The 288,358-nt window shown below is 44.0% G+C and overlaps 4 protein-coding genes and 1 non-coding gene across 9 annotated transcripts; 2 read left to right on the top strand and 3 right to left on the bottom strand.

Annotated features, from left to right (window-relative positions):
• Positions 1 to 27,555: 27,555 nt before the first annotated feature.
• Positions 27,556 to 81,775, bottom strand: tmx3b (thioredoxin related transmembrane protein 3b). Its single transcript, XM_014180931.3, has 16 exons — positions 81,681 to 81,775; positions 81,335 to 81,386; positions 76,050 to 76,089; positions 73,066 to 73,189; positions 70,730 to 70,775; positions 66,353 to 66,433; positions 65,598 to 65,697; positions 64,887 to 64,964; positions 64,377 to 64,443; positions 43,716 to 43,814; positions 42,952 to 43,009; positions 42,659 to 42,712; positions 40,142 to 40,198; positions 34,776 to 34,905; positions 33,543 to 33,611; positions 27,556 to 28,112 (listed from the first exon to the last, which is right to left on the bottom strand). The coding sequence occupies exons 1-16, from the start codon at positions 81,712 to 81,714 to the stop codon at positions 27,840 to 27,842; spliced, it is 1,362 nt and encodes a 453-aa protein (XP_014036406.2). The 5' UTR covers positions 81,715 to 81,775; the 3' UTR covers positions 27,556 to 27,839.
• A 15,153-nt stretch (positions 81,776 to 96,928) lies between these two features.
• pxdc1b (PX domain containing 1b) lies at positions 96,929 to 111,650 on the bottom strand. 2 transcript variants are annotated; one of them, XM_014180930.3, is made up of 6 exons: positions 111,459 to 111,650; positions 110,710 to 110,988; positions 105,046 to 105,137; positions 104,751 to 104,868; positions 104,143 to 104,266; positions 96,929 to 97,605 (listed from the first exon to the last, which is right to left on the bottom strand). In XM_014180930.3, exons 2-6 carry the CDS (start codon positions 110,963 to 110,965, stop codon positions 97,482 to 97,484), a joined length of 714 nt encoding a protein of 237 aa, XP_014036405.1. In that variant the 5' UTR covers positions 110,966 to 110,988; positions 111,459 to 111,650; the 3' UTR covers positions 96,929 to 97,481. The 2 variants fall into 2 exon arrangements, with proteins under 2 accessions (XP_014036405.1, XP_082826829.1); XM_082970703.1 differs by lacking the exon at positions 111,459 to 111,650 and having other exon boundaries at positions 110,710 to 111,242.
• A 21,069-nt stretch (positions 111,651 to 132,719) lies between these two features.
• LOC106590191 (uncharacterized) lies at positions 132,720 to 154,356 on the top strand. Its single transcript, XM_014180929.3, has 15 exons — positions 132,720 to 132,874; positions 133,430 to 134,656; positions 134,835 to 134,993; positions 141,137 to 141,298; positions 141,407 to 141,488; positions 145,675 to 145,882; positions 149,386 to 149,453; positions 149,629 to 149,722; positions 149,999 to 150,146; positions 150,535 to 150,672; positions 150,877 to 151,030; positions 151,287 to 151,401; positions 151,506 to 151,657; positions 151,838 to 151,924; positions 152,258 to 154,356. Exons 1-15 carry the CDS (start codon positions 132,816 to 132,818, stop codon positions 152,459 to 152,461), a joined length of 3,057 nt encoding a protein of 1,018 aa, XP_014036404.1. The 5' UTR covers positions 132,720 to 132,815; the 3' UTR covers positions 152,462 to 154,356.
• On the top strand, positions 149,096 to 149,184 carry LOC123731568 (small nucleolar RNA SNORA49). The gene has a single exon (XR_014383107.1). It is a non-coding gene; the product is annotated as a small nucleolar RNA SNORA49 (small nucleolar RNA).
• Positions 154,357 to 156,023: 1,667 nt separating the features above from the next.
• Positions 156,024 to 286,319, bottom strand: LOC106590190 (transcriptional activator GLI3). 4 transcript variants are annotated; one of them, XM_014180925.3, is made up of 15 exons: positions 285,922 to 286,318; positions 260,028 to 260,201; positions 238,024 to 238,284; positions 215,773 to 215,878; positions 191,879 to 192,093; positions 187,108 to 187,263; positions 183,665 to 183,866; positions 181,740 to 181,959; positions 180,478 to 180,591; positions 173,968 to 174,108; positions 164,360 to 164,509; positions 163,918 to 164,082; positions 163,273 to 163,557; positions 160,853 to 161,249; positions 156,024 to 160,271 (listed from the first exon to the last, which is right to left on the bottom strand). In XM_014180925.3, exons 2-15 carry the CDS (start codon positions 260,158 to 260,160, stop codon positions 157,816 to 157,818), a joined length of 5,001 nt encoding a protein of 1,666 aa, XP_014036400.1. In that variant the 5' UTR covers positions 260,161 to 260,201; positions 285,922 to 286,318; the 3' UTR covers positions 156,024 to 157,815. The 4 variants fall into 4 exon arrangements, with proteins under 4 accessions (XP_014036400.1, XP_014036402.1, XP_014036401.1 ...); XM_014180927.3 differs by having other exon boundaries at positions 187,108 to 187,251; XM_014180926.3 differs by having other exon boundaries at positions 191,879 to 192,084.
• Positions 286,320 to 288,358: the final 2,039 nt, after the last annotated feature.

The following is a 288,358-nucleotide window of genomic DNA, read 5'->3' as shown; positions in this document are numbered from 1 at the left end:
CATCTTAGATAAGCATGCCCTGTTCAAAAAATGCAGAACTAAGAACAGATATAGCCCTTGGTTCACTCCAGACCTGACTGCCCTTGACCAGCACACAAACATCCTGTGGCGGACTGCAATAGCATCGAAAAGTCCCTGCGATATGCAACTGTTCAGGGAAGTCAGGAACCAATACACGCAGTCAGTCAGGAAAGCAAAGGCTAGCTTTTTCAAGCAGAAATTTGCATCCTGTAGCTCTAACTCCAAAAAGTTTTGGGACATTGTAAAGTCCATGGAGAACAAGAGCACCTCCGCCCAGCTGCCCACTGCACTGAGGCTAGGTAACACGGTCACCACCGATAAATCCATGATAATCGAAGATTTCAATAAGCATTTCTCAACGGCTGGCCATGCCTTCCTCCTGCTTACTCCAACCCCGGCCAACAGCTCCGCCCCCCCCTCCCCGCAGCTACTCCCCCAAGCCTCCCCAGCTTCTCCTTCACCCAAATCCAGATAGCAGATGTTCTGAAAGAGCTGCAAAACCTGGACCCGTACAAATCAGCTGGGCTAGACAATCTGGACCCTCTCTTTCTAAAACTATCCGCCGCCATTGTTGAAACCCCTATTACCAGCCTGTTCAACCTCTCTTTCGTATCGTCCGAGATCCCTAAAGATTGGAAAGCTGCCGCGGTCATCCCCCTCTTCAAAGGGGGTGACACCCTAGACCCAAACTGTTACAGACCTATTTCCATCCTGCCCTGCCTATCTAAAGTCTTCGAAAGCCAAGTTAATAAACAGATCACTGATCAATTCGAATCCCACCGTACCTTCTACGCTGTGAAATCCGGTTTCCGAGCCGGTCACGGGTGCACCTCAGCCACGCTCAAGGTACTAAACGATGTCATAACCGCCAACGATAAAAGACAGTACTTCATCGACCTGGCCAAGGCTTTCGACTCTGTCAATCACCGTATTCTTATCGGCAGACTCAATAGCCTTGGTTTTTCTAATGACTGCCTCGCCTGGTTCACCAACTACTTTACAGACAGAGTTCAATGTGTCAAATCGGAGGGCATGTTGTTCGGACCTCTGGCAGTCTCTATGGGGGTACCACAGGGTTCAATTCTCGGGCCGACTCTTTTCTCTGTATATATCAATGATGTCGCTCTTGCTGCGGGCGATTCCCTGATCCACCTCTACGCAGACCACACCATTCTCTATACTTCTGGCCCTTCCTTGGACACTGTGCTAACAAACCTCCAAACGAGCTTCAATGCCATACAACACTCCTTCTGTGGCCTCCAACTGCTCTTAAATGCTAGTATGACCAAATGCATGCTTTTCAACCGTTCGCTGCCCGCACCTGCCCGCCCGGCTAGCATCACCACCCTGGACGCTTCTGACCTAGAATATGTGGACAACTATAAATACCTAGGTGTCTGGTTAGACTGTAAACTCTCCTTCCAGACTCATATTAAACATCTCCAATCCAAAATCAAATCTAGAATCTGATTTCTATTTCGCAACAAAGCCTCCTTCACTCACGCCACCAGACTATCCTACCGATCCTCGACTTCGGCGATGTCATCTACAAAATAGCTTCCATTACTCTACTCAGCAAACTGGATGCGGTCTATCACAGTGCCAACCGTTTTGTTACAAAATCACCTTATACCACCCACCACTGCGACCTGTATGCTCTAGTTGCCTGGCCCTCGCTACATATTTGTCGCCAGACCCACTGGCTCTAGGTCATCTAGACCTATCTGCTGCCTTTGATACTGTGAACCATCAGATCCTCCTCTCCACCCTCTCCGAGTTGGGCATCTCCGGCGCGGCTCACTCTTGGATTGCGTCCTTCCTGACAGGTCACTCCTACCAGGTGGCGTGGCGAGAATCCGTCTCCGCACCACGTGCTCTCACCACTGGTGTCCCCCCAGGGCTCAGTTCTAGGCCCTCTCCTATTCTCGCTATACACCAAGTCACTTGGCTCTGTCATATCCTCACATGGTCTATCCTATCATTGCTACACAGACGACACACAATTAATCTTCTCCTTTCCCCCTTCTGATAACCAGGTGGCGAATCGCATCTCTGCATGTCTGGCAGACATATCAGTGTGGATGACGGATCATCACCTCAAGCTGAACCTCGGCAAGACGGAGCTGCTCTTCCTCCCGGGGAAGGACTGCCCGTTCCATGATCTCGCCATCACGGTTGACAACTCCATTGTGTCCTCCTCCCAGAGTGCTAAGAGCCTTGGCGTGACCCTGGACAACACCCTGTCGTTCTCCGCTAACATCAAGGCGGTGACCCGATCCTGTAGGTTCATGCTCCACAACATTCGCAGAGTACGACCCTGCCTCACACAGGAAGCGGCGCAGGTCCTAATCCAGGCACTTGTCATCTCCCGTCTGGATTACTGCAACTTGCTGTTGGCGGGGCTCCCTGCCTGTGCCATTAAACCACTACAACTCATCCAGAACGCCGCAGCCCGTCTGGTGTTCAACGTTCCCAAGTTCTCTCACGTCACCCCGCTCCTCCGCACACTCCACTGGCTTCCAGTTGAAGCTCGCATCTGCTACAAGACCATGGTGCTTGCCTACGGAGCTGTGAGGGGAACGGCACCTCCGTACCTTCAGGCTCTGATCAGTCCCTACACCCAAAGAAGGGCACTGCGTTCATCCACCTCTGGCCTGCTCGCCTCCCTACCTCTGCGGAAGCACAGTTCCCACTCAGCCCAGTCAAAACTGTTCGCTGCTCTGGCACCCCAATGGTGGAACAAGCTCCCTCACGACACCAGGACAGCGGAATGAATCACCACCTTCCGGAGACACCTGAAACCCCACCTCTTTAAGGAATACCTGGGATAGGATTAAGTAATCCTTCTAACCCTCCCCCCCCACCCTCCCCCCCAAAAAAAGATATAGATGTACTATTGTAAAGTGGTTGTTCCACTGGATATCATAAGGTGAATGCACCAATTTGTAAGTCACTCTGGATAAGAGCGTCTGCTAAATGACGTAAATGTAAAATGTATATGTATAAGTCTATGCTAGGTAAAGCTCCGCCTTATCTCAGTTCACTGGTCATGATAACAACACCCACCCGTAGCACACGTTCCAGCAGGTATATCTCACTGATCATCCCCAAAGCCAACACCTCATTTGGCCGCCTTTCCTTCCAGTTCTCTGCTGCCAGTGACTGGAACGAATTGCAAAAATCGCTGAAGTTGGAGACTTTTATTTCCCTCACCAACTTTAAATATCAGCTACCTGAGCTGCTAACCAATTGCTGCAGCTGTACGTAGTCCATCTGTAAATTGCCCACCCACCCAATCTACCTACCTCATTTTTATTTTATTTACTTTTCTGCTCTGCTCTTTTGCACACCAGTATTTCTACTTGCAAATCATCATATGCTCATTTATCCCTCCAGTGTTAATCTGCTAAATTGCAATTATTCGCTCCTATGACCTATTTATTGCCTGCCTCCTCATGCCTTTTGCACACACTGTATATAGACTTTCTTTTTTTCTACTGTGTCATTGACTTGTTTATTGTGTTATTGGCTTGTTTATTGTTTACTCCATGTGTAACTCTGTGTTGTTGTCTGTGTCACACTGCTTTGCTTTATCTTGGCCAGGTCGCAATTGTAACCAGCCTACCTGGTTAAATAAAGGTGAAATAAAACTTTTGACCAGTTGCAACACTCACTGTCCTCGGTTGCAACACTCACTACCGAGTTCCAAACGGTCTATGGAAGTAACGTCAGCACAAGAATTGTTCGTCGGGAGATTCATGATAGGATTTCCATGGCCAAGCTGCCACATACGCCTTAAATCACCTTACGCAATGCCAAGCATCGGCTGGAGTGGTGTAAACCTCACCGCCATTGGACACTGGAGAAGTGGAAACGCGTTCTCTGGAGTGATGAATCACACTTCACCTTCTGGCAGTCCAACGAACAAATCTGGGTTTGGCGGATGCCAGGAGAACGCTACTTGCTCCAATGCATAGTGCCAACTGTAAAGTTTGGTGTAGGAGGAATAATGGTCTGGTGATGTTTTTCATGGTTCGGGCTAGGCCCCTTAGTTCCAGTGAAAGGAAATCTTAACAATTTTGGAATTAGATGTTCAACCATGTACTTTTGGTCATATCTGTACGGTCCCTCAGTCGAACAGTGAATTTCAAGCACAGATTCAACCACAAAGACCAGGGAGGTTTTCCAATGCCTTGCACCTATTGGTAGATGGATAAAAAATAAAAAAGCAAACACTGAATATCCCTTTGCGCATGGTGAAGTTATCAATTACACTTTGGATGGTGTATCAATACACCCAGTGACTACAAAGTGTCCTTCCTAACTCAGTTGACGCAGAGGAAGGAAACCGCTCAGGGATTTCTCCAATGGTGACTTTAAAACAATTACAGAGTTTAGTGGCTGTAATAGGATAAAAGTGAGGATGGATCAACAACATTGTAGTTACTCCATAATACTAACCTAATTGACAGAGTGAAAAGAAGGAAGCCTGTAGAATATACAAATATTCAAAAACATGCATCCTGTTTGCAACAGGTACTAAAGTAATACCCCCAAAAATGTGGCAAAGCAATTAACTTCATGTCGTGAATACAAAGTGTTATGTTTGGGGAAAATCCAATACAACACATTACTGTTTACCACTCTACATTGTTTCTAGCATAGTGGTGGCTGCATCATGTTATTGGTATGCTTGTAATTGGTAAGGACTATGGAGTTTTTCAGGATAAAAAAAATAAACAGAATGGAGATAAGCACAGGCAAAATCCTAGAGGAAAACCTGGTTCAGTCAATTTGCTTTTTGGTCTTAATTTAAGGTTAGGGTTAGGGATAAGGTGAGCAGTGTGGTTAAGGTTAGGGTTAAGGCTCAGGTTTAACATTTTGTATGACCTTGTCACTGTGCCTATCATGTAGAGCTGGCTCCAGTACTTGAGTCAACCCAATAAATGCCAACCTGCTACCATGACTTGCATTGGATTTGTGCCACAAATGCTAAAACGTTAGCATTTGGAAACAGTGCCAGGGAAATAAAACCAAAGCATGGATTGCTGCCAAAAGTTGTCCATTGACTCCTTGCAGGGTAAGGAAACTAATAAGTAATTTTGCAATTTGGGTGAACTAAGACTGTTTTCAGTGTTCAGGCTTATGGATTGATAGATTATGTGTCTGTGTGCTTGCGCACATTGTGTGTGTGTGTGTGTGTGTTTGTTTGTTTGTTTGTGTGTTTGTTTGTGTGTGTGTGTGTGTATGTCTGTGTGATGTGTAGGTAAAGACCTCCCATTCATGAGATAATACTGGGTTCATTGTGAAAGGCAGCTTAGTCATGGCTTGAGAGAACATTTACCCAAGAAATCAACAGCTCATTAACTTGGGGCTGGCTAGAAAATCTTGGCTCATGTGGCACTGGGGAAGAGGGCTCATTAGCACCGTGTTGCATTTACAGAGCTTTTACAGGTGAGAATTCTGATTAGAACTGAAATACCAGTTGATAAATCACCTCAATGTTTTTCTTTAATTTTCCATACAATTCATTCATCATAATTGTACATCAAATTATTTGTCAAGGTTTTACCCTTGAGTAGACAATACACCTCACTGTTTTTTTCCTTCTCCAGCATTCAATGTTTTCTGATGCATTGGAGAATTTCTCAATTGAGATGATTTTAACAGAAAATATGGTATACTCCGGTGTTTTTCATTTGAATGGGACGGTTTGTCATGGATTCCCCCGGTACTGCTGCTCATTCCGTGCACCAGCTCCAGAGGTCTACGTCACCGGCCTCTAGGCGTCACTGAACTGTTTCATTACACACACCTGGTTTCCCATTTCCCCTGATTGGTAATTCTATATATGTGCCCTCTGTTCACCATTGTCTTGTCGGTTATTGTTCCCATGTCCGTTGGTCTGTGAGTACCTGTGCTTTGTTATTTCGGCTTTCGTGCTGCATGTATTGTGCACTTGTTATTGCAGGTCTCGTCCCATGTTGTATTTTGCGTGTCTTGTCTCGTGTATTTATTAGAGGTTTAAACTCGATCTTTTGTTTGGGTTACGTCCCTGTGTTTTTGTATACGTGTTTGTTTTGGGCTTTGTCCCTGTGCCTTTTCATGGCATGTTGTATTTTTGGGTTGAGTATTAAAACCCCTATTATGTATTCCTGCACCTGTCTCCAATCATTTATACAACATGACACAGTTGTTGGTATGCGTTAGCTATTGCTAATAAAGCTTGAGTCCCATGGGATTCTCTATGTAATAAAAGTCAATGACTGTTTACTCGACTGCAGAGCTCAAACTATGATTTGCTACAGTATGTAATAGTTAGACAATAATGCTGGTGAGAAGTTATTACGCACATCTAATCGAACCCACCAGACAATATGTTAACGCAAGCAGTTTAATTTAAATACATTTTTTGCTAAGCAGTTTTTCAAGTTAAAGATGACTCATGGGAGATAAGGTTGTCTGGGCACATTGTGCTGCTGGCATTTGAAAACCTGTCAACTTTTGTGAGTTTGAGTGTATGTGGGGGGCATACCTTATTACGAAGCGTAGGCTTGTGAATCTTCAGGGGGCGAAATTAACAGAAAGACAAAAAGTTTACGGATTTCTCACACTGATGCTGAGTGGTTGTGTCATTCGGCATAAACCACATAGTCATTCCAGTTGCCTAGGATGGTGTGTCCCTTGGTAAAGGCCCAAAATGGGGCATAATACAATGTTTTCATACCTACAGAGACCATGAAATGGAATTTTTTGTTTGTGTCACATTCATTTTACCAAGTCATAAATCATATTTATTGGTGGAACGTTCACAAAAGATACCCTTCATACGCTGTGGACTCACAAAGGACAGTGTTGCTATCTTACTTCCCACACACCCTTTACCAGCTATATATGCACCACAAGCTGACTTGGACAAGACTCCTAAGTATACAGTAGAACTGAAGAATGTCAAAATAAATGCAAAACTTACCATAAGAGTAAAGAATGTGTTTGTGTTTTCAAGACTGGTTGAGATGATGATGAGTGTTCAGTGGGACTCTAAGGGAAAAGGCAGAGATGCAGATATGAGACTTTATATTGCTTTCAATAATGGGAATTGTACATAAGATGGTCCGTTGCATAGCACAGAACAGTTAGTGTATGGGTTGTTTGAACAGTATTGACAGCAGTTGACCAACCAGTAGCCTAATTTTTGAGTCTTTGTCTTTTTAATCAGGGTTGGGCTTAATTCTAATAGAACAAATGCAGTCAATTTGGGAAATATTGAATTTATTTTGGGCAACAGACATATACAACAAAATGCACTATGTGGACCCAGAGGATATCACTTGACAGTATTAATTAAAATGCATGTTTCCAAAGTGGTCCGATGGTAAAAACAATAACACATATAATATACTGAAATTCTAAATCAATAATTGAACAAATGTCATCTGTTTTCAATTACTTCTCAATTAACTGAAAAGCAGAAGCTTGTTTCAAAAGTTTTTACATTTTTGAATTTTAAATTCAATCACTTCCTGAATTGACTGCCTTCAATTCAAATTGACTCCAACCCTACTTTTAATGTTGGTGAATTAATTGGCTGTTGAATGCTATAATATTAGACCATTTTAAAATGGTCAAAAGAAACAGAAAATGCTTTTTAGTGAACAGCAATTTCTCAAGCAAAAATTTAGCTAGGAGTATCTGGGAGTGGTCTGAATGAGGGGACTAATTGGACAAGGCTAACGGGAAGGAGATTTAACCTGAACTAGCTGTTTTTGGCAAAGAGGTTTGAAACTGTCTTTGTTATTGGTCAGGCAGGCCAAATCTCCATCCCACTAAAACAGGCTGAAATTTCAGGCAGTCTTTTCAAACAGTTCTTACACTAAAAAGGCACTATCATCATTTTCTCAATTTCACACTATTATTCCAACCTCATAGTGTGGAAATACATTTCAGGGAAATCGAGATTTTGAATGCATTGGACCTTTCAAACCGTTTAAAACAGTGTACAGTAATTGTATTTGTTAAATTATTCTGATGTGATTATGAAAGTAGAGGGCTTTATGTTTCTAGAACCATATCGCAATTGAGAATCGATTCATGTTAAGATTGAGTATTTGGCTGTTTTGGCTGCAAGAGCCAGTTTACCTCTGAACATAGTATATAAGGTCCTTAGACATTAATGGAGTAGGCTCACCTACACTCCTTAACAGTGCATTCTTGGGCTATTGTGGCCTTAGCAGGCCAAAGCAGGCTAGCTTGTCACGGCTGTCTAGGACCAGTGGAGATGTGGAATCAGGAGCAGGAGACAGAGGGCCGGAGCAACAGTGTTTTAATAATAAATGCAAAACGCAATAGCCATAGGGCACAGGGCGCGTGACGAAGTCCGCCAGGGGAAAACACATTCCCAAAAATAAACACTCTGGAAAAAGCGCACGGGCGCAGCCCGGCAATACAATGGACAATAACCAGCTAAAAAAAACAGCTACACTCGCAACTGTCTAGAGTAGACAAACAATCCCGCACGAGAAACCCAACTGAAAATACACACCAAATAACCCCCCACTAATGACAGACACAAAACAGGTGCGGTATAGACAGACAAAACCAAAAGACACAGAAACAACGATCGGTGGCAGCAAATAGGCCGGTGACAACGACCGCCGAGCGCCGCCCGACCGAGGAGGGGCACCACCTTCGTTAGATACTGTGACATAGCTACTATTGGCTAGGCTAGGCCTAGTATTTTCTAAGTGGCAAGCAGCAAACAATGTAAGGCTCATAAGCTCATAGGCAAGCAAGCAGCATCAGCAATTAAAGATCATATCTTCATTTCTATAACTTAAATAAATGCACAATCCTTCAGGTGCAAATAATTATTGAGTGTCAGTTACGTTAGGTTGTTATCAATAACGTTATATCTCATTCCACTTCAAACATTCATTACCATGGGTGTATTCAATAGGAACCAAACGAGACGAAACAGGGAGGACCTACCTGAATTTGTCCAATGGAAACAAATTTTCATTGCAAAAACTTTTTCCATTTGGAGTTTACGGTTTCCATTGCAAAACATTTTGGACTAATGATTATACCCCAGCTGGGGGGCAAATGCCAGCTCCACTGCAATATAATGCAGAAACACAGCTGGATTAGCTAGCATTACACCCCTATGTCTCAATATTGGCCAACATTAATTGGATATTTGATTGATATACAATAAAGGCATTCTATACCTTACAAGTATGTGTGGTTTAAGTACATTTTCCATCCAATATGGGCTATGCAAGTAGCAGAAGTATGCATTTGCCCATGTAGCAATAATGTATCTACTGTACCTAGCTAGAAATAATGTTAAGCTAGCTAGCTAAAAACGTAGCTAAAGATTCCTAAACATTGCTGTGAGCTTACTTTTTTCTCCAAATAATGTCAATTATCAAATAATGTTCAACATAAATAAAGTAAATTAATCAAGTGATATAACAGTTGCTGTAGGCCTACTTGCAATTGGACGTTGAACTGATTAGCTAGCTAGCTAGCTAGCATCTTAGCAGGCAATTAGTGGTCGAAATGTTACAAAAATTATCTTCGTGCCTGGTGAGTAGGCTACACGTTGTTGTCGTTTTCAATTAAATTAGAATTCAATAAAATCACTGACCATAACAAAATGCCATGCGGCCGAATATTTGATTTTATTCATTTTGATTTATAACAGATATGAATTCAATTGGTCAACTGAGTCAGTTCTGTTGATTTACATTGTTCCCCTCTTACAGTGAGTAATTCAATTAACGAACCTGGATCAGTAAAGACAACGGTGGACAAATGACCTGATAGAGCTGTCATGTTTCCCAGTGATGGAGCGGTTACCAGAGAAAATAAGTCCAATTCCACAAAGAAAGACAAATGGCTGAAGCGGTGGTGCACGGCTGGAGAGATATATCAATAGCTAATTTAGTTGATTTTCTGTCTTAAAATGTGTTGAATTAAACATTATTTATTTATGACATACACAATATGTATTATTTATTAAATCACATGTAAAGCTCATGCAGTTTAACAACCTCCAACAAAGCACATTTGGTAGAAGAAACAAAACATCTGCAGGGAGTGTAGCTTGTACATGCTGAACAGAAGTACATTGAGTGGTGTCGGCTTAGGGTGTATGATGAATGTCTTAATGTAAATGCCACTAGAATCGATTGCCTACTGTCTTGTTTGTAGTGAACAGGTGTGCAGTTGTGCTGCATCCTTGTTGCAGCCAGAAAATGTAAATCTACCTTTATATTGTATCTCTGTGGTTACAGCACTCTCATTTCTTCTACTGTAATCCATTTTTGTTCAACTCACCATTATTCTATGGTGCAGTAGCCCACAGTATAATTGTGTATAATATGTGTTAGGGATATGGTTTGCAAAGCCTCTTAATGTAGCCCTAATTTGTTTGGGAGTTTATTTTCTGTTTCTACTATACAGTAGGAAGATACTGGTCATTTCATTTCCTGATGAAATATACCCCACACTTCCAATCTTGCACCATAGTGCAGTATGCCTGTTTCGCCTCTCTCTGGCCCATGTTGGCTGTCTGTTGTGTATGATTGATAGAGCGACTATCAATCAGGAAGGACTCTGGGAGACGGGCATGGCGCGGACTTTCCATTCTTAACCCGGTGACAAATGTAACCTCTAAGTGTCTGTGACAGGCCCTGATCCTATTGGACCCTTCGTGTTAGATATTGGAGCGAGATTTTTTTATTGACTCCAGGTGTACGGCCCGTCTCATCCTCTCTGCCGTCACAGGCCCGTCTGAGTCCCCCACCACCCCCACAGACACCCCCACACACACACGCACACACACACACACACACAAGCATGCGCACACAGCACCAGTTTTCCCTTTCCGCTCCGTCAAAACAGTGTCCACCCAGGGAGTCTCATGAGGCCCTCACACAACACCAAACCCACACATATAGCATACACAAAGGCCAAAGAAACAAAGGCCACAGAAACATCCCGCCCCAAGAGAAGACAGAGAGGAGGCCCACTTTTGAGTACCTTCTTGTGAATGTCCTTGGGGGAACTCAAGGCTACGTTCCCCTTGGGTGGTCACAAGGGAAAGAAGGGATGGGTTGGTGCCACTAGCGGTTCTGGGGGGGGGGGGGCAGTGCCCCTGTGACAACAATTTTGGACCCCCTTGTGGCCCCCCTAAATGTAGAGTATGAAATAATTTTTACATAACTAATTTTTTCTATCGTTCTTTTTTTACATCCGTTAGTAGACAGTGGCAACGATGATGATTATGAACATGGTCTTTTGCCTGCTAATGCCTGCAATGCAGTGAAGAAAACGATATGACAACAATAACGTCTAATGTAACTGGCCCCTCTAACAGTACAACTGGCCCCAGCTTGGCCCCCCCAGTTGAAATGGTCTAAAACCGCCACTGGTTGGTGCCCCACTTTATGAGATTCCAGAGTAGTCTACAACTGTACTCATGTCCCCCTAGCTGAGCCTATGTAACTGCTTTGAAATGCAGTGTTTATTTACACTGACTGAGGCATTGTACTGTTAGATTAGAGTTATTGGTGCAGCATACTGTAGCTCTTGAGAGACCATATGTTTCAGAGTGGCAGTTCTGTGAAGTATTGAGTGTGTGGTTGTAAATGTCTGACTGTCTGCCACAGTACAGATACAACCTGTCCCAAAGCCACTCAAAATGAATGGGCATCCAAGTATGTTAATTGGACATGGTGGCAGCACTACAACACCTAAAACTTTTATGTGGGAGAGACCAACTGAACGACTCCCAGGGAGGTTCCATTATAGCTGAGTTCATGGAGTCTGTCACTGTGAGATTTGGTTTGAGCCATTGTGGGTACAATTATCAAGCTATCATTATTTTTTAAATAGGCCTTGAGACACACTTTAGTTTGATTTTAAAAGCCTAAATATATTTATAATCATTCTCTGCTCAAGGACTCAGGGAACGAAACTAGAAATAACTTCATAAATAGCTCCCGGTCATTCTAAACAGGATAAATGTCTACAATTCTGATTATTTTATGATACCATTAGAGCTACCTCAACACGGTCTCTAGTCTATCTGGGGAGAAAGGTGACAGAGTCACAAAAGCAATTAAAATGAGTGTTGAAAAGAAAATATTTCCAATTAGATGGTGGAGTTTGTACCACAGGCTAGTGCAAGGAATGACTGTACGGGTGAGCTGTATGGTGCTTTTATTATTCTCTGCAGAGGGTTGTATTGTTATTCCTCACAGCAGCAGTCACTAGCAGGGGCAGAGGGAGGTCACGATGACGACTCCACAGCACCTGGTGCTTTACTATTGTACTTCCACAGGGCAACATATCATCAACAGTCACACAGGGTTAATTGAGACTCATTCACAGTGTTCAAAGCTCCGGAGCACCGGAAAGATATTTCAAAGCAGCTACTAAAGAGTAATTCTCTCCTTGCCTGTGGAAGATTAAAGAGGTGAAATACTCTTAGACATGTTCAGAAAGCCAGCTTTCCTCTCATGGTAGTCTCAGTTCTCAGAGCCCCAGACACCATTTATTCCCAGTTATCTCTCCCAGTTCCCCGGGATGGTGAGATACAGCGATTCAGAGACTACTCTCTAAAGCCCATGCTATTACACTCCAGTCTGATTCAACGTGTGTGTGCGTGCGTGTGTGTGTAGGTGCACCCACACCATCATTAAACCCCAGTTGGATGCTGCCCCTGGTGAGGGGGGTCTGGAATTAAGCTACCAACCCAGCAGGCGATTCAGTCCCTGAAAATCTGTGTGGCGTGAGAAGGGGGACTGGGGCTCAGATTAAACCCACACAGGCCATGCTGGCTGTAATACACTGTTGACGGGAAGGAAAAAACACACTCACCCACGTGTTGATGAATCAGCCATCCCTGCTGCTCCTGAGCTGTGAAAGCTGATTTTCGAGCTCTTTAAATAATCAGGTTGGGATCTGGGAATAGCCAACTGGGGCAGCTGTGCCAGTGTGCTGCGTGTGACTACCCCCCTCCCTCCCGGGCGGTGAGGCAGCAGGTAAGTCAACCTGACCACCCAAAGGGGACAGGTGCCCTCAGCGAATGATCACGAACAGGGACAAATCATTAGGGGACTGCTGGGTGGCTGCGTTAGCTGTAGTGCAGGTTATGAGCACAAACAGTCCACTGTTTACAGTGCGCCCGGGGTGACACAGATAAAATGAGCCATGCACTTATCTTCAGCAGAACTCTATATGAGACCTTCTGCTTATTCAAAATAGCTTTTAACAAGGTGATGCCGAAGTAATAAATACATAATCATAGTATATGTTTGAAATAGGGATAAGTCATACGACGCTATAATAATACCATTCTAAATTTGGCTTAACATCAGAAATAAGTGTAAATATGTTAATGACAAAAAGCTGATATGTTCAAGCAAAGTGTCATGTTCATAGGAGCATTTTAATGTATACTGAACAAAAATATAAAAGTATCATGTAAAGTGTTGATCCATGTTTCATGAGCTGAAATAAAAGATCCCAGAAATGTTCCATATGCACAAAAAGCTTATTTCTCTCAAATGTTGTTTACATCCCTGTTAGTGAGCATTTCTCCTTTGCCAAGATAATCCATCCACCTGACACGTGTGGCATATCAAGAAGCTGATTAAACAGCATGCTCATTACACAAGTGCACCTTGTGCTGGGGACAATAAAAGGCCATTCTAACACATGCAGTTTTGTCACACAACACAACACCAATGGGATCATCTGAGACCAGCCACCCGGACAGCTGAAACTGTGGGTTTGGACAACCGAAGTATTTCTGCCCAAACTGTCAGAAACCATCTCAGGGAAGTTCATCTAAATGCTCGTCGTCCTCACCAGGGTCTTGACCTGACTGCAGTTTGGCGTAGTAACCAATTTTAGGGGGCAAATACTCAGCTTTGATGGCCACTGGCACGGTGGAGAAGTGTGCTCTTAACGGATGAGTCTGGTTTTCACTGTACCGGGCAAATGGCAGACAGCGTGTATGGTGCCATGTGTTGCGAGCAGTTTGCTGATATCAACATTGTGAACAGAGTAACCCATGGTGGCGATGGAGTTATGGTATGGGAAGGCATAAGCTATGGACAACAAACACAATTGCATTTTATCAATGGCAATTTGAATGCACAGAGATACCGTGTCCGAAATCCTGAGGCCCATTGTCGTGCCATTCATCCATCGCCATAATCTCATGTTTCAGTTGGATAATACACAGCCCCATGTCGCAAGGATCTGTATACAATTCCTGGAAGCTAAAAATGTCCCAGTTCTTCCAAGGCTTGCATACTCACCAGACTAGTCACCCGCTGAGCATGTTTGGGATGCTCTGGATTGACGTTTTTGTTCAGTGTATAATCATAGGCTAACACTAATGGAAGGAGTTGACAGTACATCAGATGCATAACAATACCTCTAAAAACATTACTATTCGTTCAAATCCATTTCACAAAACCTGCCATGAGGGTTCAATGCATTATCTCAGTGAAAATGTCACTGCATTTAATAAATCAATTACAATGAATGTAAACAAACACTGATGATAGGCGTCATTCACATTTGGAGTGGATTCAGTCCCAGCCAAATGTGTACCCTAGTAGAGTGCTAAGTGATTTTTTTAAGTGATTTGATTTGATGATTTATGTTTGAGTGCTTTGAAAGAGGAGAGGTGAAACATTCATCTGCCTTAAAGTCTGTTTTCAAGTGTGTGATTATTGTTACTGCATGAGCATCTGCAACATCTTTGATAAGACAGCCAACCGCCCCATATTCTCACACATTCACTCTGCCCTAGGAAAGTTTCCCAAAATGTCATCTACAAACTGACAAGACAATATTAAACCTGTTTGAACTTTTGACAATTGGACTGAAAATAGCAGCCGGAAACCTACTCGAAAAGGGCTATGTGAAACTATCTTAGGGGGTGTTCATCTCTTTTGAATGAGTGATAGAGGACGCAACACAATAACAGAGACAGGCAGCCGTTTGTACTGTATTGAGGGACTAGTATTTGGAAAGGCTGAAGTTGTAAAGTGTTTGTGTAATGAGTGAATATAATAGGAAACAGATAGACAGTCTGTAGTGGTAGTAGTCATCCATCAACCATAATGGAGGGAAAAGAAGGAAGTACAGGTACGGGTAACTGCCAAATTAAAGGAAACACGAACGGCTTCAATGCACCTTGGCATAGATTCTACAAGAGTCTGGAACTCTGTTGGAGAGATGCGACACCATTCTTCCACAAGAAATTCCATCATTTGGTGTATTGTTGATGATGGTGAAAAACGTTGTCTCAGGCGCCGCTCCAGAAGCTCCCATAAGCGTTCAAGTTGGTTGAGATCTGGTGACTAAGACGTCCATGGCATGCGGTTTGCATCGTTTTCATGCCATATCAAACCATTCAGTGACCACTTGTGTCCTGTGGAATGGGACATTGTGATCTTATGGGGCCATAGCAATGTTTGCCAAAATAATGTCCTGTTCAGCATTTTTTTAAATGACCCTAAGCATGATGGGATATTAATTGCTTAATTAACTCAGGAACCACACCTGTGTGTAAGCACCTTTCAATATTCACTGAACAAAAATATAAAACGCAACATGCAACAATTTCTAAGATTTTACTGAGTTACAGTTCAGAAAATCATTCAATTGAAATACATTCATTAGGCCCGAATCTATGGATTTCACATGAATGGGAATACAGATATGCATCTGTTGGTCATAGATACCTTAAAAAAAAGATAGGGGCGTGAATCAGAAAATCAGTCAGTATCTGGTGTGACCACCATTTGCATCATGCAGCGCAACACATCTCCTTCACATAGAGTTGATCAGGCTATTGATTGTGGCCTGTAGAATGTTATCCTACTCCTCTTCAATGGCTGTGCATAGTTGTTGAATATTGGAGGGAACTGGATCACGCTGTCATACACATCGATCCAGAGCTTCCCAAACAGGCTCAATGGGTGACATGTCAGGTGAGTAGGCCTCTAAAATGATATTGGAGGTGGCTTATGGTAGAGAAATTAACATTAAATTCTCTAGCAACAGTTCTGGTGGACATTTCTGCAGTCAGCATGCCAATTTCACGCTCCCTCAAAACTTGAGACATCTGTAGCATTGTGTTGTGTGACAAAAATGCACGTTATAAAGTGGCCTTTTATTGTCCCCAGCACAAGGTGCACCTGTGTACTGATCATGCTGTTTAATTAGCTTATTGATATGCCACACCTGTCAGGTGGATGGATTATCTTGGCAAAGGAGAAATGCTCACCAACAGGGATGTAAACACATATGTACAAAACATTTGAGCGAAATAGGGTTTTTGTGTTTATGGAACATTTCTGGGATCTTTTATTTCAGCTCATGAAACATGGGACAGACACTTTACATGTTACGTTTATATTTTTGTTCAGTAGACGTATCCCTCATTTACTCAAGTGTTTCCATTATTTTGGCAGTTACTTGTACATGTAATGACATCTGTCAGTACTCAGTGTACAAGGGTGGGTTGGTTTCCATGGTGAACATTGATTAACCAACCCACCTTATCTCTTTCTTGTCCCTTTCTTTCTTTGAGTGATGAATGCTAAGCTTCAAGTGCCTTGAAAAATAAACCAGTATGTATATGTCTCTATATACTGAGTCTACCAGACTCAGAACAGCCTCAATTCATCAGGGCGTGGACTCTACAAGGTGTCGAAAGGGTTCCACAGGAATGCTGGCCCATGTTGACACCAACGCTTCGCACAGTTGCGTCAAGTTTGCTGGATGTCCTTTGGGTGATGGACCATTCTTGATACACACAGGAAACTGTTGAGCATAAACAAATTAAATCAAATTGTTATTTGTTACATGCGCCGAATACAACAGGTGTAGTAGACCTTACAGTGAAATGCTTACTTACAAGCCCTTAACCAACAATGCTGTTTAAAAAAAAATAGGTGTTAAGTAAAAAATCGATCAATAAAAAATAACAGCAACAAATAATTAAAGAGCAGAATTAAAATAACAATAGTGAGGCTATATACAGAGGGTACCGGTACAGAGTCAATGTGCGGGGGCACCGGTTAGTTGAGGTAATTGAGGTTATATGTACATGGAAGCAGAGTTAAAGTGACTATGCATAGATAATAAACAGTGAGTAGCAGCAGCGTAAAAGGGGGGTGGGAAATGCAAAGAGTCTGGGTAGCCATTTGATTAGCAGTTCAGGAGTCTTATGGTTTGGGGGTAGAAGCTGCTAAGAAGTCTTTTGGACCTAGACTTGGCGCTCCGGTACCGGTTTCCATGCGGTAGCGGAGAGAACACTCTATGACTAGGGTGGATGGAGTCTTTAACAATTTTTTGGGCCTTCCTCTGACACCACCTGGTATAGAGGTCCTGGATGGCAGGAAGCTTGGCCCCAGTGATGTACTGGGCTGTACGCACTACCCTCTGTAGTGCCTTGCGGTCTGAGGCCGAGCAGTTGCCATACCAGGCGGTGATGCAACCAGTCAGGATGCTCTCAATGGTGCAGCTGTATAACTTTCTGAGGATCTGAGGACCCATGCCAAATATTTTCAGTCTCCTGAGGGGGAATAGGCATTGTCGTGCCCTCTTCACAACTGTCTTGGTGTGTTTGGACCATGATAGTTTGTTGGTGATGTGGACACCAAGGAAGTTGAAGCTATCAATCTGCTCCACTACAGCCCCGTCGATGAGAATGGGGGCGTGCTCGGTCATCCTTTTCCTATAATACACAATCATCTCCTTTGTCTTGATCACGTTGAGGGAGAGGTTGTTGTCCTGACACCACACTGCCAGGTCTCTGACCTCCTCCCTATAGGCTGTCTCATCGTTGTCAGTGATCAGGATGCTGAGCTGTAGTCAATGAATAGCATTCTCACATAGGTGTTCCTTTTGTCCAGGTGGGAAAGGGCGGGGTGGAGTGCAATAGAGATTGCATCATCTGTGGATCTGTTGGGGCAGTATGCAAATTGGAGTGGGTCTTGTGTTTCTGGGATAATGGTGATGATGTGAGCCATGGCCAGACTTTTAAAGCACTTCATGGCTACAGATGTGAGTGCTACGGGTCGGTAATCATTTTAGCAGGTTACCTTAGTGTTCTTGGGCACAGGGACTATGGTGCTCTGCTTGAAACATGTTGGTATTACAGACTCAGTCAGGGACAGGTTGAAAATGTCAGTGAAGACACTTGCCAGTTGGTTAGCGCATGCATGGAGTACACGTCCTGGTAATCCGTCTGGCCCTGCGGTCTTGTGAATGTTGACCTGTTTAAAGGTCTTACTCACATCGGCTACTGAGAGCGTGATCACACAGTCGTAAGGAACAGTGGATGCACTCATGTATGTTTCAGTGTTACTTGTCTCGAAGCGAGCATAGAAGTAATTTAGTTAGTCTGGTAGGCTCGTGTCACCGGGCAGCTCGCGGCTGTGCTTACCTTTGTAGTCTGTAAAGGTTTGCGAGCCCTGCCACATCCGACGAGCGTCTGAGCCAGTGTCGTACGATTCAATCGTAGTCCTAAATTGACGCTTTGCCTGTTTGATGGTTCGTTGGACAGCATAGCCGGATTTCTTATAAGCCTCCAGGTTAGAGTCCCGCTCCTTGAAAGCAGCAGCTCTACCCTTTACCTCAGTGCGGATGTTGCCTGAAATCCATGGATTCTGGTTGGGGTATGTACGTACGTACAGTCACTGTGGGGACGATGTCATTGATGCACTTATTGATGAAACCAGTGAGTGATATGGTGTACTCCTCAATACCATCGGAAGAATCCCGGAACATATTCCAATTTGTGCTAGCAAAATAGTCCTGTAGCTTAGCAGCTGCTTCATCTGACCACGTTTTTATTGACAGAGTCACTGGTGCTTCCTGCTTTAGTTTTTGCTTGTAAGCAGGAATCAGGAGGAATTATGGTCAGATTTACCAAATGGAGGGTGAGGGAGAGCTTTGTATGTTTCTCTGTGTGTGGAGTAAAGGTGGTCTAGAGTTTTTTTCCCTCTGGTTGCACATTTAACATGCTGAAAGAAATTAGGTAAAATGGATTTAAGTTTTCCTGCATTAAAGTCCCCGGGTACTAGGAGCGCCGCCTCTGGATGAGCGTCTTCCTATTTGCTTATGGCGGTATACAGCTTATTGAGTGCGGTCTTCGTGCCAGCATTTGTTTGTGGTGGTAAATAGATAGCTACGAAGAATATAGATGAAAACTCTCTTGGTAAATAGTGTGGTCTACAGCTTATCATGAGATTCTCTAACTCAGGCGAGCAAAACCTTGAGACTTACTTAGATTTCATGCACCAGCTGTTGTTTACAATTACACATAGACCGCCACCCTTGTCTTACCAGAGGCTGCTGTTCTATCCGGCCGACAGTGTACAGTGGCAAGAAAAAGTATTTGAGCCCTTTGGAAATTCCTGGATTTCCTCATAAATTGGTCCTAAAATTTGATCTGTACTTCATCTAGGTCACAACAATTAACAAACACAGTTTGCTTAAACTAATAACACACAAACAAGTATATGTTTTCATGTCTTTATTGAACACACCGTGTAAACGTTCACAGTGCAGGGTGGGAAAAGTATGTGAACCCTTGGATTTAATAACTGTAAAACCCGCCAGTTGTATGTTATTCATGTCGTCGTTCAGCCACGACTTGGTGAAACATAAGATATTTGTTTTTTATGTCCCGTTAGTAAGTTATATGTGCTTGTAGTTCATCTATTTTATTATCCAGTGATTGTACGTGGCTAATAGGATCGATGGTAAAGGCAGATTACCCACTCGCCGTTGGATCCTTACAAGGCACCCAGACTTACCTCCCCGATATCTATGTCTCTTTCTCCTGCGAATGACGGGGATGAGGGCCTTGTCTGGAGTAAATCCGACTCGAACACAGAAAAAATGTTCTTCTTACAGTACGGGGTGAGTAATCGCTGTCCTGATATCTAGATGTTATTTTCGGTCATAACCGACGGTGGCAGAAACATTATGTACAAAATAAGTTACAAATAACGCGAAAAAACACACACAATAGCACAATTGGTCAGGGGACTGTAAAACAGCAGCCATCTCCTCCGGTGCCATTATGTTCACAGACCCAGCAAAGTTGCAGTTCTTGACACAAACCGGGGTGCCTGGAACCTAGTACCATACACCATTCAAAGGCACTTAACTCTTTTGTTTTGCCCATTTACCCTCTGAATGGCACACATACACAATCCATGTCTCAATTGTCTCAAGGCTTAAAAATCCTTCTTTAACCTGTCCCCTCCCCTTCATCTACACTGATTGAAGTGGATTTAATACTGATTGAAGTGGATTTTCTTAATATTTTGTATGCTCAGTATATATCAACCATCGTTATTAACTGGCAAATATTATGTCAATATATTTGTCACTTTAAACATCATGCTGACCACAAACTGTTAAATGGGTCTGTGAATGAGACTAAAAGTGTTTTTTTTTTTATTTCACCTTTATTTAACCAGGTAGGCTAGTTGAGAACAAGTTCTCATTTGCAACTGCGACCTGACCAAGATAAACGCAAAGCAATTCGACACATACAACAACACAGAGTTACACATGGAATAAACAAAACATACAGTCAATAATACAGTAGAACAAAAGAAAACAAAAAGTCTATATACAGTGAGTGCAAATGAGGTAAGTTAACGCAATAAATAGGCCATGGTGGCGAAGAAATTACAAAATAGCAATTAAACACTGGAATGGTAGATGTGCAGAAGATGAATGTGCAAGTAGAGATACTGGGTTGCAAAGGAGCAAGATGAATAAATAAATACAGTATGGGGATGAGGTAGGTAGATAGATGGGCTGTTTACAGATGGGCTATGTACAGGTGCAGTGATCTGTGAGCTGCTCTGACAGCTGGTGCTTAAAGCTAGTGAGGGAGATATGAGTCTCCAGCTTCAGAGATTTTTGCAGTTCGTTCCCGTCATTGGCAGCAGAGAACTGGAAGGAATGATTGCTACAGAATGTATTCTACTATTAGGCCAGACAAAATTGATTCACTGTTTAATGGATTTTCCCCCCAGAAAAGTGAGGTGAGTGAGCAAAAAAATACAAATAAAAATAATAAGGTGGATAAGGAATAACAACTTTACCACCTTGTTCTAGGCTATATGGACATGAACAATAGGCAAAATATTCAATTTCACACTGATTTTCAGATTATTATTATTAAAACACAAATTAACATTCATGAACATTATTCACACAGGATGTATAATAGAATACAATATTCTATCATCTAAAAAAAATGAAAAAAATTAATGTATACATTATCAGTTCATTAATCTACTAAATTGTATTGTCTAACAAATTCAAGAAGGATTAACAATAAATAATTGTAATCAAATTAAAATGATGCATAATGAGTTTATTACCTGAATGCATCTCTATAGACTAGGCATTAACAAAATATTCATACTAATACGATTAGGCCTCTCATAGACTAGTAGGCCTTGTAGAAAGAGGGTCAATCAAGTTAGGTCTGCCAAATTAATGTAGCAGTGGAAAAAAATACATAAATCCAGCCATAGACTATAACCTTTCATCACAAAAAAGAATGTTTATAACATGCACAATTAGAAGCATCAATCTATATGGAGCATGCTGACTCAATTCGAGCCCAGTGACTTTGCTCACCGCATCCTCGTTCGACTGTCTTGTCTGGCTGCCACGAAAACCCCCCACCTGCTGATCTGCACGAAGTGTGTGCGTGCCACTGGCGATGTACTTTGCTGGACAAGATAGCTGTTCGCGGCGGTGCATCATCACTTCAAACGCATTCCGTCATGGTGTTATCGGTTGGCCTATTACTACTGGTAGTACTTGTAAAATGTAAGTTATGAATCACAAATCTGACACACTTCGAGTTCATCAATCATTTTGACTTCAATTTGGTTGTCCAAAATACTATCAGTTTACACTGCGTCTTTGCTGATGAATGCCCTAATCTCTAGCCAGTCCAGATGTTTGTTTCGCTTGAAATATATCTGAAAATGATGCAATAACCATATATTTTACCGACTGTTGTTTATGAGGGACGTCCCACGTTCAACCTGGGCACGTAAAAAGTAGGAATTTGCGCCGGCTTCAGCCATGACTGCATGAGAGAATTGAAACATCTGTACGTCGCCTGCAGGTGCCAGCGTGTGTTTCACTGTCCAAACTGAGGCTGGAACATGATCTGAGCGCGTGATCTGAGACCGTTTGGTCTCTTGGGCGTCAACTTGGGAAAGCCTCAAGGGAGAGCAGACAGTGCATTATAAACAAAGAGCCGCATGTATTGGCCAAAAAATAACACATCTGATTATTCTTAATTTTTTTTCGGGGTGTGGAGAAAAGTGAGGTGGGGCATCCGTTAAACAGTAATTCAACTTTGTCCGGCCTTATTTGTTTGCTATTTAAACATGCAGCATAAATAAGAAACTGAAGCCGAAACGTAATCACCCTTGTCCAGTGATTTAGATTGTTGGTTTTGTGAAAGTCTTTGCAGGGGTAGTTAGAGACAGTGAGCTCGCCTCCTTCATTTAACACACAATGAAACTCGTTCTCGCTATAGGGCGAGGTAATTGAGCGATGAATTACTTTTTTCATGAGCAACACACAATGGCACTGATTCTGGTGTAGTTATCTCCCATTCTGGGATAATTCATCCCTCTAATGACAACCCAAAGGAAAATGTACAGTCTTCTCCTTTAGGGACGGCAGCGTAGCCTAGTGGTTAGAGCATTGAACTAGTAACCGAAAGGTTGCAAGATCAAATCCCCGAGCTGACAAGGTACAAATCTCTTGTTCTGCCCCTGAACAAGGCATTTAACCCACTGTCATTGAAAATAAGAATTTGTTCTTAACTGACTTGCCTAGTAAAATAAAGGTAAAATAAAAAATCAGACCTGGAAAAACAAACTGCCCTCATCTAAGGGGAAAATGCAATGTATTTGAGTTTCATATTTCCAACCCCTTTTGCATGGGGGCTTTACATGTTTTCCTGTTGAAAGTATGAGTTTGAAGGCCTATGGAGGTGCCTTTTCATTTTATGGAGTCAAGTCTTGGGAGTTTGACTTTCGTACATTGTTGTTCCCTCGGGAAAGGAAATAAATTAGTTTTACATTGAAAGTAATGCAATTAGCCTCTGCCAGACGTAGATCTCCCAAAGTTGATTATATCAGCAATAATTGAGTAGATGTCTCTACCCAGAATTACATTATAATAGCAAAGAGCAGGGAGCAGTGTGGAAGGAGGATATAAAAAATATATAGGGAGATTGAATAAGAGGGAGATAGAGGGAGAGTAGTACATGTGTAGGAGGGCGGGCTCATTGTAATAGCTGGAATAGAATAAATGGAAAGTTATCAAACCTGTTGAGGACAGACGTTCCGCGAGCGGAACGCCTCGCCAAATATCCAATGGTAGAGCGTGGCGCGAAATGCAAAAACCTTAAAAATGCTATAACTTCAATTTCTCAAACATATGACTATTTTACACCATTTTAAAGATAAGACTCTCGTTAATCCAACCACATTGTCCGATTTCAAAAAGGCTTTACAGCGAAAGCAAAACATTAGATTATGTCAGGAGAGTACCCAGCCAAAAATAACCACACAGCCATTTTCAAAGCAAGCATATATGTCACAAAAACCCAAAACACAGCTAAATGCAGCACTAACCTTTGATGATCTTCATCAGATGACACTCCTAGGACATTATGTTATACAATACATGTATGTTTTGTTCAATCAAGTTCATATTTATATAAAAAAAACAGCTTTTTACATTAGCATGTGATGTTCAGAACTAGCATACCCACCGAAAACTTCCGGTGAATTTACTAAATTACTCATCATAACCGTTGACAAAATACATAACAATTATTTTAAGAATTATAGATACAGAACTCCTTTATGCAATCGCTATGTCAGATTTTAAAATAGCTTTCCGGCGAAAGCACATTTTGCAATATTCTGAGTACATAGCTCAGCCATCACAGGCTAGCTATTCAGACACCTGCCAACTTTGGGGCTCACTAAACTCAGAATTACTATTACAAAAATTGGATTACCTTCGCTGTGGTCCTGTGTGGCTCAGTTGGTAGAGCATGGTGTTTGCAACGCCAGGGTTGAGGGTTCGATTCCCACGGGGGACCAGTACGGGGGAAAACATTTATGAAATGTATGCATTCACTACTGTAAGTCGCTCTGGATAAGAGCGTCTGCTAAATGACTAAAATGTAAATGTCTGTTCTTCGTCAGAATGCACTCCCAGGACTTCTACTTCAACAACACATGTTGTTTAGGTTCCAAGTGCGTTCAGGTCACTATCCAAAGTGTAACGCGCGAGCGCATTTCGTGACCAAAATATTCCATTACCGTACTTAGAAGCATGTCAAACGCTGTTTAAAATCAATTTATATGCTATTTTTCTCGTAAAATAGCGATGTAAAATGTCTCTCTTCGCCCCAACCGGACGTTGTATTCATTCAAAGAGGGAAAGAAAAAAATGGCGAGGTCTCGTGAACGCACATCTCCAGTCTCTCTGTCCCCAGGCAGACCACTGACAAACTGTGCTGCTGTTATCTGCCCAGAGACAGGAGACGCGTCAATCCACTTTCTGAAGGCTTTAGAGAGCCAATGGAAGCCTTAGAAAGTGTCACCTAACAGCTGATGTAACAGTGTAGGTTCTGTCCCTCTCTTCACCCCAACCTGGGCTCGAACCAGGGACCCTTGCACACATCAACAACTGACACCCACGAAGCATCGTTACCCATCGCGCCACAAAAGCCGCGGCCCTTGCGACGCAAGGGGAAACCCTACTTCAAGTCTCAGAGCGAGTGACGTCACTGATTAAAATGCTATTAGCACGCACCACCGCTAACTAACTAGCCATTTCACATCGGTTACACTCACCCCCCCTTTGACCTCCTCCTTTTTCCGCAGCAACCAATGATCCGGGTCAACAGCATCAATGTAAGAGTGTAGGTTCTGTCCCTCTCTTCGCCCCAACCTGGGCTCGAACCAGGGACCCTTGCACACATCAACAACTGACACCCCACGAAGCATCGTTACCCATCGCGCCACAAAAGCCGCAGCCCTTGCAACGCAAGGGGAAACCCTACTTCAAGTCTCAGAGCGAGTGACGTCACTGATTGAAATGCTATTAGCGCGCACCACCGCTAACTAACTAGCCATTTCACATCGGTTACACTCAGATGCTGTAATTTCGATAGAGATGCAACAGAAGGACTACAAATTGTCAGACAGGCCACTTCCTGCTTGGAATCTTCTCAGGTTTTTGCCTGCCATATGAGTTCTGTTATACTCACAGACACCATTCAAACCGTTTTAGAAAGTTTAGAGTGTTTTCTATCCAAATCTACTAATTATATGCATATTCTAGTTTCTGGGCAAGAGTAGTAACCAGATTAAATCGGGTACATTTTTTAATCCAGCTGTGAAAATACTGTCCCCTATCCACAACAGGATATTATCAAACATTTGGAAACCACGTTTCATTGTTCCATTTATTCTATTCCAGCCATTACAATGAGCCCGTCCTCCTATAGCTCCCCCACCAGCCTCCTCTGAAGTATACATAATAGTGTTTCAGTGAAGAACAAACAGGCGTCAAGTCAACAAGAAAAAGAGGACAATCTTTATTTCAAACCAGTAATAAAGTGTGACAATCTCAATTCAAACCCAATGAGCGGAGTTTGGCAGAGAATGGTAGGCAACTACAATGACCAGAATGCAAGGCAAGGGCATGTTGGTTTCCATAGTGCAGTTTCACAGTTGTCTTCTGAAAACCAAGATTAGTACTTGGGTTCGGGTGCCTAATTTTGTCAACTAAACGCTAGACACAAGCACAATAGACGGGCTAGCGGACGTCACGAAAACGATGCGCGTTCTTCAAGGGGTCAGAGGGCCGTGTGTTGTGATTCTGGATGGCCAGATAGCTAGCAACAATGACAAGGAGCTGCCATGTGAGGAATCGTAGCTAGCTAGTTTTATCTTGTTCTTGATACCAGGTCTTGTTTTTGAGGTGCTTTGACTGAAGTCATGTCTATGCTAATATGGCTCAAATTTGCTAGCCAACTAACAACTGTAACGGTCTATTTGAGATAAGTGCTCATTGTGCAAATGTATTGTTTTCGATAAACATTGGAGACTAAATATAGAACATTTTGTCATCTAACACAATCTGTTTTGCCCTATAGTTGCGCACGTGTCGGTTTTATTTCTAAACTATCAACACGTCTGTGAAATACGCTAAAGAAAAATGTAACAATTGTTAGGTAATATAGTTTTACTGGGTAACTTAACGAGAGGGCTGGAGATCACGTTTTTCGTAACACTTATATGACCTTGATCTAACATTTCATTAACATCAGTATGCCATGTATACATAAGACAAACCGTTGTAGTGGTTGATCTGGCATTGTTCATCAACCGTAGGTAATATCAAATACATGGTTTATGTCACGTCAATGCTTATGTAGGCCTAAGAATATAAACGCCACATGACCCTTTTATTGCAATGTACTGTCATTAAGTACTGTAAAAACTCCCAACAGGTTTTTGTCAGTGCATTGAGTAAACTCACACCGAATTGTATTGTAATCTCAGTGCATTTGGATGCAATCGGATACCATTTCCTTCCCAGAAACATAGCCTACCAGAACTAGTGATGGACAACAGGTGGTGAAGATCTTTCAGAGGAGAGCAAGAGCGGACCATTTTGGATCTGATCAGCCATTGTCTTCAAGTGTATTAGCATTCCATGTTTACATCCAAAATGGCACCCTATTCCCTATATAGTGCACTACCTTTGACCAGGCTGGTCAAAAGTAGTGCACTATATAGGGAATAGGGTGCCATTTCAGATCAACGAACCCATATTGATGTCATTAAGCATGTCTCCCATTACATTAACCATTGGCCATCTAAAATAGAGAAAAAACAACTTACTGTACAGTGTGACTATTTAAAAACTACAGCAGGGTAAATAAGCCAGACATCCCTTCAACCTTACATTATCCAGATTGTGGGCTATATTTATGTAATTGTTTGCATCATTTCCACTGTTTTACACTGTTCTATGAATAAGTGTCTGGAGTTACAAATGTGAGATTCCATTTGAAATGCATGAGAATTCATTTTATGGCAAATTTTCCTTCATGGGCACTTCCTCTGCAGTCGACTATGGGTAAATGGCAACATTCGGGGGGGGGGGGGGGGGGGGGTTTAATCAAAAGCTTTGATTTGGGAATTCTAAATTCCAACAGAACAAAGTGTATAAATCAATATCAAATATTTCAATGCCCTTGGACACGGGAAAAATGGGTCACCATTTTTTAACACAAATGCTACCTGATTCAAAGTATGGAATGACCCTGTGTAGTGGTTGTTTAAGAGACGATAATAATACATTTAGCTAAAATGTGGCTTATTTCCTTCCTTTCTTCTCTGCAACACTTATCAATGACTAATCTTTGTAATTCCATTTCAAAAAGGCTAATTTAATAAAGGACATGATTTTTTTTTAGTGCTTTGCCTAGCGGCTGACCTAACTGACTTATAAGATTCAATAGCAATAAAAAAACAGTCTGCGAAAAGAAAACAGTATGGCAGGGGGGAAAAAGGGATGATAAAGATGAAAAAAAATATATAAAACCACACATTGTTGATATGTGTCTGAGTTTCATGTTGCTGTATGTCAATAGGCCTGTTCCTCCGCCTCCACTACCCTTGGCATTAATCTGCTTTCTTGTCGTCCGGGTTCTTCTCCTCCTGCTCCTCCTCTTCCTCTCCGTCCTCCTCGGGGCCCTCCAGCTCTCCGGAGGCCTGCCGAGGCTCATCCTCCTCTTCGTCCTCCTCCTCCTCGTCGTCCTCCCTCTTCATGAGCTCCATGTCCTCCTGGCCATCGTCCGACTCGGCTGTGCAGATGCCATAGCACATCAGGCTGATCACGCCCAGCGGCAGACCAAACAGGAAACAGCCCAGCACTGGGGAGCTGCGAAACACAGACTGAGAGGAGGGAGGGGTGATCGGGGGAAAAGTTGAAGAGGAAGAGATGGAGAGATTGATAGAGAGAGAAAGAGAGAGGAGGTTTGGCAGTGGTGGACAGAAGGTAGGGTGGAACAGTGGAAAGAGTCAAATAGATTTATGCTGTTAGATTCTGGGTTAAACTTGGAACATTGCTATCCTAGAGACATGATACATCAGAAGTAAGACTATGGTATCTGAGGGGTGATAGACTGGTTTTTACATCAGAAGTTAATGGTTATCTGTAGGAGCCAGATGGCTTTGGAATGTGCTGGGTAGCCGGGAGGCAGTCACATGATTGCTATGGGTGGAGATCTTTGGGTTAGGCATCAAGGGGTTTGAGGTCAGGTCAGATCACCTTAAGGGAGAAGGAACGGTTTATTACCCCATCACTTCGTCTTCCTGTCGACCCATAAAAGATGTAAGGATTGGAGAGGAGGAGTGCCTAAATTGGAGTATATATACTTGTGGTGGAAACATGTTTTGTCTAATGCAGCTGTATTGATCCTCTGGGAAGAATTAAACTTGGTTAAGCTTTCATAGTGTTTTTTTTACTCTGATAATTAGATCCTAACAATGCCCTCTAAGCCCAAAACATAAACACATATTCAATGCCAAACATATCATTACCTAACATGCACGTTTTACTCTTGCCTTGCTCAGTTTTCCCTTCTAAAACAAGCTAAACGACCCTCACCTACAGACACACACGGTCACACACACAACCCCAGGAACCTCAAATATGACGCTATAATTTGCCCTCTTTGCTCAGCGTTCCCTTATAAACCAACCTAAATTAGCTTCACCTACGGGCACAGATGAGCTCAGGGCACTACTCCAGTGACGCACAATGTCTTCCTCTAAAATATAGATGAGTGGCAGTGAATCATTGGGCCTTAATAGAGCGGGTTGCAGGGGAGACAATGTGCCGAAAGGCAAGACATTTGGTCAAAGGCTGCTGTCATCCAGGAAGGAAAGGAAGAGAAATCCTGCCGACAACGCCAGGGGAAGAAGAGGGATGGTAATTGCCAGGCGTGTAATGTTAAAGATGGGTGTGCTATGCTAACTCATGCAGCATCATGAGTCATTGGGTCAAATGCAGACCGTCGCTTCCTTGCAGTGATGTGTGTTTGTGTGCACGCCGAGGGCAAGGTGATAGCTGCTTGCTCATCTCGTTCACTTTGAGTGACCAAGACTAGCATGGGCACTACTCAAAAGAAACTGAGTGCTTCACAATAAAAAATTATGACATTCAGACTCAACAAAAATAACGTCATCCTTCTTTCCTATTACAGATTTTAGTGAGGCATGCTTGAACTTCACACAAAGAAACTGTGAAACTTCAATACAACATTTCAAAAAGGTAATTTTAAACAAAAAAAAATAAACTGATTTCCCTTTTCCCCCCATCAGGTGACCATTTTTCCATCAATTTATTTTTCCTGCCAGATTACCATTTTTCTAAATATAATCTATCATTTTCTTTTCCATTTGAGGGTACCTTTAAGGTTTATTCTTGGTTTGGGTATAGTCTACTTTCTGTATAGCATTACGCTACTACATCCCATTTTCATTCATATCACACAGTCAGTCAAATAAACACTAGTCCTCCCTGTTACGAAACCAACTAGCTAGCCTACTGACTTCATACACTCGCTAAGTCTAGGGGTCCTAGGCCTAGCTATAACCTGATTTGATGTGTGCGGACCATGATGTATGCATCTGCCGAGGAGACAGCAACCTTACTTGGGTCCAGGGCTAGCTCAGTCTTGACTCCTTTGTCAGCCAGCTCAAACAAGTTATGGATGTTGAAAGTGGTGACAAAAATATATAAATACAAAAAAGAAAACTACACAAAGACATGCCCCAAAAAATAACGATTCAAACCAAAAGCCCAAATGGCCCTCAAACTGCAGCAGCCTCACGGCTATGCAAGCTGCCACACTGACTGATTACCCACACCTGTGCACAATCAACACTTAACAAAACTTCCTGGCAGAGCACAACACCTGACCCAGTTGGTGCTGTCACCTGGGGATGGAGTGTGAAAGTGGTAGTGTAGTGTCTAATTGTACTATAAGAACAGCTCAAAGAAAGATTTATTTTCTATCCTTACTCATTCCCTTCCCTCTCTTTCTGTCATCTTTTCTCTCTGTCACGGTTGCCACTTCCTTTTTCAATACACCACTCTTCTATTGATGAGTCATCTCCTTGTCATACTGGTAACTATCAGGGGAATAATAGTGGGCCTTATGACACATACTAGGGATGCACGATATATCGGTGAACATATCAGAATCGGCCAATATAAGCTAAAAATGCCAACATTGGTATCGGCCCAAGTCTAGTTTAACTGATGTCGTGCATACCTATATAACATAGGTTCATGACGTAATGACGCCATGTAAAATGTTGCGCTATACGTGCAACACAGCATTCCTAAACTAGCCCACAATGTATGATGTGTGGAGTAACAAAGAGTAACAAAATTTCAGCGAGACAAATCAAAAGCGAAATCCATTAAAGCCAAGATAATGGAATTCATTGCCCTTGACAATCAACCGTTCTCTGTCATGGGTGATGTTGGTTTTCGCCAACTGGTCAAGCCCCGATACACACTACCAAGTGCGCTATTCTTCAGATGTTGCCCTAACGGAGTTACACAGTAATAGCGTCACTGCTATTAACTTCACCACATACATACTATGGAACGTCGTTTGGGTCTTTGCGTGTCAAAAAAGATACAGTAGCACTGTCAAAGCTGTACAAAAAAAGCTAACCTCAGCCACGAACGATGTGTTTACAATACCGCGTTGGTAATAAAGCACAATTTGTTCGACCGCAACTTCTGGGGTAGCTAGCTTTAGCTTGGTACCTAGCTAGCACCAATACAACCAGCTTGAAAACAATGACCAGAAGAACCTGCAGTCATTTTCATTATTCTTAGCAATGATTTAGGAATCCTTGTGAGTAAGTATTAGCTAGGTTGCCACTTATTGTTCGCCTATTGAAATTGAACTTCAGTTCATGAAAATAACTAGCTGGTCAGCAACTTAACCCGTTATGGCTAGGGGGCAGTATTTTCACGGCCGATTAAAAAAACGTACCCGATTTAATCTGATTATTACTCCTGCCCAGAAACTAGAATATGCATATAATTATTACCTTTGGATAGAAAACACTCCAAAGTTTCTAAAACTGTTTGAATGGTGCCTGTGAGTATAACAGAACTCATTTGGCAGGCCAAAACCTGATTAGATTCTGTACAGGAAGTACCCTGTCTGACCATTTCTTGGCCTTGTTGATTATCTCTATCCAATACAGGGGATCTCTGATGTTACGTGACACTTCCTACGGCTCCCATGGGCTCTCAGAAGGCGGCAAAAAGCTGAATCGTGGCTTTGCAGGCTCTGGCTGAAAAACATTAGCGCGTTTGGATAGTGGCCAGTCACAGTACTATGAAACTCAGGCTCGTGCACGAGGGGATCCCATGCTTTTATTTTCTCTCTCTTTGTACGTATACACGCTTTCCCGGTCGGAATATTATCGCTTTTTTACGAGAAAAATGGCATAAAAATGTATTTTAAACAGCGGTTGACATGCTTCAAAGTACGGTAATGGAATATTTACAATTTTTTTGTCACGAAATGCGTCGTGCGCGTGACCCTTATTTACACTTCGGATAGTGTCTTGAACGCACGAACAAAACGCCGTTATTTGGATATAACTATGGATTATTTTGAACCAAACCAACATTTGTTATTGAAGTAGCAGTCCTGGGAGTGCATTCTGACGAAGAACACCAAAGGTAAATCAAACTTTTCTAATAGTAAATCGGAGTTTGGTCAGGGCTAAACGTGGTGGGTGTCAAAATAGCTAGCCGTGATGGCTGGGCTATCTACTCAGAATATTGCAAAATGTGCTTTCACCGAAAAGCTATTTTAAAATCGGACACCTCGATTGCACAAAGGAGTTCTGTATCTATAATTCTTAAAATAATTATGTTTTTTGTGAACGTTTATCGTGAGTAATTTAGTAAATTCACCGGAAGTGTTCGGTGGGAATGCTAGTTCTGAACGTCACATGCTAATGTAAAAAGCTGGTTTTTGATATAAATATGAACTTGATTGAACAAAACATGCATGTATTGTATAACATGTCGTCCTAGGCGTGTCATCTGATGAAGATCATCAAAGGTTAGTGCTGCATTTAGCTGTGGTTTTGTTTTTTGTGACATTATATGCTAGCTTGAAAAATGGGTGTCTGATTATTTCTGGCTGGGTACTCTGCTGACATAATCTAATGTTTTGCTTTCGCTGTAAAGCCTTTTTGAAATCGGACAGTGTGGTTAGATAAAGGAGAGTCTTGTCTTTAAAATGCTGTAAAATAGTCATATGTTTGAAAAATTGACGTTTTTGTATTTTTGAGGAATTTGTAATTCGCGCCACGCCTATCATTGGATATTGGAGCAGGTGTTCCGCTAGCGGAACGTCTAGATGTAAGAGGTTAAACCTGTTGCCCAAAGCTAACGTTATAATCTGGCTAGTGAGGCTCGACCACACTGGGTTATGTGTTGTGAAGCTAGCCACAATAAGGATTAGGCACAATAGTGGAATTTGCGGTTTGCCTTCAAAATAAAAACGTCATTGACAGTAATGCAAATGAATACAAATAGTAGAATTATGCCATACTTTTATTTTGAAGGCTAACCGCAAAGTCCACTAATGTGGCTAATCCTTATTGTGGCTAGCTTCACATAGATGGGTCCGCCCACCATTAATCAAATAAGAGACGTCTTAGGAATTAGGGTTATTTTAGATGATGACACCAAGTATATAGTTAGCTAACTATAGCTACTGAAACATATGTCGTGTTATTTGATGTGTATATCTTTTTCGACACGCAAAGACCCAAACGGCGTTCAATAGAAATCCTGGTTGAGAATGATACGACTGAACAAATGAACAACGAAACATCACAGCAAGTAAGTGAAAGAAATAGGTTTTGTGTCCATATGTGTGTAACTATTTAACTGTACTAGAATGCTTAAAAGGCTGCTAAAATTGTAAATATCGGTTATCGGCATCAGGTTTTTTGGCAAGGAAAATATTGGATATCGGTATCGGCCAAAAATCGGTGCATCACTAACATACTGTAGCTAGCTACACAGGATATTGTACAGAGGGCTGTTTCCCTCCATATTCTACTTGTTATTCAGAAAATATCATGAGAAATATTATTCAAATGAAAAACGGCAACCAAATGTTGTTTTTTCTTAAATGTTTTGGAGACATCACGACAGCATACATTAAACTTATGCTGCATACATGGCCAATTTATCCTCCCACAATCATCTTGTTTTCCCATTTCCCCCTGCAATTTGCCTAATGCTGATTGTGCCCAGCCACTCACCATAATGGTGGACTTGGCGTCGAAGGCCACTCGTTTGACCCTCTGGAACATGCCGTCTCCTCCCTGGGCCTGAGGGGAAACACACAGGCAGAGGATGTGGTGTTAGAGTGGAGCACTGGGGAGACTGGAATGTGAGTGAGAGAGAGAGAGAGAGAGAGAGAGAGAGAGAGAGAGAGAGAGAGAGAGAGAGAGAGAGAGAGAGAGAGACATCAGCCTGCCAGCGCTTCCTCATTAGAGTCTTTGACAGCATAGCAGCCATGAGGTGAGCTGGCACAAGCCTGGGGAACAGAACAGGGTTCTCACTCTCCACTGCTGTTTACTTGGTGGGGTTTTGGTTTGTTTTGCCAGGTGAAAAATAACCCTGCTGAACGCTCTGGGAAAGAGAAGGACTTCCGTTGTATTTGGATTACGGTTTTATTCATCTTTGACTTTATAATAAACAAGAGGGGGAAAGGATGTCACTTTTTCCAGCCGCCATGTAGTGGATTCAATGATGTATAGAAACCCCTGATGGCTGATGCTATGTATTGGCCATTGAGAGGCTTTAAAGCCACCGGTCGGTCATATTGGCCCTCCCTAGTAGGAGCAGTCCTCCATAGGAATTAATGGAATCCTACAGTATTTCAATTACATGTATTTAAGTATTTGGTTGTTGGAGTGGGGATAGTTACATAAGTCATCTCTAAATATTATACTTTAAGGAATTTAAAAAAATTAAGGAATTAAAATATATTTTTTATTTGTATGTTTAGCTCACATAATATCATTTAAAAGTATGCATTAAGGTGTCTCTAATAGAATGAATAGGGGGAAAAAATAATAAAGATGGAGGCATGGTGGCTTCAACACAGCACCCCCTATATGTCATCTAGTGTACATAAGTCATTTAGTGGAGTATATTATAATGTCAAATACTGATACTGGAATATATTATATGCCAAATACTGACACTGTAAATAAATATTTAGGAGCCAGAGTAATGGCAGAAAGGCTATGTAGAAGAAAAACGATTCAACATGACTGTCAATCTCAATAAAGGATATTGCCAAAGAGTCCATCCAGTCTCATTGGAATTCCTTGGATAAATAAAGACTAAACAAAACATGGACAGCTGCACAAACAATTTGAGCTTTCTGTTGCAGTTAGAATGGTCAAATAAATAGGGGAAGGGAAAAGAAAACCAGCTGGAGCCAAAATGGCGGAGGGGAGTCAGAGAAGAGTGGAGTTGTGGACCTGAGCGGAGCCGTCTAGAACACTGTTGATGAAGTGAACCAGCTGCTCCAGGGTCTCCACGGGCTCGCTGGGCAGGAAGTACTGCTCATTAGACGTGTTGAGGATGATGATGGACGGCACTGACACCTCGCTGTGGGGGAGAGAGAAAGAGGAAGAGGAGATTATCATTCTAAAAAAGGTCACAGAGATATGGCAGATAACCAATTCAGAAGATAAACTATGCAGCAAAATGTCAATCTCAATAAAGGATGATTGCAATCGTTCGACTGCAATCATTTTTGCAGCGGAAGGATTGAGGTACAGGCAGGTGAAAGAAATAGATTGGAGGGTTGGAGCAGGGATTGAACCCCAGTCTATGGTGAGGAGAGCAGTATATGTGTTTAAGCCAGGAGCATTAGCACTAGACCACGGACTCGGCCATGTACACTGCAATCTAAGCTCACATGTCCCAATTTGACCCCTAGGTCTTCAGATTTGACCTCCAGCACCTATTTCGAGACACTGGAATGTAAAAGTTTTCTATTTTTATATACTGCAGAATATCCCTCTACGCATATCATATAGGGCCAGGAGTTTTTCTGACCATGTGAGCTGACCAGAGAAAACTCAGGGCCCCACTTATCAAATCAAATTTTATTTGTCACATGCGCCCGAATACAACAGGTGACTGTGATTACAGGGCTACAGTAGGCAGGAGGCACTGGGCCAGTGGGAGGTCAGGGGTGAGGGCTCTCCATTTCAAGCGCACACACTACCTCTATCAAATCAAATCCCATTTTGTTTCTCACATGCGCCGAGTACAACCTTACCGTGAAATGCTTACTTACAACAATAACCAACAATGCAGTTAAGAAAATAGATTTAAGCAAATATTTACTAGAGTAAAACATTTAATACGAGAAGTAACACAAAATAACTATAATGCGACTATGTACAGGGGGTACCGGTACCAAGTCAATATGCGGGGGTACAGGTTATTGAAGGTAATTTGTACATGTAGGTATGGGTAAAGTGACTATGGATAGACAAACAGCGAGTAGCAACAGTGTAAAAATAAATTGTTCAGCTGTCTTATGGCTTGGTGGTAGAAGCTGTTAAGGAGCCTTTTGGCTCTCCGGTACCGCTTGCCGTGCACTAGCAGAGAGAACAGTATGACTTCAGTGACTGGAGTCTTTGACAATTTTTTGGGCCTTCCTCTGACACCGCCTAGTATATAGGTCCTGGATGGCAGGAAGCTTGGCCCCAGTGATCTATTGGGCTGTACGCACTACCCTCTGTAGCGCCGTACGGTCGGATGCCGAGGAGTTGCCATACGATGCGGTGATGCAACCAGTCAAGATTCTCTTGATGGTGCAGCTGTAGAACTTTTTGAGAATCTGGGGACCCATGCAAAATCTTTTCAGTCTCCTGAGGGGGAAAAAGGCGTTGTTGTGCCCTCTTCACAACTTTCTTGGTGTGTTTGGACCATGATAGTGTGTTGGTGATGTGGACACTAAGGAATTTGAAACTCTCGATCGGCTCCACTACAGCCCCGTCGATCTGAATGGGGGCGTGTTCGGCCCTCCTTTTCCTGTAGTCCACAATCATCTCCTTTGTCTTGCTCGTGTTGAGGGAGAGGTTGTTGTCCTGGCACCACACTGCCAGGTCTCTGACCTCCTCCCTATATGCTGTCTCATTGTTGTCGGTGGTCAGGCCTACCATCGTTATGTCGTCAACAAACTTAATGATGGTGTTGGAGTCGTGCTTGGCCACGCAGTAGTGGGCGAACAGGGAGTACAGGAGGGGACTGAGCACACATCCCTGATGGGCCCCCGTGTTGAGGATCAGTGCGGCAGATGTGTTGTTGCCTATCCTTACCACCTAGGGTCGGCCCGCCAGGAAGTGCAGGATCCAGTTGCAGAGGGAGGTGTTTAGTCCCACGGTCCTTAGCTTAGTGATGAGCTTTGTGGGCACGATGGTGTTGAACGCATATCATCCATGATGCCAATTAAATGGTAGATTATAGTGTAAGAAGCACAAGAAACAAAAATAACAAAGAAGCTTTATAGTCAAGATGGGATACACAGCTCTTTTCTTTTCGATGCGGCTCGACTTTTCTTGAGGGCATTGGTATTTGGTATGGATGAAAGGCAATGCGATGCAGAGTTTTTGGAGTGTCATCTTGATCTTTATGCAAACAGTGTGCGACTCTGGCGGCATCATGGGGCCACAGTTAAAGGAACCTTTACAAATTAGAGCTGACAACTGAATCAGAGGGAGTCCAGCACTGGGTGGCCACACAGCTGAGGTGACATATACAGTGTCACACAGACACACAGTGTAACCCAGAAGATCAGACACAACTGCACAGCTCAACTGAGAGAAGGCACACGTATAGATACAATGTACACGTGCGTGCGCACACACACACACACACACACACACACACACACACACACACACACACACACACAACTACACAGACCAGCTGAGATGAAGCATGTTGTGCATCACTGTGCACACCGCAGCTGAGCTTAGGCACACAAGCTGCGCACACACACTAGCTTTGTAGACAGCCCTCCACTACACCACCATTAGCCTGGAGTTGTGCATGCACACACACACGCCCCCCATCCACAAACCCTACGTGAGTACTCCATCTGACATTCAGCCGAGAACCAACAGATGGCAGACATTTTGAATCAACATGGATTAGCCCATTCACCTTTCAGAGAGCAGACTGCTGGGGCTTTTCAGCAGCACTTCCACTCTCACTCTGCCTGCTTTGCCCATGCATATTGCAGAATGGCTCTCAGTCATAGCAACGGCCATTACGGAGAGTGCGAGAGTCGCCACGGCTCTGGCTCCTCCAGTTTCCACCCAAACACAATGCAATGAATGCATACCAGATGCCCGGCTGTGATGTTGCAGCAGCATTGCTAAGGCGCTAATCCTATACTCAGACGGGCAGAAACACTAAAACCAGCCTCAGACGTTAAACTACATTGGACTAGGGAGTGTGCGTGCTTGCGCGTGTGTGTGTGTCTGCCAGATATGACTGGGCGCTTCTCGCTGCCAGAGAAGGAGCCCAGTAATCTGTGTGATGAAGGAGGGGAGGATAAAAAGCCATCAGATTTATTTCCCTGGCCTTCCTAAAGGAGCGGGATTAGTGGCCATTGACAGGCCGGGATTTTATTCCTCAAAGGAGGCCAATTAATCCTGGGCAAACTCGGTCCAGGGCCGTCCAAAAGAATCAGACACACACGCGCAAGCACATATATACACAAGCATCCAAACAACTGTGTAATCACTACCCACCCTATTCACATGTTAATATGTATGTCTATTATAATCCCCCATCACAGTATCAGCATTACACATAGATACACACACAGTGTACTTCGATCACAGACATATTCACAGTAACACATTTGCTGTCATCACAAACACACTCTGTAAGCCCCTGGTGTGATTAAAAGAGCATGATTACTGTAATCTCCCTCACATAAACAATAACATTCCGAGGTATTTAAACCCCCCCCCCCCCCTCCCCCCTCTCCACATACACTAGGGTTGTCATGATGCTAATATCGCAATTCATCCGAAATACCGTGTTAAGGAAACAAAAACATGAAGCAGACTTGTTTTTGGAGGAAAACAGTCAATGTTGAAAAAAGATATAGATTTTACAGAAAGTGATTTTTTTCAAGGACCATCTAAATCAGTCTGCTCTGTGTTTACTTTTTTGCCATGGAAAATCTGGTATCACGACAACCCTAACCACACACACACACGCTTTGGTCACGCTCATATTAAAAAAGACTAACCAGGTGAATCCAAAACGAAAGCTATGATCCCTTATTGATGTCACCACGTCAATCAGTGTAGATGAAGGGGAGGAGACAGGTTAAAGAAGGATTTTTAAGCCTTGAGACATGGATTGTGTATATGTGCCATTCAGAGGGTGAATGGCCAAGACAAAAATATGTAAGTGCCTTTGAACAGGGTATGGTAGTAGGTGCCAGGCACACTGTTTTGTGTCAAGAACTGCAACACTGCTGTGTTTTTGACATAGTTTTCTCTGTGTATCAAGAATGGTTCAGCACCCAAAGGACATCCAGCCAACTTGACCCAACTGTGGGAAACATTGGAGTCAACATGGGCCAGCATCCCTGTGGAAGGCTTTTAATACCTTGTATAGTCTATGCCCCAATGAATTGAGGCTGTTCTGAGGGCAAAGGGGGGTGCAACTCAATATTAGGAAGGTGTTCCTAATGTTTGGTATACTCCATGTATGTATGTATGTATGTATGTATGTATGTATGTATGTATGTATGTATGTATGTATGTATGTATGTATGTATGCATGCATGTATGTATGGTTGCATGCATACATACATACATTACACACACACACACCCCATGTCCTGTGCCCCCGCTGCGCTCCTGCTGGCCCTGCCAGGCTTGGCGGTCCGGGCTAATTAACAGTGTGGTGGTGTCAGAGCAGCGGCAGCACAGGCCTCTCAGAGCATGACACCACACCACGCAGCAGCGAGCCCTGTCACGCAGCTCCATACTGGGGCTTACTGCATCATTAGCACAGCTCTCCCTCTGACAGCCATTAAAGCACAGGCCCAATAAGACTCTAATCCACCAGTTTCATAGGTAAACCTGGCAGGGAGCTAGCATTAGTGATGGGGAAAAAAATAAAAAGATAGTTACATATCGGGATGTTATTTTTTACAATATATTGTATCGTTTTGACAATGTCGCAATATTTTTGCGCTAGTTGGCTGTACCTGCACCAAAAGCGGCAGTATTTGTCCTTCATAGCTTGTTCTCGATCTTCTTTTTAAATAGGGAGCCATTTTGTTTTTAGCACTTTTATTTCCCTGACTGATCAAAACTCATTCTCATGGCTCTCTCTTGTCCCTCTGCAGCAGACATATGGTAAGCAATATGTTTGGAACGTCGAATCGCACTAAAATCACAGTATCGAATCGCAATACATATAGAATCGTGAGAATCGCAATACATATCGTATCAGCACCTAAGTATCATGGTAATTCTGGCAATTCCCAGCCCACTAAAAGCAAATGACGGTCAGTCCCGGGTAATTGACGGATCCAACAGAGTGCATTTTAATAGCGGAGGCCGACTTTAAATTGCGGTTTTATGGAGTCTGACAGTGTGAGGTTACTGCGGTAGCCTAGGAAACCTGAGAAGGGAGTAGGGGGAAGAGAGGAGGCGGCAGTAGAAGGGAGGAGGAAGAGACAGGAAGGTGGTGGTAGAAGAAAGGGGTGGTAGAGGAGAGAAGGAGGAGAGGAAGTACAGAAGAGGAGGTAAAGAAGCAGGGAGATGGAGGAGAAAAAGGAGGAGACGCTCACCCCATAATGAGGCTGTTGATGTAGTCGTTTCCATCCATGTGGCCAAACTGGAAGTCTCTGGGGAGACAGAACAAGACAAGCAACAAAGTGAGACACAACATGCATACAAACGAGCTCATTTATGACAAACAACTCATCATAAGACCAACAAAATTAAAGGAGACCAACTCATATAAGCATTGCTATCCTAACAAGAGTCATAACACAAGACCTAGTTTCCTATGAAGACTGAACCAAGGACTCCCTTCTCTCTCCAACGGCACGTAATAGCGAAATAACACAAAATTCCCATCTTCTTTCCAAAAAAGTATCGGATGATTTACCTAAAAACGGTAAGGCAGAGGAAGGAAGAATTCCATTTGTATCTCATTGTGTTGTTCTGTGTTGGCGCCTGTGTGATGCATTGTGGGAAGAAAGCAGGAGATAGGGATGGAAGGGGACTAACCCAGTAATTTGCACTGAGAGACGGATTATGGCCGCCTCAACATATATATTACATTCATATTGAATCATGGTTCCATCTGGAACACCTGTCCCCTGGGTGCCAAACGATACAGCCGGTGACAATATCAATGACATGTTTATGAAGACACTCAACTATTATTAAACCCGATCTAATCTGGTTAGGCTGAAGCTCAGTCAGATAATATTGGGCTAAAGACTGAGTACTTGAAAGAAGTGAGGCTTGTTGAATTCTTATTCTAAGATACCAAGCAATTGTGAGATATTACTCTTACCCAAGAGGAAGCTAGTTTATGGACTTCAATGAATGAATTCAGTGTGCGTGTGCGTACATGTGAGAGACTTTTGGAAGAATATATTATACACATTTTATGTGGCGAGCGTGTCTATAAATGTCAGTTCATCATAGCAATCACCATAGCTCTCCCCGCTCAACCGCATAAATATTGCTGTCTCCCTCCCGTTCCCCCTGTCTTCACCTCCCTCTACCTCCCTCCCACTCTCTTTTCAACTCCCTGCTGTGCAACAGACCCACAACGCTAACTCACAATCACTCAAATACATATATCCCCAAACCATAGCACACAGACACACACACCTAGCCAGCACCCAAACACACACAGAGAGAATAACACACACCACACACACGTCTCCTTGGGTAGTCTCCTCTCAGAGATTGCATTTATCGCTCTGTCACACTGTTGCGGATGGAGGGCGAGCTGAATGCCACAGTATTCATTACCGCCCTCACACACCGCCTCACTCATCCAAATGACATCTATCTGCATCAGTCGCCTGCCCTCCGTGTCTGCCTCAGTCTCCGTGTCTGCCTCAGTCTCCGTGTCTGCCTCAGTCTCCGTGTCTGCCTCAGTCTCCGTGTCTGCCTCAGTCTCCGTGTCTGCCTCAGTCTCCGTGTCTGCCTCAGTCTCCGTGTCTGCCTCAGTCTCCGTGTCTGCCCAACAGAAGGGGCACTAACGAGGGAGGTGTGACGTAATTACAACGAGCCATCTAGCATTTAGGTTGTGTCAAAGCACTGGGCTATAATCTAACTGTAAATCAGGGGAGTGTGATGACTTCAAAAACAAGGCGCGATAGCGTGGCAGATAGTCTAACTGATGATAGGGATCTGTGAAATTCAATCAGCTCTAATGTGGCTGCCTGGAGAGGAGAAGAAACACTTTGATCATAGAGATTTTAGATAATACCTCTTCATTTAGCTAGAGGGCCAGCACCAGTGAATTAACTAGTAAAGAGAAAGAGCAATATGGAGTGTGTGCCAAATATGGTGAGATTCTGTACATTGACACTAATATGTATGACTATGTATGGGACGAGGGTCTATACTACAGCGAATGCATTTGATGTGCGTGTTCGTACGCATCAGCCTTATGAAACCCCATTTGGAGTTTGTTGCGAGGTAGATCACTTCTTAATTAAAGCTAAATGAATCCATTGTACGCACCATTCTGTAATGTAGCGTTCCATTCACACTGGTGATAGTTTAATAAGGTATTCTTACAGGAGAACAAAGTCTCGTGAGGTAATAAGTTCCTCCAACTGTGCAGCGACTGACAGCTCCAGAGGAGCGCCTATTTTTGGTAAGCCTGACATTTTGCATAATTACCTCCCCACTGATACTGAATGAAACCAGACATGTCCTCAAAGAAGTATAGCTGGTTAGGCTGTCTCCCCACAGCGATCCCTTGTAATGTGTGTGTGTGTGTATACACTTGTTCTTCTATCCTCGTGGGGACCTGAAATCTCCAAATGTTCCCACAAGGATAGTAAAACAAGGACCATAAAGACAAAGACTATTTTAAGCTTAGGGGTTAAGTTTATAGAGTTAAAATAAGGGGTAGAATTAGGGGGTAGATTTAGGATTAGAGTTAGGGGTTAAGGTTAGGGATTAGAGAAAATAGGATTTTGAATGGAAATACATTTTAGGTCAGCCACAAGGACAGAAAATGAACGTTTGTGTGTGTGTGTGTGTGTGTGTGTGTGTGTGTGTGTGGTTATGAATATATGAATGACTCATCTTCATCCAAACACTCTTACCTGTTAAAATGCTCCCTGTATTCCTTTGCCACTCTCTGAATCAGAGTCTTTAATCTAACAGACAAATCAACAACAAAAAAGAGAGAAAGGTACCACATTAGTTCACATCAGTCCACATCGTGACGCTCTTCCCACATGCATCAATTTGTGGGCAATCCAAACAATAAATGCAGCGCTTATCTTTAGTTGAAAAAGCTGGGCGTTTTTAAATGCCGCCGCAGCGGTTTCCATGGAAGCGTGCGATTGTAATTTGTCTAGCAGCACTAGGCTTTAATTTCAATGTTCTTTTGTACCTGCCGCTTTCCTCTGTCGGGTCTTTCTCGTCGATGACTGCAATCGCCACCAATTTGCCTGTAGAGGGAGAGAGGGATTACAAATCACACTCGCAAACAGACAGAAGAAGAGAAGGCGGGAGGACAATAGCCTGAAGATAAAAGGCTTTGGGGGAGATATCGCACATCACTACAGAAGCAGCTAAAACAAAAGAAAGCACCAACCAAGGTTTCAATTCATTTGTCATTCTGCATTTGGTGACTTCTTGGTGGTTCTAGAACCAGTGTGCGGAGGCTATTCAGGTGCAGTAGAAGGGGAAGAAGCCCATAAGAACAAGAGAAATGGACTCATAAAACAACTGCCATACAACTTAAGATGGGTGTACATGTATTGTTCAGTGTTCAGGCTTGTGGACTGATGCAGGAAGGAAGCACTTGGTTGGAAATGGTAAGAACTGCTCCGCCCTCTGCTGGCGTGTCATGTAGCATTACATGACAAAGCCTTGGTTGAGGTTATTATGTTGAATGTAATGATAGGATGCAATACGGGGGGGGTGGAACAATCCCAAATCGACCCCTTGACTCTGTGCACTTGTGGAGATCTGAGAGACTTTGATTGGTGTAAGCAATAGGGTAAAACGTCCACCTAGAGGGCAAGTTGGAGCTATTACCAAATTGCTTACACCTGTCAAATCCACCTAGATAGCCACAAGTGCACAGGATCATGGAAAAGGACTATACTGTGCTTGTCAGTATGTTGGTAGAGTACAGAATGTATACTGTACCGGTCTCTCCCAGTTCATACAGGGTGAAGCCATCGATCTGCAGGTAGCTCTGAAATCGCTCTTTGTTAACCCAGGAAGACAAGCCACCGTCCACGTACTCTGCAATTACAGAGAATAACAAGACAACAGAGAAATGTCAAGCATTGATGATCAATTGAGAAAACAACAGTTTACAGCGAATGGTTCAATTGAGTATTGACGCGTGGTTGGGAAGTAGAAGGTCAGACTAATTACTTACTTACTTACTACCTGTTGATATTCGCTATGTGAGGAAGACAAGCTCGCACGCACGCACAGTTTCCCACACATCCAGACACTACAAAGAGGGCCACATACAGTGCAGATGTGGCTGGACCATCGACGCCACCTTTACTCAAGCTAGTCCTATACTGAACTGCATCATCATCATCCACCCGCTGTGGAAGACCATTATCATTTTTTATTTTTAGATTTTGTATGAAAATCGCAATATAAAATAGATATATTATTATTATTATTATTATTATTATTAGGACGTGCTATTGGACCAGTGTTCTGACAGATATCTGTCTAAGGGTGAAGTGGTCTGGTAGGATACATTTCAGAACTGCTGCTTACTATAAACTTTAGTAGTATACTGCAGTATACTATACCGCATACTGTAATAACACTTGATTACGTAATGTTTACTTTGGTATTTTTAGATCGATTGGACTGCTAGATAACTTTTCTGCTAACTGCTAGCGTTGTCGATGCCGTTTTGATTTAAACGTGCTGTCCCTGGGCAGCTCATGCCGTGGATTTCCTCTGAGGTTCCCACTCGATCGTGTAGTGCTTACTATAGAACTTTGTAATATACTGTAGAATACTATACTCCACACTGTAGTCTCTTGATAGATTGATTTGACTATTTAAAAACACAAATACAAGCACAAAAGTGGATACAATGCATTAAAAATACAAAATAAGTTTAAAATGTAGGGATGCACGATATAAATCAGTAAGCATATCGGAATCGGACAATATTAGCTAAAAATGCCAACAATGGCATCGGCTCTTTGTATATATATATAAATAACGTCGATGTGCAAAACCGATGTCAAAGCTGACGTGCATACCTGTATAACGTAGGTAGATGACGTAATGATGCCACAAAAAAAATACAGCGCAACACAGCATTCCTAACCTAGCCCACAATGTCTGCTGTGTGGATCTATTTTGACGTTTCAAAGGAAGATAACAAAAAGGCCCGTATGAGGGTGACCGGTAGCGTAGTGGTTAGAGTGTTGGGCCAGTAACCAAAAGGTTGCTAGATAAAATCCCCGAGCTGATAACGTAAAAATCTGTTGTTCTGGCCCTGAACAAGGCAGTTAACCCACTGTTCCTAGGCCGTCATTGTAAATAAGAATGTCTTTACTGACTTGCCTAGTTAAATAAAAAGGTTAAAATAAAAACGTTTGTTCTGCTATTAGTGAAATATTTCAATACCACAAACCTAACTACTCATTTGAAAGTGCAACACCCCCAGACGTTCAGCGACTACTTAGAACAAAAGCAGAAAAAAACTAAGAGCACACTTCCAACAACTAAACAAGTTCAAGTCGAGCAGTCATTTGAAAGAGTAAGAACATTTCAGCTAGACAACTCAAAAGGTCGAAATCCATTAACGCCAAGATTATGGAATTCATTGCCCTTGACAATCAACCCTTCTCTGTCGTGGACGATGTTGGCTTTCGCCGACTGGTCGAGCACATTGAGCCCCAGTTCACACTACCACATTCTCAGATGTGCCCTACCGAAGTTAAACAGTATTGTTGAAACGCACATCCATGAGTTACTTGCTATGGGCGTCACTGCTATTAGCTTCACGACTGACATTTGGACCAGCGATGTCAGCCCCATGAGCATGCGGAGTCTGACAGCACAGTGGGTCGACGAGGATTTCGTAATGAGGAAAGCCGTATTGCAAACTCAATGTGCTGGTTCTCATATCGCTGCTGCCATTTCAATGGCATTTGAGAACATGTTTGAAACTTGGAAAATCCCCAAGAACAAAGTACACGCTGTGCTACGTGATAATGCACGTAACATGACAAAGGCTTTGGAAGAATGTGGAGTCGCCAGTTTGCCATGCATGGCACACACGCTGCAACTGGATGGGAACATGTTTTGGCCCAACGCAGCATATCTGACACAGTGGCAACAGGTAGGAAGATAGTGGGTCATGTTAAACAATCACAGCTAGCATACAGCCGCCTGCAAGCAATACAGGAGCAGCTTGGACTGAAAACAAAAAGGCTTAAGCAAGACGTTTCCACCAGATGGAACAGTACTTTTTACATGATGGAGAGCCGTTTCCCCATCCTAGCTAAAGCTGTGTGCAAGTATCTTGGTGCTCCCTGTACTAGTGTGGACAGCGAGTGCCTTTTCAGTGCGGCTTCACACATTGTAGACAAAAAAAAATAAACAGACTCTCGTGACAAAGCCGAGAAGGTCCTTTTTGTGAAGAAAAACCACCCCCAAATGTTAAAATTGGAAAAAGCCCAATGGCTTTTCTTTTGTTTATTCGTGGCTGGTATAGGTCAACATTTTCATTTAATTTAAAACAAACCATTTTTGTTATTTTGTTAATTTCCTAAATGAAAGATGAGATGTGTTGGAAATTTGCTCACATTTTACTAGTCAAGTCAGTTGATCACATTTGAAAAGTTTAAGTTGTGCCATTTATAGCAGTTTATGAAATAACCTAGAGAGAGTCATTTTTCAAGCAGTTAAAGCTAAAATGATTAACTGCATTTTAGTTTAAACCAATATTTATTTCAAAGCATTTTTTAGTTTCTCCATACGGTCAAGATTGGATAGTAAGAAGAGCCACCAACAACTTAACCATCTTTGTAATATTTGTGTCATGAATATCTGTTGTGTGATAAAATACATTCAAGGATTTGTCATTTACAAGTTATTAAACAATCTGTTACTAACTGAACTAATGAACATATGAAACTTTGTTACAACTATTTAACTGTACTGGAATGCTTAAAAGGCCGCTATCGGTATCGGCCAAAAATGTCATTGTCACGTGTGCTCCCTCTCCGGCCTCTAAGTCACCAGGCTGCTCATTATGGCGCACACCTGTCACCATCATTACGAACACACATCAGACTCACCTAGACTCCATCACTTCCCTGATATATATATATATATATATATATATCACTCCCTTTGGTTCCTTCCCCAGGCATTATTGTTTCTGTTTCATGTCTGTGCGTTGTTCGTGTTTCTTGTTTTGTATTATGTTGCGTTTATTTATTCAAAAACTCACTCCCTGAACTTGCTTCCTGACTCTCAGCACACATCGTTAGTCATATTGGTGCATCCCTATTAAAATGTATTTCCATTGTTTTCCTAGTTCACATTTCCACCTAACCCACATGAAAAAAATGCTAAAGCCAGTGCAATAATGTCCTTTTGTTTTCAGTGGGTTTGTTGGGAGAGGCTTTGCTGGTTTGAGGTCCAGGCAGTTTACTGGCAGCGCCCTCCAATCAGTTGACTGTCTAAATAAAGTAATATGTATTTATAAAATATCAATTGTTTATGTAAATGCAGTGGTTAACTGTTTATTTTCTACCATCAGAAGTACAGTACTGTTTGTCACCGTTTTTAGTCATCTGAATCTAAAAGCACTGTTGTCTCTCAGAAAGCCATCTAGTGGAAGTAACAGATCTAATAAGTCCCTTTGGTGTACTCTTAATGCATGTTGTGTCAAATAAGCAAACCTAATTCTCTAAGCTTTAAAGTACATTTTCTTGCAATTCTACATTTAGCCATGTCTAATGTGTATTCATATGATATTTGAGGGGGGCCACTGCGCTAAGCCAGCACTTCAACTTAAAATCAGCCCTGTAGTCTATAACCTGGTCAAGTTAATAAACTTTACTTGTTCTTTATATCTGACTCTGAAATGCTTACCTATAAATGGGCCTAGAACCTAAAGTTTAGATGTTACAATTGTAATACAAATGTTACATTTTTGCTGAAGTGTTGTCTGGTCTGTTACATTGCTCAGAACTGTTGAATCAACTCAATAGGTGGCCTGTCACGAACCAGTGTGTCTTATGTTCTGGTTGAGGTGTTCCCCTCAACAAACAGTAACTGGAGTAGTCTGGTAGTTGTGCCATTTTAGCTAAGGTGTTACTACAATATACTACGGTCATGTCCGCAAAAACACTAGAGTAAATACTAGTCACGTAGGCGAAAACACTACAGTAACTAAACAGTATACTACAGTCATGTCTGCAAAAGCAGTACAGTAAATACTATAGTTTATATAATACTACAGTATTTAGACTAGTATACTATATTATTTTTTCATGTGGGTGTGCGGTGTCAAAGCTGGCATGTTGTGGATCAGGGTGGCTAAAAACATCTGGCGGAAATGGTAACGCAAATAGTTTTCCAAACATGAAAACAGTTTTGTTGACGCACAATTCTATGAATGAACAACATCAGACCGAAGATGTAATTTAAGCATTTTAGAAGAGTCTGATTCACAAGATAACGAACACAGGTCTCAAATTCTACTGTGCAACTGTGTAGGCCTGGATTCTTTTCACACTGTGACATCTGGATGAATAATACCCTCCCTCTCCCCCGACCTTATTAGCCTAACAATTTTGTTTCTGTATACAACCACACTGGTGAATGACTCAGAGCAAAAAAATGCCATTCACACTCAGGAAGTAGCTAGTCTGAGCTCTTTTCAATTTTACAGTGCATGCATAACTCCCCCGCTTCATTAAAACCGCAATGACAGATTGTCATATTCAACACTACAATTTCCTGAGTGCAAACCAACCCCATGTTGTTTTTCTTTTTCTGTGACCCCTTTTCATTTTTCTTAATTGGGGGTTACAGGTACAATATACAAGGAAAAGAAACAAAAATAAGTGATCCTCCACCCCTAACCTCCCATCCCATTCACCCAACCCAGCCTCCCATGCGAGCACAGAAAACATTCCACATACCACCCCTTCCCCAGCAATGACAGTAAAATAAAACAAAAATGTAATGCATATATACAAACATATACAGTACCAGTCAAAAGTTTGGACACACCTACTCATAACAGGGTTTTTCCTCTTTCAATTAACAGGTGTGCCTTGTTATAAGTTTAATTTGTGGAATTTCTTTCCTGCTTGAGACAATCAGTTGTTGTGACAAGGTAGGGGTGGTATACAGAAGATAGCCCTATTTGGTAAAAGACCAAGTCCACATTATGGCAAGAACAGCTCAAATATGCAACGAAAAACGACAGTCCATCACTACTTTAAGTCAATGCGGAACATCCCAAGAACATTTTGAAAGTTTCTTGAAAGTTTCTTCAAGTGCAGTCACAAAAACCATCAAACGCTATGATGAAACTGGCTCTCATGAGGACCGCCACAGGAAAGGAAGACCCAGAGTTACCTCTGCTACAGAGGATAAGTTCATTGGAGTTCACTGCACCTCAGATTGCAGCCCAAATAAATGCTTCAGAGTTCAAGTAACAGACATCAACAACAACTGTTCAGAGGAGACAGTGTGAATCAGGCCTTCATGGTCGAATTGCTGCAAAGAAACCATTACTAAAGAACACCAATAAGAAGAAGGAAACTTGCTTGGGACGAGAAACATGAGTAATAGACATTAGACCGGTGGAAATCTGGGTCCAAATTTGAGATTTTTGGGGAGGGAATATATATTTAGACTATTGTATGTACACACATTGGTCCTACCATTGTTGCTTCTGTCTGTAAAAGTATGGGTTTATTCGTCTTCTTTTTTGTGAGACGCAGAGTAGGTGAACGGATAATATCCGCATGTGTGGTTCCCACCGTGAAACATGGAGGGGTGATGGTGTGGAGGTGCTTTGCTGGTGACACTGTCAGTGATTTATTTAGATTTCAAGGCGCACTTAACCAGCATGGCTACCACAGCATTCTGCAGCGATACACCATCCCATCTAGTTTGCGCTTAGTGGGACTATCATTTGTTTTTGAAGAGGACAATGACCCAACACACCTCCAGGCTGTGTAAGGGCTATTTGACCAAGAAGGAGAATGATGGAGTGCTGCGTCAGATGACCTGGCGTCCACAATCACCCAACCTCAACCCAAATGAGGACGAGTTGGACCGCAGAGTGAAGGAAAAGCAGCCAACAAGTGCTCAGCATATGTGGGAACTCCTTCAAGACTGTTGGAAAAGCATTCCAGGTGAAGCTGGTTAAGAGAATGCCAAGAGCGTGCAAAGCAGTCACCAAGGCAAAGGGTGGCTAATTTGAAGAAAGTTTAAATAAACTTGCACTTAGGTTGGGGTCATTAAAACTCATTTTTCAACCACTCCACAAATGTATTGTTAACAAACTATAGTTTTGGCAAGTTGGTTAGGACAACTACTTTGTGCATGACACAAGACATTTTTCCAACAATTGTTAACATAGATATTATTTCACTTATAATTAATTCACTGTATCACAATTCCAGTGTGTCAGAAGTTTACATACACTAAGTTGACTGTGCCTTTAAACAGCTTGGAAAATTCCTGAAAATTATGTCATGGCCTCAGAAGCTTCTGATAGGCACATTTTTTAAATTCATTTTACCTTTATTTAACTAGGCAAGTCAGTTAAGAACATATTCTTATTTTCATTGACGGCCTAGGAACAGTGGGTTAACTGCCTTGTTCAGGGACAGAACGACAGATTTGTACCTTGTCAACTCGGGGATTCGAACTTGCAACCTTTCGGTTACTAGTCCAACGCTCTAACCACTAGGCTACGCTGCCGCCCCGATGTGTGTTTTTGACATCATTTGAGTCAATTGGAGGTGTACCTGTGGATGTATTTCAATGCCTACCTTTAAACTCAGTGCCTCTTTGCTTGACATCATGGGAAAATAAAAATAAAAATCAGCCAAGACCTCAGATTTTTTGTTGTTGTTGTAGACCTCCACAAGTCTGCTCCCAAGGATGGACCAATCTCCAAACACCTGAAGGTACCACATTCATCTGTACAAACAATAGTACGCAAGTATAAACACCATGGGACCACGCAGCCGTCATTCCGCTCAGGAAGGAGACGCGTTCTGTCTCCTAGAGATGAACGTACTTTAGTGCGAAAAGTGCAAATCAATCCAGAACAACTGCAAAAGGACCTTGTGAAGATGCTGGGGGAACAGGTACAAAAGTATCTATATCCACAGTAAAACAAGTACTATATCGACATAACCTGAAAGGCCGCTCAGAAAGGAAGAAGCCACTGCTCCAAAACAGCCATAAAAAAGAGACTACGGTTTGCAACTGCACATGGGGACAAAGATCGTACTTATTGGGGAAATGTCCTCTGGTCTGATAAAACAAAAATAAAACTGTTTGGCCATAATGACCTTTTGTTATGTTTGGAGGAAAAACGGGGGAGGCTTGCAAGCCGAAAAACACAATCCCAACCGTGAAGCACGGGGCTGGCAGCACCATGTTGTGGGGTGCTTTGCTGCAGGAGGGACTGGTGCACTTCACAAAATAGATGGCATCATGAGGACGGAAAATTATGTGGATATATTGAAGCAACATCTCAAGACATCAGTCAGGAAGTTAAAGCTTGGTCGCAAATGGGTCTTCCAAATGGACAATGACTCCAAGCATACTTCCAAAATTGTGGCAAAATGGCTTAAGGACAAAAAAGTCAAGGTATTGGAGTGGCCATCACAAAGCCCTGACCTCAATCCCATAGAACATTTGTGGGCAGAACTGAAAAAGTGTGGTCAAGCAAGGAGGCCTACAAACCTGACTCAGTTACACCAGCTCTGTCAGGAAGAATGGGCCAAAATTCACCCAACGTTTTAGAACACCTCCATTTTTATAAAAGTTCACACAGTTTGTCTTCATGTACTCTGAAATTAAAGCATAGAACAAATAATCAACTGGAGACAGAAAATAAATCAGGGAATCTTTTTGTTTAACAAAATGTTATCGTCAAAGTAGCCACCTTTTGCAGACATAACAGCCGAACACACTCATGGCATTCTTTCTACAATGGAAATCAAATATCGTTCGGAAAGTTCTTCCCAACAGTGTTGCAGAAGTTCCCACAAATGTGTTGCACTTGTAGGTTGCTTTGCTTTCACCCTTCTGCCCAGTTCATCCCAAACCAGCTCGATGGGGTTTAAGTCTGGAGACTTTGCTGTCCATTTGATGTGCTGACCATTCCATGATTTGAAGCCTACAGTCTACTTCTTTTCTTATAAGGTACACTACAGTTCAAAAGTTTGGGGTCACTTAGAAATGCACTTTTTTTTTTTTTTTTAAAGCACCTTTTTTGTCCATTAAAATAACATCAAATTGATCAGAAATACAGTGTAGACATTGTTATTGTAAATTACTATTGTAGCTGGAAACGGCAGATTTTTTATGGAATATCTACATAGGCGTACAGAGGCCCATTATCAGCAACCATCACTCCTGTGTTCCAATGGCACGCTGTGTTAGCTAATCCAAGTTCAAAAGGCTAATTGATCTTTAGAAAACCCTTTTGAAATTATGTTGGCACAGCTGAAAACTGTTGTACTGATTAAAGAAGTAATAAATCTGGCCTTCTTTAGACTAGTTGAGTATCTGGAGCATCAGCATTTGTGGGTTTGATTATAGGCTCAAAATGGCCAGAAACAAAGAACTTTCTTCTGGAACTCATCAGTCTATTCTTGTTCTGAGAAATGAAGGCTATTCCATGCGAGAAATTGCCAAGAAATTGCCAAGAAACTGAAGATCTCGTACAATGCTGTGTACCACTCCCTTCACAGAACAGCACAAACTGGCTCTAACCAGAATAGAAAGAGTGGGAAGCCCTGGTGCACAACTGGGCAAGAGGACAAGTACATTAGAGTGTCTAGTTTGAGAAACAGACGCCTCACAATTCCTCAAATGGTAGCTTCATTAAATAGTACCTGCAAAACACCAGTCTCAATGTCAACTGTGAAGGGGCGACTCCGGGATCCTGGCCTTCTAGGCAAAGAAAAATCTATATCTCAGACTGGCCAATAAAAAGAAAAGATTAAGATGGGCAAAAGAACAGACACTGGACAGAGGAACTCCGCCTAGAAGGCCAACATCCCGGAGTTGCCTCTTCACTGTTGACGTTGAGACTGGTGTTTTGCGCTTACCTTTGTACCATTTCAGGTTATTCACTGGATTTAAACTGCTTAAATTTCAGTGAAAACTGGAAAAATGTGGGTGTTCTAAAACTTTTGACCGGTAGTACATTTGTGCAGGCTGCAATTGTTCCTTGACTAGCACCAATCATTCTCACTGTTGTTAATTCTAATGTTTTAACTTCTAATATTAACTGTTTCCACTGGCGAATTGGGAGAAAGGTGATTGCCATCTAAGAGCCAACATCTTTTTTTGTGGCAGTGCTGCCTGCTAGCAGTGCTACCTTCCAGCAGTAATCTTCTCTGATTGATTGAGAGATTCAAGGAGCCATCATCGTTGAGTAACACAGCAATATTTACATTCATGTACTTCGAAATGTATGTTGTAACTTTGTCCCAGAAGCATTTAATTGAAGGGCACTCCAACATCATATGAAGAAATGTGCCTAGCTGATTTGAAGGGACACAGTGAACAGTTAGAGCCAATTTCATCGTAAAATGTTTCCTTGATGTTAAATACAGTCTGTGAACAAAGGTTAAATGTTTGATGGTTCGGATTACGGGATGCCAAGGTCAAGTTTTTCCATATTCTGTTCCAGTTAAAGTGCTGTTCAGATTCACTTAGATCTGTGGATCATATTTTAATGGCTAGCTCAGAATATGAGCTTTCCAAAAGTAGATTATACATTATAGAGATCAGTCCTTTCGGGAACCCAGATAATTTATTTATAAATCCCATCGTTGGATGGTTCGGTAGTTGGGTTTCCCAAGAGTCCCTAGGCCAACATAGCTGACCTAAGTTGTAAATATAGAAAAAAAGGAGTTGCCTAGTAATGCGTCTTTCAAATCTTTACTGTCCATGATAATTGGTAAGGGTACAGATTACACATTTGGGAGGATGCAAAAGGCCGTCCTCCAGATCACAAGGCATTATTGTGAAATATGATATGTCTAACAACGTTGCAAATTTTTTTTTTTACCTTGACATGTGGAACAGGCATTTGAACGGAAAATACCTTATCTAGTTTCACCATCTGCCACTAGCAACAGTGAGCAGCGGGGAAGCAGAGCCAAGCTTGCCTACACTGTTCTCCCAGAGAAAGAAGCAGCACACGGGCACCGGATTAAATGATTGATGTCAAGTACAAGATTCCATTATGAAATGTTAAGTTAACAAGACCTCGTTGGGTAACACCAGCTGGCTAAAGAATAAAAATAATGCTGTAGGTGTGAACACATTTATAATAAGCTATTAGTAGGACTCCCTCCTACAGGAGATATGCGTTGACCACCCAACCATAATACCTGTAATAAACCTATGGACCATCATGGTCATACAATGCTAATACAAGTTCTCCTCATGTAGTCAAAAGCTAAGCTTTGGCTGCATACACTGTATGCAACGGTGAGTCATCTCTTTGCCGTTACATACTGTACAGTAGGTTATATGTAGTCTTAGCAAGACGTTCTTCATAGCACCGAGTCAGACGTGGGCAGACTGGCATTCCAGAAAGTTCTCTCCACAGCTGCTTGGCCTTTATAGACAGCAGGTGGGCAGGCGGCAGCTTGAAAGTTTATTCTCCCTCCCTACAGAAGCAGTGGGGGAGACAGAGAGGGAGAGAGGGTAGGCATCACGCTGAGTCCAGCAGCCTGACTGGGCCTCGTTCACCTTGAAACAAATTAGCTCGCGACTAGCGCTCGTCTCTGCCTGGGTCGAGCCCTGCAATCTCCACATACACCAACACGAGCCTGTCAGCCTGAGTTTCACAAATCAGGAGGGGTCGAGGGAGGGTGATAAGCCAGCGTATATAGTTTGAAAGTGAGATGCAGGTATGACATATGCCTGGTAAAGGAAGGTTAATGGTGGATTGTCCCTCTGAGACAAAGCAGACTGAAAAGGAGAGGAGGCTCGTGTTAAGGGCCTGACTACCAGGGCTATGTCACTAACACGGTAAAGGAGCACAACAAGCCAAAAGATGGGTTGGGATAGCTTGGCAACATCCATAGACCAGATTATAATGATATCTGGCATGAACATCAGCAAAGGAGAGAATGGTTACCGTGTGCTAGCAAATGATATGACAGGCAGGGCACACGACAGAAAATTGTGTGCAGTAGTGTTGTACGGTATACCAGTACCACGGTAATACCACGGTACCAAAACGTCATGATACTTATGATACCAACATTTCAGAATATAAGCATTTCGCTACACCTGCAATAAAATCTGCTAAATATGTGTATGTGACCAATAAAATTTGATTTTCATATGACACTACCAAGTTTTTCAGCCCTACCGATCTAAAGAACCGGTTGGCGCCCATTATAAAATGTTTATACAGTCAATTTTTTTAAATAAATTCAGTTGAATTTAAGCAAGTCACTAGTCTCTTGTATGCACAGATCCAATAATTAGAGGTCGACCGATCATGATTTTTCAACGCCGATACCGATTATTGGAGGCCCAAAAGAAGCCGATACCGATTAAAATCGGCAGATTTATTTATTTGTAATAATGACAATTACAACAATACTGAATGAACACTTATTTTAACTTAATATAATACATCAATAAAATCTATTTAATGAAACATGTTCAATTTGGTTTAAATAATGCAAAAACAAAGTGTTGGAGAAGAAAGTAAAAGTGCAATATGTGCCATGTAAAAAAGCTAACGTTTAAGTTCCTTGCTCAGAACATGAGAACATATGAAAGCTGGTGGTTCCTTTTAACATGAGTCTTCAATATTCCCATGTAAGAAGTTTTAGGTTGTAGGTATTATAGGAATTATAGGACTATTTCTCTCTATACGATTTGTATTTCATATACCTTTGACTATTGGATGTTCTTATAGGCACTTTAGTATTGCCAGTGTAACAGTATAGCTTCCGTCCCTCTCCTCGCTCCTACCTGGGCTCGATCCAGGAACACATCAACAACAGCCACCCTCGAAGCAGCGTTACCCATGTAGAGCAAGGGGAAAAACTCCTCCAAGTCTCAGAGCGAGTGACGTCTGAAACGCTATTAGCGCGCACCCAGCTAACCATTTCACATCGGTTACACCAGCCTAATCTTGGGAGTTGACAGGCTTGAAGTCATAAACAGCGCAATGCATTGCGAAGGGCTGCTGGCAAACGCACGAAAGTGCTGTTTGAATGAACGCGTACGAGCCTGCTGCTGCCTACCATCGCTCAGTCAGACTGCTCTATCAAATCATAGACTTAATTATAACATAATAACACACAGAAATATGAGCCTTAGGTCATTAATATGGTCAAATCCGGAAACTATCATCTCGAAAACAAAACGTTTTTCCTGTCAGTGAAATACGGAACCGTTCCGTATTTTATCTAACGGATGGCATCCAAGTCTAAATATTCCTGTTACATTGCACAACCTTCAATGTCATAATTACGTAAAATTCTGGCAAATTAGTTCGCAACGAGCCGGCCCAAACTGTTGCATATACCCTGACTCTGCGTGCAATGAACGCAAAATGACACAATTTCACCTGGTTAATATTGCCTGCTAACCTGGATTTCTTTTAGCTAAATATGCAGGTTTAAAAATATATACTTCTGTGTATTGATTTTAAGAAAGGCATTGATGTTTATGGTTAGGTACCCTCGTGCAACGATTGTGCTTTTTTTCGCAAATGCGCTTTTGTTAAGTCATCCCCCGTTTGGCAAAGTCGGCTGTCTTTGTTAGGAAGAAATAGTCTTCACAGTTCGCAACGAGCCAGGCGGCCCAAACTGCTGCATATACCCTAACTCTGTTTGCAAGAGAAGTGACACATTTTCCCTAGTTAAAAGAAATTCATGTTAGCAGGCAATATTAACTAAATATGCAGGTTTAAAAATATATACTTGTGTATTGATTTTAAGAAAGGCATTGACGTTTATGGTTGGAGCAACATGTACCTAAGCGATTATATGCAACGCAGGACAGGCTAGATAAACTAGTAATATCATCAACCATGTGTAGTTAACTAGTGATTATGATTGATTGATTGTTTTTTATAAAGATAAGTTTAATGCTAGCTAGCAACTTACCTTGGCTTCTTACTGCATTCGCGTAACAGGCAGGCTCCTCGTGGAGTGCAATGTAAAGCAGCTGGTTAGAGCTTTGGACTAGTTAACTGTAAGGTTGCAAGATTGAATCCCCGAGCTGACAAGGTAAAAATCTGTCGTTCTGCCCCTGAACAAGGCAGTTAACCCACCGTTCCTAGGCCGTCATTGGAAATAAGAATGTGTTCTTAACTGACTTGCCTAGTTAAAGGTTAAATTAAAAATGTATTTAAATATGCAGAGGCCATATCTCCGTAAATGCTGCACGGCCAATGCATGGAGCGCCTGATCTCACCTGCTTCTCTCCGTCCTCTTCACGCGGGTCTATTCCTCCGTCAGTTTTTTGGGGAAATAATTTAGCCGTGATGGCAAGCGGGGATGCAGACCCAGATCAGTCTTCTGTTGTTAGATTTGTACATTTGTTACATTGGAGCAGTGCGCAAAGCAAACAATGTTAATACATTGTAGAATTTAATCGCCTGTTATAACCAAGAGCACAGACCAGTCTGAGTAGACTTTGCAAGTTCACTGTCATGCAGCCTCAGAGTGTCAGTGGGAAAATGGAGCACCACTTGGCGACAGGCATACTTGCAGCTTCAGAGCAAAGAAAAAGTATGTCTCTAGCCTAAATTGTAAAAAACATAATAATACCCATATTACCCCAGATGTCTTTTTATATAATTTCACAAACCATAACGCGGGCCGTTTTAAAGTAATCCAGAGTCGCTAAATATTGGTGTGTTAACAATGTTGTTCAGTAATGTTAACTAGCTAGCTAACAACCTGGTAACTTGACAGTAAGTTTCGGCAAATTTGATTGGCACAGGAAGAAAGGAAAAAAGGGTCTGCTTCAAAAGGTAGGATTCATTTAGGGCTAATGTAAGCCTAAACTATCTAGAAAAATCTATTTCTTTCTGATGCTCCTTAAATTCAGTTTGGTGCCTAACGTTTCAAAAGTTGGAAGCAGTGTGTGTTTGTGGGAGAGAGAATGGTGTGTTTATGAGAGTGAGGGAGACAGAGAGAGGAAGAGTGTGTGTGTCTGTGTTAACTGAAGAGTAAAGAAGGTTTCATGCATTGTTTTCCCCTTACTGACACGCAGGTCCTTATGAATGTATATCACAAGAGGTTGGTTGAACCTTAATTGGGGAGGACGGGCTCGTGGTAATGGCTGGAGCGGAATCAGTGGAACGGTATCAAACACATGGTTTCTATGCCTTTGATGCCTTTCCGTTTGCGCCGTTCCAGTCATTACTATGAGCCATCCTCCCTTCACCAGCCTCACTAAATGAATATTCTGGGAAGACCTTTGCAAATATGAGCAAATCAGCCATTCTATGCAGTATTCCATTATACACTGAACAGTATGAAGTCAAATTCAATGTGTTTTAACGTGAACAAGCGTCCGGGGGGGGGGGGGCGACCAGGATGCTAGGCCACTGATTTCTTTCCCACCGTGGTATCACAATACTACTCGGTGTCGTGATACTTGGCCTGGTATCGTATCGTTTGTAAAATGTTGGTAGCAGTGTGCAGTGCATGCTTCCTTGCCATAGAGGGAAATAGGAATCATTACCGAAGTTCTGTCGTCCTTAAGAGCAGGTTATCTATCCAACACATTCATATAAACCCATTCATTCATCGCACCTCACTGACATACTCCCACTGAAACATTTGCAAACTAATCTTGCCTTGATGCAGGGCTTCCAGGCTGTAATACCATAAACCGCACCACATAACTGGCTATATAAGCATAAAACTGCTGAAATGTTCCATGTACAGCCAAGCGAGACATTGTTGATATGATCTCATTAACAGTATGCTATATATGAGCCCAGCTTTAACAAGGGGAAAGGAAAAAAAGATGTCAAAAGGCTAGAGACAGAGAGACAAAGAGAAGAACAAACTAGTAACCCTACTGTCTAGCGTCTATTTCGGTCTTCATTATAACCATGTTCAAGTCTAGCATGCAGCCCATTATCTTTCACTGAACACAGACTTTATGTAACTTTAAAAACTCCATATCTAGGAGTCAAAGCACTTCTCCTGTACAGTATATTCAGGCTGTAACATTATCAAAGTCGAGTAGGACTTTGTCAAACTTCCAAATCGGAGCACTTAGGATGTTAAAAATGGATGATTTTTTGTTTTATTTGTTCATATTATGTGCATTGTTTTTAATATATTTTTATTTTTTTTATAGCTAATCAAATATTGAACACATTTATTTTTACCAACAAGGTTAAGTTAGTTATTTTTATCAACTCCTTTAATCAACTAGCTAATGGTTCGGATTCGAAAACCAGCCCAAATCTTCAAATAGCCTCATCTCATTTTCTTTCAGCCTGGAACAAAGACTCAGAAACGGCAGCAACCCTCATTCACTACACAGAAGGGGTTAACCTGTTGAGGAAAGACCCCGTTCCGCCAGTGGAACCCCGTAGAAATGAAAAGGAACTCAGCTCACTCCCATGGCTGTGCGCGTGACTGAGAAGATGGCATTTTGCCAGACACCTGATACAATCAGCTCTCATTCTCACCCCATTCACAGTAGAAGCCTGAAACAACATTCTGAAGACTGTTGATATCTGGTGGAAGCCTTAGGAAGTGCAATATGACCCCACAGACACTGTATATTGGATAGGCAATCACTTGAAAAACTACAAACCTCAGATTTCCCACTTCCTGGATGGATTTTTTCTCAGGTTTCTGCCTGCCATATGAGTTCTGTGATACTCACAGACATCATTCAAACAGTTTTTGAAACTTCAGAGTGTTGTCTATCCAAATCTACTAATAATATGCATATATTTGCCTCTGGGCCTGAGTAGCAGGCAGTTTACTCTGGGCACGCTTTTCATCTGAACGTGAAAATACTGCCCCCTATCCCAATGAAGTTAACCAAGTCCAAGCACGTGTTTCCAGAACTGGAAAAACATCGACCCAGCCAGCTTGTCAGAGGACATCTTGAACCTGTCTCTTCCAGCTTTTTCATCAGTGAATGAAACTGTGGAGTTTTACAACCAATCCCTGAGCAGTGTGCTTGACGTCCATAAAAATATTGGACATCGCATCCGCTCGCTTAGCTCCCTGGTTTACTTCAGAACTGTGAAAAACGAAATCCACTGGTCGCATCATGGAACGGCATCTCAGAAACTCAGACTTCATCGTCCACAAATGGGCCTTTCAAGAGCACCACAGGGCCTTTTCCAAGGCCATGAAAGAGGCGCGGTCAACGTTCTACTCCAACCTCATCAATAACAATCCTGGAAACTCAAAGCACCGGTTGCCCACCATAAACCATCTTTTGAAAACCCAGTCCCAGATGGAGACAACAGAAGAGCAGTGTAACAGCTTCATTTACTTTAAAAACATTTTTTAAACAAAGGTTAGCAACATCAAATCTTTCATCTCCTGCTCTACTACTCCGTCTCCTCCCGCCCTCGACCCTCCACGAATGCCACCTCAACCCTTCTCCTGTTTCCTTGACCCAGGGAGGTATTAATGAAAACCTACTCCTGTACCTTGGATCCTATTCCAAAAGCCCCGCTCAAACCATGCATCCCTGCACTGATAACCCAGATTGTTAACCACTCCCTCCAATCTGGCAATGTCCCACCTGCATTTAAGACCACTGTCATCAGCGGTCTTCTGAAGAAGCCCACCCTAGACCCAGAAGTGCTAACCAATTACAGGCCAATACCCAACCTCCCCTTTCTCTCCAAGGTGTTGGAAAAAGTGGTGTCTGTACAGCTCCAGGAACAGCTCAACCAGAATAACCTGTTTGAGCAGTTCCAGTCAGGTTTCCAGCCAATACCACAGTACTGAAACAGCCCTACTCAGGGTCACCAACAACCTGCTGATGGCAGCTGATGCAGGCACTCTGCGTCTCCGGATCCTCCTGGACTTGAGCGCAGCGTTTGACGCTTTCGACCACCCCATCCTCCTGGAATGCCTCCGGGACACCATCGGAATATCTGGACCACCAGCTCTAAGTTAGTTCCACTCCTACCACTCAGACAGGATTGTCAAGATTCTTGTTTTTAGAATTTACGGATAGCCACGGTCACACTCAAGACATAATTTACAACAAAGAATGTGTTTAGTGAGTTCGCCAGATCAGAGGACGTAGGGATGAACTGGGATGTTCTCTTGATAAGTGCGTGAATGGGAACATTTTCTTATCCTGCTAAGCATTCAAAAGCATTGGGTGTCAGGGAAAATGTATGAAGTAAAAATTACATTCTTTTCTTTAGGAATGTTGTGGAGTAAAAGTAAAAGTTGTCAAAAAATAGTAAAGTACAGATAACAAAAAAGTTATACTTAAAGTTATTTACACCACTGCCCAGCTGTCAGTAAAAACTGCCCCAAGTCCCTATGATGCATGTGCCGCCTGAACACCTGCCTTGAGGAGATAAAGGCATGGATGAAGCAACTGAACAGCAGCAAAACCGAGGCCTTACTCGTTGGCAACCCCTACCAGGTAACTTGTCAATAACACACCTCCAATCTGGGTGTAAAGCTTGATTCCTCACTGACCTTTGACAACCACATCAAACAACTGTGTAAAGCATAATTCTATCACCTCAAGAACATTGCCAAACTCCATCCCACCAACACTCAGTCTGATGCAGAGAAGCTCAACCATGCCTTTATCTCCTCAAGGCTGGACTATTGCAACGCACTCATCGGGATCCCTGGCAGGAGTCTCCAGAAGCTCCAATACATCTAGAACAACACTGCCAGAATCCTGATGAGAGTGCGGAAACACCATCACATCACCTCCATAGTGGCATCTCTGCACTGGCTCCAAGTCTCATTTCAGATTGAAATCAAAACCCTCATGCTGACTGTCCAGTCTAATTATGGCAATGCCCCTCCTTATCTAAAAAAAACTGCTCTCCCCCCAATAACCCCACCCTCGGGTCAAGTGATAGCCTGCTCCTCCAAGCCCTCAGGACTAAGCTCCGCTCCTTTGGGGACCTTTCTATTATAGCTGTGCTTCTTGGTGTCCTTGTAGCGTCTGCTGTGTTCTTTGTGTCAGTTGCCATGTCTAGTGTCAATTATTACTTTTTTTGATCAGATTATTCTGTAAAATGAAAATAATTATTATTACTTGTATTCCGTGTGAGCGTTCATGCTCCAAAATGGACTGCTAGGTTGTTTGTTCTGTGCAGCAAGCCGATCAGAGCTTGATGGCATTATGTCAAATAGTGTTTACACAAAGTAGGACTGCTGTATTTGGACAACACTAAAACTGCGGAGTGGGAATACTGAAGGGGTGTTCTGTGTAGACCATTTCAAATTCTGGCAATGAGTGTACAAACAGGAATTAACACAAAACACTACACGTGTACAAATAGACACTGGAATTATCACAAAAGCAAGCCAATATACGTGTCCAAGCTAAACCCCACAGCTATTCATAACACAACTAGAAGCTACAGTAAATGGTGACGTACTAGTCTCATATTTGAATGAGCTGATTGCATGTAGTTGTAAATGTCACTATGTTCAATGCAAATTCTGACCGTCTGGCGATGATAGTAACTTGCATATGTGGTGGAGGGGAGATATCGCGTGTACGTCCCAAATGGTACCCTATTCCCTATATAGTGCACTAGTTCTGACCAGAGCCCTATGCACTACATAGATAATAGGGTGCCATTTGGGAAGTAGCCCAACACATGCCGTAAAAATGTGTCATAGAGCACCAGAGAGAATGTGAACATAATTTCAGTGGCTGCTATGCTACATTAGAGGAACTCGCCTGTTAGGCACAGAGCACAGCCCAGAGCAGAGCACTAATGGCAGGACTCCCAAACCAGGGACCATGCTGAGGAGGATTCAGGTAAAATATGCATCACACTGACTAAATACAAGGTATTATTGGAAAGGCTTTTAGGTCATTATACCGACTAGAGCATTTCTCTTAGAAGCACTATGAGATGTGTTAACCAATCAAAATTGGATTTTACCATTCCAATTTTACTTTTGGATTGTGTACTACTGTTGTTCTTGAAGTAACAGCCTTCAAAATCCTTTTCATTGTGCAGAGCCTGTGGTCTTGCAGTAACGCACGCTCTCAGTATCAGAGTAACGGTTCCCAACCGGAGACCGGGATACAATTCTACTGTTCTCCCACTTGCCTGTCTACCCCCTCTGTTTCCAAATGTCTAAAGATGAAGTGTAGATGAATGTAAAATATATATATTTTTTAACTTAAGTAATAAAAATATGTTATCTATCCCAGAACCACTTATGTTTTCCAGTAGAGTGAGATAACCAAGCTGCATGTTCAGAAAAAAGCCAATCATCTGTCATATCTTGTTGCTCCGGCTCTGATTTCCCTAGCTTATCTCTGGCAGTAACCATGGCGATGCAAGCCATACAGAACATCCTCGTTATCAGGGTCCTAGAGGACTCGCTGGAGTGTGGTATTTTCGTGGTGACCGTCCGCTGTGAAGACCGCCTCCTGCTGGACTTCTGGTGGCGGAAGCCCCCATTTTGGAACAGCCAGGTGGAACAGACAGACATCCAGTGCCAGGCTGGACCAGAGCCAAACCAGGGGATGGATTTTGTTCTGCGGGCCCTTCACAGAGCACCTAACCTCCCCAACATGCACTACTGGGGCCCCTTTGTTGTCGGCCTGTGCCTGGACGCGCTGCCCTTCCGTTTTCGCCTCCCTCCCGAAGCACTCAGCGGCGGAATACAGGAAGTGATGCAAGAATGTGGCGAGCTGGTGCTCATACGCTGAGGGGGCTCTGAACTGTATTGGTGGCTTTAGCATATCATTCTTTCCGACTGACTTTACTGGGCAGCTCTGAATCAGACATGGCCGAGTCAGACAGTCAGTCAGTTCCAGATGGAAGCCCAGCCCACCCTGGTTCCTCTGGACTGCACTGTGGTCTCCCACCACCCCACGCCCACTCAGTTATATCCACCATCCACCCATTCATCCCTCCCTCCTTCCCTGTTCCTTTGCCTGCTCTGTGTCTGCCCAGAGACAGCCACCACCACGACATCACTGGCCTGACCAGAGACGATAGTGGGAAGAGCCGAACCGCTTTATAACGAAGGAGTCACCACTTCAAAAGGCAGTGTGGTGAAGCCGGATGAAAGATGAAAGAACAGACACTCTGGTTTAAGACTGGGGAAACAAAGCCTGAGCAAACAAGGCTAGTAGAGGGAGAGGAGGAGAGGAGGAGGAGAGGGGGGAACAAAAGAGAAAATGGCACCCTTGCCTTGCCCAAATTAGACTGACCTCCTTTCTAGGGAAAAGCTGGTCCTCAAAGGCCGATATCACACATAGTTACTCCAAGAGAACATTTTATGACAAGCCATAGGCAGTTAAAACAGAAAATGATTTCTATTTGGAAAGCGCAAACAAAATATTTCACCCACCACCCCAGCCCTGTAGCCCCGACCAGATACTTACCATCATAGGTAAAGTAGGCCCCGTCCTTGAAGACTACAACCGATGGAAGCTCTGGCAAAGTCACCGACTGGATGGTGAAAACACATAAAATACATAATTCAAAGTGAATTCCATAAATCATCCCTTACTTTCTTAATTTATGGGCACCTGAACCATACGAGACAGCAGTCCTATTGGCGGCATGCCATCCTAGCAAACTGTGGACCTCATGCCAAATAAACCGGCAAAAGCAGCATGCTCACAGGCTTCACTGTCCCTATGGCATTTACCATATCATACTGCATGGAAAATGTCACTGTAGCACTGCTGGACTTTCACTTGTGAGTGCTGCCTTATAGCTAGCTATATGACTAAAACAATTATCAAAATCACAATAAGTCCCTAATTAGAAAAGTGATGAGAATGAAACTTTCAAATGCGCCGTTGATAAGTTCTCCTCGCTGAAATGTTATGTGGGAAAACAACCTAACTGAAGAGCCAGGGGACATGCCACATTCTCAAGGCCGTTACCTCTGGTAAGACGTCTTCAGACGCAGAGAAGAAGTATGTATACACAATCAGCTCCGCAGCCATGTCGATATACTTCTCCTGCAAACGAGAAATCAACACAAGTTACAAGCTTCTTCTTCTCTGAGAATTGCCCTCTGTGTTAACTTGGTATGGGACATTTATCAAGGTTGTCTAGCACGTTGTATAAATGGGCCTTTCCTCACTCAGAGCGCTTGGCAGCAGCAGTGTGAGCAGAAGCTTTATGATCCAATCAATAAATTCTAGCTAAATGCCGTGACAGCTTTCAGTGGCATTGATTGGATGATAAGATAACATTTCAGACCCAGAGAAGTGATAAACATATGGGGGGAATGCATATCGAATTACTCAGAAAGAACATAAGTTAAATCAGGATGGTAGCTAACAAATACGTCAATGAAGTATGGATCGTCTTACTATATAATGTGTACTTTGTGAGAGCTCCAACCAAGAATTCCTATTTCTTTTTACACCTCTGAAGGGCAAATAACCTACTTGAACTGACTGGAATAAATGTATCGTTAACAAATTCCCATGACCACACTGCGAGAATATGAATCCTACTATGATTTCATGCACTGAATTACTTAACATAAATGTTTGTTGATTTGTATATTTTTCACTCAAAATGTCTGAAGGTATTGGGTCAAAACAACTTCACACTTATTATATTGCTACTTCCAGAGCCCCTACCTTGAGTGGAGACTCCCCGCCGAAGTACACAAAGAGCACGTCATGTCTCTTCATCATATGGTCAAACATCTGTTTGCTTGGAAGTGCTCGGACTGCTGGCCTGAAGAGGACAGAAGACATGCACACAAACAGAAACACTATTGTTTTGGATTATAAGATAAATGTGTTTTCCATTAGTTAAATTGCCTGAAGTTGAGAAAACGTTTTCAAACAAAGTGAAACAGAGAGGAACTAACCTGAACATGTCACATTAGAACACCAATTTATTTATTGCTACGGACTGCCTACTGAACACGGCCATGTTTTTTTCTAGTTGAACTCTAGTTTAACGTGTATGGTTCTGGTGCCATCTAGTGAACATCGCAGAAGCATGCAGTCAGAGGTGAAAACCCAGCCAGGTCTTTGACCCACCATTCCGACTGATCAGTCATCACGGGTCTAGTTTGGATTTTCCCCTGAGAGGAATCTCCTCAGGCTAAACTATTAACTGGCATTTGAAGAGACTTTGAAGGGCTAGGGTGGAAATTCACTGAATTCTACGGGGGGAGATAAGACATTTGTTTGATAGAGTTCCATGTGTAGCCCATACAGCATAATGTCCTGTTTAGGTGACCACAGTATTCAGGGTATGTATAGCCATTTTTGTCCAATCATATTTATTCATATAGACTTACAAAAGTGATTATGTACTCATTTATATCACCCATAAGAGATGTTGAAGCAACAGCGCATATGGTAAGAGACCTATGACTTACCCTGCTACCCTGTTGGCGAATTCTACGATGTCATCCTTTGTCCTTGGCCCCTTGTAATTATAGGCAAGATCACCCTTTAGCCTGAGAAAGGAGAGTGAGTGTGGCGGGGAGAAAGCGATTGAATAACACCAAGAAAAAGACCATGAATTTCCTTCTTTATGCCAGTCCTTTTGTGAGGAGAAATGGACAGAATGGTACATTTGCATGAGAGAAAAACAAGATAAAAGCCTTTCATTTGGCCCTTTAATTGTTACGCTCGATATCTAGTGCTTGTATGTGTGCATTCTGACAACCCACTCTGGGGTTGCTCTTTGTAGTGCTGTGAAAAGGCACGATAACAATGCCAAAGCTAAAAGAGATTACACTTCTCCAGCTAGTGTGAGTCAAATCCAAAACTACTCAAACCAAAAGGCAGGTCCATGGGTCAAAGCGATCCCTTTACCCAGAGGTCAGGGCTGTATGTATCAAGCGTCTCAGAGTAGGAGTGCTGATTTCAGATCAGTTTTGCCTTTAGATCACAACTAATAACATTACATGGACAGGGGTAAACCTGATCCAAGATCAGCACTCCCACTCAGAGATACTTACACTTTCAGCCCCAGAATATCTCTATTTGATCAGCGTTTTGGATAAGCGTCATCCAATTTCCAATAGCAGTACAAGAGAAAACAAGGGCCCTCTTCTCTTTCATTATAGAGTTACATCAACCACAACACTCCTAGGATCAGACCCCAAAAGACCTGACAAATACATCCAGGAGTGTTTGCTAGGGATACGCCAGTACACAAGGCTATTTGGATCTATTCTAATGAACTCCGGGAGAGATGGCGTCTCAGGTCTGTCTCTATATTTCTCTCCGGGGGATACTACCTAGTGTAGTCCCCTGAGAATATTTCATCACTCGCTTGGTTTAATGTGATGATTGCCCCCACTGTGATCATCTAACAGAGTTATCATGTTTTCTCAAACAGAACCTGAGTGTCCTACAGAAGCCTCAAATAAATGAATAAAAGATTATACTGTGTTGTCTGAAGAGGCCACAGCTTCTACTTCCTCAGGGATTTACAGTGTCTTGCAAAAGTGTTCAGACCCCTTGGATGTCTTCACATTTTGTGTTAAAGTGGGATTAAAATGTATTTAATTGTCAACAATCTAACAAAAAAATACGCTGTGTGAATATGGTCGTTGCGCAAATATTCAGCTCCCTGAGTCAATGTTAGAAACACCTTTGGCATCGATTACAGCTGCTAGTCTTCTTGGGAAGGTCTATAAACTGTGCAATATTTGCCCTTCATTTTTTTCTTCAAGCTCTGGCAAGATGTTGGGGATCATGTCTAGACAGCAATTTTCAAGTCTTACCATATATTTTCAAGCAGGTTTAAGTCAAAACTGTAACTTGACCACTCAGGAAAATTCACAGTCTTCCTGGTAAGCAACTCCAGTGTAGATTTGCCTTTGCGATTTAGGTTTTTGTCCTGCTAAAAGGTAAATTCCTCTACCAGTCTGTGGTGTAAAGCAGACTGAAGCAGGTTTTCCTCTCGGATTTTGCCTGTGCTTAGCTCCATCCAGTTTCTTTTTATCCTAAAAAAACTCAATTTAGGTCATTGTGGAGTCACTACAATGTTATGGTAACACTTTAATTGACACCCAGCATCATAACACGGCAAGACATTTCATAACAGCTGACATAACTTGTCATCATACTGTCATGACACATATTTAGACCTGTTGTGACTTATATTGTGTTATTTTATTGCTGGTTTTGACACCTACATAAGTGTGTCAAACCCCACCCCACAAGGTAAAACATTCCAGATTACACCATAGCCTATGTGTCAACAGTATGTTTGTTACACAAAAGTGACCATATTTGAAATTGACCATATTAAATTGTAATTACACACACAATTGGCACACATGCACCTACTCCAATTCTCTGTTGCTGATGAATGAAGGAGCAGATTTCAGGAGCAGAAAAAAAAGACACCCTCTTTTTGACTGATATAAGGGCATGCACGTGATAATCATATAAACCAGATATAGGCCTATGATGGTCATAATGCTTCTTGACAGTGTCATAAAGTGTATTTTCTACAAGTTATTAAAAATATGATGAACAAAACCTGACTATAAATAATTCATTACAACAACAAAAAAACGTTAAGAAACAAACTTTCAAAATGAAAGGAAACTTCTTGGCAGGGAAAAAACTAATTTGAATAAATGTAGGTGTCATAACCAGCCATACAATAATACAATATGTCACAACCGGTGTAAATATATGGGTCATGACTGTTATAACATTATGATAATGATTATGACCGTGTTATGACACTGGGTGTGAAGTAAAGAGTTACCAATGTTATTGATCCATCCTCAGTTGTTTTCTCCAATCAATCACAGCCATTGAACACTGTAGCCATTTTAAAATCACCAATGGCCTCATGGTAACATCCCTGAGTAGCTTCATTCCTGTCCTGCAGCTCAGTTCAGTTCAGTAGGACAACTGTACCTTTCATGTCTCTTGGTGGTTCAATAATCCATAACCTAATTATTAATTTGACCATGCTTAAAAAAAAATTTAAAAAGACATTCAATGTCTGATTTGTTTTTGTTATCCATCTACCAATCACTGCCCTTCTTTATGAGGCTTTCAAAAAGCTCCCTGGTCTTTGTAGTTCTATCTGTGATTAAAATTCAAAACTTGACTGAGGGACAAAAGTTGTCTCAAACTGAGGGATTTCAGTTTGTGACAAAACAAGCAATTACAGCGTAGAGAACATTGTAATCTAAATCACTGTGAAATATCTTCACAATCAAAAATATTACAACTTTACCTGTTGTGTTTATATTTTTGTTCTATATACACAGTGCATTCGGAATGTATTCCCCTTCCCTTTTTCCACATTTTGTTACGTTAAAAGCCTTATTCTAAAATGTATTAAATATTTTCCTCATCAACCTAAACACAATACCCCATAATAACAAAGCGAAAACAGTTTTGCTCAATTATTACAAATAAAAAACAGAAGCACCTTATTTACATAAGTATTCATACCCTTTGCTATGAAACTCAAAATTAAGCTCAGGTGCATCCTGTTTCCATTGATCATCCTTGAGATGTTTCTACAACTTGGAGTCCAACTGTGATAAATTAAATTGATTGGACATGATTTGGAATTGCCCACCCCTGCTATAGAAGGGCCCACAGTTGACAGTGCATGACAGAGCAAAAACCAAGCCATGGAGGTCGAAAGGAATTATCAGTAGACAGGATTGTGTCAAGGCACAGATCTGGGGAAGGGTACCAAAAAATTTCTTCAGCATTGAAGGTCCCCAAGAACACAGTGAACTCCATAATTCTTAAATGGAAGATGTTTTTAACCACCAAGACTCTTCCTAGAGCTGGCCACCCGGCCAAACTGAGCAATCGGGGGACAAGGGTCTTGATCAGGGTGGAAATGGGAGAACCTCCCAGAAGGACAACCATCTCTCCATCAATCAGGCCTTTATGGTAAAGTTGCCAGGCGGAAGCCACTCCTCAGTAAAAAGGCACATGACAGCCCGCTTGGAGTTTGCAAAAAGGCACCTAAAGGACTCTGACCATCTGATGACCATCTGATGAAACCAAGATTGAGCAAAGTACAGAGAGATCCTTGAGTGGCCCAGCCAGAGCCCGGACTTGAACTCGATCGAACATCTCTGGAGAGTCCTGAAAATAGCTGTGCAGTGACGCTCCCCATCCAACCTGACAGAGCTTGAGAGGATCTGCAGGGAAGAATGGGAGAAACTCCCCAAATACAGGTGTGCCAAGCTTGTAGTGTCATACTCAAGAAGACTCGAGGCTGTAGTCACTGCAACAACAAAAAAATCTAAAAACCTATTTTTGCTGTCATTATGGGGTGTGTAGATTGATGAGAAAAAACAAACAATTGAATCCATTTTAGAATAAGGCTGTAACGTAACAAAATGTGGAAAAAGTCAAAGGTCTGAATACCTTCCAAATGCACTGTACACACACATTCTGCTCCACTGCACTCAGTATATTTGACTGGCACCTTGGATTACCTAAATAGATTATCAAATCATCATATCTTAATGATACAATACCTCATTAGGCCATGTACTGCCCTCAAGGTAGGCGGCAACAACACCTTAAATCCCCCATTGGCTAGCCCAGGGGCCTATGGGGAGCTTTATTCCATAGGTCTCATCATCAGGCCTAATGCTGACAAGTCAAGTCACAATGGACAACTCAGTTCAGTAAAGACATGATCATTGTGAAAGAAAATATTGGGTAAAGCATTGCTCGTTATGTAAAATTCTAACAAACGGCAATGGTCAGTGTATATCGTCTTTATATGTGCTCATACTTACAATTTGATTGTGGGGTATCCTCGTACTCCAAATTCTGAGGACATGCCTGAATGGAAAGTGACAATATTTAAACAAAACTGAAGCATGTGTCAATCCATTTCCTCAACTACTTCTTATAAAAATAAAAAAAATAATTAAACCCTAGCTGCATATCCCATATGGAACTACAGAATGGGACAATAAGGAATACAAATTCCATTAGAACTACAGTAACCATAATCCGCAGTTACTTGTCTTGGACTACATTTTAAAGACCATCTCTGTCCTCAGAATGCACTTTCCCTAATACCTGAAAGCTGTCGTCACCTGTCGATTAGATTTTAGTAGCCTCTTAGTTAGCCTAATCTTGGACGGCGAGTAAAGTCAGCGACAGACAGTCATGTAATCTGTCCGTGGAATTTTAATCTGGTTTATGAGTGATTAGCCAGAGTGAGAGGCTAGGGGTCAACAACATGAGAGAAAAAGATTAAGAGATCCTAAGTAATGAAGTCAGACTTAGGTCTTGGCAATAGGAATAGTGCATCTTTAACAGCCAGGTGAAACCGATAGCAGAATGGCAGTTTCAAGGAAGGCACAGTAAGACATAGGGGAAGCTGTTAACTTCTCTTGTGCATCCAAAATTGCACCCTATAGAGAGGACTACTTTTGACCAGAGCCCTAAAGGCCCTAGCAGTGCATTATACACGGAATAGGGTGCCATTTGGGACTCTGTATGCTCAATTAGATGGAAGATATTTACACTACAAGGCCAAAGGTATGTGGACAACTGCTCGTCGAACATCTCATTCCAAAATCATGGACATTAATATGGAGTTGGTCTGCCCTTTGCTGCTATAACAGTCTCTACTCTTCTGGGAAGACTTTCCACTAGATGTTGGAACATTGCTGCGGGAGGGAACTTTCTTCCATTCAGCCACAAGAGCATTATTGAGGTCGGGCACTGATGTTGGGCGATTAGGCCTGGCTCGCAGTCAGCGTTCCATCCCAAAGATCTTCAGTGGCGTTGAGGTCAGGGCTCTGTGCAAGCCAGTCAAGTTCTTCCAAACCAATCACGACAAACCATTCTATATGGACCTCGCTTTGTGCACAGGGGCATTGTCAGGCTGAAACAGGTAAGGGCCTTCCCCAAACTTTTGCCACAAAGTTGGAAGCACAGAATCATCTAGAATGTCACTGTATGTTGTAGCGTTAAGATTTCCCTTCACTGGAACTAAGGGGCCTAGCCCGATCCATGAAAAACAGCCCCGGACCATTATTCCTCCTCCACCAGAATGTACAGTTGGCACTATGCATTCGGGCAGGTAGCGTTCTCCTGGCATCCCAGATTAGTCTGTTGGACAGCCAGATGGTGAAGCGTGATTCACCACTCCAGAGAACGCGTTTCCACTACTCAAATCAAAGTTTGTCACGTGCGCCGAATACAACCTTAGAGTGAAATACTTACAAGCCCTAACCAACAATGCAATTTTGGTTAGGGCTTCTGTGGCCTACCACAGCGGCTGAACCGTTGTTGCTCCTAGATGTTTCCACTTCACAATAACAGCACTTACAATTGACCGTGGCAGCTCTAGCGGACTTTTTGGAAAGGTGGCATCCTATGACGGTTCCCACGTTGAAAGTCACTGAGCTCTTCACTACGGCCCATTCTACTGCCAATGTTAGCGTATGGAGATTGCATGGCTGTGTGCTCGATCTTATACACCCGTCAGCAACGGGTTTGGCTGAAATAGCAGAACACACTAATTTGAAGGGGTGTCCACATACTTTTGGCCATGTGTATTTGGTATGCAGACAAAACAAATAATAATCACAGCCAGCCCAGACCAAAAAACCCAAGTATTGGCATCAGCTGATGTTGCACAAATTAGATTCATTACTCTACCTTAATATGGCGGCCTATTCAGTCAAACAGGTTCTGCACACACATTCTCTGACGGCTGCCACACGCAAACTATGCACTGGGGTTCTGGTGACATGCTATTGCTGTAACGTGTTACTCATCATGCATGTCTGCTTTCCCACCCCACGCCAGCCTCCACCTGTTATGGCTCTGCTTTTGTTTTGGTCAGGGGGATTTGTACAGCGTACCTTGCGTAATTTTTATCTAATAAATGTTTAAAACGAATACTTGGCGTTTCCTGTCTGAACTACAGATAGCTGTGGTGTCAACCCGATAGACTGCATGTTAAACCATATATGCGTACTGTTATTTTTGTCTAAGACTTAAAGCTGTTCAAATGTACTTACATTGACAAAATAATGTAGGTAGTCAAGACTACAGGCAACCAGGAATATGTAGAGAAGCCATTGACATGGTCACTGCAACAGAGACTCACCAGAGTATGCAGTGCCGTCCATCTTGCCCACTCGCACAGGCGATCCTGAGCTTTTCAACTCGACGCCGACGTCATACCAAACGGGCTCCAGTTTTTTACAGTAGCCACACCACGGTGCATAAAACTGCAAAGGCCCAACAACACTGTCAGTCACTGTAAAAACAATGAAATAGGCCTAGCTCTAAAACTATGAACACAAATACACACACTGTTCAGAAATAACACGCATGACGGCAACACACTCAGGGACATCAACTGGGTATTGCAGTCGCCATATCCTAGCTCAACCACAACAATTTAAAATAGGCTACTAAAATCATTCCAAATCCAATTAAAAGACAAATGCAGTTTAGCGGTATTAGCGGGCTGACTTTAGGACCACGAGGACACCGTCGGAGCAGGCAGATGAACAGTGAGACTTCTCTCAAAACAGTGCAGAGGTGGAAGATGGCTGTAGACAGCTAGGACGCTAGGTAGGCTTAACTGCAGTTTGACTTGATATAAAACAAAAAACTTGTTTTTAATCTCAATGCAGAGCTAGTGAGTAGCAAGTTAAACACATGTCAATACAGCAGTTGAGGTGAATGAAGCTACAGCAGCCAAGGTAGTAAATAAAGTCCCTCCAAGATTTCGCAGGGATTTTGTGTGATATTTGCAGGCAAAAATGCTTAATTTTACTTTGCCAATTCTGACATTTTGCATGGCAATAGGCAATGATTTTGTCCAATTTGTCGCAAAAATGAGCTGACAAAGAACCATATGTGGTAAATGTGTGGAGAATGGTTGAAATTGTGAGCCCTCTTTTGGCACTGCCGTGATGGGTCAGTTCTATGCAATAATATTGCAACGATTTGACTGTTTTATCCAGAGATATTGCAGTGATTGGACAAATTTACATAATATGCAGGGAACTTTCGATTTTGCAAAAAAATATTTATATTAGATTGCAGAATCCTGGAGGGACTGACAAAGCCTGGAGTCAATTTTGCTGTTGGCAATTCCACGGTAACAATGTGACGCAGAGACTCCCTTCAAAAAATGTATGCCATAAAAAAAAACATTGATGGCTAAGTTGAACAAACCATACACCTACAGTGTATGCAGAAGTCTACTTTTAACAATTCCCACTGACATGTTTACTAAAACACATGTACCTGAGGAACAGAGCAGATGCAAAGTTGAACAGAAGAAAATCTCCCTCAGATTTTCATATGACCACGTAAATATCTACTCCGATTTAAAATTCAAACATGTCTGCAGAAAGAAAGCGGTATCAGCTAGGATGACACCTTCAGTTTGAAAAAATATATATTTTGGTTATTGAACTAGAGTAACACTCAGTAACATAACAGAATGATGGTAACAATGACATCATGGGATCTGTACTATACAGTCATTGTCTTTAAGGTGATGTATCCTGAAAAGGTACACAAAGCTAGAAAAAAAATGATATCACTCATTTGCATATTATTCTACACACTGGCTATTATTCTAATGAGCTCAGCTCCCAAACAAGATCAAATTTGTTTGGTCCAGACCAAATCTGTACCAATCATAAACTTCTATGTTCCACAAGTTTTGACACCACAGTAAAGTTCAGTACAATACAGTTCTGTAAAAAAAAGTAGAGTATAGTTCAGTATATTGCATTATACTGCACTCTTCCCATGTGTTCTCTACTGTACTGAACTCTACTGTACCTGTGGTTTGTGACTACTATGATTTCCCAATTCAATTGCAGTCATTTCATTAGTTTTTGGTCACTGGTACCAATTTGGTAACAGAGTGACGCGTGTTAATCATTTAATAATTCATAAACAAAATAGTTATCAGTAAAAACCCTAACTCATTTGAAAGTCTATCTTTACTTGTTACTTCTTTCATAATCCTCCCTCCTCATCAGGGAGAGAAATCAGAAAATATTTTAAAGATATGTGGGTTTGTGGTAACAGAAACATTAGGTAATATTTTTTAAACTTACAGAAGGCAAATTATTTCTGCTAAATTAAATATACATTTTGATATTAGTTGGCAGGGGCCTTTACTTCAACATTGTGTTTTGATGCATTTCTAATACCTTTTAAGACTTTTCTACATGTTTTTTTTAAGACTCCTTTTTCATCAATGGGAGACCAGAAATCAAAGCCTCTGCTTATTCCAAATTTTTAGGATGGAAAAATGGTTGAAAAACATATCTATGCCTTAATTCCCCCAAAATATAGACTTAGCTTTCATTTGACACCACATTATATATGCTCCTGTAAACTTAACATGTTGGCACTCATGGGACCTGTTCTCCAAATAGCATTTTAGAGGTTTTTTTAACTGTGTAGAAATGCAGTAGGCCTTAAAGAGCTTCAACCCCACCCTGTCACTTTGCTATACGCTGGGTTTACTTGAAATGACAACCCTGAGCACACCACCAGCCCAAAAAGTTGAATTACAACATTTCAATAAAAATCTCCCATCTTTGTGGCAATGCTGTACTTGGTATTGGGATTGGCATTTCCACCTAAGCATTTTTTTGCCTGACAGTCAATGCACAGCCCTGTTCTGTGTACCAGTCTACAAGACTGTGTTTCCGGCTGTGTCTGTACCTGCCTATAGTGATCCACATCAGCGTATATAGTACGACTGCTGTCACTCCATTTCTCCTCAAGCGGTCAGACTGGTCTGGACAGGGAGTGCCAGCTTTGGGTGCCAGCTGGATTTGCTCAGGCCCCAGACATGAACCCTGGGCTCTGGCATAAACCCCCTCAGAGCCCCCAAGCCAGGCGCGCCGCCCGCCATGCATGACTTCTCATTGACTAAAACACACACAGTAGACACACCTCCCCCCTTCCCTCCCCCACTGCCACTTCCGTAAGGGATGAGCTGGACACTGGTGTCGGGACGAGGGTCTAAAGCAGTGCTGAATGGGCTCATTCAGCCTCGTCACGTCAGTATGATTGCAGTGTGTGCGATGCAAAGCAAACAAGACTCACGTCCACCAGCCAGACATCATCTACTCTGGTGTCTTTAAATCTGAGGAAGAAAATAAATAAAATAAATCAGAATTCATAACATTTTGGCTTTATATTTTAACCAGTACCAAAGCTATTAAAAGTGACTTATTCGAACCATGAAACTTCACAATAACCGGTATGAAACTTTGAAAATCACGCCATGTCGGAAACTCGGGGCCTCGGAGTTAAAATAAGCAAAAATGATTTGCGTTTAGTTTCCTATTGGTTGATTCTGATATTTCCCAAGTGGGAAACGTATCTTTCTACAACGAGTAAGCAAGTCAGACATGTTAGTTTCCAATATGATGTGAACGAGGCATTATAGACACAACTAAAATGAACAAGACATACACTGCGTGCACAATTATTAGGCAAGTGAGTATTCTGATCTTATCATTGTTTCTATTCACATTTTCGAACTCCAAACCATATAAACTTGAATGCTTATTGGATTTAATCATTTTCAGGTGATATGCATTTGTGTAATGAGGGAGGGTGTGGCGAAAGTGAATAACACCTTATATCAAGGTGTGCATAATTATTAGGCAGCCTCATTACCTCAGGTAAAATGGGCCAAAAAAATCTATTTAACTGACACTGACAAGGCAAAAATGTAAAATGCCTTTCAGACGGATGTGACACTCTTTAAATAGCTAAACTATTGAGGTGTGACCACCGGACATTCAAACGTTTTGTTGCGAATAGTCAACTGGGGGCGCAAAAAACGCATGGGGAAGAAGAGGCGCAAATTAACTGCAAAAGACTTGAGAAGAATTAAACATCAAACTACCAGGAACCCATTATCCTCCAGTGCCACCGTATTCCAGAACTGCAACCTACCTGGAGTGTTCAGAAGTACAAGGTGTCAAGTGCTCAGAGACATGGCCAAGAAGACTGAAACAAGCCCATTCCTGAATAAGATTCACAAGTTGAAGCGTCAAGATTGGGAAAAGAAATACCTGAAGACAGATTTTTCAAAGGTTTTATGGACAGATGAAATGAAAGTGACTCTTGATGGTCCAAATGGATGGGCCCGTAGCTGGATCAGTAATGGACACAGGGAACCACTTTGAGTCAGGTGCCAGCAAGGTGAAGGATGGGTACTGGTATGGGCTGCTATCATTGAGGACGAGGTAGTTGGACCTTTTCGGGTTGAAGATGGACTGAAACTCAACTCCCAAACCTACTGCCAGTTTCTGGAAGATTCTTTCGTCAAACAGTGGTGGTACAGGAAGAAGTCCTCAGCATTCTAGAAGGCCATGATCTTTATGCAGGACAATGCTCCATCACATGCATCCAAGTACTCCACTGCTTGGCTAGCCAGCAAGGGCCTCAAAGATGCCTGAATAATGACCTGGCCCCCTTCCTCACCTGACTTAAATCCTATTGAGAACTTGTGGGCCCTTCTCAAACGTGAGATTTACAGTGATGGAAGACAATACACCTTTTTGAATTTGGGAATTTGAGAGGCTGTGGTTGCTGCTTCAGCGAAAATTGATCGTGAACAGATCAAGAAACTGACAGACTCCATGGATGGATGGAAGGCTCATGGCAGTTATTGAAAATAAGGGTGGCTATATTGGTCACTGAATATTTTTGAAAGCCCAAACATTTTATATAATTGTCATTTTGTGTTACTTATCTGTTACATTTACTCTAAAAATTGAGAATAAACAAGTGAGTTGAGAGAAATTATTTTTGTAATTTAGTTGCCTAATAATTCTGCACACTTATATTTCCCTGAGAAAGACAAAAAAAACTCACTTTTCCTTTGTTAAACATTCAGGTTTGAGGTTCAATAACATTTTGGATTGACAGAGCATTGTGTTTGTTCAACAATAAAATGAATCCCGAGGAATACAATTTGCCTAATAATTGTGCACGCAGTGTACTGCAACAAGGATGTAATGAGCAGGCCCTTGATTTCCAATTCAACCCCTGCAAGTTATTTTCCCACCGTAGTTACTGGCTTTCTGTGGCTTTACACTACTACTCAATTCCTAATTTTATGATTGGATCCCCCCGCCGCCAAATATGCTTTGGGCTTGTAAGAACAGAGCAAAAGCTCCGCTATTTCACTCGCTCCTCTTAACAAACCCTTCATTTTGTGAGCTGACTTATAACAAATGAAGACTGTTACATTTAACATGGTAAATTCATAAGCATGAATAAAAATTATATAGAAAAATAAAACATTTTATGTTTAAGTTTCTATTGCAAAGTGACAAGATTTTCTCAAAATGAGTGATAATTGGTAACGGTTGTATTGGGCTCAATTTTGTGAGTTCAAACTACTTTGGTAGTATTATAAACTTGAAATAACTGGTTTCTAGTAGGCTACAGAATTAGAGAAGGTCTGTTTCTCTGAACCTCTGGCAGTAGACAAGCCTGTTTCTCTCCCCAGTCAGAGGCAGCATGCCTGTCTCACATACTATGACCAGCAGCAGCAACCTAGAAAACAATTTTGAAGGCCAAAATTCAGGGAGGAAAGCATTCATCATGTTTATGCAACCTAATAGTCACCCTATGAGTACTTCCAGAAACAACTTTATATTTTTAATAAGGATACATGTGACATTGCACAGCAGTAAGCTGGTTTATTTGTCATTTTCTCTTCTTGATTTCAATATGGAAGGGAAACCAGTTACTGGTGTTTGTATGTACGGTTTCTTGATGACTAAAAAGTATTCTTATAACATAATTTTGTGGGGAGGTTAAGGGGGCATATGACGTTCCCAATGAGGAAACGGGGCCATGACAGAAAACGTTTAAGAAGCACTGATCTAGTCAATAATTAGCACAAAAACAGATGGGCAACCCCATGCTTCAGTCTATTTATTTATTTATAGCCACTATAATGCATCAGTTGGGCTACAGGTGATAATGCTTATTGCTTAATAACACACCATCCTGATGATATCGACCAAAATGTTGTTAGGCTCAATTTTGGATTGTAAAATTATATTTCAGTGGTGTCACCATCATATTATTTAATTCATTTTGGAGTAGAAAAAAGACAAGGGCTGCATTCAGTACAAAAAAAAAAGGCAACGTTGTTCTGAACAACCAGTTAAAAAAAAAAAAAAAAAACAGGCAGGGGTTGTGGGTTCAAAATTCACCACTGGCCTTCAAATATGTCACTCACTGTTTCAAGCCACACCCACCAAACAACACCATCCGTTAAACAATGTAGCAAACGTTCAATCGAACTGAACGCACCCCAGAACTGACTTTCTCACAGTCCTTCTACCAAAAAAAATTGCCAAGCGTGGTTACTTTCTGAACTAATTTGTTATTAAATATTTCACATGTATTTAACCAGGTAGGCTAGTTGAGAACAAGCTCTCATTTACAACTGCGACCTAGCCAAGATAAAGCAAAGCGACACAAAACAACACATGGAATAAACAAACATACAGTCAATAATACAATAGAAAAAAAGTATATATACAGTGTGTGCAAATGAGGTAGGATAAGGGAGGTAAGGCAATAAATAGGCCATAGTGGCAAAATAATTACAATATAGCAATTAAACACTGGAGTGATGGATGTGGAGAAGATGAGTGTGCAAGAAGAGATACTGGGGTGCAAAGGAGCAAAATAAATAACAGTATGGGGATGAGGTAGTTGGATGGGCTATTTACAGATGGGCTATCTACAGGTGCAGTGATCTGTGAGCTGCTCTGACAGCTGGTGCTTAAAGCTAGTGAGGGAGACATGAGTCTCCAGCTTCAGCGATTTTTGCAGTTCGTTCCAATCATTCGCAGCAGAGAACTGGAAGGAAAGGCGGCCAAAGCAGGAATTGGCTTTGGGGGTGACCAGTGAAATATACCTGCTGGAGCGCGTGCTACGGGTGGGTGCTGCTATGGTGACCAGTGAGCTAAGATAAGGCAGGGCTTTACCTAGCAGAGACTGGTAGATGACCTGGAGCCAGTAGGTTTGGTGACGAATATGAAGCGAGGGCCAGCCAACGAGAGAATACAGGTCGCAGTGGTGGGTAGTACATGGGGCTTTGGTTACAAAACAGATGGCACTGTGATAGACTGCATCCAATTTGCTGAGTAGTGTTGGAGGCTTTTTGTAAATACATCGCCGAAGTCAAGGATCGGTAGGATAGTCAGTTTTACAAGGGTATGTTTGGCAGCATGAGTGAAGGATGCTTTGTTGCGAAATAGGAAGCCAATTCTAGATGTAACTTTGGATTGGAGATGCTTAATGTGATTCTGGAAGGAGAGTTTACAGTCTAACCAGACACCTAGGTATTTGTAGTTGTCCACATATTCTAAGTCAGAACCGTCCAGACTAGTGATGCTGGATGGGCGGGCAGGTGCAGGCAGCGATCGGTTGAAGAGCATGCATTTAGTTTTACATGCATTTAAGAGCAGTTGGAGGCCACGGAAGGAGAGTTGTATGGCATTGAAGCTCGTCTGGAGGTTAGTTAACAGTGTCCAAAGAAGGGCCAGAAGTATACAGAATGGTGTCGTCTGCGTAGAGGTGGATCAGTGAATCACCAGCAGCAAGAGCGACATCATTGATGTATACAGAGAAAAGAGTCAGCCCGAGGATTGAACCCTGTGGCAACCCCATAGAGCTGCCAGAGGCCCGGACAACAGGCTCTCCGATTTGACACACTGAACTCTGTCTGAGAAGTAGTTGGTGAACCAGGTGAAGCAGTCATTTGAGAAACCAAGGGTGTTGAGTCTGCTGATAAGAATGTGGTGATTGACAGTCGAAAGCCTTGGCCGGGTCGATGAATACGGCTGCACAGTTTTGTCTCTTATCGATGGCGGTTATATCGTTTAGGACCTTGAGCATGGCTGAGGTGCACCCATGACCAGCTCGGAAACCAGATTGCATAATAAAGTTAGACCAACAGTTTAAAGTAATACCAAAATGATTGGTATTTCAGTTGTGGTTGGGATATATTGACCAAATTATCAGAAGTTTGGGATGTATTTCCCCCCCAACCACCCCAATATAACAACACAAAAGTTACGCCCTTGGTGATGGGTACACTGAGTCAAACTTAGAAGTCTAGAATTTTGTTTACAAACAATATTAACATACGTTTCTGTGTACAGGGAGAGTGACTGGTTTGAGATTGGAATAGCTTATGTTATCTTACCATAAAATTGTTATTCATTGGGTCTATTACATTAACCAAAATGGTCGTCAGGTGACAACATTCGCATACATACTAGGGATTGACGTTAAACAAAAGACAGGAAGATTCCACAAGCGAAATAGATTAGAGCATCACTTACGTGTCATCGAGTTCTTCGACAATTGCAAGCACCGTTGAACATAGAAAAAGCACTACAATATAAAAACAAAATGAACAGTTAATGTGAAAATCATCACGTTAACATTTAAGCAACAGTTATACGAATGCTTCTGCAATTTGAGATATGCTGCTATCGTTACCTACGGCTTTCAACCTCATGATGCATCAGCTAGAATAGCTCGCGCCCTTAGCTAGCTACGTTACTGTCCGTGCATTTTGCACCACAATTCCACCCAAGCGAGAAAAAAAATAGACAAGTTATCAAGGTAATGCAACGAATAACGCATTCGTTAACAGAAACAGAAACGGTTAGAAAGTGTAAGTACCTGCACAAACCAAGGTGGCTTTCACTTTTGCCATTGCTCCGAAAGGAAACACCAAGCAGGAAATAAATACAAGCAGTATTTTCAGTCTGTCTGAGCATGCGCTGTGATTACGCTGCATTAAATCGGAAGCATCACAAGGTTGCAGGCATCAGAAATGCATAAATACTATTACTTTTATAATAATAACTTAACCTGTGTAGGCCCATGTAGTCTTTCAGTGTTCATCATAATTAAATTTACAGACAATCTCTTTCTTTGGCATATTTATTTTCCTGCTGTTAAATTAACGTACTGTGGCCTACAATTGATTCCGTTTAACCAATAATTAATAATAATTTATTACATTTGTAAAGTGCTTTTCCTCATAAAGAATAATAAGTGTATGAAATAAAAATAAAAAAATATATTAAAAAATGGACACAACTAGACACTGCAACTGACACAAAGACTACAGCTGACACTATGGGGCAAGGACACCAAGGAGCACAGCTATCAACACAAAGACTTCCTAAAGAGAAAGGTCTTTAGACCCATTTTAAAGGAGCCCAGAGTTTCCTTCAGGTGGTCTGGGAGGGCATTCCAGAGGCTGGGGCAGGCCAATGCCTTATGTGGCCGATTCCGACCTGAGTTAAGCCCCGTAAATTGAATGTAATTCCCTTCTTATGCACTTTTCTCTCTATGACTATTCTGACCTTCAGTTTAAGAATGAGAATGGAATTCTATTCTCCCGCTATTCGTTGGGGGTGGAGATCTAAGAAATGAAGTTGTGTCTACAGACACACCTTATTTTGACCTTGAATTCACTCATAATTCCATCACCATGAATAAAGTCTAGTGAACCTGCCGGTTCCAAATGGAAGAAGCATCTACTTCAATTTTTTTGGTAGAAATAACAGCATTCTCCATGCACTGTGATTTATAAACTGGTAAGAGCTATTGACAGTGGAAACCCATCATTCAGGGCCTGTTTTGAGCCCCACATAAAAATGAAAATAAAGTTATAAAAAAAAAATATATATATATATATATATATATGTATATTTTTTTATTTATTTATTTTTTATATATATATATATATATATATATATATATATATATATATATATATATACACTGATCAAAAAAATGAAGGGAACACTAAAATAACACATCCTAGATCTGAATGAATGAAATAATCTTATTACATAGTTGAATGTGCTGACAACAAAATCACACAAAAAATAATCAATAGAAATCCAATTTATCAACCCATGGATGTCTGGATTTGGAGTCACACTCAAAATTAAAGTGGAAAACCACATTACAGGCTGATCCAACTTTGATGTAATGTCCTTAAAACAAGTCAAAATGAGGCTCAGTAGTGTGTGTGGCCTCCACGTGCCTGTATGACCTCCCTACAACGCCTGGGCATGCTCCTGATGAGGTGGCGGATGGTCTCCTGAGGGATCTCCTCCCAGAGCTGGACTAAAGCATCCGCCAACTCCTGGACAGTCTGTGGTGCAACGTGGCGTTGGTGGATGGAGCGAGACATGATGTCCCAGATGTGCTCAATTGGATTCAGGTCTGGGGAACGGGCGGGCCAGTCCATAGCATCAATGCCTTCCTCTTGCAGGAACTGCTGACACACTCCAGCCACATGAGGTCTAGCATTGTCTTGCATTAGGAGGAACCCAGGGCCAACCGCACCAGCATATGGTCTCACAAGGGGTCTGAGGATCTCATCTCGATACCTAATGGCAGTCAGGCTACCTCTGGCGAGCACATGGAGGGCTGTGCGGCCCCCCAAAGAAATGCCACCCCACACCATGACTGACCGTCCGCCAAACAGGTCATGCTGGAGGATGTTGCAGGCAGCAGAACGTTCTCCACGGCGTCTCCAGACTCTGTCACGTCTGTCACATGTGCTCAGTGTGAACCTGCTTTCATCTGTGAAGAGCACAGGGCACCAGTGGCGAATTTGCCAATCTTGGTGTTCTCTGGCAAATGCCAAACGTCCTGCACGGTGTTGGGCTGTAAGCACAACCCCCACCTGTGGACGTCGGGCCCTCATACCACCCTCATGGAGTCTGTTTCTGACCGTTTGAGCAGACACATGCACATTTGTGGCCTGCTGGAGGTCATTTTGCAGGGCTCTGGCAGTGCTCCTCCTGCTCCTCCTTGCACAAAGGCGGAGGTAGCGGAACTGCTGCTGGGTTGTTTCCCTCCTACGGCCTCCTCCACGTCTCCTGATGTACTGGCCTGTCTCCTGGTAGCGCCTCCATGCTCTGGACACTACGCTGACAGACACAGCAAACCTTCTTGCCACAGCTCACATTGATGTGCCATCCTGGATGAGCTGCACTACCTGAGCCACTTGTGTGGGTTGTAGACTCCGTCTCATGCTACCACTAGAGTGAAAGCACCGCCAGCATTCAAAAGTGACCAAAACATCAGCCAGGAAGCATAGGAACTGAGAAGTGGTCTGTGGTCTCCACCTGCAGAACCACTCCTTTATTGGGGGTGTCTTGCTTATTGCCTATAATTTCCACCTGTTGTCTATTCCATTTGCACAACAGCATGTGAAATTTATTGTCAATCAGTGTTGCTTCCTAAATGGACAGTTTGATTTCACAGAAGTGTGATTGACTTGGAGTTACATTGTGTTGTTTAAGTGTTCCCTTTATTTTTGTTGAGCAGTGTATATATACGCATTAATGCGTGTCAGTTTGCAAACAATGTAAAACATATACAGTTGAAGTTGGAAGTTTACATACACTTAGGTTGGAGTCATTAAAACTCGTTTTTCAACCACTCCACAAATTTCTTGTTACAAACTATAGTTTTGGCAAGTCGGTTAGGACATCTACTTTGTGCATGACACAAGTCATTTTTCCAACAATTGTTTACAGACAGATTATTTCACTTATTTCATTGTATCACAATTCCAGTGGTTCAGAAGTTTACATTAAGTTACACTAAGTTGACTGTGCCTTTAAACAGCTTGGAAAATTCCAGAAAACGATGTCATGGCTTCAAAAGATTCTGATAGACCTCCACAAGTCTGGTTCATCCTTGGGAGCAATTTCCAAACACCTGAAGGTACCACGTTCATCTGTACAAACAATAGTACGCAAGTGTAAACACCATGGGACCACGCAGCCATCATACCGCTCAGGAAGGAGACGCAGTCTGTCTCCTAGAGATGAACATACTTTGGTGCGAAAAGTGCAAATCAATCCCAGAACAACAGCAAAGGACCTTGTGAAGATGCTGGAGGAAACAGGTACAAAAGTATCTATATCCACAGTAAAACAAGTCCTATATCGTCATAACCTGAAAGGCCGCTCAGAAAGGAAGAAGCCACTGCTCCAAAACAGCCATAAGACTACGGTTTGCAACTGCACATGGGGACAAAGATCGTACCTTTTGGAGAAATGTCCTCTGGTCTGATGAAACAAAAATACTGTTTGGCCCAAAAAACTGTTTGGCCATAATGACCATCGTTATGCTTGGAGGAAAAAGGGGGAGGCTTGCAAGCCGAAGAACACAATCCCAACCGTGAAGCACGGGGGTGGCAGCATCATGTTGTGCACTTCACAAAATAGATGGCATCATGAGGACGGAAAATTATGTGGATATATTGAAGCAACATCTCAAGACATCAGTCAGGAAGTTAAAGCTTGGTCGCAAATGGGTCTTCCAAATGGACAATGACCCCAAGCATACTTCCAAAGTTGTGGCAAAATGGCTTAAGGACAACAAAGTCAAGGTATTGGAGTGGCCATCACAAAGCCCTGACCTCAATCCTATAGAAAATTTGTGGGCAGAACTGAAAAAGCGTGTGCGAGCAAGGAGGCCTACAAACATGACTCAGTTACACCAGCTCTGTCAGGAGGAATGGGCCAAAATTCACCCAACTTATTGTGGGAAGCTTGTGGAAGGCTACCCGAAACGTTTGACCCAAGTTAAACAATTTAAAGGCAATGCTACCAAATGCTAATTGAGTGTATGTAAACTTCTGACCGGCTGGCAAAGTGATGAAAGTAAAAAAAGCTGAAATAAATCATTCTCTCTACTATTATTCTGACATTTCACATTCTTAAAGTAAAGTGGTGATCCTAACTGACCTAAGACCGGGAATTTTTACTAGGATTAAATGTCAGGGAATGTGAAAAACTGAGTTTAAATGTATTTGGCTAAGGTGTATGTAAACCTCCGACTTCAACTGTATATATAATTGAGTTAATAAAGCCGCATACAAATCAGTCAATCAATCAAATGTATTTATGTATCCCTTCTTACATCAGCTGATGTCACAAAGTGCTGTACAGAAACCCAGCCTAAAACCCCAAACAACAAGCAATGCAGGTGTAGAAGCACAGTGGCTCGGAAACACTCCCTAGAATTGCCGGAACCTAGGAAGAAACCTAGAGAGGAACCAGGTTATGAGGGGTGGCCAGTCCTCTTCTGGCTGTGCCTGGTGGAGATTATAACAGAACATGGCCAAGATGTTCAAATGTTCATAGATGACCAGCAGGGTCAGATAATAATAATCACAGTGGTTGTAGAGTACGCAACAGGTCAGCACCTCAGAGTAAATGTCAGTTGGCTTTTCATAGCCGATCATTCAGAGTATCTCTACCGCACCTGCTGTCTCTAGAGAGTTGAAAACAGCAGGTCTGGGACAAGGTAGCACGTCCGGTGAACAGGTCAGGGTTCCATAGCCGCAGGCAGAACAGTTGAAACTGGAGCAGCAGCACGACCAGGTGGACTGGGGACAGCAAGGAGTCATCAGGCCAGGCTGACCTGAGGCATGGTCCTAGGGCTCAGGTCTTCTGAGAGAAAGAGGCAGAAAGAGAGAAAAATAGAGCGAGAGAATTAGAAAGAGCATACTTAAATTCACACAGGACACCCGGATACTCCAGATATAACAGACTGACCCTAGCTCCCCAACACAAACTATTGCAGCATAAATACTGGAGGCTGAAACAGGAGGGGTCGGGAGACACTGTGTCCTGAGACAAGTCCGAGTATAGCCTACGAAGATCTCCCCCACGGCATGAACCCAAGGGGGGGCGCCAACCTGGACAGGAATATCACTTCAGTGACTCAACCCACTCAAGTGACGCACCCCTCCTAGGGACGGCATGGAAGAGCACCAGTAAGCCAGTGACTCAGCCCCCGTAATAGGGTTTGAGGCAGAGAATCCCAGTGGAGAGAGGGGAACCGGCCAGGCAGAGACAGCAAGGGAGGTTCGTTGCTCCAGTGCCTTTCCGTTCACCTTCACACTCCTGGGCCAGACTACACTCAATCATATGACCTACTGAAGAGATGAGTCTTCAATAAAGACTTAAAGGCCGAAACAGTGTCTTCCCTGTGGCTCAGTTGGTAGAGCATGGTGTGTGTCACGCCAGGGTTGTGGGTTCAATTCCCACGGGGGGCCAGTACAAAATTAAAAAAATGTATGAAATGTATGAATTCAATGTAAGTTGCTCTGAATAAAAGCGTCTGCTAAATGACTAAAATGTAAAATGAGACCGAGTCTGTGTCTCTCACATAGGCAGACCATAAAAATGGAGCTCTATAGGAGAAAGCCCTGCCTCCAGCTGTTTGCTTAGAAATTCTAGGGACAGTAAGGAGGCCTGTGTCTTGTGACCGTAGCGTATGTGTAGGTATGTACGGCAGGACCAAATCGGAAAGATAGGTAGGAGCAATCCCATGTAATGCTTTGTAGGTTAGCAGTAAAACCTTGAAATCATCCCTAGCCTTAACAGGAAGCCTGTGTAGAGAGGCTAGCACTGGAGTAATATGATCACATTTTTTGGTTCTAGTCAAGATTCTAGCAGCCGTATTTAGCACTAACTGAAGTTTATTTAGTGCTTTATCCATGTAACCGGAAAGTAGAGAATTGCAGTAGTCTAATCGAGAATTGACAAAAGCATGGATACATTTTTCTGCATAATTTTTGGACAGAAATATTCTGATTTTTGCAATGTTACGTAGATGGAAAAAAGCTGTCCTTGAAACAGTCTTGATATGTTCGTCAAAAGAGAGATCAGGGTCCAGAGTAACGCCGAGGTCCTTCACAGTTTTATTTGTGATGAGTGTACAACCATGAAGAATAATTGTCAGATTCAACAGAAGATCTCTTTGTTTCTTGGTACCTAGAACTAGCGTCTCTGTTTTGTCCGAGTTTAAAAGTAGAACATTTGCCGCCATCCACTTCTTTATGTCTGAAACACAGGCTTCCAGGAGGGCAATTTTAGGGCTTCACCATGTTTCATCCAAATGTACAGCTGTGTGTCATCCTCATAGCAGTGAAAGTGAACATTATGTTTCCGAATAACATCACCAAGAGGTAAAATATATAGTGAAAACAATAGTGGTCCTAAAACGGAGCCTTGGGGGAACACCAACATTTACAGTTGATTTGTTAGAGGACAAACCATCTACAGAGACAAACTGATATCTTTCCAACAGATAAGATTTAAACCAGGCCAGAACTTGTCCGTGTAGACCAATTTGGGTTTCCAATTTCTACAAAAGAATGTGGTGATCGATGGTATCAAAAGCAGCACTAAGGTCTAGGACCACGAGGACAGATACAGAGCTTTGGTCTGACGCCATTAAAAGGTCATTTACCACCTTCACAAGTGCAGTCTCAGTGCTATGATGGGGTCTAAAACCAGACTGAAGTGTTTCGTATACATTGTTTGTCTTCAGGAAGGCTTTATTACTGCCACTTTTAGTGAGTTTGGTACACATCCGGTGGATAGAGAGCCGTTTATTATGTTCAACATAGGAGGGCAATGCACAGGAAGCAGCTCTTTCAGTAGTTTAGTTGGAATAGGGTCCAGTATGCAGCTTGAAGGTTTAAAGGCCATGATTGATTTTCATCAATGTGTCAATAGATATAGTATTACAAAACGTGAGTGTCTCCGTTGATCCTAGGTCCTGGAAGTGTTGTGCAGACTCAGGACAACTGAGCTTTGGAGAAATACACAGATTTAAAGAGGAGTCCATAATTTGCTTTCTAATGATCATGATCTTTTCGTCAAAGAAGTTCATGAATTTATCACTGCTGAAGTGAAAGCCATCCTCTCTTGGGGAATGCTGCTTTTTAGTTAGCTTTGCGACAGTATCAAAAATACATTTTGGATTGTTCACTTAAGTTGGAAAAATAGGATGATCGAGCAGCAGTGAGGTCTCTTCGATACTGCACGGTACTGTCTTTCCAAGCTAGTCGGAAGACTTCCAGTTTGGTGTAGCGCCATTTCCATTCCAATTTTCTGGAAGCAGCTCCAAACATGGTCACTTTTTTGTTTTCTTGAGTAAGGCAGCTCCAAAATGCAGGTGTTTCAGCCTAGGTAAGTGCTTTCTGTGGTGGTGGGGCAAGCCAGCAGAATATACAGAGCGTTGTGCCATGATTGGCTCAGTGTTCTGTCACTCATGGGGACACTAAGTCACCGCCAAGTCTATCAGAAGAGCTACAAAATTGTAGCCCCTTGGGTGCTGCCATAGAGTTACATTAGACGTGCCCATCCAAGAAGGCTCAAGGTCATTGGCCACAGATAAAATGAGTAGTTTGGAAGGAATCAGTGACAGTGACTAACTGCTAGTATTGCAAAGTGGAGTGGCTGTGTGGTCCCAAATCTGGGATTAAGGGGCTCTTTTCCAAGTTAAAAATGATAAACATTCAACATTGGCCACGCTGTCAACGAAGCATGATTTGTGCCGCGCTCAAAACAACTGCTAACTTGGAACTGCGAAAACTTGACTTCAGTGAGTTCAAGACAACTGGGAAGTCGGGAATAAATGAGCTCCGACTGGGAAAATATGTTCTGAATGGTCATCCACCTCGGGAATTGTAAATCCGGCCTCTTTCTAGAGCTACGACCTGAAGATCAATGACACCATCATGATTCGACCTTGTTTTTTTCAGAGTTCCCAGTTGTTTTGAAAGCACCATAAATCAAGAGAATACCAGACTTTGATGACAAAATTTGCCCACGAAGGACTGCCGCGGCACCTTCCTGTTCAAGTGAGCACAGCACAACAAGGTGAGTCCAAAAAATGTATTGTATGCTGCTGCATAAATTATGTAATATGCCTGGGAGATATGTATACTGTAGCTAAGAAAGTAATACTAAGTGTACATTATGTTGTGTAGTAAGATGTTAGTAGCCCATGTGCCTCACCCTAATAATTTGGTCTAGTTACCCTTCTTAATTTTTCCTACTGTCCTGACTTGGTGGTGCACATGTAGCCTATAACCTGTTTTAGAGAAATGTAATCATCAAATATTGTAAGAGCTTTCATTGTCTGCTTATATGCCCCCTTCATTTATCCTACGGTTCTGACTTGGTGTACAGGGAGAACACTGTAAGAACGGCCCATGTTCTGAATTATGTCGCTGTATATTTCAAAAGTGTTAAACAAATAGTTATATTGACTACGTCCGTCCTAGCTCGCTCATTAATATCTTAATCGAAATTATGGATTTCCTCTTATCCGCTTGTCGTCCCCTTATGCCATAGTTTGTACATGTCAATTCTCATTAGAAACCACATTTGTTTCAGCAAGTCAGCCCTATCAGCTATGTCACGTCCTGACCAGTAAAAGAGGTTGTTTGTTATTGTAGTTTGGTCAGGGCGTGGCAGGGGGTGTTTGTTTAGAGTGTTTCGGGGTTTGTTGGGCTATGTCCTTGTTAATCTATTTCTATGTTAGTTCTAGTATATCTATTTCTATGTAGTGTTTATTGGGTTGACCTTCAATTGGAAGCAGCTGCTCCTCGTTGCTTCTAATTGAAGGTCCTATTTAAGAGGGGTGTTTTTTTTCTATGGGATTTGTGGGTAGTTGTGTCTTGTTTTGTGTTTGTGCACCTGATGGGACTGTTTAGTGTTGTTTTTGTATACGTGGTTTCCTTCTTTTAGAAGATGAGTTTACACGTTCCCGCTACGTTTTGGTCCAATCCCTACGACACCCGTGACAAGCTATGTTTTTTTTAAAAGGCAGTAAATGAGGCTGAATGAACTGTTTCGCTGATAGCCAGGTGTAGCAGTGGTAAGATGTTGGGACTGCTGCTGGGACAGCTTTATGTAGGCCCTAACAGTTTGTGGGCACCGTTTGTCACCATTATAGTGCAATTCATGTATTGTTTAGTGTAGTGGCTTTGCTGGCTGGCATGCATCCACTTTTTTTTTTGCCCAACCAAGATTTACATGTTAAAATCGCCACTGGCTATTGATAAGAGCGAAATAAATTTGTAATCCATTTGGAGAAGGGGATTATAAATACACATAGCAATTGCTTTAGATAATATATTTTTATGAGTCCTATAGACCAATGTGAAACCAGTCATGAAAGCAACCTGAAAAATCATATCAACCTTGACATGTATTGCAGCCCCTTTTCCACAGTGAAGTAGCCTAGGCTATAAATAGCTGTCCCATTATTCTGGATTTTAATTGTGTGCCCTCATAATTTGCTTAGATGAAATATTGAGACACAAGCTATAGGCTTCTTTAGGGCTGAACATGCTGAGCTTTAGAACGTTTTAATTATATGCCCAGGCTTTTCTCCTTTTTATTTGACAATTTGCATCATGTAAAATATTAACCACTGTTGGGAGCCATCGCCAGTAATACCCACATACATTTATATCTGTTACTTTAGTGTTTGTTTTCTTAAATTTGTAGCATACATTTTGAATCAGTCCATTTCATTTGTGTTTCTTTCCTCTGTCATGTCCGTGAAGTTGTTCTGAGGGTCGTTAGCATTAGTGGAACATATTAGGCTAACGTTGTGCAATCATTTGGGACATGTAGCCTATTTGAATCACTATGGAACTCAGACCACATGTAGCAGGTTAAACTTGGAGCCTGCCGTACGGTTCACGACGACTGGACCATTGTCATACAGTTCCATGATTAGTGAAGATTAGAGTAGATTTATAGGACTATTGTTCAACCCCTATTGTACACTTTATTCCACCTTCCAATATTTTATGGATTGAACTTGAATATGACAACATTCAGGATGAATCAAACCACTTTATTTCTGATTCAGCAATATATTTTGTGCATAAAGGCATTCTGAATGATTCATACATACTTTCCAAACCTTAATGTGTCTATATTATCTACAAGATCAGAATATTTTTTTATCCACCAGTTGCTGCTGAAACTGGGACACATATTTAATGGCTTTCTTTCATTGGACCTATATTCTGAACCCAAGTCGGTTGACAAAATTGTAATTAAAGGTTTAAAGGTACACCGTATATAAAGGGTTGGCTTAAGATAAATGTACTGAAAACCCTATTGAAGGAAAAATCTACAAGAAAATCTGTTGGCCAGCAAGTGGGAGGGTTTCCACCATTGAATTAAATGAATTCAGTGCATGCAATGAAACCATGCACCTGCATGAGGTAAGTCTGCATACCAACTACTGAGAAGTGTGTAGGAAAGGCATGCATTTAAGAAATCGGAATCGGCTCCTGAGAGTTTATAACTGTTTTACCCAGAGAGAGAGGACTCATCTTTGTATCTGTGACAGGCTATCTCCATTTTGAAGTAATCAATTTTCTTCTTCACGATTGGCTGATCCCTCCTGATGACTCGGTTGGACATGACGCCAACAGGTTCACCAGGAGCGATCAGCCAATGAAGTTGGAAGCCCCAGACAGTTTACATTAAAATTATGGAAGCCCTCAATGGCACTGCCCATGCTAATACAGCCTTTTGGCCACTAGGTACCTCTATCATTCTCTATGGTTGTATCATATAACCTAAAATATAAGGTTTTATTACTCCATTATTTATGTTTTGTTGTCATAGGAGTCTTTGTAGACAAACAATGTACATCCATGGAATTAAATAGATTCTGATTGTGTGTGTAATTCTGATACCTACCACAAGATGGCTCTGTTTCACACATCCTGAAGATGTACGCCTTGATTTGCAGTATCTGTTGCTTTTCCATTCTTCCATTGAGGTATAACTCTCAGATATTGCCACAATGATCAATTATGAAACAGTAACTGTCAAGGTAATTTTTATTATAAACATTTTTATTATAAAAATGTAATATAATTGTTACATAGCCTACCAATCATAGGCAGAATGAATGATTATAAATAAGTATTAACCCTTGGTTTAATATGTCCGCACTCCTGCGGAAATCTAATTAACATTATACAAAAAAAATAAAAAATCTGTCTGTTTAAGCTAGAGATATTTTTTTTGCGTGGGCTGCATCTCAATCCATCGTATCTGCCGATATCACCCATCCGCATCTGTGGTAAAAGGTGGCAGAGCTAGCACAGTGTTTGTCAAACCATGAGACATCCCGAAAATCGGTCTCCTCACGAAAACATCTGTAGCGTCCGAACCGTTTGGCCTACAAACTATTGAAAGATGACTCTTACGAACACGACAATGTTCTCTGTTTTGCTCTACCATTCCCACCAGCCTCACAAGACTCGTCTGAAGTCAGTATAGCCTCTCATGCCAACTTCTGTCTGTAGCGTCCGGAACGGTCGTCCCTCTGTGGAAAGCTGAGGCTCTCACAAACATGACTATGTTCTCCGTTTTGCTCTAGGACGCCAACAAGCCTCACAAGACTCATCTGAAGGTCCCGGTACCAGTTAAAATAATATACTGCTCAAAAAAATAAAGGGAACACTTAAACAACACATCCTAGATCTGAATGAAATAAATAATCTTATTAAATTCTTTTTTCTTTACATAGTTGAATGTGCTGACAAAAAAAATCACACAAAAATAATCAATGGAAATCCAATTTATTAACCCATGGAGGTCTGGATTTGGAGTCACACTCAAAATTAAAGTGGAAAACCACACTACAGGCTGATCCAACTTTGATGTAATGTCCTTAAAACAAGTCAAAATGAGGCTCAGTAGTGTGTGTGACCTCCACGTGCCTGTATGACCTCCCTACAACGCCTGGGCATGCTCCTGAAGAGGTGGCGGATGGTCTCCTGAGGGATCTCCTCCCAGATCTGGACTAAAGCATCCGCCAACTCCTGGACAGTCTGTGGTGCAACGTGGCGTTGGTGGATGGAGCGAGACATGATGTCCCAGATGTGCTCAATTGAATTCAGGTCTGGGGAACGGGCGGGCCGGTCCATAGCATCAATGCCTTCCTCTTGCAGGAACTGCTGACACACTCCAGCCACATGAGGTCTAGCATTGTCTTGCATTAGGAAGAACCCAGGGCCAACCGCACCAGCATATGGTCTCACAAGGGGTCTGAGGATCTCATCTCGGTACCTAATGTCAGTCAGGCTACCTCTGGCGAGCACATGGAGGGCTGTGCGGCCCCCCAAAGAAATGCCACCCCACACCATGACTGACCCACCGCCAAACCGGTCATGCTGGAGGATGTTGCAGGCAGCAGAACGTTCTCCTCGGCGTCTCCAGACTCTGTCACGTGCTCAGTGTGAACCTGCTTTCATCTGTGAAGAGCACAGGGCGCCAGTGGCGAATTTGCCAATCTTGGTGTTCTCTGGCAAATGCCAAACGTCCTGCACGGTGTTGGGCTGTAAGCACAACCCCCACCTGTGGACGTCGGGCCCTCATACCACCCTCATGGAGTCTGTTTCTGACCGTTTGAGCAGACACATGCACATTTGTGGCCTGCTGGAGGTCATTTTGCAGGGCTCTGGCAGTGCTTCTCCTGCTCCTCCTTGCACAAAGGCGGAGGTAGCGGTCCTGCTGCTGGGTTGTTGCCCTCCTACGGCCTCCTCCACGTCTCCTGATGTACTGGCCTGTCTCCTGGTAGCGCCTCCATGCTCTGGACACTACGCTGACAGACACAGCAAACCTTCTTGCCACAGCTCGCATTGATGTGCCATCCTGGATGAGCTGCACTACCTGAGCCACTTGTGTGGGTTGTAGACTCCGTCTCATGCTACCACTAGAGTGAAAGCACCGCCAGCATTCAAACGTGACCAAAACATCAGCCAGGAAGCATAGGAACTGAGAAGTGGTCTGTGGTCCCCACCTGCAGAACCACTCCTTTATTGGGAGTGTCTTGCTAATTGCCTATAATTTCCACCTGTTGTCTATTCCATTTGCACAACAGCATGTGAAATTTGTCAATCAGTGTTGCTTCCTAAGTGGACAGTTTGATTTCACAGAAGTGTGATTGACTTGGAGTTACATTGTGTTGTTTAAGTGTTCCCTTTATTTTTTTGAGCAGTGTATATTGAAGTATATATGGAGATAGTTTAGTGCCTAAAATAAGGGGATAAACACTTTTTTTAAAAATAGTTCCCTGGTCTTTCTTATATCTCTCAGATATTGGACAGACACTTCATAATGAACTGTTATTCAACACGTTTCTATTGGTTAATAACAGTAGGCCTAATGCCAAATTCAATGTTTCATCCAATATTTTTTTTTTGGGGGGGGGGGGGGGTTAAATAGCTAATAATCCTTGTTATGACCATCTTATAACAATTCCATATGTTAGTTTAGAGCCCCCCTCCAGACAGGATTTAGACTCTAGATTAATATAATTAATACTGAGCAGATACAGTATGTTTCAAGATATGTCTCACTGGCCGTAAGCATATCAACAAGGTTTTCAAGGCGGGTCACGGTTAGCTTAGCGATATGACAGCCAGTCTGTCAAACATTTGGACTATAAAAATAAATAACCTCTTTAACATTATATTAAATTCTAATATCATTGTCATAAAACAAAACAAAAAGCATCATCTTCGAAATGATCACACCGATGTCTGACATTGAACTTGTCATACTGGTGTGTTCAAAGAGTGTGGCGGAGAGACCAGAGTACTGGAGTTTGGTTGGGTAATCCTGAGAACACGCAGGATTGGTTGAGTACCGTTTAGCCATGACTGATGGATGCATGCACACTGCACAAGGTCCTTCACGAATCAATGTCTACTGTCTAGACTGACTCGGAACAGAAATGAATACAATCAACTGTTCCATACATAATTTTCCTTTTAAATAGTCCAGTTCCTTATTTCAGCATAGAGTTGCTAGTGGTGGGATTTTCCTTCTCTCCCATGGGAGCATTAAGAAGGATGTGGTGCCATTTCTCCAATGCAGCCAGTCAACAAAACCACCTCCAGTGCCCAAAAATATGTGCTTTTTCCTCCTCTTTAGGCTCTCTGCCTCTGGGAAAATAGAGAAGAAAGCAGGAAGAGAAAAAAAGTGGGATAGTTTCACATGTTGATTAAGACCTGGGTTTTTCTCACGGGCTGAGCAATGGGCATGACTGTGTTGCTAACTAGGGGAGGGGAGTTTAGGGTTGGGTAAAGGCCCCATGTGCCAAGTTTCAGAATGTTCAGCGCCTGTGGATTCAGGGGAGGGCAAACCCCTGTGGCTACAGAACAATACAGAGCAGAGGAAGACAGACAGCTAGCTAGCTACGTAGCTACCTACCCAGTAGCCAGAGGGCTCAATGCTGCTGCAGCTTCACACATAGAGAAAAACTAGACTCACTTCTGTAGGGAGACAGGGACACGTGTGAGCGACTAAACAAGTTACCACTACAGGACTGCTGAATGTGCAGACAGCTGGAAAACCTTCAATGGAAACAAATGCGGAGTCAATTATTTTGTTTTTTTAATCTTTAATTTGACTTGAAATGTGGACAGAAACAATGTTGGGGCATGCCATATTTTCAAATGTGCCATTCCCACATGTTTGGTGTCAAATGATGTCTTATTTAGTGATATTGGGAAAATCACGTTGTGGCTGTGGTTAAACTGGTGTTTATTTGTCGAACAACAGGAAGAGGAAAATCCAGTGTTGGCCTAAATTCCCTTATAGTGGTTTTCCACACAACATTGTCATTTGTTTTCTTTAGAAACAGAGAAGATTTGTTCCTCCAGTGGCTGGCTACGCTGCCAACTCCCACACAGAGACTATAGTCAGCTGTTGGACTGAGTTGTGGAACTACAGTAGCCTATACAGCATAATACAGGGTCTGACATGGCCTTGCTTGAACCAGCAAAACACTGCTTGCGTACACAATGCACATGATAACAAATCCCCTAGATGATTACTCAACTGTTACATTTTTGCTACTCAAACCAATCTGGTACTGTCATTCATACAGTGATGTAGTGTTCCGATTTGATGTTTTGAATACAATAACACCCCTAACCTGTCGTCCTAACAATAGGTTTGGTGAGGAAAAGTCACATTGAACCAAAAGAAAGTTAATTTCCCATTCAATCCCAATTAGAAAAATCAAGCTATCACTCCACATAAAACAACAATCTTTCATAATACTGGTTGTAATGACAACACTGCCGTTTAAGGCTGATACTGAACACAGTTCTATGGAGTACACCAAGTTCAATCCCACAGAAAACCATAACGCACCATTGTAGAGGAGAGACACAGGAAGCAGTTTGATGAGCAAGAAATGGGCAATCTCCTTATAACCCCATCTTGAGACATCAACTTGAGGATAGAGGATGAGGCACACTGGTGATATCACAGACATTGGACTTTGTAAGCCAGTGATATTAAATCTCTCTCTATACAATCTTTCTGTGAGTAATACTACAGTCTGTCTGTCCATACAGCCACTGAACCCCAGGATCTGCTCTCCGATTCGACAGAGAAAGCTGCCATGACAAACGTTGGCCTATAAGCAGCAGTAGCAAAGTTAATCGGTGCAGTTGTACAGCTACTGAAACGTTTGTGGCCAACATGCTGGACAGAGCTGTCCACAGCTAGGTCACGTGATGTGGGTTGGTTTCTGACAGCATCTGAGCAGGCAGTGATGTTAACCGTCAGCCATTTTGGCTCCTCATTCCAGGATGTCCGTCTCAAAGGGGACCAGATGGTAGTAAGACAGGTTTGTGACGTAGGCATCTGAGTCATCATCACTGATGTCTGGTTCCACCGTCAGGAACTCCCTGCCATCCTCGTACCTAAGAGAGGAAAACGCCAGACATGGGTATCACTCAACTCACTGGGCACACACTGGTTGAATCATAGTTGTTTCCACGTCCTATTAATTCAATTACGTTAAATCAATGTGGAATAGATGTTGAATTGATGTCCGTGCCCAGTAGGAATGGACCAAGTGGTCAACCCATACTAAGACACAGAATTTACTAAAACATATGTTCAATATACTGAATCCAAACAGCAAAGCACTATACAACATCATGAAATTATCTTCCAATCCTGCCTACATTCCTTTATTTAGAATAGCATCACCATCCCACTGCTGTGATGAATTCTAACTATAGGTAAGATTGTCTTGTATGATATGATCATGCACTTGTGTAACATTCACTTTTTTATTTATTTAACCAGGTAGGCCAGTTGAGAAAAAGTTCTCATTTACATCTGCGAGCTGGCCAAGATAAAGCAAAGCAGTGCGACAAAAACAACAGAGTTACACATAAACAACGTAGAGTCAATAACACAATAGAAAAATCAATGTACAGTGTGTGCAAATGTAGAAGAGTAGGGAGGTAAGGCAATAAATAGGCCATAGAGGCGAAATAATTACAATTTAGCATTAACACTGGAGTGACAGATGTGCAAGTAGAGAATAGAGATACTGGGGTATAAAAGTGCAAGAGGATAAGTAACAATATGGGGATGAGGTAGTTGTGTGTGCTATTTACAGATTGGCTGTGTACATGTACAGTGATCGATCGGTAAGCTGCTCAGACAGCTGATGCTTAAACTCAGAGAGGGAGATATAAGACTCCAGCTTCAGTGATTTTTGCAATTCGTTCCAGTCATTGGCAGCAGAGAACTGGAAGGAAAGGAGGCCAAAGGAAGTGTTGGCTTTGGGGATGACCAGTGAAATATACCTGCTGGAGTGCGGGCTACGGGTGGGTGTAGCTATGGTAGCCAGTGAGCTAAGATAAGGCAGGGCTTTACCTAGCAGAGACCGGTAAATGACCTGGAGCCAGTGGGTTTGGCGATGAGTATGAAGCGAGGGCCAGCCAACGAGAGTGTACAGGTCGCAATGGTGGGTAGTATATGGGGCTTTGGTGACAAAATGGATGGCACTGTGATAGACTGCATCCAATTGGTTGAGTAGAGTGTTGGATGCTATTTTGTAAATGATATCGCCGAAGTCATTTAAGAGCAGTTGGAGGCAATGGAAGGAGAGTTGTAATGGCATTGAAGCTCGTCTGGAGGTTAGTTAACACAGTGTCTAAAGAAGGGCTAGAATGGTGTTGTCTGCGTAGAGGTGTATCAGAGAATCATCAGCAGCAAGAGCGACATTATTGATGTATACAGAGAAGAGATTCGGCCCGAGAATTGAACCCTGTGGCACCCCCATAGAGACTGCCAGAGGTCCAGACAACAGGCCCTCCGATTTGACACACTGAACTCTATCTGAGAAGTAGTTGGTGAACCAGGCGAGGCAGTCATTTGAGAAACCAAGGCTGTTTAGTCTGCCGATAAGAATGTGGTGACTGACAGAGTCGAAAGCCTTGGCCAGGTCGATGAATACGTCTGCACAGTAATGTCTCTTATCGATGGCGGTTATGATATCGTTTAGGACCTTGAGCGTGGCTGAGGTGCACCCATGACCAGCTCTGAAACCAGATTGCATAGTGGAGAAGGTACGGCAAGATTCGACATGGTTGGTAATCTGTTTGTTAACTTTGCTTTCAAAGACCTTAGAAAGGCAGGGTAGGATAGATATAGGTCTGTAGCAGTATGAGTCTAGAGTGTCTCTCCCTTTGAAGAGGGAGATGATCGCGACAGCTTTCCAATCTTTGGGAATCTCAGACGATACGAAAGAGAGGTTGAACAGGCTAGTAATAGGGGTTGCAACAATTTCGGCAGATCATTTTAGAAAGAGAGGGTAGAGATTGTCTAGCCCAGCTGATTTGTAGGGGGTCCAGATTTTGCAACTCTTTCAGAACATCAGCTATCTGGATTTGGGTGAAGGAGAAATGGGGGAGGCTTGGGCGAGTTGCTGTGGGGGGTGCCGGGCAGTTGACCGGGGTAGGGGTAGCCAGGTGGAAAGCATGGCCAGCCGTAGAAAAATGCTTATTGAAATTCTCAATTATAGTGGATTTATCGGTGGTGACAGTGTTTCATAGCCTCAGTGCAGTGGGCAGCTGGGAGGAGGTGCTCTTATTCTGCATGGACTTTACAGTGTCCCAGAACCTTTTTGAGTTTGTGCTACAGGATGCAAATTTCTGTTTGAAAAAGCTAGCCTTAGCTTTCCTAACTGCCTGCGTATATTGGTTCCTAACTTCCCTGAAAAGTTGCATATCACGGGGGCTATTCGATGCTAATGCAGTATGCCACAGGATGTTTTTGTGCTGGTCAAGGGCAGTCGGGTCTGGAGTGAACCATGGGCTATATCTGTTCCTGGTTCCAATTTTTTTTAATGGAGCATGCTAATTTAAGATGGTGAGGGGGGCACTTTTAAAGAATAACCAGGCATCCTCTACTGACGGGATGAGGTCAGTATCATTCCAGGATACCCCGGCCAGGTCGATTATAAAGGCCTGCTCGCTGAAGTGTTTTAGGGAGCTTTCTACAGTGAGGGGTGGTCATTTGACCACAGACCCATTACGGATGCAGGCAATGAGGCAGTGATCGCTGAGATCTTGGTTGAAAACAGCAGAGGTGTATTTGGAGGGCAGGTTGGTTAGGATTATATCTATGAGGGTGCCCATGTTTACGGATTTGGGGTTGTACCTGGTAGGTTCATTGATAATTTGTGTGAGATTGAGGGCATCAAGCTTAGATTGTAGGATGGCCTGGGTGTTAAGCATGTCCCAGTTTAGGTCACCTAACAGCATGAGCTCTGAAGATAGATGGGGGGGCAATCAATTCACATATGGTGTCCAGGTCACAGCTGGGGGCAGAGGGGGGTCTATAGCAAGCTGCAAGGGTGAGAGACTTGTTTCTGGAAAGGTGGATTTTTAAAAGACAGAACTCTGCAGGGTATCTCTGCAGTAGATTGCAACTCTGCCCCCTTTGGCAGTTCTATCTTGGCGGAAAATATTATAGTTTGGGATGGAAGTTTTAGGGTTTTTGGTGGTCTTCCTAAGCCAGGATTCAGACATGGCTAAGACATCTGGGTTGGCAGAGTGTGCTAAAGCAGTGAATAAAATAAACTTAGGGAGGAGGCTTCTAATGTTAACATGCATGAAACCAAGGCTTTTACGGTTACATAAGTCAATAAATGAGAGCACCTGGGGAATAGGAGTGGAGCTAGGCACTGCAGGTCCTGGATTAACCTCTACGTCACCAGAGGAACAAAGGAGAAGTAGGCTAAGGGTACGGCTAAAGGCTATAAGAACTGGTCGTCTCGTACGTTCGGAACAGAGAGTTAAAGGAGTAGGTTTCTGGGTGCGATAGAATAGATTCAAGGCATAATGTACAGACAAAGGTTTGGTAGGATGTGAGTACATTGGAGGTAAACCTAGGCATTGAGTGATGAGACAGATATTGTCTCTAGAAACATTTAAACCAGGTGATGTCATTGCATATGTGGGAGATGGAACTAAATGGTTGGTTAAGGCATATTGAGCAGGGCTAGAGGCTCTACAGTGAAATAAAACAATAATCGCTAACCAGAACAGTGATGGACAAGGCATATCATATTGATATTAGGGAGAGGCATGCATAGCCGAGTGATCTTAAGGGTCCAGTGACTGGTTGGGCTGGCTGGAGACACGGCGATTCAGACTGCTAGTAGGCCGGGGCTAGCAAGCTAGCCGAAGGGTCTTAGAGGGACGTCGCGACGGAGGAAAGTCTGTTTTAGCCTCCTCGTGCGGTTCCATCGATAGACCAGTCGTGATGGATTAGTAGGGTTCCGTGTATCAGAGGGGTCTAGTCCAATTGGCAAATGGATCTATTCAGCTAACAGTGCAATATGCTCTAGACAGCTAGTGGGCCACGGCTAGCAGATGGGCATTCAGGGGACGTCGCGACGAAGGGGCCCGTTGGAAAAAAGACCCTCGGGCAGATTACGTCGGTAGTCCAGTCGTGATGGATAAGCAGGGCTTCGTGTGGTAAAAGGGGCCCAGGCCGATTGGCAAAATAGGAATAGTGGTACAAGAAATTGGCCGATGTACCTATTAGCCAACAGTCCGATATGGTCTAGACAGCTAGCGGGCCGCGGATAGCAGGCTAGCAGATGGGCATTCAGGGGACGTCACGACTTAGGAGCCAGTTGAGTCACCCCCTCGAGCAGATTACGTCGGTAGTCCAGTCGTGAAGAATCGGCGGGGTTCCGTACCCTGTAGCGGCAGTAAAAGGGGGTCAGGAGTGGCTGATGGACCTCTTCAGCTAGCCGGGAGATTGGCCTAGCTCCAGGCTAATTGGTGCTTGCTTCGGGACAGAGATGTTAGCCAGAAGTAGTCACTCGGATTGCAGCTAGCTAGCTACGATGACCCAGGTGAGAAGGTTCCAAGTGAGAAGGTTCAGTTAAAGTCTGAAGTTTACATACACCTTAGCCAAATACATTTAAACTCAGTTTCACAATTCCTGACATTTAATCCATGTAACAAAATCCCTGTCTTAGGTCAGCTAGGATCACCACTTTATTTTAAGAATGTGAAATGTCAGAATAATAGTAGAGAGAATTATTTATTTCAGCTTTTATTTCTTTCATCACATTCCCAGTGGGTCAGAAGTTTACAGTCACTCAATTCGTATTCAGTAGCAATGCCTTTAAATTGTTTAACTTGGGTCAAACATTTCGGGTAGCCTTCCACAAGCTTCCCACAATAAGTTGGGTGAATTTTGGCCCATTCCTCCTGACAGAGCTGGTGTAACTGAGTCAGGTTTGTAGGCCTCCTTGCTCGCACACGCTTTTTCAATTCTACCCACAAATTTTCTATAGGATGAGGTCAGGTGTGATGGCCCCTCCAATACCTTGACTTTGATGTCCTTAAGCCATAACTTTGGAAGTATGCTTGGGGTCATTGAACATTTGGAAGACCCATTTGCGACCAAGTGTTAACTTCCTGACTGATGTCTTGAGATGTTGCTTCAATGTATCCACGTAATTTTCCGTCCTCATGATGCCATCTATTTTGTGAAGTGCACCAGTCCCTCCTGCAGCAAAGCACCCCCACAACATGATGCTGCCACTCCTGTGCTTCACGGTTGGGATGGTGTTCTTTGGCTTGCTAGCCTCCCCCTTTTTCCTCCAAACATAACGATGGTCATTATGGCCAAACAGTTCTATTTTTGTTTCATCAGACCAGAGGACATTTCTCCAAAAAGTACAATCTTTGTCCCCATGTGCAGCTGCAAACCGTAGTCTGTTTTTTTTATGGCGGTTTTGGAGCAGTGGCTTCTTCCTTGCTGAGCGGTCTTTCAGGTTGTCAATATAGGACTTGTTTTACTGTGGATATAGATACTTTTGTACCTGTTCCCCCAGCATCTTCACAAGGTCCTTTGCTGTTGTTCTGGGATTGATTTGCACTTTTCGCACCAAAGTATGTTCATCTCTAGGAGACAGAACGCGTCTCCTTCCTGAGCGGTATCACGGCTGCGTGGTCCCATGGTGTTAATACTTGTGTACTATTGTTTGTACAGATGAACGCGGTACCTTCAGGCGTTTGGAAATTGCTCCCAAGGATGAACCAGACTTGTGGAGGTCTTGCCTGATTTCTTTTGATTTTCCCATGATGTCAAGCAAAGAGGCACTGAGTTTGAAGGTAGGCCTTGAAATAAATCCACAGGTACACCTCCAATTGAATCAAATGATGTCAATTAGCCTAACAGAAGCTTCTAAAGCCATGACATAATTTTCTGGAATTTTCCAAGCTGTTTAAAGGCACAGTCAATTCACAATTAACAGTTCGTACATGGGACGGGACAAGACAACAGAAGTCTGACTGCTACGCCATCTTGGTATCACTTGAGCAATATGACATTTCCGCATTGTAATATTTGGTGAAAAGTATTTTGTTGTGGAGACTGAGTAAAGGCCCCTCCCTAGCTTCCCTCCTCAAACCCCACCCAGGGAAGGAAGAGGTGCACTGAGACACTTCCTGAGGAGGGGGACCCTGGAACCGCTTTGAAATTCAAGGAATGCATGGTACTCACATACTCAAAAGGGCACACACAAACGCTTGTGATCCTAAAAAGGTCCCTGTCGGTGTGTGTGTCCCTGTAAGTGTTTGTGTAGTAAAGAGAATGTGAACTGTACAAAAAGTAACAGGATATATCATGTTTGTATAATAAAATAGGCCTAAATTCAGGAGAAAACCAGAATGACTGAGGTTGAAGAAGAAAACGCGTGATACTGCCATGCTTCTCTGGTTTTGTGGTGCAGGGAGTTACAGTCCAAAGTCAACATTATATTACAAATATAAAAATAACTCCCGCACACACAATTTCACCTTTGTTATGAGGTTGAAGAAATGCCCATTTGTCTCAATACACAATGACATTGATACTGACTGGTAAGGTGATTCTAACAGGTAAAAGAAGTCGTAAAGTCATGTGTTACTTACAGGTGTTCTGCAGAGCCAGCAGCAGAGTCAGTGGATGAGGGTCTCTCTTCGTCTTGTGGCAGACTCTCATCAAACACGATTGTCTCAGTGTTGGCCAGACAGAAGCCATTGGAACGCATGATCTCTGTAGGGCACATAACACATTCTACAATTTAGGACATGAACAGTCTACCCCATGTTTTGTCTGTTGTTTATATGTCCTGTAAGGAATTCTTTATAACGCAAGACACATTTCTGTGAAAAATGACAATACAATTCCAGCTTATCTGATCCTATATTAACCATTACTCAGAGGTTTCCTGGTTCGGATGTCAAGTGGGGCATGCTGTAGTTGTCGAATTGCATAGGTTGTTTGGGTGGTTAAAAGGAAAGTTACTTCATTTTTTATTTTATTTAACTAGGCAAGTCAGTTAAGAACAAATTCTTATTTACAATGACAGCCTACCCGTCATGGCCGGTTGTGATACAGCCTGGAATCAAACCTGGGTCTGTAGTGACGCCTCTAGCACTGAGATGCAGTGCCTTAGACAGCTGCGCCACTCGGGAGCCCCAGTTAATACTGGGAAGAAAGCAGAGTGTTTTCCCTGTGTTTCACCACGAATCAATACCTGATATCTTGTATGGACTCTGGAAGCATGGCTGGATCTTGTGGACGTTGTCATTCTTCAGCACTTGGTCCAGCGGTGATCGCTCAAAGAATGTCAACACCACCTCTGACCTAGAATACTGTGGAGACAGACAGTACAGATAGTATGAGCATGGGCTCTATTTATGAGAACCATACACAATGCATTATAATTAATCTGAGTCAAATGTTGTAAGGTGTATAAATGAATAGGTTTGCATACATGTTAATCAAATCCAATGTGTACAGAGGGCAGTACTAGACTTGTAGTGACCCACCTTCCATGGCATGTTGATGGCATTCTTCAGTAGCTTCTCCACCTCATTTAGTTTCAGCTCAATGTCATTGGCCTCTTTAATCTTAACCAGACCTAAACACAAAATGACACAAACATAACGCAGAATCAAAGGTTATTACCACTTTTTTTATTGTATTAATCTCACAAAACTGAAAAGCTTAGGTCTGAAGTAAATTCTCAGGTAACAAACAAGGTACACATTTAAAATCGATTTGATTCCCAAGACAAACCACACGCCATCATTTCGAGACAGCCTGAGCTTTCAGACCAAAATAACTCTCCTACTGAGAGAACATGAGGTAAATCCTATCTGTGCATCCACCATAACAATAGGGCAGCTACTTTGACCTTTGTGTCAACTAGCATATTATCTATCCACAGGCCAGAACACACAACAAAGGTTAAATGGGAGGAGGGCCCAATTCAACTTTACTCATGTAAAAAAGGTCGCCAAAAAATATATATAGTTGAAAAAGGTGGCAATCAGTTAAATGAGATAACCTTTATATTCACAATCACAATGCTCCTGTGATATTTGTTCTGGGCATGGCAAGTGCAGAGAAACACAAATAGACTTCTTTAAGTTAAGTGGACAGTTTTAAGAGCATGCAACTGCACGTGTCACAAATAGGGTAACCAGCAAGAACGCCAACATGGTTTCAGTAAATGCTAGGTAATAGGCAGCACAGAATCTGAAAGTGGTAACAGCAGAATATAGGGGAACTGCAGTATAGACGTACAGTACACCTATCTACCTTAGCAGCATGACACATGGATTAACAATGCAAGGTATAAGAGAGGTTTAAGATTTAGAAGCTGGGTGGAGAGTTTCACTTTGGGAATAAGCACTAGCAATGAGGACTTTAACATTGGCAAAGTATGAGATGTACAAGGGATACATCTGAACACATGTCCAAAAAAAAAAGAGTGGAAAGTAGCCCGCTTAGTTGGTTTGGACCTATAATAAACAGGGGGGTGTGTGAGTGAATATGTACTTAAGCCTTTACAATCCAATGATGCCGAGTGAAAACTAGTGACTATGACGCATTAGTCATTAGTTCTGCCTTCCAGTTCCAACTAGTCCCAAAATATCATGTACGGCCATTCATAGTCATGATGACTACGATAGTGAGGTTGATGATGACGATCCTCCAGAAAACTACTGATGAGGTCTTACTGAGGTGATGTGACTAGTACGCACGATGCAGCCACAGAGCTGCTCCCTTCGGATAGACAGAGGGCTGCGTAAGAGGATGTGAGGCAGCGCTCTGCTGATGTAACAATCTCATTCATTTCTAATGGCCCATAGTCATGACATTATGCCTCAGGGTTTGAGGAGTGATTAGGTCATGAAATGGCTGTTTTTAGTTTAAAAAAAAAAAAGGAGTGCACACTGTATAGGGAATATGATGCCATTTGAGAGGCAGCCATAGAATCCCCCACCCAGGGCTGTACCTCACAGGGTTCCAGGATCCTATTCTTCTTTTTAAGAGATAAACAGCTCGGTTTGTCCAAACCAGCAAGAGTCTATAAAAAAAAGATATAACGACCAATAAGTGCTTGTTTGTCTGCGAATAAGAGGTTTATTGTATTTTTTATTATAGGCTTAGACGTATGATTAGTATTCTTGGTTATGTCATGGTAGAGTTACAGTGTGCCATTTTGAATATTATATGGTCTTCTCTTCTTTATTGGATGTTTCATTTGAAAGACATGCCTAATAACCCAGGGAGCATAGCCTCAAGGAAAAAGCAACAAATCTACGCCACACATGGCGGTTGCTCAAATGCAACAAACATGAAGATAACGGTCCTCAGACAAAACTCGAAACCGCCTCGCTGTTTTCTGTGTAAACAGATGTTTGGAAATCTGTCCACAGGATTTCACCTTTGATATGGAAACGTGAGCAACATGAGCGCTGGCGTGGAATGCCAAAATAAAGTTGCAGATTTAAAAATGGAACACAACCACTAAACATATTCCTCTCCCAATGAATTATATTTCGAAGTTGAAGCTAAATATATAGAAATGGTGGTCGTCTGAAAATAAGCCATGAAATATTTTGAAACTAAAACCAGCTGTGTTTGTTCCGACCAGGCTCCCTGAGTGCATGTCCTCACTTCCTGTGGCAGAGTCCTTTTCCTGTCTCCACTTCCTGGAATCTCGTTGAAGAGGGAATCACTAAACTTGTGTTTTCTGTTCTCCTTGTGTAACACTATAAGTATGGGGCCAAATTGGTCTAATAATTGTCCTCTTTACCAGCATTCTGGCCATTCAAACTGTTCCCATGTGCACATCAAAGAATTGCCTGTAGCCAAGAAATAGGCCAACAGTAGTTCATAGCCTACATTTAGTTGAATGAAGAACACTGCATAGATACTGCTAGTATCTTTACCAACAAAAATCATGTTTTCCTGCCCATTGTAGCGAGCATATTATTACTTTCTCGCTTTTTTAAGTGTAGCTACAACCATTTATGGTGGTAGATTTTGTAATTAAACAGGCTTACAATGTAATGAAAAAGTGTAGTTACACAATTAACTACTTCATGTGATACCTGTTTGTGCTGTCATTTGCATATCAACCATGGCAGGAGGACAGACAACATGACAGGAAGCATGACCCTCCGCGTCATCCTTACACATGATATTTCAACATTTATTAGACATTATCAACAGCTATTTCACAACAACATCCTACAGCACATCAGACCAGCCCATGTCAGCATGATACTACAACATTATAGCCTTTGGTAGTGTCACGTACTGCAACATTATCTAACCACCATCTCCCTGGTTAGATTAGTATGTTCCCTAAGGTGTTGCCGTTTGATCATTAGATACAGAGCACCAAATTCCATTATAAGTCTTTGGTTAAACCTTTAAACAGAGTTCTCGGCTGTCCTCTCCGTCACCAGTGTAGTGTGAGTCAGTTATGTTTGGGCGGTGCCCTCATGACTGGCTCTCATGCCAGCAGAACCAGCACGTCACTTCCTGTCTGTGATGCCCACTCCAGGGTCACATGTCAGGTGACTGATGATGAAGGCCTAAGCAGACCACAGTAGGGGCTAGCCTAAATATAGGAGGCCCACTCCTTCAGCCAGGCCTGTGTATCACCCTCTCACCACAATGACCTCAGCCTGAAAGTTCCCTAGATGTTCTGCACGCCTCTCTTGTTGCCTGGGTACAGCACAGAAACAAGAGTAGGGCCAGAAACAGTGTGAATAAAGAACACAGCATAGGGGAAGCAAGGACAGCTAGAGCTATGTCCACTTTTCATCTGAGTGCCAATTAGAAGACGGATCTAAATAAAATATCGAGCCGGGGTGGAAATTAAAAGAAGGGCATGGGGAAATGGAATGGGATTAATCTGTGGCCAACTATCCATCACTGACATGATTCAACTCTACCGACACCACTACTGGACTAACACTTGGATGAAGTCCCTATTTCAATACCCATCTCCCTCTATTCGTCTCTCAACCAACAAGACATGAGAATGGACGATGAGACACCAGGAAAAGAAGAAGTGCAAAGTGAGTCGTTTTTTTGCCCCATGTTTCTCTCGTCCCATCATGCATCACACACAGCCGAGAAAGGAGAAGAGCCAATCCTCAGCAGTGACAGCTATTTTCGGTGTATGGGAAGGAAGCAGAGCCTTCCAGTCACCACAAAAAGGCTGGCGTGGGGGGACAGTTTACAAAACACACTTACTGTAGGCTGAGCGAACACAGACAAAATAGAAGTACCAGAGAGGCTGTGCAGGGTGAACACCCAGCTATCAAATTTGGTTCCTTGGAAGTTGTGGGAACATATGTTTTTGGTTTACCATTGGTTCTGGGAACGAAGCCATAAGGTTCCTGACCGATAAAACTGAACGTTTCATTAAACGTTCTGAGAACAAAATATTTTTTGGGGCCTGTTCTGGGAATGTACATTTTTAGGTATAGCAGGGAGGTTCCTTTCACTGAATGTTTCAATAAGAGTTTTAATAACACTGCTAGCTTAGTTTGGATAACTGTTTTCAACTCCAAGCACAGATAAACATTTATTTGCTTATGCTTTAAACATGCAAACACATGTATTTTTTTTATTGTGGCATGGCATCAGTGAGATTCAAACATATGATATCCTGTTCTCTATCCAAGGAATTAGCCCACTGCGCCACCAGGATGGAGCTAGCCTGCCATGTTTAGTTTTTTTTAAACTCATACGAAGCTGTTCATTTTAGTCTATTCAAACAGGCTCTGCTTCCTTTCAAAGGAAATAAGCACTCATTAAGATCAGGTGTGGCCAATAAGGGGGCGTGGCCAACAGACCTGCAGAAAATGTTAGACTGAAGTACTGAAATTCACACAGAAGAACGTTGTTTCTTAACATTCGCTGAACTTTGACTTTAAACAGAACCATGTGGAAACCTGCAGAAAGTGTTATGCTGAAGATCCACGCTCTCACCAAGCTCTAAGAAACATATGGTTCTCAGAACATTATGTGCTAGCTGGGCATAGACGTGGCATGCACTGGGCATCCTGCCAGACAGCACCCAGTCTGGGCAATGTCAGGGCACCATCGTGACAGACAGGGCAGCAAGAGGTACACAACCCAGGGCCGTGCGTTTGGCTTTCATGTGTCACAATCCTTTCCAACTGTCTGAGGGTTCTGTTTATCTTTACCCATTACTACGGGATAGGATCTGCTTCTATTGCAGAACAAGCTGGTCAGCAATTCAATCACACAGGACATACAGTAGATTAGCCTAATCACAACCTAAACATTTGATAACATTTAATGCAGTATTGAAATGGTCCACAAACACTCGATAGGGGGAGTAACTGAGCCTTTCAGCGTTACCTCAACATTATTAAAGCCAATATGCAATGGATAGACCACCACCTAATTTATCCAAAACGTTCACTGACAAATCCACACATTAACCTTTTCCAATATGATTTTAATGTTGGCAGTTAGCCTGTGCTATTATAAACCTAACCCATAGCCTCCAGCTCTGAAAACCAAACAACCAAAAAGGTGCTGCTGATAAGTGATAAAGGATAGCCTAGTGATAACCAGTTAAATCAGTCCTATTGCTCTTGACTTAAGTTCCAGTCAATCATGTTAGGGAGTTCCCAGAGAACCTAAAACAGTATCCAGAATCATGTAGACCAAAGAGCAGCTATTTGATAGGTCTGATATTATGTGTCACTCCACAGTGGACCCAATCAATTATAAAACAGACAGTGTCTACCTGGGTCATGAAAACAACAATTAGTCATTATTTATCCACTGTAAATAATACAGCCACTGTATCAACTGATCTATCTATATCAGATGTGCCCATATAATTCCCACCTGTCAAAAATGCCCATTTGAATACAATAATGGATGACAAAGTTCTCAACGCTTCAAAACATTGGCAGATCTTGTTTTTTTAACTAATTAGTCTTTTGACCAATCACATCAGCTATGAAAAAGAGCTGATGTGAAAAGATCTTATGTGATTGGTCAAAAGGCCAATTAGTAGAAAAAAACATCAGAATGGTATTGTGGGTATTGTCTTCAAATGACCATATAATTTATTCATTAATTACTTAATTTAACAATTGATTAAACCCAATGTCCAGTGGCATGGTGTACACTATACCAACCTTCTATAAGCGGGGACTTGGAGAGAGCTCTTCTGTCCTCAGGGAATGATTCAACCAGTCTTTTGAACAATCTCCCAAAATCTGAATAACTCCTGTGCAAATACAAAACGTTTCTGTCTGACCACTCGGTTCTGATCTCGTAGAATTCTTCTTCCTCTCCTCGCTGACTTATGATCAGTCTCCGGATCCCGTTCACCCAGCAATCCTTGACAAACATGTTGACCAGAGACGTCCCCTCGAATATCGCCGATGCCATTCCTCAGCAGTCAGTCCAGCATTCTGAGAAGGAGTGGGACGTTGGAGTGAAGTCATGGACTTTGGAATGAAGTCATGGACTTTGGAATAACATTGCCCACCCTGAACCGGGTAAAATAACTATTTCAAATAAATCATTAACTTGTAGGCATATGGGGGGAAACCTCCGACATAATTCTAAAACCGTTACAATGTAGAAAACCAACAAAATTATTTCAGTTTCGCTTGCTCAGCCCATCACAGACGCAGTCTTAAACGTGGCACTGTCACCGCCTTCATAGTCATTAGTCATCACAGGGTAAGAAAATCATACGTTTTTACTTGATAATCCTCCCAGAATTCAAATGGACTCGAAAATAGCTACTTAGCTGTTGTTCAATTACAATGATTTATTTACTAGTCCACTTTATGTTCAGGGTCACAGATGATGACGCCTTAAAACAGTTAGTTGCCCTTCCCAAAATTATGTTAGTATTGTTCTTTTATCGTCTTACTGTTCTTCTACGAGTCTTCTGATTAACTTCATGCGTAGAAGTGAATGCAAAAGAGTTGCATATTCGATGTGCTGTTCTTCAAGGCTTTACTCCCCTGACAGTTTGTCGAGGTTTGCCTTTAGAGGATGCATCGTGCACACTGATTCCAGTGTTGACGGCTTTTGTCGCTCAGGCGAAAAATATCCGTCGGTTTCCTCCCCTCGCAGAAGTTGACTCCTCTCTCCCTCCCCTCTTCTTCTTCCTCCCTCCTTGTCAGTGTGGATACTATGCAAGGAATGCAACTGCTCAAAGAGAGACCGAATTGTCCATGTAAGCTGCCTAGGCTACTTCAAAACTTGCATGACTTTTCTTTCTGATGTACAGTTATGTTCAGCAGTTATAGTATGTCAACCTGGACTCAGGGGTAGATGTAATAACCCTCATGAAAAAGTACTACTGAATTACTACTCACTACTACACAAAACCAACTGGTATTACTACTTATTTGCTATTGAGATGTGTAGTAAACGAGTAGTGAGTTATGTAGTAATTTCAGTAGTAATGAGTGATAAATTGGGACGTTTCACTACTGGTGAACACTACATATTTCTTATTCAAATCTCTACATAATTCTCCCTTAATGACTACTGTGTAACTACTGAGCTGTTGGGTATCTACTACTTAAAACCTACACATACCTACACAATTTCTACATGTTGAATGTAGAATTACCACGTAATGCCTACACATTACTGCTGTATGCCAACTCAATCCCTCTTGAATTACTACTGCCATTTGTCTGTGTAGTGTTGTCACTACTGAATTGCTCCTTATCCTTTTTCATTTCCTACATAAACCCTTTTGAATTACTATTGAAAACGGACACATTTACTACCGTTTGCCTATTCGAAATCACAATTGACATCTTGTTTCCCTACTGTGCCACTACTAGACGAGTGCACCTGTTATTTCCTAAAGTTTCTAACTGTAGTAATCAAACAATCAATAATAAACATATACACATGCAATTGAATTAGTTTTAATTCAAATGAATTACATATTTGCACTTTTTTGTTTATCACTTTGAGGCCTTGTCTATTTTCAGCTTTTACTTAACTATCTTCTGTCACGTCCTGGCCAGTATACGGGTTAATTGTCATTGTAGTTTGGTCAGGACGTGGCAGAGGGTATTTGTTTTATGTGGTTCGGGGTGGTGTTTTGGTAAAAGGGCGTTTGATTTAGTATTTCCGGGTTTTTGGTTTATGGTCTATGTTTGTATTTCTATGTGGAGTCTAGTGAGTGTGTTTCTATGGTTGATTAATTGGGGTTGGGACTCTCACTTGAAGGCAGGTGTTTTCTCTTTGCCTTTGATTGAGAGTCCCATATATTAGGGTGTGTTTGTCATTGGTGGGAGATTGTTTCTTGTTTAGCGTGTGAGCCTAACAGGACTGTCTAGTAGATCGTGAGTACGCTGTTTATTATTTTGTGTTCACTTTTGAGTTAATACACTTCAAGATGAGCATTGTCAATCCTGCTGCATATTGGTCCTCCTTTTCCGATGATGATTTCGCTATATCGTCTGACAACGAAATCCGTGACATCTTCAGATCCTTTTTTGTGTTGCAGCCACATTTCTCCACCACGTAACCTTTTAGAAAATAAAAACAAGCACAAGAGACAACCAATTATAATCCATTATCAATCATCTGCTAACAGAGGTCACATAAAACACAGAAAAACATTTGATAAAATGTTAATCTTACCAACAATGTCCTCCAGTCTTATGTTGAGGGCCTCCTTGGCAACGGGTCAAAAGAGGTAAGTATACCAAAATGAACATACTACTGTACATTTGCAAACTAGCACACATACAGTCCCTTCAGAAAGTATTCCCACCCCTTGTCACGACTTCCGTCGAAGTTGGTGCCTCTCTTTGTTCGGGCGGCGGTCGTCGTCGTCGCCGGCTTTCTAGCTGCCACCGATCCACGTTTCTTTTTCCATTTGTTATGTCTTGATTGTTCACACCTGGTTCCCATTACGTTATTATTATTTCCCTATTTAACCCTCTGGTTCTCATTGTGTTCTGTGTGTGATTGTTTCCTGGTTTTTGTGTTAGTCTTTTGTGTTAGGGTTTATCCCTGCGTGGATTTATTGGCTGATTATTTTTCAGAGTAAAGTACATTATTTTACTCAGTTCTGTGTCCTGCGCCTGACTCCGTCCTCACCTCTGCACAACTGATACTTTACACCCCTTGACTTTTTCCAAATGTTATGTTACAGCCTTTTTCTGTCACTGGCCTATACACTACCTCATAATGTAAAAGTGGAATTATGTTTAGACATTTTGGCAAATTAATTCAAAATGAAAAGCTGAAATGTCTTGAGTCAATAAGTATTATGGGAAGCCTAAATAAGTTCAGAAGTGAACATGTGTTTAACTTCGTCACATAAGTTGCATGGACTCTGTGTGCAATAATAGTGTTTAACATGATTTTTGAATGACTACCTCATCTCTGTACCCCAGACATACAATTATCTGTAAGGTCCCTCAGTCGAGCAGTGAATTTCAAACAGATTCAACCACAAAGACCAGGGAGGTTTTCCATGCCTCACAAAGAAGGGCACCTATTGGTAGATGGGGGGAAAAAAATAAAAGCCATTGAATATCCCTTTGAACATGGTGAAGTTATTAATTACACTTTGGATGGTGTATCAATACACCCAGTCACTACAAAGATACAGGCATCCTTCCTAACGCAGTTGCTGGAGAGGAAGGAAACCGTTTAGGTATTTAACCATGAGGACACTGATGACTTTAAAACAGAGTTTAATGGCTGTGGTATGAGAAAACTGAGGATGGATCAACAACATTGTACTGTAGTTACTCCACAATACTAACCTAATTGACAGAGTGAAAAGGAAGCATGTACAGAATATGAATCTTCCAAAACAAACATCCTGTTTGCAACAAGGCACTAAAGTAATACTGCAAAAATGTTGGCAAAGCAATTAACTTTTTATCCTGAATACAAAGTGTTATGTTTAGGGCAAATCCAATGCAACACATTACTGAGTACCACTCTCCATATTTTCAAGCATAGTGGTGGCTGCATCATGTTATGGGTATGCTTGTAATCGTTAAGGACTGGGGAGTTTTACAAGATAAAAAAGAAACAGAATGGAGCTAAGCACAGTGAAAATCCTAGAGGAAAACCTGGTTCAGTCTGCTTTTCCACCAGACACTGGGAGATTAATTCACATTTCAGCAGGACAAAACCTAAAACAGAAAGCCAAAGCTACACTGGAGTTGTTTACCAAGAAGACAGTGAATGTTTCTGACTGGCCGAGTTAGTTTTGACTTTTGAAAATCTATGGCAAGACCTAAAAATGTTTGTCTAGTAATGATCAACAACCAATATTACAGAGCTTGAAGAATTTTGAAAATAATGTTTGTCTCCTCCAAATGTTTCACAATCCAGGTGTCGAAGCACTTAGAAACTATTCAACTGTATCTTAGTCTGTTCCGCTCTGACATCACTCGTCCATATGTATATAGTCTTAATTCATTCCTACTTAGATTTGTGTGTATTGGGTATATGTTGTGTAATTTATTAGATATTACTTTTTAGATATTACTGCACTGTCGGAGCTAGAAGCACAAGCATTTCGCTACACCCACAATAACATCTGCTAATCACGTGTGTGACCAATAAAATCGGATTTGATTTGAAGCTGTCAAAGGCAAAGTGTGGCTACTTTGAAGAATCTAAAAAAATTGTTTTATTTTGTTTAAGACTTTTTTGGTTACTACATGATTCCATATGTGTTATTTCATAGTTTTGATGTCTTTAATATTATTCTACAATGTAGAAAATAGTAAAAATAAAGAAAAATCCTGGAATGAGTAGGTGTGTCCAAACTTTTGACTGGTACTGTATACAAACGGCTAAACAACGACATGAAAGTATCCATAAAACATAAAGGAAAGTTGAACTTACAGATGGTGCAGTGTCAGCACAAGGGCTACGAAAGACAGGACGATGAAGGATGGCAGATGATTACAAAAGCCGGTGTAGTCTGGCTGTAGAGTTTTAACTATGTATTTATTACCAACATAAAGTAGTAAAAACCTCTACACTACTGTTTTCCTACAGAACACTACAAAACTCTACTTGTGTATATTGAGTAGTGCATAAACTAGACATTCACTACACAAACCCTACAACTTTCTTCATAGTCACTACTGCACACATAGGTTTTGTGTAGTAATTCAGTAGTACTTTGTCATGAGGGAACATATGAAACGTACATTTATCCCTCCATTTAGTATGATACACTATATATACAAAAGTATGAGGACACCCCTTCAAATTAGTGGATTTGGCTATTTCAGCCACACCAGTTGCTGACAGGTGTATAAAATCGAGCACACAGCCGTGCAATCTCAATAGACAAACATTGACAGTAGAATGGCTCGTACTGAAAAGCTCAGTGACTTTCAACATGGCACTGTCATAGGATGCCACCTTTCCAACAAGTCAGTTTGTAAAATTTCTCCCCTGCTAGAGCTGCCCCGGTCAACTGTAAGTGCTGTTATTGTGAAGTGGAAACATCTAGGAGCAACAACGGGTCAGCCATAAAGTGGTATGCCACACAAGCTCACAGAACGGGGCCACCTAGTGCTGAAGTGTGTAAAAATAGTCTGTCCTCTACTGCAACACTCACTACCAAATTCCAAACTGCCTCTGGAAGCAACGTCAGCACAACATCTGCTCGTCGGGAGTTCATGAAATGGGTTTCCATGGCCGAGCAGCCACACACAAGTCTTAAGATCACCATGCGCAATGCCAAGCGTCGGCTGGAGTGGTGTAAAGCTCGCCATCATTGGACTCTGGAGCAGTGGAAACGCGTTCTCTGGAGTGAGGAATCACGCTTCCGATGGACGAATCTAGGTTTGGCGGATGCCAGGAAAACACTACCTGCCCGAATGCATTGTGCCAACAGTAAAGTTTGGCGGAGGAGGAATAATGGTCTGGGGTTGTTTTTCATGCTTCGGGCTAGGCCCCTTAGTTCAAATGAAGGGAAATATTAACGCTACAGGATACAATGACATTGTTGTCCATGACATGTTGTCCATAAAGAGATTCGAACACAAACCTTGGGGTTGCTAGATGTTCGCGCTATATGCTCACCCATCCACCCCGACCAACCACCCTCCTTTTGTTTTTGCCTTAAGTAAGGGACCAGTGGAAATTTACACAATTGTTACCCTGGGAGGAAAATGGGGGAGGGTCATGCTTTTTCAATTTCAGTCAGAAGGAGGGTTTAGTATTTTGAATTTAGTCCAGAGGAGGGTCATGTCATTTTTTATCGATTTTAAATGTCATATTGCTCAAGGTTTGAGAATTAGTTGCTTATTATATCTTGACGTGTGCCCGATGATGCCCCTCATCCCTGATTCTCTTCTGGGCGAGCAATATCAAGTGCGCCTAGTGTGGTCTCAATCAAATGATCCATAGCCTATACAGTAGGCCTAAGCTATACGAAGAGCATGCTCGGAGAAACACAGGGCAAAGACATATTTCCGAGAGAATGTACTTCCTTCCCAAGTTTTTACCTGCTGGGATGGTGTACCTGTATATAAAATTACACTACACTGCATTACACACTGCAGTGGATAGGCATTCCCAGTCATGAGCCCTGGCCTGCCCTGCTCTTGCTGATGTAAACCCTTTTGTGCTGCCTAACCAATGACTGCTGTGTATGTAGCACTTCAGGAGGCGTGTGGAAAAGGCCTATATGTTCTGTTTAGTTTGAGAGGGAGAATGCAAAGATGAGATGGAGGACCAGAGGTAAGCTTGCTATTGCTATAATTGATTATAATAAAAACAATATGTTTTGTGGCCCATAATGAAGCTATTTATCAAAGTTATTAACCTCGGAAAAAGCATATTCATGTAATTTACATACATTACTATGAAGCGGCAGCTGCGGAGATGGACAGCGCATGGGCGCTGAAAGTAGGCTAATTCATTTAAAAAGTCTTCATTTCAATTTTACTTTAGGATACTAACAGTAAGAGGGCGTTGTGATGGAGCCTATTTCTTCCTATTCAAGAAATAAGATGTAGGCCTACCTGTTTGACAGACAAAATTATAGTCTACTATCCCTAGATTTTGTCAGCCAATTCCTTCAGTCACCATGCACTCCTTAAATATCTACATGTCAGTGATAGGCATGGTGTGTTAAGTTAAAACCAGGGCTTGAATTGAGGGGGTATGTAAGGGTAGTGTGGCTTTTGTTAAAGAAAATGGCTAAAAGCATAGGCCTACCCCTTGATAGCTTAAGATAAAAAAAATATATATATATATTTGGTTTGTCTATATGACATTGAGGCTGCACTACAACCTTATATAGCCGAGGAGACAAAAAATGTACTTTGCTTGGGAAGTAATGTGTGATTCTGTCACTATCAATTGACATTCAACATTTCAACAGGCTATTAAACAACATACTAACTCTAAATCAGTCAGGTAGCCTAAGAAGGAACAAAAATGTATTATTTAGCCTATATTATTTCAAGGCTACAGCCTGCCATTTTAAGAAGTAAATTGTGAAGCATTTTTGACATGCTACAGCAGGGATCATCAACTAGATTCAGCCATGACCCGATTTATTATTGATCAGATGGTCGAGGGGCCGGAACATAAGGCCTGAGGGGGTGTGTTATATGGCCAATATACCACAGCTAAGGGCTGTTCTTACGCGCAACGCGGAGTGCCTGGGTACAGCCCTTAGCCGTGGTATATTGGCCATATACCACAAACCTCCGAGGTGCCTTATTGCTATTATAAACTGGTTACCAACGTAATTAGAACAGTAAAAATAAATAAATAATTTTGTCATACACGTGGGATATGGTCTTATATACCACGGCTGTCAGCCAATCAGCATTCAGGGTTCGAAACACCCAGTTTATAATTACAAATAATTGGTTGACTGCAAGAAGCCCAAACAGATATAATGTTTTGACTAAAACATAATCATTTCAAAACTTACTTACATTTGTAAACCCTCTTAGGTCTCAATCCCCCCTATCTGAGATACCTACTGCAGCCCTCATCCTCCACATACATCACCCGTTCTTCCCGTCACATTCTGTTAAAGGTCCCCAAAGTATACGCATCCCTGGGTCGCTCCTCCAGCAAGTGACTGGAATGAGCTGCAAAAAACACTCAAACTGGACCGTTTTATCTCCATCTCTTCATTCAAAGACTCAATCATGGACACTCTTACTGACAGTTGTGGCTGCTTCGCGTGATGTATTGTTGTCTCTATCTTCTTGCCCTTTGGGCTTTTGTCTGCGCCCAATAAAGTTCGTATCATGTTTTGTGCTGCTACCATGTTGTGCTGCTGCCATGTTGTGTTGCTACCATGTTGTTGTCATGTTGTGTTTCTACCTTCTGTGTTTTCATGTGTTGCTGCCATGCTTTGTTGTTGTCTTAGGTCTCTCCTTATGTAGTTTTGTGTTGTCTCTCTTGTCGTGATGTATGTTTTGTCCTATATCCCAACCCCCGTCCACGCAGGAGTCCTTTTGCTTTTCCGTAGGCAGTCATTGTGAATAAGAATTTGTTCTTAACTGACTTATCTAGTTAAATAAAGGTTAAATTAAAAAAATATATGATAATGTGTCTCTCTGTGCGTGGGAATAAGAATTATTGCATTAAAATCACTTGGAGCTCTTTTCCTGGTGTTTACACAGTCTTTAATGTTCAATAATGAGATTTTTAAAAAAATTTGGGGGGGGGGGGCAAATAAAACCACCCGCGGGCCAAATTCGGCCCATGGGCCGCCAGTTGGGGGATCCTTTGCTACAGGATGGCAAGCGCATTCAGCATTTCAACAACACATCAACAACAGCACTTCAACAACATGCCTATACATTTCACATTAAAATTAACAAAAACAATAATAATACTTAGAATTAAATAATAGCCTAATGAAACAGTCATTCTTCTCACACCCTGATCTGTTTCACCTGTCTTTGTGATTTGTCTCCACCCCCCTCCAGGTGTTGCCCATCTTCCCCATCATCCTCTGTGTATTTATACCTGTGTTCTCTGTTTGTCTGTTGCCAGTTCGTTTTGTTTCGTCAAGCCTACCAGTGGTTTCCCCTCTGTTCCTGGCTCGCGATGGTTTCTAGGTTTCCCAGTGTTGACCTTTTCTGCCTGCCCTCCTGTACCTTTGCCCCACCTATCTGAATTACTGTCCTCTGCCTACCCTGAGCCTGCCTAATGTCCTGTACCTTTGCCCCACCTATCTGAATTACTGTCCTCTGCCTACCCTGAGCCTGCCTAATGTCCTGTACATTTGCCCCATCTATCTGGATTACTGACCCCTGCCTGCCCTTGACCTGTCTTTTGCCTGCCCCTGTTGGATTAATAAACCGCTGTTACTTCGACGTTGTCTGCATCTGGGTCTTACCTGAAACGTGATACAGTGCCTTTGAATTTACTTTTAGAAATGTGAGTTTGGCCAGCCTGGTCTGAGGATCATGCGGTGAGCTATGTATGCCTAGTTTGTTCATTTACCCTAGCAGATGCTTTTATATTCCATGCCCTAATCACAGTCAACACGAATCTATTTTGTAAAAACAATATCATGGAATTAAATAGAATAAATAAGAGCATATAGGCCTGCCGGATGATATGTGGCTGCTGTGTTAAAAACCAAATGGCTTTTTCTAAAATTCATTGATGATCACATACTTCGGTTGTAACTGGTTATATTGCGGTCAATGTTTACAGTTGATAGACAACTTTATCACTGTTCCAAACTCAGACTATCCTCTTCTCTGATTCAGAGGGGTTGGGTTAAATGCAGAAGACACATTTCAGTTGAAGGCATTCAGTTGTACAACTAACTAGGTATCATCCCTTTCCTTTCCCTTTTTTTAACAATAGCCTGTATAGAAATGAAAACGTCTCCAGTGCTGCAGTATGCGCTCATTCGTTGTTGCTCTGTTGTGGTATTACATTATTTTTTAGAAATGCATGTAATGCGTTTATAAACTTTATCGGACCGTAAATAAGCTTTTCTTATAATGGAGATCTTTTCAGCCCTACCTGTGTCCGCAATGGTCTGCGAATCCACAACCTTCTGCCGTGTAATGCTTACAAAACGAACCGTTTCTAAAACAGCATATCTAAGGCTCTGGTTTGTCCTAGGAGTGAGGGTAAACAGTATGCATGCTCTCTGCTATCCACTTTATGTTTTAATTATTATTTTGGGTATAGGGGAGGGTCACTTGGGGTATTTTGGGTATAGGGGAGGGCCAGCCGTTTCAATTTCAGAGATCCGTTTCTTTCAGGTATCTCTCATTATAAATAATGTACAGTCCCTAACCTTCTGTCTTATGTAGGCCTAACCATACCAAACGTAACATATCATACTAATTTCAGTTCCCGGATTTACGTTTACTATGTTACATCTAGACAATGAGTCCAGGCTGGGTATGCGTGTCAAATGTTCCCTTTTCTGACACATCTCATGACATGCAAACATCCCTTTTTATTTTTCATATCGACTTCCCCCTCCAATTTGTTGCATAATGCTGTTCCTTGCTAGTCTGTTGATGTATTTTCAGGTTTAAACCCATCACAGCTTTTAACCCACCAGACAACAACAAAAAAGTGTCAACAGAACTGAGACAACTAACCCCCCAAAAAGTCTGAGATGATAAGGTGATCAGACATGGAATATTCTGTAATAGAACATGATCTCTGTCTCTGCAACATCAGTTGGTGGTGGTGATAATGGCCCAGTACATGACAAATGAATAAAGTGCTCAGATACAGTGCTATCCGCAGACCTTTCGTTGTATGTGATGGTGTTCGAACGGCAAATGTTGTTTTCTTTAACCAAAGGATATCACTTGGCAGTAGAAAACGGAGACTGTAGAAGTGCTTTGTCATAAGGTTTACAAAGAGGCCATGCATTCGAAATCGGTTGTCAAGAATGGAGCAGCTAAATTCCCACGTTTTAGGGATTCTCAGCTGGGCGATTTCATCAAGTTACCTCTGCAAGAGTTGACTCAAAAGTTGTGGCTGTGTCCACTTTGACCCTAGCCTTCTGAAACCAGCCTGATCTCACAATTGCTCTGCTTGATCAGGCTAGTTTGACACCCAGTTTGTTTTTCGTCAGTATTCATACAGTAATAGAAACGTGCTTTATTTTGCAACTCTAGAATACAACCAGAATACAAATGAATGCCCACCTACAGTCCAAGAGAAGAAAGGAACTGTTCTACAGTAAGCTAGTTATCCCCTCTTCCATGGCCCATTAACCACTATACTATACAGCCCGGTAATGTTTTATTACTGAGTGCTTTAAGGAGTGGCTGGCTGGGTCCAGTCTACTGGTTCAGAGAAAAACCCATAACCATTCACCGTAATGAGGATTGAGCTGTATTCTCAATGACTGTCTCCAGGCTATCACTGCTGGTAAACGCTATTAATGACAATTGATTATACAAGAAATTACGAGTTAATTGCAAGTGAAAACAAGTTGTAAAATATATGCTTACTCTATTGGTCACATAGTAACAGACACACACACACACACAATACAAGATGCCATGCTTTAGTGAGAACAAGTATATGTATGATTATAAATGTAGAAGAACATACGCATTTAAAACAGAGCTAGAGAACATTGAAAAAAGCAACTCCCATCTAATGTGCATGTAGAATCTCATGAAACAGAACAGATGTGGGGTGTAAAAGTGCACGTTCGCATGCTCACAACTTCCCTCGGAGGGGCACTCAATTGCACCTCTGTGGTTATTTCACCATCACCATGGATGTCAAGTACATCCCAAATGGCACCCTTTTCCCTATATAATGCACTACTACCATATGGGCCCTGATCAAAATGAGTCACTACATACTGTAGGGTATAGGGTGCCATTTGGCACTGGAAGAGAGGAAATGGGTCCAGTCAGGTGAGTATAATGTAGTGTAATGTTCCAGTGTGCCAAGCGCCACATAAAATCTTCTATCGTAATGACTTTATCATTCAAATTAACACAAGGAGGCCCTCTTTAACATAAGGCATCTTTATATCCAACTGTTCCTCAATGGATTTTCTACATTCTCTTTTATAGGTGGGGGACACATAAAGGATAACACTGTCATATTAATATGTCCTTTAAAACAGGAGGAAAGGTTCTGGAAGAGAAAGACTCAGTGATTGTGGGAGTTGCTTCTGCTTTCGTGTTTTATGAAGTGTAAACTCCACTAACTAATAATTTGATAACTTGATTGGACAAAATGTTGTCATATGCTCTCTTGTATTGTATAAACATCTAACACATGAGTGTTGTTTAGTCACACTTTTAATAAAGAACACTGAAAATACAAAACAAGAAACCGCACAAACAACCTCCCACAATACCCATAACAAACACACCCCTATATATAGGATCTTCAATCAGAGGCAACGAGAAACAGCTGCCTCCAATTGAAGGCCCAATCCCAATAAACTAAACATAGAACTAAACACCCCAGATCAGACATAGAAATACACTAACATAGACCAAAACCACGGAAACTCTAAACAAACACCCCTCTACATAAAACAAATACCCCCCTGCCACGTCCTGACCAAACTACAATAACAAATGACCCCTTTACTGGTCAGAACGTGACAGTCCTCTCTATTGGGTCAAATGGATGCCAATGTTTTCCAGTAGCCTGTGAATGAATGGAGACGTGTCTGTTACAATATGGCAACCCATACCAAATTGAAAAGCCATTGCCTATCTAAGCTTTTCTTTCCCATGTTATATTAACAAGGAGTAATCCTCCATGAAACCCACTGGTGGAATATTACAGATTTGTAATCAGTCCTTGCAGCATCTCAAAATAGACCCTTTCTCTCACAGGGGATCTGATGTGAATTATAAATCCTAAACTTGCGCTTACATGAGATAAATTATATCCATGGTAGCCTGCTCACGGAATACTAACAGGTACTTGTGGTGATGTGATGTATATCTAATAGGAGAAGGTGGGTTCCTGAGACCTCTACTGCTGTGCTGATGTGTGTTAAAACTGAGTTATAGCACAGCATTGTGCTGAGGCAAAATGATCATGGGGATATCCTTCATATTACGGATAACACTTTGTGACATCTGCTGATGGAAATAAACTCAGCAAAAAAAGAAACGTCCCTTTTTCAGGACCCTGTCTTTCAAAGATAATTCCTAAAAATCCAAATAACTTCACAGATCTTCATTGTAAAGGGTCTAAACACTGTTCCCCATGCTTATTCAATGAACCATAAACAATTAATGAACATGCACCTGTGGAACGGTCGTTAAGACACTAACAGCTTACAGACGCTAGGCAATTAAGGTCACAGTTATGAAAACTTAGGACACTAAAGAGGCCTTTCTACTGACTCTGAAAAACACCAAAAGAAAGATGCCCAGGGTCCCTGCTCATCTGTGTGAATGTGCCTTAGACATGCTGCAAGGAGGCATGAGGACTGCAGATGTGGCCAGGGCAATAAATTGCAATTTTCCGTACTGTGAGACGCCTAAGACAGAGCTACAGGGAGACAGGACGGACAGCTGATCGTCCTCGCAGTGGCAGACCACGTGTAACAACACCTGCACAGGATCGGTACATCCGAACATCACACCTGCGGGACAGGTACAGGATGGCAACAACAACTGCCCGAGTTACACCAGGAACGCACAATCCCTCCATTAGTGCTCAGACTGTCCGCAAAAGGCTGAGAGAGGCTGGACTGAGGGATTGTAGGCCTGTTGTAAGACAAGTCCTCACCAGACATCACTGGCAACAACGTTGCCTATGGGCACAAACCCACCGTCGCTGGACCAGACAGGACTGGCAAAAAGTGCTCTTCTCTGCCGGGTCGCGGTTTTGTCTCACCAGGGGTGATGGTCAGATTCGCGTTTATCGTCGAAGGAATGAGCGTTACACCGAGGCCTGTACTCTGGAGCGGGATCGATTTGGAGGTGGAGGGTCCATCATGGTCTGGGGCGGTGTGTCACAGCATCATTGGACTGAGCTTGTTGTCATTGCAGCCAATCTCAACACTGTGCATTACAGGGAAGACATCCTCTTCCCTCATGTGGTACCCTTCCTGCAGGCTCATCCTGACATGACCCTCCTGCATGACAATGCCACCAGCCATACTGCTCGTTCTGTGCGTGATTTCCTGCAAGACAGGAATGTCAGTGTTCTGCCATGGCCAGCGAAGAGCCCAGATCTCAATCCCATTGACCATGTCTGGGACCTGTTGGATCGGGGGGTGAGGGCTAGGGCCATTCCCCCCAGAAATGTCCGGGAACTTGCAGGTGCCTTGGTGGAAGAGTGGGGTAACATCTCACAGCAAGAACTGGCAAATCTGGTGCAGTCCATGCACTGCAGTACTTAATGCAGCTGGTGGCCACACCAGATACTGACTGTTACACATTATTCCATTTCTGTTAGTCACATGTCTGTGGAACTTGTTCAGTTTATGTCTCAGTTGTTGAATCTTGTTATGTTCATACAAATATATACACATGTTAAGTTTGCTGAAAATAAATGCAGATGACAGTGAGAGGACATTTCTTTTTTTGCGAGTTTACAAATGAGTTTACATTTGATTGATATTATGCAGTGGTAGAATACAGAAGCAGCAACTACAGTACAGATACTCTGGTGTGCCTCTGCTTCCATGCTACCACGAGATGCAAATTCCTTGAGTATACGACAATACCTCAGGACACACAGTCCATGGTCGAGTGCCAAATGGCATGCACCCTATTCCCTATAGTGCACTACTTTTGACCAGAGCCCATAAGGCAAGGTTTCGTGTCCCTTAAACTAGGTGACACAGGTGTGTTTCAGAGAGATACTTGATTTATCCTGTTGTTTTTCGGCCGAGTGGAACGTTTTATGGGAGCTCAGGTGGGATAATAAATTTGCCAACAGCTACCTATTCACTCCTGCACAGAGACATTGGTTAGCCAACTGGTCTCCAACCATCAGCCTCACTGATACATTCTGTTGTTTACTATATAGCTTTTCATGAGTCATAACCACTGATGTATGTCAGTCTATGGTCCTAACCCTTCTAAAACACCGGCATCATTACTATAGGGATTTTCAACGGGAGGAAAATAGCTGTGAGAAACAGTTGGGAGTACAACTGCTTTGACCAATACGTTGAATCATCATCCAGTGGTAGGGATCTATGCTGAGTAATTGTTATTTGCAGTGCTGTGATGTCTACTGTTTTTCTGTGCTCAAGCCATACGCTTCCAGTAACAGCATATCACACTCACACACACACACACATTTCCCAATAAATACCCTTTTTCTTATACAATAATAGGGTCACTCTGTTTGGAGCAAGGCCTTGCTCTGTCGTTGCGCTGCGTTGACAGTGTCAGCAAATATCCTCTTCTCACTTAGGTGTAATTCCTTTGAAAAAGAAAACATCACATTGAAAAAGAGATCCCACTACTCATCCAGCGATGGTAGTATCAAGACAGAACAATGTTTATGTTCTAAGCACATTTGTCTCCTATTACAACACAACCAGTGCCAAACCTGTGTGTGTGTGCGTGTGTGTGTGTGTGCGTGTGTGTGCGTGCGTGCGTGTGTGCGTGCGCGTGTGTGCGAGCATGCGTGCGTGCGTTTGTTTGGAAAGGGGGTGCATGGCTTGAAGTTTGGTGAGGGGTTTTGGCGGCAGGGGAAGAGATGAATGCCTGCTCCACCACCAAAGAGGGGGAGGATGGGAGGATTCTATGATCCTTTGCCAAAGCCCCTTGAAATAATATTTGAGATTTCCCACAAACCACAAAGTTCTGCTAGTCACATGGATGATTTGTCAAGTGTGACGGTGTGGTCTTAGCAGAATGAACACAGCACGGCCACTACCAACAGTTTCAAATAGTTTCAAATCTCAAATCAAGTTTTAGCCACAATGTATTCATTGGAGCTCCATGTTTAAAAAAAAAGTGAAACAGCCAATCCAATTTCAGTCTACTTCTGTCCTTTTTCTTCAGACCTAGATCTACCAAAAGTAAAATGGTATTCAGCACAGCTCAGGTGGTGGTGGACATTATCCTCTTGTTTGCAGCACCCAGCAGGACTCGGCTTCAATACAGTTTAGGCCTTTTTTACGACTCCTACAAAAGTGCAGACCCATACAAAATGAAGACATCTGCAGCTACCCCTGTTCTCTCATCCTTCACACACTACCGCCCAGGATTTTAAACAGCAGCCACAGCCTGGAGAATTCTGGGTGAGAATTCTGGGTGGGTGTGAACAGAGTGGCCTCTAGTCAAACACAGACTGACCTACTACCCTTTTGCATGCGGACAACTTCATGTGTGCGGTATCTTTAATCAGTCTGTCTAGATGTGTATTGTCTTTCTACATTTTTCTAATTGACAGTAAAATAACAACCGTTAGGTATTTTAGATAAATGATGGTTGATCAACTTCTGCTCAGACCCGTATGGTTAGGAATCTTATTATTTGAGCACCTCTGTCAGTGCATAGGGTAAAATGCCATCGGAATGGGCTGCTCTTCTCCCCTTTAATCAAACTATATTTCACTTTGTCTCGGGCCTAACATTCACTTTGAGCATGCTGTAACTCTTCCGCAAGAACGCAGATGTTAGTGTGTCTGTGCAAGGATGCGATGCCATGCAAGTTTGTGTGTTTGCGTCAATATGCGTCCCACCGGAGCAAACTGCCTGGCTGGTGATGTTTAACATGATAAAGTATTGCAATTCTTTACTGATAACACTAGCAATAAACCTAGAGAATTGCCCCCCTAAGTCATTAAGGGTGTCCAACCTCCACAGCAAACCGGGCTGGCATATGAATCTGAATCTGCTTTCCCACATCTTCCCTCGGGTTCAAACATAAATCCCAGCCTCCGACAAGGCCATATGCTTGGGGCGTGTTTCCAAAACTGCTCCCCCTGTCCCCCAGACCACTGCAAATCCTCCACCGACCCCTCCCCTCGTGCAAACCAAACAGCGGAATGCCATAAAACTACAATGGGGGAAAAAGGAGTGAAAAAACAAACGAAAAGAGAAAAGACAAAGGGACAGAGGCATCTGTCAGGGAACAAAGAACATCTGCGTCGCTGGAGTCACTCAATGAGAGACGATGTGGCCCTAGTGGGCCAGAGCCATTACCTCCTCACAAACTCGTTCACCAGGAGGAAGTCATCTGGAGCTGGAGCCATAACTCTTGACCCATCCACACTCCCAGACAAAGCCCAGTGAAAAGCAGAGGGGCAGGGGAGACAGTACGCTAGCTAAAGGGCCTGAGTGTTTTTAACTGACCCGGTAATGGACTGTGGTCGCCATCAAGGAGCATCTGTTGGAGTCCATGTTTTATGGTCATATTGTGTCTCCGCTGAAGCAGAGAGAGTAAAGGCTCCTGACTCCTGTAAAAGGAGGAGCCCTGAAGTCTGCTTGCGATATTTCAGCTCAATGACAAACCAACTTCGAAAGGCCCCAGAGCTGATTGTGGCGGCCAACTGCTTCACTTCTCTCTCTGACCCACAACTTTCTTTTACACAAGAATACTGATATGATTGTCTACCCACCATGGACCATAGTAAAATAAAGTGTTACTGTATGGCTGTGGCAGGTCTTGTTGGTTTCAAACCTGGGCCTGTACTGATAGATCTTGTGAGGGCGACCAACATAGCAGAGAGGAGGGTTTGTAGTGTGGGTTGTTTGTGGGACGTGTGGCCCGCAGGTGGAGGACGATCCTCTTCATTGTAAAGACGAGCTATTACTTACACATTTTCATTAAGGATGTTAGGTAAGAAGGCGGTGGAATAAGCTAGCTGACAATTATTTTTATATCAGGTTGAGTATATCTCCATATCCACAGATCATACATATGCTGATTTCACATACAGTATGAGTGACATAAATGTGTTATCACGTGTCCATTTCGCAATAAAAATTAACCGCACTCATAACCTAATAGGAAAGGGTCGGGGGACGCATAAAGAAAACTCTCTTTAATTGAGACAATGGAAACAACTCCAAAGTCAAAATCAAATATGGAGGATGAGGACCACATAGACTCATTCACAGCCTTACTGTAAGTCATATACAGCCACCTCCAATAACAGATACTCCAGTCTGCTCTGAGTCCACACTGGGCCGTAGGGGAGGGCAGACAGCATACAGCCTACACCACGTAGGCCCGGGTCTGTGATTTAGTGGGCATGGTGGGAAAGGGGCCTCCACTAATGGAATATCTAATGTCTGCACGGCCGACACTTTAATCTCTGGTGAGACCGGAGGTCCGCACATTTACTGTATAAATCAGAGACAACGGGGAGCTCAGAGTAAACCCGCGCCGGCCGTAAGTTACGACCCGCAACCTCTCTTCCAAGAAAAACACTGGAGGAATCCTCTGCGTCCCAAATGGCACCCTATTCCCTATATAGTGCACTACTTTTGACCAAGGCTCATAGAACTCTGGTCAAAGGTAGTGCACTACTTAGCAAATAGGGTGCCATTTTGGATGCTCCTTAGACTTGGCTGTGATGCATCACAGGGGGGTATACAGTGGAGGGAACCATTGAGGTTGTCTGAGCTGAGACAGGCCAGGATCCAGCAGACATTCTGCTATCCTCCTGTTGGAATAGTGAAGGGAGACACTAGACAGTCAGAAGAAAGAGACCTTTTCCACATATACTTTGTTTACTGGTTTTGAGGGAGACAGTAATAGGCAGTCATGCTGCACAGGTGCAATCTCTGGCTGAGTCCCAAATGGAATCCTATTCCTACAGTGCTGCCCTACTTTTGACCAGAGCCCTATAGAGAATTGGGTGCCATTTGGGACTCAGGCTCTAACCTCTTTGTTCCCGGTGGTTACAAGACAAAATTCACAAACAAACAAGACTCCAGCAAAACAGAAAACAAAGTTCCATAAGCCAATCAGTGTGCCTGCACTCACAAAGATCCTCCCATTCAGTTCTGCCAGGTCACATTGAACCAGATATGTGATCAAGAGTAAATATTCAGAGAGAGGATATATGATACCAATCAGGCCCTCATGGAATGGAGTTTCCCACCCCTGTTCTATAGACAGGTGTGTGCCTTTCCAAATCATGTCCAATCAATTGAATTTACCACAGGTGGACCCCAATCAAGCTGTAAAAACATCTCAAGGATGATCAATGGAAACAGGATGCACCTGAGCTAAATTTCAAGTCTCATAGCAAAGGGTCTGAATACTTATGTAAATAAGGTATTTCTGTTTTGTATTTTTAATACATTTGCAAACTTTTCTAAAAACCTATTTTTTGCTTTGTCATTTTGGGGTATTGTGTGTAGATTGATGAGGAAATGTGGAAAAAGAGAAGGGGTCTGAATCCTTTCCAAATGCACTGTATAAGTGGCAGAACTCTGGAAACATTACAAATGGAAACATCTTCCATTTGCCAGGTTGTGAACTTTTATGTTTCTGTGTTACCACTCTGCAAGGGACTTCCATGTTGCAATGCAGAACAACTCAAGGATGCTTCCAAAATAACAAAATTTATGGCTACAAACTAAACTGCCACGTGTAGACAAATCTTGCAGGCTACTTTTTGAATGTCTTTAGTTACTCTCCAGTCTTATCTACCAATGTTCATGTGCTGGAAGCAAGCTACACTAAATGACCAAAAGTATGTGGACAACTGCTCGTCGAACATCTCATTCCAAAATCATGGGCATTAATATGGAGTTGGTCTGCCCTTTGCTGCTATAACAGCCTCCACTCTTCTGGGAAGGCTTTCCACTAGACGTTGGAACATTGCTGCGGGGACTTGCTTCCATTCAGCCACAATTCCACAAGAGCATTAGTGAGGTCGGGCACTGATTAGGCCTGGATCGCAGTCGGCGTTCCAATTCATCCCAAAAGTGTTTGATGGGGTTGAAGTCAGGGCTCTGTGCAGGCCAGTCAATCCTTCCACACTAATTTCGAAAAACCACTCCATCCAACGCTTGGCATTGTGCATGGTGATCTTAGGCTTGTGTGAGGCTGCTCGGCCATTGAAACCCATTTCATGAAGATCCCGACGAACAGTTCTTGTGCTGACTTTGCTTCCAGAGGTTGCAACCGAGGACAGACGATTTTTATGCGCTACACGCTTCAGCAATTGGCGGTCCCGTTCTGTGAGCTTGTGTGGCCTACAACTTCGCGGCCGAGCCGTTGTTGCTCCTAGACATTTCCACTTCACAATAACAATAACAATCCTTACAGTTGACCGAGGCTGCTCCAGCAGGGCAGAAATTAGACGAACTGACTTGTTGGAAAGGTGGCATGCAATGATGGTGCCACATTGAAAGTCAATGAGCTCTTCAGTAAGGCCATTCTACTGCAAATGTTTGTCTATGGAGATTGCATGGCTGTGTTCTCGATTTTATACAGTTGTCAGCAATGGGGTGGCAGGTAGCCTAGTGGTTAGAGCGTTGGACTAGTAACCGAAAGGTTGCAAGATCGAATCCTGAGTTGACAAGGTAAAAATCTGTTGTTCTGAACAAGGCAGTTAACCCACTGTTCCTAGGCCGTCATTGAAAATAAGAATTTGTTCTTAACTGACTTGCCTAGTTAAATAAAGGTTAAAAAAATTAAAACAGTGTGGCTGAAATAGCCAAATCCACTAATTTGAATGGGTGTCTGCATACTTTTGTATATTTAGTGTATCTATCAATCTGGTGCTGCAAAAATATCTTTATAAAATGTGTTATGCTAAAATGTGGTTTCCTTGGTCTGTACTTTCCCTTCACAGAGCCAATGACTGCCTGTCTTTCTCTAGTACAGCAGCTTTATGACCGAAATGTCTGACATGACGGTTCTCATTGAAAATGGGATGGAGTGAAATAGGTTTCATGACAGCACGAAATGCCATTACCCATGTTCAACTGAATGTGCCATCTTCACTTTCTATTTGCGACTGTGAAGTAAATAGGGCTTAGACTGCCTTCTGGCCCATACGACCAAGGTGTAATGGGGTGCTCTTCTCATTATGAATACAGTGTAAATTAAAACTGTCTTATACAGTACAAATCACAACAAGATTCCCGACAGCATAGCCTAGTGGTTAGAGCGTTGGACTAGTAACTGAAAGGTTGCAAGAACAAATCCCCGACCTGACAAGGTACAAATCTGTCATTCTGCCCCTGAACAAGGCAGTTAACCCACTGTTCCTAGGCTGTCATGGAAAATAAGAATTTGTTCTTAACTGACTTGCCTAGCTAAATAAAGGTACAATTTAAAAAAAAATCTAGTTATTCTTATTGTGTTCTTTTTTATTATTACTTTTCATTTTAGTCTACTTGAAATATTTTCTTCTTCTTGAACTGCACTGTAGGTTAAGGGCTTGTAAGTAAGCATTTCACGGTAAAGTCTACACTTGTATTAGGCGCATGTGGAAAATACATTTTGATTTGATTTTACATAGCTAGGGATAACATGTCAATTTTTACAGTTGGACTTTTGCCTATGTAGATACATTGAAACAATGCACTCTATTTATTTAGACTATAAATACAAATGTTGCACAAATCCATTGAAAAAGTGGAAGAAGCTTAGGATGGTGGGGGTGGAGGTCATCTTGAGATCATCTTGGGACTTTTTGGGAGGAACAGCTCTATGATATTTTCCTCATCTATGATACTTCCGGGAGAGGGGATTTACGCATGCGCTACAGACGGCTATATCGGTCCTCTAATACAGGACAAGTAAAGGCCCATCGCACTACTTTCGTGGGGGGGAAATTCCCTAAATAAAATTATATCTATTTTTTATTCTAATTTTTCAGAGGGTGCTGATGGGTATACAGGTCTATAATCTCTACAGACTGTAACTGTAATGTGATGAGGTAATGAAAACGCTCCTTTATGGTAATCATGTTCTGCTCTTTTAGGGTGATATTAGATCAGAGAGGCTGTAAAACATACATTTGTATTTTTTCAGAGAGGCTGTAAGGGAGAAGGAACTTTCCAAGGTGATTGTGAGTGACAGAAACCCCAGTGGAGGGAGTGCCTGAGAATAACCTGGTTTTAGGTTTTGCTTTTAAACTATGAATAACTTTAGCTGGAAATAGACCAACACTTGTCGAGAAATTTACCAGCCACTTTCCCCTTGCCACTGTCAGCATTCTCTCAAACATCACTGTCTCCTAGTGGATAAAAGTATAATTTTAGCGTTTTCAGTCAACCCAGTACGTCGCGGCTGCTGTAGAGGGCAGAAGTACCGTTTTTTTTGCAGTTGTGTGTACTGTGTACAATGCATTGAAGGAAGAAACACTCCGGCTGAGGAAAATGGCCGATGTAGAGATGGATATCGCGTCTAGCAGAATGAATAACGGAAACGAGCACGTGTAAGACATTTTAGAAGATTAGACGACAATGCAACTTATTTGTAGTACTTTCACCCGATTCAGTGCTTTTGGCAAGTCGACGTTGTCGTAGGTGTATCTGTTTTCTGCAGCGTTGAAACAGTATCGGGCTAGCTAAATAGAGCTAGCCTGTTAACTCTTAGCTAGCCCAGTGTTCGAAAGGGTTTGCTGACATGTTTAAATGTTTTCTATAGCGAAACCATACTATAAACCAATCAAACCCGAGTGTCCTAACATGCAACTTAACATTGTAGTAAAGTCGCTAACTATCTGGCTAGCATTGCTTATTGCATACGTAGCTAAGAAGCTAACGTAGCAAGCTAGCCATTGTTTGCTACAGTAGCTTGCTAGCGCGTTAGCTAGCGGTCAGCTAGCTAGCTGACTTGGCGGTCAAGTCGGGAAGCAAGGATAGCTAGCAGTTACAGATTTTGTTTGCTGTGTTAAGTCATGTTTTGGACAATTCATGTTGTAGCTAGCCAAGTTACAAAAAAAATTGTTTGGTTTAAATGATAAATTTGACCAATCTTTGTACCTTAGGAAAGAAGATTTGGAGAGCCATGACAAGAGTGGGAGTGAGGAGGAGAGTGGTGAGAATTCAGAAGAAGAAGAGCGGGAGGAGAAAGAGGTCGGAGAGGGGGAAGCTGAAACTAACGGAGAAAAGACAGCGAAGCTGTCCAAACATCACAGCAGTGGCAGCAAACACAAGAAGAAGAAACACAAACACCGCAGCAAGCACAAAAAACACAAGCACACGTCCGAAGAGGACAAGGACCGAAAGCGCAAACATCGACACAAACACAAGAAACACAAACGTAAAGATGGCTCCTCTTCATCCGCCCCTGGCATCAACAGCGCCTCCAGCCAGAGAAAGACTCACATCTCCCCTTCATCTGACGACAAGGCCTTATTGGAGGAGTTGGAGAAACAGAGGGCCATGATTAAAGCTGAGCTGGACAGCCAGGTGATGGAGGGGGGTAAGGTGCAGTCAGGCATGGGCCTCATCCTACAGGGTTATAACTCTGGCTCTGAGGAGGGAGACGGAGAGGGCAGGGTCCGGAACGGGGAGCAGCGTCAGAAGGGCAGCATGGGGAAACCCCCCTCCCCCAGGGGTAGGAGTGGTAAAGCCAGACGGGACTCCACAGAAGCCAGCAAGTCCAGCTCTAAGCGCCACAGTCGGAGCAAGTCCAAGGAGAGGACAGGCAAGGAATCCAAGTCGGACAAAACAACCAAAGGCAGCAAAGATGTGGCCGCCAAAGGCCGTGGCCGCAGCAAATCAAAAGAGAGGAAGCGTTCCCAGAGCGGGGGCAGGTCCAAAGAGAGAAACAAGAAGTCTCCTTCCCCCTCCAGCAGGAGAGCAGAGCAGAGAAGCGGCCGCTCAGACAAACGCTCTTCGCCCCAGCCTGACGACAGACCAAACACGGAGCGTGGCAGCCGGAGGTCCAGATCACGGGAGCGTCCAGGGCGGTCGGAGTCAGAAAGAGAGCGAGACAAGAGGCCGACCAAGTCACCTTCCAAGGATGCTTCGTCAGGGAAAGAGAACCGCTCTCCCCACAGGCGAGGAGGAGGAGTGCCCATTAGCCCCTCGAGGAGACGCAGCACCTCCCCACGCCCCACCAGAGACTCCCAGCAGGCATCCGCTTCAGCCTCCACCTCCAAACAGGGCTCTCCTTCTAGATCAGCCAGGTCCCCAGCAAGGAGAGGCCGCAGTCGCTCCCCAGATGCCAGGAGGAGGGATGCTGACAGACAGGGCTCCTCACCACTCCGGTGTGTTTACTATGGATTAACCTGCAGTCCACCCCCTTATTGTCCTATACCAAACAACAGTAGTGGTCTGTACATGGCATGGGCAACTATTTGAGGGCACATACTGTTTTATGAAGGGGCATTAAGAATGTGCTGCTATCCACCGCTGATCTTCTAAACTTTATATTCTCTCCCACAGAAAGCGAATACGCCCAGAAGCAGGGCCAGGGGGTAGAGCGAGGTCACGGGAGACCAGCCCCAGAGGTGCTCCCCAACGTCGCAGGATGAGCCGCTCACCCTTCAGAAGAAGGTCCCCCTCGCCCTTCCGGAGACGGAGCAGGTCTCCAATGAGACGCAGGTGAGATGGGACAAGCTGAAACTTGTGGATGTGCTGGGCCAAATGAAATCTGCAGGGGCTTCTTCAAGCCTCCAGAAATTAAGATGATGCCTGTAAATAATTGCTTTTGCAAAAGCTAACATGCTGACCACACCGCTCGCGTCGCGTGCACTGCAAAATAAATGTACACTTACATGTTATTCAATCATTGCACCCACACTGCTTGCGCGCGCCAACGAGCGTCTGCGTTGCAGAGCGCTAAAATAGAAGTCAGTTCTATTTGTGATGCTGAACGCGGTGCAAGTCCTGCCTCTCCCATCTCCTCATTAGTTTGTAGAAGCAGATACCTACGTGTCATCTTGTCATTGGTTATACACGCATGGGTGATTTCAAGATGAACTTCGGTCAGTATGTCGTGGTAATACACCTATGAAAGTTAGATGCCAATCGCCATATAAAGTCCAAAGAAGAAAAAGCCTGGAAGGAGGAGAGATGACTAGAAACGATTTGGTTAACTGTTTTACAGTTGAAGTCGGAAGTTTACATACACTAAACAAATTTTTCAACCACTCCACAAATTTCTTGTTAATTTTGCAAGTCGGTTAGGACATCTACCTTGTGCATGACTCAAGTAATTCTTCCAACAATTGTTTACAGACATTATTTCACTTATAATTAATTCACTGTATCACAATTCCAATGGGTCAGAAGTTTACATACACTAAGTTGACTGTGCCTTTAAACAGCTTGGAAAATTCCTGAAAATTGTCATGGCTTTAGAAGCTTCTGATAGGCTAATTGACATCATTTGAGTCAATTGGAGGTGTACCTGTGGATGTATTTCAAGGCCTACCTTAACTCAGTGTCTCTTTGCTTGACATCATGGGAAGATCAAAAGAAATCAACCGAGACCTCAGAAAAAATATTGTAGACTTCCACAAGTCTGGTTCATCCTTGGGGCAATTTCCAAATGCCTGAAGGTACCACGTTTTTCTGTACAATCAAGTATAAACACCATGGGACCACGCAGCCGCCATACCGCTCAGGAAGGAGACGCGTTCTGTCTCCTAGAGATGAACGTACTTTGGTGCGAAAAGTGCAAATCAATCCCAGAACAACAGCAAAGGACCTTGTGAAGATGCTGGAGGAAACAGGTACAAAAGTATCTATAGCCACAGTAAAACAAGTCCTGTATCGACAACCTGAAAGACCGCTCAGTAAGGAAGAAGCCACTGCTCCAAAACCGCCATAAAAAGCCAGACTACGCTTTGAAACTGCACATGGGGACAAAGATCGTACTTTTTGGAGAAATGTCCTCTGGTCTGATGAAACAAAAATGGAACTGTTTGGTCATAATGACCATCGTTATGTTTAGAGGAAAAAGGGGAAGGCTTGCAAGCCGTAGAACACCATCCCAACTGTGAAGCACGGGGGTGGCAGCATCATGTTGTTGAGGTGCTTTGCTGCGGGAGGGAGTGGTGCACTTCACAAAATAGTATGGCATCATGAGGTGGGGAAAACTATGTGGATATATTGAAGCAACATCTCAAGACATCAGTCAGGAAGTTAAAGCTTGGTCGCAAATGGGTCTTCCAAATGGACAATGACCCCAAGCATACTTCCAAAGTTGTGGTAAAATGGCTTAAGGACAACATAGTCAAGGTATTGGAGTGGCCATCAAAACCCTGACCTCATCCTATAGAAAATATGTGGGCAGAACTGAAAAAGTGTGCGAGCAAGGAGGCCTATAAACCTGACTCAGTTACACCAGCTCTGTCAGGAGGAATGGGCCAAAATTCACCAAAGTTAGTTATTGTGGGAAGCTTGAGGAAGGCTACCCAAAACGTTTGACCCAAGTTGAACAATTGAAAGGCAATGCTACCAAATACTAATTGAGTGTATGTAAACTTCTGACCCACTGGGAATGTGATGAAAGAAATAAAAGCTGAAATAAATCATTCTCTCTTCTATTATTCTGACATTTCACATTCTTAAAATAGTGGTGATCCTATCTGACCTAAAACAGGGATTTTTTTACTCTAATTAAATGTCAGGAATTGTGAAAAACTGAGTTTAAATGTATTTGGCTAAGGTGTATGTAAACGTCAACTGTATGTGTGGATTAATTGTTGGAGTAGAGGACCTTGTGCATTTCAGGTAAAATAATTCAACGTTTATATCCAAGGACAAATTAGCTAGCAATAGCAAGCTAGCGAAATAGGACAAATTAGCTTGTAACTGCAAGCTAGCTAGCTAAATTGCCATAAATGTTTAATGCTTTTCGACCTGTCCCCAAATTAATATAATTGGTTCAGAGTTTGTCTTGATATTTCAACCTGCGTGTCGTGATTGTGTTTGGTGTGGGGGGACAAAATCAATTTGCGCACGTTCGTTTTGGCTACGGTGTAGCCAAATGGGGATCCTAATAAAATACTAATAGTTTAATATTGCATTACATTTACAGATACTGGATCTGTGTAGCTAGTTACAATTATTGTCGTCAAATAGGCAGGCAATGCTGTCTGTTAAGTTAATGTTTTGAATATCCCTATTTTTCTGTTATTACGGGGCTATGACTCTGTTATTAGGGAGTCTGCGCAAGTGTCTCGGGATAGAGAACCCTGCCTGAGTGCAGTGGCAACTGTGTAGTGTGCTATTACGGTTTAGTAAACGTTGTTGAACTGGGACCATGTCCTTGTGTCATTTCCAGTTAACATTGGTAGTAGAGGATGGCTAATAACTACAATGTGCCACCTCGGTTCGACGAGAAGAGGTCGTATGAAAGATGGAAAAATTAACTTGGAATCTGGACACGGGTTACTAATCTGGACGAGAAAAAGCAAGCACTTGCGGTGGTATTATCGCTTGAGGGAAGAGCGAGAGATACAACACTGGAAATATCCGTTGAGGATTTGAACAAGGATGACAGTATGGGAACTTTGATTAGAGCACTGTTTCTTAAAGAAGAGAAAGACCGTGCCTACGAGGCATATTCAAACTTTGACGGTGTTACGAAAGATATTTCGGTTGCAATGAAGGACTTCATAATTGATTTCGAACAGAGGTACAATTGGATGCGCAAGTACGACATGATTCTCCCAGATGCAGTGTTAGCTTTCAAGTTTCTAGATACTGTCTGGATGGTAGGGAGAAACAGTTGGCTTTGACTGCTTGTACTAGGCTGACTTTTGCATCAATGAGGTCGGCACAAAAAAGTTTTGGGGTGAAAAGACGTCTGTCGCGCCAATAACAGATGGAATGCAAGTGAGTGATGCAGCATATTACACTGAGCAGCAGAGAAAAGGTGCCAACAAGTCACATACTCAAGACAACCAGAAGAGGACGCCATTGCCCGGCACAAATCCACTAGTCAAATATGGAAGGACATCAAAATGTGCTATTTGTCAAAGCACTTACCATTGGCTTAAAGACTGTCCTTATAAAAATGAACAAGTTAAACTAACAGAGGGAAATGTAAACAGAGAGAAGTGTAACATTACACTGTTTTCAAACGAATCTGCTTCTGATACTGAGATCTTTATAGTTAAATCCTTAGGATTGTGATTGATACTGCATGTACACGTAGTGTGTGGTGCAAAATGGCTTGATACCTATGTCAGTGAACTAAATATGAAAGAAGTACAAAATATGATTGACACACCAAGCAACAGAGCTTTCAAATTTGGAGATGGGAGTATCGTCCAACCTACCAAAAGTTAAGATACCAGCAAAAATCGGTCAGACTAAGTGTCACCTTGAAACAGAGGTGGTCCCTACAGATATCCCCTTACTATTAAGCAAAGCTTCCCTCAAGAAGGCAGGGGCTGTACTAGACATAAAAAATGACAAGGCAGTGATGTTTAAACAACCAGTGACCCTTGAACTTACTACCTCAGGCCACTATTGTGTAAACATTTTAGACAGACATCACACAGAGTCCATGTAAAAATGAGATTCTGACAGTCACAGAGAGCATGAACACAAAGGAAGAACATGAACACAAAGGAAAAACTAAGTATTGTTAAATACATGGACAGAGAGAGTGGTATTCCACGTACAGCAAACGTCATTGGACGAGCAGGAAAAGCCAAAGGAAAACACCAGAACTGGTACAACTTGCAGTACTCTGAACCAGCTACCCTTTCTGGTACAACAGGGTCAGCTGATCTGTCACTTGTAGATAATCTCAGAATTGAACCAATGGAAAACCAAGAAAAACAATGACATTCAAAATGATGATGTACTTGAAACAAAGGACGTGTCATTTGACTCAGCTAAGCTAGATGAGATCAGTAATTGGAGGGAAAATGGAGTGTTTGAGGAAGTCAACGACATTGGCCAAAATGTGTCTCAACAAGGTGGGTGTGTACCCTTAAAGAATCCTCAACTGGAATAGTGCCAAAAGCACGTCTAGTGGCTAGAGGTTTTGGGGCGCTGGCTGCTAAAGAACTCCCAAAAGACTCGCCGACATGTGCCTCAGAGTCACTCAGATTGCGGATGACAGTGATCTGCCAGAAAAAAATGGAACCTTCATTCCATAGACATCAAATCTGCATTTTTGCAGGGAACAGAGCTGTCAAGGGACATTTCCATCTGACCTCCGCCTGAAGCTAAGAGCGAAGGAACACTGTGGAAACTAAAAAAGTGTGTGTATGGCCTGGCAGATGCATCACTCTACTGGTACAACAAAGTCAAGGCAACAATGCTGAGTATAGGTGGAAACATGTCACAAGTGGATCCTGCAGTCTTCTATTGGCTTGATCAAGACTGCAATGTGACTGGAGTACTTGCCTGTCATGTTGATGACTTCATCTGGGGTGGCTCACAGACCTTTGCTACAACTGTGATTCCACACCTCAAAGCTGTTTTCCAGGTCGGCCGTGAGGAGCATGATCATTTTTGTTGGCATAGAGTTTATTACAGTTGATGGAACAATACTGATGCAACAGGAGACCTATATCAAGAATCTTCAACCTATCCACATGGATTCTTCAAGAGCCATACAAAGGAATTCCCCTCTGTGGAATTGAAGCTGATCAATTGAGGTCAAAGATGGGTCAAATTCTATGGGTTGCTAGACAGAGTAGACCTGATCTAATGTTTGATGGCTGCAACTTGGCATCCAACACAAAATACGCCACTGTACAAACCATTCATGAGGCAAACAAAGTTGTTCGTAAACTGAAATCGCAACAAGTGACTAAAGTTTCAGCATGTTGGAAAAGATGACTCTCTGAAACTAGTTGTCTTCAGTGATGCTTCCCTAGGGAACCTTACAAATAGATGGAGGCACACAAGGTGGACATCTAATCATGTTAAGGGGTGAAGGAGGAAGATTCTCATCTGTTGGCAGTCAAAAAGGATCAGAAGGGTTGTCCGACGCACACTTGCTGGAGAAATACTTGCTCTTGCGGATGGAATTGACAATGCCATCTTTCTTGCAACTCTGTTCTCAGAGCTTACCACTGGTGAGACAAAACGGCACATTCTACCTGTAGTTTGTGTCACTGACAACTACTTCTTAGTTGATGCTGTGAAGTCAACCAAGTCTGTCACAGAGAAAAGACTTCGTCTTGAGATTAGCAGCATCAAGGAACTTATTCAAACACAGAGAATCCAGCGGATTCTGTGGTCGACAAAGGAACAGCTTGCTGACTGTCTGACTAAAAAGGGAGCATCCAGTCTTGTGCTCATACAGGCTCACAGTAATGGAAAGTGGCAGCTTGAGTAATACAAATAAAAACTTTGTCTCACAACCAAATTGTAATGGGGGACTTGAATAATACTTGGACATTTTAATTATGTTGTTGATGTTTTGTCTTAAAAAAAAAAGTGTGAGATTGTGAAGTTCATGTTTTTAAGTATCCCTATATTTTTGTTATTACGGGGCTATCACTCTGTTATTAGTGCGCCTGCGCAGGAGTCTCGGGGTAGATGAACCTGGCCTGAGTGCAATGGCAAACATGTAGTGTGCTAATACGGTTTAGTAAACGTTGTTGAACTAGAACATTGTCGTTGTGTCATTTCGAGTTAACACTGTCATGGTAGTGGTAAGATGGTTTCCTTACAGTTTGTCTGGTTCTAGTGATGAAGCTTTGGTGATGACAGAGTATGAGGCTCATAGGCCAAGGTTGTTTAAATATTTCCTATGTTGTGTGCTGCAGGTCGCCGGAGAGAGACAGATACGGCCGTCTCAGACAGTACGGCCGGCGCTCTAACTCCCGGGACCGGGACAGGAGGAGGAGACATGGCCGGGACGAGGACAAGTTCAAGGGCAGCCTCTCTGAGGGCATGAAGGCCGACAAGGAGTCCTCCGAGGAGGAAGTGTGAGTAGAGGGTGAACACCCACACACACAGACAAATGCTACACTCTGCAATATGGTAATTCTCTGGCTGATTGTGTGTTTTTGTAAGTGGGTTTATTTTGTTACCAGGCTTGAGGACTTTGACGGTGAGGAGGTGGACGAAGAGGCGATCATAGAGCAGCGCCGGCAGCAGCGCCTGGCTATCGTCCAGGTCAGTTCCCTGTCCCTCATCCAGGGCTCCAGACTAACATTTCCCCCTGGTGGCACTGGTGCCAGAAACTTTTTCAGTTTGTGGCACCAGCCCATGATTTGGTGTGGCGTCACGCAATTGAAATAAGAGTAATAACTTATAAAGTAATTCACAGTGCTTTATTAAGAGGTCTAATAGACTACTTAGATGGTATTAGAGAAATAAGTTGTTTCATCTAACGCATTCATGCAGGAATGCATGAATCGAGATATTTTGATGTGCAACCTAATCCAGTGATTTTCATGAGTTATATTTTACTGTTAAAACAGAACTCCAGAATTGGATTTTGTTCAACAGAGATGTATTTGACTACGTAGACTCATTTATTTGGTGCTAAATGACCACCTAATAAATGGAAACTCAAACGCATTAGCTAGATTGCTAACTCTAAACATAATTGGTGTCCACGGGCCCATAAAAATTTGTAGTCAACTAATTTCTCATTTACAGGCCTTCAATTTTAAAATGTCTTAAATTCAGTTTGCAGAGGTCTTAAAAAATGTGACGGAGATGACTTCAGTGTTTCCGTTATATTGTGCCGGTGCTGCTTATTTGTTCCACCACGGCAGAAAAAACATCAAATAATACTTGAGACCCACTTTCTAGGTTTTCGAGCGCTATCCAGCCATGTGCACATTAGGGCTGACCCCATTTAGTTGACTGTTTGGTCGATTAGGCTGTTGGTGTACCGATTAATTTTTCAATCAAATCAAACTTTATTTATCACATGCGCCGAACATAACAAGTGTAGACCTTACTGTGAAATGCTTACTTACAAGCCCTTATCCAACAGTGCAGTTCAAGAAGAGTTAAGAAAATATTTACCAAATAAACTAAAGTAACACAATAACGTGGCTATGTACAGGGTACCAGTACAGAGTAGGGGTGAAGTGACTATACATAGATAATAAACAGCGAGTAGCAGCAGTGTACAAAACAAATGGGGGGGGTCGTCAATGTAATAGTCCAGTTGCCATTTGAGTAATTGTTCAGCAGTCTTATGGCTTGGGGGTAGAAGCTGTTAAGGAGCCTTTTTGGTCCTAGACTTGGCCTTCTGGTACCGCTTGCCGTGCAGTAGCAGAGAAAAGTCTTATGACTTGGGTGACTCGAGTCTCTGAGAAATTTATGGGCTTTCATCTGACACTGCCTATTATATAGGTCCTGGATTACAGGAAGCTTGTCCCCAGTGATGTACTGTAATTTCCGGACTATTGAGCGCACCTGAATATAAGCCGCACCCACTGAATTTAAATGTTTTATTTATTTTGAACATAAATAAGCCGCACATGTCTATAAGCCGCAGGTGCCTACCGGTACATTGAAACAAATGAACTTTACACAGGCTTTAACGAAACACGGCTTGTAACAAAAATAAATAGGCTTTAACGAAACACGGCTTGTAACAAAAATAAATAGGCTTTAACGAAGCACGGCTTGTAATAAAAAAGAAAAAATTTAGCAGTAAGCTTTAGTTGTCAATTCCTCACGCTGCTGTTTCCAACGTCTTATCATCGACTCATTAAGACCAAGCTCCCGTGCAGCAGCTCTATTTCCTTTTCCAACAGCCAGATCAATCGCCTTCAACTTGAAAGCTCCATCATATGCATTTCTCCGTGTCTTTGCCATGATGAGGGTGACAAAATGACTACCGTAATCAGAATGATGGGAAGTTTGAGAGCGCTCGATTTAATCTAAACAGTAAACAGAAAAGTTGTTTGACCTTAAACCCGTTCGGCAATTTCATTGGTCTAATGAAAGCTTCATGCCGCCAAAAAACTGAGCACGTAACAGAATGTGTTTTTTTTGGGGGGGGGGAATTGAAAGTGGGAAAAATCCATATATTAGCCGCGTCATTGTTTAAGCCGCGAGGTTCAAAGCGTGGGAAAAAAGTTGCGGCTTATAGTCCTGGAAATTACGGTACTGGGCCGTACGCACTACCCTCTAGCGTTTTACGGTCGGATGCTAAGCAGTTGCCATACCAAGCGGTGATGCAGCCAGTCAAGATGCTCTCAATGGTGAAGCTGTTGAGCTATTTGAGGATCTCAGGGCCAATTCCAAATATTTTCAGCCTCCTGAGGGGAAGAGGTGTTGTCGTGCCCTCTTCATGACTGTGTTGGTGTGATTGGACCATGATGGCTCCTTAGTGATGTGGACATCGAGGAACTTGAAGCTCTCGACCTGCTCCACTACAGCCCAGTTGATGTGAATGGGGGCATGCTCGGCTCTGTTTCCTGTAGTCCACGATCAGCTCCTTTATCATGCTGACGTTGAGAGAGAGAGAGAGAGAGAGAGAGAGGTCTCTGACCTCCCTATAGACTGTCTCATCATCGTTGGTGATCAGGCCTACCACCGTCATGTGGTCTGCAAACTTAATGATGGTGTTGTAGTCGTGTGCGGCCAGGCAGTTGTGGGTGAACGGAGTACAGGAGGGGACTTAGCACACACCCCTGAAGGTCCCCCGTGTTGAGGGTCAGCGTTGCGAATGTGTTGCTGCCTACCCTCACCACCTGGGGTCGGCCCGTCAGGAAGGCCAGGATCCAGTTGCAGAGGGAAGTGTTTAGTTCCAGGGTCCTTAGCTTAGTGATCTTGGAGGGCACAATGGTGTTTAACACTGAGCTGTAATCAGTGAACAGCATTCTCACGTAGGTGTACCTTTTTGTCCAGGTGGGAAAGGGCAGTATGGAATGCAATAGATTGTCGTCTGTTGGGGCAGTATGTGAATTGGAGTGGGTCCAGGGCGATAGTCATTTAGAAAGTTTACCTTGGCGTTCTTGGGCACAGGGACTATGGTAGTCTGCTTGAAACATGTAGGCTTTACAGACTGGGTCAGGAAGAGGTTGAAAATGTTGGTGAAGACACTTGCCAGCTGGTCAGCGCATTCTATGAGTACACATCCTGGTAAGCCGCCTGGCCCTGCGGCCTTGTGAATGTTCACCTGTTTAAAGGTCTATGGACAGCGGGATTACACAGTCGTCCAGAACAGCTGGTGCTCTCATACATGGTTCAGTGTTGCTTGCCTCGAAGCGAGCATAGAAGGCATTTAGCTCATCTGGTAGGCTTGCGTCACGGGGCTGCTCGTGGCTGGGTTCTCCTTTGTAATCCATGATAGTTTGCAAGACCGGTGTAGTAGGGTTTGATCTTAGTCCACTATTGATGGTTCGTTGGATGGCGTAGCAGAATTTTTTTTATAAGTGTCAGGATTTGTATCCCGCTCCTTGAAAGCGGCAGCTCTAGCCAGCTCTAGTCCGGAACCTGCTGGTTTTCTGTTCTACATGACAACTAATTGCACCGACCTGATGTCCCAGGTCTTAGTCAGTCCCTGATTAGAGGGAACATTGAAAAAACGCAATGTAATTGGCTCCGAGGTCCAGAGTTGAGTTTGAAGGGCCGAGGCCAATATGCACTCACAAAATCATGCAGGCAAATTAATCTCTAAAGAGCCAAAAATGTATCTGATTACTCTGGATCGTATTATGACACATCAAAATTTCCATCATGCATTCTCTGAACATGTTGGATGAAATAGCTAACTTCATTCATGTCTGCCTTGGCAGTGAAAAGAGTCAGTCTAGAGCCCTCCCGTTTAGCTGACTTGCGTCAAAGTATAGTCATTTGATACCTGATTTACTGAATGAGGGAAATATTTTGAGACTTTTTGGTTGTAGGCTAATGTTCTAATGTAATAGCATAGCACCTCGAAGAGAGCTACTGGGTGTATATGCTTCTGTTCCAGCCCTACTCTAACACACCAGATTCTACAAATCAACTGCTCAACAGGATGAGTTTTATACAGTAACAGTGCTGTATATTTGACTTCATGTAACCTGCAGATACCCTGATTAATCTAATCTTTACAGGAATGAGGATAATGTTTGATTGTTTGACGAAATCGTGGTTTTAGAGCCTTAAAAATAAAATTGCTTTTGGAGTGAGGTGACCATGTAGAATGGGCAGCTCGCACAGATGCGGCCAAATACAAGTCGCAAAATGAGACTAAATGGTTAAGTCTTGAGCCCTGATCATCACATCTGCTGTTGCCTTTTCATTATTGAAATTGACCCACATCGAAATATATCTTCTTTTTCCTTAATTCCATTGTTGTGACCACTCTATACCTGGCACTACCTCTCTCTCTCTCCCTGTGCAGAAGTACCGTGGTGGCAACGAGGACAGCATGGCGTCCATGGCGTCGGAGCCCAGCAGCCCGCAGAGCAGCACGCGGAGCCGCTCGCCCTCGCCAGACGACATCCTGGAGCGTGTGGCGGCCGACGTCAAGGAGTACGAGCTGGAGAACCTGGACACGTTTGAGGAGAACATCAAGGCCAAGCAAGGCCTCATCACGCAGGAGAAGGACGGTGAGTAAAGGGATTCAGGCTGGGAGAAAAGAAAGTAGTGCACTATATAGGGAATAGGGTGCCATTTGGTCTGCTCTATATTGTCGTCTCAAGATATTCCATAGCTGATATGCAATGTACAATCTGGGTGGGTCATCTTGGTGATAACTCTTTGTTTTTAGTTTATTTTGAAGGTTACAGGTGTTCTTTATTAATACAGGTTGTTTGCTGAATGTGCCCGCATTAGCTGTAACTGTGGCCGTGTCTAGACTTGACAGTTCATACAGCTTTAGTATTCTGATCATAGAGTTCTGATCATGGAATGCATCTTCAACTATATTTTAAATGTGCGTACCGTGTCCACAGTGTATCTGGATTCCCTTTTCCCGCAGTATATTCAAATTCCTGTATGCATTCTACGAACGGTGGAATAGTCTAAATACGATAACAACACAACAAAAACTGATGACAATAGCTAACTAGCCAGCTAACCTCTCGCTAGCTAGCAATCAACGCTAAAGGGATTACAAATGGGTTGATTTAACTTTAGCCAACTTTTTGTATTTATTTATTGGCTAGCCTTTATGAGGTAGCTAACGCATTCCTCTCACACTAGGAACGTATTTCCTCCAACTTTGTAATGAAAAGGTGCCTCGGTCCCAAAACTTGTGTTTTCTGGAGACTTGTGGAAGGATTGTTGATGACGTTGCCCACTGTATGCTCTTTCGATAGCCTGATTGCATATAGACTGAGGAGAAATCCACACACAATGTATCCCAGACCACCTCCCTGACCATCTGGTCAGCCAGATCTGAACAAAATCGGACCCGCAAAACACCAGTCTCAACATCAACAGTGAAGAGGCGACTCCGGGAGGCTGGCCTTCTAGGCAGAGTTGCAAAGAAAAAGCCATATCTCAAACTGGCCAATGATGTCCAGTGTCTGTGTTCTTTTGCCCAGTGTCTGTGTTCTTTTGCCCAGTGTCTGTGTTCTTTTGCCCAGTGTCTGTGTTCTTTTGCCCAGTGTCTGTGTTCTTTTGCCCAGTGTCTGTGTTCTTTTGCCCATCTTAATCTTTTATTTTTATTGGCCAGTCTGAGATATGTCTTTTTCTTTGCAATTCTGCCTAGAAGGCCTGCATCCCGGAGTCGCCTCTTCACTGTTGACGTTGAGACTGCAGTTTTGCTGGTACTATTTAATGAAGCTGCCAGTTGAGGACTTGTGAGGCGTCTGTTTCTCAAACTAGACACTCTAATGTACTTGTCCTCTTGCTCATTTGTGCACCGGGGCCTCCCACTCCACTTTCTATTCTGGTTAGAGCCAGTTTGTGCTGCTCTGTGAAGGGAGTAGTACACAGCGTTGTACGAGATCTTCAGTTTCTTGGTAATTTCTCGCATGGAATAGCCTTAATTTCTCAGAACAAGAATAGACTGACGAGTTTTAGAAGAAAGGTCTTTGTTTCTAGTCATTTTGACCCTGTAATCGAACCCACAAATGCTGATGATCCAGATACTCAACTAGTCTAAAGGCCAGTTTTATTGCTTCTTTAATCAGAACAACAGTTTTCAACTGTGCAAACATAATTGCTAAAGGGTTTTCTAATAATCAATTAGCCTTTTAAAATTATGAACTTGGATTAGCTAACAGAACGTGCCATTGGAACACAGGAGTGATGGTTGCTGATAATGGGCCTCTGTACGCCTATGTAGATATTCCATAAAAAATGAGCCGTTTCCAGCTACAATAGTAATTTACAACTTTAACAATGTCTACACTGTATTTCTAAACAATTTTATGTTATTTTAATGGACAAAAAATGTGCTTTTCAAAAACAAGGACATTTCTAAGTGACCCCAAACGTTTTAATGGTAGTGTAACTATTCAGACCCTTTACTCAGTACTTTGTCGAAGCATCTTTGGCAGCAATTACAGCCTCGAGTCTTCTTGGGTATACGGTACAAGCTTGGCACACCTGTATTTTGGGACTTTCTCCCATTCTCTGCAGATCCTCTCAAGCTGTCAGGTTAGATGAGTGTCGCTGCACAGCTATTTTCAGGTCTCTCCAGAGATGTTCGATCAGGTTCAAGTCCAGGCTCTGGCTTGGCCACTCAAGGACATTCAGAGACTTGTCCTGAAGCCACTCCTGTGTTGTCTTGGCTGTGTGCTTAGGTTCATTGTCCTGTTGGAAGGTGAACCTTTGCCCCAGTCTGAGGTCCTGAGCGCTCTGGAGCAGATTTTCATCAAGGATCTCTGTACTTTGCTCCGTTCATCTTTCCCTCAATCCTGACTAGTCTCCCTGCCGCTGAAAAACATCCCCACAGCATGATACCACCACCATGCTTCATCGTAGGGATGATGCCAGGTTTCCTCCAAACGTGAGGCTTGGCATTCAGGCTGAATAATTAAATCTTTGTATCTTCAGACCAGAGAATCTTGTTTCTCATGGTCTGAGTCCTTTAGGTGCCTTTTGGAAAACTCCAAGCGGGCTGTCGTGCCTTTTACTGAGGAGTTGCTTCTGTCTGGCTACTCAACCATAAACGCCTGATTGGTGGAGTGTTGCAGAGATTTGTGTCCTGGATGTTCTCCCATCTCCTCAGAGGAACTCTTGAGCTCTGTCAGAGTGACCATCGGTTTCTTGATCACCTCCCTGACCATGCTCTTCTGCCCCGATTGCTCCGTTTGGCCGGGCGGCCAGCTCTAGGAAGAGTGTTGGTTCCAAACTTCATCCATTTAAGAATGGAGGCCACTGTGTTCTTGGGGATCATCAATGTTGCAGAAATGTTTTGTGCCTCAACATAATCCTGTTTTCGGAGCTCTACGGACAATTCCTTTGATCTCGTGGCTTGATTTTTGCTCTGACATGCACTGTCAACTGTGGGACCTTACATAGACGTGTGCCTTTCCAAATCATGTCCAATCATTTGAATTTACCACAGGTGGACTCCACTCAAGTTGTAGAAACATCTCAAGGATGGTCAATGGAAACAGGATGCACCTGATCTCAATTTTGAGTCTCATAGCAAAGGGTCTGAATACATATGTAAATAAGCTATTTCTCCTTTTTTATTTTGTAATCATTAGCAAAAATGGCAAACCTGTTTTTTGCCATTATGGGGTATTGTGTGTAGATTGAGGATTTTTTCAAATCCATTTTAGAATAAGGTTGTAACGAAAAGGGGTAAGTGTCAAGCGTAGACACCGCCTTTGTGGTAGACTGGGCTGTGTAATCTCATGATTCTTCCCTTCCCTTACTCCAGGGCCCCTCTCTTATAAGGTGTGCTGGCATTGACAGGGGATACAGCGCAATGGCTCTCTCGTTTGACACCTTTGTCTCGTGTGGGAGAAAGTTGCAATGTGGTGACGTTACACATATGACATACATTGACCAAATGCAGAGTTGTAAATTAGTCTTTGGTTCCCCAGTGGTCATTCATTTCATGTCATATTTTTGGGCCATAACATGTGCCAGTTGAAGCATGTTTCCTTTAAGTGTACTAAATCTCTCGTTTCCTCCCTCTGTCTGTCAGGACCCAAAAAGCCCTCGGCCCCTGATATGTTTACGGAGTCGGACGTCATGTTTGAAGCAGCCATTGATGTAAGTCTTACAGGAGCCTCACTCCCCTCCACTGATCTCCAGCCATGTTTATATCTCTGATCTTTAGAGTGCTACTCTGGAGTAAACATGCAAGCCCATCTTCTGAGTGATCTGTCTGTGGCAGTAGTTCATTATGCGAGTGTGGTTGAATGTTTGGTCATGTTGGTCTACACAGAGTGCCAGGATGAGAGCAGCAGGTGTTGGGGGGAAGGACTTCAAAGAGAACCCCAACCTCCGGGACAACTGGACCGACGCAGAGGGTTACTACCGTAAGTGCCCTTGACTGGACACACTGTTACAAATGTTACTGCCATTCACGAATTCATCAATGAAAGGCTGCTGAGCTTTTCGCTCTCTCAACTATCCATGTTTACAAACAGTCCATGTAGTCTTAGTATTCCGCTGTGTATGAGTGCAGTCCTTTTGATTTAACTATTGGTTAATAGTGTTATTTGAGGCCTAGTAACTGGAAATCTCATTGAGGAAATAGCCTTTCTAAACAGACTTTCTAAACATGCCCTCGTGTCTATCCTACTGTGTGTTAGGCGTGAACATCGGGGAGACGCTGGACAAGCGCTACGACGTGTACGGCTACACAGGCCAGGGAATGTTCAGCAACGTGATCAGGGGCAGGGACACGGCCCGCGCCGGACAGGATGTGGCCGTCAAGATCATCCGCAACAACGAGCTCATGTAGGTCCTCGGGCAGGCAGTCTCAGGACTCAAATGGCACCCCGTTCCCTGTATAGTGCACTACTTTTGACCAGGACTCTGGTCAAAAGTAGTGCACTATGAAGGTATGTAAGGTGAACGTGCTAATTAGTCGCTGCGGAGAAGAGTGTCTGTTAAAGGACTAATGGAGCCATTTGGGACGCATCCTGGTTCACTGATGGTTAGGGGAACATATTGCCTTCGCCACCCATACATTTGAATGTGCCCTTTCATTAGAAGTATTCTAGCTATGTCTATGTGGATCGTCCAGGGCTTTTTTTGGAAAATATATATTTTCCTCAATAGAACCTACCTGGATAAATAAACCAATAGATGCTGACCTTGCTGATTTTGTGTTTTGGGTCTCCAGGCAGAAGACTGGCCTGAAGGAGCTGGAGTTCCTCAAGAGGCTCAACGACGCCGACCCAGATGACAAGTTCCACTGCTTGCGCCTCTTCAGACACTTCTACCACAAGCAGCACCTGTGTCTGGTGTTCGAGCCCCTCAGGTACTAACTGGGAGACTACCACTACTGCACTGTGGGAAATGGCAACTTATTCCCTTTACTACTGCTCAACATTTGTGCACTATAGGGTGTCATTTCAGACGCACCCCATGTCCTCAGTGGAAGGATACACCGTGATGTGTTTGTCATCTAGCACACTTCTTCACTGGCTCTAACTCATGTCTCTCTGTGAAATCTGTCTCTCAGTATGAACCTGCGCGAGGTGCTGAAGAAGTACGGTAAGGACGTGGGCCTTCACATCAAGGCTGTCCGCTCCTACACCCAGCAGCTCTTCCTGGCACTCAAACTCCTCAAACGTTGCAGCATCCTCCACGCTGACATCAAGCCTGACAACATCCTGGTACGAGGCCCATGCTATCATTATCATCACATGACTGTTACAACTGCACTGAGGCCGGGTCATGTTCAAAGGCACAAAATGGAAGAAAGAGGACTGAAACTGGGAGAGACTACCTGGATTTGTCCAATAAAAACCACTTGTTTTCGCTTTGCGTTGAAAAATGTATTGAAGCGTTTTGCGATACTGTGCCGTAATAAGACCATGGCCTGATAGTCCCATCTAACAGTGTCTGTTTCTCTTGTCTCTCCCCTACAAGGTGAACGAGTCGAAGACCATCTTGAAACTCTGCGATTTTGGCTCGGCGTCCCACGTGGCAGACAACGACATCACGCCGTACCTCGTCAGCAGATTCTACAGAGCTCCAGAAATCAGTACATTTTACTTTGAGATTGTTTGCTTATAATGGTTTAGCTGTAATAGAGCTCTCTGTAGTCCCTGCTTGGATCACAGTCCTCATGATGTCTCTCTGTCATAGTCATTGGGAAGCCGTACGATTACAGCATAGACATGTGGTCAGTGGGCTGCACGCTGTACGAACTCTACACCGGCAAGATCCTTTTCCCCGGCTCCTCCAACAACCACATGATCAAACTGGCCATGGACCTCAAGGGCAAGATGCCCAACAAGGTAAACTGTCCACATTACTGGACCTGGCGGGTCTCTGTCTGTCTGTCTGTCTGTCTGTCTGTCTGTCTGTCTGTCTGTCTGTCTGTCTGTCTCTGTTAGATTTTGACAGGAAGTCATAACCTGGGGCATTGTACACTGTGCTGTAGCATACAGATGACGTAATGGTTATTTTGTTCTCAGATGATCCGGAAAGGCCTGTTCAAAGACCAGCACTTTGATCAGAACCTCAACTTCCTCTACATTGAAGTAGACAAAGTGACCGAAAGGGTTCGTATATGTTCTACTTTTCACCTGCTAAGAAATGGGTTAAAAACAGTTTCCCTGATTCTATCTTGAGTTTGTGGTTCAAGCGTAAGTAAGTCACTTGCTAGATTTGCTGGGCTAGTCATGAAGGCTCATTCAGATGCTTCATATTTTTTGAAGAGTTTCTCACTGTGGTCCTCTGTAGCTCAGTTGGTAGTGCATGGCTCTAGGATACTGGGTTTGAACCCCGGGATCACCTGTATGTAAAATGTTTGCTATATATATTATTTTCGTATGTATTTTTTCCTCCACCCACTCCTTCTCCATCCTCACCCAACCTCCCTCCGCACACCACAGGAGAAGGTAACAGTGATGAGCACCATCAACCCCACCAAGGACCTGCTGTGTGACATGGTTGGTGGCCAGCGGCTGCCTGAGGAGCAGAGGAAGAAGGTCCTGGTCCTAAAAGACCTGATCGACGGCACGCTGATGCTGGACCCAGCCAAACGCATCAGCATCAACCAGGCCCTGCAGCACCCCTTCATCCAGGAGAAGATCTGAACTCAGACCTGCCCAACCATCAACCAGGCGAAGATCTGAACTCAGACCATCCCAACCATCAGCCAGGCCCTGCAGCACCCCCTTCATCCAGGAGAAGATCTGACCTCAAACCAGCCCAACCCTCAACCAGCCCAACCATCAACCAGACCAGCCTTGCCAGGTAGAAATACAAGACCAGACGCCCCATTGAGAATGTTATGGATAAATTGTTTCCCCTATTTTGATTATGATGGGTACGATAACCTGGTATGTTTTAATTGTAAATAAGTAAAATAGACATTCATGAAGAAGAAAAAAGAATTTTGATTTATCATCATAAACCCCACCCCCCTCCGGCGGTGATGCAGCAGTTATGGACTATTTCTATTTAACTGGCATTGAAGTGAATGACATTAAAATAATAAAATTCTTGTAAACATGTCTAATGCATTGTCCAAGTACCTGAGTGTAGGTCGGTTTAGAAATGTGTGTTGTGTACTAGTCGCATCAAGGAGATGCATCATCTTCAACTGTTAAATTTTTAATGATCACCAACATTGCTCATTCTGCGACGGTGCATGCTTTTGAATGTGCACCCCCTTCGTTGTGCTCTAGATGTGTCTAGCGTAAGCCTGTGTACTGTTAATGCTCTCTGTAACCAGGTTTCCAGCCAATCTTTTTATGCGAGGAAAGTACACGTTGGATACAAAATGTCAAGACGGGCCTGATGGAAACGGCACATTTGTTGGTAAACTTTCCAAAATGTCGGCAAAATAAACACACTAGACAGGGTGGGATATTTTGGTCGGTAAAATTCATTACGTGAGAAATGGCAGAAAAGTTTTATTTTTTTTGTTCAGTTTTTCTTCTCACAAATATTGATATAATAACCAGTCACGCAATGATTGTCCTCCCACTACGACTCGAGAAAGCATGCAGTTAATTAGGCTACAGATAAAAATAAGTTACGGTGAACTTCATAGGGGGGTGAAAGTGCACGGTGACGACCTTGATGCTCCTTTCCTAATAAATATAATTGAGGGTCTTATTCTGGTGACATGATGATTGATGCTTGACTGCCGTTTGACAAATACAAATAATCTCACTTTTATCCATAATAATCTCATCATGTAGGTAGCCTACCCGCACTGTATCTGCAAGCTGTTGGCTAGAGCACACGTACTAGACCAGAGCGGGCACATTCACTATATAACGCAACATTTGTTGTGCCGAAAACCATCAGTGGAGTTGACAATGTGATGGAAACCAATTTAACTTATTCTGTACATTTAAATGAACTGCGCTACATCACGCTCAGCCTTTTATCTGGAACAAGTCATTTTGATGGAAATATCTCTGGTGGGGAATATTGTTTTTGTGGATTTTAGAATATTCACCAATTGGATGGTAACCTAGTGTGTGTGCGTAGCAGCATTGATGTCCCACATGATGGCATCACAATCCCCATTTCACAGGTCCCAGGCCTGTGCTTAAGGAATGGACTCAACAGTAGCACTGTACTCCCCTCAAACAATAAGACCGTTCCATTTCAAGGTCGGTCATTGTGTTATTTTACAGAACAGAGCAGCCCCACTGACTCCAACGGTTTGACATATTTCCTCCTCTCTGACACGGTCCTGGCTGTAGGCTCTCAGATTTAAGTGCCTCCTGTATGAGCCTTGTGTGTAGAACACAGAACAATGCCGGCCTGTGGAAGTCACCACCACCTCATTCTCCTCCCATGTTGTATATATTCCATTGTTGCCACTGTCTTTCTCCATGTTAAAGATTTATGTTTGATTTGTTTCTTTTCTCATTGAGGAAAAAAATCTTGTGATTTTAAGCAAAGAACTGAGATGTGAAAAGAGCACCTTCAGTGCACCACCACTTTTAGTAATAAAATATTTCCTATTCAATATTGTTTTTGCGCCTCTGTTCTCAAGTAAAATACAATGCATGTACACCAGTGTAATTTCTTTATCTATTTCCTGAATTAAGGTAGCCTAGTGGTTAGAGCATTGGGCCAATAACCGTAAGGCTGCTGGGTCGAATCCCCAAGCTGACAAGGTAAAAATCTGGTTCTGCCCCTGAACAAGGCAGTTAACCCAGTTTTTCCCGGTAGGCTGTCATTGAAAATAAGAATTTGTTCTTAACTGACTTGCCTAGTCAAATAAAGAATAAAACAATTAAGCAATTAAAATTATTGATGGGCTTCTGTGGCTTGGGTAGAGGGCATCCTTGTCTTCAGTGTATTTTCTAAGCAATACCTTGTTGACTTCCTCTGCACGTTTGAATGTTGAATCAGGAAGAGATATTGAAAACGTGACCTCGCATTGATAGGTATCCCCATCTCTCTCCATTTACCAGTGAAGTTTTGCCCTGAGAGAACCAACCTGGCCCCTGACTCCCCCTACCATTTGAGTCTGAGGCAGACTGAGGAGACATAGAGCTAGAGGCAGTCAAGAAGAAGAGATGTCTTTCTAAAGGGGACTGGTCTTCAAAGCCAAAGAGCCCATCTCATGTGTCTAGTTGGAATGATTTTTAGCTCTTCTCTTTGCTGAAATCTTCTGACGCTAGGTAGTAGGTACCCTTTTGAGAGTCCTCCATTTCCTCTCAGTGATTGCAGTGGTAAGAGCATTTAGGAAAGGGTCTACCCATCAAAGTCTCAATGTCCAGTGGAAAGGCAAAATTATATGAATCCCGGCTTTACTTACGTCAAGGGCACCAAAAGGACTTGAAATGGATGCTGATGGGTTGGGTTGCCAATGTTAAAGGATTGGGTGAATTATGGGCATTGTGAAATGGCAGATGGTGAAGAGGTCAATCCGAGAGATACGGGGACTGATGAGCCATTACCTTTGATCTCTGGACTGGAGCCACAGAGAATCTACGGAGGGAAAACCGTTGGTCAAAATAAAAATAATCTCTGCATCACAGAAGATTGGGGATTTTCTACCAAGACTACCCTGTGTCACTGTATTTGCACATTTGCTTATGTGTACAATAAAAAGCCGATTATGAAGATATGACAAGTGTTTTTGGGCAAACCCAAAGGGAATTTGTCATTTAAATGCAATTCTTACTCATGATCAGAAGGGGGCAACAAAAGCACAGAATGTGCTTCTCCTTAATTCAGCGTGTAAGAATTGAGGGTAAGTAGTTTGATACAGTCAGTGAGTTCGACCAGTGGCCTAGCAAGTTGCATTTCCCATTGGTGTGTGTAATTTATCCTCTTAGATGATAAAGTATTTGGTGCTAGACATTAACCCAATATGTTGGCACGACATTTGATTTGAGAGTACAGAAGCTCTGAACCGGAGGTTTATACATAAATTGTTTAGTGATTTAATCCCATTTCAAGGGCAGTGAATTCTTAGTAATGTGGTTTGTCTCATGCAGAAATGGCAGTGACGTTCGCAGTCAATGAATGGTTCATTCTATCCCATTTACTTATGTGTTATGGTGGGTTGATGACCTTAGTCCAACAAACCCATGTAACCTATGGAAGATTGGCCCCTTATCCATCTGAGTGTGTTTTATATCGTATCCAATCCAGCACACATGCAAGACAGGAGACTTTAAATATAATTTCCTTTTTTTATTAAAACCATACAAACATTTGTGGTCAGTTATAAAATAGCAAAGTGGCTCTTCTGGCAGACGGGCAGTGCTGGGCACTACGTGCACCATTCAGAGCCAAATCTGCCTGGACTAGAAGCAGGGTCTGGGAATCCCTGCTTTAAGAGTAATTTCTTTATTGGCCCCTCGTGCCTCATCCTCATATCTGAGCTAAACCTAAAGAAAGAATAATGTATTTACAGGTATAAAAACACAAAAAGGCAAGAAAATATGAAAAAAAAACAAAAAAAACTAAAGATGCATTTTACACATCTTGACCTTTTCGATAATCATTTTTTTTAATATAAATGTTTATGTAAATTTTACAGGTCTCACAAAACACTTAACATGTGTATTTTTTTCATAATTAACAATGGAAGATTGGCAGTGATCTTTTTCCTTTCCGACAGGCAGATTTTAAGGCACATACCTCATGGCCATTCCCTCTGGTCTCCTTTGACAAGGGAATGAATTCTTACCTCTTTCAAAACACCATTGATGCACAGCTAAAAAAGACAAAGTACCAAAAAACACCAAAACGATTCCGTACCTCATTGCTTTGCCACTGAAGAATAAGGAAACTATTTAATATACTGTACACACTGTCATGTGAGACTGCAAGGTGATACTAACACTGTTGAAAGAGTCACTGCACTCCATAGTGGCAAGACATACGGTGCTGTACTACTTTGGAGAATAGAATATGGATTATCCACTATTTGAATGTCTAATAGACATCAGGATCAGATTTCTAAAATGGTAAAATACAATGGTGGATTAAAAAACAAACAGAAAACATACAAATGCTACCCTTTTGGTCTGTGAATCATATGCTACGCTTAGAATTAATTTTTCTGTTGGATCTGACAGCGAGAATCTGATTCTCACAAAGAAAATATACAAAAAAACACATTGTTATATACACCTATGAGTACCATTACGGACATTGTAAAATCAAGCAATTGGAGAATGAACTAAAGAGCTACTTATGACGCTTGTGTGAATTCTAAGACTTTGAAGGCTGGTCCTTTTAAACGTGGGCTCAATACCATATTATTTGCAATACTCTGTCAAACACACACCATCAATTGGTAAGACTTGGTAGAAGCACTGAGAAACACTAACATTTACATATTCGCAAAAGTAACATACTAACAAAATGACGATAGCAAAGGTGTACATATCATTTTAAAAAGCAAGTCATTATAGAAGGATAATGCCATGGGCATCTGTTGTACCATAATGGTAAATGGCACATCCAATAGGATTAGATACTTGGCACGTGCTAGTCTACGTACTTATAAAAGACAGTGTTTATGTTTGACCTTGAATACAACATGCATTTATACCAACAGTGTACAGCAAAAGAAACAAAACAACAGCGACGATACACAGAATACTGTTTCAAAAGGGATGAGACCAGAGAGGCCGTCAGAGGCCTCACTTGCTCACCATCATAATACAAAGGGAAGGGCTTCCAAAAATAGCCTTCATTCCAGAAAAGGAATATATCTATATATACTTTTTGTCACATCCCCTGTCTCAGAAGAGAGGGGATGACACTTTTACAAAATAAATCTGATTGGCAACAAAATTTGTTTCGGGGAGCACTATCTAAGTATAATAAACTCGTAATCTGTCACTTTGTCTTAAGCGTCGCCGCCTTTTCCCCTCTCTGTTCTTTACATACGTCAGTTTTTTCCTCTACTTCCTTTCACCAACGGGAGGGAGGGATGGAGCAAAGGAAGGAGGGAGAGTTACTGCATGATGGCTAGGAACTTGCTCTCCTCGGCGAGGGTGGTGAGCAGGGAGCTCATGTCCCCGATGGCCATGTTACTGAGGTTGGAGGGCATCATGCCCGCGGTGCTGTGGAAGGTGGCGGAGACCCGGGGCGTGGTGAGGCGGGACGAGTTCCGGGACACGCCCTGGAAGATGGAGGGGCTGATCACCCCCGACACCAGACTACCCTGGTCGTAGCCCACCCCCACGTCCTCTATCATGGCTCCGAAATCCAGCGGCAACACGTTGTCTAGCACGTTGACCGAGCCGCCCGCACGGCTGTCCACCGTGCTTGTCACCTGGTCAGCCACCGGGGAGAGGTGGGAGGCCGTGACCGAGGAGTCCCCGCCTAGCCCCACCTGCTCGTTCATGGTCTCCAGCAGACACTGCTCCTCCATTGGAGAGAAAGACGAGGTCTTGGTCTCCAGCGGGTCAAAGCACACAGCCTGGTCGCTGAAGCTCTGGTCCAGGTAGCCCTGGTCGGGAGCCTCCAGCTTCAGCCCAGACACCTGGTGGGCCAGGGAGCAGTGACTGACTTGGTTCCTCAGACTCTGCTGCTGCTGGGTGAGGTTCTGCTGGGTAAGGTTGACATGGCTACCGTTGGTGGTGCTCTGTTGGGCATTCAGGTACTGCTGTGGTCTGGCGGGGTGCCTATAGCTGCTGTTGGCCTGCTGCAGGCGGGGGGCGGGGGCCTGGGGGTGGTGGTGGAGCGCTGGGGCCTGCGAGAGGCTGGTGAGGCTGTCCACGGAGGCCCGGCTGAGGAGCAGGTTGTCTCCAATCTGCCTGGAGGTTCCATGGTTCTGGGTCTGGTACTGCTGTTGGCTATAGCCCTGGGGCAGAGGCCCCACAGAGATCTGGGAGAAGTCAGGCCGGCCGAAAGTGTGTGTGGGGTTGTGGCCGTTCCCTCTCATCTCCATGCAGGAGTGGGTGGTCGCCTCTAGCTTCACCCCGCCATTGACTCTGCATATGGGTTGGGGTTGGCCTGGCTGGGCACAGCGGTTCTGGAAGTCTCTGGTAGTAACTGTCTGTTGTTGCTGCTGCACCACCATGTTCCCAAACCTCCCGAATGATGAACCGGCACCCAGACCTTGGTGCTGCTCTGTGGCGGCCCATCGGCCACACCTCTGCTGGGCCTGGACCTGGGGCTGCCTCTGGGGAGACCTCTCAGCACTCCCTGAGCTCACCTCGTTCCACTGAATGGGCATGCCGTCTTTACTGGGGCCATCTCTCTCCAGTCCCTGCTGCTGTTGGTGGTGCTGCTGGAGACTGTGGATGCACTGGTTCAGCCCTGGGCCCTGATCCTGTAACTCCCCTCCAGGGAGATGGCTGTTGTCCCCAGCCACATGGTTCTCCAGGTGGTTGTTGTAGGAGTCTGCCTGGTCCTGTGAGCGGAGGTCCTGAGAGTGGAGGTACTGCACCAGGTCGTCAGGCAGCATGTCCTCATCCCCCAGCAGCAGGGCTCCCTCCTCCTCCATAGCCAGGGCCTCCAGGGCCGCATGCTCCATGATGCTGGGGGGGCAGGGAGAGGAAAGCAGGCCCCCTCTCTGGAGATTCCCCTCTGAGCGGGTGTAGTTCTGCAGGCTGAAGCTGCGGCCCTCTGCCGTGGGGTGCTGGAGGCCTGATAGAGGGGGAAGTGGGTGGATGTTGTTAAGGCTGCTGAAGCGCTGGACCTGGGGCAGCCCGAGGAACTCCGGGTGGGTTTGCTGAGGCTGGGTCCGCACGGGGTCGCTAGCCCTCCGGTCCAGGCCGTTCCCCGGGCCCTCGCCGGGGTAAAAGCCCCTACGCCGGTAGTCTCGGTAACCGCTGTGGCCCCCGTACCCATTGGTGGTGCTGCCGTCGCTGCAGCGGCGCGGCCTGACCAGTGGGGGCAGCGCGTGGTTGCCTCCACATCCGTCTTGGCCATCGCACATCATGGCCATACGGGTCTTCAGGCTCATGCGCTCCATGTTGGGAAGCGGCGTGGGGGGTGGGCCGCCCGTGGCAGCAGCGTACTTGGCCTTCAGGTGGTAGTGCTGCGCCGGCGTGAGGTTGAGCATACCCTTGGACCCTCCCCCGACGCCCGCCCACCCTCCACCCACAAACACTCCACCTCCTCCCCCGCACTGGCTGGCCTCGCTGGAACGGCGCGAGGCGTCGGTGGAGATGGGGTCATAGGAGTCGGTGGAGCTAAGGTTGTGGTGGCGGCGGTGGTGACCAGGGGTGTTGGCCGCCTCGCTCTGGGACGCCTGGCTGGAGCGCCGTGACGAGAAGCACGGCGAGATGCCCGAGGAGCGCCGGCTGCTGCTCAGGTAGGCCGAGCTGGTGGCGCTGCCACTGCTGTCCCGCCGGTCACCGTGCTCGATGCCGCGGAGCAGGCTGAGCACCGTCAGCTCTGTGCTACCCAGCTCAGGACGAGGAGGAGGCTGGGGCTGGGATAACCTGCCCAGGCATGAACCTGAGGGAGAGAGAGTGAGGGAGGACAGGGGGAGAGAGGAAGAGAAAGAGGGTGGAAGGGAGAAGGAGGGGCGGTGGAAGTGTGTGTGGGGGGAAACAGAGAAAGAGGGGGAGAAAGATGAACACAATATAAGTGAGGAGAGATCCCTCAGACAGATGCAACCTTCTCACAAACACTGTTTGGCCATGAAATTCTATTACATGCTCTAATCACTGATGTGATATATGATGTGATATGATATGGGTTTGATTCTGATTTCCAGCGGAACATTTGTTAAGCCTGTGAATTCGAGTCCGATCTGCAGGGAGGGAAATTCCAGGTAATCAAACCGCGATCTGCTGAGACATTTGGAGTTCTTTTCACAGCCCGATACTAGTGTCAATATTATTTTACATATCTATTGGCCTTTACAGTGTTCAGGGATGTTTAATACTGATATTGAATGTCCATGGAGTCCAGTGTGTAAAACACACTTCTCAGCCTAAGTCTCTGTAATGAAACACTATTATTCTTTGTGTAACATAAGCATGGCCTCAGAGGACCAGGACAGGGTGGTGGATATGAGCATGGTGGATCCTTACCCAGCACGGCAGGTCCCTTGGGTGGTGGTGTGGGGGACAGGGGGCCCACCCTGGGCATGAGGGCTCCCCCTCCTCCATTCACCTGCTTCAGCCTCTCCATCTTCATGTGCTCCATCCATCTCATGGGCCGGCCCACGTTCCTCCTCGCCTGCAGCGCCAACGTAGCCGCCGTGGCTGTCGACACCGTGGAGTCCATGATGGGGGCGTCACGGCCCCCCTCCAACACCTCCAACCCCTCCTCCTCCTCCTCCAGCTCCTCGTCTTCCTCTCCCGGCCCCTCGCCCAGTCCCACCACCCCTCCCCTCACAGCAAGCTGGACTCCATGGCTGGGATAGGCGCTGATGGGGGACTGGTCACTGCTGCATGTAGACTGACCGCCAGGGCTTGGCTGAGACGTCTGTGTGGGGGCGGGTGTGAGGGTAAAGGGAGGATCAAGTAAAAGATGAGAAGAAGAAGAATCGATTATTACCAAGCACACGTGACACATTGAGGACGCATTCATTTTCTCAAAGGTCTGCGAAATATGATTAAAACACACAATGACACCATGTGATGCAGCTGCCTGGGACATGCTTTCCACAGGAGTAAACAACAACACAATGGCATTTCTGATTGTGATTGGTCATATTAATTCATTGAGTCTGGGCATGACCTACCACCTTCATATCTACAGACCAGGTTTGCATTTAACTGTCATTACAGCAGTAGACATGAACACAGACAAACTTTACTCTCTCAGAACTCGGTTTGTCCAATGTCTTCTGTTTTGTAAACAACGTCAAGTGAATCACGGAAGCGTGAGTAACGCCTCCCCTGTGTGTCGTCCAATGGACCGGTCCAGACTCAATAACAAACACTCCCGTGAAGGTAGTGGGATTTAGACTATTTTCAGACAAGGGGGTGGGGGTGGACAAAGGCTTCTTTTCAGACTGACTAACGCCTAATTGGGTTGTTTACTCTGATTTACCCAAAATGGAGATCAGTGAAGAGAAAAATATTCACTTTTTGGCACGGTGCAAAACTGCAAAGCGAGACTTTCCTTTCCTGTCGTTTGAATGGTCCGGATTCCACCAAATGCATTCGGCTGCACAATAGAGCCCTCAGCAGTGTTGGGCATACTTTTAATACCCATAAACAATGTTGGAAATGCACTTAGTTCTGCCCCAAGGCATTTAACTTTGGGAAAACATTACTCTCCAAAATAAGAAAACGTTTTGATGAGAATTAAGACAATTTCTCATTGCCACATTGCAATGTGAAGTGTGTAAGAAGAGAAAAAAACGTAACGGGAGTGACCGTGGACAGTTTTGTAAAGATGTCTAATGAGCTAAATGATGAAGCCACAAGGGAGGAGGATAGAAGGTAAACAGACTCATTTTGGATGAAATGGCTACTGAAAAGGATGTTAACAAGGTGAGTGAGACACGAGGGTTTTTACAAATGCAATATGGCAACATGAAGGGACACCTATCTCACCTGATTACCCACTGTCCATAGAGAAAGAGAGAGAGAGAGAGAGAAAGAGAGAGAAAGGGAAGAGCAAAGCACGGCGCATTGGACAAAAGAAAGCATTCATTTGTTATAGTGTTATTCGTAAGAGGTTAGATCACACGTAAAACCCATGTGCTGTACACGTCCCTGGCTGACGTCCCAGTAATCATGTTCGGTTTAAGTGAACATCATGGTATAGTACATTGTTAGAGTTAAAGTGAATATATTCTGAGTATACCAAACATTAGGAACACCATTTAGTTGCACCCCCCCCCCCCCATTTTTTTGCCCTCAGAACAGCCTCAATTCGTCAGGGCATTTGGTATTTTATTAGGATCCCCATTAGCTGTTGTAAAAGCAGCAGCTACTATTCCTGGATTCTACAAGGTGTCGAAAGTGTTCCACAGGGATGCTGGCCCACGTTGACTCCAATGCTTCCCACATTTGTGTCAAGTTGGCTGGATGTCCTTTGGGTGGATGTCCTTTGACACAAACCAGTGCGCCTGGCATCTACTACCATACCCCGTTCAAAGGCACTTAAATAATTTGTCTTGCCCATTCACCCTCTGAATGGCACACAGACACAATCCATGTCTCGATTGTGTCAAGGCTTAGAAATCTTTCTTTAACCTCTCCTCCCCTTCATCTACACTGATCGAAGTGGATTTAACAACATTAAGGGATCATAGCTTTCACTTGAGCAGGTGTTCTTAATGTTTTGTCCACTCAGTAGAGCCTTGTTAGAAACTATTAAGGTGACATTTCAGATAGATGGGCTGCTATCCCCATAGAAATATAATTACTAGAACGGGAAAAATCCCCATCCAATTTAACATTCCGTGATGGGTGAACCAACAGCAGTAATTATATTTCTAGGGTTATCCTATCATGCAGTGTGTGTTACTATGTGCCCTCAGAGAGGGGCTCACCATAGGCTTCTCCGTCTTGATGGACTTGACCTGCAGACATTCGTCCTGTTTCGAGGTAGCGTGGTTGTACTCCCTTTGGTCTGCGTACCCCCCTAGTTGCCCCGGCGACCGGCCCTGTCCGTTGCCCCCCTCTCGGGACTGCGGCGGGGGACGTGGGAAGCCGTCGCTGCGCTGCTTCTTGGTCACGTGCGCCTCTGGCCCGTGCACGGTCTTTACGTGCTTGCGTAGGGAGCTGGGGTCCGTGTAGCGTTTGGTGCAGCCAGGGATCTTACACACGTAGGGTTTCTGGAACATAGAGATACATTATATTGCATTATATTAATAGTATAGAATATTATGTTAGTATACTGTTCTATTTAATTCTACGTTCTGGAAGGAGAGAGGAGAACAGATGGGGCCAGTGACAGGATGCTTCTGTTTCTAAAGGCCTCCAGCAATGAACCGCATACACATATACAGTCAGTGGTGTAAGGAGATGACTTTTTGCTGAGCTCTGTGTGTGTGTGTGTGTGTGTGTGTGTGTGTGTGTGTGTGTGTGTGTGTGTGTGTGTGTGTGTGTGTGTGTGTGTGTGTGTGTGTGTGTGTGTGTGTGTGTGTGTGTGTGTGTGTGTGTGTGTGTGTGTGTGTGTGTGCGCGCGCGCGCACCTCGTTGGAGTGTGTGCGGTTCTGGTGCTTGGCTCTGTCGGAGGCGTTGGAGAAAGCCTTGTTGCAGCCCTCGTGTTCACAGACGTACGGCTTCTCTCCAGTGTGGGAGCGCAAATGGGTCTTCAGGTTCTCCAGGCGAGAGTAGGCCTTGGGACATCCCTCAAACTGCACAGAAGAAGAAGAAGAAGAATGAGAAAAGAGAGCGAGGAGGAGTCGGAACCCACACACTCATCAAACACAGCTCTAATGCTTCATCCTGGCCGAGACCAGTTAACCTCAACAATATATATAACTGACGAAGGTAGAAGTGTGACAGATTGTTTATTAAATGTAAGGATGCACCATCCTCACATACCCACAACCATCTAACAACAGCTATCTCTTTATGTATTCCCATATCTAAGCCCATGATGTAAAATAAACGTTGTGGGAGCGTTCTCACGGTGCATCTGTGTGGTTTCTCCCCGGTGTGTCTCCTCATGTGGACCACCAGCATGTACTGTGCCTTAAAGGGCTTCTGCTCCCGAGAACATTCATCCCAGTGACACACAAACTCCTTCTTCTCCCCGTGGATGTGGTCGTTGTTGATGTGCTGAGAGAGGGAACAAGCAGAGGTCAATCACAAGTCAATCTGGATTCAATGTGATTCGTTATGATTCAATATATTCATTATGATTCAATTGATTCGTTGTGACTCAACGTGATTTAATAATTCATTATGAATCAAGACCGGTAGGAGTCAACAGTATTTTGCCTGTCGAGAAGCTGCTTTAACCCAGGCGTGTAGTGACTGGCGAGCACCACAAGGGGGCCAAGGGACCCAGAATAGGTGCAGTGTTACCAGAGTATGTGAGCGGAGCGGAGCGGAGCTGGAGCAGAGCATGGAGCAGAGCGTGTCTAATTTGACTGGAGCGCGGAGCGTCGGCCTTCTCGCCTTCTCCAATTTCGCTCCAGGAGCACTCACGTCTACTTGTGTGTTGCTATAGCCCCTTTGCTTTAGCTACTGTCATGGAGTTCGCTAAATCTTTACAGAATGAAACGGATAAAACACACAGGTGCAAAATCAAGGTGACTTTCAAAGATGAGGACCAAGAGCAAGAGAGGGTCATTGTGGATTCTGAAAAGACAGGAATCCCAAAAGCATGATGGTGTACTTACTACGGCCACTGTATTAGGGTAAATCTAGGCCCTCAAAATAAGGCCTTATAAAATATGTATTGTATTGTGTTAAAGAATCACATTTTAATGTTAACATACTCGCTTAGGATCTTGGTGAATTCCAAAGGACTGGATAAGAGCGTCTGCTAAATGACTTAAATGTAATGTAAATGTGCACATGCTAAAATAAAGGAATGAGGTGGGTAGATAACTAAGTGTGTCATTGTAACAAAGTATTTATAAACTAAAATTCACATCTCTTAAAAGTGTACAATAGGCCATAATTGATTTTGGCCCAATAGGCCTGGCATATTCCGATTTTCAAGGAGCATTTCCATTTTGATTAGGTTATTTTGCCTAAAAATCTTTCGGCCTAAATATATATATTTTTTATACTCTGAATCCCTGTCCAGCCTGGCAAGAGCGGCCAAAAGGGCTCTGCAAGTGTGGAGAGGATATCCTCCGTTGCTGTCCTGCTCTCCAGGCACCATCACATGATCCTGGCCAAACTCGTGTTTCTAAAAATGAATTCAAAGGCACTGTAGACTGCCTAATAAGGCATTTTTTTGTTTCATTTGTATTTAATTCTAAGTCACAGCCTATGATGGACAATTTATAGACTGTGATGAATTAATACAACAAACTGTTATGTAAAATGCTTAGTGCTTAACGTCCCTGAATCCCTACAAGCCTAGTGTATTGCACTTGAAAATGCTTCACAATGTATTTCTTTGTAGGCTATAGCCTTGAAATAATTGAAATAATAGAGCCTAAATAATTCATTTCTGTTCTTCTTAGGCTTTCTGTCTGGCTCCTGACCTATTTAGAGTGTTTATATGCTGTTTAATATGACATGTAGCCTATTTGAAATGATGAGCGCTTCTTACAATCACCTTTTCATGTTTATTAAAATACTTTTCATTCAAATCATATGGTTTAGTTTCAGTACTTCGAAACCGAACGTTGGTTAGATTGTGATTTTAATGAATGGAGCAAATTTGAAGCGGCAGTTTTAGCGCAGCAGTTGGAAAGGACTTGGAGCGCCGGAGCAGCTCAGGAGTCCACGAGCGATGAGCGGGATTTCCGACTGCTCAACTCACATCCTCTGAGTGTCACAGAGAAAGAAGCAGTAGGTAGCAAATAACGGCAGTTGGAGAAAGGGAACTTTTTCTGTTGCACACATTATGTATGTATGCACATGACAGACTGGGGAAACCACGTATTTAATGGATAAGGAACATTCAAAATAAGGACCAAATCCCACAGTTGACAGAGGCTTCATATTTACTTTGTGCCAAGTCCAGTAAATCCCTACTGAAGTTCCTTCCTCATCATATATTTTCTTAGCTTTCTTTTCAGTGTTATCATCCATCATTGTTTCCCCAATCATTTTCTCTCTCTTTCTCTAACTTTCTGTCTCCTCCCATTGTTTCATATTCTCTCTCTCCATTCCCTTTTCTTCCGTTCAAATTTGTACTCTGAGGAATAAAGGGGAGACTCGTGAGTCTCAGTGTCCGATCTGAACAGGCTTTTCAAATAAAACCCTGTCACTTCCCATCACATGGGGGCTCCTGCCCCTCCGTGACAAGTGCTGACAGTTGTGCTACCGTGGCAACTTCCAATCTGAGGCTTGGGGGGGGGGGGGGGGAGAAAATCTAAAGTTCACTCAAAGTGTCTCAAATGCCAGAGCTTTACGTCTCCAGAAAAGCATTATATCTAGTGAGCACGACACAGCCCTGGTTTCTCTCTCTCACCTCCTCTCTCTCTCACCTCTCTCCCTCCCTCCCTCTCTCAACTCTCTCTCTCTTGTCTTACACACTGACCAGTAAAAAGGGGTAAGTGGACGGTTAAAGGGGGATAAGAGAGTAAAGACAAAGAGAAGAAGAAAAAAAGGCACACAGACATGGAATCCTCTGGGGATGAAGTCAACATCTGGCCCTCTCAAAAAGACAACAGTGTAGTGTGGCGGCCTCTGAAGGGCCTTTCCGAGAGCAATTTAAACCAAGGGAGACAGACACAATATCCTGACCAAAAGGAACCTGTCTTATTACATTCCTGAGCAGAGACGGGGAGAGAGACCTCTGCCTTAGGGGGATGGGAAAGAAACGGGGATAAATAGAGACTTGACTTTGAGAGGTCTTAAACGTCTGGGAGAAACAAGTCATTGTTAGAGTATATTTGTGTTTTCTTATAACACATTTGAGCAACCAAACAACAGGAGGGGAACAGCAGAAGACAAGAATAAGAGAAAGAAGGGCGAGTCAGTCGAGTGAGTGTTAGAGGTAAAGAGGTGCAGAGGGAGGGGAGTTCATCCTCCCATTCCACTTTATGACACAAAGGCAGCCTGTGTCTGCAGTGTCCTGCCTCTTCAACTACTGTACTGCTGAAGAACCCACATAATTATAAAGACACTTCCAAGAAGTCAGGGCAGTGTGTGTGTGTGTGTGTGTGTGTGTGTGTGTGTGTGTGTGTGTGTGTGTGTGTGTGTGTGTGTGTGTGTGTGTGTGTGTGTGTGTGTGTGTGTGTGTGTGTGTGTGTGTGTGTGTGTGTGTGTGGATGAACTGCTAGAGTGACACTGTGCACCTCCAGGCATAACAGTCCCCAGACAAAGGTAGCATTGTCCCCAGCCAGCAGCCCCTCCCCCTGTCCAGTCTGTGACCCAACACTCAAGCCTGTGGGGTCCTGACCAGGGCACCGTCACAGACCTTTGTTCCCATCAAAGGAAGGGACGTACCCCTAAACAGACAGAACCCTATGAAGTCGGACCTTACTTCAAGAGAAAGGCCCCCATGGGCCCTCGAGACTAAGAACAATTGCACTTAACTAACCCCTTATGTAGTGGGAGCCAGGGGTGTCCTACACAGCCAATATGATGACAGAACAAGTGCGCTAAAACTGCCATCTCTTCACCAGCCATGTGCACTTTCCTGCCCTGTTCTGCTCTCAGAGTCCAACTACATCAATACGTTACACAATGCAATCGTTAAGTTCCGGCTCCAATTGACTTTATGTATCAACAAGGGTCCTCCATTCATTTCAACCTGACACGTTTACATTTTTGGAGTGACAAAAAAATTATAATCCCAGAGAGAAAACGATTGGGGGGGTGGAGATTGAGAGCCGTGGACATTCGTTTCCCTTAGATTGATCTTCCCTCCTCCTGTCACAAAACCGCTCCTCACTCCTTCCCTCCCTTTCCCCTCCGTCTCTGTGAGGGAATCCCTGTGGCAAGCGATCAGTCTGCGTCGCGCACCGTTCCATATCCCCTAGCTGAGAGCAATGGGAGGGATGGGAGCACCTCAGTGTTGTTGCGCTGTTGGCACCCGCTCCCCTGTTCCCCCTCGACCCCCCCCCCCCCCAACCCCTCCCGCCAGCCCATACAAATGACCAGGGGCCGTTGACGGTTGTGATGCATGGGGCCCGGCGCTGACAGAGAGGGGCCCGGGCCGCAGACGACCCTAATGGTCATGATCTAATGGCAATTTGTATTGAATCAATAATCTCAATGCTGAGCGGATGGACAGACAGGACGTGTTGGACCCTGCGTAATGGACAAACTGGTGCTGATAGCTGCGGTGGCGGCAGCACACAAGCGGGTTATTCATCTTCACCCTGGCAGCTTATCGGCCACTGAGATGGATTCAGGAGTAAGAGGGGCAGAGGGAGACACAGGCGCGGGCTGGGATGAGCACAGAGTGGACACACACATGCGCACGTACGCATGCACGCACACACACACACACACACAGTACACATACGCTTACAGGTATAGAGTGACGTATCAATGTTAGTGTATAACACACTGATATAACACATATACAAACACACACAATTTGATATGCATCATTTGCATAGGACAGGTACAAAATATACTCAAAGGAAATTGTATTATTTATTATTTTCACTCAATCCAGATAATTTCATGGATTTACACCCACAGAGCAAATTGGCTAGCGTTACCTAGTGTAACAGAACAATTAACATTGTAAGTGTTAAATTAACCCTCATTGGTGTACAATAACCCCAGTGTTGGTGTTAATAACAGCGTTGAACCAAAAACATGCCCACCATTATCATATGGTTATCATGGTCATGACCATATGGTTATCACCATTATCATGCCCACCATTCCCAACATGCTCTATTGTAGGTTGATATTGAGAACTGTTTGTTTCAATATCTATGCTTTGTACATTGATTGGTTAATTCATATTTTGATACTCAAATATAAATTACATACATTTTCTAAACTAATATGTTACTTGGATTTATTGTATCCGTTACTGAAATGGTTGTTCCAATTTCTTTAGGTAGTCTTATATCATAGTCTTCCCAACCCTGGGAGTCATTCTGAATGCAGGCTGTAGCTACAAATGACAAATTACAAAGGTTGGCTATCCCCTCTCTGGCTGATTTCCAATAGTGATGGGGAAACGAGGCTTCCTGAAGCATTGAGGCTTTCCAGCCAATGTTGTCGAAAATAAGTTCATTACTCAGAGCTTCCTTATCTGTTCACAATTAGTGACGTCTGCTGGTCAGCAATAAATAGCAACGTGTGATTATCAGATTCTTTTTTTTCCACTGATTTTATCAAAACACCGTGGCGCAGCGGCAAGTCGTTGGCTTTAATAGCCCACAATCAGTTGGATTAGCAGGTTCGCATCTCGCTTCATGCTTCCCTTTTTTGCCTTCAAGTTGACTATTTTTCAAAAAACTGAATCTATGGCACTATTTAGGATGCTTAAGACAGAAGCTTATACTAAACTAAATAAAACAAATGATTTGGACAACAGTGCAGAATAGTGTGGTTTCACATAAAACTATTTTTTAAATAGTGTGACTTCAACGGGATTCGACATCATATCTGTCCCTGAATGTTCCGTAGTTCCCTATGCTACCTGCTAAGCTACCGGTCAGGTGGAACAACACGTACAAAATCCTAACTAGATGTATAAGTATGGTATCCAGTAGCAGCTTAATCGAAGAAAGCACCGGAACCACATCGAAATCAGTGGGATCTCGCATTTTGGAAAAAGCACTTGATCAAACGAAGCTTCGGACGTCATCGATGACGTACTTCTGATAAAGTGATACGCGCATCGGCACACTGCTTCGAAGTTAGCTGCTTAGCGATTTCGACGCATGCCTCAGAGCTCTGGTATCAAACGTAACATCACTAGATTCCAATAGGATTTACACGTCACTTTGCAAGCCAGTGTAATGTGACTTGCAGGCCTGCTGTGGCCTGTAAACCATGCATTTTAGGCCACTGTATTAGGGTAAATCTAGGCCCTCAAAATAAGGCCTTATAAAATACGTATTGTATTGTGTTAAAGAATCACATTTGAATGTTAACATACTCGCTTAGGATCTTGGTGAATTCCAAAGGACTGAAAATGGATGAACGCAACAAACATGTCTCTGTCACTAAGAAATGCAGTAATAGGTGGTATCTCTACAATTCACTTGAAAGGCGAGGCACCATGGGAAATATGCAAATAAGGCATTATACTAAGGAAAGTGTTAATTTAACACTGTTCCAGTGTCTATACGGGTCCACACTTTCAGTGTTAAGTTTAACACTCGTGGTTGATTTAACCCTGGAGAATTTGCTGTGCATGTATTATAGCTACACACGCATACACATAAACACACCAGATACACAGAATCCCATCAGTACTTCGCCACTTTCCTCCATTTTCCCCAACCACTTCAAAATCCATCTACAGTGTATCCTTATCAAACTCTTTCTGGGACACACATTAGAATGCAAGCGTGCATGAAAATAGGGCCTGTTTACAAGGCAATTTCACTAAGCTGTGGGACCCGCAACACCGTTTAGCTTTATCAAACAGAGCCTAATAAATCATATGCTCTTTTGTGATGTCAATTGCTGAAGCGCTTTGTGCAAAGAAAGAAAAAATTGGGGAAAAGAGGCAAGGGAGGGAGGGATATAGAGGGAAGGAGGGAGGGAGAGAGTGGAGGAGAGAGGGGGGTTAGAACTGGCATGTGTAATTCAGCACAGCCTTTTCATCTTGGAGTAAGATACTCCAGACAGATAAGGTGCCTAATCCTTCTCCTGATCAAAAAAGAATCTGCATTTTACCAATTAAAGGGCTGCGCCAGCAGGCGGAGAGGGGGCCGCATTCTGACTGAGCCCAACTTTATCTCCCCTCAACACCGGGGAGGCACGCAGGCTGCAACCACCGCCTTCTAGCATGGTTGTATACTGGGGGAGCTAACAGGGGAGCTAACGCTAACATCATGCCATCTCCATCTAAGAACAAGGACATTACAACGCCACCTAGGGAGATGACCCAGAATAGCACAGTATCAAGATGAGGGGGGGGGGGGGTCGAAGTTGACCGCTACTTTCAACATGCAGGTACACATACACCCCGGCTCAGGGTCACCCCACATCTCTCCAAAGCCACCCCAGTTCAAAACCCCCAAACATCTCAGACAGAGACATTAAAGAATCCACCACCAACCGCTTATCTTTAAAAGTGCTCCCTCGGAGGGTACAGAGGAAAAGGAGAGAAAACGAGCGGGAGCGGGAGAGTGATGCTAAAAAAGGTATTGGAGTTTGGGGAGGGTGAAGTGGGGGAAGGGAGGTTGATGTTGAGAGGCAGAGTTGAAATAAGTGATAGAGAGAGAGGGAGAAAGAAATTAAATAAATACAGCAACTGAAAATTGACACCCGCCTCGCTTTTGCTGACTGGGTAGGCCAGATAAGTGAGCTAAATTGCGTAGATGCGATGTTTATCTTATCGGCGGCACCGAGAGCGCTTCAACGCGGATGATAAAGGAACGGGCACAGCGTGTCCCTGGCGCGAGTGCATTTGTAGAGTATAAAAATGTGCATCAGGAGCGCGACAGGAGCCGCTTTTGAACAAGGTGGAAAGCAATGAGGGTGGTGTACGGCGGATTTGAATTCCAATTCATCTTCATCTACGTAACCATCACTTTTTTAACACTTCAAATAGTAGTTGTGAAGTGTATAACTTGCCTCGCTTGTTTCAAATAGCAGTTTAATTTAAGAGTTTTTACCGCACTAATATCAGACTATTGACAAAGAACAATCGATAGAAAACAATCAAACAATTCCAAATGTATCAGAACTGAAAACTATGTTGTTAACTTCACCTCACACTACCAATCAAAGCCAGGCTGGAAGCATATTCTATTATTGTTCTCCATAACCATTCTATAAGACGAGCTTAAATAAAGGGGGAAGGGATATCCCATTGTTTGGCTGTATGGAACCCCCCCCACCACCCCCCCAGCGTTAGAGGAGAGACACTGTGGTCCAAATACTATACTTATCCTATTACTGAAGGGGGTGGGGGTAAGGAGGGGGAGGGTTGGAGATAAGAGGGTTTTCTCCCCCGCTCGCTGAATTTGACGGGAGGGGTTCGCTAGGCAAATAGTTTCATTAGCATGTCCCGGCTAACCCTATCTGCATGGGCATATAAAATGAGAAATAAAATACAATGACGGAGAGAAAAAAAACTATTCTGAGTGAACTTGCAAGGGGAAAAGACAATGAGGACGTGTTGATTATTTCCTGACATGGACCAATATCTCTTCTCAGACGCACAGCAGTGAAACCTACGTGAGGTTAGGGTAGTTAGTGTGTGGAGAGTGGACATTGTTAGTGTAAAACAGATGTTCACCTGGTGGAACTAAAAGGAGAGTGAACAAGCTCTTACCCAGTATGATGCACCCCCCTCACCCCGGCCCAAATCGCCCTGCCCCCCGGAAACAGGGGCAAGAACTTGTCAAGATCCTCAACCTTTGAGCAGAGCCCTTCAAACGCGGGAGGCAGCCCATTCCGCGCTGAGGATATCAATTATAGATAGGGGTTACCGCCGCGGCCGCGGATTGCAATGTCAGACGCCGGGATAGACAGCCGTGGAGAGCTGGGGATCTATCTATCAGATGTGTGCTGATGAGGGTGGTTGGTGTGTGTGTGTGTGTGTGTGTGTGTGTGTGTGTGTGTGTGTGTGTGTGTGTGTGTGTGTGTGTGTGTGTGTGTGTGTGTGTGTGTGTGTGTGTGTGTGTGTGCTTGAAGATACATGTAGTTAAAAGGGACACCACGGTGGCTTCCTTCTCACCATCAGCCCCTCAGCTCCAGCTCTCATGTATCAAACACTGAGAGTGAAGTCAAATCTCCCCTCTCAGTGGGCCTAGTGGTAAGTAACACACAGCCGGTCACAGGGGAGACCAGTCCAACACCAACGGCATCAGCAATATCATTAATAGTTGGGTTAAGAATAGGCCCTCAGGCTCTACAGGATGAGAGTCATCCCTCTCCTGGGCAGTGTGAGGAGCTGTATGACAGATGGGGGGGGAGTATATTACAGTCAATACGGTACAGACTTGTAGACAGTACAGAACAGTGGAGGCTCACGGCCTGGTTGTGCAGGATTTAGTCTAGTCAGTGCCGGCCAAATCAGTTAGTGTCGTAGCACAACAGAGACGTGCTCGGCAGCCTTTGAGCCCATTAACCATCGTCCCCGAAACCAATCTGGAATCCGGCAAGGGCATTACTCAACGCCTGTAGGCTGCAGAACACTCTGCACTGAACATGGTGACATACAGGGGGAGGCTGCTGGACCAGAGTGTGGAGAGGGTGTTATGACTGGGGACAGAAGTCCAGGAGAACTATAGGACCAGTCGACTTGGAGGAGGGGGCTCCTAAAACGGACTTCTAAACCGGGTGTCCTACTTACTGCGCTATTATCTGCACAGTATCTGCGTTCTAAATGTGTCATAACGTTTTGAACTTGAAATTGACAGAGGTAGTATCGCAAAACCAGACGCCATAGTCTCCTATTGATTCTGCCTCCTGGAAATGAAGGCTACAATACTGAATGACCAGGTACTCACATGTACTAGCTGCTCCTGGGTGTCAAACTCCCGGTGGCAGCTCTCCCAGTGGCAGTTGGTCTCGTACACCACCTCTGGCTCCTGCTTGCTGTCGTCCTTGTCCCCTTCCTCCTTCACAAGAGTCATCCCATCAGGATGGTCCTAGAGTACAGAAACACGACAGAGTTAGAAAAGAGGACCCAAAATGGACTGTTTTACAGTAGTGACCCAACACTGACAGTGTTACAAAGACCCAACACTGACAGTATTACAGTAGTGAGCCAACACTGACCGTGTCACAATAACCAAACACTGACAGTGTTACAGTAGTGACCCAACACTGACCGTGTCACAATAACCAGACACTGACAGGGTTACAGCGAGAACAGATTTCCCCACTCGCGTCACTTCTTGTTGAGCGTGGAACGAGGGAGAGCTCCGTTTGTTGTTTTGGAAAGTATGTTGTTTTGGAAAGTTTTAAAATTCCAAAAGGCACTCGCACATCTGAGCTATCTTTTTTGCAGGTGCATGGTAACAGTTGAATAAAATGAGAAAAAAAATCGTTTTTAAAGTCTATTGAAAAAGTTTGGTTCCTAGCTAGCTACCGCGACACGGTCGGCATCAGTTGCTGGGACCGCCACTATCTGTCCAGTGATCCTGCTGACCAAGGCCAGGTCTAGCCTAGCTGCTAGCTAGGTGCCGATCATGCTAGTGGGCTTTTCTTGAGGTTTAAAACGCAGCCCGTGATGCGTTTAGCCATTGTGGCTGGGACCGCGGATTGTCCCAGCCTTGTGGCTGTCTAGATCCGTGATGTTTGTTGTTTGTTGTTTTCAATGTTGTTTTCAATATTCCCGGCGTAACCTATGTTGCTATTATGACAAAGACCAAAGCCGGCGGGAGTAACGTTGAGGACAGTGGTGTCTCTCTATCACAGGTGAAGGATCTTCTAAACTAACAAAAAGAGTTCTACCAACAGTTGTTACAGCAACAAGTAAATAGCTGTTGTGTGTTGTGTCTAAATTCTGTTGGAGTCAACTAATAAAATAATGGATGACCTGACCAGAGAGGTCCAGGACCTGAACAAAGTCCTCCCAGGGTCAGCTTGATGAGTTAAAACAGGAGAACGGCAAGGTGAAAGTAATCTGTAAGTCATTAGGAGAGGACATCAGTATCTGTATGGGAATCCATGTTCACAATGACGGAGAAATCACATTATCTCAAGGGACAATCAAGGCGGAACCACATTGTTGTGGATGGAAATGCAGAATCTCCACATGAGACCACAGGATGATTGAGGTGGAACGCGCCCACAGGACTGGAAAACCCACCACCGGCCCAGATAACAGGCCCATTCCGATAGTGGTCAAGTTCCTGAGGTTCAAGGACAAGGTAGGTGTTCTGGAAAGAGCCAAGAACTTGAGAGGAATGTACATCCTCCTCAACAAGGACAATCCTGAAGCTGTGCGCCAGAAGAGGAAATAACTTATCCCAGCCATGAAAGCTGCCAGAGACAGGCTCATTGTCCCAAAAGCCTGGAAGGGATGAGAGTGCCAAGCCTATGGGTTTGTAGCTTCAACCCCACAGCACACACACACTTACAAACACCAACTGATTAATGGACTACTGAATGTATATACTTTTCTCTTGCATGGTTTGCTCTTTTTCATATTATGTCTATCTCTGATAAGATACCCAGGGGGCAGAAAATAGCCCATATTATATGTAGCCTAGAAATAAGGTTCATGAAATCAATAACTTGGTAACATCAGATAACATTCATATATTAGCCATTTCTGAGACTCACTTAGATAATTTCTTTGAAGATACAGCAGTAGCAATACAAGGATATAACATCTATAGAAGAATGCTTATGGTGGAGGTGTTGCTGTATATATTCAGAGCCATATCCCTGTAATGCTTAGAGAAGATCTTATGTCAAGTGTTATTGAAGTGTTGTGGTTGCAGGTTCACTTGGCACATCTAAAGCTTTTTATTTTGCAGTGTTGCTATAGGCCACCAAGTGCTAACAGTCAGTGTCTAAATAATATGTGGGAAATGCTTGATAGTTTATGTGATGTAAACAGAGAGATCTAATTTCTTGAGGACCTGAATATTGACTGGTTTCATCAAGATATCTGCTTAAGAGGAAGCTTCTCACTGTAACCAGTGCCTGTAATCTGGTTCAGATTATTAATCAACCTACCAGGGTGTTTACAAACACTACAGGAACAAGATCATCCACATGTATTGATCACATTTTTACTAATACTATTAGAACTTTGTTCTAAAGCTGTATCCGTACCCAGTGGATGCAGTGATCACTATATAGTGGTTATGTCCAGGAAAGCCAAAGTTCCATAAACTGGGCCTAAAATAGTGTATAAGAGATTATACAAAATATTTTGCTGTGACTATGTGGATGATGTCACAAATATTTGTTGGTCTGTTGTGATTAATAAAGAGCATCCAGACGCTGTAATTAAGGAATTTATTAAATTCATTCTTCCAATTATTGATAAACATGCACCTGTTAAGAAACTGACGGTTAGAACTGTTAAGGCTCCATGGATTGATGAGGAAATTAAAAACTGTATGGTTGAAAGAGATGGGGCAAAAGGAGTGGCTAATAAGGCTGGCTGCACATCTGACTGGCTGACGTACTGAAAATTTTGAAATTATGTGACTAAACTCAACAAAAAGAAGGAGAAACTTTATTATGAAGCCAAGATCAATGATATAAAGAAGGATGGAGAAAAACTTTGGAGTACTTTAAATGAAATTATGGGCAGAAAGGCTCATTCAAATCCATCTTTCATCGAATCATTCATCACAAAACCATTTGATGTTGTCAATTATTTTAATGATTACTTCAATGGCAAAGTGGGAAAACTTAGACAGGAAATGAAAACAACGAACAGTGAGCCATCATACTCATGCATAAAACAACAAATAATGAAAGAAAAGCATTGTAAGTTTGAATTTTGTAAAGTACGTTTGGGAGAGGTGGAAAAATGATTGATATCAATCAAAGATGACAAACCTGGCATTGACAACTTAGATGGAAAGCTACTAAGGATGTTAGCTGACTATAGCCACTCCTATCTGTTATATATTTAATCTGAGCCTAGAGAAAAGTCTTTGTCCTCAGACCTGGAGGGAAGCCAAAGTCATTCCAATACCCAAGAGTGGTAAAGTATCCTTTACTGGTTCTAATTTTCTAGCTCTTAGAAAATTGTTGGGAAAAAATGGTGTTTGACCAAATACAATGCTATTTCTCTGTAAACAAATTAACAACAGACTTTCAGACTTTTTTAGAGAAGGGCACTCAACATGTACTGCACTGATACAAATAACTGATGATTGGTTGAACGAAATTGATAATAAGAAGACTGTTGGAGCTGCACTGTTAGATTTTAGTGCAGCCTTTGATATTATTGACCATAACCTGTTATTGAGAATTGTTATGGCTTTTCAACTTCTGCCATATTGTGGATTCAGAGCTATCTAATAGAACTCAGAGGGTTTTCTTTAATGGAAGCTTCTCTAATGTCAAATATGTAAAGTGTGGTGTACCGCAGGGCAGCTCTCTAGGCCCTCTACTCTTTTCTATTTTTACCTATGACTTGCCATCTGCACTAAACACAGCATGTGTGTCCATGTATGATGATGATTCAACCATATATGCATCAGCAACCACAGCTGATGAAGTCACTGAACGAAAAAGAGTTGCAGTCAGCTTTGGAATAGATAGTCAGTAATAAACTGGTCCTGAAAATCTCTAAAACTAAGAGCATGTATTTGGTACAAATCATTCCCTAAATTATAGACCTCAGCTGAATCTGGTAATGAATGGTGTGGATTAAATGGTTGTAAAGATGGGGAGAAGTCCATCCGTAATAAAGAGATGCTCTGATTTTTTGACACCACAGTCCACAAAGCAAGTCCTGCAGGCTCCAGTTTTATCTTATCTTGATTATTGTCCAGTCAAATGGTCAAGTGCTGCAAAGAAAGACCTAGTTAAGATGCAGCTGGCTCAGAACAGAGCGGCACGTCTTGCTCTTCATTGTAATCAGAGGGCTAATATTAATACTATGCATGCCAGTCTCTCTTGGCTGAGAGTTGAGGAAAGACTGACTGAATCACTTCTATGTATGTGTTGGAAACTCCTAATTGTTTTGCATAGTCAACTTACACACAGCACTGACACACACATTTACCCCACCAGACATGCCACCAGGGGTCTTTTCTCAGTCCCCAGGTCCAGAACAAATTCAAGGAAAGGTACAGTATTATACAGAGCCATGGGTGCATGGAACTCCCATCTTATATAGCGCAAGTGAACAACAAACCTGGTTTCAAAAACAAATAAAGCAACACCTCATGGCACAACGCCTCTCCCCCATGTGACCTACTTGTTGTGTGTATGTACTGACATGTATGTGTAACTGATAGATGTACACACACTACATGTTCATGTTTTTGAATGTATGTAAATTGTAAAATCTTTTGTCTGTAATGCCTTTTTCGTTATGTGCCGGACCCCAGTAAGACTAGCTGTCGCCTTTGGCGTCGGCTAATGGGGATCCTAATAAATCTAAATAAAAAAAAAACGCTTCACTGACAGGCAACGTATTCATTATTTAACCTGCCACCTCTATTTTGTCAGGTGAGAACAAGTGTTTTTTTTACAAAATGTACCTGGTTGTCCAAGAGGTTAACCATTGAGACACTAGAGAAGAGTTAGAGTGCAGAGAACAACCGAAATTGAAATATTGTATACAGTAAGTAAGACCATATCAGCTCGGAACTCATGGGGCTGAAAATATATATACTTTTAAGTAATGGTTACACATGCTATTCACAGACTTCCTTACAACACTCTTGAGTCAAGACCACAGTCATATCACAACCAAAACGTTCTCTCCCCCTACTCTACCCTCCCCTCCCCTAACCAACCTAGGCTGATTCTGTTACACCTTTCCACAGGTGTAATCGTGTGAATCTGGCCTTGTTCAGCACACCGGGAGTAAAACGTGAGTCTGGGAGCGGAAATGTAGCACTGAAAGCTCTGCTCTGTGTTGGGAGTTGAGCTACGACAGGTCTGAGCCAAGTATTTCAGGAATCTAACCCTAACTTCCTGCTCAAGGTTGCTCCATTAGTCAAGACATATTTCACTGTCACCGTAAACATTACATGACTGGGCAGCCTGGAGAGTACTGGAGACTGTAACATAGGAGCCGAGGGTGTACAAGGTTTCTCTCTGGCAAAGTTATGGTTCGTAAAAATCACCTCGCTCTACTGCTAGTACCGACCTGCAATGGCAGAGGAAGGCAGAGAGAGATGGAGAGAAACAGAGAGCGTGTGAGAGAGAGAACAGAGAAAAGAGTTTCATTCACCGAATGTGGAGCTCTGAGTCTACAGGCTTGCTTCTATTGTACGCGCACAGAGTCACTTTAGAGGCCTCATTCCAGACACAAGCGCTCAGAGTCACTTTAGAGGCCTCCTTCCAGACACAAGCGCACAGAGTCACTTTAGAGGCCTCATTCCAGACACAAGCGCACAGAGTCACTTTAGAGGCCTCATTCCAGACACAAGCGCACAGAGTCACTTTAGAGGCCTCATTCCAGACACAAGCGCACAGAGTCACTTTAGAGGCCTCATTCCAGACACAAGCGCACAGAGTCACTTTAGAGGCCTCATTCCAGACACAAGCGCACAGAGTCACTTTAGAGGCCTCATTCCAGACACAAGCGCACAGAGTCACTTTAGAGGCCTCATTCCAGACACAAGCACACAGAGTCACTTTAGAGGCCTCATTCCAGACACAAGCGCACAGAGTCACTTTAGAGGCCTCATTCCAGACACAAGCGCACAGAGTCACTTTAGAGGCCTCATTCCAGACACAAGCACACAGAGTCACTTTAGAGGCCTCATTCCAGACACAAGCGCACAGAGTCACTTTAGAGGCCTCATTCCAGACACAAGCGCACAGAGTCACTTTAGAGGCCTCATTCCAGACACAAGCACACAGAGTCACTTTAGAGGCCTCATTCCAGACACAAGCGCACAGAGAGCCCTTTAGAAAACATGCAGTCTAATTTCTCTTTCATTTTTTTCCATTCACTTAAGCATCTGATTAAAAGGAAAACAATTTCCTTCTGGTGTCGCCAAGATCAATGTGGCTTATCGCTTCTGAGGCGGTAGCCCGAACAAGCAGCCGAATGAAACAGGCAAATAAATAAATAGTTTTACAGTACGTCACATAATTGGCCCCAAAGCTCTCCGTCTGAGTGAATGACTGAGTGTGTGTGTGTGTGTGCACGCCTGTTTATGCGTTGTGTGAACAGAATTGAACAGTACAAACACCACATCCTATTCTACGGCTGCCGACGCAGTAAACCATCAATTCTGTTCATTATCTTCATCTCGTCTTCTAGCATATAATACCATAAGCATACCCCTTTTTCTAATACTGGATAAGGATATCTGTTCATTGGACTACATGATAAATGGTGGAGCAGTTAAATTCACCTGGCAACATACGGCCCCTGGGCTGAGTAGCTCCTCATCCGGTTTGATCTTGGAGCGTTTGTGGTGCATGGGGTCCCCAGTGCTGCTCACCGCTGACTCACTAGTGGGTTTGGTCTGTAGGAACAACCACAATAACTTCACTTCAACATCCTTTATGATAGAATGACCATAAATGATGAGCATAAATTAACATTTACATTCAATTGTATGATTACATTCTGTTTGATACTGTTCAAGGGATCTAGTTTATCCTACTAAAAGGGAGCATAATACAGCTTGTTGACTATTAAATTCGAGGAAATTTAATAAGCCAAAGATTTTATACAGGGGTTGTCTATCCGGCTTCACCTTTGGATGACCTGACTCTGGCCTGACTGGCCCTGAGAGCCAAAGGGGAGTTCCCTGTTACAAGGCAGGCGAGCCAGAAATAAAAAAGGAAAAAGGAAAGCTGAACTGGCCTGGAAAGATTCCTTGGCTCGTGTCTGTGTAATTAGACTTCTTAGTTAGAATGTTTACTCCGGGAATATGGAATGTCATTTCCATTTAACAGTGAGACATCTTGACACTAGAGTCACTGAGATCCTGCTAATAGACAGAGTGTAATTGCATTTGTTGTATTTGGAGAAATAGAACAAATGAAATTGGTAGTATATGAAATGCAAGGTAGTATATGATTCTGGTTGTTTCCCCAGAGTTGGACAGAATGGTGGAATAGTTTCAGAAGATTATTTATATAGTTCTCTAACACAACTAGGAAGCTCAGAGGGTGAAGAACGTACCAGATGCCGTGTTGAAAAAAATCCCCCCAAAATTGGAAGGTATAAATAAAAAGGAATAATTGAATATTTGCTTGAAATGCAAGCCCCCACATACATTAGGAATGGAGAGAGGTAAAGGGAAACACCGTGGAATCCATCCATCCATGTCAATATTCCAGTTTTAATCCTTGTATTCCTCCTGTGTGATTAATGGTGTCAGTGATGGGATCCTATGCTAACAAGGCCCTTGTTGTTTCTCACGTGAAACAGAACGTTCCGGAACGACGTTCCCAGTCCAAAACAACACATCCAGGGGACCCCCACTCCCATGAGGCCAGAGCACGGAGTGGCCTGTTTCTACTTCTTCCTGTCTGTGCCTTGTACCTGTTTAGGCTACCCGGGACGCTGCTAGCGCGCGGCTAGCACATGGCAGCGCTATCTATCTATTACCTGTGATGATGAATCGCAGAGGCTTCTGCCACAGTGGAGGGAGAAGTCTCTCACCTGAGAGGAGTCATTGGAGATGACGGAGCGCTCGCTGGGGGTCAGGCCAGGGGGAGGGATGCCCGGGACTGGACGCTGGGTGGCGAAGGCCGGGGAGGGGTGGATGAGGGGCGGACTGTGGCCGAATGCAGAACCCACGATCCCTGGTTGCCGACCAAGCAGCTGCTGGTGCATCTGAAGTGCCACGGGAGTGGGAGGGTAAGCGAAACTCAAAGCCGGACTGGAGGGAAACAATATTATGATTAGTATTTAGTTGACGAGAAACATACAACAAGACTTTGTGCAGGTGCTGGATTTTTTTTTAAAACAACCTTTCCCATTATCAATATTTATCAAATGATCAATTACTGTACCTCTATGAAAATACATTCTGATGTATTTGAAATTGCAATGGCACCGAGGCAAAACGAGGGGAAAACAAACGGAGAGGGTGAATAAATAGATTTTTTTGGCTAGCTCCTCATCCCTGAGGACAATCTGACGGGAGTTGTGATGCTGTTGTAACACTGGAGCCACAGGGCCCAAGACAGATCCCTGGCAATGAATGTTCAGCTTGTTAGCACCGCTGTTGTGGTCCCTTGTCAGGCCGTCATCGTAAATAAGAATTTGTTCTTAATTGACATGCCTGGTAAAATCAAGGTAAACAAATAATGTAAAAAAAAAAAAATATATATATATATATATATATATATATATATATATATATATATATATAAAAAAATTCGAAAGTTTTCTGGAAATCCCTATTTGCAGATTCCCGGAAACAGAAGGATAAAAATGTAGGGAACCTTAGAAATGTGCAACCTTAGTTAAACTACATAATCTCTCCACTGTGTACAAACTCAACAGTATAATCAGGCCTAGTCTATAACTACAGTCACTTCACATTGCAGTCTGCATGCTAGCTTTCCCCTACTGTAAAAAGACCTAGATCATGGGTACTCTTCCTTCCCCATAGATCTACATTAAAGTTAGGGTGTTTACATACACCATAGATTAAAACAGAATCCAAACCGCCCACCGTCCTGTAAAAGCTCTCTCTATAAACAGAGGTAGCGCCAGGTAAACACAAGTCTCTATAGTTCAATAGCAGTCACGCGTGGTGGGCCTCCATTCATTCTGCCTGCCTCACGCCTGTTCTCAGCCTCAGCCCGGACCCATATGTCTGCTGAGCTTATTACAGGCACCGAGTGGAAATCAATGGGCCGAGACGCATTTGGGGGCCCATCCGCTTGTCATATCACTCATCAGTCTGGGGGCCCTATCATTGGCCCTGTCACATGGGCCACAGTGGCTTGTGATTGATCAGGTTCTCTTTTCAGATCGCTGATCAATGGCTCCGGGTATGGATCTCCCTCTCTCTTTTTCTCTCTTTTTCTTTCTCTGTCATTTCGGTGATAGTGTGTATCATGGGGGTGGTGTTTGGCAGGGTGTGTGGATGACTGACACATGCCTCCAGGGAGACTGGGTAAATAGGTGAACAAGGCCCACCAGGAGATGGGGCGCAAAGGAGACACACACACACACAGTAGCCTGGTGACAAATCTGTCCGTGCTGTATAGCCAACTTTATTGACTCTAAGCCAGCCCTCCTCCCATGTTGTTTGCCTTTCCTTGGGAAACCTCACTGGTCCACCACATCCTAATACATCCCCCCCGCCTCCACTAGAACAACATCCCACACAAACATAGGCTCTGCCCCAGGCCCTCCATCCCCTTACCCACAGTCCTCCAGAGTGACCGAAAGATATATTTGTGTACAATGTTGGCCCTTTTTATCATCCCATACCCGACTTTCCCAAAATTCCCAGGTTTTTCAGAAATCGCTGAAATAAGCAGGAAATCCAGGAATCCTCCAACCAGAATTTCTGGAAAAACTGGGAATTTGGGGAAAGTTACTGGAATTTTGCAGGCCTTATCCCATACCTGATGGCTCCGGCAGAGAGGTGTCCATAAGAGCCATTGGTGGAGGAGCTGGAGCGGGAGTTGTTGAGGATGGTGACCAGGGAGTTTGGCGAGCTACGGATCATGGTCTGTAGGTCGAAGCTGTGCTCCGACAGGGGAGAGATGGGCAGGGCCCGCTTCCGACTGGGCCTCGCTGTCAGCCTGGGGCTGGGGAACCGAGAGCCTGCAGGAGAGGACGGCAGTAGAGTAGAGACATTAGATCCAAAGAAGCTGCAGTCCACAGAACCTCTTTGGATAGAAACTTACTAGGTGAAAGAGAGAGATTAATTAATCTGTTGTGTTTTATCATATACGGGTTTTGTATGTTTATTTGTTGGCTTGTCTTATTGGTTTGTCTTGTCTTTTTGAGTGCTTTTATAGCATTGTAGCCTACTTTGGCTTTAACCACAGACAAACATACGTAGACTGAGCTTCACTGACTGAGACATACCTAATTCAATCCAATCAACAAACAAAAGGTTATCTCACAAAAGGCTATTTTGAATGAAAGTGTGCAACTGACAAGGGATGAACTTCATATAAGACAACACAGGGATGCCTTTTATGTCAAAGCTCTTTACTGACTGGGTTATGGCAATCAAGTACTCAAATGCAGTCAATCTTGAATGGAATTACTATGAGTGGCTTTGAAAAGGTACCAAGCAGCCAACAACACTGCCTTTCTCTATTGCTTTCTCTCTCGCTCTCTCGCTCCACACACAATGAGCCGCATGTACAGATTAAGAAATTACTTTTGTTGTATTTTCACTCAGAGATGTCACAAACAAGACAGGGAAAACCAGAGGGAGACGTAAAGAAACGGAGGGAGGAGAAACCAGAGGGAAAAGACGCTGCGGGGACGTTGCGCTTTGTGCGTGAACTGACACAATGACTTTGTGACTCAGACTCGGTAGGGAAAAACATTTCAGCTGTTTCTCCTTTTCTATTTTGTCGTGGGCAAACAAAACCAGCTTACCCTGTACTCACTCCCTTCCTCCCTCTCTCGCTCCTTCCATCCTTCCCTCCCTCATGTTCAAACGCTCGCTCTCGCCTGACACATCCAGCGATTACGGAGGCATCCATTCACATGGAAATCAGTTGTACATATGAGTGTGTGTGTGTCTGCGTGTCTGTGTCTGACTGTGTGTGTGTGTGTGTGTGTGTGTGTGTGTGTGTGTGTGTGTGTGTGTGTGTGTGTGTGTGTGTGTGTGTGTGTGTGTGTGTCTGTGTCTGACTGTGTGTGTGTGTGTGTGTGTGTGTGTGTGTGTGTGTGTGTGTGTGTGTGTGTGTGTGTGTGTGTGTGTGTGTGCGTGTGTGTCTGTGGTGAAGTTTCTGGCATACGTAGGCCTGTATTTAGAGCATGGAGCTCCAGGAAGAGAGGAGAGAGGAACCTCTCTACATTATCTCTGCTCTGGCCTCTATAAAAACCTGCCTCTGTCTCTTTGACGGGGGTTGGGGGCACACACTCACATATACAAACGCCTTGAGGAATTTGTTCCTCGGAAACCCAGCTGTATTCACCCAAACACCGACTCTCGTGAACCTGCGAATGCCACACTTCTCAGTCAAACTCCTACCCCCTGGTCGACCTGTGGCATGCTCTCACAAACCACATCCCCCACGCATCTCTCTGTAACGAACCTCCTAAAATCTACGCCCCTCGTCCACGGGTGAGGGACTGCCTCCACCTGTGGTGAGTTAGGATGGGGGGAATGAACCGTGGAGGGGGTAGAGGAGGGGGGGGGCTGTCCCATCACAGCATGGGCCTCCTGGGAGTTGTGTTTATTAATGCTGCAGCCACATGATAAATGGCCCAACCAGGAGGAGAAGGAGAGGTAGAAGAGAGGGAGAGGGGAGCGTCGTGGCCCGTAGCGGGGTAGCCGGAGTGTCCCTCTAATTTCCCCGTGATTTATGGATGGGTCGGCTGGTTAGGCACAGCGTCATTAATTCACACGGACGGGACAGGGAGGGGCCAGACAGGCTAGACTGACTGACGGCAGTAAAAATAAACCATGAGCTTGGAGCCCAAAACCCCCAAAATAGGGCCACCTAAGAGGCCTCTGGCCCTCTCACACCTCTCCTTTCCCCATCTCCTCTCCTCCTCCTCCTCTAAACAATACACTGGATATACCCTACATGATAAATCATGGGCATAAATTAGCAGCAATATGAAAACTAGCACAGCTATACTGTCCAACCACTACCTCAACTGAATTGAATTAAATAAAACGCTGTCGTTCTTAGGGTTCAAGGGGCGGTTGGAAGGACAGGATGGGACCTTTTGATCAGTAAGCTTACAATTACCTCAGGTAAAGAAACACAACAAACTATTGCAATAGAAAAATTGCCAAATAGCTAATTATACAGCTCAAATACAGATGTTAGCATAGCACTAACTATTAGAGCTAGCTAATAGCACTAGCTAATTAGAGCGTAAAAACATGTGACAATGGTCCATTGAAGCCCCAAACAGCCAGGACAGCACCATTGTTTCATTAAGCAGGCTCTCTCCTAAGCTAATTACATTGATGTGAAGTAGACTGACTGAAACTATGATAGCTTCGACGCAACTAGGCCCCATTATTAGCCAAAACCTCTTGATATGATAACGCCACACTCTATATGCCTTTTTCTCCTCTAAAATCCTATATATCACAAAGGAAGAGCTTTAAAGTGTTAATTTTCCTGGCGTGTGTGTGGAACACACATTGTTGAAACACAACGAGTTATTACTGGCAATGATCACAGGCGATTGTGAAGTAGTGAAGAGCTAGCATAGCCACGGCATCATCTCCCATTTGAAACTGTGGCCCTAATTGTTTTGTTTCACTCTATTAATCTTAAACGTTGACACAGAAGAAAGGATTTCTCCCTGTGATGATGAATGGTGAGACATTCCAATTCCCAGTTAATAGCAATTAATTTTCTGATAGCCGTGCAAGTTTGGCTAGTTTTAATTAGTTTGTTCGGAGGAATAGGGGGGTGATTTCACCCCGGATTTCCATGAAAGCGACGGCTGGCTGACTAAATACCTTCTCATCAAAGGGAGAGGGGTGAGGCTGTCCGACCTTCCCTAAGATTCCGTGTGCCTTTAATTTCCTATTTACACTTTAAAATAACTCATTAGCATAAGTCCTCTGCACAGGCAGGCCTGAGCCCAGCACATCATGACAATGGCTCATTTAAATCATGTCAGTTTAGAATCTCTTGCTACTCCTTACTCGTTTGGTAGGATTGTTGTTTTGCTCCATTTAAAACAGATTGATGTAGATAGGTGTATTATTCTCCCTGCACTATCTGTAATATTCAGACTCACACAGAGCCCCCCCCCCCCCCCCCCCCCCCCCACACACACACACACACACCACACACAGCCACTGAATTTGAACGTTTGGGTCAGTATGTTGAGCTCAGTGCAGACTTACTCTCCACGGCCTGCAGATATTCCATGTGCAGGGCACTGCTGGTGGCTCCGGCTGTGGAGGCCACGGAGGGGAGGAGGTCCGTGTAGGGGCTACGGTGGCCCGCCAGGATAGCCATCTGGTGGTAGTACTCTGCAGTGGTCAGGCCTGTGTGAGGGACTAAGGAAGGGGGGAGGAGGTGAAGGGAAGGTAGATAGGACAGGAAGATAAAGAGGGAGAGAGCGAGAGAGAGAGGGGGGGAGACATGCATGTTAGGTGAGAAAATGACACCGTAAGAGAGGCCTGAAACACCTACCACAAAACACCTGCAAATAAATACATGATAACTTACAGTAGATGAACACTCAGCACATCTGTAATGTAATGTAATGTAATGAGCACATTAGCAACACCATGTATAGAGTGGAACAGAACTGATGTATGAGGAGCATGATCTGTATTCCAAAGTACACTATATAGGGAATGGGGTGTCATTTGGGACGCAGACATGCTTTGAAGTAGTGTACTAGGTCCCAGATGGGATTTCAAGCTGCTTACTCAGAGTTTACAGTACTGTACGTCTTGGTTTTAAACAGAATTGTTCATTCATGCAGGTATGCATATCATATCTCATCCGATGTTGTTTTGCCAATGGGTAAGTCTAGGGGTGTGTGTGTGTGTTATGGAGCGTAGCAGGGCTGCAGGATGCAGATACTCAACCTGCTCTTTCACACTGTTCCATAAAACTCCATGAGGAACAAAAGGCCTAGATCTGGCCAGATCTGCACGCATAAAGAAACAGCAACACGTTCCGAATCTGCCCCATCTCCATCACTCTCTCTCTCTCTCTCTCTCTCTCCTCCACTCCCTCTCTCTCTCTCTCTTTCTCCCCCTCTGAATCTGCCCCCTCTCCATCTCCATCACTCTCTCTCTCTCTCTCTCTCCTCCACTCCCTCTCTCTCTCTCTCTTTCTCCCCCTCTGAATCTGCCCCCTCTCCATCTCCATCACTCTCTCTCTCTCTCTCTCTCTCTCCTCCACTCCCTCTCTCTCTCTCTCTTTCTCCCCCTCTGAATCTGCCCCATCTCCATCACTCTCTCTCTCTCTCTCTCTCTCTCCTCCACTCCCTCTCTCTCTCTCTCTTTCTCCCCCTCTGAATCTGCCCCATCTCCATCACTCTCTCTCTCTCTCTCCTCCACTCCCTCTCTCTCTCTCTCTTTCTCCCCCTCTGAATCTGCCCCATCTCCATCACTCTCTCTCTCTCTCTCTCTCCTCCACTCCCTCTCTCTCTCTCTCTTTCTCCCCCTCTGAATCTGCCCCATCTCCATCACTCTCTCTCTCTCTCTCCCCCACTCCCTCTCTCTCTCTATCTTTATCCCCCTCTGAATCTGCCCCCTCTCCATCTCCATCACTCTCTCTCTCTCCTCCACTCCCTCTCTCTCTCTCTCTCTTTCTCCCCCTCTGAATCTGCCCCCTCTCCATCTCCATCACTCTCTCTCTCTCCTCCACTCCCTCTCTCTCTCTCTTTCTCCCCCTCTAAATCTGCCCCCTCTCCATCACTCTCTCTCTCTCCTCCACTCCCTCTCTCTCTCTCTCCCCCTCTGAATCTGCCCCCTCTCCATCTCCATCACTCTCTCTCTCTCTCTCTCTCTCTCTCTCTCTCTCTCTCTCTCTCTCTCTCTCTCTCTCTCTCTCTCTCTCTCTCTCTCTCTCTCTCTCTCTCTCTCTCTCTCTCTCTCTCTCTCTCTCTCTCTCTCTCTCTCTCTCTCTCTCTCTCTCTCTCTCTCTCTCTCTCTCTCTCTTTCTCCCCCTCTGAATCTTCCCCCTCTCCATCTCCATCACTCTCTCTCTCTCTCTTTCTCCCCCTCTGAATCTTCCCCTCTCCATCTCCATCACTCTCTCTCTCTCTCTTTCTCCCCCTCTGAATCTTCCCCTCTCCATCTCCATCACTCTCTCTCTCTCCTCCACTCCCTCTCTCTCTCTCTTTCTCCCCTCTGAATCTGCCCCCTCTCCATCTCCATCACTCTCTCTCTCTCCTCCACTCCCGCTCTCTCTCTCTTTCTCCCCCTCTGAATCTGCCCCCTCTCAATCTCCATCACTCTCTCTCTCTCCTCCACTCCCTCTCTCTCCCTTTCTCCCCCTCTGAATCTGCCTCTCTTTCCAACCTCTTCCCTTACTTATAGAGAGCTATAAGTCCTTGAACCGTATCCTAAAAATAAACATCTGGAATCGTTCTTCCATATGCAAATATCCCAACCAAGAAAAGGCTAGAAAGAGCGGGAGAGAAGAGAGAGAACAAAAGACTGACACTGTGGTTTTGGATGCAAATATGAAATCAGTTTAGCCCACAAAGTGTTACGGCTAATTCCTCTATTTTTCTTCCCATTTTAAAGAAAGAAGAGAAGAAATAAATAAAGAAATTAAACGCGGGATGAAAAGATCTCCTCTCAAGGCCGGCCTGTATGCCTGGCAATATGCATCTCTGATTGGTTCACTGGATGGAAGAAGAAATTCCCAAATTAATTCGGTTTGGGTATTATGTCTTAAGTGGAGGGGGGAGTTTCTTAATTGTCTTCGTTGTTCCGCTTTAGCTTTGCTTCTGCATTCAACTGTAATGTGCCTCATTCTCTATTCGTACGCAGAAAGGGCTTTGCAGAATTTCCTGGCATGGGTAGTGCCATCCTGGGGGCAAGCGGGGTGGGGAGGATGGGGGACTTGTGTGGCATTTGACGTGGAGGAGAAGGAGCTCAGTGTGCCTCGGGAGTTGGTGGTAGGTGGTGTCACAGGGCCCTCTTTAAGAGCAACAATGGGATGAGAGGGGTAAGCACAGTCTCTATCATCACCAGTGTGAGAAGAAGAGGAGTGAGAGGGTTAGAGAGAGTGATGGTGGGAGGTAGATGAAAAAAAAGAGGAAGAGATAGGTGGTACTAAATCCCACCCACTTCAAATCTTCCACCAATTCAGCTAATTAATTCATAATTATTCAAATGTACTTCCAGTAAAAAGAAATCTGTGCAGACTGAAACAGGAGAAAACCTATATGCGCGACAATACACTAACAACATAAAAGGCTGATAGGTTAATTAACTGTTTGATTGATTAAAATAGTTGCCTCATTTCCCATTTTTTACAGTTGATGTAGCACAAAGAGCATTTTGATGTGACGCAACGCTAGCAGAGAATTCCCTTTGTAATGGAGAAACTAGGAATAAAACCTCCTTCCGAAGTGCCCGCCTCGCGTTAAAGCACAGAGCGCCATGCATGTTGAGAGGAGGAGCGATTGAGAGTGGGAGACCAGGATGAGAAGAGGCTTTCAGTTCCTGCATAGAGGAAGTGCCCCCATTCTATCCAACTCTTCACAAAGGCACTTGAGGACAAGGTAGGAGACCAGTAAAAGCCCTAATAGGACCTGTAGTTCAGAGGTGAACTGAGGGACTTAGTTGGAGACCCTGACATGTCTCAAATGGCAGCCTATTCCATATAAGTTTGGCCAGAGCCTTATTGGTCAAAAGTAGTGCACTTCAGAGGGAATAGGGTGCCATTTGGGGCACACAACATAGCTGACTGCACCCGTGACAGTAACCAAGCCACATTAGCTGAACACCACACAATCGTTTCGTTTTTGTATAGTGACAATGTCATAACAACGTGGTCGTATCATTCCGTTCAACTACCTCAAATACAATCACCTCAACCTTTTCCTCCAGCTGAATGGAACACAGCCAGCCACCGCTGTGATTACCAACGGCCCCTGGGAGAGGTAGGGGAGGCTGGCCTTGTTCAGTAAGTGAGCTCCAGGCTTCAATTAAAGGTCCAGGCCAGGAGGATGGAGCAGAGCAGCACTGCTGAGAATGTTTAAAAGCACATGCACTACAGACTGTAATTGATTTCCCAGGCTGTATCTATGACTGGAACCAAAACGGTCCCTGCAGGGCACCATGCCAGCATCCCAAATGGCACCCTATTCCCTATGCAGGGCACGACTTTTGACCGGAGCCCTAGTGCCATTTGGGACGTAGCCCATTTGCACCCTTGTTAACCCTACCCTCCCTGGTCCTTGAACCCGAGCCTCCCTCTACTTCTCTCTGTACATGACCCCTGCTCCCTGACGCATCCTCCAGAGGTCCACTGATCCCCGGATTCAAAGAGAAGAACCTCCGTCAAACCTCCCCCTACGCACACACAGTCACACGCTGCACGTGCTGCACACACACACACACACACCAAAAGAAAGTCACATGTGCACGTGCCAGACAGACACGTGCACACAGTTCAAGTAAATGAATGCAGTCACCTCTGTCATGACCTTTGTTTGACATGAAGCACCTCATGACAGGGATCAAACTGTACACTCTTAATAGCTGAACCTATTGATCAACAAAGTAGACCATTTTCCTGCAAAGCTAAGGGCCCTTAGGGACTCTAGGGGGCCAGGTCTCTGTGGTACTGTACCACATTGCATTGTTTTAAGTACAGCTAGCTAGCGCTGGGATTTATAGTCAAGTGGAAGATAGATTACAGAGAAGTATGTAGTATGTTGATCAGAATCAGCGGATATGGTGGGACTCTGGATGCCTTAACATAATAATGCATGACTGTATGGGGGCTCATGAGAGGAAGAGTTTCAGCCTCCAAATGGCACCCTATTCCCAATAAAGTGCACTACATTTGACCAGGGCCATATATAGTGTGCTACCTTTGACCAGAGCCCTATGGGAACTGGTCCGATACGGTGCACTCTAGGGAACAGGGTGGCGTTCGGGAAGCAGCTAGTGTGTTGTGAGTGTGGGGACTTACCGTCTGCAGGGCTGAGGCCCCTGGCTGCAGAGATCATAGAGAGGGAGGGGCTGGAGTGGAGCGAGCGGATGTAGTCCATGTAGGGGTTGATGTACGGGTGCGGAGGGTTAAATGGTGACTCAGCCCCCACGGAGGGGTTCCGGTGGGGGGAGATCCGGATGAGGGAGATGTCGGAGAACGCCGGGCTGCCGGCCAGCGAAGGAGGCCTACACAGACAAATGGGGAGAAAAACATATAGAGGAAATAAGTACATTAACTCTTCTTTGATAGTGTGAGATATTACAGTCAATCTAAGACCTTAGATTGACATTCAAACTTCTGTTTTGTAAAAGCTCATCAGAAGTTGTATATAGACGCCAGATTCCATAGAAGTTATCAGCGCCTCCAGAAAGTATTCCACATGTTGTTGTGTTACAGCCAGAATTCAAAATTGATTCAATATATCTAAAAACAATACCCCGTAATGAAAACGTGTTTTTATCCATTTTTGCAATTGTATTGAAAATTAAATACAGAAATATCACATTTACATAAGTATTCACACCCCTGAGTCAATACATGTTAGAATCACCTTTGGTAGTAATTACAGCTGTGAGTGTTTCTGGGTACCTCTCTAAGAGCTTCAAGCAGATTTAAGTCAAAACTGTAACTCGGCCACTCAGGAACATTCACTGTCTTCTTGGTAAGTAACTCTAGTGTAGGCCTTGTGTTTTAGGTTATTGTCCTGCTGAAAAGTGAATTCATTTCCCAGTGTCTGGTGGAAAGCAGACTGAACCAGGTTTTCCTCTTTTGCCTGTGCTTAGCTCCATTACGTTTCTTTTTATCCTGAAAAACTCCCCAGTCCTTAATGACTACAAGCACACACACATGACGCAGCCACCACTATGTTTGAAAATATGGAGAGTGGTACTCAGTAATGTGTAGGATTTGGCCCAAACATAACACTTTGTATTCAGGACAGAAAGTAAATCGCTTTGCCTCATTTGTTTTTTTTTTCTGTATAATTTTAGTGTCTTAGTTGCAAACAAGATGCATGTTTTGGAATATTTTTATTCTGTACAGGCTTCCTTCTTTTGTCATTTAGGTTAGTATTGTGGAGTAACTACAATGTCGTTGATCCATCCTCAGTTTTCTCCTATCACAGCCATTAAACTGTAACGGTTTTAAAGTCACCATGCCTGTATCTTTGTATTGACTGGGTGTATTGATACACCATCCAAGGTGTAATTAATAACTTCACCACACTCAAAGGGATGTTTAATGTTTGCTTTTATTATTTTTGGCCATCTACCAATAGGTGCCCTTCTTTGCGAGGCATTCGAAAACCTCCCTGGTCTTTGTGGTCGAAACAGTGTTTGAAATTGATCGACTGAGGGACCTTATGTATGTGTGGTACAGAGATGAGGTAGTCGTTCAAAAATCATGTTAAACACTATTACTGCACACAGAGTCCATTCAATGTTTTATGTGACTTGTTGAGCACATTTTTACTCCTGAACTTATTTAGGCTTGCCATAACAAAATGGTTGAATACTTACTGTCTCAAGACATTTCAGCTTTTCATTTTTAATTCATTTGTAAAAATGTCCAAAAACATAATTCCACTTTGACATTATGGGGTATTGTGGGTAGGTCAGTGACAAAACAATCTACATTTAATCCTTTTTAAATTCAGGCTGTAACAAAACAAAATGTGGAAAAAGTCAAGCAGAGTGAATACATTCTGAAAGCACTGTACGTTTCAAAAGTCTAGCCCACTAATATTTATATGGTTTAGGACACACATAAGTATCATGCTCATGGAAATATTATGGAAATAGCCATGTGTTCCTCCTCTCCACTCCCAGTCAGCCGACTGGCAATGCCAGCAAATGAATGGTGACACTATCACCCTCCATCTGCACTCTACAGGGCCCGAGCAGAGAGAGAGAGAGAGAGAGAGGGGAAAGAGAGAGCTGCATTCTTCCTGCTCCCTCCACAGACATTTCCTCAGATCAAAGGCTGCTTTCACCACTGTGTCTTAATCAGACCAAAACGTCAGGCCACTTTCACCACTAGACTAGCCACCATGTCTCGCTATAGAAGCTAGCACTTCTCATAACTATGCATTCCTGTCAAAAAAACATTTATCGATTAGATATAAACCCATTAGATATCTATTTAGGTTGTATTTAGGGCACATTCAAGTGTCTAAAGAACTTTACGTGGTAAGGGTAGTGAACTCAGTCATTACCACAAACAATATCTGTCTGTCTACCAAAAACGACATTGTGAAACAAAATGTGCTGTATGAAAAATCCTGTTCGCTACACAGCAAATGTGTACATTAGAACCTAGAAATCTGGCTCGCTACACCGGAGTGAATTTCCTGAGGAAGAAGTTCAGAAGAATCGACTAATACCGGTCCAGTTTTATAATTGGCTAAGAGAGCTTGAGAACTTCATAATGATGGCCTTGAAGACAAAGCCCCTCCCTGGAGGATGAGGAGAAATCCACATATCAGCCTAGACATTAAGAGGCTGGGAGATTAGAGTGAATTAGACCCTCCACTCCTCCACTGCGGGCTCTTCATAGGACTGACCTGTCACTATGGTCCCCAGGAGAGAGAGGGGGAGAGGTGAGGGGGAGGTAGAAAGAGAGAGAGAAAGAAAGAAAGAAAGAAAGAAAGAAAGAAAGAAAGAAAGAAAGAAAGAAAGAAAGAAAGAAAGAAAGAAAGAAAGAAAGAAAGAAAGAAAGGAGTGTTCAACAGAAAGAGAGAGAAAGAAAGAGAGAGTAAGTCATGTAATGTGAAGGAAGGGCCCAGAGTTTGGATCGGAGTGATCTTCAGCGAGGCCAGGGGACCGGAACATCCCAATTACACCCTTGGACCCTGTCCCCAAGTCCCCTACCGGCTAGTCTTGTCCCCTCACCTCCCTCCCTATCACAGCCCCTTAATGAAAGAGCTCAGGCCAACAATGAACTCTGAGGAGCGGAAATACTGGAGCACACACACACCCTCTATACTTTTCAACAAGCTTGCGGCAAATAACCCACAAGGAGTTTGAAAGCGCTCTCTTTCCTTCTGTGTGGAGTGCATGACGACATGGTCTCTGTGATGCTGTAGCAGTTATGTGTGGAGTACTCTTATCCTCTTAAGTGGAGATGTTTCTATTCAGGAAACAATGCAAAGGAAGCTGATTGAAGTAAAAGGTTGCAAAAGAGTATTCAGGGAAAAAAATATATACATTTTGGGAGTGCAACCTTACATGCTTCTGGACTAGCTTGGGGTTTCTTGAGAACCAGTAGCCTTGAAAACAAATGACTAGCGAGTTACTCAAGGTCAATGAAACTGATGATTCCACTAGTATCAGAGGTCACGTTGACTATGACACCACCTCCATCCTCAAGGATTGGTTCTGCACGTCTCCTATTCGGAGTCATGAGAAAAGTTTTACTTCCTCTATCATTGGCAGAGGGCATAGCCACTCCGGGGTACAAGCTTGTGTGTGTGTGTGTGTACACAGCAAATTGGCCAGTGTAACATTCACTCTTTAAGAGTGAAATTAACACTCATTGGTGTAAAATAACCCCCAGTGTTGTTAATAACCAGAGTTATTGTTGTACACTGTGGAGATTAAAACAGTCCCATAAAAACCACACCCATCATCATCATATTTCCCAGCATGCTCTACAGCAGGTTGATTATTATTAAAACAAATTTGGTCGATTTTTTTAGGATTGTTTTGGATATCTGTGTTTTTGCATGTACATTGATTGCTACAAAAAGATAAATAACATACATGTTTCTAAACTAATCCAGTCAGTTAGTTAGATTTATTGCATATGTTACTGAAATGGTTGTTCCAGTTTAAGTGATTTGGGTAGTCTTCTTATCAACTTTCCTAACCCTGACAGTCATTCTGAATAACATTCCAATAGGAATTACACACCACTTTGCAAGCCAGCATAAGGTGACTTGCAGGCCTGATGTGGCCTGCAACTCAGGAGTTTCCTAACACCACTGTGTTAGGGTATAACTAGGCCATCAAAGTAAAGCCTAATGATATATGTATTTTAGTGTCATATTTTAATGCTGGCATTTGCATAGGCCCCAGGCCTTTAAAATGAAATCATTCAATAACAATGTCTCTGTCACTAACAAATGCAGTCATGGGTGGTAACTTTAGAATTCACTCGAAAAAGAAAAGGCACCCTGGGAATTATGCAAATTAAGCTTTACACCATGCAGTGTTAAAACAATACCCACACATTATTTACTGTAACACTACACTGAGAAAGTGTAACAGTATCAGCACTAAGCAAAGTGAGTGCAGAATATAGATATCTTCAACAGCATTCTAGCTTCAATATTCACCACCTGTACCTACCCTAATACCCATCACCCACTGGTGCCAGAAAACAAAATGGCTTCAATACAATTACTTCAGAGAAAGACTAACGGTCTGTAACACTTACTACAACTAGAAACTGGGCAACTAAGTGACTATTGGACACACATAAACTGTGGATAATCAGTACAGAGTAAGAGTGTGTGAGAGAGAGAGTGAGAGAGTGAGAGAGAGAGAGAGAGAGAGAAAAGGCAAGAGAGAGACAGTGTGAAAGAGAGAGTGTCATCTGTCTAGGGCAGTGGACTAACAGAGTGCTGCGAGGCTCGGAGCAGAGTCCTCCACATGCCCAGCCAGCCAGCCAGCCCTCCCCTCCATCGTCATGACGATGATTAACCCTGTCACGCGCTGGCCGCGTCTCTACACGGTGACCCCGGCTAAACGGCTCTCGTCCCGTTGTTTTTCCAATTAATTTAGCGCATAAGAGCTAAAGAGAAGGGCCTGAGGGGGGTAGGAAGGAGAGAGAGAGGGAGGAGAAGGAGATGAGAGGGGGGGACGTGTGTTGAGAATGTGGGGAGAGGGTAACGCAGTACATGTGGTCAGGGGGAGAGAAAGAGGGAAGACATGTGGTAAAGATGGAGAGGGGGAAGGAGAAGGGGGACGTACTTTGGGAGGAGGTGGAGAGGCAACATGTGGGACAGGGGAGGTGAGGGGTTTTAGGGGAAGAGCCAAGGAGAGGGTATACAGTATGTGGGAGAGATGAGGGGAGTGGTAGAGTTATAAGGGAAGAAGAGTGGTGGGGAGGGAGGGAGAGTATATGGTATGAAGAACAGAGTTGGGATAGAGGAGGGTTGGTGAGGTGAGGCGAGGCGAGGTGAGGGAGTCAGGGGTGATACAGCAGTTGAAAAGGGGGAGAAATGGAAGGAGATAAGAGGGAGGGGTGTGCAGGTGGACTATGAATGGGGAGGGAGGGATGGGGAGTGGAGTAGTTTAGCCAATGTGAAGTTTGAGGGAGAGGGGGAGTGACAGGAGGAGGAAAGAGGAGGAGAGGAGTGGACTCAGGAGGTCTATAGCTGGGTGTGAGGGGATTTGAGGAGGACAGGACTGAGATAGATGGTAGGGAGGGGTGGCTGTGTGCATGTGGGCGAGAGAGAGAGAGAGAGAGAAAGGTGACCAGTGGATCTGCTTGTACACATGAATCATTACGATGGAGTGCATTCTGACAGGGAGGAATCTGATGGTGTGTGTGTGTGTGTGTTTGTGTGTGCGCACCCAGAGGTACCCGGCGAGTGAGGTACCTAGCGTCTTAGTTACACCTGATTTAAGATTTACATCAAAGCTGCACCCCGGGGAGCTCGAGACGCCCTGGCTTAGCAGGGTCACGGTATGCAGCGAGACCAAAAAAAAAAGAAAAAAGACACTCTCTCTTCCCTCTCCCCTTCCTCCACTCCTCCACTGCTTGGTTCCTATGAGCTCCTCTAAGACGATATCCTGCATGCTGGCCCCTAGGAAAGAGGGAAAGAGGGAGTTGCATCCATATGGAAACCATTTCCTCTCACATGGCCTCTCCTCTCCTGCCAGAACTGCTCTCAGAGACATCGGGCTTTATACTTTATACCAGGGCCCAATACCAGGTCAAAAGTAGTGCAGTAAATAGGGAATAGGGTGACATTTGGGACGCATATTGCATGTTGACATGGAGCGGTCTGTGGATTCTGGACTGTTCTTCTCATTCTGGCAAGAGTATATACACTTTCCTATATTAATATAAATACGATACAGTTTTTTTTCGTGGTGTGTGTCTCCATGTAAAGCTGGTCTAATTCCGTAAATGGGCAAGGTTGTATCAACATTATGCCTACGATGATTATATCGTTTTTTGGGGGGAGTGCTCCAATGTCAACACAGCACTGTGGCGAGGGATGATGACCTCACAGAACCACAGAGGGTATTATTGTGGTGGAGAGAAGAGTTGCAGTAGGGCTGTCAGGGCAGAGAGACTGCCCTACCAAAACAACATCCTATGGACAACCAAATCAGAACAACCCTTTAGCCAACATTTCAAGGCAACTTTACGATACATGCAAAAGTGGAAGAAAAGCTAGGCAAAAAGGCAGACATCTAACCAGTGTTTGTGGATGCTCTAGTGTCACAGTGCAACTCCCAGCACCACCCTTACCACTTAGTCAACACATAGCGAAGAATATGGGTGCTGTATACACAGAGGGACCCTCCCAAACAGTATCCTATTCCCTATATAGTGCATGTATAGTTCCCTATACACCACATAGAAACAGCACAGAATCAGGTCACTACAACACTCCCTACACCCTCCATCAATCCATCCATCCACCAGAGAAAATGTGAAGAGAAAGAGAGAGGGTGGCTGCTTCTGTTCCCAGACCGGCTGAGAGAGGAGAGGAGCCGAGATCAGTCAGGCAACAGAGGCCTCTCCTGGCCCCAGCTTGACAGCGTCCCCCCCCCTCTCCCTCCATCCCTCCCTGCCACCCCTCTGAAAGTCTAAACCAGAGAGGAAGAGAGGGGCTCCTGACGGCGGAAACAGCAGACGCTTTAAAGCTCCTACCCTTTCACTGAGATCAAAGAGGCCACGGCTATACAGAGCCTGAGCCAGCCTAGACACAGAGAGAACGAGAACGACGAGGAGGGAGAGAAGGAGAGAGACAGACAGAAAGAGGAGAGAGCAGAGAGAGAGAGAGAGAGCGAGAGAGAGAGAGAGAGAGAGAGAGAGAGAGAGAGAGCATGACTCCTTCACTACTGAGAGAAAGTGTGTATTTGTGGTCTGGGTATACGAGAGAAATCGCCAGAGAGTGTCTGTATGTTAATATGGTGCTTACTAACCTTAATGAGTATGGAAATCGTGACATTTCTACATTTTGGCATTGCGCCACGTTACTCCTACCGAATATAAACTGAGTTGCCTTTTCCATATTAGTAATGACAATTATATAGCAGAGGTGATTAAACTTAGGCTTATTTCATTTTGAAATCCAAGTAGTCTGCCTAGACTCAGACTGCCACTTATAGATATAATGGACGTAAAACCTCTGGTCCCAATTACAGGGAGTTAATGGCTAGGACATTACACACACACACACACACACACACACACACACACACACACACACACACACACACACACACACACACACACACACACAATCCTGCCTAGCTTTAAACTGTTACCTAGCAATCGTCTCTCTATAGCACAGCCACGTCATTAACTACTGAAGCTGGTTAACAGGCTGTGTGTGTGTGTGTGTGTGTGCGAGCGTGTCCGTGCATGCTTGAGTGTGTGCGTGTTAGACCCAGTGTTGTGTTTTGGCGCGACAGCTTGGCATGTATACTGCAGGAGAGAACGGCCTCCAATCAAATGAAATGTTATTTGTCACATGGTTCGCAAAACAACAGGTGTAGACTAACAGTGAAACGTCAGGCAAGATGGAAGTGAGGAGCTCAGAGAAACAGTATATGGTCACTTCTCAGGAGTCATTTAGGAGCTACTGACAGCAAGAAATCCTAATCTCAAGTCAAGCCAATAATAACATTGTTCCACGTGGCTGCATGGTTTGAAGAAAGTTTGACTAACGAGCAGCAGCAGTAGTTATGAACCGTGCACATTTACATTTTGAGTACAAATCAGATTAAAGCTGGTTTGAAATTACAGGTATTGGTTTATTGCCTTATGCAAGGAAGGGTAAATGTGTGATTTAGACAGTCCAATGATTTCAAAGGCAACGCTATAGAACTGTAGTGTACTTGTAACTCAAAGGGGCACCTATAAACCCTAAACCTCATCCTACCATTTACCTTCATGGTGTTTGGCTCCCACCACCGTAGTGAAGGGATCAACACCATTTAGAATAGGGGTCACCAACCTTTCCTGAGACAAAATGCAAGCCGAGATCTACCGCTCAGATTTTATTTTCTCACTTAAAATATGCAAGCCTATGCAACATGAACTAATTCAAAACAGTTCTGTAGCAATGAGGTTTGTGCAGTAGGTTACAGGCCCATTACATTATCACTGCCTATTGGCTATGCTTGAATTGCCCTGCCAATGTTGTTCTTCTCAGACCATATTGAAAATATATATTATTATATGATCACAATGGTAATAGATCATTTGTTGTATTACTTGTAAGGCACAGCAGAGTGAGCATAATATATATATATATATATATTTTTTACTGGACTGATGGCCTTCATCTGATGGTCAGTCTAAGGGGAGGGAGGGAGCAGCGGTGAGTCTGCCTCTCACCCGCCTCACCGTCCATCCGCCCTCCTTCCCTCCACTGAGAAACGGGGACACAGTCTTCCAGCTGATGGCGAAACTCAAGTCGCACTGCATTACTTCGGCCTCATATACCAATTCATGTTGTTACTCCTATGACCAGATACACTGAAATATTACTAGATATTAAAAAAAGACACAAACCGTTAATCATAACAACGCAAGCTTAAAGAAACAATCATTTATGCTCATTTAATGCAGCGACAGTGTCGGTTGTAGCGTGTGGGAGTAGGGAGAGCACGCCTTTTAAGGCTTATAAAAGTTTTGAACAAAGTGTTGACAGTGCTGAATAACAACTTATACTTACTCGTAAAAACAGCAGCTATTTGCTGTATTTGTTGAGTCTCTCTCTGGTCGTGGTTTTAAAAGTTTTGAAATCTCACAGTATCAACTTAGCTGTGCGTTCGAAGGCTTCTTTTTACAGTCTACGGTTCGAGCAAACTGACACGGTGATCTATCTGATTGGCCAGCGGTAGGCCTATAGGTGCACTTGATTTGCTCTCTGGGCCTGCCGGGTAGGCGGAGTTCTACCTTCAGACAGATGAAATGGTTCAAAATGGCAACACTGTGCCTTCCCGGCTGCTGAATCAAGTGCACGAAGCAGAAAACAAATGTCAAAAAATAAGAACGCAAGGCTTTACCGTTGGGTTTTTTACAGAAACGTTTGGTGATCGACCGGTTGGTGACCGCCGCTTCAGAATGTCTCTCTACTCTGCCCGAATATGAACCCTGCCTGTGTCTGCTTGTGTTTAGGGTAGAGAGCGGGAGGAGAGAGACAGGAGGGGCACCTATGGGGTTGCCAGGCGTGCCCGGGTGTAACTATGCCCCCCTGGCACTATGAGGTTGGGGGGGGGGGGGGGCCTGGGAGTTCTGTGACCCCTAACATCAAAGGGTCAGAGAAGGGGGGGGGGGGGGTTCTCTATTCATGGTCCCATCAACAAGGAGGAAATCCCTCTCTGTGGGATAAATAGCTCTGTTGGTTCTGGAGGAGTGCCAGGATGTTGTATACATTTTACACGCCACTATCTGCTGCTGGACAGGGAGACGAGAGAGAGCGCTAGATCTGTGTCTCACACAAGAAACACAAACACGCAACAACAACAAAAATTCCTGCTCCACATACACGCATGTGCGTCGACAAACACACGCATGCACGCGAACATCGCACATTTGTCCTGCTATTACAGGGATAAGAAGCTTTGTTCAACAGGAGTCAGTGAGTGTGACGGGCTCAAGTCATAACAGCTGGGCCCAGGTGTCAGACACACACACAACACACACACAACGCGCACACACACACTCCTGTGAACTCACCGCTCCGACAGTGTGAAGTCACAAACGTGTGAAAGCCATCAGTGTACACTCTGGGTAGACGTTTCCCTTAGGCACAGATCTAGGGTCAGTTATTATATATTTAAAGTACCTTAATCATTAGGGAGGGAGATGGAAAATGTACCTTAGATAAGTGTCTAAGGGCAACTTCCTCCTCCATACTTCCTGTACTGTGTGACCTTGGAAGTGACCATTGAGTTAATGTTAGGCAAGGTCAACTGGATCAGTACACACTTTTTCAGTTGTCTATAAAAGGCCCTGTAATTTTGTTCCAAATTATGGCAAAACACAATTGCCATGAATGAGTGAATGTTTTTGCCTTTTTAAAGAAACATTTATGTTGCAGCTTACTTCTCAGCAGGCTTTTTCACAGGCTGTTTGGAAAACCATTTCCACACCGTAATTAAACGTAATTTCAGCCATCGAGATAAGGAAGTCTACCAAAGCGTATGAACAAAGTGTACACACCAACAACAACAAAAAAATCACAACATGAAAGTGAAATTATACAAAATGACTCTTTTTTCCTGTAATTTTAAGGGGGCTTGGAAGTTAAAGATGAAGTTTGGGATCTTAAGCACTTACAAATTCGTAACATATTGTACGATTTTCTTCTCACTGTCGCACTCCCTGCTTTTTTATGCTCCTCTGTCATACTTGACGGTTCTTTACGGTTCTTTACGGTTTGCTAAATGTACTCCCAAGTAACACCGAACAATCCACTCTAACCAATCCCCTTCATCTCACTTTCCAAAAAAGTCACACTTGGTTGCCCTTGTTCAAAGTGAGAGTCAACATTAAATACAAGTGGACTTAACCTTTTTCACAGGGCTTGTTTGAGTTCCTCTGGCATGCCCCGGGCTACAGGGAGGAGACAAGGGGACTCCTGGGTGTTGAAAGAGAACAACTTCAGAAAGAGAAGGGGAAGTACATCCATCATCAGCACATCCTCTCAGAAAATGTCTCCATCCTCCCAGTGCCTTGTACGCACGCACGCACGCACGACACACACACACACACACACACACACACACACACACACACACACACACACACACACACACACACACACACACACACACACACACACACACACACACACACAGTGCCTTAAATAGCCAGGTATCCTCTACAACCCATCGCCTCACTAACTCTACTCGTCTGTAATGAGTTGTGGTGTTGGGATTGGGGCCAGTCAGGGTGTGTGTGCGGGTGGGGGCCCAGGTGAGAGAGATGAGAGGTAACATTGCCCCGGGCTGCTAGGGCAGCGGTGTATCAGTGTAGTGGTCAGAGAGAGCTCCCTGTGAACCACTTCAATTCACTCTGTCACAGTGGGCCTCAGAAATGAGCCACAGCACAGACGGACCCGAGCTAATCACAAACAAAACACACAGTGACCAGGAAGGAGAGTCTCGCTCCTGTAGAGAGCTAATCCTTCAGACAGAGAGAGAGAGAGAGAGAAAGAGAGGAGAGGGAGATGGAGAGGAGGAAAAAGAAAGCGAAAGAGAAGGAATCAACTCTTTCCTCTTCAAGCACGGAAAAAAGCTACTTCAAATCCATTCAACTTTTCCTAATATATACCCGTTAGGGGAAAGTGAGGGGTAGGTAAATAAAACATTGCCTGGACAGAGTAGAGGAGGCAGTCAGGCAGCAGAAGCGGGTGGGAAAGTGAACAGACACACACAACATACTTTATTCATGCCATTTCATCCATCTTGCTGGACTAATAAAATGTCAAGTGGAGTTGCCTGATATTTAATCATGAACGTGCTGGGTCGCATGGTGGTGGTGCCCCTCTGCCCCAGACCAGACCATCCCAGGCCTCGGTCCTGCACGATCAACCTTCGGGCTGGTTAAGTACGCGAGGAACCTCATCACTAAGAAGGGCATTTGACACCCGTCCACAATCTCACCCACCACATTATGCTACTGTAAGGAGGACACACAGCACATATATAAAACAGTTCTCTATATAGTCAGAGTACTTTGGTGAGTTAAATAGAGGTGGACTACTACAAAGGTTGCGATACGAGTCAAACGGAAAACATCATGCCCCATGTGCACATCTAAAGACAACAACTATATCTGAACTCTCCAGTCTACCAGTCCAGTTTACTTCAATGTTCGTCTCTCACTTAATAAATAAAAAAACAATCCCTTTCGGATACACAAAAAAGGCAACTGCCTGACATAGGCACACAGAGACTCAGCAGCACCAAAACGCTAGTTGCGTTGCTTTTAACAGTTCTGACGCTCCGTAGCTGTGTGCATGACTGCGCGTATTTGTGTAGCTCCCGCTGGACGATGCGTGAGAAACGTCACACGCTGACCCCTCTCTGAGAGAGAGCGGTAATCGCGGGAGTCCGAGGCGGCAGAGAGATGGACTCTTTCTGTTGCTCATTCCAAACAGTTAAGCTCAGTGTGACAGGTGCAAACGTTCTTCTCACACTAGAATAATGGGCTCACATTATACGAATAATGGACTCCAGATTTCAATGGATAAGAGAGATACGGTGCTGAAAGAATAGAGTACCTTATGTGAATGTGATCCATATCCTCCGTGAAGGAAGTAAAGGAAGAAGAAACATGGTGAAATGCCACAATAGCTCAAAAGAAAGAACGGGGATGGAGAAATGGCCTAATAAGGAGGAGTGAAAAGGAGAGGTAGAGTCAGTTGTGGAGAGAAGATCATTAACTCATTTCCTTCACTGCTAAAGCTGTCGATGGTCATCGGAACGGTTTAACGAATGTTAAACAGACGTTTTTTTTTTTTTAACTGCAACCTGTGGTAATAATATATATTGTTAAATTCATGTTTTCCTCCGTTTACTTGAAGCTTGATGAGGGGAGAAGTGGATGGAGAGGACTGGGGGGGAGGCTTTCTGGCGAAAAGCAGGCAGAATTTACGGCCCTGTTCCCTAGATCTTGTTACTTGCTATAACTGGCCCCCAGAGTGAGATCAGAGGGCCCCGAGCCCAAGATGGAATAATGGGAAGTCCACATTTCTACACTTTCTTCTGACGGCCCGCCGGACCGGTTCTGCCTGCCTACACAGGGCAAGGGTCTCAGTCACAACACCGACAACATACTGTACTCTCTCTTCAATCACATTATTTTGTCTTTTCTTAACCTAACAACTATTATAAGGTACAACAGACATGATGTAATGACATTTGGTGTATTTTCTCAAATGTAGAACTTTGTGTATAGCAAAATCTATTTTCCAGTTTTTCTTTCGTACAAATGCATGTTACTGTCTAAAAACAATTCATGCAAATTAATATCCTAAGATGAAACAAACATCAAGAACAAACAGCTGTTCTCTGCCCTCCCTCTGAACCTCATACCTCCAGTGCAGTAGATTGGTTGGTTTCTGAGAGCATCAGAGTGCATTGTGGGTAATAGGCCCAAGTGTTTTGTAATAGTTGCTAATGAGGAGGGAGGGGCCTTTAATAAGCCAATTAATAGAATGTACAGCCCTTTAATGTGACAGCTGGCTCCTCCCACAAGCCTGGTATCCCCTCAGTCAACACAGTATTCATAAAGCATCTCAGAGCAGGAGTGCTGATCTAGGATCAGATCTTCCTGTCCGTATAAATGTATTCATTATAATTTAAAAGGAAAAACTGATCCTCAAACAGCACTCATACTCTGAGAGGCTTTATGAAACGGGCCCTGGAATCCTGGGAAATACCGAGGTCTTCCTTATCAATAGCATTACGATAATCAATCAAAAAAATACGAGTACATTTTCCAAAATGTGTAATTGTCAATTAAGTTGGTATATAGTAATTAAAATTACATTTGAACTAATTCCCATTTCAGACAGAAGATGTGATATTTTACCAACAAAAAAAATACAAGGCAATGTTTATATGACCCCCTTTTAAACAGTCCCTTATTTACCACTTTTTTGCAGGTATAATATCCCTTTTATACATATCAGCGGGTAACTAGCAAATAAGGAGGGGTGGTGGAGTGTTGTTAAACCATGGGGGCTTTTTGCATTTTAGGGAGGTGTTAAACAATGGAAGTGTTAATGGATTTACCTGCAAAAAAGCAGAGAACCATTCACATAGACCCAATACCTTTATTTTGATTACAGGGTCTGTGAAAATGCAGGAATCGTGGCCTTTTTTTTTTTTTGGTGGCTGTTTTAAAATTATTATATATTTTTTTAACCTTTATTTAACTAGGCAAGCCAGTTAGGAACAAATTCTTATTTACAATGACGGCCTATCCGGCCAAACCCGGACGACGCTGGTCCAATTGTGCGCCGCCCTATGGGACTCCCAATCACGGCCGGTTGTGATACAGTCTTGATTCGAACCAGGGTGTCTCTTTTAACTTGCCATGTTTTTAACCCCCTGCCCCTTTTAGATATACGAAAAGGCTGGTATAAAAGGCAGGCATGGTCAATTAGTGGGATTTTGGTCTGTATATGAAAGGGATATAACAGAGGGAATGTTAAAGGTAGAATGCTGTGATAATGGTTGCTTGGTGGTATTTTAAAAATAGATATTAAAGGTCAATTGAAATCACAATTAATCACTTCCATTGTTGTAATTTATTTTGTAGCATATAGTGTCCATACACTCCTTTTGCACAATTACAATTGTATCTGGTTTTTATTTTCTGAATCTTAATTTATTTGGTAGAAAAATCTAAAGATGAAAAGCATTATTCAACAAACCCTACTTAATATTTTAAATGGCGAGTGATGTAATGACACAGTTGTCGAATCTTCCCATTATGAAATTGACAGTTGAGCACAAGTGCTTTGTTAACCTTAGGCAGATTGAACACACACACACACATACAAACACACACACACTGACATGCTGATTGACACACACGGCTAGCTGTTAGCACCTGTCTGTTATCTCCTCTCCTCCAGACTCTCTCTCTTCCATTGTGCAACATGGGCGAGCTACAAATTGAGATCTCAAATATAAACAGGAAGGCATTCGATTTCTGTACAGAAAATCAAATGTACTAATATGTTACATGTGGAAATTGAAAAAGTCACTAGTAGATAGATAGATATTATTCTTGCAGTCAAATAAATAATTTTCTGTATAGTCTTAAAGGAATGAAACCTACAAAGACCAATGGAAATGTACAGAGAAACAACTGGGTTATTCATTTGACCTTATTTTTACTACTCGATAAAAATCTGAATCGCCAGGTGCATGTTCTAATTTATTTTGGTGTATTTCAAAATCAGGAAAAGGAAAAAAAATGTGTATGTTGAGTTGGGTGGAAACAAAAATATATGATGTACGGCAAAATAACATTTTATAACAATTTATACAGTACAACCTACTCTTTCAATTAAAATAGTTATGTAGCTGTGAATGTAATATTAATAAATATCCTATTTATTTTACAAAATGTATATTTCTGATATATCAGCAACAATATACATGTAATAACCATCAGAAATAGAAATATGTATTCCATATGTCCTAATAAAATGTATGCAATATTGTCCACAACAGTCTATGTGTAGTAACCATAGAAATAGAATTGCTAGAATATACTGTATGTATATGGTAGTAACAGCAGCTCATAAGTAGAATTTAGCAACATGTCTAAACAGGTTTTCTTTGGTAATGGCTCATCCGTAAGCCTGAGCAGGGCCTGTCACATGTCTAGTCTGCCAAATACTTTCTTTCTCGGTATCCTTCATCCGGTATCCATCATCCTCAAAATGCACAGGTGCCTTCAAAATATCACGCTTCATTGCACTGTCAGTGAGGAAAAAAGAGGACACCGTCCATTTAGGTTTTCAAAACTGGTGTATTACAAAAAAATAGATATAACTTCAATCTGCCCACATTTCTGCTTATAGGCATTTATCTCCTTTTCTCTCTAAATCCTGAAATTGCTTGAGAAAAAAAAAGAGAGAGGGAGAGATACTTCTCCCGCCTCTCTCGTCCATTTCACAGAGTGGCGTGCAACTTTCTTTTTCTTCCCGTTTTTTTCTCCAGTGAAAATTGAAGAGGCTTTATGTCAAATAAGGCTAAAGTCAGCCTCTCCATATCAAGCAACGCAAGGCGCGAATATTACTGTGGCCATGATAAGACTGCCAGATAGAGTGGGAGAGGAGTGGAGGGAGAAGAGGGGAGGGAGAGAGAGGGGAGGAGGGGGAAAAACTGAAAAGAAAGTGACTCTACTCAATTATACTGCAAAATTGGTATGACTGAATATTTTTCATTCAGGTGACTGATAGTATCGGTGAAACGGCAATGCAGATAAATAAAGGAGCTTTCTGTCAAGAATAAACACCATTAATCATGAAGCCAGCTACCGCGCGACTGCCTGTCCAACGACTGCAGCTTGACGCCACAGAGAAAGTATTAAAAAAGAAAGGGAGGAGGAGGAGGAGGAGGAGGAGGAGGAGGAAAGGGGAACCTGGTGAATCCACTAGAAAGAGGGTGACCTATGAAGTCGCAGGGAACTAGGGATGAGGGGAGGAAAGGGAGGGAGATGAGAAAAGTGGCTTGCCCGTCTCCCTCTCTTCCTTCTCATTAATGACAGAAGTCACATAGAGATCATCTAGACATGATAAGGAAATGATCATTAGAAGTTAATAGAATTGATGGTCCCACATAATATTTGATCTAGGTTTAATATTACTATGATTCTATTTATTGTAAAGGACTAAATATAGTCTTATACTAAACAGGTTCATTTAAAGGGGATTTTCAAATGGTTTATATGTGGTTTACAGAAATGTATGAACTCATTAGAAAATGTATACTCAATACATCTATAAGATTTACAAATCAGAAATGTATTTAAAACAGAAAATACAAATGTATTTTTTTTTATGCATGATTGACTACAAAATGATAAAAATGCTTCCCATACAGTAGGAAAGGGTTTGAAAACATGAAACATCAGCCCAAAATAAATAAAAACCTCAACACTTGAAAAGGAAAAATCGAAAGGAAAGCCTCAACATACATTAACAGTATTTTCCTGTAGCTCTTTATAAAAACTCCATGCACTATGCCTTTTGTCTTTCTTTTGTCATGGTGTGTGTGTGTGTGTGTGTGTGTGTGTGTGTGTGTGTGTGTGTGTGTGTGTGTGTGTGTGTGTGTGTGTGTGTGTGTGTGTGTGTGTGTGTGTGTGTTGCAATGCCTCTTCCATTCTGGAGTAGAGGAGCAATCTGGAGGGAGGAGTGGAGATAAGACTGTGGTCTTTATGCTAAGCAGCGAGACGCTCCTCAATGTGCAGATTGGGCTCTCTGACAACAGTTTATGTAAATAACCAAACAACACAGAGTACACCTAAAGAACACAGAGAGAGAGAGAGAAGAGAAGAGAGACAGAGAGAGAGAGAGAGAGAGACAGAGAGAGAGACAGAGAGAGAGAGACACAGAGAGAGAGAAGAGAAGAGAGAGTAACAGAGAGACAGAGAGAGAGAGACAGAGAGAGACAGAGAGAGACAGAGAGACAGAGAGAGAGAGGGAGGGAGGGAGGGAGGGAGGGAGGGAGGGAGGGAGGGAGGGAGGGAGGGAGGGAGGGAGGGAGGGAGGGAGGAGCGCAAAAATGCAGGTAGGGAGGTGGAAAATGTACAATTCATGAAATATTCAAAACAATCTTTTCCATAGATAGTGGGGGAAAAGACAGCTCATGGGCCGTTTGTTGGAGTTCCACATGTTTGTGCCGCTTTTCAAAGTATTACATTTCAAATGTCCAAAAATGTTTCAGTATGTTGTTACTCAGATGGAATGATCATTCTCGGAATAGCATGAAAATCAATTACACCCTCTTTCTGGGTAGTTAACTATGGTTTTACTGCAGCCGACTACAGAGTGCTGATGTTGTACTGAAATTAATGGGACCTGCTTTTCCCCTGGTAGACTCACAGAATACCTTACAGTCCGTTTGGAGACCACAGCTGTACAAACACACTTCTGAATGCAATAACCACACAGACAGGAAGCAGCATACCCTTACATGCCCAACACACACACACACACACACACACACACACACACACACACACACACACACACACACACACACACACACACACACCACACACACACACACACACACACACACACACACACACACATAATACCAGGTTTACAAGTATATTCACCACTTACCAGTGCTTAGCAAAGTTTTGGTAAAAAATGGTGTTTGACCAAATACAAAGTTATTTTACAGAAAACAAATGAACAACAGACTTTCAGCATGCTTATAGGGAAGGGCACTGAACATGCTAGGCACTGACACAAATTACTCATGATTGGCTGAAAGAAACTGATAGTAAGAAGATTGTTGGAGCTGTTTTGTTATATTTCAGTGCAGCTTTTGATATCATTGAGCAAATCACATCAAATCGTATTTGTCACATGCGCTGAATACAACAGGTGTAGAACTTAGTGAAATGCTTACTTACAAGCCCTTAACCAACAATGCAGTTTTAAGAAAAATATGTGTTAAGTAAAAAATAGCTAAGTACAAAATAAGAAATAAAAGTAACAAGTAATTAAAGAGCACCAGTAAAATAACAATAGTGAGGTTATATACAGGGGGTACTAGTGCAGAGTCAATGTACGGGGGCACCGATTAGTTGACGTAATTGAGGTAATATGTACATGTAGGTAGAGTTAAAGTGACTATGCATAGATAATAAACAGAGAATAGTGCCAGCGTAAAAGGGGGGGGGGGGGGTAGTCTGGGTAGCCATTTGATTAGATGTTCAGGAGTCTTGTGGCTTGGGGGTAGAAGCTGTTGAGAAGCTTTTAGACCTAGACCTCTGGTTGCACATTTAACATGCTGGTAGAAATGACGTAAAACAGATTTAAGTTTCCCTGCATTAAAGTCCCAGGCCACTATTGCTGAAAAAACTTAGGTGTTATGGATTTGCATTCTCTGCCTTATCATTGCCTATCAAATAGAACACAGAGGGGTTTCTTTAATTGAAAGCCTCCGTAATGCAAATTTGGTTGAGTGTGGTGTACCGCAGGGCAGCCAGCTAGGGACATTATTATTTTCTGCTTTTATTAATGACCTTCCACTGACCTTAAATAAGCCTGTGTCTATGTTCAGTGACGACTCAACAGTATACACATCAGCTACGACAGTAAAATAAATAACTGACACCCTTAACATAGAGCTCCAGTCAGTTTTAGAATGGGTAACTAACAATAGGCTGATGCTAAATATTTCAAAAACTAAAAGCATTTTTGGGGGGTCAAATCACTCGCTCAATGCTAAACCTCATTTAGATCTACTATTGAATAATGTAGCGATTGAGCAAGTTGAAGAGACTAGACTGCTGGGTGTAACCCTAGATAGCAAGCTGTCATGGTCAAAACATATAGACTCAATGGTTGCTAAAAAAGGGATGAGGTCTTTCCATGATAAGGCGTTGCTCTGCTTTCTTGACGTCTCAGTCAACCAGATACTGTACGTCCTACAGGCCCTAGTTTTGTCGCACCTGGGCTACTGCCCAGTTGTGTGTTAATGCGCAGCAAAGAGAGACATCGGTAAATTGCAGTTGGTCCAGAATAGAGCAGCACGTATTGCACTTAGATTTACACGGACGGGGGGGGGACGAGGGACGGGGGGGACGGGGGACGGGGGGGCAATGACTTGCATGTCAATCTCTCCTGGCTCAAAGTTGAAAAGCAGCTGGCACACAGTTCAGACACTCAGCGGTACAACACAAGACATGCAATCAGAGGTCTCTTCACAGTCCCAAGAGCCATGACTACATGAAAACTCTCTGCCACCCCAGGTAACTCAAGCTAGCAATACAACTAGATTCAAAACCCAGATCAAAGAACACCTTACGAGACACAGCCATTTTGATATATTTTGTATTGTAATTTGCACTGTATTATATCATGTAAGTGGGTGGCCTTGCACGAGCCTTGGCTTGTGCGCGCCGGAACGGCGCATAGGGCAGGAGCCATCTCCTTTTTCTGAAGTGTGAGGAGAGACAGGAGATTATGTAGTGTTATGTTGTATTATGTTGTGTTAGGTACAGTATATTATGTCTATTACGCATGTTATTTGTTTTGTTTCCTGTTTGAACCCCCGGAAGATTAGCCCCTCCCTTGGCAGCTGCTAATTGGGGATCCCAATAAAATACTAAACACAGAACATTGTGCCAAATCGGTATGTTTTCTATATTGTGACATTCTGACATCATTACTATAAGACAACCAATGCCAGAGAGAATCCTCAGGAGAAAATACAAACAAATGGGAAAAAGTTACAAATCATGTTGCAACTAACTGCCATATTGGATTGTAGTGTCTGACCCACAGTTGAAAGGGCACATATCAAATATATTTTGCACCAGATTCATAATGTTTCGTTGGCCATGTCCAAGAAAATAACCAGTATTCATACAGTATGTTATCTGAGACAATGGCAGAACTAACATTAACATGACAATATGCAAACATTATCCGAGTGAATGCGAGTCTGTGGAGATACCTTAGTTTACACACTCCATTGTGTACTCAGGAGTAGATAATTTGAGCTAATTCCTAAGCAAATCACTATATCGCAACGACCGTGGCTACGCAAACAGCCATGAGTCAATTACTTATTCCCTAAGAGCATCTTGTTGTTTTAGTGGCCACATTCAAGCACAAGGGCCTCTAACTCCTAAGTAAACTCTCATGCAGATAATTGACTTGTAGTCGAATACCTCTGTTTGTTCCCGGCCCGTCTCCGGGTGACCGAGACCAGGCGCTGAGTCACAAGAGAGGGCCTTTTGTTTTGTGGTAGGCCGTCTTCGGTCCAATAATGCCCCCTATGAAAGGAGCGGTCTCTTCTCTTTGGCCCCGGCCTCCCCCATGCAGCCCCCCCATGCAGCCCCCCATTAAGCCGGGCTGACACAATGGGAGCGGTGGTGGGGACGAGAGCTCCCATGGAGAGCTTGCTCTTCACTGGTCTGTGTGTTTATTTAAGCAGGAAGTGAGGAAACATCTTCTCTAGAGGAAGAGTGGTGGAGGGGTGAATCTCCGTCAATGGGACTGGAGGTCAGCTGTTCCCAGGCCAGATACACTAAGCGACACACATATTGATCTGACAGTAGTGTAGGAAAGGCCTGCTGATCCTAGATCAGCTGCACTGACTCAATGATTCAATAGTCATAAAAAGTGGTTGGTCAGAGCTCTGCTGGTCTCTAAGACTCCACAGTTTCCCATTTTAGACATGCAGGACTACAACCCCCTATTATGTGTACCTACGTAATCAATGCCCTGCACCCACACGACGATGGCAACCCCTGACCCTCCATCTTTAATATTGAATGGCGGGTGCCTTCCCTACAAGAATTTATAAAGTAAACGATTCTCCTAGCTCCTGCCTGTAATTGCACTCTCCCCTTCCTAATAGAGGTGGTGTGCAGCAGGAGAGAGAGGGGGGGGGGACAAAGGACAGTTAATTTGTGATTTCCTCTGCTCATTTGAAGGCAAATTAAGTGTCAAGCAGCTAATACAGAGCATATTTCATTTTATGAGCTTTTAATTTAATTCTGTCGGCCTCATATCGCCCAGTGCTGTTAGCGTAGCCTAACGCTCCTTCGTTCCTCCCTCGTCTGCGGCACCAGGCCATAAATAAACATGTTTCAATTATACCCATCACAATAATAGGATAGGTTTCTGTTCATTTGTGACGTCGGTTAGACGGCAGAACATATCATGGGAAAATGAGCCGGCGGTGGCAGCTTGTTTTTCTACCGGACACAGTCCTAGCGTTAGAATTAGCGCTGTTAGCGTTAGCGCGGCAGCTAGCGTTAGCGAGGCTGGATTGATTGTACCGCCGCAGGGCCAGACCCACTGTAATTACCAGCTATAATGAGAGCCCTGCATGGGGAAGTAATGGCAATAATACTCTACTGTGTACTTAGCCATATCTTTAAGAGGGCTAATAACGATTCATTCTGCTCACTAAGGAGAGCTTGTCTTAAAACAATTCAATATTTCTCTCTGAAATCCACCCACCTGTCCCCCTGGTCCCTGAAGGACCATACTTGTTCTCTCTGTGTGCAAGACCACTGACTGCATTGTTGGGGGTGACTGGATCAAAATGCTCCTTTATAAGAAATTCTTAAAAACACTGTGCATGAGACCAAATTGCCAGATGTATGGTTCCAAAACAATGCTGAGTACGTTACAGTCAAAATCTGAAGCAAAACTACAGTAGCCTACATAACTCTGTCATCTGTAGACGGACTATACAGACCGTAAACTTAACTTCAATAGCATGTAACACTGTTGCCTACTCTAAAAAGCAGCAAAAGTAATGACATTGTGAGCGGAGGACCGTAGGTTCCGATTTGAAAGGGACATGTGTAACTCGGTAATGTGTGTACTAGTACCCAAGTCAATTCGAATAAGACCGTCCACTAAACAACTGACTTGTAATAATGAAAAATGGGGCCTTTCAGCACGGCGTGTCGTATTAAGCAGCAATACAAGTGGATAAACAGGCGGTAAGTACAACGGCGACCATGCCTCCACTGACTGGTTGAGCAAACGAAGCGCGCCAGCCAGATAACTCCTGTCTGGACAGAGAGCGAGTGACTGAACACGTTTGTTCGGCGCAGCACAACTTCTCTTCTCTTCCCCCCCTAATTTAATTCAGTGGGTTCCATGTCTCCCACTTCCCCCTAACCTATGCTCCAGATCTTTCCAAAGCGCCTCTGACTGATAACAAGCGCGACTGTTTGTTTGAGCCGTGTTGGCAGCGCGTGTTCTCCCCATTATCTCCACATAAGCTAAATGCTAAATTATATTTGGTATTTTGTTTGCGGTGACACAGGGCATCAATCATCAACCCTTTTTTATTTCCTCACCTCTCCCTCTCTCCTTACCTCAGGGAGAGAGGGAGAGGGGTTGAATGGGGGGAGACATAAAAAATTCATTACGCTTAGTGGCACATCGGCAAGGGAGAGATATGACTCCCGAGCACGAGGGCGGGTGAGGGTGGAGGGGGGGAGTTGATAATGATGAAGAATATAAAACCTAATGCTGCCCCATCCAATTTGTCCCCGTCGCGCACTGATCGCTTCCTTCCTGTCTCCGGGTTAGAAAGTAGCGCCGCAAGGGCAACAGAACATCCACTGCTAGTCCTCACTGTTCAGGCAGAACAGAGGGAGAAAGCGGTAGAAGGAAAGACGGAGAAAGAGAGGGGAGAAGGAAGGAGAGAGTGAATGAGAGTGAGAAAGAGAGAGGCTAGTGTGTGTGTGTGTGTGTGTGTGTGGGTGTGTGTGTGTGTGCACAGAAACTGAGGGAATCCCCTAGTACAGAGGACATTGATGTGTGGCTGCTGACCTGGCCAACCACGTCAGTGAAGCCTTAGGAGAAATATGGGAATGGGAGACTCAACCCATACATGTTCCTCTGCTTAATGCACTTACTTATGTGTGGTGGGGGGGTGGGGGTGTATACATGGTACAGTGCATGTCAGAAAATGTGTATGTGAAGGTGTGTATGTCAGTACAGTTATTTGTGTGTCAGTGAAGGTGTGTATGTCAGGTTGAGAGTTGCATCGTCTCGTCTTGACAAGGCTTGATCACTGTGCTTATGAGAATCACACGCCGCGGGCTCTCGTCTCCATGTTTCTGACACGTGTTCATTTGCCTGTCTCTGACATGTGGATCATGTTGCTGCCAGACAGGGCCCGTGGCCTTTGATCTGGGGAGCACAGAGCATCTCTGAGGAGGATGCAACACTCCCAGAGAAAAACAGGAGAAACATATTTATATTGTCATTACCACTACTTTGAGTTGATACTGATAACCAAAAGACTTCTCAGTAGGCCTGACAAACTCCTAGGCATTATTTTCAGTTGAGAAGAAGTGTCTCGGTGTGTGTGTGGTGCATGTAGGAGGGGTTGTGTGTGTGTGTGTGTGAGTGTACAGTCTGTGACACTCACACGTGCAGCGGGGGAACAGGGGACGGCTCGTAGATGTAGCGTCCCTGGGCGTGTCTGTCATCGATGGGCACCGGCGGATGGAAGGCAGGAAAGAACTGTGGCGGGGCTGCATAGGGGTAAGAGAGAAAGAGAGAAAGACAAGGGGACAAATGGAGAGAAGAAAAAGAGCGTTAAACAGACCATCAGCTTTAAAGCACATATCTCTTTACCAACCATTGAATCATGGTTGCATGTATTGACTCAATGTGTTTTTATGGGCATTCCTAAGTAATGTGCTTCTTCAGCCGGTCTAAGGGCAGAGTAATGAAAAGCAGTGGTTGATGGCTATCTTTCAGGAGGCCCTGCCCAAATGAGACCTCATTAAAAACAACTGAACTAAAAAGCCTCACTGCCTTGGAATGTTCACTAGGAAGTCCACCTAAAACAACTCGGGGATATAACTCAAAATAAACCGAGACACACATTAACTGCAAGGGGACGGCGCCATTTTTATTTTTCTTGCTGTAAGGCTGATCAGGCATAAATACACTTTACACAAATACACTTTACACAAAGACTAACACGGAGGAACAACCACTGAGGGAATTGGGAGAAAAATGGAGGATGCGTTTGGGAGCAGGGAAATGATTCGTCACAACTGTCTGAAAGAAGTGGGAGGCTGTCTAATTCCTCATACAAAATATTAAAACATTTGCATAATATCAGCTCCCAAGCACTTTGCTATTTTTACCCCGAGAGAGAAGCTGCTGAATTTTCGCCAGGGCTGGAAACATACAACTACAGAAGTTCAAGTATCCTCACCTCAATTGCACCCTCTATCCCAGGGTTCCCCAAATGGCGCCCCCCGCAGGTGATTTTATTTGGCCGCACAAGTTTTCAGAACAAAAAATTAATAAATGCACTACTGGTCAAAAGTTTTAGAACACCTACTCATTCAAATGTTTTCCTTTATTTGTACTGTTTTCTACATTGAAGAATAATAGTGAAGACATCACAACTATTAAATAACACATATGGAATCATGTAGTAACCAGAAAAGTGTTAAACAAATCCAAATATATTTTATATTTGATATTCTTCAAAGTAGCCTCCCTTTGCACAGTCTTGGCATTCTCTCAACCAGCTTCATGCGGGAGTCACCTGGAATGCATTTCAATTAACAGGTGTGCCTTCCTCAAAGTGAATTTGTGGAATTTCTTTCTTGCTTAATGCGTTTGAGCCAATCAATTGTGTTGTGACAAGATAGGGGGTATATGTGGTAAAAGACAAAGTCCATATTATGACAAGAACCGCTTAAATAAGCAAAGAGAAACGACACTCCATCATTACTTTAAGACATGAAGGTCAGTCAATACGGAAAATTTCAAGAACTTTGAAAGCTTCTTCAAGTGCAGTCGCAAAAACCATCAAGCACTATGATGAAACTGGCTCTCATGAGGACCGCCACAGGAATGGAAGACCCAGAGTTACCTCTGCTGCAGAGGATAAGTTCATTAAAGTTACCAGCCTCAGAAATTGCAGCCCAAATAAATGCTTCACAGAGTTCAAGTAACAGACACAACTCAACATCAACTGTTCAGAGGAGACTGTGAATCAGGCCTTCGTGGTCAAATTGCTGCAAAGAAATCACTACTAAAGGACACCAATAAGAAGAAGAGACTTGCTTGGGCCAAGAAACATGAGCAATGGACATTAGACCAGTGGAAATTTGTCCTTTGGTTTGGAGTCCAAATTGGAGATTATTGGTTCCAACCGAGGTGTCTTTGTGAGACGCAGTGTGGGTGAGCGGATGATCTCCGCATGTGTATTTCCCACCGTAAAGCATGGAGGAAGAGGTGTTATGGTGTGGGGGTGCTTTGCTGGTGACACTGTGATTTATTTAGAATTCAAGGTACACTTAACCAGCATGGCTACCGCAGCATTTTGCAGCGTTACGCCTGCTCATCTGGTTTCGGCTTAGTGGGACTATCATTTGTTATTCAACAGGACAATGACCCAACACACCTGCAGGCTGTGTAAGGGCTATTTTACCAAGAAGGAGAATGATGGAGTGCTGCATCAGATGACCTGGCTTCCACAATCCACTGACCTCAACCAAATTGAGATGGTTTGGGATGAGTCGGACCGCAGAGCGAAGGAAAATCAGCCAACAAGTGTTCAGCATATGTGATCCGATTCAGGAAACTAGGCGTATGTCACAAGTTCACAGGAGAGCCCTTTGAACGTAAAACTTTTAGGTTTTTATCAAAATGCATTTTTTGGCAGAAATCCCTTCTCGAACATGTGATCTTTTATGTGCTTTAATAACAAACTTGTATGCCATTTGTAAATATGAATAAAATTGTTAAATTACGAGCCTTGTTGGTTAAGCCACAGGAAAAGACAGTAACCTTCCCACTAGCCATGATTGGCTGAGATAATTAGTGGGTTGGACATGCTGAGAGAGGATTTTGGATTGGTCTGCCATATAGAAGGCTTCTGTCTATTTGAGCTCATCAGTCTGTGTTGGTAATCCTGTCCAACAAAGATTTTTTTTATGTACTGTGTAGTGGAGCTGCATAAGTGTTGCTCTCCACTTTCCGGAGGATCAAGTTTTGAAATCAGTGGAATTGGAGTATGATAGCTAAAGAGATGGAGAAAACACCTGTCACCGGATTACATCTTCAAACTAAGGGCAACCGTGGTACGGCATTCCTGACAGGTCGACATGTCCATCATGCATGATGATGTATACAAGTAAGATAGCTAGCAACATTTTCAGATATTACACGTTTCTATTTTGACAGAAAGTGGTTTCATTTCAAGCTAAAGTGTACTGTTAGCTAGCTAGCTAACATTCGCTAGCTGGCTCCCTAGCTGACGTTATAATTTGTTTCCCAGAGCTGTTTTCTTTTCTAGTTAGAGCCTAATGTTAGCTAGCTAACATTGAATCTGGTTGGTTAGCTCCCAGCACTGTGGCATTGTTGGTACTGTTCATTGTTGTTTAACTAGATAACGTTAACTGGCTGGCTCCTTAGCTAATGATAGGTGATGTGTGTACAACACCCGTTGGATATGGCCGGTGTCAGTAAACGTCTGCAAAAAAAGAGTAATGCAATTGTTGCCAGCAGAGCTGGTTAGGCTGTTTTCATGTTATTCAGAGGTAAACAAATCATCGTCAAGTGTGCACTATGACGCTGAATGGGTGTAGACAAAAAAGAGCTCTTCACTAGATACCAAAACATTCAAAGGCCATTTTCTCAAAAGTGAGTTTACAAGTTGATCAACTTTCAAAGCAGAATTACTTTCCCATTGTTCCTCAAATGCAATGTATGATATACCATTTTGTAGCTCTGAGTCTCTACTTTTATCCAATGTAAAAAACACCATTTAAAATTTTGCTACGTAAGACCGAATCCAGGTGGTGAGTCACATATGTGCAAACTCCTTCAAGACTGTTGGAAAAGCATTCCAGGTGAAGCTGGTTGAGAGAATGCTAAGAGTGTGCAAAGCTGTCATCAAGGCAAAGTGTGGCTATTTGAAGAATCTCAAATATAACATTTATTTTGATTTGTTTAACACTTTTTTGGTTACTACATGATTCCACATGTGCTATTTCATAGTTTTGATGTCTTCACTATTATTCTACAATGTAGAAAGTAAAAAAAAAAAAGAAAAACCCTTGAATGAGTAGGTGTTTAAAACATTTGACTAGTGTATATTTTGGGGGGGATATAAAAGACTGTAAAAACACCCAAATATCAGCTCCATGGGATTTTAATTTTGGAAATCTGTTCCAAAGTATTCCCATTCTTAATAATAAGATACTGTATATGTGATTGTATACAAATGTAAGCAAGGTTTGACATTATTATGTTTTAGTCAAATATTATATCTGTTTGTACTTCTTGCAGCCAATTTGCAGTCTACAAATTATTTGTAATTATGTTCCAATCCCCTGACATCCGCTCAAGAAGATATCGGCCCGTCACTGAATCTAGTTGATGATCCCTGCTCTATCCTATGGTATATAATCCCTCGAGCTAGCGCTGGAATGTTGTGTTTTGAATACATCATACTGTATATCCATTGTAGGACAAGTTCAAACATGGGCTATGTCTATGTGAGTGCATCTTGCCCATACTACCCGAGGGGCTACTTGAAACCCTACCCTTTTAAAAGTGGAAGGGATTAAATCACACACGCACATACACTACCATTCAAAAGTTTGGGGTCACCGAGAAATGTCCTTGTTTTTGAAAGAAAAGCACATTTTTTTTGTCCAATAAAATAACATCAAATTGATCAGAAATACAGTGTAGACATTGTTAATGTTGTAAATTACTATTGTAGCTGGAAACGGCTGATTTTTAATGGAATATCTACAGTGGGGGGAAAAAGTTTTTGATCCCCTGCTGATTTTGTACGTTTGCCCACTGGTAAAGAAAGGATCAGTCTATAATTTTAATGGTAGGTTTATTTGAACAGTGAGAGACAGAATAACAACAAAAATATCCAGAAAAACGCAGGTCAAAAATGTTATAAATTGATTTGCATTTTAATGAGGGAAATAAGTATTTGACCCCCTCTCAATCAGAAAGATTTCTGGCTCCCAGGTGTCTTTTATACAGGTAACGAGCTGAGATTAGGAGCACACTCTTAAAGGGAGTGCTCCTAACCGCAGCTTGTTACCTGTAAAAAAAGACACATGTCCACAGAAGCAATCAATCAATCAGATTCCAAACTCTCCACCATGGCCAAGACCAAAGAGCTTTCCAAGGATGTCAGGGACAAGATTGTAGACCTACACAAGACTGGAATGGGCTACAAGTCCATCGACCAAGCAGCGTGGTGAGAACGTGACAACATTTGGTGCGATTATTCGCAAATGGAAGTAACACAAAATAACTCTCAATATCCCTCGGCCTGGGGTTCCATGCAAGATCTCACCTCGTGGGGTTGCAATGATCATGAGAACGATGAGGAATCAGCCCAGAACTACACGGGAGGATCTTGTCAATGATCTCAAGGCAGCTGGGACCATTGTCACCAAGAAAACAATTGGTAACACACTACGCCGTAAAGGACTGAAATCCTGCAGCACCCGCAAGGTCCCCCGGCTCAAGAATACATATACATGCCCGTCTGAAGTTTGCCAATGAACATCTGAATGATTCAGAGGACAGCTGGTGAAAGTGTTGTGGTTAGATGAGACCAAAATGGAGCTCTTTGGCATCAACTCAACACACCGTGTTTGGAGGAGGAGGAATACTGCCTATGACCCCAAGAACACCATCTCCACCGTCAAACATGGAGGTGGAAACATTATGTTTGGGGGTGTTTTTCTGCTAAGGGGACAGGACAACTTCACCCCATCATTTGACGGGGCCATGTACTGTCAAATCTTGGGTGAGAACCTCCTTCCCTCAGCCAGGGCATTGAAAATGGGTCGTGGATGGGTATTCCAGCATGACAATGACCCAAAACACACAGCCAAGGCAACAAAGGAGTAGCTCAAGAAGAAGCACATTAAGGTCCTGGAGTGGCCTAGCCAGTCTCCAGACCTTAATCCCATAGAAAATCTGTGAAGGGAGTTGAAGGTTCGACTTGCAAAACGTCAGCCTCGAAACCTTAATGACTTGGAGAAGATCTGCAAAGAGGAGTGGGACAAAATCCCTCCTGAGATGTGTGCAAACCTGGTGGCCAACTACAAGAAACGTCTGACCTCTGTGATTGCCAACAAGGGTTTTGCCACCAAGTACTACTAAGTCATGTTTTGCAGAGGGGTCAAATACTTATTTCCCTCATTAAAAAGGAAATCATTTTATAACATTTTTGACATGCGTTTTTCTGGATTCTTTTGTTGTTATTCTGTCTCTCACTGTTCATATAAACCTACCATTCAAATTATAGACTGATAATTTCTTTGTAAGTGGGCAAACGTACAAAATCAGCAGGGGATCAAATACTTTTTTCCCCCACTGTACATAGGCGTACAGAGGCAAATTATCAGCATCCATCACTCCTGTGATCCAATGGCACGTTATGTTAGCTAATCCAAGTTGATCATTTTAAATGGCTAATTGATCATTAGAAAACCCTTTTGCAATTATGTTAGCACAGCTGAAAACTGTTGTGGTAATTAAAGAAGCAATAAAACTGGCCTTCTTTAGACTAGTTGAGTATCTGGAGCATCAGAATTGGTGGGTTCAATTACAGGCTCAAAATGGCCAGAAACAAAGCACTTTCTTCTGAAACTCATCAGTCTATTCTTGTTCTGAGAAATTAAGGCTATTCCATGTGAGAAATTGCCAAGAAATTGCCAGTCTCAACGTCAGCAATGAAGAGGCGACTCCGGGATGCTGGCCTTCTAGGCAGAGTTGCAAATATCTCAGACTACAGAGTTGCAAAGCCATATCTCAGACTGGCCCAAAAAAATAAAATATTAAGATGGGCAAAAGAACACAGACACTGGACAGAGAAACTCTGCCTAGAAGGCCTGCATCCCGGAGTCGCCTCTTCACTGTTGACGTTGAGACTGGTGTTTTGCTGGTACTATTTAATGAAGCTGCCAGTTGAGGATTTGTGAGGCGTCTGTTTCTCAAACTAAACACTCTAATGTACCTGTTCTCTTGCTCAGTTGTGCACCGGGGCCTCACACTCCTCTTTCTATTCTGGTTAGAGCCAGTTTGCGCTGTTCTGTGAAGGGAGTGGTACACAGCGTTGTACGAGATCTTCAGTTTCTTGGCAATTTCTCGCATGGAAGAGCCTTAATTTCTCAGAACAAGAATAGACTGACGAGTTTCAGAAGAAAGTTCTTTGTTTCTGGCCATTTTGAGCCTGAATTCGAACCCACAAATGCTGATGCTCCAGATACTCAGCTAGTCTAAAGAAGGTCAGTTTTATTGCTTCTTTATTCAGAACAACAGTTTTCAGCTGTGCTAACATAATAGCGAAAGGGTTTTCTAATGATCAATTAGCCTTATAAAATTATAAACTTGGATTAGCTAACACAACGTGCCATTGGAACACAGGAGTGATGGTTGCTGATAATGGGCCTCTTTACGCCTATGTAGATATTCCATAAACAATCTGCCGTTTCCAGCTACAATAGTCATTTACAACATTAACAATGTCCAAACTGTATTTCTGATCAATTTGATGTTATTTTAATGGGAAAAAAATTGCTTTTCTTTCAAAAACAAGGACATTTCTAAGTGACCCCAAACTTTTGAATGGTAGTGTACATGAACACAGAAACACACACACACACACACACACAAACATACACACGAGTCACATCACAATAAAAAAAAGCCTGTCTGCAGACGTGTAGACACTGAGTCTTTATCTGTGAGCAGGCGCCTGAACTGGCAGAACACAGTCAGACAGGGGAGGGGAGGAGGGGCGCTTCGTGATAGGATGTGTTTTTAGTGTGTAAACATCTGGCGCCCGTGTGCCAGCAGGAGGATGGGCAGGCAGGCAGCCAGGGGAGTGGTGCCCAACAGCTGGATCTAGTTGCACCCCCTGGTCAATGCCAAACACAGGGCCCACTGCTGGGCAACAACACCGAGAGGTTTATCCCCCCCTTGGCCCCGTCAGACCTGCTGTTCTACCTCAACAATCACATACTTTGGCACAATCTACCCTTAAATAACAATCACTACCTAAACACTACCTCAACACTCGCTACCTCAACACACACTGCCTCAACGCACCTTATTAATACATGACTTACAGCTTGGCTACCTGCCCTGCCCCTGCTCAACCAACAGGGCACAACTCAGACAGGCCTTGTTTTAGTGGAATTGCAGGGCTTGCATCTCTTAAAAGAGAAATATGTTGAGTTGTATTACGTTTCATGTAAGCAGACAGCCATAAATCAGATGCATCCTGGTGAATAGATTAGGAATGTTTTCTATGATTGCACACCAGTTATAATAATAAATAATGGCTTGCATTGTAAAGCAAAATAGAGTATATAATGGTCTTAACATGTCTTAACATGGAAAAGGGTACTTTGATCACGAGGCTCAAAACACATGCTATGGAACAGGTCTGTAATAGCCCCCCAAAAAACGTTCCATTGTATTACGCAAATGTGAAAAATCATTTGAAATGAACTTGTTTTTGTAAGAAAGACAAGAAAGCAAAGAGACGTGCTAGCTAAATACCTACTGTAGCAGCACTCTGGCACTGTGTTTGACCTCTGAGTAGCTGTCTCTTTGATAGCTTCCTTCTGATGACTCATGTTTGGCCTGGTCTTCTCTGAAGGAGAGGAGGTAAAAGGGTGGAATCTGCTATCACTTGTGTTTACCTAACAACTCTTAGCTCCGATGCACTAAGCAGTATAGGTTTGCTAGGGTCTCTAAGCCATATCCTTGACCACCCATGTCAAACCCTGGGCTGTAACTTCAACCCGCGAGGCAGGAGAGAGGTCTACGGAGGGTCTATAGAGATTTCAGACTGCAGAACCTCTACGTCGTTGACCTCTCCTCCACCCCTCCTCCAGACTGAATGCATGCTACAGCTCCTCTTACACCACCTCCCTTCTCACCTCCCCCATCCTCCCTCACCTCCTCCTTCACTACATCCGCCGCTCTACTCTAGATTACCCAGATCCCCCCCTCTGTTTATCCCTCTGGAGCGGCTCACTCAACACACCCCTGTGCCTCCCCCTGCTTCTTCTCCTCTTTCATACCCCCTTCATCGGTCTCCTCTCCTCCTGCCCTCCCTTCTGGTGTCAGCCCACACTCCTCCTTTGCCTCAGCCCTCAGCAGTCGATTAGGGGAGCTGGTTTATTTGAATCCCTGTCTGAAGTTTACTTTAGCAGGGCCTCTATCTAAATAGGCTCTGCCACCTCTTTTACGCCATGCCACACTACCTCCATTAGGCAGGCTAACAGCCTTGTGTGCCACTTGAGGGAATGTATGCAGTGCCGAGAACAAGGGAAAGAGAGATAGAGAGAGAGAGAGAGAGAGAGGCTCCATCTCACAATCCATCACCACTGTCTCCTGTGGGGACTACTTTGTTGACTCTGGGAGTAAATTGCCCCTGCTCTTCTGGATATTCACTGCATGTATTCCGGGGCCTCTTTAGAATACAGACACAGCTGGGAGAGTTAATGCGAGTGTCACAGCTTTTAGCGTCCCCACCGCTGCTGCCACAACACCACTGTATGGACTAGCATTTCATAGGAGAGAGTGTAATGTGTATGCATTTGCCCCAACTGCACAGAGGTCCTATAACCGCCCATGGCAATGTGAGTGTGATTAAGTAAACCATTATAGGGTAAAGCAGAACTCTGCATCCAAAATGGCGCCTTATTCCCTATTTAGTGCACTAGTTTTTGCCCAGGGCACATAGGGTGGTCAAAAGTAGTGCACCACATAGGGAATAGCGTGCCATTTGAGACGCATACTGTACTATAGCAACCAAATACAGTATGTCACTAACAGGCCAAAATCCTCAGAAATAATGGGCACAGTCTAGCAACTTTTGCTTTGGGGGAAAAGGAATTATCAAAATGTATCAATTTGAGTACATTTCCAAAACTGCAACTCAACAGCAATTCATCACTAACCAGTACCAAATAAGTCTCACATTCTTTTGAAGTATTTTAATGACCCTGCATAACTTTGCATAAGAGCAGTATTCATTTTTCGTTTCATATTTTTTAGGGACTGAACTCATTAAGACGTGATTACAAATGGGTGTGTAATGAAAGGACAATTAGTTGGCCACTTTGACCAGACTCATTAGTTGTAATTCTAACACAAACACACTGCTACTGAGGACCAAAAGCCTACTGCTTCCCCTTCATTAAGAAGAGGATGATAATTACTTTGTCTTTTATTGGACACATAAAAGGGTTTTTAAAGAGGAGGGGGATTGAGAGAATAAAGCCTTAAGCAGATCATTCTAGTGGTTTCTTATTAGTTCATGTATTCCCTTAATGTAAGGTCTAGAGTATGGCTATAGTTTGTGTGTTGCCGCGCTTGAAAATAATCGGAAGAGTCAACCACACTCTCACCGAATTTGAACCGCAATTTCACATAAACAATGTCTCCCGTGTTACCTCTTCAGAAGGTTGACGACTTGTCATAAGGGGAGATTCCTCCTGTCCCGTACTGACTGCTCCCGGCTCTCCTTCAGCGCTGTGCGTCCCGAATGGCGCCCCTGAGTCGCGCCCCCCCCAAATGGCTCCCTATTCCCTACATAGTGCACTACTTTTGACCAGGGCACTAAATAGGGAAAAGGGAGCCCATTGGGACGTGCACACTGTGTCATCTGCAGCCTGACACTGAGGAAGAACAGTCATCCAGAACCCACAGAGTCTCCTCCGCTCCTCCATGCTCTGGTGCAAAAGCACAAAGACGCACTGACAGATTGTCATAACCGACTGAAGCGGAGTGAGAAAAGGGCTGCTGCCGGGGCCTGCTCTGCTCCACAGGTTTGTGAATGGGTAATGTGGAACATATGATGGCGGCGCTGGGCCTGCAGCACTGCCAAGTTTCATTACGCCACTTCTCTCCTCGCTCATGATCTCAACACTCAGGCACGCCGCCTTCACCGCTGCCCGGAGCCAGATGATGACTGACGAGCGAGTGGGAGAGCGCTGGCTTAGTTGAGCGCGCGAGAGTACGACTGACTATGAGTAGCGGCATGTGTACGTGAATGAGTGAGCGTGTGTACGTCCACGTTACGTTAGATAACAAAACCCCTCTGCGATCCCTACAATCCCCCTCGCCTTCTCTCAACCCCACAAACTGTGCGACACCGACCCTTCCCCCGCAAAACACCTCCACAGGATCAAGAATCACACCAGCTACAACTGTTCACATGAAGGGAACCCCATGCGGACTGTGTCAATATCACGAGGAGTGTGTGTGATGTTGGAGGTTGTTTCTTTGGGGGGTGGAGGGCTGCGGAACGTCCCCATCGCCTCCAGATCAATCCCTCGCCTCCTGCGCCACTGCGCTAGTTGTTTGCTTGTGTGTGCTTACACTGAGACCTCAAGCTGTTTTCAACATGTAAATAACACATTCCGGGACTGTTCGGCTAAGCTCAGTGGGAGTTCCTGTTGACTTTTGGAGCGTTTTGCTGAATTACTGTCCCAGATTGTTGCACGTCTAATGGGCTAATTACCGCTGTATAAATTAGCCTAATGCTCTCGCTGTGCTGAGGCTCTCTGCAGTACTGTACGAGGTGTGTGAGCGGCCTAGACTCTGCAAAACAGCTAGTGTGCGTGTGGGTGTTTTCGTGGGTGTGTGTTTGACTGGGGAGAAAACAGATCCTTTACTCAGCAAAGACTAACTGTGAGAGAGAAGACAAGGCAAGAGGGTAGAGGTTAAATAAAAGAAGTGTGTTTAAAGTGTTGGCTTGCCAATCTCTCTGCCATTCATCATCGAGAGAAACGTTGGCAGGTTGCACTTTCTCCTTTCCCAGTAAATCAATACACTTCTCTTCTTCCGCTCTCTCTACCTCCTTTTTCTTTCGCTGTCTCCCTCTCTCTCTCTCCCTCTCTCTCTCAAAGAAGCAAAGAACATTCTAGTTTACACTGCATAAGTCACTCTGTGCAGGGTCTTTTGGTGTTGTGCCTATGCATTGCTGACAGTTCCTTACATACTGGGGCATATACTGTAGATGTTTTAAACCAGTCAGGAAGCAGGATAGAGATGATGGTGGAGATTAGGTAGTGAATATGTTTGGTCAAAGCAATTATCCCTCCCTTATTCCCCTTACCCCCGTACTCCTTTACCCCCTACCCCTGTACTCCTTTACCCCTACCCCCATACTCCTCTTACCCCCGTACTCCTCTTACCCCATACCGCCTACCCCCATACTCCTCTTACCCTCTACCCCCGTACTCCTGTTACAACACCCCAAATAGCATAATGGAAGTCCTGCATCGGCAAGACATTTACCAAGTGGAGTTAATCTTAACAAATTGCGCTCCCAGTGAGGGCCCTCGCTTTGTCTCAGAGTGGAGCTACACACGTACCACTCTCCATGAACTGTACCCCTACGCCAGCTCCCCTGACATACCTTCCCTCCTTCTTTCCCTCCCTCCTTCTCTCCCTCCATGCCAGCACAGAGCAGCAGAGTAGAAGTTGAGGTTATTTTGTGGGGTCCTCTGCAGAGAGCCAATCTATCTACTGCATTTGGTGAATTCCTACAGATTGGCCAAAACTGCGGGGGGGGCAGAACAAAGCGCATTGCGTCGGTTCACCCTCCTCTTTCTCCTCCTCTTCCTCCTCCCTTTCCTTCCCCACCCTCCTCCTTCTCCCCCTTCCCAGCCGGGTAGAGATTTACACTGCACTAAACTCCTGTCTCTCTCTCTCTCTCTCTCTCTCTCTCTCTCGCTCTCTGTCTCTCCGTCTCTCTCTCTCTCTCTGTCTCTCTCTCTCTCTCTCTCTCTCTCTCCATCTCTCCCATCTCTCTCTCACTCCCTCTCCATCTCTCCCATCTCTCTCCCGCTCTCTCTCTGCCTAGTGCCTGGTCCCCCGAGCAGCCAGTCCAAACAATGATACATCTCGCGGTGGAAAGGAAATGACTTAAACCTCAGGTTAACTCAACAGGCCCATGCTATACGCATATTTGTGTTTTATTCCCATGTGATTTATGGTGGTTCCAGACTATCCTATTTTCAGATCTGTGTTGTTTTTAAGGCCCATGTTTAAGTATTTAACCCCAGTGAATAAATAAAGAGGAACATTTTGTGCTAGACCGTTCACTAAACATCTATTTTAAGCATGGCTAATGCATGGTGTATACAGTATATAGCACTATACTGTATATGATTAAATAAATTCACCCACACCCTACCTCTGCAAATGAATCAACAAGACTCTTTGAGTGTCCTTAATGTCATGAATTTTACTTGTGATTTCAACTTGAATGTGTTATTGTGTGTGTATGGTAATATCCATGTATTTCAGTGTCTTTCACTACCATTTGGATATCAGTAAAAACTTGAACTTGAAATAAGATAAGACAAGATGTCATTTTTGTGTCCATTAGTGCAGAGAGATTAACCAACATTTTGTTTATTTTTTATTTTTTAAATAACTTATTAACCAACATCGGTTCAATTATTTGAATTCCATTTCGGTCAGGTTTTTTCTGTGAGCTCAATACGCACATTGTGCAGTTTCTATAGAGATAAAACAGATCAAGCCCATACTGTGTGATGTAGTAATGAGTTGTAGTTTCCAACAAGCCAATATTCTACATAGTTTAGTGCAGAAAACATGGTAATTAACTACAATGACCATAATCAATACCCCAGGCCTAGGTGTGAGGAGACATATTGTATTCTACAATATGAGGAGGACTAAAAATGCTTTTCAGTCTCACTGACTCACCCAATGATCCGCAGCTTACTCGCTGGTGGTGGCATATGAGAGAGAGAGAGAGAGAGAGAGAGAGAGAGACAAGCGCATTAGCCTCTCTCTCTCCTCTCTCTCTCTCTCTCTCTCTCTCTCTCTCTCTCTCTCTCTCTCTCTCTCTCTCTCTCTCTCTCTCTCTCTCTCTCTCTCTCTCTCTCTCTCTCTCTCTCTCTCTCTCTCTCTCTCTCTCTCTCTCTCTCTCTCTCTCGTTTTACTTTGTAAAACAATATTCGGAAGTTGATAAAATATTTTGGTAGCCTACAGCTGAAAGATTATTAGAGTCTTCTCTTTCAGCAGGAGACATTTGCTTTCCAACCTGTGTTTTCCCGCGATTGAAAACGATTTGAAATTTTGCGAAAGGCCAGTTTTGTCTGCATGCTGTTTGTTCACTGACATATTTGCTGTGCGTTCCCGACTGCAGGCTATGCCTTGTTATTGGGTTACACACTACAGCTAGGCTATTTTTAAAATACGTTATTTATCCTCTGTGGCAAAATGTTAGGCTTTCTCATGGTGTTGTAGGCTATTCTGAATGATTTCATTTCTTTCTGAACAGACAGCAGTAACTCCCGAGTGGCACAGCGGACCAAGGCACAGTGCTAGAGGCGTCACTACAGACCCTGGTTAGTTTCCAAGCTGTATCACAACCAGCCGTGATTGGGAGTCCCATAGGGCGGTGCACAATTGGCCCGGCGTCGTCCGGGTTTGGGTTTGGTCGGGGTAGGCCGTCATTGTAAATAAGAACTTGTTACGTGACTTGCCTAGTTAAATAAAGGTTAAATATTTTTTTTTTTTTATAAAAACTCTAACTTTGTCAAATTTATTTACATTTATCAGACGTGCTGCAGCTCCTCCAGAACCGTTCGCGTGGCTCTATAAGGAAATAAATGATGAAGTGCAATGCTGGAGAGATGAGAGTTTGCGGGGGGGGGGGGGGGGGGGGGGGTTGTGTTTTGATTGTGTTTATTCACATTTTTACATTGCAAAAAGTGACATTTATATTTAATGCCACGAGAGGTACTGGATCCGGCCAAATAGGTTCCAGAAGGAAACAGTCCAAAACTGAGTCGGATCCTGTTCCGGCTCATGCCTATAGCCCCCATATCTCCACAGTGCAGCTCCACCGTGGACCCCACGGCAGGTCATATTGGGGCTGACCCAGCATGACAGTGTGTATAAGAGTAACCCTGCCTGGCTCTGTGAGAGTCAGTGACTGTGAGGATAATAACACACAGACCTGGTACGGCAGGGGAAAGAGGCACCTCAATTCTAACCCACGCAGAGCGAGGCTAGCTAGTGAGCAGGGATGGGATTCAACAAGGCATTGGTCAGCGTGACTGGTCACTGTGGCCCGGTGCATTCAAGTTGATATCCACATGTGTTATGAAAGAACAGACAGCGTAGGAAATAGCATAAGTGGCAAAAAAAATAAACTAGTAACTAAACTATACTTTTATCTATTCCTCTCATTAGTTATGTAAATGTCTTGATTTGTTGTTCGCTCGGATAGAATTCTTCATTTATTACACATGTGATATTTAAGATTAAAGAATGTAATACTTTATTCCCATAAAAAAAGAAAAATTGATAGGAATTTGATTTAGTGCATCTCGCTAATGTAGTGCACCTGCATGTTGCAGACACAGTCTACATATTTTCAATTATGAGTGTCTACTCTCTTAGAAAAAAGGGTTCCAAGAGGGATCTTCGGCTGTCCCATAGGAAAATCCTTTATTTCATGTTTTTATTTATTTTTCCTATGGGGACAGCACCTTTTTTTTTAAAAGATTGTAATTGAGGAAACGGTGGGTAACAGCACGCGGTGTAGAGCAGAGAGAAACCCAGGGCCGTGTCCCAAATGGCACCATATTCCCTATTTAGTTTACTACTTTTGACCAGGACTCTGGTCATAAGTAGTGCCCCATTTAGTAGATAGAGTGCCATTTGGGACACAGCCCCAGTGTCACAGCAATCAGACAAATGACTGTCGGGTCTCAGGAGCAGACAGGGGTCGTCACCCCTGGCCAATTACAGCCCTCGCTCTTACTCTCCGCACAGCAACACTCCCTCTGTAACTCTCTGACTCTCTTCATTTCTCCCTCTCAGACACGCACTCTTCGGTCTTTCTCTGTCTCTCTCCCCATAGGCCGATATCTCTGTCTCTCTTACCTTCTCTATCGCTCATATTTTCCTCTTCCTCTCTTTCTCTCTCTCTCCCCCTTCTCTCTTTGTCTCTTACTCAAAGCGGGGCCTGATCTCTCCCCTCTCCCTCCTCCCAAAAACAAGGATAACTTGTAATCCATTTACTCCACCCCTGTCAACAAATTCCCCCCAAAATAATCCTAAAAGACTTACAACCAGAGCTAGGTACTATCAAGGGAACGGAGGGCGAGAGAGAGGAGAGAGAACACACATGGGGCAGGGAAGGAGTGATAGCACTGAGACAGAGAAAAGAAAAGGAGAGCAGAACATACAGTCCTGTACACAGGGGAGCGAGGAAGGGTAGAAGAGAGGAGAGAGGAGTAGAACTTGGTGTCACAGTGATTTTTTTTTTTTTGTCTTTTGTCACGCAGGTGGCGCCTCTGGGGTCCCTATGGCCTCGGTGACTGTGGCTGACAGACAAACGGGGAACCGTGTAAAACCTTAAAGAGGATTAACCCTGCCGGAGTGATTTAATGAGACCTGAACGTGGCGGGCACCGGAGAGCCCCGCTGATTGAGCCGGGCCAGAGAGGCAGAGAGTCTGGCTCCCAGCGGCCCAACAGGCCCCAGCCGCACCGCTCGGCCTGCTCACACTGAGCCACATCAAAGCCGCTCCGGCTGGGGGAGTCGAGCTGAGGAGAGGGGGGGAGGGAGACGAGGAAGGAGAGAGGGAGGGCTGGACGGAGGAATCCCTTATCTCCTCCTGAGAGGATGCTGCTCTGCAGAGCGAGATTGTCTGGAGCTGCCACCTGTCCCAGCCATCTTTGAAGGCAACACTAAGCCTATGATGGGCCTGACCTCCTCGAGCTCCCATTCTTTTATGTCTCTCTTCATTTTCTGCTTTGTTACACCCCCCCCTTCCTACTCCTCTCTCCTTCTCCAGTCTCACTCTCTTCACACTGGCACTTCTTCTCACCCCCCGTTTTTGCCCTTCCATCTCTCTTTCTGACTCTCTCTCTCTCTCTCTCTTTCTTCCTCTCTTCTGTCCTCCTCCTCTCTCTCCTCTCGCTCTTCTGTAAGTCTCTCCCCTGTGGTACAGACAAGAGGATGTACTGTCGTCTACTTATTTGCTCCAGCCTCAACAGAGGTAACAGAGCTGAGAGGAAACATGTTAATTACCCAGCATGCCTCAGCCCTCTCCTCCTGTAGAACAATAGGTACAGTCCGTCCTCAGGAGAGATGGAGAGATGAAAGAGAGGGAGGGAGGGAAGCGTTGGGGGGTTGGTTGAAGGGATAAAGGTGCTAATCTTGTAGCTAACGCTATGAGAAAAGGGACACGAATCGCTGCTCTACAAGACCGGCGGTGAGATTTGCATAGAGTGAACAAACATATAGGCGGTCACGAATTGAGTGTGACTCTCCCACTCCACACCAGTGATTATCCCACTGCTGCCACTTCAGGAGGGAGAGAAAAGGAAGGCACAAGATGTCATGGTTTAAAAAGCAGCGCTCACGTCTTTATGGTCTCTGTGTTGAAGGGGCGTTATTGTTGTTTCTGGTGGTGTTAGTGCTGGTGTTGGTGGTGGCGTATCCTTACGGACAGTCCGAAAAACAAGTCTTCCTTTTTAAGCCTTTGCTACTTCAAAGCACGCCTATTGTTTTGGACATGTGATGCCTCTGTGTGTCTACCGACCGATTAGCCATTCCTCATTCGACGCTGGGGTCCAAAACACAGACAGATGTTGCAAGAATGATATCAAGAAATGCTGAATATTCATTTCTTAAATATTTTTCATTTATTTTCCAGCCACTCCAAATTAATCTTGGCATTGTTAAAAATGCAATTTTACGCACATTCTCGGGCTCTGAGATACTAAGAGAAACCACAAGGAAGTCTGACCTTCACTCAGAGCGAACGTGGCGTTCCTTAACTACTTCAAACTTTGCCTAACCCCTTCAATCATCAAACGTCCTACAAACGGCACATGCATGCGAGAATATGGCCTATCTTACACGGCGAGATTCCTCTAATAAGCTGTATAAAAGAGGATCATGGGTGATTATCCCTGGTGTGTTGGACTGCGGGGCTAATTCAAGAGCTGCCCGGCCATGGTTCTCTTTCTTGATGAAAGGTGGTGGATTGAAGAGACTCCTTTCCATCGCCTGCAGGGCGCCCCCGGGCTCCCCCCGGTTCCTCTCACCCCCCTGTCTTGCCCCCCTGTGCCCCACTAAGGGGGTTTCACCAGGACCGCCCGCCGCTCCAGAAGCCAATATTGAAACAATCACAAAGACTTGCCCTCGGTCACCCTTGAAACGGGCACGTGTCTCCCCACGCTTCCCTGCCGCCCCTCCTGCTCCTCTGTAGTCTTCCCTGCCGCCCCCCCTGCTCCTCTGTAGTCTTCCCTGCCGCCCCCCCTGCTCCTCTGTAGTCTTCCCTGCCGCCCCCTGCTCCTCTGTAGTCTTCCTGCCGCCCCCCCTGCTCCTCTGTAGTCTTCCCTGCCGCCCCCCCTGCTCCTCTGTAGTCTTCCCTGCCGCCCCCCCCTGCTCCTCTGTAGTCTAATGTCTGTGGGGAGGAGAGCTTGAACCTGTGTCGCCAAAACTCGTGATGAGGAACCCAATGTGGAACCCAGAAAGTTGGCCTCTTTGAACGGGTTGTCAGAGAAAAAATTATTGTAAATGACTTTTCCAGTTTTTTTCATTTTTTTTTTCTGTGGCAGGAAAGCTTTCCTATAGTTCCTGTATATGTGTGACTCTGAACCAGAGAGTGCCGTAATGCGGTCATTAACTGTACAGAGCCTGGTCCATTGTGGTGCAGATCACGTTGGGGTTTTGTGACAGCCAGCTCATTCACTTCAGTGGTCAGCTGTTGTGGTTTAATATTTGAGGCAGACAGACTGACATGGGCTGAGTCTTCGTCTCGCCTCGCCGTGCTACAGACCCGTAGACCTGAAATCTCTGCAAAGCAGCCATGGAGGTTAACCTAACCCCTGTCTGGGGCTGGAGATCACCAGACCACCACCCACCCCCACTGCATAAACCCTGGGTCTGGTTGAGTGCGGGCTGGGCTCTCCTTCCCCTCTCCCAGTGCTCTGGGTCTTCACAATCCCAAGTAATGGTCACTTCTGCCAGGGCTTTGGCTACAAAGAGCAGGGTTACAGGGATACAGCCTGGAGGTATCCAGACGACGCACTAGACCAGTCATAGATCTCTACTGTACTTCCACCTTGGTCTAAGAGGTCTCAGAGGTGAGACATGGAGAAGGCTTTGGTGTGAGGATTACCAGCTGGTGGTGCTTGGCCTTGGATCTTGATTCCAGACAGCAGACTATAACGCTGATATGTTCCCTCTTCTACTTCAGCTATAAGAGTCTGTCTCGGTCCACACAATGACCGAGTATACTGTGTCATCACAGACACACACAACCACCAAACAGCCTTGGTTGTTAAGGAACCAACCAACATACTTAAGGATTGTTTCAACAGCTTAGTGCTTTTCCTTCCCTCCCCAGTCGCCTTCCTTTGACAAAACATCTTCTGATGTTTCAATACTGTTTGGATTGGTAAGAAACATAAGAAAGCCGACCATTGAAGAGAATACGCTTCGCGATCCCGTAACGGGAACTGTTTTGACTGGCCGAGGAGGAAGGGGCGAACGAGTGTTTAAGAAAAAGACAAACACTTGAAGGAAGAAGAGGGATCCCGGAGGAGGGAGAGAGCAGAGACGACGGACGGATCTCCAGCAAGTGTTCCACTGTTGCTGAGGACCGCTGACCCGCTAATCAGCCCACAATGTAAACAGATGTCGCTAGCGCCGCAGCCCGCCGTACTAACGTCCTCACAATACACACGTTCTCATAATACAGAAATCGTTAAAAAGAAAAACAAGTCTCTGTCTCTTTCTTATTAATCCTCCTCCCCAATCCTTCCTCCTCCTTATCCAGGCGAAAGCCCCACGTATTAGTGTTGTGGTAAGCAGGATATGGACTCTTATCCAGTGTTTGCCCAAGAAAAGCGGCTAAGAAGCTAGGCATCACCGCGATTTAGCTAATGCACACAATAGGGTCTATTTTTCCTTAATGCCTCCTCCTTTATGTGGGCAAGTGGGTGTAAAGATGAGAGTAAACACAAACATCAGAGTCTTATAGGCCTCAGACAGGGGAGTGGGAGAGAGCACAGAAGGGGCTGCTTGAAAAGGAAAGATTTGCGAAGAGAAGCAGCGACCTCTAAAAAGAACACACACTCCACTCCCCCTCCTCCGACCCCCAATATCCACCCTCCTCTTCTTCTCAACACCCACCACAACGCGTATCACCACCACAGCTATGACCATGACGACCCGGCAGTCCAGGTGCGCTTGAGGCTGCAGGTGTTGGCGCGTTTAGCCGCATTAAGCACTGACAGTACAACGGAGGGAAGAGTAATCGCGTTTACCTGGCTGTCGGCCGCAGCCAGGCCGTGCGGCGCCCCGTGCTCTGCAAGCACAGCACAAAGACCCATGCTCCCCTCTACATCACCCTCACAGTCACAACATACACCTGGGATACATTTAGGGAGGTGACAGTCAGTCAGAGACCCCAGGGGAGAGGGAGTGTTGGGGGACTGGACCGTGGAAGTAGGTTTGGGAGGGGTTCAACCAAGCACGGGGTCAATGTTCTTCACACCTCTGGGGCTAGTGGTGGTGGTGGTGTTCAAAGGGGCTAGGGCCCTCACCCTTTCCTGACCCCCAGACTGAAGGCACCATGAGGGGCTGAGGTGGAGGCTCTGGAGCCTGGTCCTGGGTCTTGCCTGGGTCCAATCAGAGAGAATGGGACCGGGCTGACCGGCAGGCGCCTTCATGGACACCTCGTGTTCCCCACACCTGGTACCAGAGGAAGCCATTTTACACAGCCCCCGGCCTGCTCTCTTCTCTGACCTCTGGTCGTAATTCTTTCTGAACTGAGTCAGGGTCAGGGCACGTCCCAAGGACATCCATTTACTTTACACTCCACCCTCCGAGGAAAAAAACGACTGTCTTCACATTTGAGCATGTACTCCAGTTGTACTTTTCTACTGAACTACACTCAAACTTAGTCATCTCAATTCTGTAAAATAATTGCCTGTGTGCTAAAACATTGGGATGGAATTTATACTTTTATCGATATCTGAGAGAGAGAGAGAGAGAGAGAGAGAGAGAGAGAGAGAGAGAGAGAGAGAGAGAGAGAGAGACTATAGCACCAGTCATCTCTCTATCCACTCTGCCCTCTGACTGGTCTGATTGCTGTCTTGCGGCCCAGGAGGCCCCCAAGTGGAAAGAATGGAGCCCTTTGAGGCTCTACGACCCCTTTGACTTTTCCTGCTGCTTCTGAACTCTCCATTTCAGACTCTGACTTTTACGCATGACCCTGAGGCACTGCCACCCCTCACTGTGACCCCCAACCACCCCCACCCACCCATCCCCCCAAGCCCTCGCCCCTAGTTCCCCTCGGCTTCAGTGTGCTTAAACCCCCTACCCCAAGTGCTCAACCCCAGTGCTCACAAACACACACACTCACAATCAAAAGTGGCAGTCCTGCTGAGCTAAGACCGGGCTGTAATCGACAGTAATGTTCTGCTTGCGAGGATCCTGTCCACTATACCAATGAACAGTCCCAGGGCCTGACTTTAAGTAACCTTTCAGATTAGTACTGTGGCTCTGTGGTGGATGGAAGCACCAGTGCACAAAGGAGACGCTGGCTTATGAACTAACTAAATAAATAGAGTTACAGTAAAGAAATGGAGCCGGAGCCAGAGCAAGGGACAGAGAGACCTTTTCATTACGGCCTGCGGATTAAAACCCCTCTGTCAGGCCCAATTCGCAGGCAATGTATCGAAAGTAAACAAACCGTCAGATCAAATCCTGGAGGCCACGTCCTTTCAGGCTACGGTGGCGGCGAAATGAACCTCCTAAAAAGCCCCCAGCTCTCCACTCATCTGTCTCTCTTTCATTCTATTACGGCATCTTTCTCTTATTCCTTCTCTCTCTCTCTCTCTTTCATATTTTATTTTATATCATTTTTCCATCATAACCTCAAACCTCATGTACCTCGCTCACTCCTCCCTTTATCTATACTGTATCTCTCTCTTCCTCCCTTCTCCCTTTCTCTCACCCACAGTCTCTCCGTTCCCAGTGAGAGAGAAGGGGGAGGAGGGGCGAGGGGGGTAGCGAGTGTGGTTTGACTGCGCAATGCAGTGTAGTGTAGAGTTGGGGTTTTGATGTGTGTGTGTTGATGAGTGGAAGTGGAGTACTGGGCTCAGACAGGCCCCTAATGAGGGAATTAAGGAGCTGCGCTGAATGCTCCACATACTAACTTCCCAGAGAGCGAGAGAGAGAGAGAGAGAGAGAGAGCAGCTGATCTGTCAGGCCTAATCAAGTGACTAGCAGCCTTGCGTTCTACCTATTATTCTACAGAACCTTGGTGGACCACTGTTCAGAGGGTGTTGGGTGGTCTACAGGTATGCCGCCTCACTCAAATTACAGTATATTGCTCACAAATACACACGAACACGGTTCATTTTTTTGACTTATAATTGATCTCACCCCCAGTTTTTTTTTAAATGTAATTATCCATCAATCTATTCAGTAACTCACTGAGACAATTCAAACCCTGCTGACACAAACTAAGCAAGGACCCACTACTTTTGGCATCACAAACATTCTCTAACAATCAAATGGAACATCCTATCCAACCCCTCTATAAACTGAGGTCCGTTGTCTGTACTCACCATAGTGGGAGTCCAGGTATCCGTTGCGAGGGTCCATGGCGAACAGCGTGCCGCGGTACGGGAGGCCGTGGTCGACCAGGTGGGGCAGCGAGCTGTGCAACTCTTTCTTTACCAACGGTGGGCGCTCTTCTGTGGAGGTGGAGGGCTCTTCACCCAGCTTGCTGCCAGGGGGCCCGGGTGTGGGGGCCTGGGTGCTGATGGCATTGCGCCTCTCACGGTGGTGGTGGTGGTGGTGGTACGGCGTGCCCAAGCTCTCATCCTCTGTAAGGGGACAGGGGGGAGAGAGAGGGTAAGGTCCTAACTTATTGAGGGTACATACACCATAATTGATCCCTGTACATTTAAAGCTACTGTACCGAGCCTAAAGTCTGCTGAAGTCTTCTCAACCTGTCCTGAATGCCTTTGGTGGTGAAGGGCAGTAGTTTCACAGTCAGTAGAATTAGACCAGATGAATTACGGATGCTGCCGTCAAGGGGAATTTCTTTACCTCTCAGAGTCAATACACACACACAAATTAGATAATGTAGCATACTCCTATGAGGGGCAGGGGATTTGTTTTGTACACAAGCAACCAACCAAGTATGCATGGTGGGTCTTCCCTGCAAATCCACGCTGGTTTGGTCTCCATATAAGCCAGCTGAACGTGTGAGTTCTCAAGCAGAAGACAGCTCAAGCCAATAGGACTCAAGCAGAAGACAGCTCAAGCCAATAGGACTCAAGCAGAAGACAGCGCAAGCCAATAGGACTCAAGCAGAAGACAGCTCAAGCCAATAAGACTCATCTCTGGTGCTCTCACCAACTAAACGATCCCCCTGCATCACAGCCACATTCAGGGGGGGGGGGGGGGGATCTTAAAGTCAGCCTCGTCTGTTCCTTTTATAAAATAAATGGATTCCCATGGAGAAGGCAACCGGGTCTTTCCGCCTGCATTCCAAACTGCCCATTAAGCGGCCTCATGGTATCAACACCCCCCCCCCCCCCCCCCCCCCCACTTTCTCAACACCCCCTCTCTGCCAGAGTAATCTCTTTCTCTCTCTATTTCTCTCTCCAGGTGAAGGAGAGAAACTAAGCGGAGAGATGGAAAGACGGAAAGGAGAGTCCCCCTGAGAAGCTATCCCTGGTGTGCTGGGTTCGTGGGGATGAAAGTGAAGAGAGTTCAAGGGCAGAGCCGCTTTGGAAAGAATGTACCTTTGACCTGACCACTGACCCTGGCCTTCATGGGGTCACATGGTCCCTGACCTGGTGAGTGCTACTGTACAGACTAGTTCTGAGTAGTCCCTGAAGAGAGCATACTCTGGACACTCTTCATGTAACACTAACTCCTACACACTTGAATAGTGTCCAAGAAATGATGAATGTTGAGCTTTATTGTAAATAAAAAGAGATTATTCCTATCATCTGTACCTTTAGTATGATTATGATCAATTATTACATTTTAACATGCTTAGGTTAATGTTTTGTATGATCTGAAGTTTTACACTGGCTCATTGAAAGTTTTACACTGGCTCATTGAAAGTTTTACACTGGCTCATCAAAAGTTTTACACTGGATCATCAAACGTTTTACACTGGATCATCTAAAGTTTTACACTGGCTCATCTAAAGTTTTACACTGGCTCTAGCCGTATGCGCTTCAGAACTATTGCAGAGCCTGTTTGATTCAGTCACATACAATTCTGTCTTCCTAAATGCCTCAAATCCATCCTATTCCTCCATCCTGATCCAGAGAGTCCACTGAGTTTGGCCTTATCTTGACTGAGCAACAGATCCACTTCATTGGAGGCTGCTGGGAAATCTCCTCTGGTCCAGCCCTGGTTCCTGGTTGATGCGGTGCCCCCTGTTGCTCTCTCTTTTTTAACGTCTCACTCAGGGCCCTGACAGAGTGCCGCGGTGCCGACGCCAAAGGTTCTGTAGCATTTACCAGCCTAGCGCTGTAAGGCCCCCCTATGAACTGGAGGCAATGGAGAACCGCAGCCCTCCAAAAGCCAATTAAGTACAGAGGAGAGGGGCTAGATTAAAGAGCGCTACCCCGAGTCGGAGAGAGAGAGGGGTCGAGAGGAGAGTGAAAGAGAGAGAGAACGAGAGACCCCCTCTCACTCTCCCACGTCCATTACCAGTGTTAGGGCCCAGCCATGCCCCGACTGGTGGCACAGCGCTCGGAGCAGCAAATTCCACGAGACTTAACACAGAACTGACAAACCAGCAAGAGAGCAGAGGCTCATGCTCTCCTCCGCAGGAAATTATAGTGTCAGTTATGATATAAGTATTTAATCCTATACTGCACAGCCCGTGATCTTATTAAGGGAATAATGGCACTTATGCTGTTAAAGCTGGATTAATAGGGTCTGCTCTTGCAAAGCGCAATATTAACATAAAGGGATTTCAGACTCGGGGTTCATCTTCTCGCATGGATTGGATTTGAGGAAGAAAGTGGGGACTGTAAACTGTGCTGGGAGCAACTAGAGCAAAGGACAGGGTTATGCTGCTGAGAGGAGTGTAGGCCTGTATGTACTGAATACTGATCCAGCAAACACAGTGTCGAAGCCGGGAATAATATCTTATGGTAGACCTGGAGAGGTTTCTAATTCTTGGTCAAGTTTATTTATGTTTTGCTCCATAGACTTGACATACACAATGTGCTTGTAGCAATAATCTTTGAACATTTGGAAGTGAAGTCAAACTCCCACAAGCCTATGCAGCTAACACCGTATATGAACTCTTCCTGGATACAAAATACTTTGGTAATTATTCCCAAAGATATTATTACACTACGTTCCTGTGTCTCTCTTTGGCTTCTTCCCCTTTTCCCCATTTGAGTGTCTTTCTTTCTCTCCCTCCCTCCCCCTTCCTCCCTCTTTCCCTCTCAGTGAACTCCAGCCCTACTCACTTATGTCTCGGAGAGGTCAAGCAGCTAATATTTAAATCAAACTATTGTCACTCCAACATTCTTCTCTCCTCCACGTCACCATGGTGAACTGTCATTCTGCCATATACCACCTTAAATGGGTTCATTATTTCAGTATATACCACCTTAAATGGGTTCATTATTTCAGTATATACCACCTTAAATGTTTTTTTTATTTCAGTGTATACCACCATAAATGGGTTCATTATTTCAGTGTATACCACCTTAAATGGGTTAATTATTTCAGTGTATACCACCTTAAATGGGTTAATTATTTCAGTGTATACCACCTTAAATGGGTTCATTATTTCAGTGTATACCACTTTAAAAGGTTTAACAAATAGTTGGCAGCAGAAGGTCAAGAACTAAAACTTGAATGGTGAGAATGAAATAGGAGGGATCCCCCAAGGCTCAGTCCTATCCCCATTTCTATTTTTTATCCCGGTCACAGGTCATCCAACCTAAACGGCTGGAAAACTTGGTTATATTTTACTTGACTATACTTGAACCCTCTTGAGCTTCATAGGTGCAGTTTACTGATAATGATTATAATATATATTTTTTGGTCTAATGTATATCCAATGGTGCTTCATAGTGTATTACGTTGGATAGCTAGAGGCTTTATAGTCAGTGTTCTCATCCATTGTGGCTGTTCAGCGTACTCTGCCTCTGATGTGGAGGACTCAGGTGTCTGCAAACACTTTGAAAAGCCTGAACTTCAGGAGCACCTCTCCAAACCTGAACACCATCAGCCTCAAACAGACCCTCTTGGCTTTTTCTCTTTCTTCCCTCCCTCATTTTTCATTTCTCTTTTATTCCCTCCCTTTTTACCATGGTTGCCCCCATCCCGTCCTCCTCTCCTCCACCGGTTCACAAGTCCATTCACCCACAACACAAAGCAGGAGGCCGGTCCTCGGTGGACCAAAGGGAAGCATGCCTCACACACAAAAAAAATGTGAAAAAAAAGACCTATCCCGGACTCTCTATGGTGATTGAATTTCTTAACATCTTTTCAAAAACTGCTTAAATGCCTGCAGGCGAGAGGAAGAAACAAGCTAATGGTGGATGGGGAGCACTGAACAAATTTCAGAGCCCTTTCCTGCTCGCGTTTGAGGTTGAAAGCGAGCTCCTGCCTTTCAAGTTTCAAAGTCCTCCTTCCTCCCGCAGTGTCACTGAAGGATTTGAAAAGAAGGTAATTGTGCTCACTGCAGTCCTGATCAGAGTGCACGCCCGGCTCTAGTATTTCAGGAGTTCTCTGCCACTATAATGGAGCCTATGCTCTCTCCATCCTCTCTCCCTGGCATTCTCTCTCCTCTCCTCCTCTCTTCTCTCCTATCCATCTCTCTCTAGCGACTCTCTCTCTCTCTCTATCCACCTTATCTTTTTTTCCCCCTCTCTCTCATTCTTTCTTTTTCGATCTCACTTTTCTCTCAGTGTCTCTTTCTTTCTCACTTTCTCTCTATCTCTCTTTCTCGCCCAGCCAGCCGCTCATTAAATCCTAATGCCCAGGTTTTTTACCCTTTTTATGTTGGGGCCTTCCATTGTAAAAGGCTTCTCTGGATACCTTCAGAGAAAGCCCCATGCCTGAGCAGGGGAGGAGAGGGCCTTTAATGGAAGGGGGGAAAGGAGGAGGGAACGAATACAACAAATGACAAAATGAAAATATAAAAGAGATAATGAGGAATGGAGTGGAGCCAATTCCTTAGAGGAGGGGGAAAGAGAACGAGAGAGAGAGAGAGATAGAGAGTTGGGCCCTGGGACAAGGGAGCTGAAGTTAAGGGTGCCTGGCTGATTCAAAGTAATGAGAGGGAGCGAAGACAAAAAGCCTCTGCTTCGGAGGGAGTCGGTGTTTCTCAAAGGCAGCCGTTGTGTAGAACAAGGGTCGGAGTGCCAATCTGCTCCTGCCTCTCAGACATTTGATTTGGTACTCTACAGCCAACACCATGTAGGAGTCTCCGCTGCCTTAAGCTACTACATGTGTTTCAGTCAGAGGAACACAAAGGGGCATTTTCATCAGTCTTGCACATTCTACCCCCGAACTGGCTTTGTTGTGCGAAACCTTTACCATCGAGGAGGTGTCGTTTGCCTCTGAACAAGCGCCAGCGACACAACAACCATTCTCCACCTGCGAACATTTGCAAGCCGCGTTGTCTGTGGCACGGTGATGGGGTTTGGCTGAGGAACCCGACAAAGGGGGGAAAAGATGAGAAGAGGAGTGGAGGAAAACACAAAACACTTCTTCAAAGCTCCTCTCCTCCTGTGCGATAATCTCTCTTTCCGTCTTCTTTCTTTCTCTTGCAAATCAACTCCCGCGAAAAAGACTGAAGACTGCCCAATTAACAATGAGAGGGAGGCAAACATTTCAGCGGCTGGCTAGAGTTTAATAAGAGCGTAGCAGCTACCTCTCCAAGCGGCTTAGGAAGAGCTCGCTGTACATGGCACCTGCGCTATAGAGCGAGGGAATCACTCACGATTAGCAGCGCAGGCTGAAAGAAGAGACAGAGAGAGAACCTTCAAACTCCACCAAGAGGAGGAATCGCAAACACAACAAGAGAAGAGAACGGGGAAGATTAGTGCAATTGTGTGGGGTATTTTTCTGATCAACTTTTTGGCTGCCGGTCTCATAGGATGCCGGTTTTGCCAGAATGTTTTCTTTTAGCCACCGCTGAGGGAGCTTCAGTGGTATCTCCCACAACAGAGTTCAGTTGTGTGTTGTGTTGAAGGTGACTGAGTCTTAATGGAGCTTCTTCCTATGTCTGTTTACAGTGACACGGAGACGTGTCAAGAAACTCTTTGTAGAATGACACTAGCACAACATCGCAGAGGATCCTGTGTGCTTAACCTCACAAGTCATCATCTGTAGCATCTTGGACAATCAACTATTGGCCATCTTCCCATTTATCAATGACCAACACAATAGCCGTGGAATTACATGATTTGGATAAGATTTATTTTCAGGAGAACAAGCGAGAAAAGTAGACCGTTACCAATCTATGAAATGTAAATAATAAAAGCACTAAAAAGTTAGCTGTTGCGCAACACGCCAGAATTCACTGTCAGTAACTTTCAGCCCTTGTCTTATTTCCCCTCTGCAGAGTGGTCCCATAGTGGCGCATTATGTAAATACAGCTGCTGTGAGTGATGCTTAGAGTAATTGCAGTGAGAAGCGGTGGGCAGGTCGGGAAGATTCCTGATTTCCCCCACAGCCCGACTACTGCTCTCCTCGATATTCATCTAGGCTAATTTCGACGGCTCCCACGTCTCAATTTGGCTCGGCGGCACACCGCCCCCTCCCTTCGGCATCCCCAGACCCCATCTCCCCGGCCCGGAGTCCCACACCCCTCACTCCGCCGCTGGGGCTCTGCTGGGACCCTACCAGGGGCCCCTGGCTCTCAGTCCCAGCCCATAGCCTAGAGGGGAGAGGAATCAAAAGAAATCTAGGCTTCTTCCCCCCTTCCCTTGTCTGTCTGCTCTCCCTGCTCACCTCAAATCAGCCTCACAGCAGGGCCGTGCCTAACCCCCACTCCAATCCCTACTGACTACCTTTCATACATCAGGGGCCGGATGCAAGCCATCCGTAGGGCTAGAACCACTCTCTACAACCCCCCCCCCCCCCCCCCCAGCCTATTTCATCAGGAGCACATTGTGAAGGAGCAGAGCTACACTGGTCAAAGAGCTACACGCACTGGGTAAAAAAAACAGTGATGAGTTGGGGCCATGCCTTTTTGAATTTTGAAGAATTTCACTCAAAGGGCACCTTGACTCATGTACTCTTTTAAGAATCAAACCGAGGAGATGTATTTGCTCAGTGCTCGAAACCACAAGCGCTATAACGAAGTCTGACCAGCATTGACATTGCTTCATATTCAACTAACAAGGTCATCAGCATCCGACAACCTTGTCTGTTATCCTTATTGACCTCCAGTCTTCCACCACAATATAATATGATTGTGATACCGTACAGCTATGACAGAAGTGTGACTGGACTGGACGGGCTGGATGGGCTGCTAACTGGGTCTGTTAGGGTAGAGGGTGGATTCAGGCATGGCTCCCAGCCCACCAGGCCGGACTAGGCCAGCTTTCCACTGGGCCGGAGCATTGGAATCCCACTTCTGACGCCACTGTGATCCGGACGGGGCCTGTGGCACTCAGATTAGGAGGCGCTCGCCAAGAGAACATGGACACCCAGCCAAAGCAAGGAGGTGGGGAAGTGCCAACCAACAGTTAGAGCGAAATAAAAAATAGTTATAGTGAATTAGGTCCAAATGTCACTGTGGTGAATTCTCACCTAACAATACAGAATTATTCAAAGACATAATACATTTATCTCACTATAGCTTCTACAAACTTTATGAAGAGTTTTTTTCATGGCTGCCTCTCAGAGCTGCTTTTCTAACACATTGCGATGGATGCTGTGTGTGTGTGTGTGTGTGTGTGTGTGTGTGTGTGTGTGTGTCTGAATACATGCGAGGCGATCAGGCAGAGCGGGCTCCATTAAGACAGTTAGCCAGTGCTTACTAGTCAGAGGGATAATTAGACACTTCAAAGGCACCTGCCCACTGCCGTCCCAGAGGGGGATAGAATCGCCCGCATCCTCCCTCCCCCTCCACCCCCCTGCCCCATTTAAAAGCATGTTAACTCCTATCTGAGGCTAGCAGGCTAATTTAACTTTTGACATTTGATATCTGAGGAATGAGAGGGATCAGCCGTTTAGCTGGAACCGGATTACCTCCCTCATCCCCCCCCCCCCCCCCCCCCCCTCTCTCTCCCCTTCGGTCCTCTGCCGCCCTCCTCCCCCACATCCAACCCCCCCACATCCAACCCCCTCCCACACCCTCTCTCTCTCTCTCTGTCAGGCCGGGTGGATGGTGGATTCATTAATTTGCCCGCTGCTAAGCAGTTTATCAATGACTGGTAAATGTCTCAGGCTCTGAGTGGAACATCCATCGCTTGGTTCTTCTCCCTGTCCCTCTCTCCCTCTCCCCAGCTCAGTGGCCATGGTGATTAGGGTTCTTCTGATGTTAAATCCAATGTATGGATCAGCCCACTGCCCTGGCCGGTACTCACTTAGTTAGCTGTTGATCTATTCTGGCTGTAACTACCTGCTTAACAGCTCAACCAACAGTGTAGAGGTCAAATCAAAGTGTTTGAAGTACATTCAGCAATTTCTACAGAGACATGGCAGTTTTGTAATAGTTTCCAGTAGCCATTTTTTTGCGCTTTCAGGCATAACTTTGCGAAATGAAAATAAATTCTACACACAAATGACCTCTCACACCCAGTAACCATTCCAGGGAACCAATCAGGTGCGAGCTTCGCTGACCTCTGACCTGCCATGTGGAGGAGAGGTGTTAAGAGTTAATTCAAGGCTGTAACCTCGCATTGGTTGTGGTCTTGACGCTCTCTGTTCAATGTCTACATTACAGGTTGAATCAGGGGCTTTGTGCGAGTGTGACGGATTTGGGTTAAACGCACAACATGCCCGAGCTCCTTTGATGCGGCAGCTGTTAACGCTTACCATTTCTCACCCGCCGCATTCAGACATACGGGCTCTTTTTACAGGGAGAGCATGAGAATCAGAATTCCAAACTACATGCCAAACGTCATAAAAATAACACGACCAAACAGATTTCTGTACCGCTTGCCCAAAGCCATAAAAACAACCCAACCCGGCAATCAGGGGCTCTGAACACTCTGAACACATCCAGTCACCTGAAAAAAGAAAACCCGCTTCAAGGTAAATCGACATTCTCTACCTTGACACGATAATCATTTGAAAGTCATCCGTTGATTTACCGTGCCGTTTTCCCTCACTTTTCCTGACAGCTCGAGACTTGCTTCGTTCCGTCAAAGTCTCTGCGTTGACAAATCACAGGCAACAATGAATCCTTTTACAAAGATATCAGTCTTCATTTACTCTACACAACCCTCATTATCTGAGGAGATTTGAATAACTTCTGCCACCAACTGCAGTTCATTTTCCCCTCCTGTGATCTAGGGGTCATTCCATGTCATTTCAGCAAGTCATGACACCCACCACCTCAGATGGTTCTGAACTTGTTTCTGTAGTTAGAAACGGAGAAATGTAGCTAATTGATTGCACCCTAATTGGCCATTTTAATTTATAGGATACTGTAGTAGCTAACATCCGATTTGTACCAAACTTTTTTGTAACAGTGAGTAAGACATCAAAAGAAATGGTTTTCGAGCATCATATGGATTTTGGATGCAATCAATTAGCTTAAATTTAGCTTAAGCTCAAATTATATTTCAACAAAATAATGTTGCAGGAATGCCATTCTTATCTGTTTCTAACAACAGAAACTGTTTCAAAATAATCTGATGTGGTGGGTGTCGAGTTCCTCTTTCTTCAGCTTTTTGAGGTGGAACAACCCCTAGGAGGGAGTGACCACTCCGTAAACAGCACGTAATTCAGCCCCCCAAAACACCTAGGTGAAGCGCGGACCCCATCATTACACTGTCGAAGGCAGCCATAGAAGCCTTAGAGATTAAAGGATCAGACTCAACCACAGTCTGGAGCTGAGGAGAGGTGGGAGGTGGAAAAGGTGGCTAGAGAAAAAAAAGCACAATCTTTCTCCCTATGATTAGACAGCCAACTTAGTCAAAGCCAGGCCACCATGCTAGAGACGGAGAATGAGAGAGATTTTTCTTTGTAAAGCTTCGACAATTACTAAATGTTGTAAGGTTTGTCTTGGAAGCTCGCTCCCGCAATCATCCAAAACAGATGGAGTCACACATAATAGCTGGGCTTATGAAAGGATAAGAGTAGGTAAACAAGGAAACAAGACTATTCTAATCAGAGAGAGAGAGAGAGAGCGAGAGAGAGAGAGAGAAATGAAAGAGTTAGAGGAGTGCAGAGAGAGAGAGAGAAATGAAAGAGTTAGAGGAGTGCAGAGAGAGAGAAATGAAAGAGTTAGAGGAGTGCAGAGAGAGAGAGAGAGGCAATGAAAGAGTTAGAGGAGTGCAGAGAGAGAGAGAGAAATGAAAGAGTTAGAGGAGTGCAGAGAGAGAGAAATGAAAGAGTTAGAGGAGTGCAGAGAGAGAGAGAGAGCAATGAAAGAGTTAGAGGAGTGCAGAGAGAGAGAGAGAAATGAAAGAGTTAGAGGAGTGCAGAGAGAGAGAGAGAGCAATGAAAGAGTTAGAGGAGTGCAGAGAGAGAGAGAGAAATGAAAGAGTTAGAGGAGTGCAGAGAGAGAGAGAGAGCAATGAAAGAGTTAGAGGAGTGCAGAGAGAGAGAGAGAGAGAGAAATGAAAGAGTTAGAGGAGTGCAGAGAGAGAGAAATGAAAGAGTTAGAGGAGTGCAGAGAGAGAGAGAGAAATGAAAGAGTTAGAGGAGTGCAGAGAGAGAGAGAGAGCAATGAAAGAGTTAGAGGAGTGCAGAGAGAGAGAGAGAGAGAGAAATGAAAGAGTTAGAGGAGTGCAGAGAGGAGAAGGGAGAGGTTAAGGTCAGGGGCTGAAATGATGCATTGTGGGAAAGGAAGTGCTCCTGGGCACATTTCTACGTGAAAGCTAGATGTGCTCTCACTCCATCCTTATTCCTCTCCTCCATCAACCTCAATCACTATCCCTCATTTCTCAGATTTGTCTTCTACTTCTCTGTCACTTTCTTATCACTACTTGTTCTATCACTCTCTCCCCCTTCTCCCTAATACTTTCCTCTCTCTCTCCATGTCATACTCATTCTCAATGTCATACTCTCCATGTTCCTCTGCCCTTTCTCTCTCTCCATCCCTCCCTCCCTCCATCTCTTTCTGGGAGTATTGCCTCCTGTTGCTGTCCCTTCTCAGTAATGAGATTTACTCCTCTGTGACCTATCTTGTCACTCCGGCCTGTGGAATCCTCCTCCTCCTCCTTGCCATCGCCCCAGAGATGTTTCTGCCATCAAACTCCCCTCCTCTTTAATCAACCTATTAAATTCCCATTAATCCCAACATTCCACACACACACAGCTGGGATGACCGACCGACACATTGCACTTCTCCGTTTCTTCCCCTAAGGAAAACAGCTTTGTCTTAAGCTCTGTTATGGTTTACATGATCATGACTTGAACACACAGAGGGAATAATCACAGTGTAACATGGTGGGAAAGGACTATTGGGACGTTTGGACGTAAATGTACTTTACATAATGTACCAACACTGTAAGGATAGGACCTCCTCATTAGGCTAGAAGGTTTTGAAACTTTTGTAAACTGTACATACTGTCCTATAGGTATTGTATTGTACACCCCTGGATATTTTCTCCCCTATCCCATCTCCTTCCTCTCTTCCCACCCTCCTTCTCTCCATCCCCTCTTCCCTCTCTACCTCCTTTCTCCCCCCTCTCCTCCCTCTTTCTCTCTCTGGGACTGTAGGGTTAAGGCAGCCCTATGCTGTAGCCCCATGCTGAGCTGGTCTAGAGCCAGACCAGAACAAAGAACCCATTGAGCCAGCGGTGCTGCCAGGGCTGGGAAAACGTGGTCCATCTCTCATCTCTTCCTCTACTCCGGTCTGACAGCACCACAGATGAAGTCATGAGGTCGCCAAACAGTTAATAAGCAGAGGAGGCCCATCCTCCTTCAGCTGCCCCCGGAGAGTGAGTGAGTGAGTGAGTGAGTGAGTGAGTGAGTGAGTGAGTGAGTGAGTGTGTGTGTGTGTGTGTGTGGTGTGTGTGTGTGTGTGTGTGCCCTCATGGAAAAACCACATGAATTTCACGTGATCACATGTGATGTCATGTGACCACATGTGATGTCATCTGTTCACACGTGATCTTATTTGAAGTTAATGTGATAACATGTGATAACATGATACTGCACGTGTGAAAACATGATCTGATGTGAAATAAATGTGACAACACGGGTATGCAAAAATTCAACATGTGACACCATGAAACTACACGTGACAGCATTTTAATGTTTTTCAGGTGAAAGTGCAAATTTGATTTACAAATATTTGCGATACAAATTCCACATGTGAATCTGCAATTCATACGTGAGGTGAAAACATGTTATTCTCCTAACATGTAAAAAGGTGGTGTTAACATGTGAACATATGGCCTCACATGTCTCTTTTGCTTTGAAATGGGAACATTTCAGCTCAACATGTGCAAATAGCTATGTGATCACACGTGGAAATCCACATGTGAAACTTCATGTGAAATATCATCACATGTGAAGTGTTCCCCAAAAAAATGTAATTTTTTTCCCACACGTGAAATCATGTGGTTTTTTCCATAAGGATGCCAGTGTAATTACTTGCAGGTGCGTGCGTAATTATGCATGCATGTGTGAATTAATGACTGTGTGTTTTACTGTACACACCACGTACTGTAGATCATATTAAATCATCTATTCACTTCTGACACCTAATAACGGTTCATTCCGGATTGTGTTTAATTACTCTGTAAAGGTCATTGTTAAAACATAATGCCATCTAGTGACAGTTGCTCCAGTAGGTTTCCGCTTGACTCCAGTGATAGGGGGCGTATGTCCCCCTTTCTCTCTGTCTGACACCAGACACGTCTCCCGTGGACTGGAGCTGTCGCTGCGAGGCCCAAACTCTCAACATCATTAGGCTCACAGCTTCAGGTGAGACACAGAGAGAGAGAGAGAGAGAGAGAGAGAGAGAGAGAGAGAGAGAGAGAGATGGGGGGAGGGAGCGGACATAAAAGTAGGCCTCAGATACAATCTGTGTGTGTGTGTGTGTGTGTGTGTGTGTACGCTTGCTCCCATTACAGCATATTTATCTCAATAACATTGAATAGGCACGGCCCTTTAACATGCCTTTAGAGGGCCATTCAGTTGTCAGTGGCCCAGGGCATTGGATTGGCTTGTGTTAGGACCGAAGGGGGAGGAGATGGTAACAGACAGCTATGGCATTGATTAACACGAGAAGGGCCTTGCTCAAGTTAAAACTGCCCGCCCTTCTGCTGTAAGCAACAGCCGTGAGTTCAGTTCTCCCAGACAGTCAGACGTTTCTTCTTCTCTTTTCCAACCCCCCCTGTCTTCGCTACACATCTGAGTCCAATTCTCCGCGTGCCCTCCTTTTTTGAAAATCTCTCCATTCCTCTCCTTCCTGGGTTCCACCGCCTTCCAACAGGCACATCCAAAACTTGAAACAACCTGAGCGTGAAGCTCGTTCCAACATGGATGTCGTTACTTGGTATTTCTTGGAACTGGCTGCCAATCGCGGCAGTTGTCTTCACACTTGAAAACCTGAGCTATTTACGAGGGCCCTGGGAGGGTGCACACACAGCCGACGAGAGAGTGGGAAGAAAAGACGCTTCTCAACCTCCTCTGCTTCTAATCAATCACCAGAAATCACTGCCATGGTTTTACTTTCTTTGATCCTGGCTCCTTTTTCGCACTGCGAGGGGAGAGAGTGGGGGCGGAGAGGGGGGGAGGGAGAGGAGGAGAGGGGGAGACGGGGGAGTCAGGGGGTCGGGGAGGTCAGAGGGGAGAGATTACAGGGTTTAGGGTGCAAACTAGCACATGGTGCCCCCTTCCCTCCCCCTCTACCCTTCAACCCTGAAACCTAAGATCACGTCTTGATTCATTTTCATGCATCTTGATCCGGGGTAAAAGGACAAGTTTTACATACAGATGTTTTTGAAAACAAATTCCAACTTATACACACATATGCACTCAATCATACATATACCAGCACACACTCTGGACAACAGACATTGTCATTCACAGAGTCATTCACAGACACAAAAACACTGTCTCGCCAAAGTTCACATAAAGCATAACACACCCTCTCCCTGAAACACAAGTCTTTTTTACATTTTTTTATTTATTTAACCTTTATTTAAATAGGCCAGCCAGTTAAAGAACAAACTATTATTTACAATGATGGCCTAACCCGGCCAAACCCTAACCCGTATGACGCTGGGCCAATTGTGCGTTGCCCTATGAGACTCCCAATCACGGCCGATTGTGATACAGCCTGGAATCGAACCAGGGTCTGTAGTGATGCCTCTAGCACGGAGATGCAGTGCCTTAGACCGCTGTGCCATATTAAATGGTTCACACACACACACACACACACACACACACACACACACACACACACACACACACACACACACACACACACACACACACACACACACACACACACACACACACACACACACACACTAGTTACTGTCTCTCTCCACGCCTCACATCCCCCTCTATCTCTCTCATCCAGCAGAGGTAAGCAGGCGCGAGCGAGGGAACAAGAAAAAGAATGAGAGAAAAGAAAGAAAGAGTGAAGAGGGACACGGACCAATACATTCTGCTGGCAGGGTCAGGACACTCCTGCTTTGTTTCTCTCCGTAGGAGGGAGGTCACTGATGCCTACCGACAAATGGACACAGTGGCAGAATAATCAACTACTGTTTCCCTACTTTACTACTTTGTGTCTTTACGAGGCCCCTGACTGTCTTTCCGTCCGCCCGCCCGTCTGTCTGTCTCGCCCTCTAAACTCCACAGACAATCTAGGTAGAAAGTTGTTCTTAACAACAGGTCTAGGATCAGATTACCCTACTTCCTTTCCTAACCATAACCGTTGAAGGGACAGAATATCTGACCCAGTGTCAGTAGTTAGGGGGAGACAGCTATCCACCGCCTCCGACCTCCTGCACAGACAGGCCAGGCTGATCCCCCCTCTGTGAGGATTGAGGATGTTCATTGGTTAAGGTTCATGCTCCTGACCTCGTTAACCCCTGACTTCATAGGCTTTCACGGCTTTCACCATTTCACTGAAAAGGACCCCAGGAGCTCCATTGACGATATTTTAAAGGTTTATACAAACTATACTAACAGATTATACTGCAATATAATACTACTGGCTGAATTAATGAAATGACCAATACCAAATGTGTTTGCTTCCACTCCCTTTATTGGTAGACATATGAAAGAAGGTGACCCATATTGAACCACTTCACTACATGATGCCAACACCAGAATCTTGAGGAACACCAAGCCCCAGCAAACACTCCTTCCAGATCGCCGCAAGACAGTGGGCATAAGAGAGGTGGGCAAAACACCTCCACCTCCCCCTAACCCCTGAGGGCCAGCGAGAGAGAGAAAGTATAGCGATTCAGATTCTGCATGCTACAGTTGAGTACTGCTAAAGGCAGTGCGAGAGGCTATGTGGAAGCGGTGGGAGTTTCTTCCCAGTCCGGAGGTGGATGGTTCGGTGTGATTCCTCCACTGTGGTTCCTCCAGGCAGGCATGCAGGCAGGGGGAGGCCAGGCTGGGTTGAGGTTGTTGGGCAGGGCTAGCTAAGGGCCCCTCCGCCCTGACGAGCAGCGGGGCCGCCCTAATCCTGCGCCTCAGGCCCCCGTGAGGCGTCCCTGCCAAAGCCCGTCGCCCCGCTGCTGCAGGAAATTGCCTTCAGTGCAGAGGTCCATGAAACGGATGACTCACCAGTGGAGTCCACAGCATACTGCACAACTGTGTGTGTGTGTGTGTGTGTGTGTGTGTGTGTGTGTGTGTGTGTGTATAGGGCCACATTGACTTTCTGTTCATATCTCTGTATCTAACAACCGCTCTCACTCTTAACATCGTATTGTATCATTATACTGTTTATCTCAAACACTGTGAACGTGAATAACATAAAGTGGTCATTCCTTCTGTGCGTGTGTGCATGTGTTTGTCTGTCTGTGTGTGTGTGTGTGTGTGTGTGTGTGTGTGTGTGTGTGTGTGTGTGTGTGTGTGTGTGTGTGTGTGTGTGTGTGTGTGTGTGTGTGTGTGTGTGACTCAGACAGAGCCTAGAAGCCGCCTTTCGTCCGTGGCATGGGGTGGGTTTGTCAGAGGGGGTCTCTCCCGCCTCCTCCATTGTGCTGTTTGTCCCTTATCCCTCCATCAGGCCTCTATCAGACCCCCTCTCATTAACCCCCGGCTGGCTGGCTGGCTGAGAGAGTGCGAGGAGGGACCCACCTCCCTGTTTTTTACCACAAGAGCCACAGGGGCCTCACTACACCACTATACTTAGATGTATACAGCCCACACTAGCACACTAACAGTCAAATCTACTATTACCACAAGCAGACTACAAGTCTACAAGCATAATTCATGCAATCGCAGCCCCAACCATAGACATACTGTAAATCAACAATATCTAGAAGATTTTCTCACAAGAAATGGTGACGCCACTACCATACCAGAGCTACCAGCCAGAAAGACTTGTACAAGCTGGCACTAAATGCTGAAATAGATTATGATTACACAGGCCTATTTTCATATCACCAACAAATCTCCTCCACCCCACTTCTCTCTCTGATATCGTCCATATTTTTCAAAGCCACTCATAAAATCTCCATTTCTTTGTTCACAATAAAATCGGACTTTTGGGGTAAAGAGAGAGAAAAGGTGGAATGAAAAGTGGAGAGTGGTGATGGTGGCCATGTTCGTGTGTGTGTATGTGTGTGTGTGTGTGTGTGTGTGTGTGTGTGTGTGTGTGTGTGTGTGTGTGTGTGTGTGTGTGCGTGTGCGTGTGCGTGTGTGCGTGTGTGCGTGTGAAGGAGGGAGTAAAGAGGCAGGAGGACAGTGGAGAAACAGTTGATTATGAGTCCCATTAAGTGATCAATGATTTCATTAATAAGATGGATCGCGCGGCTGTCATCCCGCTGACAGGGTGCTGAGGGATCATCTGCTCCCCACGCTCCATTTTCCCCAACGCATCGAATACCAGCCCTCTCCCTCCTTCTCTCCCTCCTCCCTGGCCCTCCATCCCTCCAATATTTCCAGACACACGGAAAGCAACGGAAAATGGATGGGAGCAGAGGTGGGGGGGGGGGCAATGATGGAGGAAGGGGGGTGAGGCAGGCAGTGGAAGAAAAGTGAAAATCCATTTTGAAACCCATTTTCAATTAGGGTCCACAAGCTGTTATCACAGGTGTCGCAGAATGGGGGCCCCGTAAGTGAAAATGTCTCCTATCCGTTTCTGAAATGAAACCTTATCTGGGCAGCACAAAGATGGCCAGGGACAGCGTATCTGTAAATGACTTTCCATCCCCGCTGTTAACCGGGAACTTTATTTCTGTCAGATGACATCCCCCTTCTATTTACCGTTGATCATTTAAATGGCTCCCTAAAAAGAAGGTGGCCCCTTACTCTTTCTCCTCTATCTCTCCCCTCTCTCTCTGTATCTCTCCCCTCTTTCTCCTCTATCTCTCCCCTCTCTCTCTGTATCTCTCCCTCTCCTCTCCTTCCCTCTTTCAGAAGGTTTCTTTCTATTTTCAAAGCAGTCAACAGCTCCTTTTCTCTCCAAAACACTTTTGCCACGCTCTCTGTTTGGGTTAGGGATATCGCTGGTAACCTACTACACTTGAGCAGAAAATTCCTTGCCCTTCAAGGCTTAACTTTTGGGCCTCTGAGACTCCTGCTCCTGCCCTTCCAAGCGTGACCGTTTAAAGGTCTCCAGTCCTTCCTTCATAAACTTTTAGGTTCACAGACACCCTGCTACTTTAGGCCATGCATTCCACTACAATTTCCTAAACTAGCTCGCTAACTCAAACCCTCCCCTCTCACTCCAATTTTTCTTCAAAAAAACGTTCTCTAATTTTTATCTCTACTTCCCCTCTCTCGCTCACTCTTTCCCTCTCTTCTAGCCTTCTCTTTCTCTCTCTCTCTCTCTCTCTCTCTCTCAATCCTCTCTCTCTCTCCCAATCCTCTTTGTCCCTCTCTTCCCTCGCTTTCCCTAATTCAGCAGCGTCCATAGCAAAAAAGTCCAACGGACCAACCAACCAGAAACTTTTTTCCCCTCTCTCGCTCTTCAATCAATAGGCCTTCCCCTCCCTTCTTCCCTCCCTTCGTTTTACTTTTTTTTATTATCAAATTATCCCATGACGACAGGATTTATTCAGCCAAAGAGCATGGACATCTTTTTTTGGAGGGACCAGGGAAGCAACAAAAGAATCAGGAGACTTTGTGGTCCACCTGCCTGGAGAATGATGAGGGTGGGGGGGGGGGGTCTCCCCCATGCCTCCTCCCTGCCCTCCTAAATAACACCAATCACAGCATTGTTGTGGCCCAGTCGGTCCTTTTGAGCTGTCAGGCCAGGGGAGCGGGCGAGGACATGAATGGCACACAGGATGAAGCCACCATTTAGCCAACCATGTGGGAATGCTAGCTTCAGCTAGCTCCCCCTCCAATACTCCATTAAAGCACCAAGCGAGCTCTCTCAACTCAGACAAAACTTACAGGGAAGAAGAGGAGGAGAGATCAGAAGTGAGAGGAGTGCACGTCGACAGAAAAGAGAGGGTAGTAGGATATTTTTTTAAAGTGAGAGAGTGAGAGATAACAAAGGAGCGAAAGAAAGGAAGAAAGACAGAGAAAGGACAAAAAGGAAGAAACAAAAGTTTTGCCAATTTTTTATTTCCACTGCTCAGATTTTTATTAAGTTAGGAAACTCCCCAGGACATATGTACACACACTGTCACATACTGTAAGTGTATAACTACACTAAGCCCTAGGGTTTTGACTGAATATAAGTACTGTATTTTTATCATAATTACAAACCACAACTAATTTACTTGTGTTATCTACTGAATATAGAAAAACCAAACGTTCTAATCTTTAGAAAGAAAAAAAGTTGTATCTTTCCTCTTTGTTCTTTGTGTTCTGGAATTAGATTCGGGAGAGTGGATAGTAACGTCATTTCAAATGAAAATTGGAGTCTTCTAATCAAATTATAACCTCCAGGTCTTGCCAACATTTGAATCAATTAAGTCCAAAACAGCTTTGACTCAAAGCCTATCAGGCAAGGTTTTCCAATAACTTATTTCCATATGCTTTAATCACAAACAAAACCAAAGCACTCAATCATGTTGTAATTGTATTGCAAAAGAAAACACTTCAGAGATGCCTAAAGCTAAACAGCCCATAAGTCCACCAATAACTGCCCCTTTTCACTTTTCACCTTTTCAGTTCTAATAGCATGCTGTGGTGGAGGGGTGTCCTACAGGGTTTCCCCTGCGTGGGTTCAGGGGCCACTACTCCTCTGCAGCATGACAGGGGAAATATTTGCCTGGGCCTTCCTGAGAAGAGCTAGCCACTGGGGTTCCACAGCTGCTCACAATTACCTTTTGTTTGTATGGGGAGCGGGGACAGGGGGGCTACAGGGGTTAAAGTTGACGGGGTGTAAGGTTACACCTGATAAGAGGTTATGAGTTCTGGGGCCACTTGGGGAATGTGCTGTCATTATAACCTGCACAAAGAATGTATAAGCTATCTTACGATTCTCAGAGATATGGATCTAGAAGAGTGCCTCTCTCTCTCTCTCTCTCTCTCTCTCTCTCTCTCTCTCTGATTAGAATAGTCTTGTTTACCTACTCTTATCCTTCATAAGCCCAGCTATGGACCCAATTGTGTGTGACTCTATCAGTTTTGGATGATTGCGGGAGCGAGCTTCCAAGACAAACCTTACAACATTTAGTAATTGTGGATGCTTTACAAAGAAAAATCTGCAATCACCAGAGCCAAATTACATCCATGCTTTTTCCACACCATAAAACTTTTTTCCCTCTTTCCCCCCTTTAATTAATAAAATAGTGTTGGCCATCTGGGAATGAGTAAGAGAGGGAGAGAGTTCCCAAGATGCATCAGGATGTATTCCCCCTTACACACCACCCCACCCCGCTCAACTTCCTGCTATAACTGGCATATGGAGAGAGAGAGAGAGAGAGAGAGAGAGAGAGAGAGAGAGAGAGAGAGAGAGAGAGAGAGAGAGAGAGAGAGAGAGAGAGAGAGAGAGAGAGAGAGAGAGAGAGAGAGAGAGAGAGAGAGAGAGAGAGAGAGAGAGAGAGAGAGAGGAGAGAGAGAGAGAGAGGCAGACCCTCGGAGTCATTAACCCTCTCCTGGGGTGTTTGAAGTCTCCCGCCACGGACCTGGAAAGATAACATTTCACATCCTACAACTCAGACGGAAACCAAGGGTGACAGAGTGCTCTCTCTCTCTCTTTCTCCGTGGACACTCCTAACTCTACTCCATCCCCCCGAACCTCCCTGAACCCTTCCAATCCTCGATCCCCCTCAACCCCTCCCCCCCCAAAAAAAACTTCAGTCTTACAGCTCAGGCTAATGAGCACAGCTGCAACTTAAGTCATGGTCATTTCTTCTCTGGGTTTGTTATGACTTGTGTCTGGCAGTCCCAGTCACTCCTGGAGAAAAAGTTATCTTGTTATCTAATATTCTTCATTTCTGCAGCTGTGTCGTGAGTGAACGATGAAAATGTGAATGAGTCCACAGTCAAAATCTACCTCTCTTTTGGTGTGTCTTCAAGATGTTGCATACAATGCCTTCGGAAAGTATTCAGACCCATTGAGTTTTTCCACATTTTATTACGTTACAGCCTTATTCTAAAATTGCTTAAATAAATAAAAATCCTCAGCAACCTACACACAATACCCCATAATGACAAAGCAAAAACTGGTTGTTAGAAAGTTTTGCAAATGTATTAAAAGTTAAAAACAGAAATACCTTATTCACATAAGTATTCAGACCCTTTGCTACAAGACACAAAATTGAGGTCAGGTGCATCCTGTTTCCATTGATCATCCTTGAGATGTTTCTACAACTTCATTGGAGTCCACTTGTGGTAAATTCAATTGATTGGACATGATTTGGAAAGGCACACACCTGTCTATATAAGGTCCCACAGTTGACAGTGCATGTCAGAGCAAAAACCAAGCCATGAGGCCGAAGGAATTGTCCTTAGAGCTCTGAGACAGGATTGTGTCGAGACACAGATCTGGGGAAGGGTACCATAACATTTCTGCAGCATTGAAGGTCCCCAAAAACACAGTGGCCTCCATCATTCTTAAATGGAAGAAGTTTGGAACCACCAAGAATCCTCCTAGAGCTGGTCGCCGGGCCAAACAGAGCAATCGGGGGAGAAGGGCCTTGGTCAGGGAGGTGACCAAGAATCAGATGGTCACTCTGACAGAGTTCTAGAGTTCCTCTGTGGAGATGGGAGAACCTTCCAGAAGGACAACCATCTCTGCAGCACTCCACCAATCAGGCCTTTATGGTAGAGTGCCCAGACGGAAGCCACTCCTCAGTAAAAGGCATATGACAGCGCACTTGGAGTTTGCCAAAAGCCACCTAAAGACTGTCAGACTATGAGAAACAAGATTCACTTCGTCTGATGAAACCAAGATTGAACTTTCTGGCCTAAATGACAAATGTCACGTCTGGAGGAAACCTGGCACCATCCCTACGGTGAAGCAGGGTAGTGGCAGCATCATGTTGTGGGGATGTTTTTCAGCGGCAGGGACTGGGAGACTAGTCAGGATTGAGGGAACGATGAACTGAGCAAAGTACACAGAGATCCTTGATGAATACCTGCTACAGAGTGCTCAGGACCTCACACTGGGGTGAAGGTTCACCTTCCAACAGGACAGCGACAGCCAAGACAACACAGGAGTGGCTTCGGGGCCAAGTCTCTGAATGTCCTTGAGTGGCCCAGCCAGAGCCTGGACTTGAACCCGATCGAACATCTCTGGAGAGAGCTGAAAATAGCTGTGCAGCGAAGCTCCCCATCCAACCTGACAGAGCTTGAGAGGATCTGCAGAGAAGAATGGGAGGAACTCCCCAAATACAGGTGTGCCAAGCTTGTAGCGTCATACCCAATAAGACTCGAGGCTGTAATCGATGCCAAAGGTGCTTCAAGAAAGTACTGAGTAAAGGGTCTGAATACTTATGCAAATGTAATATTTCAGTATTGCAAAAAATGTCTAAAAAACAGTTTTTGCTTTGTCATTATGGGGTATTGTGTGAATATTGATGAGAAAAAATGTTGCATATGAACTCAACCTCTTACAGAAGAGCCTTGTTTTACACATGAGTATGACTGATATGCATTCAGAAAACATTTGTATAAGCACGATCCACTCATGTCTTGCATTCCACTACAAACATCATTCTAAATGAAGAAACACCAATATTTCAACCTCATGACCAAAACATTAAACTCATTGTAACTCCCTGTTTGGAGTGAGACAAAACGACAAATAGACAGGAGAGAGAGAGAAGGGACCAGCGAGGAAGAGAACAAGAGAGAGGATCAGAGCGGGTAAGGAAGGAGGGATTAAGGTAAGTTAGACTCTTACCGTTTGACGTAGTGCTAGAGGCCACGGCCTTCTCGCTGATGTCGGCGCGCGCCGACGAGCCCTTGGTCGCCACGATGGTCTCCACCCTCTTCTTCTTCTCAGCTGCAGAACTGGCCTGGGACTGGGTTTCCATGACGACTGTTCATTCCTCAGCACGTCATGGAGACAGGACACCTGGAGAAGGGGGTGAAAGAGAGTGAGAGGACAGGTAAGTACCCCAACCAAGAGGAGACCAATGATGTAGCGTCCCATTATAGTACACCATTAGTACACACCGTCGCATCACAGACTTTCCCAACATTCTCTCCAGATACACTGGTCTCTCTGAGTGAGGATGGCCCAGTATGTATCTATCATAGTTAACAAATAAAATAAAATAAAACAAATTTTGTTGTTGTTGCTTTGTTTAAGCTTCAAACCATTGTTAAACAACCAATGTTTAAACAAGATTAAAAAAATTAATTGCTCAAAAAGTTGATTATGTCACACTCTCGCTCAACAATAGAGCTGCAACAGTATGCCTCCACCTCTTGAGAAACGAACTGTGTTGAATTAAAGGCATGACATCTAAAAGCTTTGAAAAGAAAACAATCACATGGTACTGACATTCATGTTTGCTGACCTCTGACCTCTATACCATCAGGAAGTCCTCCCAGCCAATCCCATTTCATCCCCAGCCACAGCGAAGGCTATGGGTCAATCCACCAGTTCCACTGTGTTTATTTTCACTCATAATTGTTATGTTTGATCTTCCCACTGCCCTCTCAACGCACCCAATGGCCTTATAGTATTCTGATAACCTTCCCCAAATTTCCAGGTTTTACACAAATCCTGGAATAAGCGGAAAATCGGGGAATCCTTCAACTGGAATTTTGGTCCTTTTTCAACCCTACAAGCAGGACAGCGAGCTAACTTCTCGTCTTACCCAACAGTGACAAAGTAAACTTCCAGTAACCTAGGGAATTAAGTTCTATATGTTTTATTTCAAAGTTAATTAGTTAAAGAAGTTGCTGTACAATAAGTTTTAGGTTATATCTTAGAGTACATGGAAGTGAAGGTTGTGGATAAGTACGTACTGAGAATTCCTCCTCTTTCAGAGAGAAAGAAGTGACTAACCTTCAGGGGATACTACAGAGAAACATTCACAACCCCAAAAATGAAGGCTTGTCTGGGGGTCCTTTTGGGAATAATATGCTGCCAGGCAATTTCTTCTTCTCTCGAAGAATAAACTTTGTTTTGGTTAATTCTGTCTCTCCGTTTTAAAAGAGGAGTTCAGCCAACAGTCTATAGTAGCACATCGTCTTAGTTCAGAACCTCGACTTGGGTCAAGTCTTCCCTGAATCTTAGCCATGGTGACAGTAATCCAACATGGTGCTAAACCACTTAAAACATGGGATCATTTAAATCCACTGCAAGCCCTTCTTTTCAGGGGCGTCATGCACCCCAGAAATCTGAGGGGGCACAAAGTACGTGAGAATGACGGGGGTGGTCTGGAAGGGGGGCTATAAGTTTGCATTTTAAAACACCTGAAACAGCTTTTTCCTGCAATCTAGAGCCATAATCATTATGTTTAATTCTATTTAAGTCTATTTTTCTGCATATCTAAGCATTCCTCTTGAACTGTCTGTATGCTCCTAACTGGTGGTTCTTTTTTTAAAGAAACAAAATATGCTTCTCTGCATCTCTTTAAAAAATCTGGGTAAAACTTGATTGATAGCCTGAAATGGCTTCTTGGTAGCTAGTTATGAGGTTGGGAGATTGGGAACCTGTCTGGACTAGCTAAAACCAGCTTCAAGTGGCTGGTATTGCAGATTGTTTTTTTGGTATGTTTTATTTGTTTTTATTCATTTTTTATGGCAAATCTGAGGGGGCAAGTGCCCCTGTGCCCTCTATGGGCATGATGCCTCTGCTTCTTTTAGACCCTGAAACATGCCATAATTCAAGGGTAATTGCTGGAAATATTTAATCTATGCAACATTTTTCTTTCAAATAAAGACAAACATGCCTTTTGTTCATTTTTTTTCCCAACCCTCCTAAAAAAACTCCGTCTGTCGTCCATTCCTAACTGACAACAACATCTGTAAGCAATCGTGGCGTTACCACCAAAAAACCAGCACAATTACTCCCCGACCAATCAAAACAGAATTAAACAAGAGCTCTTCCTCTAATCACTCCCACATGAATACATGTGTACCATGTCACTCCAGACCTTGTTTCACCCTTTCTACAACAGATCTCATCTCAAATCACTGGTATGCGTTTGATAGGATGAGTGTTTTAGTTTTGGGTTAGATTCAGTGCTTTTTTTTATTTTTGGGAGAACAACAAGTGTGTGTGTGTGTGTGTGTGTGTGTGTGTGTGTGTGTGTGTGTGTGTGTGTGTGTGTGTGTGTGTGTGTGTGTGTGTGTGAGAGAGTTCCTGAGCTCGCCATCGATTTAGGTCCTGGGTCGAGAGAGACAGCAAGCCGCTCAACCCCCTTTCAGTGGCCCGCAACCATAGAAACTGAAACGTGAGGCGCTCCTCGACTGACAGTCCATCTCAGGCAGAGGGGAGATCAGACAATAGAGCCCCTGAGTCAGGTTTTTTCTGCCCCCCTTTAAATTACACGCTACACCGTTCTGACGATTGAACTTCTTGCAAAAGCGAAGAAGAGAAAAAAGAAGAAAAGGGAGAAGGGAAAGAAACTCCTCCCATTATAGACTGACCCTTGGCATGCCCGTGCTTTTGCCGGTGTGTGCTTGTGTGCATGCGCTCCCTTCCTTGTTTGAGCCCTCAAACCTCTCTGCCTCCTCCCAGGTGAGTCAGAGGAGAGGAGGAGAAAAAGAGAGAAAGAAAAGGTTGGAAGACAGGAGGAAGGGAATGTTCAGATTCAGAAGGGGGAAATCTACTGGGGGAGGAATGAGGGGTGAGGGGGAGGAATGAGAGGTGAGGAGAAAGCAGGGGCATAAACATTCCATTGGTAGAGCAAATATTCACAGCTCCTGGCCACTCAAGCGTGGCTGACTGCCCTTTTGTGTTCCACGAGGCGGTCGGAGCGGTCCGTGGTTCCAGAGCAGCAATTAAAAGCAGGACCTTTTCACCCATAATCCCTCTGACCTGGACGCCACTGCTACATCCAATCACCCCGTCCTGCAGGTGTTCCTCTCTGTCTGTCTCTTTCTCTCCTTCTTTCTGTTTTTCTTGAAACCTCTCTTTTTCTACTTCTCAGTGTCTTCACACTCAAGCAATATAACTGATATCTGATTTGGAACACCTGAGTTGTGTTTTCTGGACACATACAGTACATGGGTTATCAGTGGTGCCCAGAGTTTTTCCTATGTCACCTGGCCGGGGAAAACTCTGGGCCCTAGTTATGACCTAATCTAGTTATAACCATTATCATTACTGAGTAAGTCATAAGTATGTCACATTGTACGTACATGCAGGATGAGCCATTTCTGACGATTCCAATCTAGGCCAGGAAATGCTAATGCTATTTTCTATCCCGAGGACGTCTCTCAGGGAGGCACATAATATTATACAGTACTTTTGAAAGTCATGATACTGTATGTTGTCATGTACTGTAGGGCATCTACCCTGAACCTTAGCTGTTAGAGAATACACACTAATCTACTTACATGTCAATACCCACTGGGCACAAATGTCAATTTAACATCTATTCCGCATTGGTTGAACATCATTTCATTGAAATGATGTAGAAACAATGTTGATTCAACCAGTGTGTGCCCAGTGGGTAGAAAATCAAATACTCCACCACGTTTGCATGAGACATCACAAAAATAAGCAACATTTTACAGAGGATGTATAATGTTCATTCTCTGTCTGTTTAACAGAAGGTTTGGTCTTTGCACGCTCAGTAAGCACCTTACAAAAGAAGGCATTATGAACCACGCATCGGTTGCAGTCGTTACCCAAAATAAATGTAAATTTCATATTAATGTTTATTCCTTGAAATGACTGTCCCACACTCAATTAGTGAAGGGAGAATGAAAGGGTGTATCTGTATTTGTGTGCCACCATAATCCTTTCCCACAGAAAGGGAGGCGATTAAACAGGTTTAAAATACCACAATTCAGACTGTTGGTAAGAAAAAAAACATTCTTATTTTATAAGCACATTAAGCAAATCAATTTAACATAAATTATACGCTTTGGTGACAAAGGCTCTGAGTTGAAAGTCATCTGCAAATGGTGCACATCAAAGTCAAACACCGAAATAAACTTTTGCCTTTGATCAAAAAAGAGAATCTTTTCTCTTCACGCCGGGTTAAACAACAAGCCACAAACATTGCCTTTGAAAAATCCTTTAATTTTTGTAACTGCTTAAGGAGACCATTATCGAAAGAAATCAAACTAGTCACAATCTATTGCTGTCCTGAATTTACATAGTATGGAAACTTATATAAACTCAAATAATATTTGTGAGAAAAATGCTGAGGGTGAACTTCCAAATGGGGGGTGGGGGTGGGGAGCAGCACGGTGCTGGGGGATCCCTGAGGGGGGGGGGGGGGGGGGGACTGGCAGTGCTGCAGCATTCATCATCATTACATCAGCGACCACCGAGATCCTTTTATCTGACGCTCATTGACAGTGCACAAACACACTACAGCACAGAGAGAGAGAGGGGGGAGGGGGAGATGGAGGAATAATGAAGGGTAAATAGAGAGCGGGATGAACAGGGTTAAAGATGAGGGGAGAAAAAGAGAAAGAATGGAAAACGAGTGGAATATGAGAGAGGAAAAAAAGTTCATTCCATCAATGGAGGAAAAGGTTCGATCTGGAAAGAGTGATGAGATGCACGTGCATCAAATCAAATCAAAGTTTATTTGTCACATACAACCGAATACAACAGGTGTAGTAGACCTTACAGAGAAATACTTACTTACAAGCCCTTAATCAACAATGCAGTTTTAAGAAAAATAAGTGTCAACAAAGTATTTACTAAAATAAACTGAAGTAAAAAATAAATTAAAAATTAAAAAAGAAGATGAAAGAAAAATAACAAATAATTAAAGAGCAACAACGAAATAACATTAGCGAGGCTATATTCAGTGGGTACCGGTACAGAGTCAATGTGCGGGGGCACAGGTTAGTCGAGGTAATTGAGGTAATATGTACATGTAGGTAGAGGTAAAGTGAGAGCAGCGTAAAAATGCAAATAGTCTGGGTAGAAGCTATTAAGAAGCCTTTTGGACCTAGACTGGGTGCTCCGGTACCGCTTGCCGTGCGGTAGCAGAGAGAACAGTCTATGACCATGGTGGCTGGAGTCTTTAGCAATTTTTAGGGCCTTCCTCTGACACAGTCTGGTATAGAGGTCCTGGATGGCAGGAAGCTTCGCCCCTGTGATGTACTGGGCCGTACACACTACACTCTGCAGTGCCTTGCGGTCGGAGGCCGAGCAGTTGCCATACCAGGCAGTGATGCAACCAGTCAGGATGCTCTCGATGGTGCAGCTGTAGAACATTTTGAGGATCTGAGGACCCATGCCAAATCTTTTCGGTCTCCTGAGGGGGAATAGGCGTTGTCGTGCCCTCTTCACGACTGTCTTGGAGTTTTTGGACCATGATAGTTCGTTGGTGACGTGGACACCAAGGAACTTGAAGCTCTCAACCTGCTCCACTACAGCCCTGTCGATGAGAATGGGGGTCGTGCTCTGCCCTCCTTTTCCTGTAGTCCACAATCATCCCCTTTGTCTTGATCACGTTGAGGGAGAGGTTGCTATTCTGGCCTCTCCCTCATCGTGAACAAGACAAAGGAGATGCATGCGTGTGTGTGTGTGTGTGTGTGTGTGTGTGTGTGTGTGTGTGTTTGCACTTTGTGCAGCTATGCCAACAACATTAAGAGCTCGAGCACAGCTGGAATAACTAAAACACTGTGGGGTGAGGAGGTGGGGGGGGGGGTGTTGAAGGATAGGGCCCTATAAAGGAGCACACAAAACCAAGTGTGCATCCCAAATGGCACCCTATTCCCTATTTAGTACACTACTTTCGACCAGGGTCCATAGGGCTCTGGTCAAAAGTAGTGCACTATATAAGGAATAGTGTGCCATTCGGGAGGCAAGCCCGTGAGAAACAGCTGAGAGGTGGAGAGGTTAGCAAACCTCAAGTGTGACCAAATGGTCGGAGGTTGGCGGTTCAATCCCCAGGTCAATCCCCATATTGAAGAGACTAGAGAGACGTTCACAATTACAAGCTCAATGGTGTCATTGAGTGAATAGCACATACTTAGGTCGCCATGCTGTGTGCAACACTGCACTGATGGGGACATGGGGATGCCCTTGGCCCTATGGGAGGGGAACGGGAAGAGGGATTCTCTGCTGGATGGAGGATTTGGGTGGTGGGTCCCATTCAAAAGGGATGAGACTTAAGATTGTGCCCAGATGGCACTTAGTCTGGCCTACAGCTGATGGGGGATCGTCCCCTGAAGTAAGGGCCATTTAGTAGCAATTAGTTACGCCTCACCACGCACACACACTTGCGCACACACATGCCATTCAACTTGTTCAGTCTAGCCCTTTCTCACCCTTTTGTGTTCAGTGACATGGTCGGGCTGTTTAAACTCTAAGTCGTTTCCACGTTTAGATATTGTTCGATCAGAGTGGGCGACGCCACACCTTGACATCTGAACTGTTTGTGGGGCAATGAGTTCTAGATGAAGTGACTAATGAACAGGACCTGAAATGGAGGGGTGAAAAAGCTATGATTCTCGTCTGTTACCCTTCAAAGAAGTCCGCAATCATCCAACCCGTCTCCAACAGATACACCTCAAGAGGAATCATTACAACAAAACTGGGGCTTTTTGTACGAAGTATCAAATCCATGCAGTTATTTGGGAGTGGGGAGGTGCGACTGCAAAGCACGGGCGAGAGGGTTGGTTTAAATGTTGTTGTCAAGGACAAACAGTGCAACAACGCAGCCCATCGGTGGCTTTCGGCGGAGCTAATGCGATTATGCTCGTCGAGTGCCTCCGTCTCCCAGACCTCTCTACTTAAGACGCTTTGGAGGACTGGCGAGGGACCGTGTGTCGTTTCACACAGGAACGAGCTGAGTGCATCTTACATTCCTGGGTAACAAACCCACACGATGTAATCTTTATGCTTACACGACGCCTCTTTTGCGCTTGCTACCCAGTAGATAAGGGGCGAATAAAGAGCCGGGCCACAATGGAAACCTCCGGCGTTCCTCTAGCGTTCCCCGCACCCCCAGCCCTCCGCCTATTAGCTGATTTATTTATTGTGCACCGTATTTGTTTGAGTCGCACTGGTGTACTAAGAGCAACTGGGACCCCAAAAGTCCCCAAGACTGAAACAATGGAAAAAGCAGTCAGCCCTTTTCCCTTGGTGGAACGGTTACGTGGTATCGGGTCGCTCTCTCTCTCTCTCTCTCTCTCTCTCTCTCTCTCTCTCTCTCTCTCTCTCTCGCTTTTACTTTGACTCGATTCATTTCCCCCCACGATGCCACAGAGTCTCTGTTCTATACACTTTCTGCACTTGGCATAAAAGAGGGAAAAGATGCTAGTTCAGGTATTTCGTTTCCAAGCAGTACCCAACAGTTGGAAAATGATATCCAGGTAAAACACAGTACGGCAGCAGCCAAGAAATACAATACGTAAAGTCTAGCCATCATTTGTCCGTAATTCCTAAACCAGTACGTGAGCCCTTGAGATGTTGGTCCATCTTGACTTGAATCCCCACAACAATGATTATTATACAAATAAGCCTCTCTTTCCAACTTGCTCCTAGCCATTCAGTTCAACGTGGTAAATACAGGTTTCCTGCCTACATTCACCACTTTGAGTCTTTGGCCCTAAAATGGGGTTAAGTGACCGCATGGAATTCAAAGCGGAGCAAAGAGTGAGGGTCGTATTGGCACACTTCACACCACGCTTCGGAAGGCTCTCAAGCAAGACGCCACAAAAGCCTGAACCTACTCTACCTACACATCTCTCCTGTACTTTGCTTAGTATGTTTACCACTGTGTTTTTTTCACTATGGGTACCTCCGCATGTGTCAAAATGAGAGCGAGAGATGCTCTCTACTGTATTTGAGAGTGTGCGAGCTTTTCTGTGCGCGAGTGTATGTACACTGTATGGGCTTGTGTGACTTTTCATCTACAAGTGTATGTATACAGAGCATCAGGAAGAGAGGGGACCCGGGGGAGTGGAAGGGTGGAAGCAGAGGAATTCCTTTGTTGATGAAAAAACGCACATACACTAATACACACACACACACACACCTCATAGTGAGTGGGATCAAGCAGAGGGATGGTAGGGGGGCTGTAGAGGGAGCAGGTAAGGCTTTGAGAGGGGGTCTCCTTGCATGGCCCTGGGGACAATCGAACTGCCTCCTCTCCTCTCCTCCATTCTCCCTCCCTCCCTCCATCCCTGCCTCCCTTCCTCCCTCCATCTCCACAGGAGGCCTTCCTCTCCATGTCTCCACATGCTACTGCTCACATTCATAAAGACCTCGAGATAGCTAATACAGTCTGTCCACATACTAGTAGAACTTCCATTCATACTTGTATGTTCATCCCTAATGCAATGTCTCCATAGAGGTTCCATTCATATCATTAGACTTGTATCATTGCATGAAGCAGACATCCTACCCAAGATAATGTACTTACACAGTTGACATACAGTCAACTCATACAGCTGGACACACTGGGTGCTAAGGCTGACCCCAATTAGTCGATTGGTCGATTATTTGGTCGAATAGACTGTTGGATCGACCAATACTTTTTTTGTGTCGAGCAGTAGCAAATACACTATATACAGTGGGGGGGAAAAGTATTTGATCCCCTGCTGATTTTGTACGTTTGCCCACTGATAAAGAAAGGATCAGTCTATATCTTTAATGGTAGGTTTATTTGAACAGTGAGAGACAGAATAACAACAAAAATATCCAGAAAAACGCATGTCAGAAATGTTATAAATTGATTTGCATTTTAATGAGGGAAATAAGTATTTGACCCCCTCTCAATCAGAAGTTTGCCAATGAACATCTGAATGACTCAGAGGACAACTGGTGAAAGTGTTGTGGTCAGATGAGACCAAAATGGAGCTCTTAGACATCAACTCAACTCGCCATGTTTGGAGGTGGAGGAATGCTGCCTATGACCCCAAGAACACCATCTCCACTGTCAAACATGGAGGTGGAAACATTATGCTTTGGGGGTGTTTTTTTGCTAAGGGGACACGGCAACTTCACCGCATCAAAGGGACGATGGACGGGTTCTCTGGAGTGATGAACCATGCTTCACCGTCTGGCTGTCCGGCGGACAAATCTGGGTTTGGCGGATGCCAGGAGAACTCTACCTGCCCCAATGCATAGTGCCAACTGTAAAGTTTGGTGGAGGAGGAATAATTGTCTGGGGCAGTTTTTTATGGTTTGGGCTAGGCCCCTTAGTTCCCACGGGTACCAGTACTTAAAATGTAATAAAATGTATGCACTCTACTGTAAGTCGCTCTGGATAAGAGCGTCTGCTAAATTACTAAAATGTAAATGTAAAATTAGTTCCAGTGTAGGGAAGTCTTAACATGCATACAATGACATTCTAGACGATTCTGAGCTTCCAACTTTGTGGCAACTGTTTGGGGAAGGCTCTTTCCTGTTTCAGCATGACAATGCCCCCGTGCACAAAGCGAGGTCCATACATAAATGGTTTGTCGAAGAAGAACTTGACTGGGCTGCACAGAGCCCTGACCTCTTCTACCCCGTCGAACACCTTTGGGATGAATTGGAACACCGACTGCGAGCCAGGCCTAATCGCCCAACATCATTGCCCGACCTCACTAATGCTCTTGTGGCTGAATGGAAGCAAGTCCCGCAGCGACGTTCCAACATCTAGTGGAAAGCCTTCCCAGAAGAGTGGAGGCTGTTATAGCAGCAAAGGGGGGACCAACTCCGTATTAATGCCCATGATTTTGGAATGAGATGTTCGACGAGCAGGTGTCCACATACTTTTAGTAATGTAGTGTATATATAAATGTATTTTTTATGGCACATGAGACACCTGTCTTATTCGTGCCCATCTCAGTGAACTAATCCATTGCGGAGGCTGAGACTCATCCATTGCGCAGGCCTAGGGGATGGCGCAGTCCAAGAAGAAGTGGAGTGTGGCTTATATGCACAATGCACATCTCTCTCCTGAATGCGCTCTCTCTCACACCAATTTGTGCTCATTCATTGTTTCCTAACTTAATTCTGTGAATTGTTTGCATTTGATTGTTAGTGTATCAATTCCTCATTACGTATATCACCAGTATTACATTTACCGTTAATTCCTTTCATTTCTAATCTACAATGTTTGTTTGGTTACAGTAATTTCTGTTAATGCGTTGAATATATTATTATTCCTTCTATCGTTTTCATTATCGGATTGGACCTTTTGTTTTGGTTTATTTAATTCCATTTAGAGTTTTGTCAATTTAGTCATTGTCTTTTGTTTGGAGCGCTCGTGTCAATGTTGAGTAACGACGTGCACCTGATTACACATAGAAAGAAGTAGGCCTATAGGCTACCTGGCCTGCGCTAAAATGTAGGCTTATACACATGCCCATTTGGAGATCTGATAGTATTTCTGATTGGCTTAAAGCACCACCACCAATGAGCTGTGGAGCTTCTCAAAGTAATCGTTTTCTTCACCTCAGACAGCAAGTAAACAAAGTCTGTTTTTAACATCCATAGAGAATGACAATAGTTCCTCAATGTATTTGAAAAATCTTACCAGCTCTCTCCCTTACAATAACCACTCAGCGTGAAAGGGAAAAATGCCATGCTCTGATCCAGTGGAAACATCATAAAATAGGCCTACCTGATTACTTTTTATCCCTTAAGCAAATCGTCTACAGTTGTGTCTGTCCTGAGCTCACTTGACGTGTGAGAAACTCTGAGGGCCTAGAATATTTTATTGAATGTTTGCTAGTTTGCTAGCACCAGCTTCAGGCCTGACCTAAGTTAATAGTTGATACAATGTTTCAAGTTCATTGCAGACAGGCCATGCGTAGCCAATGTGATTTATAGGATATTTATTTTAACCAGGATATTTTCTACCTGCAGGCTGCAATGTTTTATTTGTCGGCTTTATGTAGGTTAGTTTTGGCAATGGCAATAGAACTAACTTTTTAGGTTTGTATCATTTTCGTTTCGATTTGGATCGAATTTTGATGAACCACTTGACAATGATTTTGAGACACGAAGACGTTATTATAAATGAAATTGAACTGTTCCACGAAAATGTGAATATGAAAACCCTAACTGGCACGCAGATCGGTAGAAATAGTGAGATCAATTGGCATTCCACATGAGAAAGGTTGCCCGACTCCTCGTGTAGCCTATTACCGGCAACATCAGGAGAGTAACGGCAGAATCTACGAAAGCCAGCAGGATTGGAAGGAGGACGGTCGGGTCAGGTTACATTTTTTTTCTTCTGGTCATCTTGATCTCTGGCTCCCTCTTGAGTCATATGTGTCTTATTTTATGGCCCTGGTCAAAAGAAGTAGGGAATAGGGTGCCATTTGGGATGCAGACACAGAGACAGTTCCAGTGGAGTGATGGAGTTGTTGCTTCAACTTCCCCCGGACCGTGTCCGTCTGTCTGTCCAGAGGCTGAGCCCACAGGTTGCTGGTCCCTCTCTCATTTCCACACTCTAACCCCCCAGTTCCCTCTGGGCTCTCCTACTCTCCCTCTGTCTCAGTCTATTTTCTCTCCTTTCCCCCTCTCTATCTTTCCATCGCCCTCTTTCCCTTTTCTATATCGGTCTTTTCCTTTCTTTCTCTCTCTCTCTGTCTCTCCAACTTTCGATCTATCTTTTCCCCCTCTCCTTATCTCACAAATCTCTCCCGCGCGCCCTCTCTCCCTCTCGCTCTGCCTTCCTCCCACCCCACCCCTTTGCTCTCTCCTTCCTCTCTGTCACTGGTATAAACGGTACAGCACAGACCAGAATGAGTGGAGGAGAGGAGGGTAGTGAATGATGTGATTGATGACAGAGCAGGGCCTCTGTGGGGGAACAACAGCCAGGGGCCAGCGTGATAATAACGCAGCACAATAATCAACCCAACCCATGAAGCAGACAATCAGCAAGGCAAAGCAGGCAGCACAGGCCCCTATTAGGCAGGCCTCATCAGGACGGCTAAGTGAGAAATTAGCCCTCGCCGAGCTCCGCGACGATTCATCAAGTCGCTGGCCCCCGACGCCCCCCCCTCTCAAGAAGTCATAATGTTTACTTAAAGACTCGCCGCCATGCCCCGGAGGTGCGCTTTATTGGCTGTTATTAATTCTCCGTCCGGACCCTCGCGGCCGCCCCATTTAAACTGTATTAGAGGGGGGATGATTGGACGAGATGAAGTTGCACTGGTGTTAGGCTCTCTGGCGATAAAGAGAGGGTGAAAGGGAGGGAGGGAGGGAGAGAGGGCAGAGAGCAGGGCAAAATAAAGGAATGCCATCACATTGCAAAATGAAGTCCTGGAATTAGACCCTTGTTCAATGGGAAGTGAAAGAGGGATGGAGGGAGAAGGAGAGGATGAACGGACGGAGGAAGTGAAAAAGGAGGAAAGGCATTCAAAGGGCAACTGAGTCACACATTCCACACTACACTCTGATGATTCTGTTTTATCAACTGTTCTCCTTCTACCAGGTGGACCCACTGAGTCTGAGTCCCAAATGGCACCCTATTCCCTATTTAGTGCACTACTTTTGATCAGGGTCCACAGGGCTCTGCTCAAAAGTAATGTACTACGTAGGGAATAGGGCACCATTTGGGACGCTAGTCGAGGAAATAACTTCAACCCGCCCCGGCCAAGAACGCCTGGCGATTGCTCATGCTATCACAGCCCTAATAGTCTTTTAACATGGCATGGCAGTGACGGACGGGGGAAGAAGCGGGAGAGGGAAGTGGGGGAGTTGGGCCTAGTTCATTTGTTGGGGTGGACGGAACTGAGGCTCACTTAATGAGGCGGCTAAGTAACTCCTCTTAAACCACGCAATGCTATGAATCACGTGTATAAAACAAACTCTATGACCGGGTGTAAGGAGTGCGCTGAGAGTTGGGAAGCAAGTTCAGGGAGTGTGAGTTTTCATAAATAAACACAACTAAATACAAAACAAGAAACACGAACAACGCACAGACATGACACTGGAACAGAACCAGTAACGCCCGGGGAAGGATCCAAAGGGAGTGACATATATAGGGCAGGTAATCAAGGAGGTACTCTACTCTACTGTAATCTACTGTACTGTACTCTACTCTACTGTAATGTAATCTACTCTACTGTACTCTAGTCTACTATACTCTAATCTACTCTACTGTAATGTAATCTACTCTACTGTAATATACTGTACTGTACTTTAGTCTACTGTACTCTAATCTACTCTACTGTACTGTAATGTAATCTACTCTACTCTACTGTACTGTAATCTACTGTACTGTACTCTACTGTAATGTAATCTACTCTACTGTAATCTACTGTACTGTACTCTACTCTACTGTACTCTACTGTACTGTAATTTAATCTACTCTACTGTACTGTAATCTACTGTACTGTACTCTACTGTACTGTAATGTAATCTACTCTACTGTAATCTACTGTACTGTACTCTACTCGACTGTACTCTAATCTACTCTACTGTACTGTACTGTAATCTACTCTACTGTAATCTACTGTACTGTACTCTACTCGACTGTACTCTAATCTACTCTACTGTACTGTAGTGTAATTTACTCTACTGTAATCTACTGTACTGTACTCTACTGTACTGTACTCTAATCTACTCTACTGTACTGTAATGTAATCTACTCTACTGTACTCTACTCTACTGTAATGTAATCTACTGTACTGTACTCTACTGTACTCTAATCTACTGTAATGTAATCTACTCTACTGTACTGTAATCTACTGTACTGTACTCTACTGTTCTGTAATGTAATCTACTCTACTGTAATCTACTGTACTGTACCAGGAGTATGGTTGAGAAAGTGGTAGATCAAAGGAAGTAGAGACACAGAGGGAGTCCTAGTCAGAGACTCCCAGGCAGCTCAGCTCAGCCAGCTCCCCTATGGCTGACGTGTCTCACAACAGCACCACTAGTTTGGTAGGAAGACAACACTTCAGTCTCACTTTCATGAAAAGCACCCCCATCAGGGCTTGCTCACTCACTCTCTCTCTCTCTCACACACACACACACACACACACGCTTACTCTCAGAGGGATTGGCGCTCCCCAAAGCACCCGTTTCTCTCCCACAGTGTCAGTAAGGTGCACCTACGCTCACACACATGCACCCACGTGCACACACACACACACACACACACACGCACACACACACACACACGCACACACACACACACACACACACACACACACACACACACACACACACACACACACACACACACACACACACACACACACACACACACACACACACACACACACACACACACACACACACACACACGTCCCAGAGCTCGGCCTAAAGGTCTATTGAAGTTGCACTGTACGTTTCAAAACACACACAAGAGAATATCATCGGAGTGAAGACTGAATTTGAAGTTAGTGCAAGTCCAGTAAAAAGGTATACATCTGATTCAAACCCCGTACTCCATTGAGATATGCAATAACATCCACATGACTTATCATACAACTCACAGCGTTTCCAAGTGTGCAACAAAACCCTCCCCCTAAACTCAAAAGGGACATACAGACTAGCTCCCGAAAGAAAGGGCCACGAGAAAACGCGGGGAACAAGACTTGTAATTACACTGGCAGCTCCCTCGGGCCCTGGAGCCGTCATCAGTCAGGAAGCTAACCAACATCTGGCTGTGTTTACGCCTTTCAGCTGTTTGCGTTGCCGCCTGAAATAAATTCTGGGGGCCGTAAAGCCATCGCTTAGGACGCCTCCTAAACACTCTCCACACTCGCTTACTTCTCAGTTATCCCTCCAGACCAAGGTTGTATTCATTAGGGCACAAATCGTTTCAAAACGTTTTAACAACGGATAACACTTTTTTGTTGTTGTTATTGGAAAGGTCACGGTAGTCCGTCCCTGTTTCAGTCCGTTTTCTCCCATTTGGTGCCCGATGAACACAGCCCGGGGCTCCGGCACTACGCCAACGCTAGTATGCTAATACGTGCAAATAAAAACGTTGAGGAGGAAGCCTTAATTGATGAGTTAGACGGGTACCGGGGGTTAATTGGGAAACATGGGGAGCAGCTGGCACCGTTCTGGAGGTTGAGACAGGGATAATAAGTTCACCCTTTGCAGGAGAGACAGTCGGCGATGAATCAGATCAGAGGAACGTTGTACTGTAATCACCCCCTTCTCTTTTTCTCTAGTTTTTTCCTCTCGTTCTCTCTCTCTCTCTTTTCTGATCGGCAGAGACAGTCTGGCTAGCAGCTACACAATCTGGCACCTATCACACACAGGACTGGTTGGTAGAACCCTCTCCCGCGTTCACACACACACACACACACACACACACACACACACACACACACACACACACACACACACACACACACACACACACACACACACACACACACACAGAAACGCGCACTGGAGCTAATCACTCACAAGCACAATAACTCTTACCTCTAGGACATGGACCTACTTTATCAGTTTAAGGGTCGATGCATGTAAATGTTTTTCCCAATGTATGTGTAAATGGGTTATTAGGCTGTGTTAGCCTGGTTTGCATTGATCTCGACGCCAGCGGGAGAAACGGGAAGCTAGCTCAGCGCTCTGCTCATATCTCCAGAGCTGAGCCATAATCACAGCGCAGCCTGTTTCAATGAAGGCAACATTAACATACACCGTCTCAAGCACACTAAACCGTCCACCGGGACTCTGTATAAATGCACACAAAACTCTACAGTGCAATCAAGCCCATATGTGACGGTCAGTATAACTTTGTGATTTCCTCTGAAGTCTCAGAATTGGGCGTGTCACTACAACCAGAACTCTACTAAATAATAGAACCCATATAGGAACTACTGGAACAACAGTGGTTGTTTTGATCTCGTACTTCTTCGCCCATTAAAAGAAACAGAATATATAAAACTGGTGTCTGTAAAGAGTGTCCGGGTAGGAGTCCTGATCTAGGATCAGCCCTCCCGTGCATAATTCGATATCTTATTACGATCTAAATGTCTAAACTTATCCTAGGTCAGCACTCACTGACACTCAGTACAGTAGCAGAGGGAGTATTCGGGGTTGAAGGTGGCGCAGGTAGAGTCATAGGCAGTAATGGGAGGAGACAGGGATTTACAGAGCCACACAAAAGCCAAGCTTTATAAATAATTCCAAAAGCTAACAGGATCCCTTGTGTGTGTGATGTGTGACTGCTGACTCTCCTCAACACACACATACACACACACACACACATAGACACACACACACTCTCTCGCTCTCTTTCACACACACACACCCTACCACCTCTCTTGAATAAGTAATCTCATGCTCTCCTTTGGTTCTGGTTAGCACTGACTACTTAAGACCCATTCATTTTGGGTAACCTTCTAAGAAAAAACATGTCTTCTCACAGTGCACATTTAACCCAGAAAAATACACTCTCACACGCACACGCTCGACACACACACACACACACACACACACACACACACACACACACACACACACACACACACACACACACACACACACACACACACACACACACACACACACACACACACACACACACACACACACACACACACACTCATGATGCATGGCGGCAAAGCAGCACACCGGAGACCTGTCTTGTAAATCTCTTTGTGAACGCAGCTTTGGGGGGTAGACAGGGCAGGGGCTTACACACTGAGACCTGGGGTAGAGCTATAGACTCCACACCTCTAACGCTCTCTCCTTCCTCCACACCTCTAACGCACTCTCTCCTTCCTCCACACCTCTAACGCTCTCTCTCCTTCCTCCACACCTCTAACGCTCTCTCTCCTTCCTCCACACCTCTAACGCTCTCTCTCCTTCTTCCACACCTCTAACGCTCTCTCTCCTTCCTCCACACCTCTAACGCTCTCTCTCCTTCTTCCACACCTCTAACGCTCTCTCTCCTTCCTCCACACCTCTAACGCACTCTCTCCTTCCTCCACACCTCTAACGCTCTCTCTCCTTCCTCCACACCTCTAACGCTCTCTCTCCTTCTTCCACACCTCTAACGCTCTCTATCCTTCTTCCACACCTCTAACGCTCTCTCTCCTTCCTCCACACCTCTAACGCTCTCTCTCCGTCCTCCACACCTCTAACGCTCTCTCTCCTTCTTCCACACCTCTAACGCTCTCTCTCCTTCCTCCACACCTCTAACGCTCTCTCTCCTTCCTCCACACCTCTAACGCTCTCTCTCCTTCCTCCACACCTCTAACGCTCTCTCTCCTTCCTCCACACCTCTAACGCTCTCTCTCCTTCCTCCACACCTCTAACGCTCTCTCTCCTTCCTCCACACCTCTAACGCTCTCTCTCCTTCCTCCACACCTCTAACGCTCTCTCTCCTTCTTCCACACCTCTAACGCTCTCTCTCCTTCCTCCACACCTCTAACGCTCTCTCTCCTTCCTCCACACCTCTAACGCTCTCTCTCCGTCCTCCACACCTCTAACGCTCTCTCTCCTTCCTCCACACCTCTAACGCTCTCTCTCCTTCCTCCACACCTCTAACGCTCTCTCTCCTTCCTCCACACCTCTAACGCTCTCTCTCCTTCCTACACACCTCTAACGCTCTCTCTCCTTCTTCCACACCTCTAACGCTCTCTCTCCTTCCTCCACACCTCTAACGCTCTCTCTCCTTCCTCCACACCTCTAACTCTCTCTCTCCTTCCTCCACACCTCTAACGCTCTCTCTCCTTCCTCCACACCTCTAACGCTCTCTCTCCTTCCTCCACACCTCTAACGCTCTCTCTCCTTCCTCCACACCTCTAACGCTCTCTCTCCTTCCTCCACACCTCTAACGCTCTCTCTCCTTCTTCCACACCTCTAACGCTCTCTCTCCTTCCTCCACACCTCTAACGCTCTCTCTCCTTCTTCCACACCTCTAACGCTCTCTCTCCTTCTTCCACACCTCTAACGCTCTCTCTCCTTCCTCCACACCTCTAACGCTCTCTCTCCTTCCTCCACACCTCTAACGCTCTCTCTCCTTCCTCCACACCTCTAACGCTCTCTCTCCTTCATCCACACCTCTAACGCTCTCTCTCCTTCTTCCACACCTCTAACGCTCTCTCTCCTTCCTCCACACCTCTAACGCACTCTCTCCTTCTTCCACACCTCTAACGCTCTCTCTCCTTCCTCCACACCTCTAACGCTCTCTCTCCTTCCTCCACACCTCTAACGCTCTCTCTCCTTCCTCCACACCTCTAACGCTCTCTCTCCTTCCTCCACACCTCTAACGCTCTCTATCCTTCTTCCACACCTCTAACGCTCTCTCTCCTTCTTCCACACCTCTAACGCTCTCTCTCCTTCTTCCACACCTCTAACGCTCTCTCTCCTTCTTCCACACCTCTAACGCTCTCTCTCCTTCCTCCACACCTCTAACGCTCTCTCTCCTTCCTCCACACCTCTAACGCTCTCTCTCCTTCCTCCACACCTCTAACGCTCTCTCTCCTTCCTCCACACCTCTAACGCTCTCTCTCCTTCCTCCACACCTCTAACGCTCTCTCTCCTTCCTCCACACTCGCTCTTTCTCCCTTTTTCTTTCTTTCTTTTTTCTCGCCTTCTCTCTTTCACACACTCTCCATCCCTCCTCCTCTTTCCCTCTTCTAGTTCTCTCTCTGTCCGACTAGCAGTCTCTGCTCCAGAACAGCGTTGGTTGGTCCCACAGCCCCGCAGGCTCCACTAGCACCGCGGTGACTAATGTCCTGCCTTAGCTCAGACAATGAGTTTGGGACGGAGCCGGGAAAGTGTTGAGGAGGGAAAAAAAACTGCCGGGCACCTTTGACAAATGGAACCCTTCGCACTCCCCTGCTCACTGAGGGAGGCTTTACAAAGTCACGCGACACGGTGCGACACGCTCGGCGTCCTCCGAGGCACGGCTGGGACCTGCGGAGCACCGAGGCTTCTGGGAAAGGGGAACATAATGAATTCTTTGGGAAGTCCAGCCCTGGCTTTTTTTTCTTCATGAATAAGATCTATTTCCAAAGCATGTCGACCTCTCTTAATAAAAACACCAGTCAGGCCTGGAATAGCCCATATACAAGTTCATATTTCTGTTGCTCTATACATTTCCGAGGCCCACTTTTTTTCTCCCCAAGACAGACCTGTCAGAGTCAGTGTAGTGTCAGGGCCCGCCCTGAGGTTTCCTCTGGCAGGTAGGGGAGCCCCGATGACAGACCGTCATTAGAAATGGCTGGAGTCCCCCCCCCCCCACCCCCCTCTTTTCAAGGAACTAAAAACTCTTGGATCCCCCCACCTCCCACTCCCTCCTCCTTACTCCAGCCCCCCCCCCCCCCACCTCCCACCTTTCTCCCTTCAACCCTGCAAGGAACTGGGCTTTTGTCTAAAAAATAAGCAAAGGAGAGGAATCCCCCCCCTGCGCCCCCTCCAAACCCGTTCCTCCTTGCTCCCTGCGGAGTATTGTTAAAACACGGCCCCCACTAGCTCCTTCTCTCTCCCTCTCTTTCTCTCTCTCCGAGGCCCAGCTCTTAAGACAGAGTGCTTTTGCATGAGAAAAACCGATTAGTCTTCAAATGCCATCCAGACAAAAGAGGCCTCCTTTCAGGTCGGGCAAGAAATTTTCTCCGATAGTAGAGTTCCCCTTTTGTTTTTCTAAGATGAGGCCTTTTTTGTCTTACAGGCAGGGGCTGTTAACATTCACTTGCAGAGGAGGCCCCACTGGCCCCTGGAGAAGAGGAGGAACGGGGGTCAAATTCCCCGCAAAAGAGGACGGAAGTGAAGGAGTAGGGGAAAGGGGGAAAAGAGGGAAAGGAGGGGAAGAGGCACTCATTTAAACATGTTTGCAGAAGGGAGGGGACAACTGGGCCTGAACTTTATTCAGGTATTAACCTTGGGATTGGCATTTGACATTCAAACAATGTCCCCGTCCTCAATCTCGACCCCCAGGTTCCACTAAGACCCACGGGGCTTACTCACTAACGCAGATAACCAGGCCAGCATGGGGCACAGCAAATACAAAACACGTTAAAACAACTTCACCATTGTCATGTGTAGCAGAACAGTCTGAGCAATGCAACAAAATCATTCCAAACAGCTATTTATGAAATTGACATTAGAAATGATCTTTCTCATATAGACTTGGGGGGGGGGGGGGGTGTACGAAAATGAACTCCCATTCAGTCCCAATCACAATAATCAGTGACCCTTTCCTTGCCTTCAACTGACCTCTCCCGCAGTAGTCCTGTGTGTGTGCGTGCATGCGCCTATCTGAGCCTGTCCATGTGTGTGTGTGTCTTCGTGCAGCAGCCTGACCCATGGCTTTCCACACACACACAAACACACAGACCAGGAAGGAGGGGGGGGGAGTGACAGATCATTGTTCACAGTGTGCTGGCCACCTCATCTGTCCCCTGGCCGCCACCACCCTCCCTGGACAACGACGGAGAGCAAGCCCCCTTACGGATGCCACAACTGGGCTCGCGTCAAGCCCCTGACACAATGCCACATCTACAATAACAGACCCAAAACCCCTGGAAGTCGGGAACTACAACTCCACTGTCCAAGCTCAGCGTCTCAACTTTACACAGCCCTCCACGCCACAGGCAAATGGGCCCGCAGCTCACTTCACCTCTTGCTGCCACACTTCACACAGCAGCCGCAAAGACGCTTTTACAGCGGCTCAGGGCTAACAGCGGAGGAGACGAGCGCAGTCCAGCTCCATCGTCAGCCAGGCGCGACCTGCCGCCATTTGTACTCTGTTTGTACTCGAGTGTGTGAGAAAAGACAACGCAGGCGCCCGCTGACTCACACTGGGGTTCATGCAGGAGTCTGTTAGCACTCATTCACTCCTGCATTCATCTTGGTTTTTTATCTAGTAAATCATTTGTTTCTCTCTCTTTTCTCTCTCTCGGTCTGTTACTCTCTCTCTCTCTCTCTCTCTCTTTTCTCTCTCTCTGTCTCTGTTACTCTCTCTCTCTTCTCTCTCTTGTTCTCTGTTACTCTCTCTCTTCTCTCTCTTGTTCTCTGTTACTCTCTCTTCTCTCTCTTGTTCTCTGTTACTCTCTCTCTCTTGTTCTCTACTACTCTCTCTCTCGTTCTCTGTTACTCTCTTTTCTCTGTCTTGGTCTCTGTTACTCTCTCTCTCTTTTCTCTCTCTTGTTTTCTGTTACTCTCTCTCTCTCGTTCTCTGTTACTCTCTCTCTCTTTTCTCTCTCTCGTTCTCTGTTACTCTCCCTCTCTCTTCTCTCTCATTCTCTGTTACTCTCTACCTCTCTCTCTCTTTCCCTCGCTCTCAGGGAGGCTGGTTGACCAGGCTAATTGGCAGGTCCACTCTGGGTTTCCGTGAGGCCAAAGCCCTGGAAAAGAAACGGCCACTCTGACTCTCAGCCTCTGGTACGGCAGCTTGAGCTCTGCCCCCCCCCCCCCCCCATTTCTGAAAGAAGAACTACAGGCTACTTTGCTTGCACGCTCCTGTGTACGTGTGCGTGCGAGTGTACGTGCTTCCGTGCGTGCGTGTGTGTGCGTGTAAAACAGGTCTATGATGGGGATATTTTATATTGAGGTGCGTTTGCATTTTAAAACATGCAGGTGGAGTAAGAGTACATTTGGAAGCCCATGTGTAGGGTGTGGATGTGGGGGTTTATCTAAATGCATGCGTGTGTATAGGCATGTCATTACACTTGTCTCTCTCTCTCTCTCTGATCCCCCTTCATCAGATCAACCACCCCCCCCTCACTTTGCAAAAGACATGAGCCCAGTGAAAGGTGCCTTAAGTGGGGCTCCTTGAAGCAGAGATTGGGGGGGGGGTGAATGGGGTCCCGCTCTGGGATGCAGCTGGTGGAGGTGGAGGGAAGCTGGGGGAGAAGGAACACATAGCATATTAAATCGGCTGGCGGAGGCCGGGTAGGTCCACGCGGAGAGCTAGGAGAGCCAGATCTGAGGCATGCCCTGAAGGGATGGCTGGGCCTGGGGATTAGGAGAGCCAAGGAGAAGCCCTCGTGCTGCGCCACGCCGCACGCCTGCCTGCCCCCCTTCTTCTCTCCGCTCATACGCAAATGCATCCAGACACTTTGGCGTAGACTACACTTGGCGGCGAACTGCCACAGCCCAAACTTTTTACAAGGAGGCGAAGGAGCCGCTCACTCATCACACATACACCTCCGTCTCCTGTCTCGCTGCCTTTTTTCCCCCCTCAATATCTCTCTCTCTTTCTCTCTCCTTGACTTGTTTTCTTCCCCCCCTCAACTGTGCCTTTTCGATTTCATGTCGATATCAAAGTTCAGAAACATCAAAGTGAGGGACTCCTATTGGGGCCCGTCTATTCATGACGCGGCTAAACTCAGACTTAGGGGAAAGATGGACCGGATAGCCATTGTGATACCATGTTTATTTATTTCTGCCAACATGCTCTGAATAGATGAGGTAACTGCACCTCTTCTCGCCTGCTAATGTAAGCTGTGGTTTGTGGGATTGAAGTACTTAGCGCTCTGCTAAAGAGTTGTATGATAAACCTTTCGTCATATTGACATCCGTGACCGTCGAACGGCCCGTGAGTACAACAGGAATCCCACCCCATATCTGCCTCATACCCAGGGATCCACACCACAACAAACCAAAAATGTGAAGAAATGCTACAAAAAATGCCTTGGCCCTTATCTTTGATCAAAACAACTTCCCCTAAATGAACCTGGTAGAGCAATACACTTTCTACCTATGAGTGTGCCTTTATAGATGCCCATTAGCACGTCATTAGGGCCTCATGCATACACACCTGATAACAGGTATTCTTCCTCTAGGATGTAAAAGGGCCTAAGGACAGAGGCCTGCCTAGAACAGTGGATTTGAGGGCTGGGGGCGAGGAGGAGGGGGCCCTGGTTTAAGAGGGTAATAGAGTGTCATCTTTGTGCATTAACATCTGCTTGTGTGACAGGTCCTATTTTGGGCAGGTTGGAGAGGTCACGGGTGCACTGCCTGGTGTTTTTGCAGCGATGCATAATTGAATGTAAAGGTGTGCTAATATGGAGATAAAGGGCCGCTCTGCTTTCTGACGGGCTGACGAAGGATAGGGGTTATGCGTGAGTTTCCTTCCCTATCCGTGGGACTGTGAGTTACAGATTGCCCCCTTCACCAGACAGGCACTGATTCATCTCAGCTGGTGGAGGGAGAAAAAAAAACAGGCTTCTTCAATGTGCCTTTTTTTTTTTTAAATACCAGATTATCATCTTAAACATTGTGTGTATTTATCACTGTTACTGAATCATTTATGACAAGCAGTCCTTGTTTTGTAAAATTGCACCTGTTCAAGTGAAGCTGCAGCCCCTAGCTGAGCTCTGTTCTGTTCTGGAGACATTGTAAAACAGTAACGCCATACATATTTATAACACTGAGTGTGATCATCAGATATCATTCATATTTAATATGATTCAATCATAAAATATCTCTGGCTCCATGCACATTATTATACACATGTACTTAGAGCCAATCTGGGGTTATTTCAGAGCATCGTTTTCTCATGGAAAATATCTGCCATCCATTAAGGCTAAATAGAGCTCAAATTAATATAATTTCATGTTGCTTTTGTGATCATTAAATCTGGAGGTAAGTAATCACACATTCTTCAGGAAAAATGCACTCTGTCAAAGAGATTTCTGTCGACAATCAATCACTACTATTGCGGTAAATGAAACTCAATAGCAAAAACCCAGAAATATATAAATGGTATTATTTTTTTTAAGTCCATTGCATCATCTGGAAATAAAATAACAGATTATAATTTTAAAATAAAATGCAGGTAGGCCTTATCGAATTGAGGTATAACATTAGGATTTGTGGAAGCCAAAAACGTTGTTCCTGTTGATTAAAAGGCAAAAATGCATTAATAAAAATGTCCTGGCTAGATAAGGATAACAATGCACTATATTACTGTACCAAACACATGTTTTGATTAGGAACAATAATCTATTGAGGTATTGAGAAGTAGGCTAAAAGAAAGGTTTATATATTCCTTGATGTTCACACTTACCAAATATTATTTCAGCAAAATAGTTGAGCCGTTTCCTTTATCAATTAAATTATTATTCAGTAGGCTAGCCTAATAAGCATATGATTTCAGAAATAAGTGCATATTTCGGCTCATGCAAACAAAAGTATGCATTAAAAAAAATATCTGTGTAAAAACAATCACTAAATTAAGTGGGTTATATGTTCTTGCAGTGTATTTATTTATTTACAAATTACCACCGTAAGAATTGTATAAAAAACACGCATGGCAAACATTTTTCAAAAGGCAGCACATGACAGATTTTTCATAAGGGCATTAAACTGGCATAGTCCAGTCCAGATGACCATGTTCTTAACCCGAGGGGGGGAAAAAGCTTTTTATCTGCACAAGCTCTTAAACTTCTATTGTTTTGCATTCAACTCTTACTGCTCGTTCTCAAGGCAGTTAGATCTCCGTTAATAATTTGCCAAGTGTCAAAGAAGGTTTGGCTGAGCCGTCACCGCACGGCTGAACGCCTCGAACCTTCGTCGTTTGTATAGCGGCGTGAAACCCGAGACACAAACGGTCCACCAGTCACTCACAGCGAATCCGACAAGCAGATAAAATGTGGAACAGCTGGCAGGGAGCAGAAGGAAAAGTTTAAAACAAATATCTCCACATGTGGAGGGGTGCTGCCATGATACATAACGGACCGAAAAGTACATACGCAGAAAACTCAATGCATAAAAGACAAAAAATTATAGGCCGAATAATTAGGCCTGATTATAATAAGGGCAATAAAATATTTGGGGGAAGTATCCAAATGTACCCGCGCTAATATTAGTAGCATATCCTGTATTTCAACTCAGAAATGAAATGTTATATTTAGAACTTTTCTATTTAATTTGATATAACCCAGTCAATGTTCTACTATTGTCAAACTCGATACAATGCTGATTATATAGGTCTGAAGGCCTGTTTAATCTTGAAGCTGTGCCTTGTAAAATAAATGTTGGCCTACTTGTATTCCAACATTCATATTTTGATTGTAGAAATGGAGACATCAGTGGTTGCATTAGATTGTTATCAGAATAGTCTATACTCGATTCAGGAAAATGTTCCATACATTTTCGTAATGCAGTCATAACTCATATTAGGCATAATGGATGAGACCGAATCGATAACCAGCACGACTTGGTAAAATCGCGCTGAAATATGATCACATGTCAGCCTAAATATGCATGCCCCGTGCGTCTCTTTAGGCAAAAGTCCAAAAAGTTTTGTGTCTGTAGTGGAAGTTCCCAAAGTTGTTTCAGCCCACACTTCTCAACAATGCAATTACTTTTGCATTAAAGTGTTTACAAAAAGAAAAGCTTCAACCTTCCATAAAATAACTTTAAACGCACTTTTAACAACCATTGTGTTGAATTAAACAGAGTGAGTGTGAGTTTCTATCACCTTGGAAATTACATCAGCAAAGTTGAGAAAATTTGCAATGGGTCAACTTGTAACTTTAAAGAAAGTAGAAAACAACTAGAAAACATCCAGGAAAATAAATAGTAATTTTGTTTGATAATATTTGTGAATAAGGTGAATAAGTTGAGTTTTCATACAATTTTATTATTTCATCACCACCCTCCGATTTGTGGACTTCAATGAAATTCCAGCTTATTTGAAACGTGATACCTCTGACAGTTTTTGAATAGACGTCGTGTTTTCTCCCTCAAAACTTTCAAAGCCAGCAAAGAGCAAAAGGTTCAAAGGAAACAGTTCATCATGCCTCGTCGTGTTTTTTGCACTTACGTGTTCGAAGGATGTTTCCCTCCAATAATTCTTGATATTTTCTGTCTTCTTCTCTTAAGTGAAGTATTTTTTCGCTTGTTGCAGATGTGCCTCTCGCGCTCTGGAGTTGCCTGTGAGACTCCAACTCCAAAACCGCTCTGCCAGACTTTTCCTTCTTTTTCCGCGTCTTTCTCCTTTTCACAGTTTTCTGAATAGAGCGAACACTGAACTAATACCGTGAGCCACCCTGCATACCTGACGATGGCCGATGATGAACCTGTATGAATAAGACAACATAAGTGTTTACAAAAACGTGTGGACTGTTGTTATTACATTAAGTATGCCTTTCGAGGAGAAGAGGGCGAAGTGTAGAACTCCAGCTGCTCTTTCCCTCGCCTGACTCCTCCCTTCGGATCGGGCTCCCTCGCTCTCTACCTCCCTCTCTTTCTATTCTCCCCCGCCTGCCCTCCCTTTCTCTTCTCTGCTCCGGGCCGCAGTTTCCTGAGACGGTGTAGACATGGTTGGAACGAATGGACCGTTGTACATTCAATTGCAAGAATTGGCAAATACTAATATTTCACTTATACCAATACTCCTTAGGATGAAGTTTGCGATTTTGAGTGTCAGTGTTGTCTTGTTACTTAAGATAGTTTCAACACCAGTGGCTGGGCATCAGCACAAGGCGCCCTATTAACGATTGGGTTTAGACCTTTTTCACAAACAATAAATAGAGCATGATAAATAAGCAGTATTAAGGATAAGGTGAGCATGGTTTATTTCAGTATGAGTTAATGTAATAAACCATACACACATTCTATAAATATGAACATTATATATATATATATATATATATATATATATATACACTACCATTCAAGGTTTGTGGTCACTTAGAAATGTCCTTGTTTTTAAAGGAAAAGCCCATTTTTGTCCATTAAAATAACATCAAATTGATCAGAAATACAGTGTAGACATTGTTAATGTTGTAAAGGACTATTGTAGCTGGAAACGGCCGCTTTTTAGCGAAATATCTACATAGGTGTACAGAGGCCCATTATCAGCAACCATCACTCCTGTGTTCCAATGGCACTTTGTTTTAGCTGATCCAAGTTTATCATTTTAAAAGGATAATTGATCATTAGGAAACCCTTTTGCAATTATGTTAGCACAGCTGAAAACTGTTGTACTGATTAAAGAAGCAATAAATCTGGCCTTCTTTAGACTATTTGAGTATCTGGAGCATCAGCGTTTGTAGGTTCGATTACAGGCTAAAAAAGGCTAGAAACGAATAACTTTCTTCTGAAACTCATCAGTCTATTCTTGTTGTGAGAAATGAAGGCTATTCCATGCGAGAAATTGCCAAGAAACTGAAGATCTTGTACAACGCTGTGTACTACTCCCTTCACAGAACAGCGCAAACTGGCTTTAACCAGAATAGAAAGAGGAGTGCACAACTGAGCAAGAGGACGAGTACATTAGAGTGTCTAGTTTGAGAAACAGACGCCTCACAAGTCCTCAACTGGCAGCTTCATTAAATAGTACCTGCAAAACTGCAGTCTCAACGTCAACAGTGAAGAGGCAACTTCGGGATGCTGGCCTTCTAGGCAGAGTTGCAAAGAAAAAGCCATATCTCAGACTGGCCAATAAAAATAAAAGATTAAGATGGGCAAAAGAACACAGACACTGGAAAGAGGAACTCTGCCTAGAAGGCCAGCATCCCGGAGTCGCCTCTTCACTGTTGACATTGAGACTGGTGTTTTGTGGGACAAAAAATTGACAAAAATATTGCTTTTCTTTCAAAAACAAGGTAATTTCTAAGTGATCCCAAACTTTTCAACGGTATATACAGTGCCTTCAGAAAGTATTCAGACCCCTTGACTTTTTCCACATTTTGTTACTTTACAGCCTTATTCTAAAATGTATTTTTTTTTTTACTCTGCAAACTACACTCAATATCCCATAACGACAAAATCTAAAACATGTTTTTAGTCATTTTTACAAATGTATAAAAAAACAAAAACAGAAATACATTATTTACATAAGTATTCAGACCCTTTGCTATGAGACTCGAAATTGAGCTCAGGTGCATCCTGTTTCCATTGATCATCCTTGAGATGTTTCTACAGCTTGATTGGAGTCCACCTGTGGTAAATTCAATTGATTGGACATGATTTGGAAAGGCACACAGTTGACAGTATTTGTCAGAGCAAAAACCAAGCCTTGAGGTCAAAGGAATTGTCCGTAGAGGTCCGAGACAGGATTGTGGCGAGGCACAGATCTGGGGAAGCGTACCAAAAAAATAGTGCAGGATTGAAGGTTGCCAAGAACACAGTGGCCTCCATCAACCTTAAATGGAAGAAGTTTGGAACCACCAAGACTCTTCCTAGAGCTAGACGCCCAGCCAAACTGAGCAATCCTGGGAGAAGGGCCTTGTCAGGGAGGTGACCAAGAACCCAAT

This window comes from Salmo salar, chromosome 29 (genome assembly GCF_965601325.2).
Source record: "Salmo salar chromosome 29, fSalSal1, whole genome shotgun sequence".
NCBI classification, from domain to species: Eukaryota; Metazoa; Chordata; class Actinopteri; order Salmoniformes; family Salmonidae; genus Salmo; species Salmo salar.
Note: the sequence above shows the minus strand (reverse complement) of the source record. Positions and strands in the feature narration are given on the sequence as shown.

Excerpts from the sequence above, each read along its gene's own strand:
- tmx3b (XM_014180931.3), bottom strand. The coding sequence starts at position 81,714 with ATGGCAAAAGTGAAAGCCACCTTGGTTTGTGCAG. Across the intron at positions 66,434-70,729 it reads GGATACCCCACAATCAAATT|GCTAAAGGGTGATCTTGCCT; the intron begins GTAAGTATGAGC and ends CTCCTTTCTCAG. Across the intron at positions 34,906-40,141 it reads ATCAACAGCCTCATTATGGG|CGAGGTGTCAGTGCCGTCCA; the intron begins GTGAGCGTCTCC and ends TCTCCCCCACAG.
- LOC106590191 (XM_014180929.3), top strand. The coding sequence starts at position 132,816 with ATGGCCGATGTAGAGATGGATATCGCGTCTAGCAGAATGAATAACGGA. Across the intron at positions 149,454-149,628 it reads TGTTTGAAGCAGCCATTGAT|AGTGCCAGGATGAGAGCAGC; the intron begins GTAAGTCTTACA and ends TGGTCTACACAG. Across the intron at positions 151,925-152,257 it reads TAGACAAAGTGACCGAAAGG|GAGAAGGTAACAGTGATGAG; the intron begins GTTCGTATATGT and ends CGCACACCACAG.
- pxdc1b (XM_014180930.3), bottom strand. The coding sequence starts at position 110,965 with ATGGCATCGGCGATATTCGAGGGGACGTCTCTGGTCAACATGTTTGTC. Across the intron at positions 104,267-104,750 it reads GAGTCCATACAAGATATCAG|AGATCATGCGTTCCAATGGC; the intron begins GTATTGATTCGT and ends TGTGCCCTACAG. Across the intron at positions 97,606-104,142 it reads GCTGGCTCTGCAGAACACCT|GTACGAGGATGGCAGGGAGT; the intron begins GTAAGTAACACA and ends TTCCTCTCTTAG.
- LOC106590190 (XM_014180925.3), bottom strand. The coding sequence starts at position 260,160 with ATGGAAACCCAGTCCCAGGCCAGTTCTGCAGCTGAGAAGAAGAAGAGG. Across the intron at positions 238,285-260,027 it reads CTCTAGCACTACGTCAAACG|AGGATGAGAGCTTGGGCACG; the intron begins GTAAGAGTCTAA and ends GTCCCCTTACAG. Across the intron at positions 192,094-215,772 it reads CCTGTTCCCCCGCTGCACGT|TCTGTGTAGGCCTCCTTCGC; the intron begins GTGAGTGTCACA and ends TCTCCCCATTTG.